At 40.6% G+C, this 288,358-nt stretch overlaps 6 protein-coding genes across 22 annotated transcripts; 3 read left to right on the top strand and 3 right to left on the bottom strand.

Moving 5' to 3' along the window:
* Positions 1-38,830: 38,830 nt before the first annotated feature.
* On the bottom strand, positions 38,831-43,287 carry NANP (N-acetylneuraminic acid phosphatase). The gene is made up of 2 exons (XM_075089296.1): positions 42,889-43,287; positions 38,831-42,712 (listed from the first exon to the last, which is right to left on the bottom strand). Exons 1-2 carry the CDS (start codon positions 42,976-42,978, stop codon positions 42,017-42,019), a joined length of 786 nt encoding a protein of 261 aa, XP_074945397.1. The 5' UTR covers positions 42,979-43,287; the 3' UTR covers positions 38,831-42,016.
* A 150-nt stretch (positions 43,288-43,437) lies between these two features.
* EIF2AK2 (eukaryotic translation initiation factor 2 alpha kinase 2) lies at positions 43,438-69,506 on the top strand. Of its 9 annotated transcripts, XM_075089289.1 has the most exons (18): positions 43,438-43,494; positions 45,478-45,630; positions 48,127-48,220; positions 49,434-49,818; positions 54,632-54,746; positions 55,945-56,114; positions 56,921-57,047; positions 58,743-58,774; positions 59,722-59,806; positions 60,268-60,302; positions 60,470-60,607; positions 61,035-61,154; positions 62,382-62,489; positions 64,162-64,354; positions 66,501-66,626; positions 67,196-67,294; positions 69,205-69,267; positions 69,345-69,506. In XM_075089289.1, exons 4-18 carry the CDS (start codon positions 49,715-49,717, stop codon positions 69,459-69,461), a joined length of 1,632 nt encoding a protein of 543 aa, XP_074945390.1. In that variant the 5' UTR covers positions 43,438-43,494; positions 45,478-45,630; positions 48,127-48,220; positions 49,434-49,714; the 3' UTR covers positions 69,462-69,506. The 9 variants fall into 9 exon arrangements, with proteins under 9 accessions (XP_074945390.1, XP_074945396.1, XP_074945393.1 ...); XM_075089293.1 differs by lacking the exon at positions 43,438-43,494 and having other exon boundaries at positions 44,105-45,630; positions 49,692-49,818; XM_075089295.1 differs by lacking the exons at positions 45,478-45,630; positions 48,127-48,220 and having other exon boundaries at positions 43,447-43,494; positions 49,692-49,818.
* A 1,681-nt stretch (positions 69,507-71,187) lies between these two features.
* On the bottom strand, positions 71,188-77,205 carry GPATCH11 (G-patch domain containing 11). 6 transcript variants are annotated; one of them, XM_075089297.1, is made up of 9 exons: positions 77,076-77,205; positions 76,643-76,775; positions 76,335-76,561; positions 75,420-75,461; positions 75,220-75,340; positions 74,396-74,486; positions 73,175-73,279; positions 72,350-72,431; positions 71,188-71,814 (listed from the first exon to the last, which is right to left on the bottom strand). In XM_075089297.1, the coding sequence occupies exons 2-9, from the start codon at positions 76,687-76,689 to the stop codon at positions 71,759-71,761; spliced, it is 771 nt and encodes a 256-aa protein (XP_074945398.1). In that variant the 5' UTR covers positions 76,690-76,775; positions 77,076-77,205; the 3' UTR covers positions 71,188-71,758. The 6 variants fall into 6 exon arrangements, with proteins under 6 accessions (XP_074945398.1, XP_074945399.1, XP_074945400.1 ...); XM_075089298.1 differs by having other exon boundaries at positions 77,063-77,081; XM_075089299.1 differs by lacking the exon at positions 77,076-77,205 and having other exon boundaries at positions 72,350-72,465; positions 76,643-76,923.
* HEATR5B (HEAT repeat containing 5B) lies at positions 77,133-133,857 on the top strand. Of its 3 annotated transcripts, none has more exons than XM_075089282.1 (36): positions 77,133-77,154; positions 79,663-79,831; positions 80,383-80,594; positions 82,255-82,363; positions 83,451-83,600; positions 84,080-84,251; positions 85,067-85,224; positions 86,238-86,487; positions 88,069-88,224; positions 89,643-89,893; positions 90,345-90,456; positions 91,650-91,802; positions 92,092-92,191; positions 92,800-92,909; positions 93,730-93,893; positions 95,843-96,018; positions 97,217-97,322; positions 99,058-99,248; positions 100,814-100,973; positions 103,414-103,603; positions 104,975-105,144; positions 107,480-107,624; positions 108,499-108,738; positions 110,625-110,876; positions 112,908-113,089; positions 114,204-114,272; positions 114,875-115,054; positions 116,347-116,584; positions 117,231-117,491; positions 118,457-118,584; positions 118,771-118,915; positions 123,362-123,631; positions 125,889-126,113; positions 127,993-128,144; positions 131,135-131,348; positions 132,899-133,857. In XM_075089282.1, the coding sequence occupies exons 2-36, from the start codon at positions 79,706-79,708 to the stop codon at positions 133,201-133,203; spliced, it is 6,222 nt and encodes a 2,073-aa protein (XP_074945383.1). In that variant the 5' UTR covers positions 77,133-77,154; positions 79,663-79,705; the 3' UTR covers positions 133,204-133,857. The 3 variants fall into 3 exon arrangements, with proteins under 3 accessions (XP_074945383.1, XP_074945382.1, XP_074945380.1); XM_075089281.1 differs by lacking the exon at positions 77,133-77,154 and adding an exon at positions 77,257-77,394; XM_075089279.1 differs by lacking the exon at positions 77,133-77,154 and adding an exon at positions 77,347-77,498.
* Positions 133,858-136,919: 3,062 nt separating this feature from the next.
* STRN (striatin) lies at positions 136,920-210,584 on the top strand. The gene is given in 22 exon segments (XM_075089283.1): positions 136,920-136,953; positions 136,956-137,069; positions 137,072-137,106; positions 137,109-137,438; positions 150,591-150,694; positions 159,000-159,073; positions 162,183-162,261; positions 164,284-164,448; positions 175,124-175,259; positions 177,155-177,290; positions 181,135-181,245; positions 183,598-183,684; positions 184,228-184,371; positions 187,008-187,144; positions 192,340-192,515; positions 193,510-193,557; positions 194,239-194,360; positions 195,196-195,363; positions 197,575-197,715; positions 199,952-200,059; positions 201,387-201,473; positions 201,607-210,584. Coding segments are annotated over 22 exon segments (2,691 nt in total). The 5' UTR covers positions 136,920-136,934; the 3' UTR covers positions 201,777-210,584.
* A 2,669-nt stretch (positions 210,585-213,253) lies between these two features.
* VIT (vitrin) lies at positions 213,254-270,580 on the bottom strand. Of its 2 annotated transcripts, XM_075089284.1 has the most exons (19): positions 270,287-270,580; positions 254,747-254,816; positions 252,818-252,883; positions 251,665-251,821; positions 249,580-249,713; positions 244,418-244,495; positions 241,493-241,573; positions 239,485-239,694; positions 238,782-238,832; positions 234,590-234,628; positions 234,433-234,489; positions 233,743-233,814; positions 229,045-229,092; positions 223,550-223,612; positions 220,667-220,814; positions 220,368-220,471; positions 219,633-219,859; positions 217,053-217,566; positions 213,254-216,427 (listed from the first exon to the last, which is right to left on the bottom strand). In XM_075089284.1, exons 2-19 carry the CDS (start codon positions 254,775-254,777, stop codon positions 216,249-216,251), a joined length of 2,259 nt encoding a protein of 752 aa, XP_074945385.1. In that variant the 5' UTR covers positions 254,778-254,816; positions 270,287-270,580; the 3' UTR covers positions 213,254-216,248. The 2 variants fall into 2 exon arrangements, with proteins under 2 accessions (XP_074945385.1, XP_074945386.1); XM_075089285.1 differs by lacking the exon at positions 233,743-233,814.
* Between the last annotated feature and the right edge of the window lie 17,778 nt (positions 270,581-288,358).

The raw sequence follows: 288,358 nt of genomic DNA on the forward strand, positions 1-288,358 counted from the left end.
AGGTAGACATTAAGCAAGAAATGAGAAAAATGGTTATCAAACCCACAGAACTAGTCACATCCAAACTCAAGGCTCTTCCTGGTGATGCGAATATGGTCTGAGTAGTGTTTCCTAACAGACATTTTTCAGGTTTTATTAATTTTGGTGGGAATCTATGGGAAGGCAGAGGAGCCCATGCAGGCAGTGGGTAGGTGAGAAAGTCTGGACTGGAGAGTTTTCCTTTCCGTACTCGAGTCATTTGGGGCCTCATATACATGTTCTATTTGCTTTGAAAAGACCATTGTTGTATGCATCAAGTGAGCCGACACACAGCACTGGAAAAGGAAGGTTAATAATGGAGGGGATAAACCTTATGTCCAGTTTACAGCACACCAAAATGAAGACAGCTGGGATATAAAAAATGATCAGAATATAGCTTTGTACCTCCAGGTGTGAAAACAGTCTCTCCCATCCTACTCTACCCTTCCTAACCTTCACCACTGCCGTGTCCAGGCTCGGGCTTTTCACATCATGGTAGTCTTTGATGATTTACTCCCCATTTGCACTGCTCTCAGCCAGGCCATTTTTTTGGTAATCTATTCTCTATTTTACTGCGACTTCAGCCTTCCCACCAAAACTTTAGTCCATCTGTTGACTATCCCGCTCCTGAAATACTGCAGTTTCTTCTGCTTAGCCTCCATTTTTCACTTTCTTCCCCAAATCATATTTGTCCCTTTGTCTTAATTTGGGCAGACACCCACGCACACGCACACACACTTTTGGCTCACTCCTGGGGCTGTCCTTGCTCTTTGCATCCTATTCAAATGTTTTGTTTTTATCTTTTAAGGCCATGCAGACAAATATTCCTTGGCATCTCGTCTTACTTCTTCATACTGCATCCATCTGCTGCCAGTGCTCCACCAGGTCTCCTTTTCCACCCATGTCCTTCATGCAAAACTGAGAAAGCAGCAGCAGCTAAAGAAAGACCTGAATAAGGACTGTGGGTATTACCCTCTTGCACCTTAAGAAGCAGCATGTTTCAGTCCGACAAATTCTGAACACAGACATGGGAGTTCTTAGAAAAGAAAATAGCACTACAACATACTCTTTAAAGGGGTACTCATTAGTGCGATAAAGACCTAGCATGTGGGCAAGTGCTGATGAACCTGCTTTACCTCTTTCAAGTGCATAAAACTGTAAGAAATTGCAATAAATACCCATTTACTCATTCAGGCCTAGCAGACTTGAAAAATCGTAAATCTCATTTCCGTGCAATGTCATGCATAGCGTGTTTTATGTGAAGCAATAGACTATGCTATACCTTCTGTGTTAATTGAAGGTACAAAACCAGAGAGTTGATAAGGATTTCCATTAGCCTGCAGCTCCATTATTCATATTACTTTTCAGGCATAGTCTCTGTTATACATTCCAGCATTAATATAGCTGAAAAAGCACTTATTCTTGGAAAATGCCCTTCACTGTTCCAAATAACTGTGATCAACAGCTTGGAGATCCTAATTGCAGCCTATTAGGAATAATGAGATTTGCATGGTAGAAGCCAGAGAATTACATGGATAAAGGAAAAAATTCACAACATGAAAGGTTAATATAAACATATACTGCCCGAGAGTGCAAAGGACACATAAATTGGTGGCTCATTACTGCAGACTGACCCATGGGTAAGAATGTCACCCAGCTTAGAGGCTTTCCCAGGAAGTTTAGCTGCAAAAGTTACAAAAGATAAGGACATGCTTGTGGAAACTGCTAAACTAATGAGAGCTGAAAGTTGTTTGAAATATCCCGATGACCTCACAGATGGGATGCTTATTAAGGTATCTGCATCAGTCTCTTTTTTGTCTAACAGACTGTTGTAAAGCTTTGCTGAGGCGTAGCCAACAGTCCGTGAAGGTGTCTCCATGTTTTCTGACATACCAAGGGCATTTTTTTTTCTGAATGAATTCAAAATGAAAGCCAACATGCATATCCAATTTTTGTTTGCAGGCATATTTGTGGAATAGCACAGGCGAGGCAGTCAACTATGATTACTTCATCAACACGGGGTCTGCCCACTACCTACGTGCCTATCTGCTCGAGTGCGCTGGTCAGGAGCCAACTGCAAATTTAGGTCTTGAAAGTCTGAAGAAAAGCGCTTTATGTGCGAGGGTCCCATGAAGGCTCCGTAATGCAATTAAGCCCCATTTTAACAAAAGGCTAGCCATTTTGCTGAGGCATGACATGAGTAATTAAAATATCATTTTAAAAAAAGACAAATGAGTGTTCTTTTCTACTCTCAGATATTGTTTGAGAAAGATGGGGACAGGATTATGATTTTTGTTTGTTCCAGGGTCTTCTGAGTGGAAATCATGGGCAATGCAATACACCTGCAGTAAAACATATCTAACCCAAGCTCCATTGGGGACCCTATCACTGTAGCAGCCAAAATAACTGAAAGAGAAGCAAAAGGTATTTCCTTCCCTACTGGAAAGAAATAGGTTTTCCAATAGCTTTTCTTAGGTTTTTGTAGGTGACTCTGTAAGTGTAGAAGTGTTTAAGGAAAATCTAGGCAAGGAGGAGAAGGGAATACACATTATGGATTGGTACATGGATTTTGCTTGTAGCAAAATTATGCTGGAATGGCAAGAGATCATGGTGAGTCAAATGGAAGAGTGAGAAATGGCCATAGCTTAAAAGATGGGAGCTATAGCCTAGTGATTCCTACAGTTAAGAAAAGAAAGATACATCTGGGAGGAAAAAGATCATGTAAGGTGTTTTGAAGGAAGCAGATTTCAGTGACTTTATTTCAGGGACTCTCTTGTTTGATTGCTTTTGCTAAATCACGATGAAATGTAACTTTTGCAATGCTTTTGGCCAGATTGTGATGGATATCTCCTGTGAGACAGAGGTCCAGTGGGTGTTGGATTCCGCTCATTCCCCTGGGTTGTGATGGAGTTCATGGTTGCTATGAAATCCATTGTGTTAAAAATATATGGTCGTGTTGCAGTGAGACGTCGCCTGCAGTGAGGTATTCAGTATTAGCCCAGGCCCTGCCAAATCCCACCAAAATGTTTGGCAAACTTTATTTAAGGGCTTACATTCACATTTAAGCGCCTAATTTCAGGTTCTCAGATGCAAAAGGGTACCTCTCTTTAGGAAAACAAATTCTGCATACAGAACCAACTATGTCTTTCTGGGGCCACACAAGCCAATAAACCCCGTCAGTACATGTCCTCTGACCTTCCGGCAGTTTCTTTGGATCACCGTCAGAAAGGAGCCCAGCAGCAAGCCACAGCAACAAAACCACCATTTTGCTAAATTCCTTCACCGGCTCCATTTGCCTTTCCCTTCAATTACCTTTGCTGAAGTCCCACAAAAATCTCCATAGTTTCAGTTGTGGTGGGTGGGAGCCCTCCCAGGAGATGCGTAGGGCGCTCTTGTCTTCTTCCCACACCTTCTTCACACTGTGGACTCTGTTCTGAATAAAAACAGCAAAGAAACCCAGGAATGGTGATTAAAACCCAAATCAGGGAAGATTCCCATCATGGCTCTGCTTGCTCTGAACCGCTAAGTATGCGTGGAGGAGAGGGTGGGCATTGTAACTCAGGGAATTCCATCTCCTGCAAATACACTTAGAGGTGTGAAAAGCCTTACGAAGCCTTATGTAGGCTAAGGTTGTATTTTTGAGACAGTCTGTTCACTGGCCAGCGAAGGCGTGGAAGTTTGCAGGAGGTGCTCGACCCTGCATGTTCTCCACAGCTCTTCTCTCCTACCCACTCTCTGAGCTAGCCTGGCATCCATTTTGGATTAGGAGTGGTGCATATATCTAAGTGTGATGAGCACCTTGGGTTAAATGTTGATTTTTCACATCCTGAGGCATTAAAAACCAATAGGTTTTTACCCTACGTACACTGAGAATTATGTTCATTTTGTGGAATTTTTTGTTCCTGCAAACAGAGCTATTGCTGTGTGTGAATGCGTCATGCTATTGCCATGACATTTCCATTATGATAAAAATTAGGACTGAAAATTATTGAAAATCTGGTGTGCTGTGTGTTTTGCAACTCCCATAATTGGGAAGAAAAGAGCAAGTCCATGATTATTCTGAGAAGTTATTGAAAGTAGCGAGGAAAGGGCAGAAATATTCACACTTGTAGCCTGTCATTTCTAAGCACCCCAGTTATTCTGCTGTAGGACACAAGATACCACACGTGTGTGTGTTGCAGGGGGAGTTGCTTTGAGGGCTTGAGTGCAGCAAAGGTTGTAATTCAGCTTTTATAACCCCATGCTGGATCTGAACTTCTGAACTCAGTATTGTCTTGGGATTGTCCTCCTGCCAGGGTGCCCATGTGCAGCTGCGATACCATTACATTTCCATTTTCCCAAGCGTGTTGTCATGCGATTGCATATTGAAATGAAATGGAAAATGATTTATTGTGTGGGATCATTTTTTTTTCCTCTGCAGTGTATAGATGTAAATCTAGGGCAATTTCCCATGCTCCTGGAACTAGGTTTCACTTGAAAAAAAATTTAGAATCAACAAATGGGAAAACCACTCCAGAGTGCTAAAAAAATAGGAGCATTTCTCTCTGCTTTCCTGTGTTAGTCCAATAGGAATTTGCTGAGGTTGCTGAGGTTGCTAATGACTGTGAAATGTCTTGTACATAAATTCTCTAAACCCCTTCCCATAACTGCATTTCATAATTCTGTGCAACTGAATACACAAATGATGTTAAAATAACAGTCATGTAATACCTCTGAATTCTCGATGTGAAGCTATTGTAAGTTCAAGATAACTGCTACAAAGAGCTGTTTTACAGAATGGAAGTGCCTGAAAAACAGGAATTCAGAAGGAATTGATGATAAAACTCATTGTGAACATTACTATATCAGTAGTACAGCAGAATATCAGCCAGTAAAGACGACAGCTGATGATTGAAATAGATGGCTATTCTGATGTTAAATGAGGCACACATGAAATAGATGCCATTTAATTTGTTAAATTGTTAAATAGATGTTCACAGAATGGTAGGGGTTGGAAGGGACCTCTGGAGATCTGCTGTTCTAAGCTCACATTTTATACTGATATTTTTGGGGAATTAATTTCTGCCACTCTTATCCACAGGCCCAACAAAATCTTTCTCCCACTGGGACTGTATAATTCCATGTTGTGTGAATTTCTTTGTCTGCAATAACATCTGAGTTGTTTGTCTTCTTATTTTAGACTGTAAACTTTCGGGGTGTGTAGCTGTATATCATATATAGCCCATATCATCCCAGGACCCATGGCTCCACTGGGGCTTTCAGGAGCTATTGTAGCACAAATCATGGTAAATAAATACTGCTCATGAGAAAAGAAGCATCAGCAGCTGGATTTTCTCTTTGCCTCACTCATCTAATGAGAATGCTGACCATTCCTGACACAGGAAAGTTACTGAGAGGTGAATGAAGAGGAGAGTTTATCGTCAGTAGAGGATCACAGAAGGTGTAGCCAATGTACTAAGACTGGGACAGGTTTCGTCCATGATGTTGGCAGACACAGCCCTCTTAAAGCGAGAAAGAAAACCAAGGGCTCATGTGGGTGGGACTGATCAGAAAAAAGGTCAAGTGTATGGCATTTCTGGAGAGTTTCAATGCCTTGGGAAGTCTCCTCCATTGATTTCTACCAATCCTGACCATGGATTTTTGCTTCAGTATTATTTCCAGTAAAAGCAGGAAAGGATGATAAAAGCTTTCTAAGATGTTGAACCTTCTTTTCTGTTAGCCAAAGAGACTAAGAAATGGGCCAAATAAAGGACAATAATTTATCTGTGACTTTTTTCCAGCTAGTGCTATTTGAAGTGTCCATCTGCACCAGTCAGTGTGTTACTCCAGGGGCTGATTAGGGGACCTTGCTGAAACAACTCGCTTTTTCCACTTGGAACAAAAGTGTAATTTGATAGGCAAGGCAGAATCCTGCACGCAGGATGAGATGGCAGAAGTAGCAGTAATCAGTCTCCAATCAGGCAGGCAGCAGTGAGTTTTGCATCTTGGCTTGGCATCGCATGCCGGTTGTGGTAGTTCCGAATGATTCATTTTGAGGATAAGAACCTCCTTCGTGGTGCTGCGACCTGTAGTGGCAAGGGTGATGGGATCCACTTCAGACTGAATCACAGCACAATGGCTGAGTTGCCTTTTAACCCTAACAAGAGCTGTCATGAAAAGTTACTGAAGCCTGACTTTTCCTTACTCTTCACCATCCCCCCTCAGCCTGGGCCACAGGTCCCGCATCCTTTGAAGCCAGCTGAGCTCGCTTTGTTATTTTTTTGGTGCGTAATGACACTAGGCAGCTCCGAGGCCAAGGGCACCCAGCAAGACCCAGCAAACTGTGGCTGGCAGAAAGGCCAGTGCCTAAGTAAGCTGGGAAGCAATCCCCTGCAGTATTTCCTCAGCTCTTCCTGTTGTCATTAAAGGTGGCTGTGAAAAACACGGTACTTTTGCCAGTCCTCTGCCAAGAGGAAAGCAGCCTGATTCTGGGTTTTGTGTCATGTAGGGTATTGGATGAAGGAAGGTTTTTAGTTCTTTGTGTTTAAGCTTATTGACGTTACTTAACTCTGTTAATGACATGGTGTTTTTGGCTGGCAAAGACAGTCTTGTTAGCTAGGACGTCCACTTATTAGTTACAAGCACTTTAAGATATTGCTTCAAAATCGTTGAATATATCATTTCAGAAAAGGCTGCCTGCTGTCACCAGCACTGCTTTCTTAGGTATTTACTTTCCCATTTTGCCACACCACAAGTATCAGTAATTATTTCTATCACATATTTATCAGCAAAAAACTGACAACAGGATACAGAGAATAACCAAAGAGCAATGAAGCCAATGGAGACTTCCTATGGGTATTCACATGGCCCTGTAATTGGAATTATACCCTAAACACAGCACAAATATAATAATTTCTGTCTAGAAAATGCCAGCATCTGAGGGATTTTTATTGGGAGTAATAAATAATACATATTTTAAACAAAGAAACAAATTTGGGGTGTGGGGTCACTTGGCACGAACCCTTCCCATGTGACAACCTTACTCCCCCTTTCTCCCTGTGCCATCCCCCGAAGAAGGCTCTGCAGCTCTACAGTTGTTTGCACCCTGGGACTGCCACTCATGGCCGTGTGTTTTTACTGCTCTGCTTTCCTCTTACACAAGCAGAGCTGATGCCTTTTGTTGAAGGGGAGAAGGCAAATGAATTCTGCTAATGACTAGTTCAAAGCTTATTCCTCGTAAGAGCCTTTATACTTCATAAAAACGTGGTACAGCAAAGAGGTGGCCGTGTCAAGCAACCTCTCCTGTAACAGGGAGCCAGGCAGCAGTTGCCTGTGTCTCTAGGGCCTTTGGCAGTTTCACTTGCCTTTTACAACCTATTTGGTGCTGATGGGCAATTCTTATTTTCTGTGCTTCTAATATGCTTCCCACACTGGCCACAGGGTGCAAGAAAACACAAATCGATGTTTTTTATCCAATGCACTCAGTTCCTTATGTCTTTTATTTATTTGCAGTGTGCTTTGTTCTGCACTCCTCCTGACTTCTGCTTTCCCTCCTCTGGACATCCCTGAAGTACGTCAAGCCTGGAAGCAATGATAACTCTAGGGTGCTCCTGCTGATGTGAATGAAATTGAATTAAGCCAACAATCTACAAATCAGAAACTTTTTTTTTTTAAATGGATTAATACATTAGTTATAAATTCCTGAGTATTTCTGGTCTGTGCCAAATGAAGTGTGGTAAGATCTTGTTCTTTTCCCAAATTTACAGTTGTGCATGATGATCTGCTGAGTACATCTGTCTACAGCTTTATTATTTAGTAAATTTCATCTGCATGGTTCATCGGTAATTAAAGTAATAAACACCAGGGAGTCATCAGTTCACCCAAATAATTTCAGAGAGAGAGAGTAAACAGTCCATAGAAGGTCCAAGGAAAACAAGTACAGCCACTGAAGTCCCTTTTGCTTTTTTCTTTTACTCCTTCCCATTTCTTTGCTTGTTTATGTATTCCTGCATCCATCAAGGCCCAGATTTCTTACTGTATCACTGGCACTATTTTTTGTAAAAAGCTTTTCTGCATTGCAAAGAATAAGTACAGATGCACTGGGGGGATGAGGAGAGTGATGCCCTTGCTCCCCACCTTTGATCTGCACTGCCAACAAGAGACCCCACAGCGATCCTCTCCCACCCCTCCAGCCCCAACTGATGGCTTAAAGATTTGCCTCTGGAAATCAAGTTTAGAGGACAAAAATTATCAGAGTTAGTATTTGAATACATTTGTCTGCAAAGCTGTAGTTGTATGGCAAGTCACCAGGACATGTCCATAGCCGCAGCATCAGGCTTCTGTGAGGCTTTTCTAGCTAAAGGGGAGCAGCGGATGCTGGTCGTCTCGTGTGAGGTATTTCCAGTTAAGAAAAGTTGCCATTACAGGATCTGAACTGACGACCACCTGGCATAATAACGTAGTATAACAATGAAGCATAATAATGAAGCATAATAATGTAGTATAATCAGGAACATACCACATTTAAACAGACTAAGCAGGACTGTAAACTTGCAGTCATGGCAGAAATGAAATGTTGCTGCCTTTCTGCCTAGGCTACAGCCCCCTCTGTGAGTTCAGCAAAATGTAGGAGTATCCATCATCTGCACCGCTACAAGGTCTCCCCACTGTGGCAGCCTGGCTGCAATTTCCTACTCAGCTTGGACCTCTAGACCAGTCATCATTTTTCACATCTCTTCCAGCATCACATATTCCCAGATTTCTTCATTTCATGAACCACGTATATGAATGGTATTCCCCCAACAGAAAGCCAACATTTTTCTTAGTCATGTCAATTAGGCATTAATCCCAAAAATGTAAATATTCAAATCTGAGTAAGAGAGTAAGGCTATTGATTTACTTTCTTCCCATTTCTTATCTCTGCTCCCATTGTATTGTTTCTTAGCTCTCAGAGGTTGTTAGTAAAGATGTTACAATAAAACTGTTTTCTAGTATCATTCATGAAGAATGTAAGTTTAAACAGAAGCAAGCACATAATTGAATACTTTATCTGCTATGAGAAACATAATCAGATTATCATGTGGATACATTTCTGCTATTGTTGGCTGTCCAGAAAAACAACACCTATTTTACTCCAATCATCTGATAAGGTATGAATATCGCTTTGCAATACAGTTATGTGTAATGGACCAAAATGCTCACCTTCACAGTGGAATTAGTCAGAAACTGAAGAATGTACAGATTTGGGCTTTGGTTGAAGGGGACAGAGATTTACAAAAGGTATCTAATAGTTTAGCAAATGAAGAGGGATGACAGTGCAGGTCAGGAATTAAGATGGCAAGAAGGGGTTTTCTAATGAGCTCTCCCAAACCTGGCCATGAGAAGCATGCCAGAAGTGGGGCTGGCTTTGGAAGGCGGTAAAATCACATGGTGGCACTCCTGTCCAGAAATGCTGCTCTTCACAAGAGGGGTGGTTTAGGGCACCTTGCAGTGCCTCTGAGGATTTATTTGGACTGCTGGAGCAATGCTGTATCCCAAAGGTATAAGGACAGGTCAAAGCCATTTCTGCGTGTCTTCTCTCCTTTTTGAGTGCTTTCTCTGTGTCTGTAAGATGCATAGCAGATTCCCACATTGTGCATTTCTTAAAATATGTTCTATTCAGAAGCAGAATGTCCTAACACATTAACATTATTTCAGAAATTTTCAAGTGAAAAAAATTGGCACAAAACCAATCCATGAAGACACTCACCATTTTATCACTGGGTTAATTCAGGACGTGGCATGAATGGCACATATCTGTAGATATGTAGATGGTTCTATTTGCACAACTGCTGAACTGGCCTGTGCGTTGGAGGGTGCATGATGAAACTGGAATTTAAACTCTCCTTTGGAAAGTGGCTGTTGACAAGGGGGCATGAGATCAGCAGGTTTCTAGCCACCTGCCTAAACCCTTAAGCCAAAAAATATTGAAATAAAGCAGAGCTGCTTAAAATGTGGTGGTTTGGGTTTTCATGAAAACCATTTTCTGCTTGGATGGTTCCTCCAGGTTCACACCCACCAATATTGCTCTGGTTTGCAGGTTCAGATTAATATAAAATCTCCAAATGGCAAGTCTAGCCAAAACAAGACAGAAGGCTTTATACCATGAAAAACTGTTGAGTTTCAGATGTGTTCCACCTAAACTCATAACTTTCACATCTGAACACATCTGGATGAAAACCAGCTAGGTTTCCTTAGCACTCAGCTGAAAACTGCAAGGGATTCCAGCTGTCCCTGTCTCCGATAGCAAATTAAATCAGACAAAGAGGTATTGGGCCACGCCTGACTGATGTTATTAATACTGTTCTCTGGTGACAGATTCCTGCCCTAGGACAATCATACAAGCAATGGAAGAAATGAACTTACCATACATTACTGGTAGTTTTATTTTTATTATTACCCTAGTTTTATGCCCTCCTTTTGTTTCAGCATCCTTTTATTCCTGCACTCATGTCAATTCGTGGCTGGTAGATAGTTTAAAATGTTTTCCTTCAACCTTCTGAGGTTTTTTCTTCTTTCCATTACTGTATGATCCATTTAAAGGCAGCACTGGATGCTACTTGCTAACAGTGGCCAATGTTTAGGGGCCCCGTCTGTGAATGAGCTGATGTTGCACTTGTCACAGGACTTAACACAGGACAAGCAGAGATACTACAGGTATTACCTTTGTTCCTGTTCTCCAAAGCCTGGCCTGTGAAGAAAAACAGAAAGTCTGTGTTGGCTGAATAAATACCAATGGCAGTAGCTGACATACAGCATGTGCAGGGATGGTCATTAGAGTAGGTAAATGTGCTATCTTAAGAAGGGTTTTTTTTATACAGTAAGGTTATATTTTCACTGAACAAGAACTTCACATTTACTTTGGGGAAAAAATGTATCCAATCTGATTTCACAAAATATTCTGTAGTGATCAGTAATAAAAATAGTGTAGTTTGAAAAAGAAAATGAAACCTACAGAACAGGTTTCTGCGGGGAAGAGAAAAAGTCAGCATGCAATGACTGAGATTAGAATTTGTCCTTTCGCTTAGAAGACATCTGTTTCCTATTTGTATGCAGCATATTCTGTTCTCTACAGATGCCACACAGTATATCAAGAGGTTTTTTACCAGTTGTCACAAAATATTGAGCAGAACTTCACGTGTATGAATTAATTTTTGTCAGACTATTGTTTCCCCCCAGTAGTTGAAAAACAGAAAATCTTTAAAGCTTAGAGACATTTTCTTGGCAACCAAGATGTGATTTTATAGTGGTGCATGGAACTGTAAACGTACTGAATGCCTTGTAATAGTGATTCACACGGGCTGTACTCATTTGGTGGATTGTCAGTTATAGCCTGTAGGCAGTATCACAGCTTGGACGGCAGATACTACGGAATCATCACCCTTCATACTTGTTTCCTCATTTACTGGTGGATGGTAGAAAAATTATTGGTAAAGCCTATAAGATCCGTACGTTATATGGCTGAGCTGAGAACAACAAATATAATAATAGTCATATACCAATCAGTGAAGCATGCAACATATGGGCCAGCTATTACTGTTATAAAGTTGACTCAATCTCAGTGTGAAGAAAAAGTGGTGAACATATATATATAACTTCAGAGACAAAGATCCATTACTTAAAAATGAAATTGCAGCCTCAGAAGGCGGTGTTTGGAAGAACCCTTAGGGAAGATCTATGTCAAGTCCTTTCACTGCGAGAGGATGAACTGCATTTAGGCATTCCCTAAAAGGGTTTGTCCAGTGAGTTTCTGAAAACTTCCAACATCCATAATGAGTCTGTTCCACTAGTTCAGGACTCCGATCAAAAGGGTTGATTTTTCCCCCAACATCCAAATTAAAGCTTCTGTGCTGCAAATTAAGTTAATTTCTTCTTATTTTCTCTGAGTGGCTCTGAAGAGAAATTTATCACAATCCTCTCTCACATAACCTTCAGAGAATCCATTGGAAGATTACTCTCTAATCGTCCTCACTCTGCCTGCATGCAGGGTAAGCAAGACAAATCTTCTCTCAGAGTCAATACTTCAACATCTTGTAATCCAGACTCTTTCTCTCCAGTTTCTCCACATCTTTTATAACAAAACACAACGTGACATTTGAGGTCTTTTCTAGCAAAGAGAAGAAAGCTATTGTTAACTCCTGTGAGATATGTTTGATGCTGCCATTAGTACAGCTGAGATAAAATAACAGCATTATTACTTCACATCCAGCTTAGAATCAGCCTCAACCCCAGCCTCCGTTTTTGACTAAGCACTTACTTGTGTGTTTGATTTTTCTTTCCCAAGTATCGCACCATGCACTGTCATTACTGAATGTCCTCCTTGTTTGGATTTTATTCTTTCTGATTCCTCACATTTGGTTTGAATTCTTGTCCCATTCTCCAAAATCCTTTAAAAACCTTCCAGCATGGTGTGTCACCTTTCAGCCCACTCTCACTGGAATATTGATTACCGCTCTGCTCAGCAAAGGTCCTTGCGGGAGCACACATGAAGGTAGACACCAAAATCCTGAGAAGTGCTTTTTCAAAGTGTTTTTCCAACCAGCTGGGCACATTATGTTTATACCAATGGCGATTAACTTGCTTTTGTGATTATCATGTGTTGCTACTAAAAACCTTACTGAAGTCAAGAAGTATCTGTATCCAATACTTCCAACTTATCCACCAAGTCAGAGACTCTGTTCTTCAGATACCCATGCTCATAATTTTTAGTCTTGTTGATGTCTTCTAAGTACTGCCAGACTGTCTGAATAATAGCTTGTTCAACGACTCTTGCTGGTATTGAGAGTAGGATCACTGGTCTACTGTTTGCCAAGTCCTTGCCGAAGGCAGGCACCACTTTGATCTTCTGCCAACAGAATGGACAGTTGCTGCCTCCTGTCTTCAGTGATGCCGGTGTTTCCCTCTGAAATGTCACTGAAATCGGACAATATCTAAAGTACTGTCTTCTCAGTTTATGAGCAAAATTTTGTTCTTCAAAGGGAAAAATAGATGAAAAAATCTATGGCTGATTGACCCCTATTTTCAAGTGAAGGGCAGAAGGTTTGGGTGTATTTTGGGTCTGGCGGAAAAGACTGTGAGAAGACAAGTATCTGTACAACCACCACATTATTCCTACTGTTATTCCTTAACTTTTAAGAGCCTTTGTCCATCTGACAAGTCTCTCTCTCATTTTCCAGATCATTTTAATTTCTTTAAGAGCCTTCTGTGAATGACCTGCTTCAAATGTTGTTTAGAAACCCAGTTAGACAATATCAGTGAGACCTGGTTTGTTTGCATGTTTGTTGCCTTCAGGTAACACACGTAGATTTGTGACATATGACCTCACTTCTCAGAAACCCTACAGCTTTTCATTGATATACTGCATTTATCCACGTGCCTACTGGCTGTGCTCCTCAGAACAGTTATGCTGTATTGCCTGGTATAGATATCAGGTTTGCTTTTCTGACAGTTTCTTGATCTGCCTTGAAATTCTTTTTCTTTCTTTTTTTTTTTTTTTTAATCTCCAGTGAAACAGCCGATTTTTGCATCTACCAGTATTAACCAGCCCCATTTCTTTGGCACAGAACACTGTTTATGCACTGGCTTGAGCCCAAAGAGAGAGATTCATTATAAGAGTTTTACAGTAGATTCTTTATATTTTCTCAAGCCCTCAAAAGCTGATTTATTGTTTTCACAGCCATCATTCTGCAGAATAAGGCCAGATCCTGAAGTGACACAGATTAACATAGCTCTGGTGCTTTCAGCATTGTGTTAGATTAATAAAGCTAACCTGAGAGGTGACTAGTTCCCTTTCTATGCACAATGACTTTTTAATTTGGGTATCACAGTCCATCCCTAAGAAATATTTGATGACTGCCTCTGGTTTGGAAATTGCCCAAGCTCCTCCTAAAACCCTGAAGTTTTGCCTGTTTTCTCTTCTTCGCTCTCCTCCAGCCTAGTATCCCATTAGAAGAACCATGATTCTGTGATTTTCTGATTCTAGTGCAGCATATTTTCACTGAGGGTAGAGACCTCTGTTAAACTGCCTCCGGGACCCCCAGCTGAATCTGATATCTGATATCTTAATTTGTTGGTTAATGTTTAAAGACTTGCGCAGGTGTTATGTTCATGGTGCAGTTAATCAGGTCTTAGAAAACACCTACCATAGCGAACAGACAAGTAAGAGAAAGGGAGTTACAGTAGTTACAGTAAGCACGATTTTTCTCCATTTAACACCTTTTATTCACCAGGAGCGGATTACAGGAAGGAGCATGACTTCCTAGCTCAGGGAGTTGCCTTGCTTCTGAAGCAGCTTCTGAAGGCCGTAGAGACAATGAGTTGAAGACCAAAACTCCTGAATTTCCCATTGTCTTACTGCATTATGGTAAAACCAGAGCCAGCATAGCGTGACTGACTTGCTAAGCCCAAGGTGTAGCGTGCCAGGACAGTTGCCAAGTTTTTAGACTATGTCTTTGTTGTCTTTCAGGATGTAGACTGCCAAGATATGCGGTTTTGGCTGAGTGGAAGCACTTTTTGTTTCAGTATGAAACATAGCAGGCTGGTAGATCAAAACATATTATTACTAAGTTCCGACATGCATGGGATACTGTCAATGAAAGTGTCTTCTTTATCTCTTCAACAACCAGGCATTACAGGATGTATTCCTGTCTGTGATGTTTGCTTTTGATTCATTATAGGTTTAGGAACACTGAAATGGCTGCAACTTTATATCTCAAACTGAGGTCACGGGCAGAGGAGAAAGTTGTTCTTGTCATTGGCTTTGTGAGGAAATGAGAATATTGACTGGAGGTCTTTAGGTGTGAAATTTGAAGAAATGTGGGTTTTACATAACCAAATGATTGTTCACTCACCATTCACTGTCCACTTGCTCCCAAGACTGAGAGGCATCTGCCTGTGCACTGCGGAGAGCTCCTGGTTTACTCGTGGCTTCTTGTTGCCTTCCTTTGTCTACCAGTTATGGCACTATCACCAAATACTCTCATGTTTGCTATGTATTCATTCTTTGTACACTGCATCCTCCATGACTATGCTATAGTATAATTGTGTGGTTAGCCAGTCTTTAGCAGAAGCAAACGGAGCCTTCACTGCTTGCTAATTCTGAAATTGCAGGGTATGGTGCATGATGTTCAGCTCCAACTCCCAGGGGAGATGTATTTCATTTTCTTCCCTGGAACTCTAAAATGCTAGCAGGTAGAAGTGACTACATTGACTAGAAAGTCAGTGCTCACCTTGGTCCTGTGAGTGTGACTGGAAGCTAACTAGTCCCCTGGCATAAATTGAGACTGCAGTTCTTCAGTGTTCATTACTGAATATACTGGGTAAGAAGAAGATTTCATGAACTCCAGTAATTTCTAGTCTGTCCCTTCCATTAGGCAGGGAAAGACAATGTCATCCATAAATACAAAAACTTTTTTGTTGATTACTCTGATAGTTCTGACTGCTTTTGTTCAACCAGGATTTAGTTCTGAATTTCACAGAAGGTCTGTCTGCCTTCCTGCTAGGGTTGAGACTTGTGCCTGACCAGCAAAAAAAATTAGCTTTCTGTGAACTTTGCTAAAATAAGAAGCAAAACCATAGGACTGATCCTTTGAAGACTGGATGTAAGAGCTATAGAAAATAGACAAAAAGACAGGATGCTCTCCTCTAAAGCACCTGGGCCTGCCTACCATGCCCCTGGGGGCTGACCACTCCCAGGCCACCCCAGAATTCCTTGTAGGACACACAGCAGGGACATCCACGAGGCTGGTCCAGCCAAGTACAGTGGGAACCTGCCAACCCATGGCACTCACATATACACTGTTTTTTGCTGAAGAAAATTTTCAATTAAAGACTGGATTCCAAGATTCAGTTTCCAATTAAAAAGAAAAAAATGTTTTTGGGTAAAGGAAACCTTCTTTTAAGAAATTAGAGGCGGACTTAGGCCCTGAGGGATTTATTCTGTTCCTGTTGCAGTCAGTGCCTAAAAGACAGTAGGCAAGAAGTCATCTGCTGAATTAACTGGCCTAAAGGGATCATGAAGTGTTAGTGGGGAATTACCAGCCCACAGGGGATTTTGGTAAAATGTGTTTCATGGGGAACAAGTCACATGAAAAGGCTGGCTGGAATTCACCAGTGATATGGAAGAAGCACAAACTGCTGGCTGACTGAAGACACAATTGCAGATGGCACAAAAATCAGAGGAATAGGAATTAACAGCTAAGGGAGGGCACAGGGGAAAAAGCACATTGTGGCTCCTTTGGTGTGATAGGAGCAACAAGGTAGCGGGAAAGCCTGGACCAAGGGGTCTGTATTACTTCGGTGGGTGCTCAGGAGTCTTGTACCAAAGGGTGTCCATGTCAGGGGTGCCTGAGTCCAAGGAGATGCCCTTGGTATGGGGGCTACAGGCTGCTGAGCACCCCAGGCCAGGAACGTGGGATGGGACAGGAGGGCACAGCCCGAGTAGCTCCCCTGCCATCAGTGTCTGCCACCAGGCAGCTGCAAAGAGCTGGGGAGAGAGCAGTGGTTTGGGAAACAGGAGGCTGAAGGGCACAGTTCATTTAACTAATTGCAGAGAAAGTGAAGGGGTAATTCAATCAGAGTCTGAGTGTGTACATGGAAGGGAGGATACCTGAAACTATGGGGCTCTTTAATCTCACAGATAAAGGCAGAACAAGATTTAGTTTCTTAAAGTTGAAGCAGCCAAGTCTAGCACTGGGCACAATTAGCTGCTGAAATGGCAGGAGGTGAGAAAGTCTTCAGCACTCAGGGTCCCCACACCAAAGCTGGATTTTTCTGCCAGGGACAGATCATTGCTCAGGCATGGATGGAAAATGAAGATCTCGGCTGCTGACCGAGTCCACAGCTAAATGATGTACCAGAAAGCCTGCTACACCCAGTCTTGTGTCTGGATTTGTAATGGAATTTGAAACCAGGATGAAGTCTGCTGGTCAGTACCGGTTGGGAGACTGTTTGCAGTCACAGCTGAAAGTTATTATTAGAATCATCATCATCATTGTCCCTATTCCTACTATCATTATTATCTGTACTACTGTAGATCAGGACCATTTTGTACTTAGGGCTGTAGGGACACTGTGGCAAATAGAACAACAGTGTTCCCTGACCCAAAGAAAATTTCCTTGCCAGTTAGCTATAAAAGGCATAAAAGAAATTGCCTACTGATCTTCCCTCCCATCTTCTTTGTTTTCATTAAACCCTTATGGATCTTATGGATCACAGTAGTTTACTCTTGGAAAAAAACAAACCAAACCAACCAACCAAACAAAAATCCCTATGACAGAAAAGTAACTTAATCTTTATTTCCCTTTTTTATTGAATAGTGGGAAACCTCATCTGCACTGCCCAACTGGGTGTGTTTGGCTGTTCCTCAAACAAAAACAAGACTTGGAAGATTAAAGTGAAGCTTGGCTCAGGATCAGGTGAATCAGCACAGTTATAATGCCACAAATGGCCTGCAGGATGGCCTTCTCTTCTGTAATTATACAGGGGTTTTATGCTGTACAGGCAAAGGAAGTAATTTAATTTATCTGTTCTAATTAAATATGTGATGTAAGGAAACAGTGACATGTTTGCTTAAAACATGCTTTAAGTTCTTTTGGTGAGAAAGTGAATGGGCTGACTGCAGCTACAGTACTTTAGCATAACTGTAACTTTCCTGTTAATGCTCATGCTTTTAAATGTCATTTATGTAGCAAACTCTCATGGCAGGTTTGGGCTAGTATATGGGATGAAACTTCATACAAAGGACTGGACTTGGAATATGGGTATTTCCCCCACCTTTTTATACTGCATGAGTTTACTTTGCAACCCCTTGCACGCCAGTTGGGGAAATCCTCATGTCCACAAAAATTAAATGAAATTCATTTATCACAGAACCAGGACCAGTGAAAATATTTGGGAAAATCAATTCCCACAGACTGTAGTGGAAACCATGTGGTTTGGCCCACTTGTGATTGTGGTCTCATTTAGCTGGGAAACAGCAATTTTTCCTTAGAAGGAGTATTTGAAGGCTGACAGTCAGTATTTCTTTTCTCATTGTGCTGGTTTTGGCTGAGGAGGGGTTAATTCTCCTCACTGTGGGGGTCGGCTACCTTTCCAGCTTCCCGCGCTCTGCCGCGTGGCGGGGATGGGCTGGGAGGGGCAGGGCCGTGGTGGGGGCGGCTGACCCCGACTGGCCAATGGCAGGTTCATTCCATACCATGTGACACCATGACCAGTATATTGAGGGGGGGGCAGTGGCAGCAGGGAGGCGGCGCAGCGTCGGGTCGGCGGGCGGCGAGCGGCTGCGGCGCGGGCAGTTTGTTTCGGCGGTTCGTTCCCCCTCTCCCCTCCCTTCCCCCCTCCCCCGGGGCTTTGCGCCTCTCGTTGTTCTCCTTTACATTGCATTTCTACTGTTGTTTCTTTTAATTTTAATTATTAAACTGTTCTTATCCCACCCCACGAGCGTTACCCTTCTGATTCTCTCCCCCATCTACCAGTGGGGGAGTGAGCGAGCAACTGTGTGGGGCTGAGCTGCCGCTAAACCACGACACTCATCTATTGGTAAATGCCTGATCATAAGGGTCCTGCCTTTGGTTTCAAAAGCCAAGGTCAGGCCTGGCCTGTTACAAGAAGGTGTTAATGGGAAGAACTGGAAAGAGGGAGGATTGTGATGAGTGAAGGAAAAGGATTTAAGAAGTCAAATTGCCAAATAGTGATCAAAAAAGAAAATTAATCAAGTTCTCCCATTGTGCCTGTCTTATCTAGGGCCAAGAGAAGCTGAAGAATTGTTTGCGGGCATGCATTAAGAAAATATCAGCATTTTAAGACCCCTAAGAATGTGCCATCTAACAGCACTATGTGTTTTTCAGGACCTTTCCCATATTCTTATGTATGATTTTTAAAAAAGCACCAGGCTGAACATTGCCCGGCGGTGTGCTCAGGCAGCCAAGAAGGCCAACAGCATCCTGGCTTGTATCAGGAACAGTGTGGCCAGCAGGAGCAGGGAGGTGATAGTGCCCCCGTACTCGGCACTGGTGAGGCCGCACCTTGAGTACTCCGTTCAGTTTTGGGCCCCTCACTACAAGAAGGACATTGAGGTGCTGGAGCGTGTCCAGAGAAGGGCAGTGAAGCTGGTGAAGGGTCTGGAGCACAAGTCTTATGAGGAGCAGCTGAGGGAGCTGGGCTTGTTTAGTCTGGAGGAGGCTGAGAGGAGACCTTATTGCTCTCTACAACTACCTGAAAGGAGGTTGTAGCGAGGCGGGGGTCGGTCTCTTCTCCCGAGTAACAAGCGATAGGATGAGAGGAAATGGCCTCAAGCTGCGCCAGGGGAAGTGTAGGCTGGATATTTGGAAAAACTTCTTCACCAAAAGGGTTGTCGGGCATTGGAACAGGCTGCCCAGGGAGGTGGTGGAGTCTCCATTCCTGGACGTATTTAAAAGAAGGGTAGACGTGGTGCTTGAGGATATGGTTTAGTGGTGGACTTGGCAGTGACAGGTTAGCGGTTGGACTCAATGATCTTAAGGGTCTTTTCCAACCTTAACAATTCTATGATTCTATGATTCTTAAAACCTGCCTTTCAGTGAAGAGGATACATGCTCTTGAGGAAAAAAGGTGCTTGTTTGCTTTAAGCTGGCACTGTTATTTCATTATGTATCATTGGTTTCTAATGGTGTGAGATTTGCAGAAGGATTTGATGTTGCAGCTGTTTAGGGGTGAGAAAATATGCTGTAAATTGGACTACAGCTTTTTGGTGAGGATTAGAGCTAGGCTTTGGGGAAGGAAAGAGAGTCTGCGAAAGCTCTGGTCCTGCTGACAGTGGTATCACACCCAGGGAGCCATCCCCAGCTCACAGCTTGGCCTGGGGGATGAAGATAAAAGAGAAAGGGTATTACCTGTACCATCCAGGAAGGCTTTGGCAACATTACCCTGGAAAGCTACCAAGGGAAAGTGGTATTTCTGGGAGAAACTAATGGCTTACTCAGCTCCTAAAGCCGGTGGTGCTAATGACTTGGAGAACAGGGTACCTTGTTTATGTAGCCAAATGCTTTTTGCTGACTGTGAGTGATGGGTTTGCCAGGGCAGAGCCAGTCCCAAGGTTTGCCAGCAGGCCAGGAGAGGGTTAAGGTGAACACCTACCTCTGACTTTGAGGAAAGGGGTGTACAAGCTGCCAAGGTGCCTGCTGGCTGCAGGGTGATGCTGCCGGCATCCACAGGGCAGGTTCACTTTCTAATGCCACCTGAGAGGAGCACCAACTCCTTCCAGAGCCCTTCATGCCTCAGGTCCCCCAGGATAAAAAGAAAGGTACCCATCTCCAGCTGCACCTCGTGGTCTGGGGTGGCTGACATACAATTCATCTACCACTGCCACAAACCATGAAGTGCTCAGGAACTCAGCAGTGCTTCCCCTGACCTCCTGGACCACCAGTGACGGGCACTGGTTTTTGTTACAGCACCTTGCTTAATCCCTTCATCCTCCAGCTCCCACCTGAGAAACTCACCCCTTCATGCTTCAGGGTTTGCGGATGTCATGGTTTAACCCCAGCTGGCAACTAAGCACCACACAGATGCTTGCTAACCCTCCCCCACTTCCCAGTGGGATGGGGAGAGAATCAGAAAAAAAAGTAAAACCCATGGGTTGAGATAAAGACAGTTTAATAGGACAGCAAAGGAAGAGAAAATAATAATAACAAAAATAATAATAAAAAATAATATATAAAGCAAGTGATACACAATGTAATTGCTCATCACCCACTGACTGATGCCCAGACCATCCCTGAGCAGCGATCACTGTCTGGTGGCCAACTCCCTTCAGCTAGTTTTAACCTACCTTGCCATATATATACTCAAACCGGTTCACATATAGCTTTTAGTAAGATTCATGTGGCATACCAAATACTTTCCTGAAATCCTGACTTGTTTTATGAAACCTTTTCTCCTCTCCCCATTCAGCTTAATCCTGTTGCCCAGATTATGGCTCCATTGCCCACCTCTGCTAACAGCATTAAAACATGTGGGCTACTTCCTTAGCTCACTGTACACACACAGGGAAAATTTGCTAGGGAGAATAATAGCATTGTTGCTAGTACTCCAGTCTCCTGCTTTTAATTACACTTCGGTAAATCCAAAACACTCCCTCCAATATTTCTTTTTCTCTCTACTAATAGTACTTCTGACATAAGACCTTCTTGTATCACCTGTAGGAAGCAAGTTGGCCATACCTGTGGTTTTGGTTTCTTACTGCCCTGTAGTGCGTGCTTTTTTTACCTCCGTCATGTTAAGTAGAAGAGGCAGGAAATGTGATGTGTGGTGGAGGGTTTGTCGTCCTTAGGAGCTTTGGTCAGTTCGGCACTGCTGCAGTGTTGGGAACACAAGCACTGTGTTTGAGCGTGGCTGGGGACAGGCTGATACTCACAAACCTGGGATTTTCATTGCTTGTAGTAAAGGGTCAAGTGAGTTCAAAATCACAGCTACACATTTTACTCCAAAATGGTTTTGAACAATTACATTGTTACCTTTGTAACCATACTTCAATGGTCATAAACCAGCATGACAGTAGACAGTCTGTCATTACTGTTCCCCGCTGGGGACTATGAAGTAAGAGCCGTGACTGTGTGCTCCTTGGAAGAGTTCTCCTACTCCTAATTTTTAAGTTTCACCTAGTGGCATGATCCCTCTGTGAGAAGAAGCACTTGAAAAAGAAAAAGACCACTGTGAGCAGTCAGCAGCCTTGCAAAGCCAAAGCATTTTAACAGAACCCAGCTTTGATGTAGCCAGTTGTAAAAATAAATTATGTTTAATTATTGAATCTGTCCATATATATATATGGGGGTGTGTGCATATATACATATATATACCACATATATATATATATACACACACACCTTGCACACGTTACTGTTTCAGTTTTCCTGTTTAGTTCATGTTTCAGCTAAGGAGCTGTTTCAGAAACTTCCCACCTCCTACTGGCCTTCTTTCTTCATTAAACATAATAAGCATCTGTTGGTGTCTGATGGCATCTAGTTCAAATACCTAGCAAGATCAAACTCAGGAGAACATAAATGGGAGCCATAAGGCACTCTGTAAAATAGCCTACACCTTTCATGAACTGGAATGGATGTTTGTCAGTAATGAGGCACTGCAATTAGACAAAATAAGCCTTGGCAATAGCTCTGCCATATCTGCCTGTACAATGCTCCCTCAGCAGCAACACTCCCATGGGAAATTAAATACACAGCCTGTACATTAACCAGTCTTATTGTCTGGGTGCCTGCAGCCAAGGAACCCTCCGCCCTGCCCCCAGAACACAGTCCTTGTGGAGGGAAGGTTTTGGGCTTTCCTGAAGTTTGGGTGCAAGCTCAGGAGGAGGCACTGTCCGAGTCCCTGCAACATGCCCGCCCTGGGGAGCAGGCAACCGTGAGGGGCAGGAAGATGGGGGAGAGACCTTGGCTCTTCTCCTGCATTGGGTCCCCTCCTGTGGGCTCCTTCCCCAGCGGCAGACCTAAGCCCTAAGACCTAAGGTATAATGTGAATGAAATAATATTAACAATAATAGTAACAGTAATCATAATCATCGTCAAAACAGTGAAAAATAGTACTGCCTTCCTAGGATGAAAAGGTCCAAACACAGGTTGTCCCTTTCTCAAGAGATCACTCATTCTAACTCTTCAAGTGGGCATGGTGATCCTTCATTATCCTTATGGCGAGCTTTCCTGTTATTGGGAAAGTCAGATGAGCCTGAGGAGATCAAGGAACAACCTGGTGATAACAGTGGGATGAAAACTTCTCCCTTTGGTGAAGTAGGCATTTTGTGGGGGACTCAGTACTTCTTAAGGTGTTTTGGGTTAATGGCCACTGTCACCCCACAAAAATATTGTGGGAGTGAAAGACAGGAACCATTTTGCCAGCATGCTTTTATCTAAAAGTGGGAACCACGTTCCATGTCTTCCTGAATCATCTGCAGTCAATAGTCTAGGAACAACTCACTTGGTTTTTGTTGTCTTAAGGTAGTTCTTCTTAAATTAAGTGTTTACTAGACTGGGAAAGAGACTAGAAATGTGTGAATGCCTGGTTTCTAAATTCTTTGTCTATGCAGGAAAAATTAATGCACAATTGCCTTCACAGTGAATTAAATATGTTCAACACCTCTTAATTTTTAAAGATAATTTAGTCAAATTCAGCTTCAGAGTTTTCTTTGGAAAACAATTTTTCCGAAGGGTTTCCCAGGTGTAATCAGCATTCTCAAATCTTCTCTAAATGGTTAGATTGAGATTGCATTTTCTTATAAACAAGACATTAAAAAATTGCTCAGATCTAACAGTGATGCAACACTTCAATAATTTCTAAGACAAAAACTATTAAACAGTTTTGTGCTATTAAATATGATGGTAAGCATGGCAACGTAGTATTGTACTCCAATGTAATTATGTTCTTTCGATTTTCCCATGAAACTTAACCGCTTCAAAGAAGTTCTCAGAAAACACTAACTTCTCCAAGCTAGGTAAATCACACCAGAGTGTAATAGTCTCTGCATTATCCTCACTTTCATGTAATTAGGTATTTCAGAGACTTTTTTTCAGGACTTCTCAAAAACAGAACTAGGAAAAATCAAGAAAGGAGGCTGGGAATCAGGAGTTCAATAATGAGAACCTCAATTAGAACATAAGAGATGGAAAAAAAGAATAATGCAAATAGTAAGAGAAAATAAGAGCCTTTCATCTGACATGGTAAAAGCAGAGATGACAATATCACTTAAGGTTTGAAGAGACAGTGTATGCAAAGTGAAATACTACAGATACATACTGCCAAGTATGTTTTAGAGATCAGTTCAGCATCTTTTCCTAAAAGAATAATGCCATGAATGTATTTTAAAATATTAATTTGATCATCACTTTCACAATGCATACATACAGGAAATACTAAAATGCATCTTAGTTTGGTAAAGAATTCTAAGAATAGAATTAACAGACGGGATTAGTACAATCCAAAATCAAATCAGGTACATAATAAAAATAAGTATTACAGAGACCTGAAATAATCTATCTGTGTGTAAGATGTCTGTGACCTATCACTTCACTGCATTCTCAGCTGAGTGCTCTCCAGCGTGGTGGGAACTGCCAAGCATGTCTCCTACATTGTCCTCTGAAACACCTGGTATTGACAGCTGTTGAGAAAGGGGAGTGGACTTAGTAGACTGTTCTTCTGTTTTGCAATGGTAATTCCTGCAATGCCATTGCAGAAGTCAAAAAAACAGGCAAGTGATCAGTTGTGTAGAGAGAGAGAAAGAGAGAAAGAGAGAGGGAGAGAGAATAAAGGACAAAACAAGATTTCTCTTCTCCACCTGGGGATACTATGAAACTGAAGAGACAACCCTACCGTGGAAGCTTGGTCAGATGTTCAGCTGAGGTACAGCAGCAGAGCCTCCCTGTCTTCAGTGGGGCTATTCCAGCTGACACCAGCCTGGACCTCACCCATGACATTTACACTTCCCAGTCAAGACAAAACTTAATACTGCGAAGAAAGAGGAATGGTAAATGCAGGTCTCAGTTACTGTGGAGGAATTTGGGGTCCTGTAAATCTGCGCCCCATCTTGGGACGTAGACCTCAGGCCACCATCCTCTTGGCATGCTGTGAGGGACAGGAAGCGGTGTGCTCTCTTCAGCCTGGTGAGAGCCGAGTCTGAAGGATGCCTTTTAGCAACTACTAATTAATATAGTTACCTAGCAAACTGATTAGTTAGATAACTAATATGCGCTGCTGCTGGTCTCCAGAGAAAAATGTTTGGGCTTTGTCACCAATGGAACTAGCTGTTTTGTCCTAGTTTGAAGCCCAGCAGCAAATGAAAATACAATGTGGGTAATCAGGTGATCAGAGCCCCAAAATAAAATAGGAGCTGCTTCATCTGTGATACAGACGGGTAGTACTGCTAGCTGCTGTGAGTGGTGGTGCAGTCTCTACTCACTGAATTTGCTAAATGAAACTCCTCTGCTGTTCATTTGTGTAGATTCTTTCATCACATTTATTTGCTGTTTTAGTATCTTGCAGCAGTATTTTTGTCCTGTCTGCTGGATCCTTAAAATAACAAATAGTGTCTTGGCTACAGGGACAATGGGTTATTTAAAGGAGTGTGCAGAGTTGCTGATAAAGGGGGAATTCCAAATACACCAAAACCATTTGGGATTGCTTTTTGGTTGAACAGGAAAGGGCAAAAAGCTTGTTAATAGTAACAAAGTAAAATTTTCTCTAAAAGCAGATTAGGTTTTCATGACCCACAGCATTAAAGTTCTTTTTAAATAGCCATCCTTATTAAAAAGGTCTCTCTTTGCTTGTAGCTGGATCTGTTTAGCTGAGTTGGACGACACATTATCAACATGTTGTGAGAGAACAAGCCATTTAGTTTAAGAACTCAAAATACGAGATTTGCTTGCATCTGGGATAAGGAAGTTTTTAGCACTTTTTTAATTTAAATTTTTAAATTTTATGTGAAGAAGTTATTCATCAGAATATCCTGCCAATATCCTGTTACCAGTAGGGCCAGTTCATCACTTAAGAGCTCTTCTTTTATAAACTACTGAAATTCGCTTTGTGCAATTTGTTTATTTAGAACTCCTGCTCCTTTGGGTAGGGACCGTATCTCCTTAGGGCTAGGTGTAATTGAATGTGGACATATATTCATTTTTATTTCTGGGGTATAAAACAGAAGTGCCTGTCAGCTTTTGAAAACCACTGTCTTTGCAGCTATGCTACGATGGCACACCGCTTTAATTTAATTTTTAATCTAGTCTTTTTCATAGCGAATGCAGCTCATTTATTTGTAACTCACTGAAATGTCATCCTGAGTACATGAACAGCACATTAAATTCCTGCCCAGCTGAGGTTTCACAGCACAAGGAACAGCTCTCAGGGCAAACCTATGCCTCAACGTTCCCCAGCCCCAAGCTAGTGATTTGTGGAGCTCTCCTTTGGGTCTTTCCATGGGGATTGTGGCTGCCTGCGCCCTCTCCCAAAACTGGGTTTTCCTGACATAGATAGCATTTACCTTCAAAATTATGCTGGTTGGCTGTATAATTTAAATTTAGCCGTATAATCTGAAGACACTCTTTATTCACTTTTAAATATTACATATACCAGTTGAAGGTGGCGATAAACTCAATTAACTAGGTTGATATAAACCTTATTTAAATCAAATTAAGTGCATTTCTGCAGTGGTTAGCATCTATTTCATTAACTGTGAATAAAAACTGCTTGGGAGTTAAATTGGTATGACTTTCAATATAGATAAAGCCAAAGGAAGAGAGAACTGGCAGCTGAGCCTGAACCAGACTGGAAAGTTTGGAGTCCTTCTTTGTACCCAGAACACCAGAGCTTTGTTTGTTTTAATTAAAACTGGGATCCTGCAGAATGTAATGGACGTTGCTTAGAAAAGCTGCCCACTTGTTTCTGATAATCAGATTTTTCTAGCCCAGATTAATATCCTACTATGCCATTTCACCGGGTCCGAGAGGATTCCTCCAAATAATTAAAAAATGAGTGCTAAAGACTGTAACCACCTCATTAAGATAAACTTACAACAACATCTTGGGTTCAAATAAGGAGTTCCTTTCTTTTTTTCTGGAAAGAGGCCACAGTTTGTTTAGCCTGGCAGTGGCAAGACACTGCTTTTTGTGTATGCAAAAAAAAGGTTTTTAAGCCATTACTGCTGAATCATTGTGTCTCAAGTAATACAAATTGGACTAGTAAGCTTTGACAGGGGTCTGCAGGAACTATTTTTGAGTTGATTACAGCACCTAAATAATGAAAAATAGAACATATGAGAAAGTGTAAATATTTCCAGAGATCTTCTGGCACACAGTCTCACACCAAACAGACACTGACAAATACACCTGCTGATACTTGATGCTAGAAAGAAGAATAGCTCTTCTGTTTATTCATCAAAATTATATTATCTATTTGCAGTTTATGCTTAATATATTATGTAGCAATATATATATATAAAATACATAAATTACATGTATGTAAAAAGATATATAATTATGTAGCAATATATTACTGCTGTTTGTCTTATTCATCAAATTTATATTATCCATTTGTGGTTTATGCTTAATATATTATGTAGCAATATATATGTATTTATAATATATAACTTATATATATGAAAATATATCTATAATTACGTAGCAATGTATTAGTGCTTTTCGTTAAGACGAAGGATTGCTTACTATACGATCAGCTAGTATTATAATGACAGATCTAATTTACAAGTGCTGCTTTTTGTTAGTTTCTGCATTTTTTTTTCTGAAGGATTAATACAGAAAACTTCTGATACATAGAATCATACACTTTAGCCCTAAGACATATAAAACCTGGGAAAGCTGGTTAGCCTGTCTAGGAAGATAGGGAGCTGCTGGAAAACCTCAGTGGAAAAACCTTTGGAGGCACTGGAGCAGAATGGGAGGGGCAAAAATGTCTATGTGACTGTTTAAAATATACATGTTGATGATCAGAACTGTACCAATTAAGAGAGTCGGGGGGGCATCTGCGGTTGCATGTGCTTGTGCTTATCGCACACGCAAGTCACCCAGGTTCTGCTAGGCACTAAGGTACAAATCTAACTTTAACCTGAGAGCAGGCGGAGGGTGCTTGCACATGTTGAAATCTTTGTAGGCTTGCAGGGTCTCCCCGTGCTTTGTGAGAGATGGTTTTAGACTCTAACTTGTGCAGTCCATAGCTTTACTCGGAACTTCTTCCTATGCAAATTTAACTTCAAAAGCTGTAAAATCCAGTAATGTCACCTTTAGAGAGGTAAAATGTTAGTATCTACTTATAGAAATATATTCTCCATATATATTTGAGGACAACTTTTTGATGCAGGTGGTGGAGGACCCAACAAGGTGAGATGTGCTGCTCGACCTTATCCTAACAAACAAGAAAGGGCTGGTTGAGGATGTGAGAGTTGGGGTTAGCCTTGGCTGCAGCGACCATAAGATGGCAGAGTTCAGGATGCTGCGTGGTAGAAGCAGGGCGACAAGTAGAATTACAACCTTGGACTTCAAGAGGGCCAAATTTGGCCTCTTCAAAGACCTGCTAGGAGGAATCCCGTGGGCTAGGGCTCTAGAAGGCAGGGGGGTCCAAGAGCTGGACAGTATTCAAGGACCACTTCTTCCAAGCTCAAGATCGGTGCATCCCCAGGAGGAAGAAGTCAGGCAGAGGAGCCACGAGACCTGCATGGATGACCAAAGAGCTTCTAGAGACACTCAAATGGAAGAGGGATGTCCATGGTACGTGGAAAAAGGGACTGGCCACTTGGGAGGAATATAGGAATGTTTTCAGGGTATGCAGAGATGCAACGAGGAAGGCCAAGGCCCACTTGGAATTAAATCTGTCAATGCATGTCAAAGATAAGAAGGGCTTCTTTAAATACATCAGCAGTAAAAGGAAGACTGGGGATACAGTAGGCCACTGCTGAACAAGGAAGGGGCCCTGGTGATGCAGAGAAGGCGGAGTTACTAAATGCCTTCTTTGCTTCACCCTTTACTGCTAAGGCTGGCCCTCAGGCATCACAGCCCCCAGAGAAGAGAGGACAAATTGGGACAGAGGAAGACTTACCATCGGTTGAGAAAGACTGGGTCAGAGATCACCGATGCAAACTGGATCCTTGCAAATCCATAGGCCCTGATCGGATGCACCCGCGAGTGCCAAGGGAGCTGGCGGATGTTCTTGCTGAGACATTCTCCATCTTCTTTGAAAGGTTGTGGAGGACAGGAGAGGTGCCTGAGGACTGGAGGAAAGCAAATGTCACTCCAATCTTCAAAAAGGGCAAGGAGGAGGACCTGGGGACCTATAGGCCAGTCAGCCTCACCTCTATCCCTGGAAAGGTGATGGAGCAGTTCATGCCTGGAGAGGACCTCCAGGCATGTAGAGGACAAGAAGGTTATCAGAAACAGTCAACATGGATTCACCAAGGGGAGATCATGCTCGTCCAACCTGATACCCTTCTATGATGGAGTGATTTGCTGGGTTGATAAAGGGAGAGCAGTGGATGTTGTCTATCTTGACTTCAGTAAAGCATTTGACACCATCTCCCATAGCGTCCTCACAGGCAAGCTAAGGAATGTGGGTTGGATGAGTGGACAGTGAGGTGGCCAGAGAACTAGATCAACAATGGATCTCAGAGGGTTGTGATCAATGGAGCAGAATCTGGATGGAGGCCTGTCACTAGCAGTGTTCCCCAGGGGTCTGTGCTGGGTCCAGTCCTGTTTAACATATTCATCAATGACCTGGACAAAGGGACAGCGTGTACCCTCAGCAAGTTTGCTGATGATACCAAGCTGGGAGCAGTGGCTGATACACCAGAAGGCTGTGCTGCCATCCAACAAGATCTGGATAGGCTGGAGAGCTGGGCCGAGGGGAACCTCATGAAATTCAACAAGAGCAAGCGCAAGGTCCTGCAGCTGGGAAGGAACAACCCCAGGCACCAGTACAGGCTGGGGGCTAAACTACTAGAAAGCGGCTCTGTTGAGAAGGACCTGGGAGTGCTGGTGGACAGCAAGCTGACCATGAGCCAGCAATGTGCCCTTGTGGCCAAGAAGGCCAACGGCATCCTGGGCTGCATTTAAAGGAGCGTGGCCAGCAGATCGAGAGAGGTTATCCTCCCCCTCTACTCTGCCCTAGTAAGACCACATTTGGAGTACTGTGTCCAGTTCTGGGTGCCCCAGTTTAGGAAGGACAGGGAACTGCTTGAGCAAGTCCAGCGGAGAGCTACCAAGATGATCAGGGGACAGGAGCATCTCCCTTGTGAGGAAAGGCTGAGGGGCTTGGGTTTGTTCAGCCTGGACAAGAGAAGACTATGGGGGGATTTCATCAATACCTATAAATATTTAAAGGGTGGGTCGCAGGACGATGGGACTGGGCTCTTTTCAATAGTACCCAATGACAGGACAAGGGGCAATGGGCACAAGTTGGAACACAGGAAGTTCCATGTAAACATGAGAAGAAACTTCTTTCCTGTGCGGGTGCCAGGGCAGTGGCACAGGCTGCCCAGGGAGGCTGTGGAGTCTCCTTCCCTGGAGACATTCAAAACCTGCCTGGATTTGTTCCTGTGCCCCCTGCTCTGGGTGTCCCTGCTCAAGCAGGGGGGTTGGACAAGATGATCTCCAGAGGTCCCTTCCAACCCCTACCATTCTGTGATTCTGTGGTTCTTTTAAAGCAATATTTTAAAAATTCTTATTTCTGGCTTGGATCACAAGCAGTACCTTGCATACCAAACATAACAAATGACACTTAAAAGAACATGAGGAGAGCAGTTGTGATGTTTGCACCTCAGTAAGAACTGGCTGAAGGAAGTGTCCTCACACAGAGAAGAAGAGGCTATATTTTATTCTCAGTTAGGGATGTACTTTATAGTTTTGTAGTAAGGTAGGGGTGGGATGTTTCTTTCTGTATGACTTATCTCAGGTATTGTGTTTGGGTTACATAGTTCCACGGGATATTTTAAATAACTATTATGGAGATTTCATGTGCTGGGTGAACTAGGCAGGTCCCAAAAGTGCATTTGAAAAAACTTGCCTCCAGGTGTCAGTTGGAAGCTGGGAGGTAATGAAGGTGGTTGGTACCAGTGGGAACAATGTCTGTGTCTGAAATACCTGCATGTTTTGCCTGATTTTCTGAGGTATTTGTCTGCGAGCTGTAAGAAGCTCATATCATAATCTTTTCTGAGTGAGAGATGCAAGATATATGCAAATTATATAAATTTTATCTTAATTGGATTTCTTTTTTGAGATTTTTGGGAGAAAATATTGTATGAGAACATCTCTCTGGGGCCAGATCAGCAAGTCAGCCTCCTGTGCTGTCTGCAGCAGTGGCAAGTGGTAGATGACTGAGGAGGAAGATAGAAAGTGAAGCATTTTCTAGGGTGCTCCTTTCCCTGGTAAGCAGTTTTAACTGCTGACCATTGGTGTGGTAGAGACTTCCAGAGGCATAAGCTTCCAGAAGACCGTTCTGTTCAGCATATTCTTTTGGCTGCATCCTCCACAAATAGGTTTCATCTTCCGAAGCCATTTGTACTTTGTACTTTGTGATTGTACTTTGACAATCACAACACACTGTGGGAATTAATTCTACATTTAACATGTAGGATGCCACTGTTCCCTGATACTGGTGTTGCCTTATGCTCATCTGCAGAGATCCTGGGGCATCGCTGCCCAGGATTTCTCCACTTTCCTCCCAGCAGCATTCAGGTTAAAGCACTTGCTATTCTACATACCATGTTCGTTTTCTGCACACCAGACTGCCACATGCTGACAAATACCTGCCAGCAGCTATGGGTTTTGTCTTGGGAAATTCCAGGTGAACATGATCCGTCAGCCTCTCGCAGGTAACAGCTGCTACTTTCGCTCAAAGGGAATTCCCACTGACTTTGATCTGTAGGAGAGGACATCACCCCTGGTTTGCTTCGCTACGGTGAGGTAACAGACATCAGCTAAAATGTTTGTCAAGGACATGTGATAGCAGTTACTTCACAAGCAGCAGGCCAGACTTTTCCACCACTTACCTTAGTCATACCTGCTTTGCTCTTAATGGGGTTCTCTATCCACCCCAGTGAAAGCGTGACCGGAGTCTGAGCCAAAAAGCAGCAAGTAAGAACACGACAAATACCAGTTATTTCTCTGGTATGACCTGTGGAAAACTGCAGGCATGTTGGATTTTGGCCTTTTTACCTTCTACATTTGCTGTCTTTAGTGCATGGAAAAGCACCAAACCTTTTAGGAGGTCTGCTTTTCATTGCTTAATGAAGAAATATTATTCATTAAAACAATGCAATTATTAGCTGTGCTTATGTTGGGCATGATGCACTGGCCAGCCTCCTGGGCTTACTTTATGCTAGGCACCGTAGAAACCTGTAGTAACACCATTCAGCCAAGGGAGCTTAACAAACACATCTTGAAAAGTGGGTGAAATGAGAGAGAGGAGCTGGATGGGCAGAAAAAGGAAAAAGAAAATGAAAGGGAAAAGGAAAATGAAAGGAAAAGGAAAAGGAAAAGGAAAAGGAAAAGGAAAAGGAAAAGGAAAAGGAAAAGGAAAAGGAAAAGGAAAAGGAAAAGGAAAAGGAAAAGGAAAAGGAAGGTAGCAAATACAGCATGAGGCACAAAATTCCCAGTCAGTCTTATGACATAGCCTTTCGCAGTCTCAGTGACCAAAGCTGCATTGACCATTTACGCTCTTCCAGACTTTTGGCATCAAAGTTTTGGTATTTTGTGTCATTCTGGCCTGAGTAAGGCACAAAGGTCCTTTAAAATCATTGCATTCCCCACATTTGGTCTGTGTGTTTCAAACCGGCAGGTGCTTAGGCAATGCAGCATCCTGCCTTCTAAGCATCAATAAAAGAGCTTGGGGATTGTTTAAGAGCATTTTCTCTGTGCAGACATCTGATATTACTTAACATGGAGAAGGACCTCCTCTAACACTAGGCCTATTAAGAAAGCCCTAAAATGTTCCAGGTGCTTTTAGGACAAGACAGTCAGTCAGTGCAGAAATGGGTTTTTTTGAGTGTGTACCCTAATTCACAATTACTTATCAAAGGTTGTTCCCTGTAGCAATACTTCTCCTGCACAGCCATGCTTTCAGCTTAGCAGAGTTGCTGATTGCAAGTAAACTTTTTGAACCACTCCAGTGCTGCACTGTTTATTCTCATTACATGGACAGACCCTGTCACCATCCTGTTGTCCTTGGCCTAGGAGAGTTTCAGAGGAGGCTTTGCCTCAGATTCAGTGGCCAAGGCCACTATCCAGGGCCAGACGTGGCTGGTTGTGATCCCTGTCTCCACCCTAAGCTTGCTGTGTGACTATCAGCCAGTCACTCCAGTTTTCTGAGTCTCTACTAAGACGGAGACAGCAGTATTTCTGTACCTCACAGTGGGGCCACCCTTCATCTCTCTGGCCACATTCTCTTTCTCATTTTTATAAATTTTTTCTACTCTGGCTGACTGGAGCAGTAGCAGCGGATCCAGCTGTGCTGCTGGTGGTCTGGCAGCCCTGGAGCTGCAGATGGCTCAGCAACAGCACAGAGGCCCACAGCATGCATGTTGGGCAGTCGTCCTGCCTACACACCACTCATCTGATGGGAGCCAAGTGTACACTGCAGAAGATGCACTGGCCGAGCACTATACGTTGTGGTACAAGCTTCTGAAACACAGAAGCCCACTGCAGGTGTTGATCAGTTTTTCTATGCTTTTAGGGTCAGTGTGATTAGTGAGGTGGGGATATGCTTTGATGGGCTACTGAGTTGTACGGGGGTGTTGTAGCCTGTGGCCTGGTTCTGCTGAAAACCCATCCTCAACTGCCACCTGCTGAGCACTGTGGAAAAATGCAGCAGAAACTCCTGCCCGTGTCAAGGCTTTCTCATGCGGGGACCTAAAGCCCTCACTGAGTGCCAAAGTTCAAATCAGTAGCCGGGGGAGATGGTAAACCCAGTGTCACTGGGTTTGTGACTGAAAATCAGCCTACGTTTTCAGGTGCCCGAATAGGAACGGGGGTGGTCTGAATTGCTGGTCTGGGGATGGGGTCGAGAACTTCACAGAGTGAGGAAAATACAATGCAGTAGCAGGTCATGGCATGAGGTCATAGAAATAAAGTGCTACTGTGTTGTCTAATTATAGAAAGAGGAGTTCATCTGGAGAATTTTGAAATCATAAAGATGCCACTGAAGGAACAGCTGAAGGAAAAAAATTTCATTTTTCTTAGATAAATCCAATACCTATATAACATACATAAAATTCAGTTCAAGCAAAATGCATCTGTACCTTAGAAGATTGGATTTTGTTGGTGTGCTCTTCTTCAACTGACATGCATTTTTCAAAATACGCCAGAGATCCTTATACTTAAAATAGAGATCTTATCTACTTATCTCAAAACCTCTTCTAAGCAGGGCTATTTTGCCATGACTGTGTACAATGCCAGTAAAATAGGATCTTATAATCATTTATGATGTCAGGAGGGTAGTCTGAAGTGAAAAGAAGCCTGCTCTGACCTCATGTACGGGTACCAGGTATGTTTTATTTTTAAAACAGTGATGGAGAAAAAATGAGAACAGGGAAAAAAAACCAAAACGAAACAAAAAAAACCTGTGCTTGTAGCTACATCTAACAAACCTGTAATGCCACCTGCTGAGGAAACACTGAAAATGAGAATGAAGTCTCCAGGAGACTATTAATTGCATTATTCTTGTTATTGATTTCTTTTAAAATTTTAAAATTTATATTATACAAAAAATCTGAAATTATTTTAAGAAACTTAGATAAGCAACTGTGAGCATAATAAGCTGGGTGTATTTTTAAATACCCAAATTATGGGACTTTCTTTTCAAGCCTACTCCAGACACTAACTCCGTGTAGTCAAGAAATGGTCCTATTATTCAACTTTGACTTTCTCTGTCTTCAATCCCAAATTAGCCACCCCAAAATTATCCTAAAATACATTTGCATTTTTTTAATGTGGAAAGGATAGCTTATTAGCAACTCCATGATTCCTTAAGGACATCACTTTAGCACTCAGCAATACAGGAAAAAAAGCCATTTTCTTAACCAAACCCCGTTACCGAGCAAGTGCATGCAACCCCAAATACAGCACTGGTCCTTTGTAATAGAAAATAGAAATAGAAAAACAGTGAGGCCTATTTTTTAACATCCTTCAATGCTTTATGCCAGCATGAACCTGCTGATACCTGAACAGTTGTACTGTGTCACTAAAATGGAGAATCCAGGCCAATTACAATTCCTCTTGGCAGCGTATTATAAAATTATTATGCAGTATTCAGAAGCATCTTCTTTGCTCATCATTCACTGGTGACAGACGTTAAGCTGCAGAGAAGGCTATTAAGCCAATCTAAAACCTGCCAAGTCCCGTAAAACGTTGGGAATGCAAATCCTAACACAGAGGCTATCAGAAGCCAAAGGGTTTTTTCCTCTGTGTTTTGCGAACACCTATGGCATGCTGCTCACCCTGCAAATATGCACAAACATGGCTGCTCTAAAGAAAAGTGAGAAAAACAAATGGGAAGTGGTTTGGGTGGACAGAACCTCGTTAAACAGGGGGCACAGTATTCAAAATAAAAAGAAATTGTTAACTAGGTAGATTTATCCCAAAGTAAGATATCTCTAAGGCAGGGGCTTGTTTTCATTTTGAGATACAGTGCATAAAATAGAAATTGAGCATACAAATACAGTGTAAAACTATAATAATACAATATTAAGATGAACCTCTGGCTACAGAAGTAGCAGTTTTTAAAACAGACGCACAACATTTCACAAAGTAACAGGATAAAGATAACAAACATATCAAAGTAGTTTAGACATCAAGTTATGAGGTACCTTTTAAAATACTTTTAGATGAGAGGGACGGAAGCAAAAAGTTATTTGTACCCAGTTACATTTACTGAAATAAAAATAAACAAGCTGTTTGTGTCATTTATGCATTTTCTTCCTGAAAGGAAAAAAGGACTTGGAACATTCAGGACCCTTCTCTTTTAAATGTCTGAAACAAATCACAATGGAAGGCATCAACAGTTTGCAGAACAAAGGCTGTCAGTCCATCCACTGCAGACTTCCTGATAAATCCTAACCCCAGTGAGATTTAACTGGCCACATTGTCAACAGCAAAGACTGGTAGCACAAATGAAAACGGTTAAGCCTGACTTTATCAACCAGACAGACCTACAACACACACTAGTGCTCTGATGAAAACGGCATGGTAACGTGAGGATACTTGTTGGCCTAATTCATGAAAATAATAAGGGAAAAGAATTTACTGAGATTCTTAATACTTGCATAGCAAAAGGACCAATAAGATATATATTTGAGTAGTTAATGTATTTTGACACAAAGTTATTCCATTTCCAGTTGGACCTTTCCGTCACACTGGTCATTGGTTCAGGAAAACGGTCTTCCCACATCTGCCTGAATGCAGTACCAGTGAGCAGACTGAGGAACAACACGAGTAAATAAAAATTTGATCATCTGATGGTCACCAGGCTGGATTTTGACTGGAAAGCAAGATAAGTTGCAATGCCTTCCACTTAATTTTTCCATCTTTGTTTCTGGGGAAACTGAGCCATAACTATTCTAAGTGACTTCCTAGAATCATTGAGAAGTACAAGAAAATTTCATAAATCCTTGATCTAAAGCATAGCCCTTAGATGACCACAGTCACATATACTCAGATACATCTTTGCATTTTACTGCTTCTATATTTTACTGCATTTTTGCAATATTGATGGTTTAGCATAATAAATATTTCCAGGGCAAAATACAAAAAAGAAACTAACAAAAATGTGCATTGATACATGAAATACCTTAATATATTAACATATATTAAAACGTAGTTGAAGTTACACCCATAGTTTCTTCCATATAGCCTAAATAATATGTTATTTCCAAAATATAAAGAAGTTGGATCTTCTCAGTGTGACAAAGTTGTTCTTGAATATAGTTGACAAAAAAATCAAACTTTTAGAGCCTGCGATGAATGGGCTGAACAGACAGTGGGAAACTCCTGAAATGATGAGTAGTGTTTTGTTTTCCTCACTACATTCACTTTGTAAGTCAAATAATTGTCAACATTTATTTTGAAACTTGGAGAAAAGTAACTCAGGTTTAGTATTTTAAACTGGCCTTGTAAACCTTGATATGTATAGGTGACTAACAGAAGATTTTGCCTGGAGGCTTTTTCCCCCCTACAGTTTTACATATTTTTGTTTTTACAAGTTGACAAATTTGCCTAGTCTGTGTGATATGAAAGGTTTCTTTGGAGGAAAAGCCATTTAAAACGAACAACCCAAACGCCTGCAGCACACAGCTGCCAAGGAGCTGGTACTAAACGTATGTACTCAACACGACCTTGCTACAAAAGCTGGCTCTCTTCCATTACTTTTTTATTGAGATCCTCTGCAAACATTGTCCCAAGTGCTGGATACCGTTGTGATTCAGAAAGATATGGAAATGCAACTGATTAAATAGATGATGGAGATCAATCAGCCAAAGGAGAAGTGGAAGGCAGAAGTCACCTGCAGATGATCTTACAGAATGAGCATACACATCGTACTTGAACTTGTGAAGTTCCACTGATGTAAATGGCAACATTTTCCTATGTTAAATTAGACCCTATATCAAGTTATCATCTGGTCTTTAGTTAGGCGTTGACTTGATAAACATGCCTTGCACTTCAGAAAGGCTGAAATTTCATGTATTAGCACCGTAATTTCATATCATGTTTTTAAAAATGCATCTCTCTTTCTGGCATTTGAGGGCTGTTCAGCAGAAGTCTCTCATGCAACCTTGTTTTTAGTAGATGGAATGAAAGGTCAAAAAATGCTATATGGAGCAGGCAACGTGATTCCCTGTGTCTAGGCCCCTTGCAACATAGGCAGAAAGTGGCAGTTTTTGCTTTAGACACAGCTGACACGATCTCTGCATTGTTATGTCTCTTGTATGTGCACAGTGTGATCTAGAAAGTGAGTTATAATGGAGACAATCCCACTGCAAGGCTGATAGTAAAAGCTGTGCACAAAAAACCAGTATACTACTACATATGGCAGAGATACACTGCATTTCTAGTTGTTGTGCTTCTCAGCGTGTTCAAATGATTTCCAGATGATGAGTTTTGTTAGTATACAACGAAGGCAGGATTTTAACTTTCGTTTAAAGGCCTCAAGATAACCTGGGAGTAAAAATCCCCACATCTTAGAGCTGAAGTTGAAAAAAGAATCACTGCTCATGTGAGCAGGAGGATTCGCCCTGATGGATCAGACCACTTCAACTTAGTCTGAAACACTATTACTGGTGTTGTCAAGTAACAGAAGCTTCAGAGGAGAAGACAAATAGAACTGGTTCCAGTTAGCTGGGGCACAGGATGTTGTCCGTTGTCCGTATTTCAGGAAATAAGAAAATCTTATTTCTTACCCCATCCAGACATCTTATCATGTTGCGTTAACTGAGTATTCTAACGAAAAGTACTTATCCCCTGTATAAAACATACAGGTCACCTTCTAGAGAGGTCTAACATTGTGCTGAAGTTTTTCAAGCCTGTAAGAAAATGTCCCCATTTCTGAGGTTCTCACTGTCCAGCTTAATGCCTTACACATGCAAAGCTTCCCCAACCAGAACAGAGGTGGTGCACAGGTCTGTGGTACTTCAGACTGCTTGCTGGCACAGGCAAGCGCCTGAGTTAGAGGCTGAGTCCTCCTTTACTCAGTTTAACCCCCTATTCTCATCTACAGTACCTTTAGGTACCTTTTCACCTCCCTCCAGCTATCTCCACAGGTCCAGAAGATGGACAATTTGTTTCGTTACCCAATGGAAAACTATCAGAGAACAGCTTGGTTTTCTGCAGCCAAGAGAGCCGTGAGGTGAGCAATAGCTCAGATACGGCTTTGTGCACCCATAACCTGCGGAAATGTGTCCCCTGGACTTGAGTTTTCTATATTTATTTATGTTACCTGCTTTGCAGTCTGTTCTTATGCTGCAAGGCATGTTCTTATGCCATGAGGTCAGGACATGTAGGCATACCTGAGCCGGCATTCAGCTTGGCAAGTCAGGTTCAACCAGCAGTAAACTGCAATTAGGAACTGATACACATGGTCTGGCCAAGAAGTGTCATAAATACATCCTCTGTTGGAAATGATGGAAACTACACCCAGTCACCACATCTAAATGTGAGGTCACAGGTTTTGAAGCCTAATCCTGTGCTATTTTAAAAAACAAACAGAACTCTTGCCCTTTGTGGTAAGCCTGGTCACAAATATAATTATCCACAGTAATACAGAGCATTAAGAGTAATGTTTTATAATCAAAATACTTTTATTAGACTAGTACATGGGTTATTTCAAATCAAGAATTAAAATACAGTTGGTATTAAACTATTCTTTCAGTTCATTTCACTACTGGTGACTGACCTCAGGAGGTAATATTTATCTGAAAAAAAAAGGTTTTAAAAATATAGATGGAATTTATTTTTCCTCTTTTTATTTAGTGTGTTTTGGCAATATAATTCAAACTAGACAATTTAGCTAATAGAGCATAACACTAAGCAAAACAGAACTTAACTGGAACTAAATACAGACTGTTTTATTGATCTATTTCTGCTTCTGATGTGAAAATTATCACTACATTTATGTTTCCATTTCATTAAATATAAATATTTTTCATTAGGCTTTCTGTAAGAGCTCCATCCAAGAAAAACATCTGGAGTAGAGATACTCCAGATATCTAATCTAGTTTATTGGGTAACTGCTTCAAAGAAGACCTCTAGATAGAGAAATCCCTGCTATCTTTTCTTCTTGTATGATAGAAGAACTGTAACGCCTTTGCCCTATCTGGGCACTGGCAGTCACATCCAGCCTGGTAAAGTACTCGGCAGTGGGAAAAATATACTTGGCTGTGGCCTCCACAGACCACAGTATCACCTGAGTGTTCAGTCACAGTGGTTTTTCATAGATTCATAGATCTAAGAAAACCACTGGCCATGTGCAAAATGAAGAGCAGTCTCTTCTAGAACAAGAGACCCTTTCAACATGAAGCAGGCTCAGCACCCCACCTCAGAATGATGCAGTAGCAAGAGAACATGAGCCTCAACTTACATTAAAAAAATGGTAACCTGGCGCACATATATATCCTTCAAGCCCACAGACTTGTGAATTATTACTGTGTTATTTTCATTCTCAGCTGTATCAGAAATCTCATTGTGGCCCAAGCTGTATTACCCTGATGGTGTGCAAACAGAGCTATGCTGCAGCTCCTTTGGGATGCTGTTGTAAGCAAAGTTGTTGATTTTGTATCAGACAGTATGGTTAAAACAGATTACTTCACATACCTTATCTTTTCAGGGATCCATCACCCTTTTGGATACATTTCTATTTTTACACAATATTCCTCATAGGCTCAGTATCTCTATTATTTTCTCTCTCAGTTCTTGGCTATAAGGAATGTTATTAGCAACGCTTTGCTCATCAGCTAAACCGATGACTGTTTTCATGCTCTTCCAAATGCAAAATAAAAACCTAGGTCTCTTACTTTGTTAACAAAGGTGTGTCAAGTCAGCCCTGCTGGCTCCTGTTACATGTGGCAACTCATTGTACCCCTTGTAACTGGATCATTTTTAGCATATGCCCGTTTCCTCAAAGGTACAGGTGGGGCCTGCCTCTGTTCTCTTCACTGAGCCTGATGTCTCAAAGGTCTTGGCTAGATAACATGAAGAACCTGGACTGCTTTACCTTTTTTAAGGGACAATTGGATGAAAGGGGTTCAAACAGTATTTCCTTTTTTTCCCCCTGCCTCAATGTTGGAGCAACTTATTCTGATGCAGCCTAAACTCTACCAAATCATTTAACCCAGATGAGTAATAGCCTCCTCTAAACTGAATCTGTCAAGCTATGCAAGACTTCACTATCTTAACATAGACTCACGTCAAGTTAAACAACAAAACCTTTCTTGTATACAGGATTCCTTCTACACACATTTCCTGGTAGGCTTCTGTACTTTTTGCTGATCTTTTATTGCTGCCCACGTGCCAGACACTCTTCTGCCAGCACCTCAATATCCCTGTTCTCAAAAGATTTGTCATGGATTTATTCTAAAGTACAAAATTTGATTGCTCATGTACGGTCAGATATTCAGCTCAATGTACATATAGCAAATAGGTTTTGAAAAACACAGGTTTTCCAACAAGTGTTTATGTTTCCCTTTAGTATGTGAAAACTCTCCCATTATATAGCAAGAATACGAAGTACAGGAAAATTAAATTATTAAGATAATGATCAGGGAAAGAGAAATCTTAGTGTTTTAGAGTCATCCCCTGCATCTAGTGGAATTAGCACATACACATTAAGAAGTTGTACACAGTACCATAATACATGACATAGTTTTCCAGTTTCCCAGAAGAGAGTCATGAAAGCCTTTTACAACCAACCAGCTCATATTTTCTGCAGAGTAAATCACATGAAATACATGTAGAAACTGGAGTAAGGAGGGATTGTATAGCAGTGCCATTAAAAGAGTCAAAAAAAGCACTGATCCAGCAGTTGAATCTGGGTACTCATACACCTGAGCAAGACCAAGAACAGTTTCTCCAAGAAGTCTGATCAAAAATCTCTAATAAAATCAGACAAAATAATAATACTAGCTTTTAAGGAGCCTGACAGTACAGTAAGAAGACCAATGAAAATATACATTTCATCAATTACATTCCAACAAAAATAATAATCTGAATTACAAGTATACTGCATATCTGCATAAGCACCAAGAAAATATAAAGTAAAAACTTATCTGTCAAGTCCCTCTGATAAATGGTCCCCTACACAAATGCAAATTTTTACTGTACATTTAAGTACTTTTGGCCTGAGACACAGATTCCATAAAAGAAAAGTCACTGCAAAGTCTGAAAAAAATTCTAAAACTTGAAAACCTGAAAAAACATCAAAGGTAGAGCATTTTCTAATGGTCTGACACATAATAAATTCTGTCGATAAATTCTGGGTTCAGAAATAGCAAAATTCACTCCTGAGTTCCTGAGATAAATTGCAGATGAATTGTTAAGATTTACCAGATTGTACCACACTCGCTTTCTCACCTTCTTTTACACACTGCAAACAAGGTTTGAACTGAAGCTTCTGCTAAACTTACAAGTCAGCGAAGTGTGTGAAAGTTCAAAACATTCAAATTTTCTTCTCCACTATAAAAACAAGAGACTGGCAACTTAGGTCAGAGACAGATAGGCTTTAGCCAGTCTGGCAAAATAGTTTCCAGACAGAGGCAGTTGTTTTAAATCAACTGCACCTGCACCTTTTAAATTAATCTAACTCTTTGTTTCTATCCTGTTTTCACAGACAAATATGCTCTTATTCATTCACCTGCTGTTTAAGAAGCATACCCTACATGAGTTCAAAATCCTAGAGTCAAATTTTTTTAAGAGCGCGAGTCATCTAACAGCTCAGCAGATCTCTCTCTGATTGTAGGCTGGAGCCGTCAATGTGCTTCATTACTGCTAGCCATATGGTCAGTTCCTAATTTAGCGTTAATTTTGTGCTCCATCTTCTGTAAAACTGCTGGAAGATCCAGAACAGAAGAAATAATATAATGAGGTACTGGGGAGGTATCTACCGGGGTAGTCATTGATTTGTTTAACCAGACAGTTGCTTTCAAGCCAGCGTTCAAGCCTCCTTGAATATCTGTATCTAGAGAGTCGCCAACCATCACGCACTCCGCGGGCTGCACCCCCAGGAGATCGCAGCAGTAATGAAAGATGGATGGCGCCGGTTTCTCTTCTTTCTGCTCTCCTCCCACAACGATGGCATCGAAGTAGGGCTGGCAGGCGCAGGCTTCGATCTTCTCCCTCTGCGTCTGCCTGTCGCCGTTGGTGAGGAGGAGCAGGCGGAGCCCCTTCCGCAGCTCGGTGAGCATGCCCCGCGTGTCCTCGGGCAGCGTGAGGTGCCGGAGCCGGGTCGTTTTCCACAAGAAATAGCACTCGGCGGCCAGGTTTCGGTTCGCCTCCCCCCCGATCGTCTCCTGGATCGCCTCCTCCCAGTGCGAAATCCGCAGGTCGGTGATGCACATCTTGGCGGGGTCGTGACACTCCTTGAGCAGCTTGGCCTGCACCTTCTCGCAAATGACACGGGCCTCCCCCTCGCCGTAGTGGTGCTTGGACTGCAGGGCCTTTATCACCTTGAACAGACAAGCGGCCGGCGTGGCTGCGCTAGGCGCACGGAGCCCGCCGCCACGCACGCCCCCGCCACCCCCCCCGCCGCGCCGCGCCCCTTCACGGCCTCGGAGGGGCCCCGGGGTGCCCGCCGGTGCTGGGCAGGCGCCACCCCCACCCCGTGAGGAGAGAGGGGCAGTACCTCCTCGATGGCGCGCCGCCCCGCCGCCGCCGTGTCGACCAGCGTGTTGTCCAAGTCGAAGAACACCGCCTTGACGCCGTGCAGCCCCATGGCGCCGCCTCTCGCGAGGGCCGCCCCGCTCTGCGGGCCAAGCCGCCGGGGCGGAGGGGAGCGCGCCGGAGCCGCCGGGCCACAGCGGGGCACAGCGTGGCGGGGGTGGCCGGGCCTCTGCTCCGCCCCTCGCCGCCGCCGGGCGGGGCCTGGCCGCCCGTGAGGGACGCAGCGGCGGGGAAGCGGGAAAAGGGGAGGGAGCGGCCGCCCGTGAGGGAGGCAGGGGCGGGGGGGTGGGAAGGGAGCGACCGCCTGGTCCTGCTGCCGTAAAGCGCCATTCGCGGGGGCGTCAGGGCTGCGGCGGGAGCCCCGGGAGAAGGGGGCTGAAATCGGGTAGCGCCCCGGAGCGGGGCTGTGAAGGAGATCCCGCCGGGGTCCCTGGGGGAGTGCCCGTGTCGCGCTCGTCGCTTGCCGTGGGGCGGGGTGCGGTACGCGAGGGGAGGGGGAGCCGCCGCGGCGGCTGCCGAGCCGGGGAGGAGGAGGAGGAGGAGGCAGCAGCTGCCTGGGGAGGATGGGGTGAACAGGAGCGGGGCGAGGGGAGTGCGGCGAGCCATGGGCAGGGCCTCTCCTTCGGTTTTGGTTTTGTGGTTTTTTTTTTTTGCTTCGGGAGTGGTTTTTTTTCCCCTCCTCCTGTTGTGGTTTCTGGGTGAGGCCGCCCAGAGCTGCCACCTCATTTGGAAATGCGTGCTGAGGTGCTGCCGGGCGACGGCCTCACCCCGAAAGGGCTTCCCTCCGCAGCGTTTCCACGCGGGAAGGGTGGCGCGCGGCCCCCGCGGGTTTCCCGCACTCTACAGCCGGCAGCCTCGTCCCCGCTCCCCTCCCCTCCTCCCCGCTCCCTCCGGCCGCGGCCACCGGTGAAGCCCGTGGTCACCCCGAGATGTTTGCAGGAAGGCCTCTTCCCGGGGGGGCTGCCCGGCGCCCGAAGGTGCCCAAGTCCGCGGCTTTGCACTGCGGCGCGTTCCTTGCACGGGCGTTGGTGAAAAGGTAGCTGCGCGGGGGAGGAGGAGGGCGTACCCACAGGCGAGAGGTTCGGCGCCGTGCGGCGTGCAGACACCGCATCTTTCCCGGCTCCGCCGCTGCCTGCCGGAGCACTCCTCCCGCAGGGTCACCTGCGGGCAGAGCAAGGCACAGTCCCTTCTGCAGCACCCGGGAGGATTGTTTGTCATAAAGGCAAAGCCAATGGCTCCACTATAAATACCTCGGTGCTTGGGGAACTGGAATTATATTAGAATAATTGAAATTCCAGAGGTGAGTATTTTCTAGAGCAAACGAATCCGAAAGGCATTCGGATGAGGGCCCGGAAGGCCCAGCAGAACGTTGCTTACAGGTCCCCGCTGCTGTGTCATAACAGATCATTTTCCCCAGGGTGAAGTTTAACAGCATATTTGATTCCTCAGGTAATATTCCTATTGTTCATTGACACCATGTTTTAATAAACAGAGTACCTTTTCTTTCAGCCAGCAAGCAAATTTTATTTGATTGACTGCTAATGTCGATTAGACAGTAACAATTAAATGCAATTCACAAAGCTGGAGGAAACTTTGTATCTTACCAGAGAAACTGGAAATTCATTCTAGGCCACTTTCAGTTCTGAAAACTGTACCTTTGATAGCAATGTCCTTGTCTTGATAAAGGATGTTGGGTGACGCGTAAGGCTAAAAAAAATTGTGCCAAAGGGCTTGGCGCATGGCAAGTAAAACTATAGAAGGCAGGCATTTAAGGACAGAGGGATTCTGAAAAGAAATGGAGATGGCTAAGGATCCTCTAGGTAAGGAAATGGGACAGTTGTAATTAAAAATTGGTCTAGTTGACTTGTAATAAAGTGTGCTACTGCCATTTGACAAAATAGCTGAGGTGTTAGGCATGCAGATTTCACATGCCTCTACTGAATCACTGTTTTCCAGAATTTACACAGAAGAGTGATTAAAAATAGCTGAATTTCTAGAATGCTCTCTGCTTAAGAAGATGGCGTCCATTTCAGACAGCCCTGCATTCCAGTCAGGAAGCAGTGGATCCTGTGAAATGTGTACCTCTTCCGAAACATGAATTTACATAAAAGTAATCTTTGTGCTTTCTTTGACAGCTGGTTGAAGAGGTTATAATTGGAAAATAAATTTATTTAAAGGTTCCGTAAGATATATATCTTTATTAGAAGCTTTCAGATACAGAATTGAAGCAGTTAAACCATGGATTATAATTATATTTTAAGCTTATTTTTATTTCCATTTTTCTCATCAACCCAGTGTGCATGGAAAACTTATATTCATTTCAGAGAAGGACTGCAGTTGTAGAATGTGCTTTCGTGTATACTTGTAAAAGTAACTGCAAGGTTGTTTAACTTCAGACAGCCATTTGCCATGCTGCATTTGTATGAACCCCACGGTTAGCAAATAAGGCCACTCATGACAGTTTATTCTATGACCATTTCAGCATGCATGATGTATGTGCAATCTTATGCATTCAGACACAGGCAGTGCTTTCTCATTGTTCTTCCTGCAGGCTTGCTAGAGGCCAGAAATGCCTCACAGAAGCTTAGAGCCAGGCAAAGAACGGTGGTTGGAAACCTAAGTGGGAGCCAAGCTGAAACATGGGGTGTATTGCACATTCTAGAAGTGATAATGAAAGAATGCCATTTTGGTATCTCTAAATGAGGTCAGTACACAGGATTATGGAATTGCTCTAGGTGGGTTTTATCAAGGAAGAATGTAATGAACATTTTCAAAGAAAAATTGTTTTCTCCACATGTGGAAATAATAATTTGTGATTCAAATCGTGGCTTGTCCTTTTTTTTCTACAAGATGTTTATATTTCAAAGTTTAGCGTTTTGAACTCCCTGATGCGTTTCTTGGCATCCCTGCTGGCATTTGAATGGGTTCCTTGTTGGTTGTGTCAGCACTGTGGGAGAGCAGGCGTGCTTCCTGGGTGCGGGTGGGAGCCCAACCATTTCCTCTACTAAGGATGAGACCTAAAGCGTACTGCTGTTTTCCTTCTCTCCTCTACAGCTGACTGGTTTCTGCTGGAGAGAGATCTTGCAGGGTGTGGGAGTAAGAATCAAAGCACAGTCCAATAGGTTATGTGACTGGCTGATCAGGGGTAGGTGTTGAGTGCATACGGTGGAACTCATCTGCTCCATACTTTACATATAGCCTCTGGAAACTAATCTTGGAGATTTATTTTCTTTCCTGATTCTCCAGAAGATATTATTAATTTGGTGACTGATTTTTTTTTCTTTATCCTAGTAAGAGATTTACTATGAAGTGCCTTAATGTTCAGTGTTACTAGTAACGTATTTTAAGTTTAAAGAAGGGTTAAATGATGAGAGATAAGAAATTGCTCTCATGTTGGAGAAAGTTATTTGTTGGCTGAGACCAAAACAGAACTGTGAGAAGTTTAAAGAGATCTGAGCAGACTGAGTGGTTTGACTAACCACATTCAGCTCTGATAAATGCAGACAATCCAGGCTGGAAGAAAATATTGCTTAAGCTACTTTCCCCCCCACCCCCAGCCTTTCTAAATTCAGTATGTGCACTTTGCCATGATCTCTAAAAAGTGAAAGATCACCTTCATAAAATCAGCTCTTATTAATACAGGAGGAATGTAATGAAGCACCATGTAAAAAAGTATGTTGAATTTTTTTTTCTTAATTTACATTAGCGCTATGGCTTCATTTGGAATGACTGGTGCTTACTGATCACCTCATTAAAGAATTCCCATGGATGTAGAATTGGAGGGGTAGAGAAGGTGTTTGAGGGCTGAGGAAAAACTTAAAGAGAGTGCAGTAAAATGGGATGCAATGAAATAATGTGATGCAGTAAAATAGTATCCAACCAAAAGGTTGTCCTCCAGGAGGACCGGAAATCTGCTTCCAATGTTGTAAGATACACCCCGAAGGAGGTTTCTTTAATATTCCACCGGTGGAACTACCAACCCCCATTCTTTTAGATTATCTTACACACGGAACGTTAATTTTCTTACAACAACAAATAAAACCAACTACTACCAAAGGTATCAATATGAAACCAATAGCATATGCTACAACAGCTGTATTCATTTAGGGAGACATATCCCTCATATAAACTTTCAAATTAGGGAGTCATGTTCCTCCTTTGTGGGTACTTTTCCACATCTATCTTGCACGGCCAGATCCCTGCGACTTCCAGATAGCAATACCCAAAAACCCAGAAGAATGCCTTACTCAGAATATGCAGTTCCTGCCTGCAGCTCTTCAGTCCGGGGATCAAAGTCCCTCTCCGAGAAATCCCGGTGCCGGCTGAGGTTCCTGGGATCCCAGTGTTATAATTATTTTAGCCTTCAACGGAATTTCAATCAAAGTTTACAATTTATTGAATAGAGACAAGCAAGCACCGCTGGATGCACGGGGGATCCTTCCACCTAACGTGCATACCGTCATACAAAATTACAGGGTTTATATTCAGTTACTTAATTAATAACAATTAGTAAAAACACGCCTAAGTTTACACTCATTGGTCAGTGATAAGCATCCCACTTGCCGTTGGTCAGCCGTAGTTAAATTAGCCACGCTTGCCATGTAGATTAGCCCGCATGCTCTTTACGGGTGTGGGGGGGGCAAGTCTTTTTGGTCACTCTCCTTTGTAGCAGGGTGTTTCCACTGTAAAATTCTCAGGTGTTAGTTTCTACTCCTAACTAAAATTCTTTCTTAACAATTAACTTAAATCGCCAATCAACATTCCAACCATTAAGACAGTTAACAAGTCAATTGAACGGCCCTCGGTTACACAAGCACAAACAGAACGGTCAAATGCTAGAGGGTCACACTTCACCGTGTGACTCTAGCATTGTTCCATATTGACACGAATCAGATGAACACATTTTACACCAGGATCTGTCGAGCTTCAGAGGCAGAGTCATATCTGGGTCGCCAAAACTGTTACCGAAAATCGGGAATAAACCTCGTAACACCAGTGTAGTGTTAAAAGGCAGGCATTCTTTATTTACGGCGCCGGATGTCCGGGGCATCGCTCCTCCTAACGTACTTACCTCAAAACTCATCGGCAGGACTTAAATACAGATACAAAAAACATAATCATGAAGGGGATGCACACATGTAAAGTAAAAGGTGGAGACTTCCGAAAACTTATTAACATACCGTCCCTCCTCTTTGCGCAGACTCTGTTGATCCGGGAGGGGTGTCTTCTCTGGTGATCGAGGGGAGGAAGGCCAGTAGTCCTCCTCGCTTCAGCTTTTCACCTTTTTTCTTCTTGTAAGTCCGCCAAACCATAGTATCGGTCTTATCTAGCTTGGTGGTTGTTCGCTTTCCTGCCTTTCAGATGTCGGATAATCTTTGGCCTTAGAAATGCTAATTTAGTGGTAATAACTCTCTTATCTCTGTTTTCATCCTTAGTTCCTTTTGGTCCTTGAGCCTATATGTCTGTTCTTTATGTCACATTCCTTGTAGGTCACGTTGCTCCAACCTAAGATACATACTTACATTGCTAAGGTATATTCCAATTATTCTAAACTACAAATGATATATTATACCCAAAGTCATCGTTAATAACCTACAGGATAATACTGGGTACAAATAAAAGCATGTATCAAGGTTAGCACCCAAATTTAAAATTCAGAGTGTATAAAGGAAATGCTTTTTGTTGCGTGCTCTAACTGTGGTTTGCAGTTCGTTTCTTTGGAAGGTGCTGAGAGTGAGACCGTGGCAGCGTTGTAGAGCGGCGGGGTACTGATACGGGCGCCGAGGACATTTGGAGCTGAACTTTGCTCTGTCACGCTTTGTAGGGGATACGAGCGTTGACTGGCTAGTCAGAGAGGGAAAAGGGCTACTAAAAGAAATACTTGGACTTATTCGGGAAAAGCTGGGTGCACCCCCACTCTCCGCTGTCCGTATGGACGAGCTATCGCATAGCGTGTGGTTACTGCAGCTGCCCCCTGTCGTTTGTAGCGGAAGAAGGGAACAGCTACTCAGGGAAAAATGCCAGCGGGCCAACGCTGCACGGGCGTGAAACGCCTTTGGGAAGCGACCTGTTGTCCGCCGCCCCAGTTTTCCAGCGAGCGGAGCGGCGCCGAGCAGCGCAGGGGCCGCCCTCCCCGGGGCCGCCTTCCCCACACGTCCTCTTGGTTTCGTTTTCGGCTGGGGCGGGCGGTGCTACGAGAAACGAAACTTGGGTGGCGGCGGCTGTGAGACTGCGGTGCCGTGGGACTGGCGTGCCGTGGCGGCGGCTGGAGGCAGCTCCGGGAGGCAGCTCCGGGCGCCCCGGTGCCGCGGCGCGGAGGTAACGGCGGGGCGGGCCGCCCGCACGTCAGCTCCCGCGGCGCTGCCCGCCCGCGGCCGGGAGCCGGGGCCGCCTTCGGTGCGTGTCACCGCGGTCCGCGGGGCTCTGCGGTGTGCCTCTTGGGTCCCCACTGGAGGGACCGGTTCTCATTCGGTCTGGAGAAACGTTACCGATCTCTTTTTTTCACAGGATTCGGTGAGTGAATCAGCCTTTTCCTGCCAAGAACGCTTCTCTAAATTCTCTGCGCTGCTTTCTAAATCTGTTATTCCAAGCAGTGAGTCCTCAAAAACAGTCGCAGATCAACCACTTGAATTAGCAATTAGAATTCGTCTTCCGTGAACTCTGTTACTGGCACCAGTTTTCTATGTTACATCACAGCAGCGACCTGCCGGCTGTCTCTATACTATGCCTGGAAGCACAGACATATCTTTGAACGTTGCTTTGCAGAACCTTTTTGAGATTGTGTCAAAATGGCACGTGAGTATATGGAGAAGATCAACAACTACTGTCAAAAGCAGAAATTTACACTGGCTTATACCGACCTCAGGATGACCGGCCCGTCTCATGATCCTGAGTAAGTTCACCATGCATGTCAGTAAACATCAGGACTCTTCCTGCAATGAATGAACTGGGTAAAGGTTGCGATCATAAACGGTAATTTGCCGAAAGCGTGCGTGTGGCAGGAGAGCTGGTTGAAACCAGAAACTGAGCGGTAGGTGCGTGGGGCCGATGTAATGGGGTAGAGTTTGAGGAGAAAAGAGTTGATGGCTCCTTTTTGGGAAGCAACTGCAATGCACGCTGGTAACCACACTGTGTTATGCGTCTGCCATGAAACCTCTCTGGGATTGGGGTAGGTTGCAGCAAGTATTTCAGTTTCTGATCTACACTAACCTAAGTGCTTTGATTTTTATTCAGTTTTACAAAGCGTGGGAATTATTTGTGACTTATGTTGTTAATTTCTAACCATAAAGGTTGGGTGTATATTAACTCATGGGATACCAACATGTTTTATGTGTAGTTAATTTTTGAACATCTGTTACAGGAAAAGGGTCTTTTGCTTAAGCAATTTTGCTTTTACTTTTAGAGACAATTACAGGTGATGGGATACTTTTTATTTTTTAACACAAATATGGTGTTTTGCTATTTTTTCCCTTGCCAGAGATCATAGATACTCAAGATCTATGGTGTTTCCTTGTGTGGTTTTTTTTCCTTTAAATTTTTGCTAGTTTGCATGAAGACAAGCCTTATGCTAATAATTAGAATGTTCCTTTTAATGTCTTCCATGTTGCCAGCCAGCACTGTCTGTGCTGACTTATTCCTAGAACTGACTATAGCCCTAGAATAAATTAGTAAGTATGATTGGGGTCTCCAGTGTTAATCAGTTATCTTAATTTTTTCCCTATGCAGCCCATTGAATTAAAAAAAGTAACCCTTATTGCAGTAATGGCCCCAGCTGTGGTCACACAGCTACAACTTCATGCTTCAAAAGTGATGGCATGGGACTAAAAGAATTTGCACACATTTCAAATTTACTCATTTAATCTCACTTCTTGCACTTTTTCACTTTTTCTGTGTGCTCTGCTACATTCACAAATATAAATCAACCCATTTGCTTGTATCTGGAAGTGATGCGACGTGTGACAGTAGTATCTAGGAAAATCCTGGATAACTCGGGCTGTTCCAAGGAGTACAACGTACAGTGCCTGGCTGCAGCGATGAATGCTGTAAACCTGCTTTGGTCCCAGTGCCCTTCCTGCTTACAGGATGCATTGGCCACTGCTGGTCCTGAGCTGGATCCTTAACTCTTCTGTGCTACATCCCATCTCATAAGTCCTCCTGCAGTTGTCTGAGGGGTGATGCAGAGACACCTGCTGTCATCTCCTCCAGTCCTACCCTGGTTTTGGTGCTTGTAGCTACTTCCACTGCAATGTTTGTCAGGGTCAGTGTTGAATGCAACATCAGGAGGTTGAGAGAGCCCAGGCTGGCTCAGCCTTGAACAGCTGTGAGCTTTTCTGGGCTGGAAACACAGTATGTGGGCAACCAGGCCAGTCCTGCCTAAACCTGTCAAGTCTGGGCAGTGCTTATTAACTTGGGGTCCATGGTGGATAAGTGTGACTTTACATTTGGGACCAACTCATGTAACATTCATTCAGATAATCCTCAACTAAGATAATTAACTCAGGGGTCGGTCACTGAGACTCAGACTGCTGATTTCTTCAGGGTGCTTAAATAAAATGGCAAATGCTGGATGCAAAATCATAGCTGAATGTGTGTAGTATTCAGCGCTGTTGTGGTTTTGGCTGGGATAGAGTTAATTTTCTTCACTGTAGCTGATATAGTGCCGTGGTTTGGGTTTAGTATGAGAATAATATTGATAACAGACTGATGTTTTAGTTGTTGCTAAGTAGAGCTTACAGTAGTCAAGGACTTTTCTAACTTCCTGTGCTCTGCTGGGTGCACAAGAAGCCAGGAGGGGAGGGGGCACAGCCAAGACAGCTGATCCAAACTTACCAAAGGGATATTCCATGTCATATGATGTCATGCTTGATATATTAACTGGGTGGAGTTGGCCAGTGGAAGAAGTGATAGCGGCTCAGGGACTGGCAGCATGGGTCAGTGGGTGGTGAGTAGTTGCATTGCTTGGTTTTTCCCCCGCCCCCAGGGTTTTGAGGCCCTCCCCCCCCCCCCCCCCCCCCGTTATTTCCCTTATCATACCGTTACTGCTAATTATTTTAATTATTAAACTGTTCTTATCTCAAGCCGTGAGTTTTCTCACTTTTGCTCTTCTGATTCTCTCCCCCATCCCACTAGGGTGGGCAAAGTGAGCGAGCAGTTGTGCAGTGCTTAGTTGCTGACTGGGGCTAAATAACCATGACAAGCACTACATATGGGTTGGCTAATAAACCTGTTCCCAAAGAACGACCCACATTTCTTTTTTTTTTGTGTGTGTGTGTGCTGTTTCTTATGTGTAGAGCATGTGGCACATGGTGGTGTGCCTTGTCCTATTGTTTACCTTCTTAAGGCTTGCTTACACAATGACTGCAAGCACTATTCTGCATCTGCATTGTTTTCCACCCGAACGTTTCATTAAAGGGAAGTGGAGAGTGAAGTTGGAATAATGGAAAAAGTGAGTTCCTGAAGTCATTCCACTATTTGAGACAAATTGCCCCACAGAGAAACTCGTGATGTTATACCTAGACTGTTTCTTTGTGTGAATCTATCTTGTTGACTGTGAGCTTGTGTATCTATATGCTCTGCTACTATCTGAAGTACAGATGTACCCCGAGATTATAATGGTCACTTTAACTTGATGCAAGTCTGTGCTGCTGCCAAAAGCAGAAATGTAGTTATTATTTTCTCCTCTATTGCCTTTTGTGCAAAGGCAGTAGCAGAAACATTAGGTATTTTGAGGTAATATCTGGGTAGAGAACTGATTTGGCTGAAAAACCAACCGTTCGTTATTAGGTCACTGTGGTGGGTTGACCCCAGGTGGCAGTGAAACCCGCGGTGAGCAACTCACTCGCTTCCCCACAGTGGGACAGGGGAGAGAATCGCAAGGGTGAAAGGGAGAAAAACTTACGGATTGAGATAAAGACAGTTTAATAAGTGAGGCAAAGCTGTACATGCAACCAAAGCAAAATAAGGAATTCACTCACTGCTTCCCATTGGCAGGCAGATGATTAGCCATTTCCAGGAAAGTGGGGCTTCATCATGCATAACAGTTACTTCGGAAGACAAACATGAGAAGGAACTGGGGGTGCTGGTTGACAGCCGGCTGAACATGATCCAGCAGTGTGCCCAGGTGGCCAAGAAGGCCAACAGCATCCTGGCTTGTATCAGGAACAGTGTGGCCAGCAGGAGCAGGGAGGTGATCGTGCCCCCGTACTCAGCACTGGTGAGGCCGCACCTCGAGTACTGTGCTCAGTTTTGGGCCCCTCACTACAAGAAGGACATTGAGGTGCTGGAGCGTGTCCAGAGAAGGGCAGTGAAGCTGGTGAAGGGTCTGGAGCACAAGTCTTATGAGGAGCGGCTGAGGGAGCTGGGGTTGTTTAATCTGGAGAAGAGGCGGCTGAGAGGAGACCTTATCGCTCTCTACAACTACCTGAAAGGAGATTGTAGTGAAGTGGGTGTTGGACTCTTCTCCCTAGTAACAAGCGATAGGACTAGAGGAAGTGGCCTCAAGCTGTGTCAGGGGAGATTTAGGTTGGATATTAGGAAAAATTTCTTCACTGAAAGAGTGGTCAGGCACTGGAACAGGCTGCTGAGAGAGGTGGTGGAGCCTCCATCCCTGGATGTGTTCAAAAAATGTGTAGACGTGGCACTTCAGGGCATAGTTTAGGAGACATGGTGGAGTTGGGTTGACGGTTGCACTTGATGATCCTAGAGGTCTTTTCTAACCTTAATAATTCTATGATTCTATGATTATAACCCCAAATGTCCCCCCTCCCACCTTTTTCACCTGGCTTTTATTGCTGAGCATGATGCCATGTGGCATGGAATATCCCTTTGTCCAACCGCCCAGGTTGTGTACCTTCCCAACTTCTCACATACTCGCAGCCTACTTGCTGGGAGGCCAGAACGTGAAAAAAGAAAAGGCTTTGATGCTGTGCAGGCACTGCTCAGCAATAGGTAAAACATTGTGTTATCAACACTGTTTTAGTCCTAGATCCACCATGTAGCACCATACCAGCTGCTGTGAAGAAAATGACCTCCATCCCGGCCAGACCCTGAGCTGTGTCCGTTCCCTGTTCTGGCTCACGGTGTTGCTGTATGGGAAGCAGTGTGTGCACAGCTGTGCGGTGGCGGCGGAAGGGATCAGTGGTTGAGTGTGAAATGGCAGGACTGTTTTTTTGTGTTTGTTTTCCGGGACTGCCTTGAAATTCATGTCTCATGAAGCACTAGACATGGGTTTTTTTCAGTTACTAAATAGTGTATGTAGTAGCATATCAAAGGTGAGTGTAATGTCATGTCTGGATTCATGAAATCAAGATTTATCTAATCTTTCCTTTCCATACAGTTTTGCTGTGATGAGATGTGAAGCCCTAACACTAGGACACAATCTTGCCTGTAAAAATTCTGAGCTTATGCATTCTTCTGCTTTTAAAAAATTAAATACTTTTGCTTTTAAAATGCAGTTAAGCATTTTAAAATACTGTTAGAACTAAAAAAGTACGTGCATTAGGGAGGAAACATTTAAACTATTTCTAATAAATAATTATGGTAATCAGGAATTAGATGTAGTAAAAACACATGAATACTTAAATACCTCCGCAGTTTACTTATAGTGCTTTGTAAATAATAACCTTCTCAGATTCAACTTCCTTTTTATTAAGTATATATGAGACAAAAATGTGACAATGTCTTAGAAAAGTCTCCTTCGTTTGCAGGTTCACAGTTGTGGTTAAAATAAATGATAGAGAATATGGTGCAGGCACTGGTAAAAATAAGAAGGAAGCAAGAGCAGTAGCAGCAAAAAAAACCTGGGAAATGATTGAGAAACAGGTGAGCAAACTGTGGGAGTTAATTTTTTTTTTTTTTGCTAGTAAAGGTTGAAGATGAATCTCTAAAAGTACCGAATGAAATATCATAATCTTCTTCAATTTTGAAGAGTTTTTGTTTATTTATTTGAGTAGTCTCTGTTCTGTCTTATTCAGTGTTTTTCTACTTCTTATCACTGAACTATTTTCCTTATTGTTCTACTACCATGTTGGTATATAATATCAAGAGTGTTTCCTCCTCTGCTGTTATAGGAAGATGAAGAAATGTATTTGCCTTTTTTAAGCTGCCTTGGTATATCCAGAGTGGATAGCGTTCCTTGTTAATCTTGGCAACTGTTCAGTAATTCAGTGTCTTCAAAACATTTGCAGGGCATTGTTCAGTGTGTCTCCTGCCGCACTGCTCATACAAGTGCTTACTTTCACTTGATCTGACTAATTTTTGTTTCCTTTCATTATATTTTTTTATGGTATAGCTGATTCTATACTCTTTACCCTTCCTTGATTTAGTTTAGGATTGAATTTTGCTCCTCTTCTTTCTGTGTTTTGTGGTAGCCATTCTTTAATTTTCTTTTGACTCTGAACGCTTAGCACCTTTTGAGTGAAATCTTTCCTTACCTGTTTCCGTATGCTTTTTGCTGTGTCACCATCATTATTACTGCACATTTACTGCACATTACACAATTACTGCATGTTTGCTAATGTATTATTAATGCTACCTAATCATGAGATGGCCGAAAAGTCCTGCTTTCCTCTCTTGCACATGCAGAGGGGCATTTGCAGCCCTTGCTAATGGCAGCGTCAGCAGCATCTGCTGCCATCCCCTTTCTTGGCTTTGGTCAGGCTGTGGGAAAATTCAGAAGGGAGCATTCGGGTTTTTTTTTCTGAGACATTGCACAACTCCTTCCCTGTCTTTTCTGAAAAGAGGTGGGAGAAGGCATGGTGATAGGTTTATAAGACGTTGGTTCAATACTTGGAAAACTGGATTTACATGTTTTTGGAAATTCAAAATGTAATAATTCTGGGTTGGAATGGCTGTCCTTTGCCACAAGGGACTCTGTTAATGTAAACTTGGGATTTCTTAAAAATATTTTGAAATGCTGACAAACCTTGCAGCTATATTAGATGTTGTGCACTGTTTATTTTAATCTATTTATTAAGCTTAAGTTTTTAAGTTAGCTATTTTGTTGTTTTTTTTTTTTCAGCCAGAGACTCCTTCAAATACGCAAGCTGCAGAATTATTGACAGCACAGGCAACCTTATTCCATGTATCATCTGGTGACTACGTCAGCGTGCTAAATAGGTATTCACAAAAGACGTTGCAAACAGTTGACTATCCTACCGGAAAACGTACTGGAGATGCCCATGCTCCCATGTAAGATGTACTTTTTCTTTGTACTTGCTTTTAATACTCACTTGTGTTTACTAACACTGTCATTAGTTACCCTGAATAGTGTTAGAACAATCTTTAGAAATACAAGTAAAATTTGGAGGTAGTCTGGAGAAAATCCAGTGGAGGGACATTGAGGAGGTGAAGGAGTTGGAAGATCCGGCATAGGAGGAGAGGCTAAAAGGGCTGAGTTTGTTTAGCTGAGAGAAAAGATGGCATGATGATAAAATGATAATCAGTCTTGACAAATTGTCAGTTAACTTGGTTGTAGCTCTGGCACCTTTGTGGACCTCTTGGCATGTATTTTGGAGATCCCTAGGAACCAAGTGCCAAGGAGAGCCTGTTTGTGTCCCCTTCTGTATGCGTTGCAGTCAGTGAGTTGTAGAAATGTTCTACTTAATGACAGCTGAGGGATGATAAGGAATATGTACATATTTTAACTCTCCTGGCAATATCTGTTGGAAAACTCCTCTCTTCCCCTGCAAAATCAGCCATTTTAAAACATAAACTGCGGATAATTTGTGGTTGTGGGTGCATATGATATGGTGCTTTGAAGAGTTCAACCTTAAAAAGCACTAAATATTCACTCTCTGAAAATTGGTTATCTTGAAGGCATGTCAAACTAGTTATCTACCATTATTAATTAGAATAAATGTATATTGGAAATGCTGTCCTGAAGATGTAATCTTAGATTTCCATTCTGTAATGTTGGTTAAATGTAGCATTTAAAATCAGTAAATTAAGACTTGTCATAGAGGATATAAGACTTTATTCCCTGTTGTATTTTACAGATTTTCTTGTAGCTGTACAATTAGTGGTTCTGTGTATGGAATTGGCCGTGGAACTTCTCTAGCTGCTGCAAAACAAGATGCTGCAAAAAACGCGTTTGAGAAGCTAAAGGCGCAAGGGGATCTAACAGTATGTGCTGTATTTAGCCTGAGGACAGAAGTTTAATTCTTGTATCTTAAATCTTTGAACAGATTTCCTCATTGCATTTAAAAGCATGTTCCATGGATTCCATGTAAGAGGGAAACAATTCATATTTTCGTGGATTGGTTGGGCTACATGAGTCTGTTGGCAAATTTTATGCTGTGTTTTTATATTCAATTGCTGGATTAAAAAAAACCCACGGTTGATATCCCTGTGTATTTCAGAATATGGTCTGATATGTTGTCATTCAAGCATGCACATATATTAATATTTTTTGAATTCTGACTACTCTAATATATTGGTTGTCTCCTGTGTGAAGTGTTATCGAGATGACAGGCTATGGACATAAATCTCTTACTGCCTTCTGTTGGATCAAAAATCTATTGTGAAATGCGAGAAATGCAAAGGCAGAAGTGATGATCAATAGGACTTGCCTTCTGTAGTGTTTCAAGGCGGAGTCTAGTGAAACAATTGCTGACACTGTCCTTTGGAGAGCAGAGTTTTTGTCTTCATGTTGGCAGTCATGTTTTCGTATGTGCAAAATTTATCACGATTCTAATAGTGATCCAAAACCAGTTCTGAAATGCACAGAACAGTACATATGGAGTAATTTAAATGAAGTGTAATTCAAAGGGAAGGAAGGCAGTATGGGGAGGAACAGTAGTTTAAGTACTGTTTTCATTATTTGGCTGTTTACTGTGAATTTTAAGTGCTTCTTTTATTTTTGATTTTAAGGTAACCATGTAATTAATGGCCTATTATAGCTCTAGGATCCTTCCTTAATATTTTCCTGTATTGTGAGCTCATGGGTCTTTGCATTTTCATCAAAGGCTGAAATATACTAACTCTGTACTACAGAACCTCTGTAGCAATTATTCTAAATTTGGGGTGGGTTGTTTTGGTTTGGTTTTATTTTTTATTGATTCCTAGCGGTGTCTGTGTTACAAACAAAATGTAACTAGCAAAAAGTAGTAAAGGCCCCGTACTCCTGAATTAAAAAAAAAAAAGGGTCGTCTTTGTCGGCTACCATTGAAATATAAACCCTTAAGATTTTTTACTTTTTTGTCAGGTTATAGTCTCTAACAATTGAAGGGGTTGCTTTTAATGTTACATTTATGCTCTTGCGATGGGGGGGGGTGGGGGGTGCGGGGGGGAAGGGCGAAGGGCGAAGAACCTCTACTAAGCATTTAGGATTAATTTTTTTGGTTGACTCTGATTTAGTAATCCAGGTTTTCAGGGTTTTCACACTGAGGATGTCGAATGTCTTTTTGTACAGACTCAGATTCTCAGTTCTGCTGATTACATGTACCAAAGCCTTATGTATCTCTCGTTTTCCACACAGACAATTGTGTATGCAGTAAAAAATGAAAATATTTCCTTTTAATAACTGTTACTCTTATCCTGATTTTTAATAGATGCCAGACTCTACTTCTGCAAATGTGTGTACATGGTCTCAATACGAGCAAGAAAATGCTTACTGTGACAGGGCCTGGTGTTTCTCTCCTCTGGGTGGAAGTTAGGCGATGCCTTTCTTCTGCAGGGCTTTGAATGTTCAGTGCACTTAACTTCCACTTAGGGCCTTGTAATCTTCCCTCCCCACTCTTTGAATGGCAACTTTTTCACTAGGGTTTTTTTTTTTTACATAATTTCGTTAACCGTTCTTGTTTTTTTCTTTTTTTTCAGGTGGGAAGTGAAAAATCTCAGTCTGACTCAGAGTAAGTTGGGTTCACTGATAATGTGATAGCAAAATGTATTTACTGGTCTTAGAGGGTCATCTGAGCTAGTTCTAAATAAAATCTGTCATAGCTTCTTTATTGCAGTATAAAGCTATTTAATTTGAGCTTATATTTCTTAGACTTCAGAGTAAAAGTTGTTGTACTTGTGCAATTTTATTGGAGTCGTTATTGGTTAGCTTATAATGATTTTAGAGCTTTTTGATATATTTTGCCATGAGTAGTTCTTTCATAAGCATTTTTACTCTGATGTAAACAGAATAACCTACCTCATTCAGTAGCATTCATGCCGTTTTTGAAGCTCATTTTCCTTTTGTGACACTCTCGTGAACTCAGTATAATTCAATTTTGTTACTTTCCTGTGCTCCGCATTGTGCTTTCCTCTTTTTTTTTTTTTGTCCTCTTTTTCGTTCACCGTAAATCTTCATTTCCATCAAAGGGAAAACTTGCTTAGTGAAAGAAAATGAACACGCATAAAGTTTCCTGTGTGATTTGGGAACCCTAGATCAAGCCTTCTGTGTCCAGCAGTTAATTTGACTGCAGTGCCACTACCACTTTTTTTTGTCCTTTGTGTGATTGTAAAGCAAGCTGATACGTACAGTGCTAGAGGTGGCTGCACTGCCTCGAAATAAACATCTGTGTTTAACCTGTTTAGTTAAAGGATATACTAGAATCTCTATTATACGTGTATCTAGCTATCATGATATCCCATCGTAGAAATAGATGAGTATATTACAAAATTTTATTCTTTTATTAGCTTTCCAGCATAAAGTTTTTTAGTTTAGATCAGTCATGATTGTCAATGCTTTTTCAGGTTTCGCTTTTAAAAACTGTGTCTTTTCTTACGCTGTTTTTTTTCTGGTGGCAATCATTTTATTTATTATTGTGTTACTTTCACCTGAAACTAGTCTATTATTTTTCAATAACAGCAGTAGTTGCTTTGAAGACTCAAGTTCAAAGTTCATAGTAAAAATGAAAGACATGGAGATATGTGAAAAGCCTTCACCTTCTCAGGTATAGTATGAAAATGATCTTTCTCAAAATTACATTTTAGACCCTGAATAGAGCAAGGTTCTTGTCAGCGTGCAGCATCAGTTTGTTCCTTTATCCACTAGTCACTAGAAAACACGTGCATTTTTCCTGAGAATATTCAGTACTTCCTTACTGTTAACCATTAGCCATTTATTTCTGTACTGTGGACCCGATTTATGTACTGGTGACCAAATGGGCAGTACTCCCAAGAAAGGGGATCAAACTAAGCTCATATTCTTCTGGGGGAAGAATGGTGATGTCATACATAGCATATGTGAAAAATTTTAAGCAAAGGTATGGCTTCATTCTTATTACATTGTTTATATAAGGTATGAAAACATTCATAGACAATTCCTAGATACGTTCTCAGACACAGATTAAACTAAGTACAGTGCAAGTATTCAGGATATGTCAGTTAGGTTTTTTTTTTCTTTTTCACATAGGGAGATGCACAAAGTCCTGCCCCAAAATCCAGAAGGTACGTGTTTATTTCTAGTTTGCTATTTCCCATAAACTACATTGCAAAGCACTTTAGTGTTTCTATACATAGTGAAGAAATGCCACTGCTGGGAGGTGTGTTTCTTTTCTCTTGTAACGTATTAGAAAAACAACTCGTTATAAGTTTTGCTTTTATCCTTGTTGAAGAAAACTGGCAGCTAATTTTGGCAATGTAAGAAAAGAGGAAGAGAAAAAAAAGATGTCAGATTCAGATGATGAAAGTTTGACAGATCTGGGCACAGATACCAGTGAGCTGAATGGAAGTAAATTAACAGTGAATGATAGGTAAGAAGGATATTTTTTTTTTTTTAATAAGATCTGCATGGTAATTACCGTATGTAGTGGTCTAGATTTGTTTGTTGATTTATAATGGAATGTGGGAAAATACTGCTGTAAAAATAATTTTCAAAGAAAATTGGTATTTGAGATTTTTTTTTTTTTAATTCAAATATAATATAGAAACTGACATGCAATGATATTTAATGCTTACAACCAAAAGTCGTGTGTGAAGATGTGAGTGTAATTTCCCTACATGCTTTCAAGGGTCAGTTTTCCTTGTTTTTTAAATCTTCAGTACTATGATTTAGACCTGTATAGCTGCTGAGTGATCCCTATAAAATTGTATTTCAGCACCTGTGAGAGATCTGTCACAATAATTTTTATATAAATTCAATGTTAAGTATACTTAAGTTATATATCTCTTTTTTTTAAGGTTTCTTCAGTGTTTTAAAAATGTAGAGCCTATTGGTGAAGGTGGTTTTGGGAATGTTTTCAAAGCAACAGCAAAGCTTGATAAGAAAACCTATGCAGTCAAACGAGTTGAGTTCACAAAGTACGTACTATATATTTACATCTGTTTTTTTTATTTTAGGACAACCTTTATCAAGATTTTAGTAGTTTGTTTTGTCTCTTTAGTAATCCTAGGAGTATTTAGGCAATTTTTATTATTAATTGTCCATTTTTTCTAGTAAACTCTTTATTTCTAAGCGAAGCTGAAAACAGCATGCAACTTTGTTAATTTTTGTGTGCACTGGAAAAATTTCAGATGCAGCTGCAGAAAAAGTAGATTTGTTAAGTTCTGCTTTCCTGAACACACTAATGCTCTGGTTATTAACGTTGCAAAATGTATTTGAAGAAAACTTGCTGATTAATAAAACATTGAAAGTAGCACTGTTACTTTTGACAGGTTACATGGAAAATTTACTCATCAGTAATGCATAATGACGATAATTAGGGAAAAGAGAGAAAAATGAAAGCAATCTATTTGTGTTTTGTAATTAGAAAATGCTTTATATACGACCCATGTAGTCATTATTCTCACACTGTGTTTCTTGGCCTTTATAAATCTCAACAGAGAATTATGGTCTTAATTTTTGTTTTAAAAGGTAATTTTCTGTAACCAGTACCTAGTGGCATATTTTATCAGCAGCTGAAAAACTTGAATTTCTCTTAGGTAATCTATTTGAAAAGTTTCAAGTTTTGGAGATACTTGTCCCTTATATTTTGTAGCTGCCCTTCCAATTCTTGTGTTATTCACAAAAATATGTTATTTTCATTTGAATTGCATCCTGAGAACTATACTAAAAAACATGCTACTGATTCTTCAAATAAAGGCTGCTGGTGTACTGATGGGTTTGAACTTACTTCACTAGGCAATGTTACAAAAACAAGGGGAAGCCGAATTTAGGAAGAGTTCTTAATGAGTTATTTACACTGACTTCTGTATATGTAAACAAACTTAGCCCTGAAAAGAAAACATGGGTGTTTGCTACATTGTGTTTGGTTACCTAATGTAATCACGTATTGCAACTATCTGCTTTTGTCAGCTTTTTTGAGTGGGGCTTTCATTTCTAATACTGCTAAAACATTTTTGTAACTACAATTTTGAACTTGTATGAAGGACAATATTACATTCTTTTTCTAAATTTTCTAAGTCAGTGTAAAACTGTCTGTATACTACTACTTGAGATAATTTATTTTCTTTAACTTAGTATTATATTTTCATAGGAAAATTACATTTGGAGTCTTTTTTTTTTTTTCCCCCTGCCCCTCCAAATAGGGATGTAGAGCGTGAAGTGGAAGAACTTGCAAGACTTGACCATGAAAACATAGTGCGGTATTACTGTAGCTGGAAAGGTGATGACAACATAACTTATTCAGAACCAAGGTAACTATGAGATAGTAGTTTGCACTCAAACTTGTTTGCCATAGTGAATTTCGTGATGTAAAAAGAAAGGCTGATGATTGGTTATAAATCATTATACAAATATAAATGCATGCACATACTTTCATACTTATTGTTAGGAAAAAAAGGCACAGGACTTCAGCAGCAGGTCATATATGACTGAGTATTTGTATCTTCTTTTCCTTGTTGAATAAGATACATTATGTAATTTTATCTTTCTCCTCTCTCAATATACAGAACTTACTGAATCTATAGAGGAGCATAAGAATGCAGAACTCAAAAATTTGGGGCTAGAATTAACAACAGAAACTAAGAAATTGTCTGGCAGTTGGCTGCCAAATTCCTGATCAGAAGTTTCCTGTTTTTAATAAGTACTGGACAGCCAGTAGCTCTCATAGATTTAACTATTTCTCTAAGTTACCATTTTAACCATGATGCCTGAAACAGTTTTGGTTATTGAGAACAAAAATACAAAATGAAATGCTCTTTTATTTAGAGGTAGTCTTTCAACACTAAGACTTCTGGGGACACATTAGTAAGAGTTTTACTTGTAAGTTAGGTTATTAGCTTTTCAAAGCTTCTCTGGTAAGCTTTTGTCACTAGCTGTAAATTCATACCCTTCAGATAGGTTGCCACACTTGCCTAGAGCCATAAAATATTAATGGATTCAAAATTATAATTGGCATGATATCTGTCCAGTGTGCTCAGTAAATGAGGAATAAAATGGGGGGGGGAAAAAGTCTTGTATCAAACCCCAACCATTAATATGTTGGAGTCTCAGTATCACTTACACATTTTGTATTGAACAGTTTTTGGGTAAAAGACAGAAAAGAAGTCCTCAAAGCTGAGGCCCCAGCCTGGAATTCCAATTAGTGCCCTGACCTCAAGGCTACAGAGAGTCCCAAGACACTTAATGCTGCTTCTTTCCATGCCTCAGGCATTTTTATTCCAGGGCACTCAGATCACAGTGCAAGTAGGAAAAAGTGGTGCCTCTGCCTCTTCATATTGACCTTCCCCTCACCATCTCCAGCCTCAGCCTATCATGTGGGCTGATGGTGAGGGAACTCTTCTGGAAAGCTGTTGGTGGGTGAATATATTTCATCTAGATTTCCATCTTTTGGAAGGGTTTCTCGCAGACTGTTGTCAAAGATGGTCATCGCACTACCTTCTTGAAGGGACAGAGATTGAAAGAATGTGATCATTCTGGGTAGGAGAGGAAGGCTAATGCTGTGTTTGTTGAGCAGAATAGAGAATACCTGCCAGGGACTTGCAGCACTTCCTAGGGGGCAAGACAGGAGCCAAGGACAATGTTATTTCTTCCTCTATAGGACAGGCCTCTAGGTATGCGGGGAGCAGAATTTGGGCACTCAGAAAACTTTTAGTGTGAACAAGGAAGCAAAATGTTAGGAATATTCATGGGGTATGTAGCAACTGAGCAGGGATTCTTTAGTTTGCAGTTCTATTTATTTATATCTAGTACAAATCGGTCTAGGACCTTTTTTTAAAATCAAGAGACTTGCAGACTTTGTTTTGGGGAACTCCAATAATAATTAACAAAAAGGTTTCTTAAAGGAGAAGAACCTGAGAATCATTGATGGCTTGGGATGAATTGTATCTTGCCAATTTCAATACTGTATATAATTTTCTTTTGCAGGCCAACGACGGTCAAAAACATTCTCTGCCTTTTCATCCAAATGGAATTATGTGAACAAGGGCCACTGGGAAACTGGATTGAAAAGAACAGACGAGACCGAAAGTATCATGAGATGGCACAAAACAAATTTTTACAAATACTGAAAGGAGTGAAATATATTCATTCTAAAGAGTTAATTCATCGAGACCTCAAGGTAAGTTAGACAGGTAATTAAAAAAAGTTAGATAAAACCAGTACTTAATGGAATTTCAGAAAACTTTAAATTGTACTAGTCTTTGTTTAGTCTCTTATGTACCCTAGTAGTGTGCCTCTTTGATGTTGCTAGTGACTAACTTTTTTTTTCAGCAACTGCTGGACTTCATCCTAAAATCAGAAGGTGAACTGGAGGATCTCAGAACGCAGTAGTTAAAAAAATCAGTAGTCATCAGTTAACAGGCACTTTCAGTGTATTATGTGTTACTGGGCCACAAGACTGCCTATTGGAAAAAGAAATACTAACTTTACTTTATAAAATAATTAAGGGAGAAGTTGACTCTGGGAAGTTCTTGCCATATTGTAAAGGGATAGTTTGTCTATCCTAATACTGTGTTTGGTAACAACATACTTCAGTTGCTCTTGTATTACATATGCATACAAATATTTGAATGCTACTTTTTTGGATAGAATTTTAGTCTCTACAAGTGCACAATCATAAAAAGATTTTATTTCAATATAAAGATTATGAAGGACAAAGCTGCAAGCCTTCAGGGCTTCACATGCCAGATATAATGTTGCTTACAGGGTTTGAAATTGCTGGGTTTATGAAAAAGTCATTAGTGTGGTGGTATTCCTAAAAATGTCTGTAGTGGGTCACATTAAATACTGATCTAGGACATTGTTCTCATTGTGTAGTGGCTAATTCCAAACATCTAGAGAGTATTAGAGCTGAGAGATGATACAGTGATGCTGTCCTTGATGCATATTCCCTTCTTCTCAATACTTCCAGTAACGTGAAGTTTATGGACTTCTTGAGCCAGAGATTGAAATCTTTGCATTTTGCATTCACAGTGTAGTTCCAGATCATGTTCACTGCCCACTTGTAGAATCTTGTCTTACAGATAGATACATTCATATCTTCTACAGCTTTTCTATTAGGCTTATTGCTACAATACTGGAATGAACCACAAATATAGTCATTATTTTCCCAAGATGCCTGGGAAAAGGAGGTCTAATAAGTGCCTTCTCTCCTCACCCATTCATTCTTAGCTCTTCCCACTCTGCTTTGTATTTTCTTGCTCCTTCAGTCCTACTTCGTTTTAATCTCAGCTCAATCTGCTACTTTTCCCTATTCCTATGAATCTGCTGCCCCAGTCCCTTGTCCATGGCATCCAGCTGTAACCTGCTTCCAAGTCTTATTGCTAACTTGTCTGTCTGCGTTTGAATTTAGGAGCTTTTCTCCCCACTTTGACCTGCTGTCAACTTAGATGCTTGGTCATCTGAGCCACGTCTCAGAATCAAAGCTGCAGGGTAGGTTCAAGCTGAGATGCACCCCATTTGTGCCTGGTATGAATGGAGTCTTCAAATAGTGTACCCAGGTATAGATACTGTATTAAGTGTGTGTGGATGTGGTTATACTTGAACAGGAGAACGGCACTGGCCATTCTTGACACAAAGACCTCTTCCTGTTAAATGTTAAGTCTCTCCTGGCCTTACAGCTCACTGGAGTGGGCTTTGAGTTCTTTGAGTAACAGCTATTTGGTTTTGTTTTAATAGCATTCAGAAACGTAGTTTCTTTATCTTCTTTGTGGAACTTCATCCAAGCATATACAATTCTATTTTTAGTTGCTTATGACTTTGTAGAATTTAAAAATGGGAAGTTCAATGGAAACTTAAAAGCAATACTGTGAGATGCCTGTAGTAAAGCCTAACTCAGCAATTGACTTAGCACAGATAATCCTGCTGCGCCTAGGAGAAACTATGATATGAGTGGCATTCCATGAAAGCCTAAATGCTTTGCCCAAGTGTATCAAATGCTAGGGCTAGGACTGAAGACTACAAAACACTTCTGGATATGAAATGTTATATTCACAATGTATCTGAAGAGCATTAAAGCATGATACAGTTATGACTGAGCTAGTGGAAGAAAAAGTTGCAGATACCATGGCATGTACTACTTCAGTTTGTGTTCTTAAAAATTAATTGAACTTTTTTCCGTTTCCCAAACCATCAGGTTCTTAATGCTAATGTCTGTGAACAATTATCAAATTTTATGGGGAACACTTCTGTGGCTGATTATGCTTGACAATAAACCTTGGTCATATGGTGTTTTTGTTGTTTTTTTTTTTAATATATACATATAGCCTCAGAATATATTCATATCACATGAAGATAAAATAAAAATAGGTGACTTTGGTCTTGTGACTTCTGTGGCATGTGGGGCTCTGACTGAGAACAGAGGAACAGCAACATACATGGCACCAGAACAGGTAATTATCCTGCTATATTAGTGTCTAACTAGATTTGTATTGTAAACTCAGCATTGGATGTTCTCAATCCTAATCTCAGTACTAGGACATGTTGCCGGAAGTTGCCTGGTATGACTGTATATGAGGATAACTATTCTGGAGAGAGCTGTCTGCAAGCGTGGTAATTTTATTTTGCTATGCTAACCTACAGGGTCTGATGTTGTGTGCGGTAAGGAATGCCCTTGCAAAACCAGGCTGCCAGCCGTGTGTTTCACTTTGAATTTAGGACCTCTGGTAACTGTGGCATTTGAGTCCTATTTGTTTGTTGGGGTTTTTTTTGTGACAGAGAGATACTGGCATGCCTTATCTGTATAGGTCTGTAGAAGTCTTAATTTCAGTGTGTTTAGTGTGACATAGTAGTCACTATTTAGCAGGTCTGTAGCAGAAAGGGTTAACAAGTAATGAGAAGATCAAGCAGGGCCAGTCTGGTAGCCCTGGGGAGGAAATTTCTACTGATTTCAGATTTTGCTTTAAGAAGTGCTGTCCAGTTGGATGTGACGCCTATGTTGTTCTTGTTCTGATCTTTGTAGTTCGGGGGCAAATATGGAAAGGAAGTAGATATTTATGCACTGGGATTAATTTGGTTTGAAATTCTTTCGGCATTCAGTTCTCAGCATGAGAGAAGTACGGTATGTAATCTTTAAATTAAAAAAAAAGTCTTGCTGTGATTGTTTTGCCTCGCTTGCTAGTGTCGCACAATGACTGCATGCTAGAAGGAGTCTGTATATCTAGAGTATTGTCTCCATTTACATTTCCTCCCTGTAAGTCATCACACCTCAGCTGAAATGTAATAACTGAGGTAAACATTACTGGTTTTATTTCACTTTTATCCTACTGACATACACTTAAAGCCTGAGCATGCCAAAGAATAATGTCTAGCAAAAAAGATTTCAAGTTTCTGATAAGTCTTTTTGTTTGATCAGAGTATTTGAAGGGAATATTTTTCTAACTTCAGAAAATAAAAATCATGTACGGGCAAGTTTTGTCTCTGCCACACTCTCATCTTCACTGCACAGTGGAGCAAGAACAAAGTTTCTATAAAGCCAAAACACTTGCAGTTTTCCAAAATGAAAACAAAAGTGATTTGGAATCACTTAATTGAAAAAGATGTTACTTCAAGAAGAAAACCAGTGTTACTTGAGCTTTTTTTTGGAACAGGTATCTTTTATGTATTTTTTGCCTTTTTTTTTTTGTACTTTGCACTATTATTAGTGTAACAGCTCACATCTGCAAACCTGTGTATTTGTAGGACAGCAGTATAGCTGCTGAGTATCTTGTCTAAAGTAATTGTAAGATGTATGTACATGATTGGACCCAGAAGCTTTTGAACAGTGTTCGCTTGGTTCTTTTGCTAATAGGAGAAAACCATACCAACCTGTCTGCTCAATTCACAGGCTCAGCTTAGCTCTGTTTAGCTACCTTGTAGTATTTGCTAAGACATCTTGTTCCTGCTCACAGCTGACTGTGCAAATCTGTCCACAGTCCCATGGTGTTTACAGTCAAAAGGGCAAGATCAATTACTCAGTCTGGTTTCCTTAAAGCATAAAAATCTTGTGTCTGTAGGCAGGTGGGGAAGTCATGTAGATGGAGAGTCCTAGGATATCCTCCAGCTGCTCCATCAGCTTAAAAAATAATTTCACTTAATGGAGCACCATGAACTCTGTTGTATGGTGCTGGCAAGCCCTGCTGAAAGAACATCATGCAAAAGTGAAGCTGGTGATTATGAGCTGAGTAATGGGTTCAGCTGATGATCACCAGCAGGTAGGGTGACAGGCCTAAAGCTACTGCTGAAGAGTAGGGAAAAAGCTTGGAGTTCATGAGAGCTGCTGATTATAACGGCTTGCTAAGCCAGGCTATAGCATCCATAGCTAATGATTCAGGATGCATAGCTAAGCGTGCAGGAATATGACTGTCATCTTCAGGTACACATTACACTTGTTAACAGCAAAATGAATGATGTGGGGATTTACCCAGAAATCTACATCACGTGGAAAAAAATAGTTCTTACCCAGAAACAGTTTTTGAAAGCATATCATTAGAAATCCTCTCTATGTTAGTTGCTCTGAATGCCACGTAGCATTTTCTGAAGTGACAAAGAAATAAGTATGTGGTACTGAACAAGGTAATAGGAAGCGCACCTGCTTGGCTTGCAAATAATGACATCCAAAGTCAGAAATTTAGCCGTCTTTTTTTTTTTTAATGTGGTGAGAGCATATAAACCCACTACTTTCAAATTAAGGAAAGACAGATAATGGTTCTGAAATAGAGCGCATTGCTGAATCAAACATCATTGCAGCATGTGAAGCTTTTAAGCTTAAAAAGGGGTGAGAGTTGATGACAAGACCATAAAATCAAAACAAAATACAACTAAATGGAAAAAAACCTTTCAAACTGTTTAGTTACTTTCGTCTTGAAGCCTTACCTTTTTTATAGATTTGCATTTTCCCAGTTACTTAGGTAAATTATATGGGTCATAAAGTGAGATGCAAAACAGAAACAATGAGAACATGCTGGAACTGTTCTCTTTTATGACTTTCAGGTATGGACTCATGTTAGACAATGTAACCTTCCAGAGAGCTTCACCAAACGGTTTCCAGCAGAGGTATGGGATTTTAATACATTATTTCAGTTTATTTACTTATAGAAAATCATCAACTGACATTTAATTTCTTTTTGTAGGCACCCATAATCAAAAAGATGCTTTCAGGAGAGCCTTCAGGAAGATACTCCGCATCCGAAATACTTACGTTTTTAGAGTCTAATAGAGCCAACTCATTTAAAACTCATACTCGGTAAATGCTAGTCTAAAAGGCTTTCAGAGTGTGTTTTCATCCAGAGTTTGGTGTCTGTTGAAACTGATGAAATAATAGTAAATGTCAGAAGCAACAGCAAGACTTTTAGGACATGTCTTTTCCTTGGTGTTTTGCCTTACTGCCATCGAGGAGCTCGTCAGCCAAAAAGGTCACATCGCTGTTCATGCCCACCAGCTCCAGACCAGGACAGCATACTTCTGCAAGCAATCACTTGTGGTTTTTACCTGGAAACACAAGTTGTGGATGAGCTGAACTATGTCGTACAATAACTACAGGAACCCAGTCCTTGTCTCCTAGAAGATTAAGTTGATGTGGTGCTAACAGGCCTATAGCAAACACCTGTATGCATGCTCGTACCATGTGCTGCATCCGTTATGAGTTGAGGCTATCTATGGCTTTCTGTGGAAGAAGTGCTGTCTTGAGCTATGTGACTCAGACCTTTCTCATTCAATGATGTTTTTAAATAGTTACTCCAACACTCTCATTAATACCTAGACTAGTTTTGGTATAAAAGGTACTAGGAATAGGTGTGCGTTATTCTTCGTTGAATTTCTGTTCTTTAAGGTGAACTTTCTTCTCTATACATACCTGTTGAACACCTAGCACCTTCAGTGCTCTGGAATTTAAAAATACATACTTAAATTCTCAAGGAAAGCTTTCTTTTAAAAAGTGTTAAGCATTCAGCTTCTAGGAAATCTAGTTTAGATGTGTTCTAAACTTTTGAAAACCTAAGGTTTTGAGGTTCCCCCTCCCATCTCACATAGGAACGCTTAAGGTGCTCTTAATATAGCAAAATTCTCCAGTTTTCTCAGTAATAACCAGCTGAAAGCCTGTGCTGAGAAAGCACCTTAAAACAGAGTCTCCCATACTGTTAGGTCTTAATCCCTTATTGTAAGGGTTAGGCATGCCTCAGTATTAGCAAGTGTACTGAATACCTCTGATGGCCTTAGTGTCAGCCCCAAAAAATATAACAGCAGTTTGCCTGTTACGCTTTGAAGTATGTAACTAAAGAGTTCAGACTGGTCTGGACGAGAAGAATTGTGTGTCTTTTCCCCTTGCCCCCGCCACCACACAGGCACATTAGTCCTTCAGATGCTTGTCTTTGAGCAGTATCTTGTCAAACTATTCATTGCTGTATAGCCCACATAACTCTATAAAGGCAAATTAGTGGAGATTCCCCACCAGAAAAATATGTACCATGTGAGGTAAAGTACTGTATGATTTTTTCTGAAATGTTAAATGGGTTAAAAGTATTTGCCGTATTTGTTGCTAAATAAGAATCTGGTTTTACATCCTTTTATAAGGCCTGAAGTTTGTTTTTTGTTTTTGTTTTTTTTTTTTTTTCCTTATCATGAATCACAGACACATACATGCATTTCGCTATTCTGGACTAGTTAGTATTTCTTGGCAGTGGTCAAGATCTGGGATAAATGATAGTCTGACGCAGACAAAATACCACTAGTTCCAGTTCCTCTTCCCTTTCACCCATAAAACTACTCTTATAATATGAAAATTGATATGTGACAAACTTCGGCTGAGTATCCATTACAGTTCTTGGCCAGAGCATCCACAATACCATTACCACCTCAATGTTAAGTAATAGTGAGCTTGTTCCAGTAGTTTTTTGATATTTTTCGTAGTATTTGTATACTTCAGCAGTACATTTCTAATAGTGACTGTGTACAGTAGCAACTGCTGTTCCCTAAAAATAAAAGGTCTATGAAGGGTTTTTCTATATAAAAATAAATCAACAATATGACCTGGTTCTATTTAGTTATGCAAAACACGCAGCTTTATATACAACAGAATATTGGTTTAAATAACAACGGTGTAATGTTTCACAAGCTTTTTTTTTCCCCAGCAGGTCTAAGATAGTAAGGAAAAAGAAGTCTGATGTTTAGTCATCTCTGTAAAGATGAAAAAATCCCTAACACATTATACAACAGAGTAACTAGCCAATATTTATTCCCTTACTCAAAACTGAATTTTATTATCAGCTGATCTTGTTCATTTGGACAGGGCATAACCAAAGACTGTGGAAGGCTTAACCTGCCTCTCAGTTATCATAGTTCCATTATAAATACAAAGTTTTAAGTCCTGTTAAATTGTGCATTGAGCAGAAAATCCATAAGATGCTTCAGACAGGTGAGTTTAACCTGTCAATATAAATATTGTTCTGCATACTTTGGTGTGAATTCTTCAGGATGGCACAGCTCCAAACCCTCTAAAAGATATTATGAACTATACATAGTTATGTAGGACTCCTCCTTTAGCCAGGCTTCAGTCATGAGCTGCAGCACTGTCTCCAGGGCAGTTTGAAGATAGATCTTCAGCATCTGCAGGATAAGCAGAGAAAAAGTGAGTAACTCCAGCTCGGGGAGGGGGAGAGAACTGCTCTAATTATTTGAACAATCCATGTAAAGCAGATTAAATAGAATTCAAGGAAGTTTGCAAGTTATTAATTCCAAACTTCATTTTAAAACAGTGAACACAAGTTCTACCCTCTTTGGTGCAGTGGAACTGGATAGTGTTCTAAGTGTTTCGGAGAAACCTGCAAGCTTTTGCAGCTTTTTATGGTACTAGTGTTAATATCTGAATTTTGTTTTCTCAAAACAAAAATAATATGAATACCAATTCAAATAAACGCCAGTACGGTTGGTTGGGATTTTTTTCTTTTTTCCATGCATGTAAACACCGAAAAATTGGCTTATAATCGAAACGTGCAAAACTTTGTGCAAAAACCAGCAGCCTAGAAGAAAAGTTTGCTATGTAGATTTAAAAGACTTCAGTAAGAGAAACAAAAAGGATATATTGTACTATTTGAGTCTAGCTGCATAAGCAAAGTAAAACACAAGACAGGTTTACTCTCACCTTCATACGTTGTTCCACACCAAATGCAATAAAAGTGGTGCTCTCTCAAATAGGCAGTCAGGATGTGTAGCTTTTCTGATACCTGGAGATGTGTACAGGTATGGAGTGATCTGGGGCTGACGTGACATAGAACAGTTTGAGCTACTAGCTTTGCTAAAATAGATTGTTTAACCTTTTGCTATGGAAAAGCTACACAATACTGTAGCTCAGTAAGGCATAAAGTTTCCCAAATTTGTAGCACAGGGGTTCATGATCTCTGGAAAGTTAATGGCTGTTGCTTGCTCATCCTTCCAGCTAAGAAACCTGCACTGAAGAAAAAGCTAAAAATATTACCTAGCTACCTTATTTCAAGTATATGGGTTTTTTTTGGTGGAATTTTTCACACCTAATCTCTGCAAGTCAAACACATAAGGCCAACATCAGCTGTGTAATCCTCAGAAAACATGAATTTCCAGAGACCATTACCAAGTCCATCTGTAAAGCATTTTCAGAACTTACTTAGTGATTCTAAAATTCAGCCTAAGATGAGGCATCCAAAATTAAAACTGAAAAGCAAATAACTTTGATCATATAGGTGGTCTTGCATATCTCAGCTAAGACACAAAAATGTTTAGAATTTAATTTTTAGAATACTTCTTCCAAAGATCAGCTTCAAAACAGATGAGCAATCCGTTTATTGTTTAACTGCTATAAAAATCACTGCAAAGAGGCCATTCACTACAGCTTGGAATACGACATGTATACATACATCCTTTATACATGTATCCGTGTACACATACATACTTTAATTCTGAAACAAGCCATTAATTTAGTTGTGGAACTTACACTTAAGTCTGAGCTTGTGCATTCATCTTCCTTGTCTTCCTCATCTTCTTCGTTTTCCTCTTCAGGTTCTAGCCAATACCAAGCCTCCTTGGGAACATCAATATCCTTAAATAATGAAGGATTAAAATGAAGATTATCTGCCTTTGTAGGTTTTCTTGTAAGATGCTGGATAAAACCGATTTCTACTAGGTGAGATGTTAGGTTTTAAAACTTCTATGTACAGTATAACCAAGAATTACTAAAGCTGTAGTGGCAAACTAAGTATAGTGCTCCACAAGAAGGATGATTCACTTTTTTTAGAACAAGTGAATGCATGCCAATATTAAGTTCTATTCTATGTTCAGTATGTGTAATGCTACTCAGCAACATAATCTCACACCAAGGTTGTGAACAGATACCCTTTTTTATCAGTTGAAGACATGCTGCCCCAAGTTCTTTTATCAAGAGATCCTACAGTGCTCCTTAGCCCACCTCAGGCAAAGTCAAAGGAAGAAGGGTCAAAAGAAGGTGATCTAAACTAATTCAGCCAACTTTGAAGCAGATGAAGGAATATCACACAATCTCAGCAGAACTCGTGGAGCAGTATTAACCTCTAAAAGGTTAATAGCAAAAAAAAACCTTGGAAGTTTTCAAGTGGCAAAAATTTATAGTAGTTCACTGCTATTACCCATGTTATTCCTTGCAGGTGGAAGGTTCGGGTTGGCTTTTTGTTTAAATGCTTTTTTGGTGAACCTGCTGATTCCCTCAGTGATGATCCCCATCCTTGGAGATACTCAAGAGCTGTCTGGACAGGGTCCTGGACAACCTGCTTTAGGTGTCCCTGCTTGAGCAGGGGGGTTGTACAAGATGACCTCCAGAGTCCCTTCCAGTGTCAACCATTTTCTGATGATGATGCTCCCTCAGTGAGGCAAACAGCACCGTCATTTAGGACCGCCTGACTTCGGCTACTGGAAGATACGCAAACAGCTCAAAAGTAACCTCAAGAATGCAGGAACAAAACCAGGTGAGCGCCGATGAGGCGGACACCTTCAAATATCTTAATGGTGCAAACATACACTTTGAAATATTTTAAGAGGACTGAGGTATTGCAAAACATAGAGACTTCCAGCTAGTTATCCCACAGTTTTAGAGTACTTCCAAGAACTGAACCACTAATTTGTTTATAGCCTGTCTCTCTAACCCATAAGCCTTCCTTCCACCCCCAAAAAATATAGGTCTCACTTTTTGCATATCTAATTGCTGGCAGGCCCTCTGGCTTTTTCGGAGGTCCCCTTCCATTTTACGTTCTTCTTGTTTGTTTTTGACTCTTATTCTGTTAAGAAAAAGTAGATAGCTAAAATAAGCAGGTGTACAAACAGATGCATTACAGTTGATAGCTTTTCTGAAACAGAAAATCTAAGATTCTAGCGCTACTAATTCTCTCTGACCAGGACAAGGGTGAAGTTAAGAAGGCCTTCTGACATTGTTTCTGTGGGAGCGCACATGTATTTCTTAGGAATTATATCTTCAAGATGGTGCTTTTTTGATCACACTACACCAAACACTGTTTCTTCACCAGGTTTTCATAAGACATGAAAAAAAAGTGGTTCACTAAACATTTGCAAAAGATACAGCCTTCCCTAGGCTTTCCTTCTCTACATATAACAAGCAAATCAGAAGAAAATAAAAACAATAAAGCCTGAACAAATTTACCCTAATTTTTAAAACCATTGTAGCAACATTGCTCAGGATTATCCGTGGATTTTATATGAAGAAAGATGACATGGTTCTCTGATTTAAAAAGTTGAAAATGACTTGAGAAAACCTACTATGTATGTTGTTCACATTATTAACATTTACAAAAAGATGCAGCCCACACTTTTAGTATTACGTTTGCTTTTAGCATTGCATTTGCTTTAGAACTGAGAAACAATTACTCTATTTCAACTCTTACCTGTCATTCAAAACATTCAAAAATACTAACACAGTAAAAGAATAACCAAATTTAAAGCATAAAAAGAATTGTTGTTAAGACATTGCTTGGAACATGAGTTACGTCATTTTACCTGAACTGATCTGCAGCTTCTTCGTTTGCTTGCTTTTTCATACGGAGTTTTTGTCTGTAGTTTTCCAGTTTTTCTTCAGCTTTCCGCTTTTTTAATTCCTCATGACCAAGCCCACTTCTGCCTATGTAAGTTCAAAAGATGACTGTAAGCAGTTGAGAAGCTCTGATACCCAACTAAGTAAATTAGGAAGTATCACAAACCTGTTTTTATGTTCAGAGGAATAGGTTCAACAATGCCTTCTCCTGTGAGGGAAAAAATACATCCATTTAAGAAATAAGGTCCTTCTCAAACTATGATTTGTGCAGTATATTCAAGTAGGTAAGCTACTTTTGCCATTAAATATGCGCATTTTATTGTGATTTTGTTACTTGGAAGGTGAAAAATCCCAAATCAATGTACATTTAGTGCATTAAAAAATGACCCAGCTGAACTGGAACTTCCTCTTTTTTTTTAGCTTGTCTGCTGGACTGCTATATACTTTTTTCAGGACACTACCCAACTGAAAGAAAATGGTGTTGACAGTATAACATACCTGTGAGGAAGACTGCTTTGTTACAGCCTTCTGTAGCAATTTTCAATCTAGAATCTCACAACTTGACAAAGATGAAATATAAAAGGATCTGTCTGGGCCAGTTCATCTGCTGATTTTCTGCTAGACATGCTGACTGGCACAGCAGTTATTAATGCTTTGTTTTACTGATTTTGCTTCACCTATTAAGGCATCACAAGGGCAGACCAGCATGCACAATTTATTCTTCAGAGTCCAACTATAAATTCAAAGACAGGTTGACTTTTTGGAACACTATTAGCTTTGCAAGACCACCAAAACATCCTTAATGCCATTCCTGTAGACATGCACACACGGAAGGGCATTTACTGAGCAGCAAGTACTGCTGCTTCCCTCATATCTCTTGATAGTCCTTACCACTTCTACTTAGTTTTTTACAGATTTGCTCTTATGTTTTGTTCTGCCACATGTTCACAGTTCAGTAACGCTAGGGCTTTCAAAGAGGCATTTATTGACCGTAACTACAAATGAAGTGGCAGCTACAGTCTGTAAAATATAAAGGCACACATGAATATAGCCACACGCTTCCAGACAGTGACAAGCATACCGCTTTTGCCAAGGGCCTGGCCGCTCTTGTAGCCCATCTTCTGGAGCAAAGCAAAGCCTCTGTTCTCGTTGCCTAGTGCACTTTTCAGTACCAAGTCACGTCTCTCTTTTTCTTCTTCTTTTATACTCTTTTGTCTGTTCTTCTCGTTGGCTTCTTTTTGCTTTTCTTCCTTCTGAATAGCTTCCTTCATCCGCCTCACCATGGGCAAGCCTGGTCTTACATCCTGTCTAAGAGTTAATAATTCCAGTAAAAATTAGAATTTTTTAACGTGCTTACAATCACTTAAGACGGAAGAGCCACCTACTTACTTAATAAACAAATCGGACATATAGTCTTCCTCTTCGTCTTCCTCCATGTTCAGCACGCATGCCCTGGTCCGATCCTTTTCCTATGCACACCGCCAACACGCTTTATCACGCATTTTGTTTCTCTGCAGATTACCTGAAACGCAGAACCCGCATTAAAAACTTGCCGCTCAGGTCTGCCGCGCTCGGTACGCGGCCGGAGGCTGACGGGGTACGGCACCGACGGGTGGGAACACGGGAACCGGGGGCACCCGGGCCGGGCCGCCCCTTCCCTCCCTCTGCCCCTCCCCCTCCCGGGGCACACAGCGCCCACAGCGCGTATTCCTGGCCTCCGCCGAGCACCGACGCCCCCGCAAGCCTCCCCCCGCTGCCGCGGCGGGGCGGGGGGGTAGGGATGGGGGGAGGGGGGGACTGCTGGCGGACCCCGCGCGCTCACCGGCCCCGGCCCGCTCGCGGCGCCTGCGCGCGACCGCCTCTTCCTGCTGCGCGGCCGCAGGTTCCTCCCCGCTGCCGAGGTGTGTCGGGGCCGGGGCCGGGGCCGGCGCCGGGCCTGGGGGCAAAGCCGCTTCTGTCACCCCGCCCCGCCGGTGCCCTCCCCGGCAGCTTGGCCAAGAACACGGTGGGGGCTGCAGCCGCCGAGGCCGCCGGTGATGGCCCCGCGGCGGGCGGGACGGGGGGCGTGGGCTGTGGAGCGTGCCCGCGCGTGTCCGTGACCACGTCCCCGGGGTCGCTGTCACGCATCGCGCTGCCCAGAGGTGACGGGACGCGGCCGCCGCGCGGTAGGAGCGTAACGCGCGCGCCGTGACCGTTAATGGCGGCGGGGTCGGCCCGGTCCGGCGGTCTGCGGCGGAGAGGGCCGGTGGGTCTGCGGGGCGGGCCGGCGTGTGTGCGGACATGGCGAGGGGGGTGTGTATGGAAGATAGTACGCTTCTGGCTGGATTTTGGCGTTATTCCCTTACCGAGGAAGCAGTGTACAGCTAGCTCTGTAATGCGGTCTCGAGGAGTTATTTCCTGAGGGATTTTTGAACCAGACGAGATGCACCGGGAGAGGGGCTGCAGCTTATACCGATACAGGCAGAAGGACCGAGGCACAAAATCCTTTTCACCTGATGCGGTTCTTGAGGGGGATGTAACTTCTCCTAAACTTGCTCCTTTTTAAGCTTTCTCAGTTAATCTGCTGAAGTCCACGCATGATGAAGATCTAAACAGTTGATTTAGGCTATAGAAATATAGCCAGAGAGTAGAAAGGATCCGTTGTGCTTTAGCAGCACAGGTGAATATAGGTGCAGATTTGATACCTCAGAGCTTGTGTTTCCTAAATTTAGACAAAGGGGTAAGGGAGTATGTGGAAGGCGTGTAAGGGCTTCATGGCTCTAAAGGCTAGGGGAAAATTAAAACTTTTATCTGGGGAGGAAAAGGAGTAATGAGCTCTGCTGTCATATGGTACTCCTGTGCTGCGCGGGTGTGACGAGCAGTGTAGATCTCTGGGATGACATCCAAAGAATCCCAGTGCTGTCATTCATCGCGTTCCTCTCTGCTCTCAGGTGAAGGTGTTTTGAGGCGATGTGTCTGTGCATTATTGACAAGCAATACCTCCTCAAGTCTTTATAACTTAACCAAAAAAAAAAAAAAAAAATCCAGAAGATGTCTTCGGAGGTGTCAGGGGAGGGCTGTATGTGCTTCCATATGTGGCTTTTCCACCTTTGCTGGTCTGTCACTGGAAATGTATGCAGTGAAAAATTTTATAATGCAAAGTACCAAAGAGCAGGGAACAGGCTTAGTATTACAGACATTCTGATGCTTTAGCTTCATCAACACCAAATCATTAAGGTGAATTTAGAAGCATAATACAGTTGCAGTATTAATATGACCCTTTACTGCTGTCTAATCTGGGGACTGTTTTACAAAAAACTATTTAAATCACTTCATTTGACTTTAAGAATTTGTTGCATTCAGACCACGAATGACGAAGCAGCTGTGAGCACTTGAGAGCACAAGTGGAACGGTGCAGCTGTCAAAAGATAATGTCTTTCATAATACTCCATAGTTGCTTTGCTTTTTCTGTTTTGCCTGAGATCCTGGTTTCAGCATCACTGCATTTAGGCTTTGGGGTTGGGTTTTTTTGCTTCCTGGGTTTCTTTTTGCTGAAGATGGTTGACTTATTTTGTGATTTTTAGGTAAGTTTTGTATTTTCTATATGTTCTACTTTAAACAGCTACACTTTGTTTAAATATGGTTTGCTAAGGTTAAGTTGTCTGCAGAGCATTTGCTTACACTGGTAGCGTGCTTTTGTTGCTACTCCCCACTCTCTGTCTGAGCAGGATCTCTAGTGTTTCATCTGTAGTATTTTGCCTGCTGGGGAGACTTGCAGTCATTTGGCTGCTGCTTGTATCCCAGGTTGTCGCGTGTAAGGCTTGCTGGGTTTCAGAGGGCTTATTTGTCCTGCACTTAAAGCAAGGCTAGTGGGATCTGGGAGGTCTTAGGTCAGTGATGCCAAATGCTGCCACTGTTTCCGTCTGTCTCAAATTTGTGATGGGTGGAAATTCCTACTTGTGATAGGCTCATCTCCTCACCCTATCTGTTGAAGGTGTTGCGAAGGTAGCCAGGTATATGCCCAAGCTTCAGGAGTGTGGTAAAGGGTCTTGATTAGAGACAATTGTTATTCTGTTTCATGTAAGAAGAATCAGTGAGGTGACCCCTTTACCTCTTTTTTTCTGTGTGGGTTTTTTTTTCTTTAAACAGGGACTTCAGTATATTTTTTTTCCACTAAGAGTTAGCAGCCCAAAATTGCCTGTAGGTGCTCTGTTTATGATTAACAACTCTGTTCCCTGTCATACTAATAGATGTACTCAGTTGTAAGCATGTGAATTATTTTTGTGTGGGACTGCTTAGTAAGGCAAGTCTAAGCGGTCTAGAACCATGGTATAGTAATCTATAGGTTTCGTCTTCATATTTTCATTTGATTTTCAAAGCTTTTTACTGTTGTACGACATTTTGTACTAATATTTACATTTTTATTTTAGAGTTGCTACACAAATTTACAATAAAACCAGAATTTAACCAGTTATGGAGCTGGCTCATAGTTTGTTACTGAACGAGGAAGCATTAGCTCAAATCACAGAAGCAAAGAGACCAGTCTTTATCTTTGAGTGGTTAAGATTTTTGGATAAAGTGCTGGTAGCTGCTAACAAGGTAATATAATGGGTTTTTTCCTTCTTTCTAAAACTTTTGTATTAATTTTATGGTAGAGAAAGTTAACAGATAATGGCTGGGTGATAACTGTTATGATTTCAGATTCAGCCTGAAGAGCCTCTTTATTAGTTTGTAACTTCTAAGTGTTTAATTATAGACAGTCAGTATGACTCTCTGTTATATGCCACGTGGCTTGGTTTGAGTTCTTCATTGTTGTCAATATTTGGAAGGCAAAACCTTCCCTCCCAGAGTAGGGATTCTTGATGGTAAAGGGGGTTAAAAGGTGTTCGCAGCAGGTATTACCGTATTTTTAGTAAGTATTTTAAAAAAGTAAAAATTAAATAGGGTAACAGCTAATTCTGAGCATTTAGGATCTGTCTTTGCTATTACTAAATGTATCTCAAATCTCTGAGACAAGCAATTTGCTGAATTACATACAAGTGGGAGTGGTATAAGATTTAATTCAATCCCTTGTAGGTTTTTCTGGGTGTTGGAGGCAATACACAGGATTAAATGACTTGTGGTTATATTTATTTCTGGTCCATTAACAGACAGATGTTAAGGAAAAACAGAAGAAACTTGTAGAACAGCTAACAGGACTCATCAGCAGTTCCCCTGGGCCGCCTACACGAAAACTACTAGCAAAAAATCTTGCTGCTCTCTACAGCATTGGAGACACGTTTACTGTTTTTCAGACGCTTGACAAGTGTAACGACATCATCAAGAGCAAAGATGATACTGCAGCCTACCTGCCCACAAAACTGTATGTTTAATATTATAAGGGGAAGGGGAATGATTTTTAAGAAAAGTGGTCCTGGATATTACAGAAGAATCGGCCTGTATATGTGCGTGTTCTGTTTACTTATACTCTGCATACTTACTTGGAGTTCACATATGCTTGATATAGCACAAACAGAGCAGCATTGAGATAGTGGAGGGCAGGACTCAGAGGTGACACGTACATGGCTATCTGTGAGATGCTTTTCTCTAGGCAAGGGGCTGTCTCATGTTTCTTCTCATGCTTGTATCATGGAGAGGATACCAGTTGATGAAGAAATGCGATGAAGGAATTACACCAGTGGGATTATTGCTGGTTGTGCTCAGGTACTCCATTTAAGATGGAACCTGCAGATTGTCAAACGAGCATTATCCATGCCCAGAGAACTGTAACCAGATGTTGAAGTTTTCCCCCTCCTGCCATCAAACATTGCTTATATTCCCCTGCTGTGATAGACTGCTCAAGTCTTTCAAACAGACTCTGTGTACTTGGATGTGCGTGTGCGCATGTGTGTGATCCAGTTCATCTTTGCTTATAGGAGCAGTCTCACTGGTAGGAGTTTGGTTAATGCCACAAACAGCTTCTGCTGAAACTGGTTTTAGTACTTTCCCACATGTACAGCTTCATATGTTCACAATGTCTAGTCAACCCTAATTTGGGTTTGCCTTTAGACATTATTGTAACAATAGGATTTAACAATAAAATGTGAAATAGTCACCTTTTGGGCAGATACTGTCCTCCTTCTATTTGAAGCTGTTGCATCTCTGAGAGGAACTCCTACAAGCGGGAAGGGTTTTGTACTATAACATGCTCTGAAACTTACGCTACCCACTAAAGTGGTAGCCCAGAAGGTTTTTTTACTATATGATTTCAAACTTAAGTTTTTGATGTTTGTGTAGAAGAATTGTGTAGGAGACAGGACCATTAAGGGGTAGGCTTTATTGAGTTTGTAACAAATAGCTTTGCTAAAAAGTAATTTATCTGAGAATTTCAGGTTTGGAAAAAAGCCTTGTTCCTTTGTGATGAGAAAGTGCATGTTTTCAGGAGCTGCTTCTGTCCTGGAACAATTTGTGTGTGTAACTGCAGTGTGGTGTTACTCAAAATGTTCCTAATCTCAAATGGCAGGGCAAGAAAAAATGCATATATAACTGTTTATAGATCCAGTGATTTTTACAGCACCTATAAATTTTATTGTGTTATGCAATAATTTATGCATATTAAGTTCTTAGGCTTGAAAAATCCCTATCATTCAGTATCTACAAAAACGTGTCAAGGTATATTAAAGGGTGGGGGTTATCTTGCAGGTGCTTGGTAGAGGGGCAGTTTATTGAAACACAAAGTCCTAATCTTGCTGAGATTTCAGCATATACTCATCTTCTCCAGAATTTTTCACTCTATGTGTAGATCCTGTAAATAATACACGTTCAAATACTAGCTTCAAACAACCGGAATGTAACTTTTCTGTTACTTTTTTTTTGTAAACAGAAGTGATTTAAATGCACGGTGTTAAACAGTCAGTATAACTAGTGGATAATAAACAGATTTTTATTCATTAGTGATGATTAAAATGTACATTGCTGTTTAAGTATTTGTCTGCGTGTAGATCCAGAAAAAGGCTACACTGATTAATGTCTTTTTTTCATAGGGCTGCCGTGGCCTGTGTTGGAGCATTTTATGAAAAAATGGGCAGAATGCTGGGCAGTTCTTTTCCAGAAACAGTGAATAATCTTTTAAAGTCTCTGAAAAGCGCAGAGGTACATTTCAGATTATTTTATATATGTGGTCTTGGTACTGTTTAAACTGAAACTGCTTCCTCTAAAGGTGTTTGCCAAAATACCTGGATTGTTTGCCTTATACACAGAGAAGTGCAAATCGCTTCTGTAGATAGTATCAAGTTAAACATGTGCATATATTTTTTTACTGCAGAGAGTTTAGAGTCTTGTCGTGTGAATATTATAGTAACTGCTTCATAGCGGCATCAGTAATTAACATTGCAAAATGGTTATGTATACCATTTCTAACTACTGCATTAGGATTTCTGCTTGTGTGTCCTGAATAAACATACAGTTGTATAAAAATGAATAATAAAAACTTAAGTTTTGCAACCAAGATGTTACTCTGCATGTGAGCAGGGTACATTGTGCCCTGAAAAGAGAGTGTGTGCCATAATATTGAGAGAATATTTCCTGGGCTGTCAGTGGGTCTGATTTGATGCAAATAGGTCTGTTGGGGTTTTGCTTGTGGTGTTTTTTTTTGTTGTTGTTGTGGTGGTGGTTTGGGTTTTTTTTTTGTTGAAATCTGTTACAAGGTGGCAGGAGCACTGGTTGTGTGGATCTTGGCAGCTGTTTTCTTTGGCTGTGGTGTTGTACCTGTGTGGTGTGCCTTTTTGTTTGTTTTTTTTTTATATGTGCGCTCCAGCTTGTAAGTACCTGGCTGTGTGCAGTTATAGTAGAAAGCTGTTGACTACTTGGACTTCCTGTTCTCTCATATCAGCTGGGTTTTTTTCTTTTTCCGCGGGGCTGCAGCAGATAAATGATGGGGCAGGACAGAAGCATCTTGTCTAGGACCAAATTGTTGGATTGCCTGGGTTCATCTTAATTTATGTGACAACTGAGGCAGTTTTAGTAAAGCTGTGTATAGTGCTTACTGCTATCTAAAACTAGCTAGGCATTGGCTGTATATGACTTCAGTGAACTCTGTTATCAGTGTTTCCAAAAACATGCCTGCACAGAAGCAGGAAAATGCAGAATTATACACCTGGTTCTTGATATAAGTGCTGTGTCTACATTTTTGCATAAATGTGGTTTGTTTGTTGTTTTTTTTGTCTCTGTGTATGTGCAGTCTCAGGGCCGCAGTGAAATTCTGATGAGTTTACAGAAAGTCCTAAATGGACTTGGGGGAGCAGCAGCTTCTTGTCACCGTGATATTTATAAGAATGCCAGATCTCTGTTGACGGACAGATCTATGGCTGTACGATGTGCAGTGGCTAAGGTAGGTGTGTTTCTCACCAGCCCTAAAAATTGTTGTGCTGTGATTGTGAAGTACCTGCAGTTGCTTTGATAATTACTTGGGCAAGGTAAGTCCTTACTAGTTTATACTGAAGGTTCAGACATTTGACTTACTTAGTGTAAATGGAAGTACTGTAATACTGTCTTCCCTACTTTGTAAACAAATATGACATAGAATATATTGGCTGTCAGCCTCAGTGGGGGAGGTTTTTGGTAACATTTTTCTATTGTTGTGCTTTCCTCTTTCAATTTGTATTTATGTATTATCCTATTCCATGAGTCTTCTGTTTGTTTACTCAGCTAAGTTATTGGATAAATGGGAGAGTGTGAGGGGGGGAAAATAATTTCTTAATATATTAATATTAAAATATTTGCTGCATAAACCTGACAGTTACACTGGTACTTATCTAAAAGGTAGGCATGGCCTCTGTTGGTGGTCAGAAAGTCTTTTTTTTCCTACAGTGTCTGCTGGAATTACAGAATGAAGCAGTGTTTATGTGGACAGCTGAACTAGAGAACATTGCAACGCTGTGCTTTAAAGCTCTGGAAAACTCAAACTATGGTGTGCGAGTTGCAGTGTCAAAGCTTTTGGGGATGGTCATGGCTACAGCACTGATACCAAAACAAGCAACAGGTACAAGTTCTTCTGGATTCTATTTCCAAGTGGAAAACTGCACCTTCAGTACCACAGGATCATCAAATTGTTTAGGTTGGAAAAGACCTTTAAAAGCATCAAGTCCAACCGTTAACCTAGCACTGTCAAGTCCACCACTAAACCACGTCCCTAAGCACCACATCTACAAGTCTTTTAAATACCTCCAGGCATGGTGGCTCAACCACGTCCCTGGGCAGCCTGTTCCAATGCTTGACAAGCCCTTTGGTGGAGAATTTTTTCCTAATATCCAACCTAAACCTCCCCTGGTGCAATTTGAGGCTGTTTTCTCTTGTCCTGTTGCTTGTTACTAGGGAGAAGAGACCAACCCCCACCTCATGACAATGTCCTTTCAGGTAGTTGTAGAGAGCCGTAAGGTCTCCCCTCAGCCTCCTCTTCTCCAGGCTAAACAAACCAAGTTCCCTGAGCCGCACCTCATAAGGCTTGTGCTCTAGGCCCTTCACCAGCTTCGCTGCCCATGTTACATGATAGTGTTGCACAATACAAGCTTCCATCTACCGGAACAACAATGTATGTGGATTGTTTGGTTTTATAAACTCTAAGCTAAAAAAAGTAGAGCGTAGAATTTCTGTTGTAGTCATACAAAGAAAGAGAGAACAAACTGTCAAAAATCAGCTGGGAAAAGTAGCTTATTTTTTAAGCATGAAAACAAGCTGTTATCTGAGATGCTGGCTAGATCTTTGCAAGACAGTTTTGAATTGCTAAATCATGTCAAGATCATTGCTTGTATCAGTTGGAACTTTGGGATTAAATGATTACTCTTCTTTTTGCAAAAGTGATGCGGCAGAATGTGAAGAGAGCCACGCTTGAGGAGGTCTTGGAGCTTATGGCCACAGGATTTCTGAGAGGAGGATCTGGTTTCCTAAAGAGTGGTGGAGAGATGTTAAAAGTAGGAGGATCTGTTAATAGGGAAGTGCGAGTTGGTGTTACCCAGGTTTGTCATGAACTGTAATTTTTTTTTTTTTTAATAAGGTAACATATATATACATAACTAACCCTTTTACTAGGAAAAATACACACTTCTGTATTTGTATAGAGGTTAACTTACAAGTCTAGTTTGACTAAGTCTGTTTTCTAAGAGGCACATGTGGTGTCATTCACCTAAGCTACTTGCTTTTATTATTGATGTGCAGTAACAGTAGATTAAAATATGTGCCAAGGAAAGCTTATTTGATCAGTGTATATTAGGTGGGATTAACTTGCAAAAATATTTTACAATTTAGTATGTTAAAGACTTTGGCTCCATATTTAAATTTTATTTCTTTTTAGAGAGGACACACTGTTGTCCTTTCATGTGTGCTGGCTCTCTTTTCAGGTGCTGGGTAAAGTTTGCAGCCGTAATTTGTTAAACTATATTTCTTCTTTCCATATGTCTGTCTTGAGAAGGTGAAATCTGCTGAATGTGGAAGCTGCACTTGTCTGATAGAGAAAGGTGGCAGCAACATCTCTTCAAATGCAGGCATTCTCACTCTTGACACATATTTCAATATGCTGCAGTAACTTGCCAGAATCCAGAGTTTTTGATCATAGGGTATTTTGTGAAACCGTTTTATTTTTCTCAGCCTTTTTTGGGTGAACTTGGTGAAAATGCCCGGTCTTCATTCTGAATTAGAACACATTCAAGTTGCTGATGTTATTGACACTATATGCTTAAAATTTTTAAAGAGACTTATTTAGATCAATGGACCGGGTTTTCTTGCTGTCATCCAAAGAGTATTTTGCACTTCACAGTGTATGTAGTGGTATAGGAGCTACTCTTGGCACTGGAAACAGTTTAGCTTCAACGACAAAGACCTGCCTAATGGATTGATTGATCCTTCTTAGCTTCAATTAGTGTTGCTCTACTGCATTTATGCATAAGTATAGCTGTAGTCTTTAGTCTTTGGTGACTGAAGATAGTCTTTTGTTTGTTTTAATCGGATCTGTATGTAACTTCTGAATTTGCAGGCCTACGTTGTTTTTGTTACAACATTAGGAGGTCAGTGGTTGGAGCGCAACTTTGCTACATTTTTGTCGCATGTACTTGATCTGGTCTCCCACCCTCGTGCAACCCAGACCCATGTGGAGGCAGTTTACTCTCGAAGATGCGTGTCCTTTATCCTGAGAGCAACTGTGGGCAGCTTACTTGGGGAGAAAGCACAGATTGCTGCTGCCAAAGATATATGTCAAGCCATTGGTAAACAAATGAAGGCAGTGGGTGAGAACTATTTTTCTTTATTTGAGACCAGTTGAAAGTTACTGTCATACTGGGTCAGCCGTTTTTCAGCTTTCTTCTACTGTGAGGGGTAATTTTGTTGTTATGGTAAAAGAGACTTTAGCTTTCTGTTTGAAATATGATATCCAAAAGGTTCTACTTGAGAAATGATTGTGTACAACTGGCTTGTTATTCTGTGATGGCTTTTGACATTGTGTTTGCTTAGAATGGAAGTGGGGGGGAAAGTGTATTTGCAGTCTATCTTGGGATAGGTTGTATTGAAAGTTGCACAGAGTTCTTTACTACCAGTGTTGAAGATCTTGTAGGTCCTTGTGTATCCACCACTAATATCCATACCAATATCCGGTTGGATTTTATAGGTGATGCATAAAGATGTAATCTGAAAACTGGAATTAGAGAAGATAATGTGGCCCCTTTGCATAACTTTGCAGAATATGTAATCACTAAGAGCACTGACAAAATTGTGTAGGCATTTCTTTCTCATGAAATGAGTTAATTCGAGCTGGAGATTGAGAAAGCTGGAATTGCACAACAATGCATTTACCAAACATCTGTTTCTTCTCCTTTTCTGCTGCTATCTAATTTGAGTTTGAAGTAATGTTTAACATATGGAAATGGAATTGATTTTGAAACTTTTGTAGGTTCTTATCATAACTATTTTTTGATAGGGTGGGTGTGTTTTGATCGGGTAGGTATGGAACCTTAATAAGGTTCTGATTACAGTAAGTATTACTTCTAGGAAAATAGGTCTATTGGAAATGCTACTTCTGAGAAGAAACAGTTGCAGAAGTTCCTCCTCCTGCCACCTTGTCAAAGCTGCAGGAAATTCCATCATGTATTTGGATGATCAGAACAACTGTTTCATTTTTTGAGCATTTCTGATGAATTTGATGATAACTCGGAAGGATTTTTATTTGATAATGAATTGCTTCTCTTCATATAAGGGGGATGATTTTCTAAATTTGCACTGTAGTAGACGTATAAACATTAAGCTGATATTAAAGTCCCTTTTCTTTGAAATGACTGTTGCTGTGTCTGGGATATTGTGTAGAACAGAACCAACAGTGGGATCTGGGAACTTAATTGGATAACTTTAAGATGATTAGAGGTTGTGATTAATTACTTACTAAAGGTCTGGAGTGTTGTGTTTTGTTGTCTTTGGGTTTTTTGTGTTATTTTAGTTCTATTCCATATATATACCTGAAAATTGGTATGCATAGCCTAGATATGTCAAGATTATACTTTTAGTTACTGTGTATAGATACAATACACACATGCTGTGTTATACTACTAATCCTACCTCTTAGTGCACTGCCATCCATAGTAACTATGGGCATCTGTTTTTCATGGTCTTTGGATGATTGTGTTTGGCTAATAGCTGTAAAACTATTTCTCCTCAGAATGTGTTTGGTTTGCGAGTTCACACTATGACCAAACTTGTGGTGTTGTTTTAATATAGGGTTGATATCAAAACTAAATTGTCTCTTCCTATCCTATATGTATTCAGGTGTGATACAGATGGTAGTTAAGCAACATACTTTTTAAATTTTTTTATTTTTGCAGAAGCAGTTGTGAATGATGCTAACACTGAAAATAAATCAGGAGCTGCTGATGTAGCTGCAAGCCAGCATGTAATGGTGTGTGCCCTCCAGGAGCTGGGTAGTCTGGTTCAGAGTCTGAATGCCACTGCATCTCCTCTTATTCAAGAACCCTCTATTGGTATGCAAATAAATTTAAATGAGACATTTAAGCAATGAATATGAAATATCATTACATCTAGCTAAACAATAAATGAATGTGTAAGACATAAATTGATGAAACTGGCACTCCCTGTCATACTCCAGGTAGCTAAGTTTGTCCAGCTCATTCTGTTTAGTACCCTAACTTGAACTAAAGTTTGACAAAGTATTAAGCAGCTATTTTGATCAAAGCCTGCCTGAAGCTCTTTTAAAGGGTGAGTAAGGTTGCAAACTTGTAATTTTTAGAACTGATTTGTTTCAGATTAATGGTTTTATAGGAGATACATTGTTTTGCTCTATAAGGCTTGAAATATTTGCTCCTGGAAAGCTGTATTGCCTTTGGATATCAACTTTCTGTGGGAACGCTAAGAGTATTTTGTTGAGATGAAGCTATATACAGTCCCATTTTAAAAAGCTAGTTATTTGGCTTAAGTTGACCAGGGTTTGTGGGATTTTCTTCTTGTTTGTTTTAACATGAAAATCCACATTTATGCTGTGGTGTTGCAGTTTTAAGTTCTTTCAGTTTGTGGATGCCTGTGTTTTTTCCAATGGAAGTGCAAGCTCCTTTAGACGTTTCATGATATAGATTGTTGTCTTGATGCATATGACATTCTTCTCATACTGATTTTGCTCCAGCTATGGGGTGGGGAAGATTGTGCTCATATTTACTCCTTCTGGCTGCTGAGCCCCATCAGAACAGAGGGGACTGTGTCTCAGTGCTATTTCTGCTAGCTGCTATGAAGTGAGCAGGTAGAAGCTCTTCACTAGCTACAGAGAAACCAAGAGATAAGGCAGCAGTGGGGGCTTTGAAGTAGGAGTTTGCAAAGTTAGAGATCTGGACTAACGAAAGTGTTGGTGTGGAGACAGATTGGACTGAAGAGCTCAGAGTTAGGAAGCAGGATTAGCTAGGCATGGAGGTTTGGAAAGCGTAGAAGGGTGGTAACTTGGTGCAGGGGAGAGAGCAGTGTGTCAAAAGGGGAGAACAGCAGTCGGTGACATCTGTAGCATGTGCTTGTCTACAACATGAAGCAAAACCAAAGAACTGTTGCTCTGTTATTGGCAATCTGTGTAAATGATGGGCAGATTGTAGGAATCATCTCATCCAGTGCCAATTCCCTTATATAAGGTTACTGCCTCTTTTTAGTTGTTCAAGTAGTAGAAGTCAGTGCTATGGCTCTGGCAGCTCCAGCTTTGCTGGTAAAACCTGGTATAGAGCAGCATATGCTAATAATGCTTCTGTATTTCCTTAAAGAAAAAGACAAAGTAATAAAATTCAAGTACTGTAATTCTGACTTCCTTAACTTTCATGTTGCCTGTCTAGTATTGATTCATTTTACTTGTCTATGTATATTAAAAAGCACATCATAACTTTAAGACTGTAAACTATCTTTTCTGTAGGTCTATTGGAGACAGTAACTTCAGTTCTTCTTCATCCCAGCATGGCTGCTCGACTTGCTGCTGCATGGTGCTTGCGGTGTGTAGCTGTGGCATTGCCTTTTCAGTTGACTCCATTTTTAGATAGGTGTGCAGAAAGACTCAACAATCTGAAGACCTCTCCTGAAGCTGTTAGTGGCTACAGTTTTGCAATGGCTGCTTTGTTAGGTGGTGTGCATCAGTGTCCCTTAGGTATTCCTCACGCCAAAGGAAAGGTGAGATAATAAGTGTTCCATCTGTGAGTGAGCATGCTAAATGATACCTTTTTGTCTAGAAGTAATAGCTTTACAAAACGTGTGAGACGGTAACAAGTTAAAGCATTATTGAAGTTGAATTTGTGCCTAGCAAGAGAGCAACGGCTAGAGCATGTGTTTGTAGTATTTCAGTTATGATATTTACCAGCGTTTTTCCTCTCTCTCTTTCAAATGTGCATTCTTGTTTGGCATATTGATGAATAATTGCTGAAGAATATTACTGTCTGTATTGTCATATGCAAAACACTAATCATCTGCATGAAATGTAATCTGCATTCATTCTTTATGGAAGGTCAATTTAAATTATTTGAGAACATCTTTATATATAGTCTGCAAGGGTGGATGTGTAACAGTAGCATGCAGTGGCTTAATTTATATTTTTAAAATCCATTGGTTTTTGTAATTGGTGCAGATGGTGGTCAGTATTGCTGAGGATCTGTTACGAACTGCTGCACAAAACAGCAGACTCTCCTTGCAGCGGACTCAAGCTGGATGGCTTTTACTTGGAGCACTTATGACTTTAGGTTTGTAAAAATGGTTGCTTTTTGTTTTATTTTAATGCTTGTCCAGCATTTCTGATTATCTGCTGTGGCAAATGGTATCTACGCATAATCAGTCCAGTATCTAGCACAAGAGTGTTTATACCAAGGGAAACCGAGTGTTAGTGCATTTATTTCAGCAGTGTTGTTTGTGCTGGGGAGAAGTGAAATATTAATGTTTATGTAAGCTGAAGGATAGTAGAAGGTGTCATACCTAAAAAAAAATTCTGCTCTCTTTTTAGAAACCCAACCTTGCGTCATTCTGTAGTCTTCCTTCCTTAATACCGTGGTGCAGAAGAAGTGGACTGTAAATAGAACATAATACATATTCCAAGAAGTTGCATGTGTGCCTCTGGATAGGCGACTGTACTGATGAGAAGTGTTACCAGTTTAAGAGCCACTCAGTTGTTTTTTGAAAAAGCCAGCCTCATGTTCATATCTGCCATCACAGAAACGTTAGAAGCTATGTTTTGAGAGGTTATAAATATACTCTTGAATTTTGCAGCAATAGTGGAGTTTTTTTGTTTGGGGTTTTTATGCTGGAAAATATGATCTGATGATTTCTGCAGTATTTTGATCTCTCAGAAAATACCATTTTGTGTTTCATCTTGCTTGTCTAAATTGTCTCTCTTTTTTGTCAGCTTATTGTCATGTTTTTAGAACAGTGTAGCCCTATTTTGGTTGTCCTTCTCCAATATATTTTTAATACTCTTGCACTGGATCTTCTGGAGCTTTTTCAGAAGTTTTCTATAAACTTGACTCTTAAACTAGTTACATAATCAGTAACTGTCAATTATTTTTGTGCTCATTTTATGAATAAGTTAGGCTAGGCTAAAGAGCTTGCCTTCAAAATAGTCATATAAACAAATCAGAAGTCAGAATAAAAAGATAGTAAAAAACCAGTTGGCAGTGGTTACCTGTTACATGACAATCTATAGAATTGCCTATTTCCTATTTTTAGTATTGATATCAACAAACAGACTTACCCATACTATTTATTTGCCATACTTTCAGCGTAGAATCAGGAAAGAATTCCCTTTGTTTTTCATTGTTCAAGTAGGGAGAAAAGGAAAAGTGAAGTAAGAGAAAAATAGCTTGAAGAGCAAAAGCCATCATAGAAGATTTTTCACAGTTCAATACAAGTTTTTATTATACTGTTGCTTTATTTTTTTGCATAGGTCCTTCTGTTGTTCGGTATCATCTGCCTAAGATGTTGCTGCTGTGGCGAAACGTGTTTCCGCGTTCTCTGAAGGAGTTGGAAGCAGAGAAGGCAAGAGGAGATTCTTTCACCTGGCAAGTAACACTGGAAGGCCGTGCTGGAGCTCTATGCGGTATGAATTTCAAATGTTGAGATTACAAGTGGGTGGTAAACCAAAACATGATCCCAAGTATTACAGAGAGAACTATTACTTCCCTGCTCTTTGAAAATGACTGATGAAAATCTGACATATCTTAATGTGACCTGGTTTTGGCATATAGTTTTATGAACATGTCACAAAGTCTTTGATTAAACATTTTTAGTTGCTGCTTTTTTGATATTCTCTTAGGATCTGTATCACGCTCATGCTTTTATATTTGTTTGTTTCAGTAAAATTTTAATTTAAACTATTTTGTTACTAGCTATGAGAAGTTTTGTTGCTCACTGTCCTGAGCTCCTTACTGAGGATGTGATCAGGAAATTGATGACACCCATAGAATGTGCCATGACAATGATGTCACAGTAAGTAGGCAGTTTTTGCTTTGTTCTCTTTTGTCTTTTCCCAGACCTGAAATACTAGAACTAATTTGTTTTCATTCGTAATCTGACGTAGTAACTGCGATGTTGCTGTTTGTCCCTGTTGAAAAAGCTTATATGAGCATTGTGTTTATGGTCATTAGCTTTGTAAAAGTGTATCATTGCATAGCCTGTGCTGAACCGCCTACCATGGTAACTGTTGTTAACTGTGTTTTGGATTTCCAGTTCAGTGAGCTTTTGAATTCATGGTTTGCTTATCCTTGTGCAAGAAACAAGATAACTAAGATACCGATATACTAGATGTTAATCAATAAATTATCCTCTTATAAAATGTACTAATGAAAACATTTTAAATGTTTTACAGACTAAAAGAAAAAACACAGTTTTGGGTTCATTTTTTTTAAAAAAATGTTGCTGTGTACGATTACCTCTGAAAATGTACTGATAATTGAGTAATGTTGCTCAGAGTAGTTCTCTGAACACTGTTTTCTTGGCTTAGCTAGTGCCATACCCTGTTAAAAGAAATCTGAAAATACTGTTTTCAGTAACTTGCAGTATTTCTGGTTGTGTCTTTTTCTCTTTTGATTCTATAGCATTCCATCAGTAATTAAAGCCCATGGAGCTCATCTCAAAGCCAGTGCAGCAATGGTCCGTTTAAGACTTTATGATATATTGGCTTTGTTACCTCCAAAGACATATGAAGGTACACGCATTTTGAACGATTTTTATTAAAGTAAAAATTCTACTTACACCTTTTGATGTGTTTTTGGTGTTTGCCTTTGAAGCAGATATTAGATGCAAAATAGAATACTAGGAATCTCCAAAAGTCTTCTACTGTGTTCCTAATCTTCTGTATGTTGTCTTGACAGTATAGCTACAGAGTATAAATATTGCAAAATATTAGAGTAACACAGTAAAGAAGTTACAGTCCTGTTTATAGGACTGAGAGATATGCAGATCATGGTCTGATATTCAGTTTAGGTGTTCTGTGTCACTGTTACTTGAAAGATAGAGAGCATTATTTTGTGATATACTCAAAGGGCAGAGAGAAGATTTAGTTTTGTGGTTTTTTTTTTTTTTTTCTTTTTTCGCTTGTCATCCTCCTCCCCCATCGTCCTTTTTTTTTTTTCACCTTATTTGATCTATTGGACAGATTTAGGCTATTATTATTAAATTGCCAGGCACTGTCACATGATCTGACAGGATCTGAGAGATCAGCTTTTTTGGGTTTTGTTTAGTGTTGTTAATACATCAAATTTACCTGATCATGTGGATGAGCAGATTTTTGCTCATCCTGGAAGGGATGAGCCTGATCTGTTGTTTAGAACAATGATTTGGGAATTGGGAGCCCAGGATTCTGTTTGAAGCCTTGCTCTCAACTCTAGCCTTGTCAGGTTTACCTCTCTGTTTGCTACCTGTAAAACCAAGGTAACAGTACGTGCTTTGATTTCTAACTTCTGATCACTAGCTGAAATGTTTGGATAAGAAGCAGCAATGATTCTTTTTAATGTCCGTCCTTTTAGGATCATTTAATGCGCTGCTTCGAGAGTTGGTAGCAGAATTTACTTTGACAGACAACTCTGCTAATACAACCACATCACTCCTAAGGTCTCTTTGTCATTATGATGATAGTGTTCTTCTTGGCTCTTGGCTGCAGGAAACAGATCATAAGTCAATTGAAGACCAGGTAATAACTAGAAGAATAATGAATTATCTGCTCTGTCTATGTGATATGTCTGCGTAGGAAGCCTTCTAAAACTGAAGCTTCATGCCTTGTTTTTAGTCTTATTTCAGAGGTTTGTTAGATATAAGTCCTTCCATCTACAGAGTACCATTTTGATTAAAAACTGCCTACAGCTGAGATAAACTGCATAACACTACTCATATGGTTGTGGTTAGTGAGCTAACCTAATTTCTTTAAAACAAAACAACGCTTCCCACCCTGTCTCCTCCCCGATCTTCCTAGTCCAGCAGTTGTTCTCTCATATATTTTTTTGAACTAGGAGAAATGTGAGTTCCACTTAACATGTTTTATAATGAATCTGCTGTCAAAATAACAGTATTGCAGATGGTGTTAGAGCAAAACAATATTTAACTGGTTTTATAGATGTAGTATGAAATCACATTTCATTTGGAAGTATTGACACAGTTTTGTTGGTATAATAAGGAATTTGCTGAACTTCTTAAAAAAAGTGAGTCTTTGAAACATAGGAATCAAAAATTTAAAAGGAAACAAGTATTGCTATGAGGGTTTCTCTTAAAATTTTAGATCAGCTGGTAGCGTTGATCCACTTATCATTTTTCAAATGGTCCTTGAAGGAGGAATAGGCAAAAATTTGTTAATGATAAATAGTTTAGGAAGCTATCTGGTAATAGCCTTCTCTTTGCTTTCCTAATTTGTGATGGCTAGGAGGGGGCTGGCCACCTCTTTCCAAGCCTTTAACCCTCATATATTTCAGGATTTAATGATATGGAGAAAAGATGTTTGCCTACCTGGGCATACTCACCAACCTATCTCTGTCTTCGTAATTCTGCTCTGATTTTTGATTTCTCAGCGAACTGCGTTCCCTAGATGACTAACTGTTCTGAGCATTTGCTGAACTGTGCCAGCATAAGCTTTGCAACTCAGCTTCTCAGAAATTTCTTGGTGTAAGAAGTGGGGAGCTGAAAAATGCCTCTTCTGCCACAGTTATCTAATAATACCAAGATTTCTCAGAATGCAGCTGCCTTGATTGAGCAGATCCAAAAGCCAGGACTGATACTAAGGGGAGACTGTTTCTGAGAAAAGATCTGCCTGTCAAAGAAAAAAAAGGGTTATATAAACTTCCCTTGTTTATTGTGGTGGACATAGTAGACTTCCAGTAGACATCAATCCACAGAGCTTTCTGGGATCCTCTAAAGTGTAGAACAGCATCACTGTTGGCAACTGAAGCCCTCTAGTGCATCACAGGATTCTCCTGTGCTGGGTCATGTTTTATTTTTTAGAGATATAGAGGTCTTAACAAATGTTTGCTGTTTTCTGACCTTTTAAGATGAATACAGAGCTGCTAGATTATAATTTTGTTTCATGATTAAATAATGAACAAATAATGAAAATAAGTTTTTCTTCAGAGAAAATAGGTGATTGTTTAATTGTGTTTCCTGAAAGAATAATGGTTTAAGAAGTATCTTCAAGATGATAGGAATGTTAGTAATTTTAGTACTGTTTCTAAATCTTTCTGTGTAGGGAATCATTACAGCCAAAACTGATCATTTAATATGCTGTACTGTAACTCGATGCTCAAAAAGAGATTGAATGAATAACCTTTTTTCTGAAATGTCACTTTGTAGTCAGTGATTCAGAACCTACTATTAGTACCAGAATTAATCTGCTCTTCTTTAGTTTCCATCTCTTACTACTACCAGGAGTGATAGTTTGTGCATTTATCCAGGTGTTAACTGCTTTGACCCTCTGGGATTTAGCTGGCTCCGTAAATGCTAGTGTGTGTATGCATTGGGACTGTGCAGTTGCATTCAGGTGTTTGTGAGCTATTTTGTTGTTGTAAGCTACTGCATATGTGTTTTGGTTATCACTAGTTCCAGATTTTATATGCGAAGGTATATTCAGAGGTATTCGTATTATGTGGCATTTTGCAGCTTCAGCCAAACAGTGCGTCTGGAAGTGGTGCTTTGGAACATGATCCATCTTCTATTTATTTGCGCATCCCTGCTGGTGAAGCTGTACCCGGTCCCCTTCCTTTAGGAGTATCTGTCATCGATGCATCTGTGGCTCTCTTTGGTGTGGTTTTTCCTCATGTCTCTTACAAACATAGGTCAGTTTACATCAGTGTTCAACTTCAGACTCTAATGCCTTGTTCTCTGGGTAGTGTTTATGTATGGTTGTGGGTTTGTTTTGGTTTTTTTTAATAAGAATCTACTTTGTTATCAATTCTCTTTGAATTCAGAGTTCAGTATTTGGTGTTCATGGTGTCTCAGGATTCCAGAATATGTCTGCATGGTTTAGAAATAAGGTGATTTCCTCAGTTTTATCAGTTTTGAAGATTAGAGTTCAGAGGTAGAAACTAGATTATTTTCTCTTCTTACTGCATTTAACAGTATTAATTTCCTGCAAAAATATCCATTGCAATTAACTTCAAATCAGCCTTGAAAACATAGCAGTGGCATCCATTGAATTTAGTTTGGCTTCCATGAATAAGACCAACTGATTTATACTCAGGAAATCGTCTTATGCATGATGAAAAAGAGGGAATGGAATTCAGTTCCACATTACCTTTGCAGAGTTATTAGTTGTCAGGACTACTTTTGTCATTCAGTTTAGCTAATTTGTCAATGAGCACAGAGTGAAAGCAGTTCTAAGATGCATTTCAAAGTGAAATTATCCTTCAGTGCAATCCTGATGGGAACAGTTTTTTCCTAGCAGTCAATCTCATTTTGCAGTAAGCGTGGGATAGACTTGAGGCCAGCTTGCAGTAATTCAACTTGATCTATATCTGTTGTTAGCTATGGAAAGATTTGGCTGGGGAACTGCTGAGTAGTTAAGAATGCAGATTATTCATTATACTCCTGTCCCTGGCACCTTCTAAGGAGTACTCGTCCTACCAGTAACACTTTCTGGCATGGTTAAATGGGGGAAACAATAGGAACAATAATAGGAATATGGAGGGTAACGCTATTTTGAATGGTAGTGGAGAGGCTGCATTTTTCCACTCTTGTCCTCATACCTTTCTAGTTATATAGCCAAATGTATCTCAAGACTCACTTCCTCTTGGTGGTGTGTTCTTCAAAAGGAGCAGTAAACATCTGTGGATGAACTAAAAGAACCAGCAAAGGGACGTTTAGAATAACTCTACCCTTTCCACCTAAAGTGAATACCTTTTGCAGCCCCTGAAGCATAAATTCTATAACTGGACTTAAAAGGCCCTTTTGTTGTGTGCAGTTTTTTTACCAGCTGTGTTTTAACTTCTATTTTGAAAGAATATCACTTAAATTATGTTCTTTCCTTTGTTTTAGATTACAGATGTTGGATCACTTTGCTGAATGTGTCAAGCAGGCTAAAGGTGTTCGCCAGCAAGCTGTGCAGCTTAATATCTTTACTGCTGTTCTTAGTGCTTTGAAGGTAAAACTTGTTAACTTGTAATGAATGCCAAAATTCAGCAGTTTGATTCATCAGTTTGTATTTGATACAAAAGGCTATTAGAAGAAGTTACCACGTAAACATTCAAAAGTTTGAAAGTTCAAAAATTGAATTTTTACAGATATTAGTGTGAGCTCTTGTCTGCATGTATCAGTACAGAGAAGAAATTAGGTTTATGTAGTCAGCGTTCTATAGTATTCAGACCTTTTTTTTCCTTTTCAGTCGTGTAGGTTTATTTGTACTGAACTCATGGATTATGTACTTTGTCATATATACTCAGAAAACCCTTCATGTCACAGAGCATTGTGCAGATGAGGCTTATCGAAATAAAAACAAAAATAGATTTGGGTTTCCGTTTTGGATATCATAATTTTTTCTTCTTAAGACTCTGTAATACTGTGTAGAATTCTAGATGTTTATGTCCAGTCCCACTGACTTCAGTTACAGCTCTGTGTTCTCTATTACACTTGGAAATCCAACCTCCTGCTATCAATTCAGGAAGCTAGACAGCAAGTCGCAAATAATATGCCTGAGAAATATATGGTTTCAGTGACTCGTATTGCCCCAACGCAGGGGTAGGATTTTCTTTCTACTAGCCAAATTTCTTAAGACATTTCTTGTTTTTTCCGGATGCTGTGTTATATAGTTTCCAATTCATAAATCTGGACAGCATTTGTCATTGTCATCCTTGTTGTCCTGTGCACTGAGGAAGCTACCCTCATAGAAGTGCCAGCCTGTAACTAAAGATTGGATGAGTTTCTTCTTGTCTGACTTCTGCCATACAAAAAATGGGTGCCTAGTTTAAGCTAATTATTACCGGGGCTCCATGTCCTTGGTTGATGGGCAAATTAGGTTGGCAAGACAGCACCTCCGTTCCTTGCTTTGTTCTTAGAAATGTGAGCCATGTTGCTGCAAGTTGAAAAGTAGATTCCAAGACAGATGCCTGGAATTTCCCATGCCGTGCCAAATGGCCAAAAAATTGTCAAAATTGAGCTGAAATGAGGATTTCAGAACAGAAAATAAGAATCTGTTGTAGAGTGATCAACTTTTTCCTGTATAATACGTGCAGTGTTTGTACTTCACGTGTGTTTAATTATTTTTCCTGAAGTAAAAGACTTCTTGAAAGTTGTAGTGAAAGGTGATGTACTATTAATGAAATATGGGAACCAAAGAAGCTGCAGAAGCAGTGTTCAGTGTTACTGTCCTGTAGAACGTTCGTATAACAGGCTGTATAAAAGTTTGCGACGATGTTATTATTAAGAAAAAAATATTTTCATGTACCTAAAAGGTCTTTGATTTAAATGATTCTTGCAGAAACATAACTGAGCTGTGGTTTTCCTGTCTGACAGAAGGAGATGTTGCAGTTAGATTTTAAAGCTTCTGGGTGTTTTTTTTTCTGGGCTTTCCTGTCTAAAACTAGCTCAGATTCAGTAGCACTAGGGTGCATGTAGCACTGTAACACATTTGATGAAAAAGACTGGTACAACAGGTCTTCCTGTATGTCAAATAGATGGAGTGCTGGCAAACATAAGACTATGTTGTTGATTTTGAGTTATAAATATTTTCAACCAGTATATTGTAGGATAAATGACCACAAATTTAAACAAAAGTAAAAGTGCAGCATTTTTAATTGAAAATCTCAAATATAGTAAACCTGCTTTTGAGTCTTTCCTTTCTCTCCTGATATGGAATGTTTTTTTCATATTTTTTCATGTAGGGTTTAGCTGAGAATAAAAGCACATTAGGACCAGAAGAAGTCCGCAAATCTGCTCTGACGCTGGTAATGGGTGCCCTTGATAATCCTAACCCTATTTTGAGATGTGCAGCAGGTGAAGCTCTTGGCAGAATGGCTCAAGTGGTTGGAGAAGCCTCTTTTATAGCGAGAATGGCTCAGTACAGTTTTGATAAGTAAGTTAGTTTTGATTCAGAAAAGGAAATAAAAATATAATTTAACATAGAAGATTCCTCTACTAAATACCATATTGATTATTCTTCTCTTTTCATGCTTGATTGCTATGATTATGTAGAGCTAACAAACCTTCAGACAGTGTCTTCTCTTTTTGGTTTATTTAATGTGATTCTTCCAAGAATAAACGCTGAGTTGTTAAACTACTTGGAATGTGAAATTATACCAATTAATAGGTTTTGATGAGTTACTTGAAGGTGACTGAACTGCTTCAGATAGATAAATGCAGCTTACACTAAGTATGTCTGTAATATGAGTTGTGTTGATAGTGGTTCTGTTTCATCAAAGCATCCTCTTTATAGATGTAACTTATCTACTGGCCCATGATTTTATTCCATATTCTGTTGTTAATCTTAGGTCTTTTGAAAGATGTCTGGTAGATAAGACAACATTTTCCCAATTTTTGGCTTAAATTTAAGATATCAGCCTATCTGTGAATCAGAACGCACCTGTGGCAGGGCTGCAGCCCATGTTTTTGGCTGGCTAGGCTGCATGCACATAGCCTCAGTCCAGCTCTCCTACCTCTGGGTAATTCAGTTTTTCCCGTCATTTCATCATGTAATAAAGTATGTAATCTTCACTGTTTTTCCTTGAATTTCTATTACTGGGACTGTTTCCTTGGATTCTTATGTATTCATAAGATTCAAGTTGTTAACGGTAGCCAGTCTGTTGACATGGTCAAGTAATTTTTTTTATATTTGAGGTTTGCATTTACTTTGTTCACTGATGGATAAGAACATGCTTGCCTCTCATATACAGACAACCAGGAAAAAAGAAAATATTTCTTTGTTCTAATGAGGATATCCTTCTTTTCTTTCTCTTTCCCAACCCCCAAAAATGTTTTAATTAAAAAGTTATGTATGTGACGCGCATTCAGAAGCAGGATTGTGGAAAGTACTCAAGTCACTGCTTCATACAACAGCTCATTCAGAATGCTATTCGTTCTGTTTTAGTTTCATTAATAGAACACTATTTAAAAAAAAAGCTTTACTGGAAAAGTCATAGAACTCAGCTGAAGAAGAAAACAGCTATACTAAAAGTTATTCAGTTGACTTTGCAGTGGAAGACATAGCTGTGGATTTCTTTATAATTTTTCAATATGTGTTGTCATTTTTCCATTCTTGATTCCTTTTCACTGCAGTGGTCTAGCAGTGACTTCTCTGATTATTAAATTAGTTTGCTGTGAAACATGGGTAAACACTAGATGCTTTTCCTATATTCTTTCACTTCCAAAACTCTTCATCTAAAATGTCAAGTTCTGACCAGGAAGAAAGAAAATAACTATTAAAATATCTTTATTTATTTATTTATTTACCATATATGTAATCCGCTTTAATAGCAATATAGATTAAGTACCTTGTTTTTGCTTTTGTTGTTAAGACTTCTCAAGATCTTGTAAGGTGGCATGCAAAATTCTGCTAGCTGTTTGCACTGTTATAGTACTTGAAGGGTTCTTTGTAATAAACCTAGTGAATTACATGATTTCCTTTTATTTAAACATTGATAGGTTAAAATCTGCTCGAGATGTTGTATCAAGAACTGGCCATTCATTGGCTCTGGGCTGTCTCCATCGGTATGTTGGTGGAATAGGTTCTGGACAGCACCTGAAAACTAGCGTCAGTATTCTCTTGGCTTTGGCACAGGATGGAACCTCTCCTGAAGTCCAGGTAAAAAACATAGTTGCCAGAAAACTACTTTAAAATGTTCAGGATTAAAACTAAAAATTAAATTACCTTTTCAGGTGTTCCTTAAGAGAGATTGTCACATGTAAGCCAAATCATGTGGGTGTAGCATGTGCCAGGGAGCGTGAAGAAAGTGGATCTTTCCTTATAAATGCCTACTGTACAGAATCCCAAATAGGTATTGCAATTGAAGTGTAACCTTACTGTTAGTTAGGGAGACGGTTGCAAGTAGTCACGTTAATTCAGACTGACACGTATCTGCAGAGTAATTCTCTGTGGGCATATTCCTACCTGACTGTAATTGTAAAGCAGAATGTGTTAGTTGTACCTTAGCTGCCTAAACTAAAGTTTTTAATACCTGGCTAGTGGTTGTCATGTGATCAGTAACTGGAGTCTCAGGTGATGAGCAGTAGTTTTCTTTCCCAAGTAATTTCCGTGTATGTGATACTGTGAACACAGTATGGCAGTACATCGTCTTTGCAGGTGTTATCACAACAAAAATACGTTGCAAGCTAAACTGCGGTTAGAGGGCAGAAGGGGAACTAGTAGGAGCCAAGTCCAAGACACAAGGCAAAAGTGGGAGGGGGTCTCTTAACTATAGACATGTGGAGTTTTGCAAAAGGTCAACTTGACTGCTAAAGCTTGCTGGTGGAGTAAAAAAGGGACTAAAGATGCTGCTGAAAGAGCACTGAGTTGCTGAATATGTATAAACACTGTGCAGTTCAGAAAGTTTCCTAAGTTGAAAGAAAATACTTGAAAATTGGGAGGATGCGCTGTCTTTACTCTCCCAGGAGACATTTGAGGGGTCAGCGTCTTGATCTGTCTTTACTCTCCCTTAAAGATTTCTTTGTGGCTGTTGCTGTAAAAAGAAGAGAGGGCTAGATGGAACAGTACATCTATCTTTACGGTAATGTGGAATATTAGAGGGAAATGTGCTGATTTTTTTTTCCTCTAGCAATTAAATCTATCGAAGTATTAGAATAAAATAATTACTTCAGAAGGAGGGAGTAGAAGAAACATTTTTTGAGTAAAAGCAAGTGTCTTGTCTGTAATTACTGTTCTTCAAAGACCATGGTGTAATTGCATGATATAAGAGGTATTTTTTTGGTCATTTTCACGAGTTACTGCAAGGAAATGATTATCTGGAATAGTGACTGACTATAATGCTTTAGCAGCAGGAAGTTGTGTGTCACCCGTAAGTAGGGGCACTTTATACCCACAGATTGAGAAGCTGAAGTCCCCAGTAACTATACAGAATCATACTTCCACCTTGGTTTAAATTGTGAACTTGATAGAACATGTAATAGAGTACGTTCTTATTTCTTTTCTTCAGGGCAATAAAAAAAATCAAAATAATCATGCTTATCACTTGGGAAAACAAGAGTGGTTTTGTTTGGAGATGATGTATAAAATAACAATCTATTTTAAAATATTGTTCTATATAAAAATATAAATTGTATGTCTAGATTTCTATTATAACATATGAACTATATAAATATGTTAATCTAATATAAAATTATAATATATGATATAATTTGTATTTAAAAATATATTTGTCTTCTAAATTTCCCTTTTTTAAGGTAGGAAAAGTTCAGTTTGCATATGTAACTTACTTCATGTATGAGTAGTAATTTTGAGGCATATAATTGTGTACCATTCATTTAAAAAAAAAAAAAAAACCAAAACAGAAAGGGTTACTGCTTTATGAAAAAATTTTAAGTATAAAGGGGAAGCCCAGGTGAACTTGCATACCTACCTTATTTTCTGTTGAGAGTATGACACCAGACCACTGTGAAAAGCTAAGCTTTTAAACCTCATCCCTCACTAGATCAATGTGGTTACATAGAAACTGTATGGGAATACAAGTAATGGAAATTTGCAGGAATGAAAGGATAAGCTGTAATGTGGTTAGGACTGTAGAAGTCATTACATGATTGCTAGTGCTAATGGCTTTTGCACTGCATCAGAGAGGATTAAAAAGGAGCAGATTTAAAGGCTGGTTTTCCAGCTCATTCCTAAGAGTCTAGCTTTGTAACTGTAATATTATTTTAAAATTTTAATCCAGTTTTACAGTGGAATGATTATGTCTTTCTCCTGTCTTTCTCCTTTTTTTTTTAAAGTGGGTGTGTTTTCTGTGTTTGTATTTTTCTTCCTCAAAGAGCTTAACCATTTTTTGCTCAAATTCTTTGTCATCTTCATCTCCATTATCTGCAAAACTGCTGATAGCCAAAGAGCGTGCTAGAGAGATTTAAACTCCCAGGTGATTGCTTGAGATTCTGAGACCTTTGAAACACTTCTGGAGTCAGAGTAGCTAACTAGATACGTTAAAGCAAGGATGTACAGAGCTAGGCTCAGACTGCAGACAAAATTGTTTACATTTCCTAAATGTATTACTGAATAATATTCCTTTTGTTTTTTTTGATAGACCTGGTCTCTCCATTCACTTGCCTTGATAGTGGATTCTAGTGGACCAATGTACCGTGGATATGTTGAGCCAACACTTTCTCTAGTTCTTACTCTGCTCTTAACTGTTCCACCATCACATACGGAAGTACATCAATGCTTAGGTCGATGTCTTGGAGCTATAATAACTACTGTTGGGCCTGAGCTGCAAGGTTAGTGGGAACTTGAAGAGAAAACAAAAAAATCTATCTTGCATAAAGATTATATATCACCATCTTAAATGGAGGAAAATAAATTTTTGTTTGTTGCAGTTGCAGGCAGGGGTGGGGGATGTTGACAAATTCAATTACAGTCCAGCAAGGAACATCACTTCTGATCCTACTTATAACTGCTTGGGGCTTTTTTCACTGCAGTTTGAGATTTGTATAAAGAAGCTGCAGTGCAGTATGGTGTTCTGGCTAATGACAAATCTGCATGGTAGGTAAAAGATTAAAAACACCCTTGCTGCATATTTTGACGTGTATATTTTTGTGTGTAGGTGGGGCAAGAGGCAAGATTTTTCCTCTGCTTTTTAAACATGAGTTGATTTTTTTTTAAATTGATGGCAAGAGCTTAAGTTTGACATAACTGATAATATTGTGAACTATAACTCATTTCCACTCATTCTTGATATTCTTAGATCACTGTACCTTACTGTAGAGAATAAGAGCTTGTCATGCCAAACACTATATCTGAAATTCTGTTTCTCAGATGGCAAAACCATGGGTTTGTGACTTTGTCTAACTGGGATTTTTAGGAACACTTATAGGATGGTCTTTGATGTAGTGCCAGAGAGACATCCACTAGTGAAATTCTAACTCTGAATAACTGGACTTAAATTTCTAGTTGTGAAAAATCTTTAGATGGTTTAATTGAACTTGTGTATCTGCTTGCTGTCTGCTAACCTTTTGAGCTGGAGCGTCATTAACTTTTTAAATAAACAGCACCTTCTGTAGAATGTCTTCTGCAGGTTACACTTTTCTATAATTCATAATTTTTTTTATAAGCCTGATGCATGTTAATTCTTAAAATACAGAATGGGACTATTATTCAAATTAAATACCATTCTTTTGAATGCTTGATCTATTAGAGCAGTGCACTGCATGTAATGGAGTTAACTAAAATGACCTGCGTTACGTGTATGCTAGCTTAAGTGTTAGCTGATATTTTAGGAACTATTCAGTGCATGAAATGTTGCCCATATATATAGAATGAAAGAGATTTTCAAAATGTAAATTCACATAATTTTACTGGTTTCATGTCCTGGGGAAGATATTCTCAAAATATTTCTGACTTAAGATCATTGATGCAAAATTTCATTTGGACAGGACGTTGTTTAACTGAGCTTAAAAAAGAGTGATTGAAACACTCTGTAGTGTTTCTTTGAAGTTGTGTAGATACTAATTTGTAACTTTTCTGAATTCCTGCTACATCTTAATCTGTGAACTTTGAAGCATTAAAAATTCTTGTTCCTCAAAGGTTTAAAGTCTATAGTTGTCATACAACAATTCTGCTGTCTTAAGGATATCTTATTACGTCATTAGGTAATGGAGCTACAATTTCAACAATCCGTTCTTCCTGTTTGGTGGGATGTGCAATTACGCAAGACCATTCAGACTCACTTGTTCAGGCAGCTGCCATATCCTGCCTTCAGCAGCTTCATATGTTTGCACCACGGCATGTCAACCTGTCCAGTCTGGTTCCCAGTCTTTGTGTGAGTACAAAATCCGTCCCTTTTGTTCCTCAGAGTTTTATGTATGTGCTTAGCAGAGGACAGGAGAAGCACTTAGCCATGTGTCAAGGATGCCCGTATGTAATAAGCCACATTTGCAAAAACCGTGGAGGTCAATAAAAGTATGTTTGTCCCCAAGCCGTTTTACATCTTTTCATAATGCTGCCCAAATTGAAGTCATAGGGTCTGATTGTCTTTCACCCTAGATAGCACAAGATAGCAAGCATTTATATGACTGACTAAAAAGATGCTGAAACACTCTGTTTCCTCCAACTGATTGCATGCATAGAGGGAAGTGAGTGAGTTAGGGAAAAGTAGGAGATTTTGGGTTTATTTCACCACTGTCAGCTTGGTAGATGCTGACATTCAGATTCTTGTGCTGGTGGTGTTAGTGTTGCTTTCTCCTTCCATTAGTGTTCTGTCAGCAAAACCTGGCTGAAGCCTGGAAGTGAGGCAGAGGCTGGGACCCAATACATACCAAATACAAGTGTTAAAAGGAAAGGTGGCATGTGGGTGTGTGTTTTGGTGTGTGGGGTTTTTTTTAACTATTACTATTTTAAAAATTATTTTTAAAGGGTTCAGCAGTCCAATACTGAGAAATTTGAAAACCTCCTCTGTAATGTCTATTGGATGTTTTGCCAAGTTCTTTGTGTCATTCTTTGTGGAACTGGTGGTTCTGTGTTACCTGAAGGAGTGTGATCCTATTTACGTCAGCACTGGAACTTTTTCTTAGTCTACCATCCAGACTTTCCCTACTGCATCCTCCCATTGTTACATGATTCCCTGCCTGCACTCTCCCTTACTTCCCATCACTCTCTAGAGCACTCCTGGGAGTGCAGTGTGTTCCCAGAATGCGTCACTTGTCCTTTCACAAAATTTTGCATGAAGAGGTGTAATGTACCCAAAAGTAGGTAGGCCCTTTTGTATTAATACTGTGTACAACTTGACAAACAATTGCTATAGCCATTAACTCTAAGTTCCTGTGGGTAATATTACAGGCAATGAAGTTCATACAGGAATGACTCTTTTGAAAACTTTTGCCAGGGTTTTCTGCCATCTCTTTCCTATTCCTTTGTGGCCCTCTGCTAAACAAAGGCTGTTTTCCTTCTCTTTTCTCATATTCCTTACTTCCAAGTCATACTTAGTTTGATAAGTTTTCTTCTGAATTGTCTTGTGCGTTTCTTTATACTGCAAATACATAGATATGTACGCAAGGTCTGCCTTACCTGCCCCATTAGCAAATTCTTCATTGCTTTCTAACTCACTTTTGAATGGAATTAATGCCATATATCAAAATTAAACCACACAGTTTCACAGTCTCATTTCATTTCTTCTTCCTGCATTGGCTTCATAACTTGTTTGTTTTGTAACTTAAAACAGGGAATACTCTTTCCATTAATTAAATCACCCAAATATTTTAGTTTTAGTTCCATTAAAACAACCTCAGTGTGATATTTAGAGGTTCTTTAAAGTCTGCTTGTTTTTTCAGGACTAAAATCTTGTATATTCATGTATGGAATAAAGATTTACTGTTAAAATGCTTTATAAACGATATAACCCTTTCATTTAGGAAAGCAATTCCCATCCACATAATAACCTAATACTGAGAAAGCAAACGTGTATTCAGTTTATTAAGAACAGGTTCCCCAGCGTAAATAAAGAATCACAGTTTCTTAAGGAGTACTCTTAATCTCTGTGGAAAAACATACAGTTCTCTGTGCAGCTACTTCCTCTCAGGAAAACAGGGACCATGCACAGTTCTATAGGAAAAATATTTGCTTGTACTAGAGGTGGTTCAAAAGGAATTAGAAGCCAGTGTTGCTTAGCTAAGAAATTTGAAGCTGTCTTATTAAAAGGCACTTATAAAAACTTATGCTGTAAATCCTATTGTAATTTTGAAGTAAAAGTTTTTATGATAGCTGTCGTGTGTGGTGCAGCTGATGATGGCTTTTTTGTTTAAAAGAATGTGATTTACAGCTATAGCAGAGTATGAGGTTGAGTAGTACTGAAGAGTGGAACAGACTGGGAAGTATAATTAGTCTAAAATCAGACTGGCGCAGTAGTTCCAATGTTTAAGCTCTTATCTCTTTAATCAGATCACAACTGACAGCTCTGTATATGTCAGCTTTATTTTCACATTTGTACATTATAAAAAGTGTGTACTTCTGAACTCCCAACATCTTGTAAAGAGCTTGGTCCCCAACAGCTCACACATGGGCATGTAGTTGAAAAGTAGAATGCTATTAGTCCTTAGCAGAGCTGATGTATTGATATGGGGGTGCAGCAGTTCACTCACCTGTAATGGTTCTCGTTTTAGGTTCATTTGTGCAGCTCCCACTTGCTGCTTCGCCGGGCTGCAGTTGCATGTTTACGACAGCTTGCTCAGAGGGAAGCATCAGAAGTATGTGAATATGCCATGAGCTTAGCAAAAAATGCTGGAGACAAAGAGAACAGTGGCATCAGTAAGTATTTCTTTCATGTGGCCTTTTTGCAACAATTGGGTGCACATACGTAGGCATACGTGTGGTTTGCATTCAGAGAGGGGGGAAAAAAAACCCAAAACCACAAAAACCTAAAACCATCCCTTCCAGCTCCAATAACTTCTGGCCACACCCCTGCTTACGCCTGGAATTTCACTTATAATTTAACTTTTTGAAAAGATCAGACTTAAACTTCTCTGCCCCATTAAAAGTGGCAATCAAATAGAGAATGCAGTGTATGTACAGTGGAAACATTTTACAGTTTTTCTGGTATTTCAGGTCTTACTCTTTAAAAATTGACTTAATTGTATGCTGTTTGATTGAGATGCCTGGTTGTGTTATGTACTGTTAGCAGCACATCTTGCTAGCCTGCGGACTGCTGGCTGGTTCAATTCTTACATGTATCATTTTATTCTGAAAATAAGAGGCTCAACAGTGATCAGCACAGTCTTTCTACAAACATAAAATCATGAGCTTACTCAAATTAAATCACACCAGTTAAGTCTGTCTCTGGAAAGATTCTTTACAGTCCAGTACTATTAGGTATTTTTACATCTTTTAAAGAGAGGTTTATTTTTTTTTTTGTAGTTAGGTTTGGGGTTTTTTTGTTTGGTTTTTTTTGGCTTTTTTTTTAAAAGAATAGTAGGAGGTGTTATTTGCCTTGCAGAAAATAAATTAAATGAATCGAGGTATTAAAATTATTCTAGCGTTACTGAATTCCTTCTGAATTAACATCTTGGTGTATCATTGCCTGAACTATACATGCACAAATAGACAATGTCCAATTCTACTGTTGTTTGAAATTTTAAAGCTGAGTTACTGATTTCAGAAAAGATTTCTCATTGTCATTTTGCAGATATGAATCCTTTTGCACCAGGAGCTGGTTCTCGCCGAGATGTTCATTCCCGGCATCAGGGGGTTAATATAACAGAGACAGGCCTTGAAGGTGTCCTTTTTGGAATGTTGGATCGGGAGACTGATCGGAAGTTGTGCTCAGATATCCACGATACATTGGGACATATGCTTTCATCGCTGGCAGTAGAAAACCTTTCTCACTGGCTAATGCTTTGTAAGGATGTCCTTGCTGCTTCCAGTGGTAAGTGTTCTGTAGTGTTCACAGAGACAATATGTCCTTAGGATTAACATCTTCTGGCAATATTTGTTTGGAGCTTGTCTTTTATCCTAGTTAAGACATAGCTTATTTTGTATATAAAACTTTGAATATAGTACATTAAAGCTTGCTTAGAAAAAAGAAATCAACAATGTTATGTTAAGTTTTAAAATATTGGTTTTAAGATTATAAGATCAGCTGCCTCGAAGTAGGATTTCCAGTGGAGAAGCAGTGTGATTATTGCTCTGACATTTCAGTCTCTTAGTGAAAGCTGACATATTCTTTTTAGCCTTTATACATGAGGACCATGCAGAAGGAAGAGTGCTGTACTCACTCTGAGCTTTCTTTTATGAGGTTGTGTGAGTTACTGATGTGATGACGGGTTACCATGGTGATGAAACTTTTGCTGCTTGTTCAGCTTTGCAGGCTTGTTTGCACAGATCTTGTCCTCTGAGACCTTATTCCTGTTTTTCAGCTTGTAGGATGGTTGTGACACAGGTTCTGCTCATTTCCCTTGCATTTATACTTGTTTATTGGCATACTGTGAGTTCATCCTAAAGCTCTTTCTAAATGTTCTGGCTTTGCGTTAACTGATGAGTAATGCTGCCAATGATTTGTTTATGCAATATAGTTACCACACATCTACCCAGTGAGAAGGACCTTGTTTCCTGAGTTTGAAGTTGGCTTGTCCTTCTCCTATTTCACGTGGGATGGGTTTAAAAACTTCTTTTAAAGTTTTCAACATGGTTTTCCAATCTCTTACTTATTTATTAGGAGGTGAAATAATCTCTGAGAGGACCATATTTAAACAAATTTCTCTTGGCTGTACTTTAATAAGCCAGCAACTTCATTTTGAACTCCTTTTATCCAGTTAACTGGCATATGAACAAAAGCTGGTTTGCTTTTTAAACAGAGATTTACAAATCAGCCACATGAGGTGTTGGATGCCCTCTCAAGGCACTCTTGTCGATTGGCTTAATCCATGTTTGATTTGCCGTAGCCTTTCTTTATCGAATGTCTTGGCTCTTCAGCTGCTTAAAGTTAGATTTTATAAGAAGTGTGCTGTAGTTGGGCAGTGTTACCCTTGCAATAATTTCTTCTCCTTCTTTAATTATTGCCACAGTAATTTTTGTCAGTACCTTGGCATTTTGCTAATTTAGACCTTGCCATTGAGATTTTATGTTCTTATTTCTGAATAGCAGAAATATGTATGGATATTTAGTGAGTTGATTTTTGTCCCTGTTTGAATTTGGGTTTTTTTAATGTGATCCCTGAAGTATTTTTATTTTCTGAAATGAAGTCTCACAGCCACACTTAGAGAAAAGGATTTTTTGACTGTTAAGCACATTTGTGGGTGCCATAAACTGCCTACTGGGCTGCCTATCTGTCCCATAGCACGGAACTTTGTAGTTTTGTTTCATTTTAACATGCATTTTAGCTTTTACTTGAAACAGGAGCTGAATGGTTCAAAGCCAAGCTGATTCTTTGATTCTGAGTCTGGTAGTCTCCTTACCCTGTTTATTGGCAATTTAATAGGTAAAATTCTCACCTTTGAAAATTAACATATGTGATTCAGCTATAATTGGTATCTGTGGAGAATTAAAGTTACAGGAATTTATCTCATATCATTTAAGCCAAATAAAGGGTAATATAGCCCAGATTAGATGTGAAGAACATTTCTTCTATTGATATTCCTTTGCCTTTCTACATTTTTCAAATGTTATTGCTTCAACAGAAGAATTAGTCTGTTTTGAATCTGAGTATAAGAGGCTTGAATATGTCCTTAGCTGTCTTCTGCAGATTGTAACTGGGATTTTTCATTTTTTTTTTTTCTTTTTTTTTTTTTTTTTCCCAATCGTCCTGTGTTGTAGACATGACTGCTACTGCTCCCCTGGGAGGAGGGAAGGATGAGGAATCAGAGAAGAAGGATGAGATGGACGATGATACAATGTTTACCACCTTGGGTGAAGAGGATAAATCCAAGCCTTCTGTAGCACCTCGTTGGGCAACTCGTGTGTTTGCAGCAGACTGTCTGTGCCGAGTTATCATGCTGTGCGAGAATGCAAACAAGGCACACTTCGATCTGGCACTGGCTCGTTCAGCCAGACTTAAAAACCCAAAAAGTAATTACAGAATGTGCATGTTTTGTTTTTGTTTTAATTTTTTTTAACTTTTGGCACCTCTTTACATCTTAGGATTACAGGAAGAAAATATAAGCAGTTGAAATGGTTAAAACCAAACCAAATGGCCAGCAAAAGGCAATAAAACTGTAGTTGTGTAACCATTGTAGTTACTGTACCGTGAACACAAAGAATGAGGTTTGTTGGAAGATATAAATTCTGACAGACTGATCTGCTTGGAAAAAAGCACCTTAGATTTGCAAACCTTTTCTCTAGTCTGGAATAGAAGCAATAAATTTCTAGGTAAGGCTGAGCTGGGAATAGTTTCTCCAAGTTTAACATAATGACAGCGGCGAATTAGACTTCAGAGATTATTTTAGCATCTCCAGACTGAAGGGATTATTGGAAAGAAGAAAGAGATGAAGCCAGGTAGTTATTGTTGTGGCATTGGTTGTGGAGTGAGGGATGTAGGAGGGAGTTAACACATGGACCCAGCTGCTTTATAAAGTTTATTCTTTTGGTATCCATGAAAGTGTGAACGTTTGTTTTAAAGCTCATATTTTGAAGATACTTTTATATAAGTTAGAGGATCAAAATTGAGAGGTCAGTGATGACATAGCTATTTGTGAAGAAATGTTTTTCTAACATACAGAGGGAGGTTTCTCTCCTTGAGTTGTCCATGTGTATTGGTTCTGGTGCATAGTGACTGTTTGCTTTCACCCATGTAATGCTCATGAGGACTTTGTGTATGTAGGGTGAATATCATGAGCATCCTAGAATGCATGGGATTAATGGATTTTAGTGTCTCATGTTGTTGAGGGTGTCTGTTACGGTATGGAGATTTATCAAGTCTTTGCTTGTGTTGCTTTGATACAGTCTGGTTCCAGCACTGCGCATTGGTTTTGTGAGACTCTTGTTTCTGACTTGATTTGAGGCCGAGGTCACTGTTTGAAGGCTGAGAGGGAAGAGTTTTGGGGAAGTTTATTTTGAGATGGCTTTATATTATAGAGAAAATCAGGAAATAACTGCTGCTTATAGGATCCTGTAGAGAATTGCATATAATAATCCTGAGAATTTACAATTCTGCATTTATTTAAAGTGGACTTGATCTGCTTAGTTCATTGTAAAAAGCAAAACTCAGCAAACTTCTAGCCCCCAATTTCAACTTCCAAAATATTTAAATTCTACTAACATCTGTGGCGATCTGAAAAACGTAAGTGCAGACTGTACCATTTAGTAGGTTTTAATTGATCTCCAGTCTTTCTTTACTGACATGCCTTTGAAAAGTTTAATCTACAAAATGAACTTTGCTTTTTACCTTGAGACTTGAAAATACGTAGAGCTTTCATAATTTGTGCTTTTTGTTAGTCACCCTGGATATTACGTTTTTAAATAATTTATTTTTGTATTAGTTGTACAACAACTGGTAATTTCAAATGGAGAGTAAGGAAGGAAAGAAAATGAATTGAAATAGAGAAGAATAATCCTTTCAGAAATGTTACTGAGTTGCATCTTGTTCTTTTCTGCATGTTGTCTGCTGCTTACGTACAGCCTTTGATGTGGCTTTTGGGAGCAGAACTAGAGGCATACTCAGTTTTTAGGTGTTTAAACTTGACGAGGTTTTCCTTTATCAGCAGGGGTCACTATAAGCATAGGACTCGAACAGGAATTCCCTTAAAGATATTTTGTAAACTGCGGGGGGGGGATTACTAAATGTTCCAATCTCTTCTAAACTACTCAGCCACATTTACATGCTCTATTCAGTACAATTTCTGTACGTCATATATTTAATTTTGTTTCAAATATGTGCTTAATTTTTAAGGTTGACTTAGGAATAACCAGCCCTTTTATCACTTGGGGGGTGGAGAAAGGAAAATAGGTTACATTCTTTCCTGCCTTCTTCCATACCCTAAATGTGGACCTTTGAAAAAGAAGAGGTAAAATTTGTACGTGTTACTGAGGAAAATGTTCCGAATATCTGTTGTAGTAGATATCTTTTAAGTTACTAAATAGTTCTTTCTGTTTTGTTCTAAGATGACTTTTTAGTACTCCATCTCTCTGACCTTATTCGAATGGCGTTCATGGCTGCGACTGATCACAGCAACCAATTACGAATGGCGGGTCTCCAAGCTCTTGAAGACATTATCAAGAAATTTGCATCGGTTCCTGAGCCAGAGTTTCCAGGCCATGTGATACTGGAGCAGTATCAGGCTAATGTGAGACCTTCATAAGTTCAGAAAATTTTATATTTATGCCAATATGCCAGTATTAGCTTTGAGAACATTTTGTAAATTCAAAAGACCCGTGAAGAGATTTTTGTGTGTGAAGATGTACTGAAGAGAATTTTATTTACCTCCTCAAAATTTATTTTGTATCTCTTCCTATTTATTATAACTCAGTAGCTGACAAAATTTAAAAATTCAGTAGCTCTCGATTCTTGTAACTTGTAATATCTGGCTTTCATTTAATTTTTGGCAAGAGTGACATTTCATTTGTGGAATTAGGAGTTGGAATATAATGCTGGTTGAGTTCCAGATTGATTCTAATAAATCTGTTTTCCTGGGAATTAATGAATATACTGCTGTTTAAATGAAAACTACAAAAGTTGTAGAATAGGAGGTGGACCATTGAAGAGTTATTGGGGAGTATTACTGCTTTATTTTGTTGCATAGCTTAACTCTTTCACCTCTTTTGTCTTCACTGTGTCTTCAAGGTCCTTGCAAATACTTCTTAAAGGCAGGCTTTCGTCCGTTTCACTTCCTGGCTTTTTTTTCTCTTTATGTAGTGCTGTAACCATTGCTTCTGTCTCTTTGACTTGGTTCCTTTTGTTTCTGAAAAATGCTGCCTTATAACAACTTCCTAAAAGGCTTTTTTATTAGGAATTGTGATTTTGGGCACTTGATGCAAGTCCAACCATAAACATTTGATTTCACATCATTATTCCTTTGGACATCAAAAAGTCATTGGCTTCTTGAGCCTTAGCATAAATTGCACCTGTAGTACTTTCATGATTAAAAGGATACTCATTAACAGAAGCAAGGTAATACTACATACTTGACAAAGGTAGTTAAGGCTTAAAAAGGCAATGGGCAGGCAGGAAAAGACTAGGACTTTTTGTTGTTCTTGTTTAAAGAATACTATTGGAAATGTCTGCTAGACAGCAAGGATAAGTTTGGGTTATAACTACAGTGCCAGAATTGTCAGTCTTGTCTTGCTTGTTCTGTATATGTGCTTGAGCTTTAAACAAGGTGAGATTCTGTGATTCTGTGAGATGAAGAATGTTGTGTCACTATTGTTTTAGCTGGATTTTTAAATTCTTCCTATCAACAGGTTGGAGCTGCTCTGAGGCCGGCTTTTTCCCAGGATACACCATCCGATATAACTGCAAAGGCCTGCCAGGTACAGAGGAAAATGTTCAGGTTGTATGGGCCAAACTAATTTTCCTTCTTTTTTGAAGAAGGATGCAGAAGCGTAGTAGTAGCAAATGGTTGGAAAAGGCTGTAAACCAAAGCCATGATATTTTTGCAACATCTTTTGAAGCTTCTGATCAGTATGCAGCCTTAATATATAATTTGAGAGATGTGGGTTTTTAAAGACGTACTTTTATTGGTTGCTTTCTCATACATTCTTCACAGTGAATTCAATGACCCATTACTTGAACGGTCTGACCAGACACTTGTGAACAGAATACAAAAATTGTTATTACCTATTTGTGGAGGATTACAAAACAATTTAAAGTATTTTCCCTGTATCTATTAAGTTCTGTTGTAGTATGCTTTGCAAACACAGTCTTTGTAAGCACTCACCTGAGCAATTCTTTTATAATGGATGGGGAGAAGAGATGGAAAACCTCAGATTTTTTTTCTGTTAAGCAGGAGGAGAGCTGCTAATGCTTTTTTTGGTGGTTGATTTGGGTTTTGTCTTCTACAATATTTTTTTTCCTTTATAAGGCTGTTGGGTTTTTTTGCTAGTTTAGAATGATTCTAAACTTTGTTGTCTAGGTATGTAGCGCTTGGATAGGAAGTGGGGTTGTGAGTGACCTGAATGACCTCCGCCGAGTTCACAACCTTCTTGTCTCTTCCCTGGATAAAGTGCAAGCAGGAAAGGGATCTTCTAGCCAGCTTTACCGAGAGAGTGCAACTACAATGGAAAAACTTGCAGTTCTGAAAGCGTGGGCTGAGGTAAACATTGACCATTAAATCTTTAAAAGTTTGAAAAGATACTGCAGTGTAATAGCAGCCTCACATCTTACTGGCAGTTCAGCCAGTGAGCCTTGCACCTGCCCTCCTCCTCTACCTGTTGCAGTTCCACTCCTGGGATGTTTTCATCTCCATATCTTTCTCTGTTCCTTTTTCTGCCATCCTGTCAATCCATATTTACAGTGATGCTTGATTGGTTTTTGTTTTACTGCACTTTTCTGTATTAAAGTATACACTCATATCCTATCAGATTTCAATTTTCCTCCCATCTTATTGCTCTTAAACCTGAAAAAAAAAACCCAAACCGAACACCCTTAAAATATATTCTGGTAAAATGTTGCAGTTAATTAACTAGGAGTTTGACAAAGTGTTCATAATAAGTAACATGCTTAATGTAGATATTATTGGGGAATGGCTAGAATACCAGAAATTGCCAACTATTTACAAAAGACAGACTAGCACTACTTACATTGCCTTGCTACCTGAAATGTTACTTGCATGCTATAGAGCTCTAAATATAATTACACAAATGGTATTTTAGTTTCTTTTAGTGTAGTACTTTAAGGTTTCGGGTTTTTTCGTTAAATTTTCTTGGGAGTTACTTTTGAAATTACAAAGGAAAGTATTAACATTTCAGCTGTGTAATGCTAACCATGCTATGCTGTAGTTTTTCAGCTTTGATATGGAGCACCTGTTGTGTGAAGGCACTTATTTCTGTTCTTCTCTAAAAATGCTAATTTTTACTGTATTTATTCCCATATTTAAGTTTTTGAAAACCTTTTATCCTCTTGTAGCATCTATCAAAGACAAACGTATAGATGTTCTTGTACTCATGTAACGCATTTAAAGCAATTTTCATGTCTTTATGAATCCTAACCTGCTCCCAGAAAATGACAATTACTCTAATTTATCTAGTAGCTTTTAATGTAGGTCAAAGAAATCTTTGCAGTAAGGATGCATTGATTTAATGAAATCAGTTATTTAAATCAATATGTCTGTGTCGAGCAGCAGTAATTGACAACTTTTAGGAAAAAAGTGTGTAGCCAGATTGTTTTAGAGAAGTGCGGTTTATGCCCCTAAGTGTTATATGCTGGTAGAAATAAAAGAAAAAAGTATCTAAATAAAAGGTAATTGTATTGCAAGTCTCTCTTTCCCAGTCATTTTCCAGTGATTCATCTGTGTACAGAATCTGTTACTTTCACATGGGAAAGGCTGCTGCTTTTTTTCTCTTAGGGTCTCACAGCATGTACTTTTCATATCTGTTTTTCTTCTAGGTGTACGTTGTTGCCAAGAAAATCAAGAAGGAAGCAGAGACCAAGCCAAAGCATACTTTAAAGAGCACAGAGGAGGATGAGGATGATTTTGGTACCATAGATGAGTTGCCACCGGACAGCTTGATAACACTTGTACAACCTGAGCTGCCTGCACTTAGCCGTCTCTGGTTAGCTGCACTGAAAGATTATGCTCTTTTAACTTTACCAGCTGAGTTTGCTACCCAGCTTCCACCAGATGGTAAGCACTGGAATTTTTTCTTGTGCCGTTGTGAAAAACAGAAAGAAACACTTCGTTGAACTTTAAAATTATTCTATAAATTATTTGGTAGGAATGGTTTTTATGCAAGTGATAAATTTATGCCTATGTGTAATAGGAATGTATGTTTGAAGTTTGAGTGTGCTTTTTTCCTTTAATCTGCAATGAAGATATTCTTTATCTGAATCACAGAGATCAGTAAAACTGTGTCCTTGAAGAATTAAGAATACTTCTACACCTCTAATACTTTGATATCAAATGCGAAAAGATATTTACTGTAAGAAAAACATACCCCTTGAGATTAGAGCGGATACTACCTTATAGTATTTTACTGAGTTAAGAATGAGTGTTCTTTATGAAAAGTGCTGCAAGACCTGATGACTTTGTGTGTCTTTCATGCTCTCTGCTCATTGTTCCATAGTGGCCAATGTACTTTCTTATGAGAGGTACTAACGTTGCTCTTTCACAAGGAGAATTGGGATGCAGTGTCACTAAAAAGGATCACATCTGAATATGTACATGGTCAAATACACCCAGAGTAAATAAACTAATAACTTTAGAGTATGTGCTTTTTGTCTGTTATTTGCAGAGAATTTCAGAATTTACCTTTGCATTGCTAATTTAACAGGTGGAGCATTTTACACTCCAGAAACAATTGATACAGCTAGACTGCACTACCGAAACTCCTGGGCTCCCATACTACATGCAGTGGCACTTTGGCTAAACAGTACAGGATTTAATGCTTCAGAGTCAACAGAAGAGACTGCTGCAGCAATGCCTGGTTCACAGAAACGTGCTACATCCATTATGTTAAACCAGACACCTGGCACTCCCCCCACCACTAAATCTTTGCCAGAGATAAACAAAGATCGGATGCACTTAATTTTGGGTAAGAGTTAAAAGTTTAGAGTTCAGTACCAGTACAGTATGGAACAAAATAGTATCTTTTCTTATTCCCATATGTTTGCTTGAAGTCTCGGAGGTTTAAAATGCATCATGTATCTGGACAGTAATGTTTTGAAATATCGCTGTCTCCGTCTCCCTGTGTCTCTCTGCCTTCTGTGTTCTTTATAGCCTTACCAGAATATTTGTGATTGTGATTATTGTGGTTTTTATAGACAAGTTGTATATCCAGTTTGTTTATGTGACTGAATGAGTAGGGACTGTTCTATCTTGTAATATCATTCAGATAATAGAAAATAGTATGCCTCAAAGACACAAAGCTGTAAGGTTAATTAAAAAACCCACCCTCATAAAAACTCAGTCCAGTAGAGACTGATATTTGACAGGTCATGTGCAGTAGCTTTTGCATCAGTTTTTCATCTGTGAGTCGTGCTGTTTCCCTTTGTTTTTATCTAGCAGCTTTGAGAGGTGGTTGTGATCATTTATTCTGAGGATTGCCAACAGTTTGCTGAGATATACAGATACTTAAAACCAGAATTACGTGATGTATGTATAATATGAATATTGCATAATTTTTGAGGCTTAACTTCATCTCTTTTATCTTTACATTTAAGAGTTCAGTAAAATAAAACTCAACTTACAGTTGAAGGATTCAGAAGTCTGTCTGACAGATCTTTAGAACAAAGAGTGGATTTCCATTTGTTAATCTAAGTTGCTTGCTGTCACTGTTTATTATTTTTCCTGCCAAATCTTGGGGAAGACATGATGCAGAAGAGAAAGCAAATACAATTCTGCTACTTCTAATACATAAAGTCTCTTTTGCTTTAAAGGAAGGAAAATTGAGAAAAGCATATATCTTTCTGAAGTTGTTAAGAACCTGCCACACTAATAAAGATATTTAAAAAAGAAAACTTGATTTTATGATGATGTGAACACTCTTGCTCTTTCCAGGTGTTAGTATACAGTTTCTGTGTTCCCCACGACCTGAAGAGCCTGTTGAGCATGTTACATCTTGTTTGCAAGCACTTCATACTTTATTGGATTCCCCTTGTGCCAGAATCCATATTGCAGAGGACCAGGTACTATATGAACATGTTGTAACAATCAGCTTTTTGTAGTTCTTGGTCTTTCATCTGTGATGATTACAAAAGCTGTAATTATTTTTGCATGAGAAAAGTATCTGCTCATCATAGGCAAGTGATATAACAATTAGGAATTGTTAAGTCCTAATTAATTTTTTCAATATGTACTTTGTTTTACTGTAGCTCCTTGGTGTTGAACTCCTGAGTGTGCTTCACCGACTCCTCCTGACCTGGGATCCTCCTTCAGTACAGCTACTGGTCACAGGAGTTGTCCAGCAGATAGTAAGAGCAGCTCAAGATTACTTGCAGGAAAAAAGGAACACCCTAAGTAAGATTTTGAAAACACAGCTTGCTTTGCAGAGTAAATAAGCAACAGGTTTTCATATTGGGAAAGGAACTCAAATACATTAGAGTATGGTTGAAGTGAGGAGGAAGATGCTGTGTATTCCACTGATAATTTTGATGTATTCATTATCTTACCTGCTGATTGCTTAACTCTTGTAAGATGTGGTTTTACTTCCTCTGATCATTCTAGCAGTTATTCTTTTCATGTCATGGTTTTCATTAATTTTTCTTTAATATGAGTGATGAAAATTATACCTAGCACACCACTTAAGGTCTTACTAATACCTCGCTCAGTTTCATTAATGTTTCTCTATTGACCACCTCATAGCACTTCATTTACCTTTTTCTGAAGTTTAATAGTTCGGCCCCCAGTGTAGAGTCTTGTGGTGTGTCCCTGGCACAACTGGCATTCGTGAGATGAATGAACTGCTACTGGAACCAGTGTGAAAAGTTGTCTGTCCAGGAGATTTTGCCAGGAAGTGGAGCAGACTTGCATCTGGGTTCTTACTTTGCTGACATTCAGGGTGTGTCAGCAACCAGGAGCTCTGGGAACAGGGTGTGCAAACTGGAGCAAAGGAGGTGGCATGGAAAGGCATGCTTTTGCAGCCCAGAAGTGCTGTTCAAGACTGTGCAAGACTGCTTGAGTCAGCATAACGATGGCAGTGACATACAGCAAGATACAGTCTGCTGACTGAGGAACAATCACCTCTGGCACATCAGAGGTCTAATGACCTGGCTTGAAATTCAGGTGAAAGTCCTGATGTGACTGTCCTCCAGGTGCTTGTTTGTGCAGCCAGGGCTGGCAGTGGCATTGGTCTCGCCTGTGAGATGTGAAGGAAGTGCATGTGAAGATGAGCAGACTGTGTAGTTCAGGAAAGGCAAATGGAAGAATGATGTGTTCTTCACAGAGATCCTGTAGGTACAGGAGCCCAAGCCCCACATGTCACAGGAGGGACAGCCATAGGCTCTGCTGGAATATGGCCCTGGAGCATGAGACTCCTACGAAGGTCGAGGCTGCAAGGTTATGACTTCCAGCAACAAAAGGCTTTTTCTCCAGACATCCAGTAGGAGAACGCTATAGAGATCTGGCAAGAGGAGAAGAGGAACAAGCTGTCAGGGTAGGTGTCTGGGCGAGCCATTCCTCTCTGACAGGTCAGAACTGTACCACTGAGAGGATGTGAAGGGTGATACCAGTCAGGAACTCTCTTCTTGTTTGCCACAGACTGCCTAAGCAAGAAGAGGAAGTAGGTGAAGCCATATTAAACCAACTGGAAGAGGCCTTCCAATCACAAGCTATGGGAGTCTCATGAGAGACTTCTACCATCTGGATGTGCTGGAAGGGCAACACTGTAGGATGCTAACAATCTGAAGCTCTTAGAGGTGTCTGAGGCACAGGTTTCTTCAGTCCAGATGCTGGACAGTCCAAATAAGGGAGGTGCTCAGTGGATCTGCTCCTCATTAATACAGAAGAAATGGTTACGAAGCTGTGGCTGTAGCAGCTATGAGAAAGTGGAGTTCATGATCCTGAGGGAAATGAATGCAAGTAGCAGAGCAAAAGCTTTGGCTTAACTGATGCACTTCTTTGCTTAGTCCTCCTGTATCTCTGTGTCTAGTGAGCAAGTTTAGGGGAGAGAAATGATACCTACAGTAGATGAGCATCAGGTTAGAGACCACTTAGGTAAAAGCTGGACATACCCTGGGACGAGATGGGATGCATCTGAGAGAGCTGGCTAATGACATGCTAAGGCTGCTGCGGTCATCTTTGAAAAGCTGTGGTGCTCAAGAAAGCTTTCTAATGAATGTCAAAAAGTAGATGCTATGTCTAACTTTCAATAAGTAAAGACGTGAGGCGGGTTTTGGGATACTATGTGTCAGTAAGCCTACTTGTGTGTGTTGAAATATTTTGGAGTAAATTCCCTTGGAAACCACTTCTGAGTACATGAAGTAGAAGAACGTGATTTGAAATGCTGAGCACGTACTTACCAAGGACAAATAATGCCTAATCACCCTCTGTGACGAAATAACTGGCTTTGGATGAAGGGGGACTTGTTTACCTTCACTTTTGCAAGGCTTTTGACCCAGTACCCCATAGTATCATTGTCAGATTGGAGAGACGTGGACTGAAGAGTAGAATAACTGGCTAGACTGCTGTGCTTGAATGGAGTTCAGTGATTCGTCTAACTGACAGCTGTTTGCAGCTGGTGTTCCTTAGAGTTCAGTATTAGTTCTGCTACTGTTAGGCATTGTCATTAACAACCTGGATGATAGGACAGAATGCACCCTCAGCCAATTTGTGGATGATACCAAATTGTGCAAGTGGCAGATACACACTGGAGGGCAGTGCTGCCTTTCAGGGGAATTTCGAGCTGCAGGACTGAGAGCCTGCTGAAATTCGGCAGAGACAAATGCAAAATCATACATTGGAATGGAGTAACCTTGTGCATTTGTTTAGGCTGGGAGGCTGACAGGCTAGATAGCAGATTTGCAGGATACTGAGTTGAATCTGAATCTGTGATGGGCCTATGCAATGCTGAAGACTTTGTTTCTGGACTGCATTAAAGCATGACCAGTAGATTAAGGGATCAGATTTTCCTTTCAACTTGAGCTTGTGAAGATGTATCTGGAGCAGTGTCTAGTTTTCCTCACCTTTCCCCTCATTCTGCATAAAAGAGATGTCGACGAACTGAAGGAAGGCCAGTGGAGGTCTGCTAAGGTGCTTAGGGAGGTGAAGTATGTGACATGTGAGGAGAGGCTGAGAGCTGAACTTGTTTAGTCTGCAGAAGAGAGGGTTAATATGGGATAGAATAGCAATCCCCCTTCTTGAAGGGGACTTAAAGAGAGATCAATCCAGACTCTTCTGAAATGCATATGGTGGAAGGACAAGAGTCAACAGACACAAGTTGCAGCAACAGAAATTAAGATGGGATACAAAGAAAAAATTTGTCACCATGAGAGTGGTAAAGCAGAACAGGTGCCCAGGAATGTTGTGGCATCTCCATGCTTAGAGGTATTAAAAACTGGACCAGCCCTGAGCAACCTGCTCTAGCTTTGAATTTGTCTCTGTTTTGAACAGGAGATCGGACTTGGATGACTTATGGAGGTCCCTGTCAACTTAAATTTCTCTGAGATTCTCTGATGAGTTGATATACCTAAATCCTTTCCTCTACTTGGCCTTTATGAGCTTTAGTAAAATTAATTCTTTCTTCTTTTATCCCTGCTTCTTCTGGCATGATATTTCAGCTTCTGATGTTTTACTTAAGCTTTTCATCAATATAGTATGTTAGTTTATTTTTACTTTATGCAAGAATATCCTTGATAGGGTTAACATCAGTCTGAAGGCTACTTTCTGAGGTACTTTTAGTAACTTCCTCTTTTTAACAGTGTGTCTCCCTGCTCAATCATCTGTTTACCATTTCTTTAAAAATCTCGCATTGGATGTACTATTTCCATCTTTGCCAGGTAAATTAGTTTCCAAATGGCAACGTGGCAAATAGTTCATTGATACCTGATTATGTTAGGTATGCTGTTTTCTTTTACATGAAAGAAGTAAAATAAAACCCAAAGAATGTTCTCTAACTAAGGAAAACTACTATGTTAGTCTGGCACAATATTCTGTTGAATAAAAACCCAACTGTTAGCTTTTGCCTGTTTTCCACATAAAAACAGAGAGAGGATTTTGCTGGAACTTGAGGAGCCAGCACAGCTAAAAAGGCAAGCTTTGTTCCTTCATATGAATTAATGGAATTGTTTACTGTAGGCCCAGTAAGTTGCGTTTTTCAAATCAGTGAATGTGATAACACTAGCAATCATTTACATTCATAGGAGCTCCATAGGAGTAGTTCAGGCCAGCTTTGACTTACTGAATCTCTGTTGCTGTTTAATGGGAGAAGGAACGACTGCAGCTGGCCAAGCTGCCATTCAAAAGAAAGACTTTTTGAACTGAATGCACTCAAATCATGAACTCAGACATAGAATCCTACAGTGCTTTTCTTTTCTTTTATTTCATAATCAATTTAGGCTGAAATAAGATTTTGTCAGGGTGGAACATTTAATTAATACCCGTTAAATGAAAAACATACTGTCATGCCTATTTATTTGGCAGTCATTCCTGTTAATTTTACAATCCATTTTAAAAGAAGCAAAAAAATTACTGCATTTTTATTTTGTGTAAGTATTATTACTTTTTTCCTAGCTCTAGAAGGATTTTTAATAAGTATTGTTGCAGGCATAATACTTCTAAAGTATTTTAAACACCTTTAAGTCATTCTAACTAAAACTTCTAGTTTTATATGAGCCATGTTTGTTGTATCTCACTGGTGAAGCAACTTTTTCTTGATATTTTTGTTTCTTTTCTAAAGAGTCTTTCTTGTAATCTTTGGCAGGGGATCTTTCTTAATTGTCTCCTCACACATTTCTTTCCTTTTTTCAGATGAAGATGATATTGAGGAGAAAGAAAATCCTCTTGCTTTAGGAGAGGGAGGTGAGAGTGGTGGTCTTGTGCCTGGAAAATCTCTAGTCTTTGCAGCCATGGAATTGCTCATGTTTATCCTAGTACGGCACATGCCCCATCTGAGTTCTAAAGTATCAGATTCTCCAAGTCACACTGCTGCCAAATCCCACCTCTCTGATGAAAGTGCTCGTCTGGTGGCTGCCACTGTTACTATACTGTCTGACCTGCCTTCTCTATGTTCTCCAGCAGGTAAGGTATTGTAACAAAATATGTATGAGTGGTTACTGTAGGGGAAGCATAGTTAGCATATGATGCTAAAAAAGCAAACTATAAATATATTTTTATGGGATACTTTAAGTGTCATCTGTTGAAAAGTATGTTTAGGTTCTAAAATAAATAAAGAATTCAGGCTTTTCCAGTGAGCAACATAAAGGAAATTATTTGATTTTGAATTTCCATGTGTCTGCAAGATTGGTGAGGACATGAGCTCTATATCACTATGATTTTACTGTTGGTTTTTTCCCTTCCTTTTTTCATGATTTTTAAACCTTTTGGCCAATTTTAATCATATTGTAAAAGAACATAGACATTTTGGAGATAATTAAAATCCTGGGAAGTTGGTGAAAAGAGAATCTTACTGAGGGAAAAACCAGCACAATTCAGCTGTGGTACACTTGGTTTGGAGCCGTTGGCTGTCAGTTATCCCAAATGTGACTGTAAACTAAATGGAGCTTTCTTCTGCCCAGGGAGACTGCCACAAAGGATTTGTGTAAACTAGGGTAATTGCACTGATTGGAGTTCATGGGTAAAGGACACAATTGCATGGGAAGCTGTGCTCATTGAGTTTTGCTTTTCATGGAACAAATTGCTTAAGGGTTGTCTCGTAGATCTCCAGGAATTTTCACACACTGATGTAGATAAGACATTTTAGAGGTTGGTCCCTTAATGAGATGCATGGTAAAGAACATACTTGGACAAAGTCATGCTTGGAACGTAACATGGGCTGTCTTCAAACAGACAATGTGTGTCTTACAGTTCTTTAAAAAAAAACAGTAGATTTTGAGCTGATCTGGAGTCCTGCACTGTTTTTATTTGATTCTTGATTCTTTTTCCTTTCTCTCTGTCTTTTCTTTGGGGTGTTTGGGGGTTTTTGGGGTTTTTTTTTGGGGGGGGGGGGGGGGAATGTGTGTGGTGACAGGGAAAGAGAGGGTGGGCAAAAACAGTAACAGTACTACTTCTGTGTTGACTGGAGTAAAGGCTCCAGACGACTCCCAGCACCTGGCAAGTGACCAGTGAAAGTAGCTCAGAAACTATTGTTAGTCTACAGAGACTGCTAGAGTTGGGTTTTTTCTCATCCAGAAGATGTAGGGGAGTGACAGTACATGCACAAACATTTGTGTTAATTGAGCCTTTGGATGTAAGGGAAACTGTGAACAAAAAGAATTAATAATTTTCTGTGATTGGTGCATGTTTTATATTTCTTCCTCTTTCTTAAAACATGAACATCTTGCAGTTTCCATTGGACAAGATCCTAGGCAATCTGATCTAGAGGAACTGCTGCTTTGAAAAAGGGGGTTGGACTAGATGACCACCAGCAGTCACTTCCAGTTGTAATTGGATTACTTTGTGTATTTATCCATACAGCATTCCCAGAAGCAGGAAAATGGCAGGTTTTGTGTTTCTACAGGTGTGGGAAAAAGAGGCATAGAAAAGATACGGAAAGAGACTTGGCTCTCTGAAGTGAGATGTAGATTAATATTACACACCTAAACGCAATAGGACCCTTCTTTGAGTCCTACAGAGGCATAAAGTCTACATGTGTTATAGAAACTCCTAAAAAAGTTCCCATGTGTCTAAAGTCAAATTATGTGTTACTTAGCCAGTATTTCTTGAGTATGCCTAACCTGCATCTGCAGGACTGGCCGCACACTGCTTCAGAAAAGCAATGCAGTAGGAGGAGGATCATTTTGTCTCCTTTGTAGAGTAGCCACATGGCTACAGCTTTTGCCCGGGATATAACACAGCCAGATAACTTCCTTACTTTGCTTCTGGGGCTCGTACCACACACCAGCTTCCTTGGAAAGTGCCATAACTTGGTTTGGATACCTGTTTCCAGACCTCTTATTTTTTTTTATTTTATAGGACCATAGCGGTATGCAGATCCTGGTTTAAGATACTTAACACTCTGGATGTGCTCAATATGATACACACCATGTATCACATGACACATAGGGTAAATCTTTAACAGCTGCATTGTCATTCCTGAATTGACAGCAACATTTTAAGCATTGGCTTGTATGACTTGTTTTATGATATGCTTCAGAAATACTGATGTATGAATTTGGTGACAAAATATTGAATGGTACATATCACTTGTTACCTGAATTGCAGTTTATCGTAGTGTCTCCTTTGTCTCCTAGCCATATATATCCATATTGGGAAAGCTAAGGAGGTTATCTATGGCACTTGTTGGAATTAACTTCAGAAATTCTTTTTTTTTTTTTAGGATGTATGACGATCTTACCCACTATTCTGTTTCTGATTACAAGAGTATTGAAAGAAACAGCAGTAAAATCAGCAGATAATCAGGTCCCGCCTCCAGTTAGTGCAGCCCTTCAAGGGATAAAAACTATTGTTACTCTTCCAACAGTCAAGACTGATGAAACTCAGAAACAATGGACAGGTCTTATCCGCAGCACACTGGCATCTATCTTGGAATACTCTCAACCTGGTAAGTGGTTTCCCAGTGCAGGAGAGTTTAAGAGAATTGGGTTTTGCTGTAATGAAAAGGCAAATATTGCATCTGCCTATAATGTAATAGGCTTCATGTCTGAGGGTTGGGGATTAAAAGTGGTGAAGAATTGCCCATAAAATTGAAACGGGAGAAAGATCTGAGTGCATACAGCATAACTAATTAGTTACTTAATAGGTTGTGTCGAACACAAGCACAGCATTGGCTTCAAGAAAACTCAGTTACATCTCAGGAGTTCCCACCCCAGATTTGCCGCTGTTGGTTTTTCTTTGACAATATTGATCATAACCTCCTGTTAGAAATTTTGCCTTTCACAACTCATCCTGCAACACCCCCCCCCCACCCGGTCCTTTCCATAGGGTTTTTTTTTTTTTTTTGTACTAATTCAGACTTTCCTGTTCCATTTTGAATCCTATTATGATGTGATTACTTCATGCGTTTGATTTTCCTCAGGCTGGCCTTACCAGTCTTCATAGTTTCAGCTAGCGACTTGTTTCTGGAACTTGCGAATCTACCTTCTGATATCGATCAGTCTTTCTGACATCTGCTGAATGTCTCACAAGTAAAATCTAAAGGAGTTCCAAGCTGAATTCACTGTACTTGCTGGACTGTGTCTCAGTTTCCGTGACTACTGGCAACTCTAGACACGTTGGCAAGGCCTGAGCAAACTCATTTCCACCGCTACTTTCCACTTTCCACACAATACCTGCTAGCTTAAAGGAAAGGAGATTGTAGTTGCCAAAACAGCGTTTGTAGAGGAACTGATCTCTTTACTGAAACTATTATTGTTCAGTATTGTACATGGACTTGACACCTTTAAATAAACCTAAACCATTAAAAAAAAAACCCAAAAATGGCAATCAGTGTATCTTCTAAGTGTTTGCTAGTGTGAATCATATAGTTGTAATGACAGTGAGTGTTAAAGTGAATGAGTGTGAAGACAGCAAGGGATAACTGTAGCAAGGTTCATACTGGAGTAGGATATTCACAATATGGTTACAAGTGTCAGTGGTGAGAAGAAAATCCTACCCCTCCCCAAAAAATCAGTGACCCACCAGCAGGATGTCTACTGTGTCTGTTTAGAGAACTGCAGACTACTTCTTTTGGTTCGCATTCATACTTTGCCTTTCCTTTTGAGAAGCAAAGGCGACATACAGTCTCAGCTGCGTAGTTAGCAAAAGAGGCACAAAGATTTGTCATTTGCATAATGGTGGTTCAGCCAGAAAACATCCCATTACATCCCCAAGGAGCCATTTATAGAGACTGAAGAGAGGCTTGAATGGAGCTACTCATGTGAGAGATAGGGAGTGAGTAGTAATTGCAAACAATCCTGAAAATGTTCCCTGTCCTCTGCAGGGGAAGGATCAGTAGATTTGTGTTAACCAAGTCAAACTTCTAATTTGAGTTGTCACATCAGCTCTTGTCTTCCAGTCTTTTGTTACTGTAAAGATTTCCCAGTTTCTCTTTCCAGAAATGTTACTGGCTTTAAGCTTTTTTGCAGACTTCAGAAATCTTTCTTTGTTCTGTGCAAGAATGTATGTTTTTCTTTCCAGTCTTCTGTGGAGTGGGATGCATCATACACACAATTATCTAAGCAAGGTCTACTGCATAAGATTTCAAGTCTTATAATTCAATAAAGTAATAAAAAGAAATTAAAAACAAAAAATTAAAAATTTGTCAGTCAGAGTCTATGATGATAAAGTGATTCTGTAAGAAGTAGATGCATATCTGTATGCAGTTGCAAATGAATTCAAGTACACTTATCTCCTTTCTGAGTTTGCGTTCACTGGCTTTTACTGAATAAATTCTAAACTCTTTTCGGAGTAAGCTAATAGCATATTTGTTCTTTGTTTTTCAGAAGCCTCTAAGCCTATTCTTGATGAAGTAAGCATACTTACAGCTATTGCTCTCTTCCTTTGGTCAGCCAGCACTGAAATAATTGGAGTGCAGTCTTTACAAAATGGATGTATGAACAGATTTAAAAGCGCATTAAATTCATGTGATCCTTGGGTAAGATCATGTTATAGGAATGTTACTGATATATAGCTGAGAAAAAAATAATTGTGATACATTTACGGTATTTTCCGAATGCTTTGTGCTGCCTTTACTTCAGAGACAGGTACAGCTTGTCATAAAACCTAGAATTTTCAACAGTGCATTATAGAAACTCTTCAGTGAGCAAAACAACCCAAACTAAGAACTTCCAGATAATGTGTGTTCATGGCCTTGTGGCAGGTTCTTGACTTGCAGCTTTTTAAAAGGAAAAAAATCTTTGATATGTGAAATTTTAGCAGGTGAAAAGGTTGGTTACCAGAGAGTGGTGACACTTCTACATTAATGCTGATCTTTTAGAATACAAAATAAACCACTTTTTCTGTAGAAAAAATTACAGCCCACATTTCTGATGAAGTTTTATGTTTGTTTATGCAAAACCTGGGCTTATTTTACATGTTCATACAAAACAGTTTGAGTGCAAAAATGTAATTTTGTGGTCACCATCAGAACATCTACAGGTTGTGAAATCACCTGTCTGCTGATTTCACTTCTGCCCTTTGGTTTTTATTTATGAATTATCTTCTAAATTATTTTCTTACTAAAGAGGGAAACTAAAAAGTTGTGGGCTGACTTTGTTCAAGCAGGCTAATGTGCTAAATAGTTACACTTAACTGTTCCAGCCACATACACATCAGTTTAAGTGGTTATACAAATCCGTGGGTGGGAGCTGAAGAGAGAAATCTATAGTGTTTCCTCACATGAGTGCTGCAGAGATTCCTGAGAAAAAAAATATGCAAAAAATGCTGATTTGTTAGGGTCACAGTGAGGCATTTAAAATCCTGTTAGGCTGATGATTCTTCTCTGCAGCAGGGCTGGTGTTTTCCAGCGTGGACATAAATTCAGTTGGTTCTGATGCCTGACTTTGGGTGGAAAGCCACTTAAAATTTTAGTGTGTGACTGGAAATGTCAGCTGTGTTAAGGAGAAACTTTTATATCGTACTCTCTCTCAGCTCTGTATAAACGCACAATCAGTGAGAGAAGTACATCTTTGCCCACCACCCTGCTGGAAAGCTGTTAGTGAGCAAGAACTTAACACTATTCTTGTAATTCACAGAGAATGCTTTGACAGCAGCCAGATTGTGTCCACTCTCCTCGCTGATGTGCAGAACATATAGTCTGTAATACTTGTTGTGTGTTTGTTCTAGCTTTTTGAATATAAAACACTCACTGTCGGGGTCAGTAATCAGACACCTGTTTGTAATAAAAGGATTATACTGATTGTACTAAAAGCATTGAACTGATTATGGAAAAAATTCTTTTAAAGAAATTCTGCTGCCTCATAAGAGATACAGGAGTATCTGTGAAACTGCTACCACCTGCAAAAGTTTGAAAAGTTAGATATCATGCATAGTAATAACCAGAAAGCTGGTGAGCTCGATTTCATTTTGCCCCAACAAGGGAACCCAGTTGAGACACCCCCAGTGTCTCTCAGTGCTAATGGGTGAGTTTTACATGAGAGTATGCCTTACATGTTTTGAAGAAGCCCTGATTTTTACCTCGTAGGAGATTTTGTAGACTTCTGTGAACACAGAACATTCAGAAGTTTTGTATTATATAGATGTAATAAAAGAAGCTTGGATGAAATTCTGCTCTCAGATGCAGCTGTAAAACTCTTACCTGAATTATGCATGCGTGTAAGAAAAGAGACTCTTACTCCTTATGTTGAAGGCTAGTAATCTTAACAGCTAATAAGGAGTAAAGTGTAAAGAAAGTTGTCAGAAAGGGAATTATTTGAAGTGGTATGGAGAAATAGAGAAATAATTTGTTGAAACAGGTCAAAGATGATGCTGAGTAAGGCATTAGGAGAAAATGTTCTGTGGAGCTCTCTTAGGAAGCATACAAACAGTATTAGAAAATGTGTTACTACTTCAGGCCTTAAAAATGTAATTGTATAGAAAACTTGCAGCTGTATACTAGTGAATTAACAGTGACCTGAGCTGCATAACTTGGATTTTCTTACTATTAGTTTTTATTATCTATCATTTTTATTCAACATTTTTATATATACATCTGTGTTCCCAGTCATCCCCAGACCTCCTCACAGATCATTGTGTTCAGTAATACTTTCTCTAGAATGTTTCTGTCCAGCACGTGCTCAGTGATTTACCATGTTTGGACTTGAGTGCAGTTTGAAAGCATGTGCGATGTTTTATCCTTGTATTTGTTGTGGGGCTTTCCCTTTTCAAAAGTTCTGGGTTACTTGTGTGGGGTTTTGGAGAAAGATCTTTGTACACCCAAATAAAATATATTCATAAGTTCATCTAAGCAAGATCATCAGCGAGTCACTTTCCCAAACATTGACTTTAATAATCCCTGCTTTCCAGAGAAAAGAGGGAGGAGGGGCAAAAAGGAAGTTGAAGGAAGACAAGGAGAGGGTTCTGTGATCCAGCTCACTGTATGGCTACACGTATACTCCTATGCTACTACCAGCACAAGATGGAGAATGAGAAGGAAGGCTGGACAGGCCTGCCACTTTTGGGTACAGCCTTGACTCATGTTAGAGTAATAAGATCGCTTTGATCTGAGGAATTCTTATGGGCTGTTTTACCCTTCTGAGATTGGAATAGCACTTCATGATTTTGCGGATACATCTACTAGTAGTGCTGGTAGCTCTGAGACTTAAAGATGTAGTTCTCTGTGGACCCGTGCAACTGACTTGTATGGCATGAACGATTCCTTTATTTTCTCTGAGTTCATGTTGTTACTGCTATTTAGTACCTGCATGTTCTTACTAACTGGCCTTCCTTTTCTTGAAAACTGGCTAATGTCATTTTAGCAGATGGGCTGTGTTGCTGCTTTGCTCTTGTTCAGTATGTTTCCTTCCTCTATAATAATTTTTTTTTTGGTATCACATGTATCTCTCATACATAGGTAACAGAGTTTATTAGAATTCCCTGAGTTAACAAATAACTTTCAGGACAATGTATTTATCTTGATTTGACTAGGTTCAAGCCAAGTGTTACCAGCTTCTGCTTTCTGTGTTCCAACACACCAATCGTGCCCTGTCAACTCCATATATTCATTCATTGGCGCCTATCATGGTTGAGAAGTTGAAAGCTGTGGAAAGGAGCCGCCCGAACAACAATCTGGAGCTGTTAGCAGTCCAGGAAGGAATTAAAGTCCTTGAAACGTTGGTTGCCCTTGGTGAGGAGCAGAATAGTAAGTATTTAGTTTATCTAGAGAAATGTGTAATGCTAAAATAGAATGCTCAACATTAGAAATCATTCAGTTAGGAACTTGATGGCATATTTACAAATTTTATAATCCCGGTACTAGAACTTTTGTATACGTGGACTTGTATAGCACATACAGTATTGTATGCTGTAGTTTTTGCATTTCTGGTGATTTCAGGAAAAAAAATTCTAAACATGAACTGCAGGAGTGAGTGATGTTTTCCTGTTTGGAAATGAGTAGTTCACACTGTTTAAATTTACTTTTTCCCACTGTTAACTTTAATTTATTTTAGCAGACTCATCACTTCTATCAGGTTGCTTCTACTAGCTCAAGAAAGTTTATCTAAAAAGCCCAAGAAAATGAATTGTACTGGTCAGAATATCTTGATTGTAGATGGAGCCTCCTGTTTGCTTCAGTAGATAGAACAGAGTATTTATAGTGTATCTTTAAGTTCAGTTATTCTCTAACTGAAACAATGCATTTTCTAAAGACTTACTCTACAGACATTTGGCTTTAAATACTGTTAAAGGTCTTTGTAAACATAATACTGTTGTTTTTGTGGGGTGTGTTGGCATTTCTCTTCAGTGATGATCAGACACTAAATGTATGTTCTCTTGAGCCCCATTCTGCTTCTGGCACAGTTGTTTGAAACGTGCAAAATGAAAGAGCAGCTAAAGCAAATGATGAAACAAAACATCTGATTTTTGCTAATGCTGGCTGGAGACAATCACCCTATGAATATGAATTTAGTCAAAACCTTTAGAGGAAAATCACTAATACTCTGATAATCTACAAAATTTTAGATAAATAAGTTACCATTAATGTTTAAGCTCTTTGAGCTTAAAATTCACAATTAACATGTTACACATTTCAAAGGTATACTTGTATCCTTGCTAGATACAAAAATTAGCCTTATTGCTTAAGTTCATTTGTTTTTTTGTTCTAAAGGAAAACCCTTTTGATACCTATGCCATTCTGGGCTGTGGCCTTATTAGGTCGTGCTAGGCCAAGTATAGCTGAAGTGCTGGCTTTTGGATTGGATTCTTCCAGAATGGAGTAATATGGCAGATAACTGCCCCTGACTTTTTTGTGAATGCTTGCATAATAGCAGTCCTGTTATGCTCACTGGGGAGGCTGATACTCCGATTCGATTGAATGATGTTTGTCTGCCTGAAAAGTATTTTGAAATCCTTTACTACGGTAGGCGCTCTACATCTTATGATCTCTTATCAGTCATCTGCAAACAGATAGTTCAAAGGCATCTCTTAAGAAAGCATCAGGAACAAAGTAACTGTGATGAACAATAATAGAAGTCTGAAACACAATCCTGGTAAGAAAGATTGGAGTGACCAAAGGACAGGAAACCATCTACGTTTCAGTTGTTCTTTTATTTAATAATTCTTTAATTACAGAGCTTTAATTGTCAATTCTGAAAACAAAATTACCCTTATCAGTCTAGTAACTGGTAAAATTAATTTTCTTTTGTTTTATTCTCTGATATGGTTACTACATTATTTTTTTTCTTTCACTTTTAGGAGTCCAGTTGCTTGCCCTTCTCGTTCCCACTCTGATCTCCTATTTACTGAATGAAAATGCCTTTGCTTCTGCACCTACAGCATCTAAGGATCTTCACGAATTTGCACTTCAGAATCTAATGCACATTGGTCCACTTTACCCACATGCTTTCAAGACAGTAATGGGAGCTGCTCCTGAGTTAAAAACACGTCTAGAAACTGCGGTCCGAGCAAGTCAGGCCAGCAAAGCAAAAGCAGCTGCTAGGCAACCACCACCCACAGTACATTCCACCCCAACAATTAAACTGAAAACTAGCTTTTTTTGAATTACTTTTATTATTTTTGGACCATTAAGTAGTCAGAAGCATTAGATTATCCCCAATGTGTTACTGCATATATGTCTGTAATTTTGTGTAATTTGTATGTGAAAGGCTGTCTAATAGAGCTTTGTGTAATTACTTGAAATCCATGCATTACAAGGGATGTGGTGTTACTTGAAGTATTTGTATAGATTTTTAGGAAATTGAATGTGATCATATTTATGAATTGATGTTATAAATTATCCACCAGAAAAACCTATTCTCTATCTGACTAAACAGTTTTATTTATTTTTAAAAGCCACCCCAAACCTTTGAGTGGTCTTTGAAATCTGGCGATTGTTATCATACCATTGTGCCAACGCGCTAACATGTTGGGGATGGAGGGAAGAGGGGAAGCTGTTACAAAATACTTACCGTGTACCCTGGGGAATTTCAAGTGTAGAAGTATGCACTTTTTCCTTTTAAAAACAAAGTAGAGAAGGGGATTGTCAGACCTTGTACATCATTTCAGCTTGCATGAAAAAAACCCATAGAATTGAAAATTTTCAGCCTTTCAGGTAAACGATCAAGCATGCCGTCTTAATGAGTTGTCCTTATTCATGTGGTGTGTATTTCTTTCAGATCCATTTCCATGCTTGAAAATAAAGGATGCAAATCTAATCCCCATCTCTTCTAAGATAAATTTTAAAGAATGTATTGAAAAATGAATTTATACAGAGAACTGCTGGCTATCAGCATTTTTGTAGGTGTAGATTTTGGCCCTCGCAAGGTGCTGTGTGTTAGCAGTCTTCCTATACTGCCAGAAACTGGTTGAATATGATGATTCAGTGCTCTGCTCTTTGTCCAGACTCCTAGGTGTTTAACCTTCCTGCAAGATTTTAGTCTCAGTAGATATATGTTATCTGCAGTCCTTGATAAAGTTTGCAGAACCAATTTACTTGTGCGCTTTGTACATGTACGCAGAACACAAGTGAGAGCCAGGCTCCTCCAATTTTTCCTTTCCCTGCCAGGCTTTTCTTTTGAAAAGCACATGGCTCCCCTCACATCTGAGCGAGTCTGATGTGCAAATTTTGGAGCTTAGAGCTCCGGTGCTGTGCTAACCTTACAGCACAGAGCCAGTGCCTCCCAATGTGTGCTGCCAGACCTCACCCTTCCTATTGGCAGAAGTGCAGAACCGTGTATTTTCTTGTGTATACAAGACTGACTGACTTGAATTTTTTGACACTGCTGTTGAATCTATGGGGTTCTATAGGGATCTTTCTATCCATTTGGCTTTATAGAGCGAAGCTACGTAACTAGAAGCTTCCACTGGGCCTGCTGAATTTCATCTCTGATGTTTTTCTGGATACTCTGTAATCCATATTTCAGAAGCTTCTACTTCAATCCAAAGATAACAAAGGGATAGTAAATAGAATTTAATATGATTAATAGTTGGTTGAAATATTTGTTGATCATTATTTTTGCATAGTCACTTGCCTAGTCTCTCTCTTCCTGGAAGACCTTACACAACCCTTGGAGTGTAACTATGCAAAATGGAGGACAAGACAAAGCTCTTTTGCTCTGTTCTATTTGGTGTGTGCAGAATATTTAATATAAAATCAGAAAAGCATTTATTTCATAGTGAATATTTTAGTACTAAAGGGAGGGCACAACAAGTGGTGCATACTCTAATCTTTCAAATGTTTTTTTTCCATAAAGATGTTAACTTCCAGATCTTGTTCTGTTGTCCTACAGATGTAAAGACACACGCAGGAGTAAAACCAATATTCCGTATATGAGGAGGAAAGTAATTTCACTACTTTTTAAATCTTTGTATAGGTAGTGGGAATTGATTAAAATATATCACTTTCTCATAACTATTCCTAGTATTACAGAGCTATTTTGCTCACAAGTTCTTAACCTGTTTAACATCTGATAGAAAGCATTAAGGAAAATCTTTCAGTACAAAATTGAACACAAAAGTTTTGCAGGTAAAACAAAGAAAATAGCTGTAACCTGTTTTAGATTCCATCCACCCCCAGGTAGCCTAGTAATTAATGACTTCAATGTTTGTTGGAAACTTTTTGCCTATAATCAGGTTTTATTTACCTTAATTTTTATCTCAGCACTTCTATGTTTTGGTTAGACTCTAGTTTACAAGATGTCTGAAAACTCAGAAAAGGGGAGGTGGGTGGAGGTAAGTGTAGCAATCAAGCATAACTAAGAAGTCTGTAGAAAAAAGTTAGAAGGGAAGATGGCACTAGGCAGATAAAAAGGGGTAGAGAAGGGAGAGGTTTTTCTTTGTTTACTCTGTGACTGTATAAAACATGCTCGACTTTCACTTGTATACATCCTTCCCCAGTTTCTAGTACTTGTTTGCATCTTTGCTTGCTCCTGATACTAAAGCTATAACCACGTGGTTTTACATAATACTTTGACATCAAATTTCATTTGATTAAAAAAAAACCAAAATAACTTGAAATGCCCGTAGCACTTATTGTTCTTTGTCACCCTCTTTTTCGTCTTTGTCAATAGCCTTTTTAATATGCTTTTTCATTAATCTCATTTGCTCCATTTCCCCTTCACGTCTTTCCTCTTTCTCTCTGCTGTTTCCTTCCCTTCTGGGTGAGCCTTGTTGTTCTACCCTGGTTCCCTGCCGAGGTCCCCCAGAGCACGCTCCCTTTTCTGTGCTGTCACTCCTGTTCCTCTCTGCTCTGCAGCATGCTCTGCTCCAAAGGCTTCTTTAGTTGTCTTTCCCTCTTTAAAAGCATGAAGAGGTCATCCACCAGCCACAGCCCTAACCTCTGAGGGCAGGGTTACGAAGCGGCTGAGTACAATTTCGGCACAGCCAGGAGGAAACAGGAAGCGCTGCTTGAGTAAGCAGCGGGGCGCTCCTGGTGTGCCCAGGGTGTGGTGTGGGGTGGTGGGGACTGTTCTCAGCAGCAGCCTTGTGCCCTCTTTTGGACGTGCCTGGGGTTGAGTGGAGGCAATGGGGTGCTGCTGCTAGCGCTTAGCCCTGCTGTCAGGCCTGGTGGTAGCAGTGTTGGTGTCTATCTTCAACAAGCCTCTGGTGTTAGTATGTATGCTGCATGGAAAGCAAGCATAGCTTTTTGTGTGACTTTGGGAGAGTAGGAGAGACCAATGCTGCTGACAGCTTACGCCCTCATTTCAGGGCTTTGCCGCCAGTCTCGAAGTATCTTGGCTTCCCTTTCTGTGCAGAAAGGCAGCGTGGTATTTCCCAAAACATGCTGTTTTGCTCTCTGTTTCATCCCATCCTGAGATGGATTGATGGCATGTGGTGCTTTGAGGCCGAGCACTGCTCAGAACAGGGCTGCGATGGAAAAGCCAGGGCTGACCAAAGTTTGTGGAACTGCTGTGAGATACCAGATCTTTTTATATCCCGGGGTGGTGGGCCACGAGTGTGCCAGAGCCGTTTAAATCCGGCTGTGAGGTGGAGATTACGATTGATCTGTGCTCTCGCTGCTGCCCTGCCCCTCCCGCCGCGGCCTGGCGGGGCGGGGGCCGGGACGGCTCCCCGCGGCCTCCCTCACACCCCGCCAGCCGACCGGCCCGGGGGGTAGGTTGCCAGCTGCTCCCTGCCACGGCTTGCCCCTCTCTGCCCCGGAACAGCACGTCACGGGGATGGGACTCCCTCGCCGTAACGCCGTTCCCCTAAATACGGGTGGCGCGGGGGAGAAAAAGGCGAGTCCCCTCCTTCCCGCCTCGACCTCCCGCCCCGCGGAACTACGTTTCCCAGAATGCCGCGGGAGGGTCCGGGCGAATCGCTCTCCGCAGTTGTCCCCGCCGCGCTGCCGTAGCAGCCGGCGGGGGCGGCTGTCAGGCGGTGAGGGCGGGCGGGACGCACCCAGGTTGTTGCTGCTGCCGGGAGGCGGCTGGTGCGGGCGGCGGCTCCCGCAGGAGGGGGCGGTGGCGGGGGGCATCGCGGCGGACCTGGCCCGGCCATGGACGAGCAAGCGGGGCCCGGCGTTTTCTTCAGCAACAACAACAACAATAACGCCCTGCTTCTGCCGCCGCCGACGGGCGGGCCAGGGCTAGAGCCGGGTGAGGCGGCGGCGGCAGCGGCCGCCGCGGCAGCAGCGGGAGGCGGCGGCGGCGGGGTCTCAGCTTCCGGAGCCGCCGCGCCGGTGTCGGCGTCCCGGGCGCAGTACAGCGTCCCGGGCATTCTGCATTTCCTGCAGCACGAGTGGGGCCGCTTCGAGGCGGAGCGCGCCGAGTGGGAGGCGGAGCGGGCGGAGCTGCAGGTAACACCCGCGACCTCCTTCCCTCCCCCCTGCTCCGCTCTGGCGGCCGCTGCCCTCCGGCTGCGCAGGGCCGGGGTCCCCGGAGGGAGCGGCCGTCCGAGCCGCTACCCCGGCCTCCCCTTCGTCTCCCTCTCCGGGAGGGAGCCGCCGGCCGGCTCCACCGCGGGCCATTTCCCTCCCCCTCGGAGGGCGGGCGGCCGCCGCCGCTGGGCGGAGGGGCGTGACATGGCGGCCGGCCCTGAGGGGAGCGGCCCCTGCCCGCCGCGCTGCTCTTGCCGGTCCTCCGGAGTTTTCCGGGTGCCCCTCCAGGGCCGGCCGCGTAAACTTGTCACCAGTTTCATAATCCGCTGTTGCAGATTGCCTCCGGCTTGTTGCGCGCCCGGCTTGTGCCGCTGCCCCTTCGCAGCGGGCAGCACCCCCCCTCGCCCCCGCGCCCCCGGCCAGGCCTGTGGGACCGGCCGCAGCTCCTCCGGTGTCCTGGGACACGTTACGTAGTGTGTTGTGTTGAAAAGCGATGGGGTTGAGGCGCTCCTTAATGCACTAGCGGAGTGATAGTGATCTTGTGGTTAAAGAACTTGTGAACTGCTGGCCTAGAGCCATTACTGTCAGATACTAAGGTGATGGGCACGTTACATCAACTCTAATAGTAGTCGATAATGCAACCTTCCTTGTTCCTCGTTGGCTTTGTTTACGAGGAAATTTCTGTGGTAAACCTTAACGCTGTCCACATTATCAGCTGCCCGCTGTTTGGTTTGCAGTTGGCCATGTCTGAGACTGAAAAGCGTCTACTTGGCTTCCTTTTCGGGTCTCCTTTCTTTGTCTCTTGCTTCCTGTCCATCTCTCTTCTTTCTGTGGCTTTCCTTGCAAGTACCACCGTCCTGAAGAGAATCTGGAGCCTCTTTAGCAATGCGAACCACTTCTCTGTTTTTGTTTTTTTGTTGTTGTTTTATTTTTTTAATGAGTAAGGAAGTCATCTTTTTAATTTTGCTTTCTATGGTAACATCAAACAACGGTTCTGAGAAGAGTGGCAGATGTGACATTCTTCGGTGAGGGTTCCCTTGTAGGAATTTAAAGGAAATGGTCATGAGGACAAAAGAATAATTTTTATTTTAACTTCAATGATTCAGTGAAAAATGTATTAGTAACAGTCATGTTTCTCTTTGTGCCATCCAGTAAATACTATGTAGAAAGTAACTAGCTTAGCTATGTAGAAGAACATCATGTGTCATATATCCTGTGGAGTCTTATAAATATCTTGACATTTTTTTCATAGCTGATAAAGATCTCAAAAATTGCTTTGGAGAGAAAAATCTGTTTAACAAGACCTAAGAAATTCTACCAGTGTGTTAACAGTAATAACACTTCACATATTTATAGTGCTCTTCAACAGAGGCTAGCATGCCATTCCTTCTCCCCCCTCCTCCCTCAAGCATCCCTCAAAAGCTTGGTAAGCTTTTATGGGTGAGACAGGAGGAAAGAAGTAGAGTATTTAAACTATTTGCTGAAGTCATGAATTATCAGTGCAGAATGGGAAATATAACCCGTTTACAAAGCTGTTTGCTTGAACACCTTTGGCTTTTGCCAAAACACCTCAATAAAGTTATAATTAACTGTGGCTGGCATTGCCACGAGCTGTAACAGCATTTATCTACTGCAGAGTCATGTTCAGAAAGGTGCAAAATTCTTGGCTGTCTCTATGGTCATCAGGCATTACGTCTGCTGTGACCGCTTGCAGTTGAATGTTCTTTGATCCGTGTGAGAGGTTTGTGTTAGGGGTTTAGCAGCTAGGGGATGGCTTTTAGAAGTTGTACATGTACAGCTGGAGGATGAGCAGCGTTAATTAAAAACCGGTTCTGTGCTCCTTCTGAATCCTTTTGTTGGCCTATATATGTGGAAATGTTTAACAGAATAATGGAAATTTGAGGTTGGGCAGTTTCTCTCTCGAGATAAAGGTGCAGTGCTCCTGATTGTACTTTACTAGTCTTCTATCCAGTGTAAATTTCAGTATTAGATTATCCACCCTCTTGGGAGGCTGTGTGGCAGACAACCTATTTTGTATGGTCTTCTTAGTAACCTGCACATTTTTTCTGCAATTCATGCTGTATCTTAGAGGTAGACTTCTTTTATCTCCAGTTTCTTACCCCCCCATGATATTTAAATACTTCAGATACTTTATGCCACAGTATTACTGTGCTTGGCTTCTGCTCTGTAGTTGTTGGTTAGTTAAGGTATACCCTCTTTCTAGAAAACACCTTGTAAGTTAGTCCCACTGTGATTTCCTATCTTCCTTTTCTTCGCCTCTGGGCTTCTTTCTTTTTCGCTTATAATTAATTGTGTGGAACTAAATGTGATATTCAGGCAGAGTACCTTTCTGTTGCATTATGTGATGCTTGTTCTGGTGACACACACCCAAATTTGTAACATATGTGAGTTGGCAGGCCAGGCAGCTTACACTGTGGTCTTAGTTACTGGTCTAGTACTGGCTTTCCAAGGTTTTTCTTCCTGTCAAGTGCCTGTATTTTGCTTTCCCTGGCAAATATTCATGTTTACTTTGATTTTCTAATTATTTTTCTTGAACTTCTTGAAATTATTGTTGCATGTATGTATAATCTTCCTCATTTGGGGTGAAAGAGGACTTCAATATTTATATCTGTGCAAGTATCATTAATAAGCTGTGTATTTGAAAAAAAAGAATGAAAACAAATCCATACAGGGTTCCCCTAGATGCGTATCTGCTGATTACATATTTCACATTTAATGCTTGCTTTCTGTTTAAGGTACTTTGACATCTGCAGATTGAAAAATTATCCTAAGAGTAAACTTTCATGATGCCCTGTGAAGTAATTCACTAGAATAAATGCTAACATTGTTAATCTTTATTTTAGTATTCACAAACTGTGTTTTGTAGCATCATCATTTATTTTCATATCTTTTCTGAAATTACTAATTTTCCTTTTCTTAGGTTCTTCTAGCAGCTGCTTGGGAAAGTTGGCAAAAAAGGGTTTCCTGTTCTGCAAAAGTTTTGAACTTCAGGTTTTTCTCATTCTGCATTTTTCTGGACCATGTTTGTGAAGCATTTCAGAGTTGTCTTTATGTATTGGACAAGCCCATCCCAAAATAGCCAAGTGTTTGATCAAATGCGTATGCAGGGCACTGAAATTTGTATCTTTGCTTGAGGCAAGTAGGATTTGAACTACCTCCCATATTGGTGTCTTGCCTTAACCATATGTCTTTTGACTGGTTGGAGGTGATTCTCTGTTGCGGATGTTATTTCCCTTTTAATTAGCCATCTGCCACCCCTAGGAGAGAGCGGTGGGGACCCTGACCCCACAGCCGGGACCCCTGCAGAGCTGAGTGCTGCTGATGCACGTCCTTGTCCCAGCAAGTGACAAAGCTGTTGAGCTCTGTGGCTTCTGGGCTGGATGAGCTTGGAAGGCTTTTGTGTGTGTGTGTGTCTGTGTGTGTGTATGGCTTTTGTTTTGACTAGAAATTTTGTCTTTGCAAGGAATGCATATGTTGCTGTGGGAAGTTTTGCTTCTGACAAACATTTTTCTGGCAAAAATGCTGATCTGCAGACTTTGACATTTCTCCACATTTCACAAATGTTTAGAGTTGCAACAAACTGCTGTGCTGTATGTAACCATGTGTATAGACACCCTGTATCCTGCTAGGGAATTTTGTAGCTCTTGTCCACTTGACTACTAAAGTGTTAATTTCTCCTTATAACTGTGTCTGAAGAGTAGTAGACTGGTTTGGAGTAGTGGGACCTTATAGGGTTACGTTAAAATTATTTTTCTTGGGTAAACTTCCCTTCAAAAAGGTTTGCAAGGAAATTAAGGAGAATGCATAGATACAACGTGCTTGTCTTTCCACAGCGTTGTTACAAACATTCCTTGTAAGACAGTGCCAAAAGAAAAAAAAAAAGCCGCAACTGATAGGGAAAGGGTTAATGAAATGAGATAAAATGTGGATAAATGATAGCAAACAACTGTAATAGAAGGAATGTGATGGAAATAATAGATGAGCACTTGAGGTGATTTATGGAAGTCAGATTTAGTAACGTTAGCTTTCGGGGGGGGCGGTGGGTCATGAATGGTGATCTTCCCTCTCGCTGCTGCTGTTCTGAGGCAAGAGCCAGGCAGTGAAACCAGGCGCACTACGTGGTAAGATTGTGTTCTTGGAGACAGACAAGTTAAAGTCATGAGGAGAAGGGGCAAATCAGACAGATGGCTGTGGCTATTTATAATGTGGTTTAGGACACTGGTTACTTGATTCAGAAATAGTTGGTATTTACAGTTTGTTGGCTTTTAGACAACAGTCTTATTGGATTAAGTTTCTAGTTAAAATCATTGTGATAGCTGGATAATCTACAAATGTTCAGAGAAAAAGTAATGAGCAGTGACTTGATGAAATCAGTTATTTAGTTAATGGAAAACTCCTAAAGATTTGGTTTGGCCCATAAAATAGAAGATAAAATACAGTTTGAAGAAGTTCTGTATGAGATTTTCAAATGTAATGACGTGGGTTGAATCTCTGAGATACTGTGTTAAAGGTGAACTGGCAGAAGTGCTATAGAAGTCTTTGATGTAATATTGGCCTTATGAGAAAAAATATTTTAAAGACGACAGTGATTAATGTTAAATTCCTCTCCACCCCAGAAGGACAATATTTTCAACTTTATTGTTTTAAATGTATTAGTTAAGTAAAAAAAAAAGGTGGAAGAAAATAAGCCATGGTCACAGTACTGAGGCATGTTTAGTTGGGAAAGGTGATGCTAAATGGGTGCCGGTGACTGCCAGATATACTTTCTTTTGCTAAGCTTTTTTAGCAAACTTTCTAATTGCCGAATTCATGTGAAGCAAAGAAGAGAAGCTTCTGTACTCTTCTTCTGTGTTTGCTTATATGCATGACTGCCAGCTAATCCCAATATATTCATTGATAAACTGTCATGGCTTGTTTTATTTAAGCCAGGAGGACTAGTGGGAGTGAATGCTGGATGATGAAAGAGCAACATTATAGAAATATGTAGCTTTTGTAGAGAAGTAGAATGTAAACAGAAACTGATGAGACTGGTTCTTTGCAGGCCTGTACCTGGTTTTTATAGTAATTTGATTTTTTTAATTGCATAAATGATCCAAGCATTCCCCAGCACCAGATTTTCCAATTCCTCTCCAATCTGTTAAACCTGTAATTTAGCTTAAATATAATGAAAATGTGTTTCTTAAATGGGCCTAACTCTTTCAGGACAGTGCTGCTGTAAATATCGAGGTGATGTGAACAGACAATTTTGCAATGTTACGTTGTCTCCAAGTGGTCTTTAAAGCTTACCAACGCTTTTCACAGAAAGTTGTACTTTAAAAAGGAAGAAGATTTTCCAGTTTTCATGATATGCTATAGAATTGTTGAATTAAGCAAAAATGAAATAAATTGTTACATTCAAGATAGAAAACTTTGGGTTTCTGTGTTAGCATATGGTGAAACACCCTATATTTCTTCACTGGTGCACATTTATAATTTAAATTGGTATCCCTGTGTCCCACTGAAGTTGTAGTCCTCCTTTTTCTGTTGAAGGCCTTGGCTGATGTCAGCTTTATTGCATCAGGGCTACGTAACTTTGCACTGTTTGAATAACAAGTTGCAAATATAACAGCCTTTATCGACATTTCAGTAGGTACTGAACCTGTATTTACTAATTGTAGAACAGGCTGTGTAAAATTCCCCAAGGGGAGAACTTTTGGTTCATCTTAATTTAATGCTAAAAAAAGTAAGGCTGTACAAATGCCAAGCCTCAACTAAAATGGATATCTGTACATGGTTTTGTCAGAAAATAGGTATTGGTCAGCAACCTGCTCACATATCTGGCTTCACAAGGCTGCCAGGCCTCGTCAAGCTCTAAGTTCCTTAGCTAAAAAGTGGCAAGAACTGACTTAGAAATAGATGGATTGTTATGTTTTGTTTTTAGATGCTGAGAAATGCTTAGATCTTTGAAACGGCTCTTTTGAACCACTTCAGAGTACTCAGGATCCAAGCTTTGCAGATAATACACTAGAAATAAAAATACTTTGAAATGTGAAAACAAAGGTTGCCTTTATCATAGTGACCTGTTCTGTATAGGTTGGTAGATGGATTAACCTAGAAGAGGTTTTTTTCCTATTTGAAAAGTTTGCTATATGCTAAGTAATATTAAATATTCTGAAAATAACCCAGTAACAAAAGAAGTTAAATTTAAGATCACGGTGTGGAAAAACTGCATTTTTTTCTGCTCTTAGCTAGGAATGTGTTTCCCTATAGGGCAGGATTGCAAAAGCATTGGAACAAAAATGGCATGCACGATATTCATATCCAAGCTTGTAAACAGGAGGTGAGAACAAAATCAGTTATTTTTGTATCTGTTTCACTTGATGCTCTAGTCAGTTCAGGGTGGTGATGCATGCGTGAATACAAGGACTAGCTGCTCCTGGCTGTAGGAGCGAGAAACAGGAGTGTGCTGATTGCCTTTGCAAATGCTTGTGTGATCAAGTCTGGTTTGCTCCTCTTTTTGTTGCCACAGCCAAATCTAAAAATCTCCTCCAGATTTGTTCTCCCTTGTCTTGCTATACCCCAAGTGATTCATTTAGCCTGTGAACTTCCATTATCTCAGTTTAAATGTGGGCCGTAAGTCTGTTCATCGGTCCTGGTGCTGACTGCTGTTGCTGCATTTCTGCCTTTCTTGTACAGCAAGTGGAAAGGAATTATATTTGAGCATTTGCCATTTGGACTGCAGCTCATAATAATGCGATTATTTTGTGACATGTTATTGCAGTGTTGTCTATAGAATTACATCACGTTTAAAACTTGCTCTCTTTTTGTCCTTACATCAGCCTACATAGAGCATGCTCCTGGGACTCAAAAGGAAGAAAAAAAAAAGTTAATGCTCACCACTTAAGTGTGCTACAAAAATGACTGGAGGATCAAAGAAACTTTTTGCTTATGAAGAATGATTAAATAAGCTGAATACACATTGCTTGGCTAACTCAGCAAGTATTTTGATGTTTGCAGTGAAAGGCAGCAGTGGAGAATAGAAAGACTGACTATCTAAACAGAGATCTACCTAGTAAAACACTTCAAACTGCAGAAAAAAAAGTCTTCCTGTTGTTTGAGATGCTCAAATTAGTAAGCAAGGTATTGCCAGGAATAAATTACTAAATAATTTTTTGATTCTGGATGACCTATTAGGAGTTTTGAATTCACTGACAAGAAATTGTTTTTCAAACAGTTCTAAAAGAGATGAAGAATGTAAGTAAATAGCTTTTTCAACCATCTCTTTTTTTTTGTGCCATAAGCTACATCTTTATCTTTTGGATGGTTTAATTGTTTCAGGGCTTAGTTCTGATGCCAGTTTTAGAATATCTCTGAGAGGTCCACCAAAAATAATTTGCCAGTAGCAGATTGTGCTGTGCATTAGTCCCATGAAGTGGTATCGTCCAGTGTGAGTGTGCAGGTGATAAATGGGATGATGTGCATCTGCGCGGGTTGAAACTAAATATGCCTCAGTGCCTGCTGCTTGTTTCAGCCTGTGGCACCACTTCAATTTAGTGTTATTGTAAATGGCTACAGGTGCTTAGAACAGCTTCCTAGCCTCCGTTTGCCTGGAGTGCTAGTGGGTGGGCGCTGCACTGTTAAGTATGGTGCCTGAAAAATTGTTTGCCGGTTGTACAGACCACTGATATTTCCCTTCCCCCCTCCCCTCTGCCTGTTTTTTATCTATTCTCTCTTCCCCCCACTCCTCCCCCCCGGAGCATACCTATACTTATTTGCAAATATGCTTAAATATGTAGTGCTTCAGTGAGCCAACTATAATCTAAAATACTGAGCACCCTGGCAGCCTGCAGAATCCTTCTGGCAGATCTTGGTAGACTGGTTAGAATGACTGTTTGAGGCTGAATCATCTGTATATGTATTTAGTTATTTTAGCTATCCACATATTTTTTGCAGTACTTTTCTTGCAGTTTTTTCCCCTCACTCATTCTCTTTCTCTCAGCCGGTGAAGACCTTGTTGAATTATGGAAGCAGCCTATACAGAATTGCATGTCTTAGTAACTCTTACTTTGTCAGATGATGCTTGTTTACCTTCAAGTGCCCATAGATTTGAAGTGAGGTTTACTTTAAAATGTTAAGATAAATATTTTAAAGAAAAGAATGGGACAGCTTTTTATAGTTTGAGAGTCTTAAGAATAAAAAAAAAATCACTTTTTAAATTGAAATAGCTGTAAAATGCAGTTGATACTATGCATCATTTGTTTAGCAGCCATAGTATTGTTTCTTTTTAAACATTTTCTGTTAAAGATAAATATTTTTTGATCTCTTGCTTTTCTGTAATGTCAAGGTGTCAGCCTAAAACACTGTGCAGGTATAATATACTTTTTACCATCCTTCTTGTGGTTGCTGATTCAAGGAAGTGTAAATTTCAGTTTACTTCTTTAAACACTGGTAAAATCCAGATTTATTGAGATGCAATTCACTTATTTGATTATATTGTTATGGCTGCTAAGCCTGTATTTGGAACTCGACAACATTTTTAAAAAAAAAAAAAAGTTGTTTCTAACCCAGCGCTACCTAAAACGTTGCCTCACCCTTTTGTCTGCTTCACAGTAATGTGACCTTAGAGTCTTTGGGGAATTTCTTAAAACAACAATGCTATTGCATGTTAGATTTTTTTTTTTAACATAATGAATGTTGTTTTTAAAATCTCTCGGTCAAGAAGTGGAGTAGTTAATAAATCTACAGTGCTGTTAATTTAGACCAAATGTGTGTGAAATGTCTGAGTTTTTTTGTAGTTGATAATACTAAAATCTTTAACAAGATAAAGTGGGGGGAAAAAAAACTGGACTGTCCAATTGTAGCTGAAATAGACTGGTTTTTTTCCTTCTTCTCACTCTCTTGATTTTAATTTCACAGTTGAACTGTAATACAGTAACTTGTAGCACTTAGCCTGGATTAAACTTAAGGCGGATGCTGCCTTGATTCCTTGCTGTGGAGCCAGCGGGGCAGGGTGCTTTATGGAGATGATGCGCCCCACCCATAAGGCACAATATGAATTTTTGCGTGATCCCCGTAGGCATTTGAGAGATTTGTGATGACTAGCTTACAACTTGATGCATTTTAACCTTATTAGCTAGAAGGTCAGTTGTCGCAGAACCTGTTTGTTGGGCATATTTGTGAATTCTTGAAATTTTTGGCAGACCTTCCCAGGAGTGGCCAAAGCACAAGCGTTAGAACAGTGTTGCAGATCATTCAAAGCGGAAGCGATCCTCCTTTGCTCCCCTACTCCCTCAGGTAGCGCGGGCTTTGAGTTTGACTTGTGCTAAAGCTACAGCCATGGGAAATGGCCTGTGCAGTCTCAATCTGTTACGATTCTGCTGTTTACATCAGAATTATAAGAAAACTGTAGTTGTACAGTTCAGTTATACATTTCATTGTGTTTGAACCCAGAAGTCTTGTACTTTAAATGTTTGCACAGACGTTTAGACAGGTATTGGCTAAATATTTTGATCGGAAATGGTGAACCTAGAGTTATCGCTGTTTTGTTCTAGAGACTGAGAAAGTACTGCTAGATCTCATAGTTTGTAATTTTAGCTATTTAAACTCTGTATTCACTTAAGTTTTCATTTATACTACAAGTTGTTTCATTTATGGTATGAACATTTAGGTTCCTTGATGTATTTTCAGTTTATTGCCAAACATTGTAAAGAATGAAATCTGCTTATGACATATGCACTGTTACAGTATTATTGTTAGTATAAAATTTCAGTTATTATTTTAATGCTGTCCTATATGCGTTACAAATAAACCTGAATACTGTCATTAAGAATTTCTTAAATAAAATTCGAGCTTACATATATAACTAATGTTTTGTTGTCCCCTGAGGCTGACTTAATTCTAATTATCTAGTACTCACATAAATGAGGGATAAGGGTCACTAACATCCTGTGGGAAAGAGAGGGAACGTTCTCCTTACTTTTTGTATATTATGAAAAGAATCAAATGTAAGCATTCTCATTTTCATAGCCAGAACTTCTCAAAAAATGATGAGTACTGCACATAAGGATGCTGCTCAGAAGAAAAGCATAAACAAACTATGCTAGAAACTGCATATTGCCCTTTCCAAGGAGAGAGCGAAATTATTCTCAAGCCCTCTGGTGCACTTGTCTGTTTCTTGATTTGCCAGTAAAACTACCGATCTATAAAATATTTAGTAACCTTGAAGGATGCTGGCAATAAGCTTGCGTAGGGCTGGAGAGATGGTTCTTGGGCCATGAATTCTACTCTGTTGTTGCTTCATGCTTTTTGAGTAATAAGCACAAGGATTTCTTGGAAGTCCAGGAAAAAGAAAAGTTCTAAGTCATCAGTTAAGAGCATTGGCATAGCACTGACAATAAAAGATGTCCAAAGAATCAATTGATATTTCTTCCAGTGCTCTTTCTTCCTGTACAATATGTGTATAATACATGTAGGCTGCCAGTGGCCCAGAGGAGGTAGGACACAATCCTTTTCCTTCGTGCTGAATCGTAAGACATAGGTGCTTCAGCTGCTGGCATAGAGTTGGGAACGTTTACATTAGTTTATGCACTTTAGAAGCTTCTGGTAACAGTTTTGAATCTTGATTCTCAAATGGTTAGTCAGACAAGTCATGGAGTCAGGCCTGCCCTGTATTGGAAGCATGTCTCTGCTCATTTTCACATAAAGGTGGTGTTGTATGATAACTCTTAATCAAATCCATTTACATCTCTCTCTCTTACAGAAGTAAGCTGTGAAAACTACTGAGAAGTTACTTTTTTTTTCCCCTTTGTTTAGTCTGCTACCAGTGGAAGATTACATTAACCTCAGTTGTTAGCATGGTAATGCTGGTTTGACCATTGTAGTAGAGCAGTGTGTCACCCAGGGCACTAATGGCTGTCCTTTGCCAACCTGCTCAGTAAAAGTGCGTCAGTTCAACCTGGTCAGTCAGTTCATTCTTAGCTAGAAATTGCTTGTAGACAGCAGGTCACATCATAGATGATTTCAGCTTGTGTCCTGATGTTATTGGATGATCTTTTTCATTCCAGCCAAATGCATATTTATAGCATGTTCTACTATTTTTAATAGTGTGCTTTGATGTTCTCTTACTTTTTTGCTTTAAGGGCACTTATTTATTTCTGCTGGGCCTGTTTGGAGGCAGGGAGAGAGGAATCACTGTCACAGTGATATGCATTATAATCTGAGGGTCTGTACAGTTACTGCAAACTAAGTTGTATGTGCTTGAGGTGTTCCTCTTGTTACTGAGAGGGATGATGACATTATCGAGATGATGTGCTGCTTTCATAGTTACATTCTTCAGGGTGGGAAATGCTGACTCCAGCGCCACCATTTCTTTCTTCTGTGCCTTTTCCTAAACCTGAGCATAAACCAAACGTTAGAATTCAATTGTAGTTTTGTGTTCATCCCAGTTAGTGTTTAAGTGAGGAGAGGCTTAATGGCAGAGCAACAGAGGCCTTTCTTTTGATTCAGCTGAGGTTTTTTTGGCAGTCAAATACATTTACGCCATTAAAGATGAAGATTGACTTCACTACAGGGCAGCCAGTGTTTTCCAGTCATCGTAAACTGGCTGCTCTAGTTGGTGACTGGTGGTTAAGGATTCTTCAGGTGTCTGTCAAGCTGTTTGCTAGCTGTACTTGAGCAATGAAATTATGTCAGCTGGTGTCATATTTTAGAGCAGCTGCTATAGCTGGCCACCAGCAAATGGCCTTTTGGAGTAAGGTTCGTCTTGCCTGATCTCCAAAATGCAACAGTTTGTTGTACGCATTTCCTCTGTAGTTGGTGGAGAGAAAATGGTGTTTACAGATGCTGTTTTTCTCACCTTGGAGGGGTAAAAATCTGAAGTCAGACAAGTTATTCTTGACAAGTGTTTGTCTCCATTAAGTAAAATATCTGTGGGCAAGGTTGTGGCAGGTGAGGAGAGGATACTCCTGCTCATCTCTCCCAAACTTTCCCTAGAGATTGGTACAGACTGCAGTACCTATAGAAAACACTGCTTATAGAACTGCAATGGATATTTATATAAATGAAGGGCTTACTGGTCTTAATATTCAACAGCTGATGGTCTAGACTAGTTGCCTTTTATCCTGTTTGTGCTGCTGAAGACACAGGTGAGATACTTGGAGACTTAGCTGCAAAGGTGGCAGAAAGCTTCTCACCCTGAAAATGGCAGGTGGCTTGCAATGCAGGTGAGGCCAAGGCATGAAGTGGTGGCTGCCCATACATATTTTTGTCCATAAGTGTATTCCTGAGTTGAGAGAGCATAAGAACCTCCGTCTTACGAGGGACTTGATTTGAGCATGAGGTACAAAAGCAGGTAGTTCTACCTTTATGATTAGGAATAAGTATCTTGCATATTACAATTTTCTGTTCAAAGGAGATTTTTCACAGGCAACTAAATACTTATTGTCTGCTGGAAGTCGATAAAGCTTAGCTGTCTGTTTTCCACTTGACTTATTACTTCTATACCACTTCTCTCCTTGTCTCCCTCACCAAAATAACTTTCCTTTTTTCCATTTTTTTCTCTCTCTTAATTACAGTATTTCTGGAGAGCTTTCTTTAACCTATTTTAGTAAGCATTATAATTAACACTTGGCACTGTATTACAAACACAGTTTTATTTTTCTTTTAGCCGAACATGCGGTACTTCAGTTCTTTGACTAGTATCATATATCTCACATGTATCTGTAGAACAGTACATTAATTATATACTACTTCAGTTAGTGAGCAGAAATACTTTATCATCTCCTGCTTATTGTTAGTAAATGCTTTTATTTGCTGAAGGCTTTTTGTATGCTTATTTTATCTATTCTTTATCCTTTATTGAATGTTTAGCCAAGAGAGGAAATAAACCCTGTCAAACAAACTAAAATTGCTTTATTTCTTATCTTTTTTTTAATCTGTAATAAGCATGCAGTTTAGAAGGCTTATCTATGCCGTGTTTTGTCTATGCATTTAATGTTTATGAAACACAGTAAGCCAGTTTCTTTTGAACTGTACAAATCAATTTTAAAATAACTTGGGGGAGACACACACTTAAGAGCTATGCTGAATGATTTTTGAGGAAGCAGATTCTAAATTTAACACTTCCTTTTGCAGGCCCAGATTGCCTTTCTTCAAGGTGAAAGGAAAGGACAAGAAAATCTGAAGAAGGATCTGGTGCGAAGAATCAAAATGCTGGAATATGCGCTTAAACAGGAAAGGTACGCTGCTTTAGTGCTGAGTACATGATGAAGAAATTCTGAAGACATGCTTTCTTTTGCCTTTGTATTTGACAAAACCAATAAATATTTCTTCTGTATATGTTCAGATCTCAAATTGACAAATATTATTATAATACATAAGCCTAGTAGTCTAAATGTCCTCATTATAATAAAAACAATGGCTAATATAGCTCCAAAAACATGCCAATAAAACCCACGGTTGATCGATGATAAATACTTTTTCCTCGGTAAAATTCCACCTAACTGTGTAGATTATAACCCAGATTTATAGTGTATTCTCTTTTTCTTCAAAGTACTAGCTTTGTTTAACAATATCTGACAGCTGAAATCTTGAATAATTGTCTTCAGTCTAGTAATTACTAGTTTTTAATCTTGCTAAATTTTTAGTCTTTTCAGTATGATAGACTCTATAGGAATATCTTCTGGAGGCTCATTGTGTGAGGAGTGAAAAAATATTCATGTTTACCAGTTAATCAAATGTCTGTTTCTTTGTTCAGGGAGATTTCAGTAGAAGTCCTCAGTCTACTTTACCATTTATTCTTACATATACTTTCCAGTTGTTCTAATATTTGAGGAAAACAAATTGTTTGGGTTTTTTTATCATGTTTCCAGAAGTCTTTCTGTTCAACTTATTTATTGTAGGCCAAGTTTAGTTTTAAAATTGTTTGTATTATTAGTAAAATGCCTTTTAACATTCTTGACCAAAGAGTATATTTATGGTACTACTACAAAGCAATCATTGCTTACATAACATTTTCCTATCAGATAATTCCTACTTCTCTTTAATAAAATACAAATAAAATAAACCTCTTTTAAATAGTTTGTATTAGTAGAAATAGTATTTGAAACATACTCATATGCAAATGAGATATAGGATATTACAGCTAGGTAATTTTAAAAGGACAATAAGAGTTGTACATCGCTGTGTTGCGTTTAGATTTGCTCATCTTACATGGGCTGCTTTACCACGTGAGTCATGTCTTGCACCATCCAGTTTGGCTCTTTCCGGTAGTAACCAATTCATCCACTAGCATGGAGCTGCAACCAGTTTCCTGGCCAGAGTAGCCTCAGCTCCAGCATACTTGCATCCCCTTTGGGGAGTTCTCAGAGGAATGCTTAAGGTAGATAGGTTTTTTGCCCAGGCCTTGTTATGACACTGATCTTATATCAAATAGCACAAAAAATATCAAATGTATGCATAATGGAGATTGCTGTTTATAGCTGTGGAAGGCTTACATTTCAGGTGTGATTCTAAAGATTAGAGTCAATTCAAAAGGAAACTGAGGCCATGGAGTACATTCTTGTGCGGTTAAAGCCATCCAGAGAGGCCTTGACAGGCTTGAGAGTTGGGTCGATGTGAACCTCATGACATTAAACAAGGTCCTGCACATGGGTTGGGGCATTCCCAAGCACAAATACAGACTGGGCAAGAATGGATTGAAAGTAGCCCTGAGGAGAAGGACTTGGGAGTGTTGGTTGCTGAGAAGCTCAACATGACCCAGCAATGTGCACTTGCAGCCCACAAAGTCAACCACATCCTGGGCTGCATCAAAAGAATCGTGGCCAGCAGGTCAAGGGAGGTGATTCTGCCCCTCTACTCCACTCTGGTAAGACCCCACCTGGAGTACTGTGTCCAGCTCTGAGACCCCAACATAAGAAGGGCATGGACTTGATGGAGCGAGTCCAGAGTAGGACCACAAAGGTGATCAGAGGGCTGGAGACCTCTCTTATGAAGACAGGCTGAGAGAGTTGGGGTTGTTCAGCCTGGAGAAGAGAAGGCTCCAGGGAGACTTTTAGCAGCCTTTCAGTACCTGAAGGGCGCCTACAAGAAAGCTGGAGAGGGGCTTTTTACAAGGGCATGTAGTGATAGGAGAAGGGGTGATGGCTTTAAACTGAAAGAGGATAGTTTTAGATTAGCTATAAGGAAGAAATTCTTCACTGTGAGGGTGGTGAGGCACTGGAGCAGGTTGCTGGGGCAGTTGTGGCTGCCTCATCCCTGGAACTGTTCAAGGCCAGGCTGGATGGGGCTTTGAGCAACCTGGTCCAGTGGAAAGTGTTCCTTGCCATGGCATGGGGGTTGGAACCAGATGATCTTTAAGGTCCCTTCCAATGCAAACCATTCTATGATTCCATTCTGTGATTGTAAAGAAATGGTCTAAGGTATATAAATTCAGTAAGATTTCTTGTATTTCAAAACTGAGGGAGCTATTCCTCATTACTTAGGGTTATCTCTAATACTTCGTGTTCATAACTCAGATAATTTTAGATAAATTGCTAATTTATCAGGCTATGTATATACATTTCTGTGTGCTACCAGGGAAGCTGTGTAAGATTAAAAAAAAAGAAATCAACAATCAGACTTCCATATGGTTAGTGAAAATGTCCCCCAGTTGCATTCAGTAAAATCCACCTAAATTAAGGCATTTAAATCCTGATATAACACTGTCAGGATTAGGAAAAAACATCCGGTGGTTTCTTAGCACTTTTTACATAGGTATCTTTTATCATTTCTTGTATTTTTTTTTTTCTGCAGTGTATTGTATTAGGCTTGGTTACTCAGGTCAGTAGGCTACAGTCAGCTGATCTGATCCAGTTTGACAGTTTCAGTATGGGTGTGCAATAGTTTTTAAAGTAAACGTGACGCTTATGAAAGGTGTGTGCTGGAGACAGCTATTTATAAGAGTTTGTGGTTTTAAACAGCAGTATTATTTGCCAGTTTCTGAAGAAAGAGTCTTGTATTTCTGCTGGAAATGTCTTCCAGAAAGTGTTCTTGCTTGATACTTAAAAGAATGGCAACATACTGAGCTTGGAAGCACTGTTCTATTTCCCAGCATTTTCCTAAATCAGCCATCAGCCTGGTCAGGCAGTAGTCAGCCAGAATGGTGGCTGTTTCTATTGGGATCTTAGAGCTAGAAAATGAGATCCTACCAGGTAGAAGGAAAACATTTCTGGTCAAGTTACGGGAGAGGTGGTGTGGGTGAGAGGGAGCAGGGAAGCATTCCTGTGTTCCTTCGTTTCTGCCCTGGCCTTGCAGCACACCAAATCTTTCTTAGCTAGATGAAGTAAGTTATGAGTAATGGGACAGAATGTGAATTTGTGGCCTAGAGTAGTCAATCTTTGCAATGCCCTCAGGAAACCATGAGCAAGAAATGAGTGACATTGGTTTTCTCAAATACATGCTTTTATGTGCTGCTGTTCTGTATAGTGGGTGTTCAGTATTTCTTTTATGAACCAAAGGTTTTTGAAGTTTATTATAAACAATAACTTTGGAAGCATTGTCATTGTTCTCTGTTTCATGGCACTTATGTAATTTTATAGTAGGTAAGGTAGAAAATGAGTTTTACTTTCAGATTATCACGGTTTTCTGACAAATTTAGTTTAATGTTTGATCTTCAGTAGTTGTAAGATTACCTTTTTGTTGTGTGTATGCGAAGTTCAGTTATTTCTCCTGAGGAGTCTTAATACACTAAAAGCAAAGGGCTTAGAAGGAGGTAGTTAATAGTTAAGCACTACCATTTGTTCAACAGCAGTTTTGATGTAGTTTTGCCAACATCCAGTAGATTGCAGTGTGAGGCTGTTCACAGTGGAGGGTTACTTTATATTACTTTATCAATACTTGCTCCACCACCAGTAAATTGCATTGTTTCCTCTGGATTTTCAGGGGTAGCTGAAATGTAGTACTGTTTCTCTCAAGTACATGTCCTGTTTTATCTAGTCTAGCTCACTTCCTGTCCTGACATATTTTAATCAAAGAACTGGACTCCTGAGCCATGTCTCTAGAAACACTTGATTTGATTTTATGTTGTTTTCTGCACTGGTGTGTCTGATCAGTGTAAGGCTGGCGCCTTCTCCCCTGGGTAGAATATCTCGCCGTGCTGTTCCTGGCAGTTGTTCTTGTTTATGTCTCTTGGTTTGGCGGCGGCTCCCAGATCTTCTACGGATGTTTTGGCAGGCTCCCTCAGCACAGCTGGATCAGATGCTTCAGGTCTGGCGACAGATATTTCCAAGAAATAGTGGCCTTTTTTGATCGGGATCAAACTTGTTTCTCAGTGAAGTATTCAGAAACGTTTCACTACTCTGTCTTAGGAAATTCAGAAGGATGAAAGCTTATGGCCTTCTCCAAAGCAACTCTTGAACTGTTGTGGCAGCCATGTTGAATATTTCCAAGCACTGTTTGCACAGAAGACACAATTTAAAAAAAATACTGCTAATCAAAATAGGAGAATTGCGTAATGAAGTGCAAAAGCCAGAGTGGTGGTAATATTCATACTTCTCTGAGTAAGGGCATCTACCCTGTAACATAGTTCCACAGCCCCAAAACAACTTTTTTCCAAACAACTTGATGGCTAGTTTTGAGATTAAAAAATACCTTCTATACAGTTGTATCCTTCTGTTAGTTATTTTTCAAGTAATTTTTTCAGTCTCTGCATACTGTTAATAATTCAGATGCAATTTTTGGAAATTGAAGGTAAATCATCCAAGTTGAACAAGTTACAGATAATAAAGGTTCATCTTTTGTGATTTGTTTCCTTTCTTCCTCTGCCCCAAAACCACTCTCCTCATTTTTGACCAGATGATACAAAGGTTGGAGAAACTTTGATTTATTTTTTTTCCTTTACACTTACTTACAGAAAAAAATAATTTGCTCTTTTTTGTGATAATTGTATCTCACTGCTGTGATGTGTGAGCTAGAGTTTAATGTGAACTGCAGAGGTCCAGTTTAAAGCTGTTAATAAGTGGACTATGTGATTTCTGAAAAAGCAGAGAAATTAAGTATGACAGGTGGCTGGGAGATGTTCTGTTGTAGAAATAGATTAAATATAAACATGCTAATGGAATAAGGTTTGTTCAGAATTCATATAGAAGAGAATTAAAGTTTCTTTTCTGAGAAGTTTCATAGCCTTTGACTGCAATATGTGTAACTGAATGGTCAAGGCTCTCCCTCTAGTCTTGGAGTCTGAATCGTTGTGTTCAGCCCTTTCCTTATGCTTTAGAAAGATGATTGATTGTCTTTCATACCTGTGACATTTTCAACTGTACCATAAGGTAGTTTCTAATAATGAGATCTCATACTTGCTGCCTGAAGAAGTGTAGAAAATATTTCCTTGATGGACTGTTAGCTATCTATATTCATTTTTTTAAAAAATTATTCCTCTGAACTTTAGAAGCTGACCATAGCTGAAGGTGAGTTCACTGGGTCAAGTACTCTAACATGGTATTCATGTTTGTTTCACATCTAACGGCTGTCTCGCTCAGATACCTGAGTTTATACTAACTGATTCTAATTAATTCAGGTTTGAGTTTGGCATTGGGTTTTTTTGTCATTTTGTGCAGGTAAAGGTCTTTGGCTTTTTAACTTTCTCAGCAATATTAAAAATAAGGATTGCTTTTGGGGACTGTCAGCTCTTCAGTTGTCTGTCTTTGTTAGGACAAGATTCTTCTGCCCTATCTATATTTCTACTGGTCTCTGCCTGTGACACCCAAAGTCAAATCTTCTGAAAGATGAAATCTTAGTCCAGCTTGGCCTTAAAATAAATTTAAGGGCCAGAGGTGTACAAGACCATGTAATCTAGGTTATCCTCCTGAAGAAGAATAACAAAGGCTTTAAAAACTGTTGCATTATGAGAAGGAACCAGTTAAAAAACCTGCTACTAATAGTTTTGAATGTAGATAAAATTAATAATCTCACTTTGCTGACCTGGTTTTATAATGCCTTTAATGAGTGGGAAAGACTTCAATAAGAAGAATATTAGTCTTGATTTACAAGGGGAAGAAATTTAATAAATAAGCATACACAGATGTAACAGATTGGAATAAATATACTGAGAAGTTTAAAAAATATGCAGGCTGAATTTTTGAAAAATGGAGTTTGGAAAACAGGTGACAGATCTGAGAAATAGTAGAGGAATAAGGAATGTTCCTTCCAGTTATGCTAGCAAACATTTTCCTTTGGTTCTTAGGGTGAAAATTGTTAACAAAATTATTAACAAAACTTATTAACAAAATAAAGAAAAATTAGTGAATGCATGGAAGATAATGGAACTTACATATAAGATCCATAAGCAAATGCCTCATGCCACAAAACTAACTGGTCTCTGAAATTATTTGAAGGAATTGAGTAGAGCACAGTATAGGTCACTAATCCAGATTAAAGTAAAATATTATATGTGCTCACTTTTGCTAAGTCAAAGTGGATTAAACACTAGGGTCACTTGAACTGCTGACTGCATTACAACTTGAAGTTTTTGACAAAGTGTGGTGTTTAAAGTTGGTGAGGTTAGGTTAGTGATAGAGTAGGAGATTTCTTAGTTCTTGATTAGTCCTTCTTATTAGTGATGGTGGGGGAAAAAGTATGCATAGCATAGTATTTAACAATAATGAAATGCAGTTGTTTACCAGGGTAACATCTCTCTGCTGCTGAGATGTAGGAGACAGAGAGCTGGGAAATTAAATACTTTAAGCATTCAGCTTTAATTTTGTTCTATTCTTGGTTATGCTTTTCTGTTCTGATCAAAATGTTTATTCTTCACTTACTGCTGTTAACATTTTTCAAGTGCATCCTTTTTCCTTTCCTTGCTGGTTGCTGCTCTGCTGAGTCAGTTCCTTCATCTGTCTTTGTTGCTATGTGTAAAAGGCATTTCTTCACTCTGCACTTACCCTTCTCATCCAAAATTAAATGTTTATTAATTACTGTTAATTAATGTTAATTAAAATGCAGCTGGATTAGTGGGAAACTAGTACTGTTGATTCTGAAGCATAAGAACTACCAAGCATTGCTTTCCTCAGCACCGTTTTGTTAGAAATAATGGGTTTCTTGTTGAAATATGAAAAGGCAAGAAAACCCACTAATGTAATGAAGACGTCTGAGAAGCAATCAAGAGGTGCAGGTAACTTGAAAACATTATCTACAGTCATTCTTGATACAGCCATTCAAGCTTAGTGAGACTTGCCTCACAGACTTATGAAGTGTGACACCCATTAATTTTTTTAAAAACAAATTTTAATTGGAAGAATTGCCTGGTGAGTAGGGGAGCTAATGAAGCCCATTTTCATGTTGGTGTATATGAGAGTTGTTTGGTTTTGGTTTGTGGTTTGTTTTGTTTTTTTCCCCATTCTTTTTGTCTTTAGTAGCCTGTATATTGCTGCCTTACCCTAGCTCCATACATTTGCATTGGAGCTGCATGTGTGTGTGTGCTAGTTGGTTTTCCCGCCAGTTGGTTTTCCCACTACTGCAGGCTGCATGCCCAGCATTGCCTGAATTCTTCCCTGCCTTTCATTCAGGGTAGAAGCTAGTATGAGTGCTGCTTTTCTACCCAGTTATCAATGTCTACAAAACTTTATAGGAAATCGGGGGGTTTTTTGAGTCATCTAAATTTTCATGTCTGGCAGAAAACAATCGTAGAGACAAAGGTTACAGTGAGTGTGAGAGAAGAGGGAACAGATTGCAGAACTGTCTTAAGGCTCTCTTTGCCTCAGTTTCTCTGTTACTGTGTTGTAAGTCTAATGAATCTTGAATAACTTACATGTGCATTTGTAATGCTGTACTACTGTGGCATTATTTAGTGTGTTTAAAAGTCTATGACACTGACTCTGTAGGATGAAACTTTTCAAATTAAGCTTTTTCTTCTAGCTACTTTTATTGTCATCATATAGCATGCTTTGTGATGTTTATTACAGCAGGCCTTCTGTAGGCTAAATATTTTTGGAAGAGAAGTTTCTGGTTTTGAACTTGGTCAAGTGGCAGATCTAGCAGCTTTAAGAGAAACTGGTGTAGTTGGGCTGCTGTCAGTGCTAAACCTTATTTAGAAAGGTTCTAGCTGAGAGCCTGCTGCTGTGGGAAAGCACAGCATTTTGAAGAACAAAACTAAGGTTTGCTTAATTGAGGTGTCAATATGAAATACAAAGTAGATGGCACTGAACTGACATGGATAGTAAAAATGTTTCATAGTGATGGCTAAAAAAAAAAGGCTGCGTTAGGGAGGGAAGCAGAGAGTAGCACATGTCCACAGGGAAGAAACCTTTTCTGTAGTAAGAACATTTTGTAAAACCTGCATTTTACTGATCCCTGTATTTCATCAGTATTCACTCTGCAATTATGTGTCAACGTTGGAAAAAACAATTAAGCAAAATTACATATCTGAAGTTTTGCTAAAATTGTTTTGGTTTGTTCCTAGCCTAGAAGAAAGGAGTGGCTTTTCAAGTGAAGACAGGTGACATTTATGTGCTTAGAGATACCCTTTAAATGTGCTAATAGTTTTGTGTTTTTTTTTTTTTTTTCTTTCAGGGCTAAATATCACAAATTGAAATATGGCACAGAATTGAATCAGGGAGATATGAAGCCACCAAACTATGATTCTGGTAAGAATTTAGTAAGAATGAGTTCATTACTGGCATAAAAGCTTAACTTCGGTTTGTGCAAATGGTGAAATGGTAGTGTTGATAAAATAAGCCACTTAATGGAAGCAGTGGGAATAGAGGTAATTAAAGACTATATTTTACTCATGTAAAGTTAAAAATCCTAATGCTCTGAAAGAGTCTGTTAATAAAAAAGTTTAGATTTAAGAAAACCTACACCCAAATCAACAAGCTGCTCCTGGAAAGAATAATTTTTCTCTTCCCTAGAAGTGTGTATGGATGTCTTAGAAGAGGTTTATAGCTATAGAATCCTTTTATCTTTGAATAAATCTTCTGAATAAAAAGTTAGTGGCAAAGGAGATGAAATGTATAGTACATAATTTTTTGTTCAAATACCTCAATGGTATCCCAGGAGGAAAAATAATGAAAGTGCATATTAGACATAAGTGAGAGTTTCAGGGTGGGGAATTTATTTACAAAATTGCAATCATCACTGGAAATGCATACAACTAGCTTCAGTGCTATGCTGTGAGAGGACAGTTTTTCACCTTCATCTCTGGAAAGCTCATTTGTTTTTCTAGAGGTTGCATTTCCTACTTCACAGAAATAGTTTTAAGCACTGAACTTGAGGGATTAGGAATTTAAATTACTTCCTTTCACCCTGCTCTCTATCTCCCTGTTGTTTCCTCGAGAGAAAAAAAGAATGGTTACAGATATCTTGTTATGGGTCAAGCCCTTGAAAGGAGAAGTAATAGGTGGTGATTGTTGTATCTCAGTCCCCTGATGCTCCTACTACAGCAATGAAACTAGAACCATCTGTATGTAAAGGAAGGATATAGAAAGTCTGGTTTACTGTCATGGCTAATTCTTATCTCATTGGATTCAGAAAGTCATTAAAAACAAACCAACAAAAAAAATCCAACCCAACACCAACTGATGAAACTTTACACCAGGCTTTTCTTGTCCAAGCTGTAATGAATTTTTGAGAAATTTTATTTTACATTATTATCAAGGTTATTTCCTTAACTGAAGAAATAGCTTAATGTGGTGTTACTGAGTGAAAAACCCCAATCTGTATCTGGACCACTAGAAAACCTTGTACTGATCATACCAAGATCCTAGACATCCTTGTTTTTTGTAATATCTCAGGATGCAGATATAGAGTGTTGTGTCAGTTTTCAGCTGAGGAATGTAGTGCAAGGCCTGGCTTGCCCAGCAGAGCCGTAGCTAGTGTGTTACTTCTGCAAAGTGAATGTTAGCAGAATTACCTTTGTTAAAATTTTGTTATACTGATCTATCCCATTGCGTCCTATATATGTAGCTGTCAGAAATGTACGCTTTTGTTCTATATCAAACCTGGACTGATTAAAGATACACACTTAAAACAGAAACTTTGTTATCATGCTTCTTTGGAGTTATCTTTGGAACATACTTGTATGTCCATATCTTCCCCGCTCTTCCTTGTCCCATTCCCCCCCTGTTTTTCCTGCCTGGTGAGGAAAAGCATGGAAGTGTTACTAGTAGTTCTTCCAAATGGGTCCTTGTTGTTTTGGGTTTTTTTATGATCTCATGGGGATTCAGTAATGGAGTTTAGAAGAAAGAGTTCAATCTCCTGATAAAGGGATGCGTCTTTTTTTTTAACTGCTTGTGATATCTTCTACTATTATTTGCTCATAATGCATGCCCCTTCGTTCTCATCTATAAACTGCTGTTCCTATTAGCAGTCTTCAGTTTTGAGGAGACTAAGCAAAAGAGAATTCTTGCCTGTAGATATACTTAATAGTGCCTTTGGAAGAAGAGCTTTTGCTTTCAAAGGGAATTTTCAGGCAGATTTTTCTCAGTCATGTTTTAATTCTTATAGACTGAGCTTTGGTTGTAGTGCATTGGCTCCAGCTGTGTTCAATTGTCAAAGTCATTGTGCAGTTGATTATTTCCTGTGGTTGCTATTAAATGGACTTGTCAATTTGAGATTATAAAATTCATATGGCTTTCCTTGCATGTGAATTCTGATTAGTCTTTGATAGCCTCTTTGGGTGGGTGGTGGCCTTTTTTGTGTGTGGTGTTAATCAGTTGTTTAAAGGTAAATGACTTCATGGTAAGGGCAATAGCTTTCCCTCATCACATCCAGTTACTCATAGGATTATACAACAGGTTTTTCTGGTTCTTAATTTTTGTTTATACAAGAAGATTGTTCATCTGTCCGTGTTTGAACCACAAGGATTTCAAGTTTTGTAGAGGCTTTCATAGATAATGAACCAAGATCTTTTATGTTGGGAAGCATATTCTTATGTCCCTCCTGGAGGAGGGGAAACACTCCCCTGTCATGTAGTATGGAGCTATATATGGTATAAATGTGTAGCTGTTGGTTGCCAGCATTCAGATAGGTTTCTCGCCAAACAGCCTCATAATTTTTTTGTTGATTTTCCTGGAGCAGTACTGTTTGGATACAAATTTATGGTTGTGGAAAATGTAAAAATTTTTCAACAGCTTTTCAGGTTAAAAAGTAAACAAACAACCCCTGTGTGTTTTGTTTTGGTTTGGGTTTTTTTTTTCCTTCCACAAGACTAATACAAATATGGATGAATTTAAAGTTGATGTGAGTAGGTCTGTTGGTTTTATGTGGAATGGTCAAATGGTAAGGAAATTGGTTGGGCAGTAACTTGTAAATAGGTATGATGCTGCAGTTGCATTTGGTATTGTGAGCAGTTAAATGTGTTTGTATTCAAACTTAAATTATGTGGAGCAGTTTTATTGGAAGGTTAATGCAAAAATGGAACTCCAGATTGTCTATGTGATTATGTGCCCTTAAAGAAAAAGAATTAAGATGGGGCTTTTGCATATGAGCAGAAGGGAAGGCGCTGGTGACTAGTGGAACTTGCTCTCATACAGCAGGATGTACCTGGCAATCTTTATGTGTAATTAGTATTACAATTACGTGCTATGTGTATTTTTTTCTCTCTTAATTGGTTATTGGCACTTTGAATCTTTCGGTGTGTTATTAAACTGTTCCTAATAATATTAAGACAAATCACATTTGTCTTTTCAAGTGGATGGCATGTTTTTAAAAAATAGGACAAGGAAAAAATGTTTGAAATTAAATAATCTTTTCCAGATGAAGGGAATGAAACAGAGATTCAGCCACAACAGAACAGTCAGCTAATATGGAAACAAGGACGACAGCTGCTTAGACAGTAAGTGTTGAAAAATGGACTCAAATAACGAATACAAGGGAGAGAATCTGGTAATGAAATGTGATGATGGTGGTATTTGATTTTTTTTCTTTAGATTTTCTTTCAAGAAAAGCTAGTGTGTGTGATAAAGTTCATTCAGCTTCTGCCCTGCTTTTCCTAGGTTTTTGAAAAATTTAAATATTTCAGAACTTCAGATGAGAAGCCTTGTCAAATCACAAACACCTAATCTCCTTTGCTTTTCTTTCACTGAGTATAATAAAACAATCTGCTTGGGAGAACAGCGGGTCATGACACTTTGCAGTTCTTTTCACAATTAAAAAACAACACACACAAGTAATTCTGTAAAGAGCTATATAAAATAAAGGTAACTGATGTTGGAGAAGGATAACTCTTACTTTGGCCTGCTCAAGATGCAGAAAAAACTAATATCCAAAAAGTTAGAGTAGAAGTTTTCTGATTCTCAGTTCATCCCAATGAAGCAAATTTCTGTTAATCTAAACTAGTTTTGAATTGTAGTCATAATGAGTTAGTTAATTTCCAAGATATTTGGTCACATTTTTTTGTGTTTTTTTTTTGCCTTGGTTACAACCCTTAGTTTAAATTGAAGAGACCTCTTAAAGACATCTCATCAGAGTGTCTCTAAGTTTTTTCATGCATTTGCCTCATCCCCTATGCTGTTAGTTAGATTCGAAGGTCTTCTAATTGGCTAGCAAAACTTCTGTTTTCTGATTTATTTTTTTTTTCAGTGTGTTGCAGAGGATTATATGAGAAGGGAGTAAGAACAGTCTGCAGCTTATATTGAAGAACATTTTTCCAAGGAATTATATAAAAGTTAAATTTGTCTGTTGGATGGCTTGTACATGCTTTTCTTTTGCAAGAGCTCAAATCTTTGTCCCTATGTTGAATAAATGTAAATAAAGTGGTCTTGACTTGGGTCAGTGATTATGAAGACAAGTCATTCCCTCTCAGCACATTTCATAAATAAGTGACACAGTGCTGAATACAGTGTGTATTACTGACGGGCTCTGTTTTGCATAGGTGACTTGTTTGATTTTTATATAGCCAACAATCAGCGTTTCTCTCCTATTGTGCTTATATGGAGATATTGTTAAATAAGTGGATGACAGTGTTCTTGCAGGAAAAGTGCCTGTCCTTGATTTGTAACAGCTGTTACTGTAAAATAGCATTTCCCCTCTTTAGAGTCCTCTAGAATACTGACCATTTCATCAGTCCAGTGCTCCTGAGAAGACAGAGCTATTAACTCCATATTCTAGAAGAAAGGACAGAGACCAATTTTTACTTTTTCGTTCGTTTGTTTTAAATCACTGTTTCCCCCCTTGTCCCCCAAGGGCAATATGGCATAGTGATGAAAGAGCCAACTTTAGACCTTGAGGTTTTCATACAAGCTAGTGCAGGATTCTTGCTGCCCAGCCTTATATGCAAGACAAATTAATATCTTGCAGATCCATTGCAGAATAAGGAAAAGACAAGACAAAGATTTTATCAAACATGGTGCATTATAAATAACTCTTACTAGTAGCTACAGAATTTGTTTTTATTCCCTCTGTTTTTGGGCTTATAATAATGCTTACATAAGGATCATATCTGATATTCTCGTAAGGCTTCACATGTAGTTTCCATGTGTTGAAGAATAAAAGGGCCATGTCATACATGCAATTGTGGTGATTTTTATAAGCCAGTTGTAAATATTTTAATTGAAAGGGCTTTTCCATCCATTTTAGTAAATGAATGAATAACGTATTGTATAACCTCTGACTACTAGGCTCTTTGATTTTTTTATTTATTTTTTTTTTTCCCCTCCTCCGTGACTGTAGAGGCTGGTACTGCAAGAGGCGATCCCTCTGCAGCTGGTACAGGATGATTTATAAGCATGTTTCATTAGCACAGCACCGTACTTTGCAAAGATAAGGCGTTGAAGATGAGTTTAGGGAGAAGTTTTCATTTACTGTTTTGAATAAGTGAGATGCGCATGGAGGATTAACATGAGTTCTGTTCCTACAGGTATCTACAAGAAGTGGGCTACACTGACACAATATTGGATGTGAAGTCAAAACGAGTACGAGCTTTATTGGGCCTCTCAAGTGATGCTTCAGAGAAGGAGAATAGAAATCAAGAGCCAATGGTAAATGGCACAGAGGGCCAGATTAAAGAAAACACAATGATTGGGTAAGCAACAAGATTACATTGTTATCTTTCCACATAACTGCACTTAATGGTGTAAGACAAATTTTTGTTTACTGAGATGATTTCAGGTTTTTTCCCTAGTTGGAGATTAGACCAATTCTAAGAAATTTGATTACATTAAGCAGTAAGTATGGAAGTAACTCTTAAGATTCACAGCTTAAAAGCACCATAAGGTTTTTTTCTTTTTCAGTTGGGTGGCAGCACAAAGTCAAATCAAACCTCATTGAGATAGAATTGCTAATTGGTTAGAGGTCAGCATTGTTTCAAGTTAATGGTTTATTTGTATTGCTGGAAACTCTACTGGATTGATTACAGGCTTTGTTCTTCTGGTCTGTGGTGACTATGACATGCTAATGTATATGAGATAAAGGATTTTTTTGACTGGATGTGAAAAAGTCAGTTGTTACGTTTTGATTCCTGTAAGGTTTTTGATTTTTTCCACTAGTGTGTGTGTATATTTATGTATGTAAATGTGACTGAAATGTAAGGTATTCATTTCTGTCTATCAATATTTCTAATACTATGAAAAGTCAGTCAAGGAAAGTAAAAGCTCGTTGTTGTTTGCTTTTGCTTTTAAGTAATGTTGAAAACATAAGAAGCTTTTTCCCATTTTCTTCTCTTTTCCATGCAGAGTTTAAAAAAAATAGTTAAACCTGAAACTTAACTGTAAAGGCTTCAGGAAAACAATCTGTTTGTTCTTGTTTAAGATATTGTAATATCTTGAAAAATAATGAAAATTATGCAGAACTTCTGTCTGGACGATACCTGAAGTAGCTGTTTCTAGTAGTTTGTGCTGCATCAGGAAGCATTACCTTTCCTTTTCTATACTGATGTGGCAAAATTCATTATCTTCTTTTCCTTAAGGTCTAATACTGTTACATGACACATTGTCTTTTAAAAAGCATTTGTAAAATTTCATTATACCCAGCAGATAGCTGCAGCAACTTCAGGCCAACAAGTTATGTAAGGGCAGAAGTTCATTGTTATGTAATTAAACTTAATACTGTGAGGTGGAAAATTTGAACGTATCGGAAAACCCGCAAGCTACTAAAATATATTGTGCTGCTATGCACTTGACAAGCCATGTGGTTTATGCACAGCAGCTTTGTTTTTGAAGACCAATGCTTGATAGATTACAATAACAATTTTAGTTCAATTTTTTGGTAAAGGGGTTACTTCTCAGGGGAAGTGGGTAAATAAAGCTCTTCTTCTTATGCTTCAAAATTTATTTAAATGTGTTTACTCAGGTTTTGAAACAGATGGATATATTTATAAGATAGTCATTTGATAGATGAAATTGTTGGACAGCAGTTTTGGATACATTTGCATTTCTTTACTAAGAACTTGCTTTCTGGGTAGAGCTGATACTAGGTTTAATACTTTCTAGTCTACCCTGTGGCTGAGGATATTAATTGATGGAGAAAAATGAGTTCCCTTCTATTGTGTCTCCGCAAGCTTGTCAGCTGCAAGGCTGGTTGTGCTGCACTCTTTGAGAAACTTTTCATCTCACTTGTGATGCATAAGATGGCAGACTGTATTAGAAAGCTTAGGGGAGCATTTTGATACATGATGTATGAGAAGTGACTTCATGGTTTTACAGTGGAAGAATTTTCCAGGCATCTTGTTCAACATAGTTACGCCAGTCTTCATCAGCTGAGATGTCCCTCACTGAGAAGAAAAAGTTGGGATTTTACTAAAATTCCTTTGTCAATCTGAGTACAGGACTAGCTTTTAATGCTGTGATTCCTCTGGGTTTTTCAATTATGCTTTCAGACCATCTCTTTCAATTTTCTATATAGGAGGGATTCGGTGGCTTTCTTCCTGCAAGAGACTGCCTGTTATTTAACAGCTATTTCATCTTGTGCTACAAGATACTGTGAAATGTTAGACCTCACTGTTTCTGTAGCGTGTGGCACTGTACACCTCCTCCCAGCTGCATTGTCACTTGCCTCTGAGATTTCAAAGTGCAGCTTTGTTGCAGAAGGCAAATCAGAAGTGAGATGAGATTATGTTCTCGATTAGCTCATACTTACCTGTTACCTGTCTCATCTATTGTTAGCATTACTTAAACATGTATAGAACAGCTTCTTTTTGAAGATTATTAGCATTGAATAGGTGACTAAGATTTAAGGCACATGGATCCTTCTCCTGATCCCACCTGGAACTCTTACTGAGTGTTTGAAAACTTAATTCGATGCTTTTCTACCTGGTTGGCAGAACTGGGAAAAATACATGTGGCTCTTGTTATTCCTAGCATGCACGTAGAGTAAGAAGAGGATTGGGGCCACAGGAAGCTTGTATGGTTGGAAGGAGTGTAGTGAACAAGTGTCTGCAGTTTGGTAGTGGTAGAGGAGGAAAATTACAGTGAGAGACTGGAAGAACAAAAAACCAACCAAAACCTTAGTACAATCCCAGGAAGTTTAAGGACATACGTGTGTTTTTGCCAGGACCACCAGACATTGGGACAGTTGCAAACTAAAATGCAGATGGAAGACGCTCTGTGACTGTACGGATACAATGAGGCTTTTTTGTAGGAGAAAGCTTTGCTATCACCACAGAAACTTGTGAACTGCTCAAGCCAATGCGGTTAGGCAAATTTTTTCATTCAAAACATTTAATGAACATTGATGTCAAATATCTGCTAGCATGTCTGAAGCTAGTCGTCAACCTGAAGATGCTTTAGTTAGATGTGAAGAGCAGAGGGCTGGACAAAACGTAAGGCATGGAAATGAATCTAGTCTAACAAGGAATACCTCTGTTGAAGTGAGAAATTAAACTCCTAGAACATTTAATTTATTTAATCTTGGAAGAACTGCATAATATTGTAGATGCAGCTGAGACTGTGGATTTTAAGTCTGATTTTTTTAGAAAAACATTTACGTGGAAGGAAGAATGTGAGAAGCGGAGTACAGGGATTGAATAAGAGAAAGCTTTTGGGTGAGAAACAATGAAGGCAAATCAATAAGAGTTTGGAAAGAATGTGGGTGAATGTGATGAAGATAATATACATTAAAGGGGAAAATGGCACAGTGAAAAACGGAAGGAAAATGGATACGGTGATGTGTTTTGGGAACAGGAAAATAGAAAGCACATTAATTTTAAATTTCCTTCCGTATTTCTCCATAAAGCAAATTGCAGAAAGAACAGATTTGCTAAATTGCCTTCTGTACAACTGAACACTTGTGATGAATACCATCTTTATACTTTCTTCGAGATTTGGTGCTTTAATGCTGCCATATAGGTTACCTCTGTGGGAGGAGAGATGGGGTAACAGAAACAGGAAACAAAACTTCCTTTATGTTTTGCCTATTGCTTATTGGTAATCAGCCAATATATTCTCAGTGAAATGAAAGTGGTGGAGAACAAAACAAATTGGTACTGAGGGAAATTCCAGTAAAAGAACGGAAGAGCTGGTATACTCCTTGACACAGTCTGATTTTACCACAGTTTTTGTGTAAACCCATTAATCTGTATATAGTGCTTGTTGCTGCTACTCAGCCTCCTTCAGCAATACTTCTAATCTACCTCAAACTGTACTTCTGACAACAGCAGACACTCACACTTCTCTTTTTTTACAAGTTGTCTGTTATACCAGTTATACCTACTTCAGCAGGAGGGGTTTGGGCACTCAGTGCTGTGATATTGACACTAAGTCAAGCCTTTTTATGGGAAAGGCTGGTGAGAATGCTTACAGTGATTATTATGAAGTCGATGCTGTTTACTTTGGTATGTAGAAGCATACAGTAGTTACTGTACTGCAAATACTTATGAGAATAATATTTTGCAGTAGACAATATGTAACTTGAATAATGGTAGGCTCCAGTTATTTTAGAAAATTGCCATCTGGTCCCTCATACCTCTGAGCTTAATTTTGTACGTGTTAGAGGGTTGCAGTTACATGAGAGGATTCCCCCCACATCTTTTTTTTTTTTTTTTTTCTTTTTGGTACATTGATGAACAAACTACTGTTGTCTGAAAGCCTTTTAAAGCCAAGTCAGTTTCTCTTCTTACTATTAGGTGAAGTAGCCTCAGTCTGTGTGTGTTACTAGCTGCTACATCTGTGGCCAAACCTGTATTCTTACACTGCCTGTTTATTTGCTAATGTACAGATCCTCTTGAAAACTTTAGCACTCAAGACATCATGTGGATTTTGAATGCACCCTGCAAGATTTTGATTCCATAAATGAAATGTTAATATGATAACCTGAGATAGAGATAGTCCTGTTTCCACTTTTTTCATGGAATTTAAAAGGGAATCTGTTTTCGGTTTCTTCAATCAGCTCACTTGCATTAAAAAAGATAAGTACCACTTGGCATGACTGGACTCAAAAATAGATACTAAAATAATAACTTTATAATAATGGTTTAAATTCTTAACACCTGCAGTGAGAGGAATGGGTGCTTTCCCCAAACAAACTGAAATAGAAATGAAAGTTGCCTGCAAATGTCACTTGTAGCCTTGAAAACAAGAGAGTGTATTTGGTTCACTTATTACCTCATCTTTTAATAGCTTTGTTATTGACTGAAACCTAAAGCGTGAAATTAGTTTACCTTCTTGAAGGTATGTATTTGACTACTATTTGATATGAGTGGAAGCAGATATAATAAAGGAATAGAACTGGAAAGGAACAAGGGTATACCAAGCATATGTATGTGTGTATATATATATGGATACGTGCGTATATATAAAAACAATATAGGTAAATTATCTGCATTCTTGCTAAGGGTTTGATCATTACAACTATGTTTAAATAGGCAATAGAAACTTTTTAAAGAAATATGATCCTGAATGGTATATCAGTCTCTCTCTGAAACTGATCTACTGCCCTTTTTTCTATTGAACAGCGTATGGCTTCCACTGCCTATACTTTACATGAGCAAAAAGGCAGCAAACCTCAACATTTGAGAGCAAATCCAAAGACCTTTTGAAAGATAAAATTAAACATTTGAAGTCCTTACCTTTCTGATGTACAATAAATCATTCCAACTGACACTTCAGCAAATGAACGTCTTTGTATGCCAGAAGGCCTCGAACTTCTTTGCATCTCTAAATCCTATTAACACTGACCCATGTAATGAAAATGCTGCATACTAGCTGTTGAATGTTGTGTGTTGACTAGCTTATAAAATGGTTTATTTGGGAGAATATCTCTGAATTTAATAACCTGGGGTAATATCTGCCCTGAAAAAGATTTCCAAGGTAGTATGCCAGACTAAAATATTGAATTACAAAAAAAAAAAGTCCAAAATCTGTTTGCCTTATTACCCTTTACTGGTGTGTTTTTCCCACCATTTTTCTCTTTGTCCCTGCCTTCATCTTGCAGTGACCTAACAGCCATTTCAAAGATACCTGGTTTAGGCCAGACCTGGACACTTTCGAAAGATGCGTGAAAGTGGGGCGGGTGGAAGATAAATTGGGGTTTTGTGTGAAGAAAGTAGTACCAATGGACCACTCTTTTCATTTCATTGGCACAGATCTATGGCTTAAGGGCTTGAGGGATGTCTCTTGGAAATGTCACATAAGACTTATGGTACAGAAGGAATGGGGAGAAAGAGACAGAGAAGTTGTGCAGTGGGAGAGAGGAGAGGGGAGGTGAATGGAGAAATAACTTTTAAAAGTTACTCCAGTTCTTCAAACATTGAATTTATTTTTTATTTTTAGTCTTTAAAAACTTTGTTCATTCAACATATTATAGTTACCTGATTAGATTTGGTAAGAGAAGTGGCCTTTCCTTTTTAAATGGGATTCCAATTTACATCCAAACCATTTTGTAAGTGTTGCTTACCAGTTGTAGTACATATTGCACTGGTTCTTGCATTGTGTGGTGTGAATTCATAAGATGTTTCAAAGGTTGTGACAGACTGCCTAGCCTGCCCCATGTTGCTTGTGTGTAAATTTTGATGATTGTAAGTGTTCCATAGTTTTACAAATTATTAGTTCGATATTTTTCTGTGCTGCATTATGAAAGATTTTGCACAGTATTGAAGATTTAACTAAATGTTCTTAAAGACAGGCCTCATGGAAAGGAATATATTTGAATTTGCATGCCTTTATTTACTGCGTCCAGTTTGAAGAACTCAACTAGCCACATTGAAAAGACTGTGTTAAAACATGAAATAACTAAATTCTATGAGGAATTAATAAAACCTATGACCTTGCAGTAGCACATTTTTGATAGTAGGAGGACACTGAGCTAAAGAAGATGGCCCAAAGAAGAGTATGCTAGAATAGCTCTTTGAATGCTGGGTTGCAACAGGCTTTTTTCCTGTACAGGCCTCCAGAAAAATTTCTCAGCCTAAGCTGAACTTGTGTTTATTTAACTTTACTGTGGGTATTTCTTCCTGCTTCTGAATTTATCAATAAAATCTGGTTTTATTTAAGATAACTTGTGTATGTCTTGGATAAAACAAACAAAAAACCCCTCTACTTTTTCCTTTGGGGGAGTGGGTAGGACTGAGGCAGTTAATGGCCCTGTGGTTGGGCAGTTCATGGGAGAAGTTTATGATAGTCTACCTGGACATGACCACAGGCTCCCAAGAGTTATTATCAGTGAAGGAGAAGGTAATGATAGAAATATTGAATGTGTTGGTTACAAAGAAAATACATGTCTGTAATGTGGCTTTAGTCTAAGTTAACTTGACTTTGCAATATGAAACATTCTGGATCATGTTGGGATCAGGAAAGGTATCATCGATGTGATGTTTTAGTTTCCACATAACAACTTCACCTTTCCTATAGGCTATGGTTTCTACTTTTTACTCAGTAAGAAACAGGATTTTGGTTAAGATCCTGTGTGTTAAATATTGAGAGCCAATTGAACATAATATGTTTTGTACAGCTGCTAATATTTCGATGTCAGGGCAAACTGGATTTTTACAGAGAATCCTTGTCTTAAGCCATGTGACTGTAGGGCAGAAAATGAAGTTGGCTGTATGGCCTGCGGAGGCCCAGTGAGAGCCACACTTGATTTAAATACTACATGTGGAATATTGACAAGTCATATTTTTTAGATTTAATGGGAAGAGGTTATTATTGTTTTTAATCTTAAAGGGGCCAAGGGGTTAAGACAAATCTGAATAATTCAACAGCCTGTAGAATACAAGTTGGGATGAGATTTTCAGGTCAGTTACAGCTGCAGAAAATTTTGGCAACTTTTCCTGAGGAAAACGTGATTTCACGTTTATGTTGCTTTAAGGGAGGTGAGTACTTCAGTTACCAGCCCATCTGTAACAATTTTGTGTTTTAAACAGGGAAATGCGTCTTAACCTTGGGGATCAGAAGTACCCTGTGTCAAGCCTGTGTCTGGGGTTTCTGGCTTGTTCTTCCCCAGCAGTTTTTCTTCAGACAGTAGGGCTGGGGAAGAAGGAAGAAGCTACACCTAAGTTCTTGCACTTTGAAAATTACCTTCTCCCTTACGTATGCTTTGATACAAGACAGTCCAGTAAAGAGGAATTGTCCTTTTTGAGAGCGTTTTGGTGTGTTTGGTCTCCCTTTATTTGCAACAGGTCCTGAACCTTGCCATAATCTTGCCTCACTCATGCCTGTAATACTACAGTTCATGTATCAGTCCCTGCCTTAGCTCTATTCTGTTGTTTTTGCCCATTAATTTTTAAAAAAGTATTCTGGACTACAAAAGCCCTAGAAATGTTGAGTTGTGTTTTTTTCCTAAAGTGGAATTCAAAGTAACTTATAATACTACCTTATTTCTGAATATATTTTGCCATTTCTGCTTGTGTATGTTGCTTTGTGAATGACCCCTTAAGAGAAACAACCTAAACAGGTGGAAAATAATGAAACCAGCAGACATCAGATTGCCATCAAAGTATATAACATAAATTAGCTAAGGCTAGACATTTTCTTGAGTATATTTTACAATATTCCTAAGTGTTCATGCTGACAGTAATATCTAAAATGCATTACTTCTATGTGCTGCTAAAGGATGAAAAACAGCTAAGTGAAAAATAGCTAAATTATTGAGTTACTTTTGATTTGACTGCTAAAGTGTAGTGGGATACAATATAGCAAATTGACCTGTCTGTCAGCTTGAAGATTCTTTTCCCTGTAGAACCTTTTATAGTTTAAATATACTGTCACTTCTGTTTTTTTTGCTTATTATGAGTTCTTTATTGGAAGTTGTGCCTTAGCACAAATAATCTTCTGTGGCGCTATGCTGACTTTGTACGTTTTTATACTGTGCAGGAGTTTTTAAATACATGATAAACTACTGTACTGTGTTTTCCAGTGCATGAGATGCCTTTTACCCCCTTTTGTAAATTGAGATCTACAATTATATATGTGTGTGTATATATATCCTGCCCACTAAAGTGTGTTATAATTAATATGATAGTTCAATTTCGACCAGTTACTTGGAAAGGCATAACCTTCTCTTTTGGTGGTCACTTTAAACTTCAGCGTGAGAGAGCCTGATTTAAGATCAACTGAGTACAGAGCCAAATCTAGCTATGAATTACTGCAAATAATTGTACCTGTGTTGGGTATTAGTTCATATGTTGCTGTTTACTGTAGCATGACTGATAGTTGCTAATAAAGAACAGCAGCCATGATGTTTTTACATGGCAGATTTTTACACCGCAAAATACAGAGGAAAAAACAGAAATACAGTTGTGGTCAGATGATTTAGTCCACTAGAAGTTGACCAGGACACACAGAATTTGCTGAATATCAAGAAGTTAGTCAAGTGAACCACACTACAAGTTTTGTCTTCTCCAGATTTGTGTGTTGGAGACAGAAAAATAAGAGTACTGTAGGATTTCTGTGAAAATGTACAATCAACATTGGAATAATCTCCCCAGAGAAGTGGTTGACTTGGCCACATTGAACACTTCCAAGATTCGGCTGGACAGGGTGCTGGGCCGTCTTGTCTAGACTGTGCTCTTCCTAGAAAGGCTGGATTAGATGATCCGTGAGGTCCCTTCCAACCTGTGATTCTGTGTGATTCATGAGGTACTGTAGTCTGCCAAAGCAGTGATTACTTAAGGAAAAAGAAAAATATTAGAGTGCTTTCAGGTTTGTCATAGAAACAAAAGGGTCAAAATACTGCAGGAAGCTAGGCAAATTGAAAGCATGTTTGAGATTATTCTTATCTAAGATAAGATACGGGAAAGTGGAAGGAATATTCTCAGTAAAACCAATGACCATGAAAACATACTGTGCATCATGGTATATTATGGTACTGTGTATGTGGAATTTCTAATGGCAAGTGAAATCTTTAATGGTATTTTTAGGCCATAAAGATGAGTAAATGAAAAAAGTATAGAATAGCAAATTGTCTTCTTGAGATGCAGACATATTGGGGCTACGAAGAAGTCACTCCTGCTAATCGTTGTCCTGTAAGCATGGAACTGCTTGAGCAGAGACTGCGTAAAGAAGGAAGCGTGTTGCTTATCACACCTGATTACACATCAGAGCTTTTGCCCTTGGATGATTCCTGTAATAAACCTTTGAAAAGTGTTATGAAGAAGCACTGGAATAAGTGGGTGATGGATGGCTAATCAGGTGTTTACACTGCAGGGAGTTTAAAAGGCCTTACTATATAGGCTAGTTAGTTGATTGAACCTTTTGAAATGGGTCATAGCAGAAACAAGATGTTGCATTAGCAAGGCACTTGCTGGTAGTAAGGGTGACCATACAAGACAATTTAGAACTACAATTCTGAAACAGAGAGAGAGGCTTCTATTGTTTCAGTGGTTGTGAAAATCAAGATGACGTGCATTTAATGATGAACTATGAAAAACAGACAACTTACTAAAGGTAAGAAAACAATAAAGCTCATCTTTACTGCTATGAAGTCATATACTGGAAGTAATCATTACAATTCAAACGATAGGTTTTTTTCACCACTTCATCTTTGAGGGATTGATGGAAAAGTGCGTCTTCTGCATAGAAAACACAGTACCTGTTGTTAATTTTAGGATTGATTTACTTGTACTTTCATCAGAGTTTTAATACTGCTTCTTGGATTCTTCCTCTTCAGTTGTTAATATGACAACCCTTATGCTTCCTGTTCTGAGGCACTGCCTGAATTTGTGCCAGTGCAGTTGTAATTGTACCCAGTCTTCATCCGTTTCCTTATTTGTTTAATGTTAAGGTCCACATAACCATTATTTAGTTATCAGTGATATTTCCCATTATATTGTTTTATAATGGCAAATTTACCATGTCTCAAAAGTTAATGAATGATAGATCCTGAGTTTGATGTTTCCCAGCAAGGTGAGGAACATCAGATAGAAGCAGCAAAGTTTTCCTGTTCCCCCATGTATGTGTGGGAGGCCAACTTAGTAGCTGTAACTCATGTCCTTGTCGCTGAGGCTTTCAGTGTATCAGTATTGATGTTGCTTTTGGGCACATATCAGATGAACATTGCTTTAAAATGCTTTCCAAATAAAAAAAATTTGAAGTGTCCTGGTAATTGCAGCTGGCTGAAGAATAGTTGTTGGTTCTAATAAGATAGTTTATGGATAATGTTTAGGTTTTTTAACCCACAAACTTTTTTACCTGTAATAGTCCATTTTTACCTGTAGGCTTATTTTAGTCTTGTGTTGTTGGACATTGTAATACAGAACAGACTGGTAATTGCAAAAGTGACTTTGTTATGATTTCTTTTGACTCATGGTGGTTGTTGTTGTTGTTGTTTAGGAAACCTGAATTGACTGACTCTGCCTCTCTGCTAGAGACCTTCAAGTTTCTTGAAAATGCAGCTGCGGACTTTAGTGATGAAGAAGATGAAGAAGATATTGAAGGAAGAGAGAAGACAATCATTGATACCCCAACAGTGAGTGGAAAAAATAATTGAAAAAGTTACGAAGAACAGAAAAAGTGAGATTAATGAGATGCCTATATGCAAAGTATATGACTGTGTATGTACACGTGCAAATCATTAATGCATCTTTATGATGGTCTGTCCAAGCATGTGTGCGTAAGAGGAATTATATATGCATTTCTGAGTTTGTGCATCCAAGTTAAGCTTTGCCATCTTTATTGCTTTAAGTTTGCAGTGACAGATTAAAATTTTTTAAATTGTCTTTCTACTATTCCGTACTGCCTAGTATTTTTGATATATATTGATAAATTTTTAAGGTAGCAGATATCCTTTTTTTACAATTTTCAGCTTAGTTTGAAGGTATTGTTTGTAACATTGCATGTCAAAAATGCATTGTTTCTTGAATATTTATATAAATGTATTGATATTTAAAATGACTTGTAGAAATTTATCTTTATAGGGTATGGAACCAACATACCACATTTCTCTCTAAATAGCTTGTGAAAGGAAGAAAAAATATAACTGGAAAAACTCTAACGTGTGGTTAATAAACTTTTTTGTTTATTCAAATACCTGAAACTCACTTATGATCTACACTTTGCTCTATGATTGGGTCGTATGATCATATAAAATACACATACAATCAGTACTCAGTTTTATCCTCCTCTTTTTAAAATTAATATTTATTCAATGAGTTGCATTTCCTAACAATCAAAGCAGATAAGATTTATGATGATGTGATTATTTCTATGTTCAGTTTTAAGAATGAACACTTAAAAACCCATCGCTTTTAAAGAGCTTTTAAAGAGGATCTTTGTAAACTTGTTTGTCATCCATGGGCTGTGAATTAATGTCTGAGACTCTTCTGTAAAATCGTATGTAATACAGTATGTTCAATAAGCCTGCTGAAGGAATGAAGCTTGAAGTTTAGAATTGCTTCAGGTTTTGAAGTTGGTTCATTGTATTTAGGGGAAACAGTCATTCATCCTCATGAACTATGGGATGTTGGTCTATGTAGTGAAGTCTTTTCAGACTGACCCTTAGTAAGGTTCCAAGTCAAAATATTGTTACGAATGTAACTTTTCTTTTTCTGTAGGAGTAAAATTTATGCTACTGATTTCATGTATCGTGGCATCAGCTCTCCTGTTAGTCAAATAGCTGCAAAGCGTCTAGTCCATTTTCATATTGAGGGAAAAGTAAATTTATTGTAAAAAGCATACAATGAGGTCTTTCATTAAAACATGTATTTTTTCTTTTACCAAAATTTGGTAAATTGTTTTTTTACTAAATTTGCTTTTGAATTTGAAGGGGAAATGCAGTTTAAACATGTAAGTATCATGTTTAAATAACAGTAATATCTGAGGAAGTATTAGGATGGAATGATTTTTGCCAAATCTAAGCAAATCAGCTCTTGTCAGTTGTGGGTTTTTGGTTTTTTGTAGACTTCTCTTTTGGTGCACATGTAGAGTGATTTCAGAGGTGAGAGTTAAAAAGGCTATTTTCAGAGAAGCAAAGTGAGTTTGGTTTTGCTGAAGTCCTTTCTGCATCATTCTGGGCTTTTTGTTCATGGGTTTTGTGTGTTTTTTTTTTTAAATCTGTGTTAAAAGAAAGTTTGTACTTTTCTGGTGTTAAAAAAAAAAAAGTACTGGTCTGGGCCAGTGTAGGTACGTTATCAAGTGATTGATTATTGGTGGCCACAGGAACAAAAATCTACAGACAGATTTCATTTTGACTTAGAAATTTGAATGAAGTCTGTATGCTTATTTCAGATTTGCTTATTAGTGTATGCTTTTCTGCTTCTTCAGCTTCCTGCTAGGATTTTGCATAGAAGACAAGATAGTACTGCTCAGTATAAAGATGTGTGTGTAACTTAATTCAGCTTTCTTCTCTGCTTCCTGACCTTTCAGATTGTGAGGAAGAGAGTGCTATCTGACAGCAGTGAAGACAGAGATACAGAAGAAGCTTTGAAAGAGTTTGACTTTTTGGTTACCTCAGATGAAGGTGATGGGGAATCAAGAAGTTCAGGAGATGGAACAGACTGGGGTAAGGAAATTTAATGGATTGTATCAGGAGAAAAAAAGTTGTGCTAAGAGTATATTGTAAGTGAGCGATTGAGATCTGTCACTATCACAGCACCTTTTCAGTATTCCTACAGTAAATAATTGGCAGACTGAAGTACTCTTGAAATAATATTCTCATTTTTCTGTATACTGCTTTAATGTAAGGATCCTTCAAGGTTTATGCTTCTGGTCATTGTCTTTTTCCTTTTCTTTAATAGTAAGGCAGCAAGAATTTGAATTTTATTAGTGGAATTTCAATGTGTTTTTCCAGTGACCCATGCTAATGAAGGGCTCTGATAAAACTGTATTTTACAATTATGACATGAAAGTTATTTCATCATCTTTGCTTTCTCCCACTTTGATACGGAGAGTAATGTGAGACATAAAGACTGAGTTAGTTGTACTCTTATTGTGTGTTAGCAATTTGGGCAATATAAACTATGCAGTTGCTCAAATTTTCTTTTATAACTTAGCAGAAGACTATATCTTTAAGCCGCCTAGTCATGGAGAGACATTTCACAAACTGTTCTCTGTCCTTTGAGGTTTGTGTCCTGCAACCCACAATGCCAGCATCCATTTAACTTATATAATTATATAATAATTATTATATATATAATTATACAATTATAATTAGTCTGCATAAACCCACTGCATAGGGAAGGGAAGAAGGAAGAGAACTAGTTAAATATCTCGATGGGGAGGAATTTCTTCCTTAAGCTGCTCAGGAAAGTCTTGGGCATAAGTGGACACAGAGGGAGCTATGGAAGATGAATGGGAAATAACTGAGCTTTATAATGGAACTGAAATCTTCACAGACAAAGAAGCTGTGGTAGCTGTGGCTGTCATGTGAGCTAACAGCTCCAAGATGCTGTATTTCACTGAAACCATCTCCAACGCTTGGTTGGACTCCAAATTATTGTTCAGAGTAGTGTAGGCTTTCTGCTTAAGAGAATGTGTCTCAATATCATTAGATACAGCAACCAGTATTCTGTTCACCAAACAAATTTAGGAATGTTACTCTTTATTAATTTTTTATTAGGTTATTCTGATACTTTAATATTAAAATTTTATCCATTTATGCTTGATAAGTGTAGCTATTGCTTGTGTCACCGAAAAGTCAGTATGGCAACAGGAGCTTTTTGTTCTCAAATTCACACTTCTGGTTTATTTTTACTTTCATTGATGACAGCTGAGTACAAATGAGCAAAAGTCTAACATTAAAAATAAATTATCATGGAAAGTAGTAGTTTCATTTCTGGAAATATTAAGGGGATTTTTTTGAGTTATAGACATTCATGTTTTTCAGTTAGTTGTTTCACAACCTGTGTCTCTTATGGTAACTGTATATAAGAATAAACTCCTTCAAGGAACTGCCATTATGAATCACTTATGTTAATTTAAGTGAAACTGCTAAATGTAGCATAGAAGAGTGATGTTGTGTAGCGAGGGTAGAAGCAAATAGAGGAAGTCCTTGCTTCATTTTGGATCACAAGCATTACCGATCAGTTACAGTAATCTTTTGAATCCATTTGGCTTGAAAGGTCCTCAGAAGTATTCAGGTAATTTTTAAACTGTAGAGCACTTGCATAGTAGTAGTTCAGGATCCACTTGTGAAGTAGAACAGACCTATGGGGCATGCAGTAAGCAACCTGGGACAGTCTGTATTATTGCCAGGAAAACACCTAATATATGAGTTTTCTACAATGTAATATAAATCTATTTAAACTTTTTGTTGGAGGGCAGCAAAGAATCTTGTCTGGTGAAGGAGGAAAAGCATGATTAAAACTTACAACCTGGTCCCAGAAAGAGTACATACTTGTTCCTCTCAAACATGATTTTCTCATACCTTTTTTGAGTTCCTCACTCAAGTTTTGATCATTAGTAATACTTAATTAGGCATTTGTATTAAGAGGACATGACTTAGCCCACAGACCATCTTTTTAAAAGTCCATATTCAGCTTATTGATACCTCTCTATTTTCATACTTGCTGCAAAAAGACAAATGCCTCAAGACTTCAGGTGTTGAATTAATCTGTCACTCATGAGTATAGGATCACGACTGGAGGGTTTAAAAGAGTGAGAGATCAGCTAGCCCAACCTCCTGCTCGTGTCCATTTGTAGCAAGTTACTCTGGCCTTCTTCTGGTAAAGTTTTGAATATCTTCCAAGAAAGGCGTTCCCATACTCTCAGGAGCAGTATTCTGGTATTTGACTGTCCTCATGGTAAAAAGTATTTTGTTCTTCCGTGATGCAAGTTGCGGCAGAGTCTGCCTCTGTCTTCTCTACACCTGCCCATGAAGTAGTTGTAGGCAGTACTAAAATGCCTCTTTTGCCATCACTGAATACTCACAGTAGTCTCAACCCTTCCTTGTAGCTCATCTGCTGCCTTAACTATCTTAGTGGCTCCCCTGAACCTGCTATACCACGTCAATATTAGGTATTTAAGGTTACACTTACAAGGTTTAGCAATGTAAGAAATATTATACTGGATGCAGTACTCAAAAGTGTGGTCTCACAAGTGCTAAAAAGAGGGGAATAATCACTTCTCTCACCCTACTGGCTCTGCTGTTGTTAATACAGCCCAGGGTACGGATGAGCAGCTTTGCTGCAAGAGTTATGCTGCTGAATCCTGTTCAATTTGATGTTGATGGAGGATCCCTAGGTCTTTATCAGTACAGTTAATTTAGAACAAGTCAGTCCCCGTAATAACCTATGTCTGGTTTTGTATCTTCTGTCCAATCATAGTGACTCCTTCAGATGGTGACTGATAGCATTGTGCTTCCTCTACAAACATTTAATACCTTTTCTGAATGTTAGTCTGAGGATAAGCTTATTATTGTTCGTATTTTAAAAAATCTAGAGTAGTTTGTGGATGTACAAAGCAAACTTGGTCTGAAAGGAATTAATTTCTAAATAATAAGGTTGATATTTTAATGAGGAAAACAATGGAAAAAAATAAAAAAAAATTGTGGCTGTAATGGTCATGAAAATAAATTTGAGGATAAGCTGTATTACCTTCCTCCTCTTGCAAGTTATTTTTCTAAGCTGCCTCAGTACAGTCTTTCCATATATGGAAAAAATGACTTGGGGGTTTGAACTCTCATAACACATTTTGTTCAAAATCTCCAAATACCATAATAGTGGAAGAATACTACTTCTCTGTATCATGTCACATGGGAAGCAATTCGAGAGAGGTGTTTTTAAAAAAAAGTGGGGATTTTTCTTTTTACTAGGTGTGTTGAAATGTTTTGTGTATTTTTTTCAAAGACTAATAACTCAGGCCTTCCCCTTTTTGTGAAATTTCATGGCTTTAGTGCTTTAAGATTTTATTGAAACCTTGGTGACACGTATAGTATGTTCCAAAATGATTTAAATGTGCTGCTGCTTTGTGTAAATGACAGCATAGCACAAAGACAATGAAATCAGAATTTGAAATGCAGTGATACATCATCTGAGTTGTAAAGTTATGTTGACCAGTAACATAGCTGCTGCTTCTAGATAAAGTAATTCTTTCCCTGGAGGAAAGAAAGCTGAAAAATACATTCTGATTTATTATTAAGTAAATGTTGCTTACATTTATGAACAGCTATGTGTTTGGTTATAGAAATTAGGCATGTGAAATTCCATCTCAATTTTTTGTTAAGAAAATTCTGAGCAAATAGAAATGGAATGTGAGTAGCAGTTTTACAGCTTTCACAAGCTTGGTGCTATTTCTGTCTGTTTAAAATAAAAGGCAAATGCCATTGACAGCAGCTGTTATCTCCTTCAGTGGAGATCACGTGGTGACATTATTGAAAAAGGATGTTTCATTTGTTTCACTTTGTTTAGAAAAGGAAGACCAGTGTCTCATGCCTGAAGCTTGGAATGTCGACCAGGGAGTAATAACCAAACTCAAGGAACAATACAAAAAGGAGCGCAAGGGGAAAAAGGGGGTTAAGAGTAAGTGGAAAACATTGCACCTTAAAATCATAAATCCCACATCTTTCACACCCTTAATTCTCTCTCTTTCAATGTTTTCCTAAAACTACTTACTCTTTTACTTTGCTGCTCCTGACTGCTTTCCTATTCACCAGTTCTCAGGGGTTGAAATTAATGGCAGTTAATCAAGTTACCTGATAAATAGTTGGATTAGATATAACTTCTTCCAACCAGGTGTTGGATTAATTAAAAATTTTTGCTTTGACCATGGATTATACTTCCGTTGTTCAGAAACTTAAATTGTAAAAGGCATTGGTTTAAGAGTTCACACTTTAATATAGAAGACTTCAGAACCCTTTCTTAGCTGGAAACATGCCAGTTTCACAGGAAGAGTTAAAGTCTGGTATGTAAATAAAAAAAAAACAACAAACCAGAAACTGTCTCGAGTATCCTATTAGATGACAGAGGGAGAAACCAGGTTAATTTCTACCCCTGTTTATACTTAACATTCACAATGTGAAAGTCATGCTGTCATCATAATTTGTTATGCAGGGCTCGAAATAGGAAGCAACTCTGACCATCAGTTTATTTGTAAATCACAGGATTTATTTATTGACTTTCATACTTGGGGGACTAGCCTTTAAAAACGTTGGGTATTGTTATCCAAACAAAAACTGTGATCAGTATCTGAAATACAGTTTCTAGCCCTGTATTGTATTTTTTGATACGTTTCTTGAAATACAAATCTGTTTTGTAAAATCAATGTTTTTTGATAAGTAAGCCTTAAAACTTTAACTCAGATGAAGTGTTTAAAATGAAACACTGTATTCACAGCTATGTTTCAAACATCTAGGCATATTGAGAAATGTGTGAATGATGTAAATTAATAATATTGCATGTAGCCCAGTAAGAAGTTTGAGGGATGTTTCTCCCTTTGTGGGAAGATGCTTATGAATACCAAGGAAATTTGCACTTCCAAAGAGACGCATAACGATGCAAAAGATGTCAGATCCTCGCATCATTGAGTCTGACTTGTTTTGTTACTTTTTGTATTGATACTGTGATAAGTGGCTGCTCAGCAGTCAGTTATATTGCTGAAATTATGCTATCAAATATACAAACTAGACCTTCTCTTTTATTTTTCATTAAAAAAACAAGTAAATCATCACCATACTTCAAATTTCTCATGTGATACTTTTGTAATCTTTGGAATCATTTAAGTTACTAGAAATTAATTGCAAGTCTGACAAGAAGCTGAGCTGGCCGGATAGTGTTCATGTTTCAGAAAATTGAATCTAAATTTCTTTATGGTTGAGAGAGAGAGGGCATACCAATATATGACTTCAGTGAAACTGATTTTTTTGAAACTTGTCTATTATTTTCAAAATACATAGACATGCTATGTAATTCAGGGTAAACAGTTGTAGGGTTAACTTAGCAGAAATTATTTAACCAAACTGCTGAAATTATATTCTTGAACAGCTGTTGAGTGCTTTTTATTTTATAATAAAATTTAGCATTTTATTGTTAATATAGACATATTATTGGAACATGTGTTGTATTTATGAGAAAAATTCCTGATGTAAGGCAGCACTTGGACATCCAGTGCTCCTTCATGAAGATAACTACTGCTTACTACATTTACAGTACCCTTTGGATTGATTTGATTGGTTTAATCTTGGGAGACCAAATGGTTTACTGCAGTACAGAAATTAAGCATCTTTCCATGGACAAACCATCACTGGAAGGGCATCGATTTTTTAAAAAAAAAAAAAAAAAAAAAAAAAACAACAAAAAAAAACCACCCCAAAACCAGGAAGAATCACAGCCTGTTTTCAGCTGTTCATGATATTGCACGTAGTGAAGCAGAATCTGAGGAAGAAAGTCCGGGGGAAAAAGAAGGGACTAAATATCTTGATATTAAATTGTACAAAGTTTGTTTCTATGACTTTAATCTCATCATAAATGGTGCTTAGACACTGAACTGCTACTAGGTAAAATATTGTTTTTATAAATCAGATATTGTAGTAAAACAATCTTGCAAAATCCTACTTACTGTTTTCATGAATCAAGTAATATTTTTGTGACGGACAAATACAATTTAGTTTATTATCTGTCATTATGGTTAGGGTGGACAAAGTAGAGTTTGCAACTGCATTAGTAAACTTATGATTTTGCAAGGCTGTAGTAAACACTCCTGTGAAGTAATAAAGGAATAGAATCATAGAATGGTTTTATGAGAGAATACATATATTAGAGTACACGTCTGTGTTAAAGCTGCTTACAAATAGCTGTATTATTTACTGGTCTAGGAAAAAAACATAATGTACTATGGGTAAGACATTTTCCCATTCTTAATTAAACTTACAACAGGAAAAACTACCGAAGATATGTTTCAGCCTCAATCCTATATAAAACAGTCAAAACAGGGATGTGGGAAAATGATGGAGCAAAGCACAGGTAAGTGTCGAGAAGGGCATGGGTCTTCACCGTATGTAGCTTCAGGAAGTAGGCCAGTGAATCCAGTTGCATTTATATTTTAATATAACTTTTTGGATTATATAGTTCACGATACTACACTACTGCACAAATAAGTTTAAAATAATCATTTTGTCATAAGAATATGCTGCACAAAGTACCTGATGCACAAATTTTAAAATATTCACAAATAGCTTCTTTTTTTGAAAAGTAAATATTTTGATAATCAGTGTGACTCAGTTGGAGGCATTCTTCAGCATCCCATCCAAGTAGCAGTATGAGCTTATAAATGTGGGGAAAATTGTGTGTTCACAATTCTGAGTTGCTTCTATCACTTTCTTTTCAAGAAATTCATTTCATGCTGGATGATTAGTAACTGCTGAAAATAGGTGCTCATTAGTTTTTCTGTGGTAATGTTATAATGCAAGGTCCATTGTTGCATGTGCTGCTGTAGCATATATGATATAAGTAGTGCTGTCATGAAGTATGCATAAACCATTTAATTTTTTGTTTTTTTCTGGTTAGGGCCCAACAGGTCAAAGCTGCAAGATATGCTTGCAAACTTGAGAGATGTTGATGATCTTCCTTCGTTACAGCCATCTGTTGCACCTTCTTCTAGGCCCAGTAGCTCAAGGCTCATTGAACATGAGATAAACAGAACAGATGAAGGTAAGTACTAAAAATGTGCATACAGCTTTGTAGAGGGTAGGTGTTACTTCTGCTTAAAGATTATCCTCTAAGACTTTCCAAGCACTTTACAAATACTAATTCAGCATTGTGAGTTCTGTCAAAGTGAGATAAATGGCATTCCTATTCCTCCCCTCTGGTCACTATTAGTAAGGTCAAGACACCTACATAGGTAAAGTTTTGGCTGAATAACTTTGCACATGATGGAAGAAACTCATTTGGCACTTAGTGGCTTTGTAATATTAGGATCTTATGTCACTTGCTTTTGATTGTACTTACGCCTGGCAGTCAAGTGTGGAACACAAACTCCCAGGACATAAGAGCATCTGTTTTTCTCCCCATTAACATAATTCTAAATTGTGTACACACATATATGTATGTGGGGTTTTTTAAATGCAAAGATAGAGGCTCTGCAGGTAAATACAAGTGGCTAGGTATAGGTTTTAAATGTATGTAGTGATTGTGTAGTTGAATTACACAGAACAACTTACAGCTTGCCAGAGTTTTAATTTCTGTAACGTGTTCCAAAAATTGAAAACAATTCTCATAGCAGCTAGTCCAAGTACGGAAAGCCATGCATCTTTGCAATGAGGCATGTGGTTACCTTCATTAGTATTATGCCTGAAAGTTGCTAAATCATCTATCTGATTCAACATTTGAATTCCTATAATATGCAACATAGTAAAATAAATATATGAGACTATATTGACTTGCAGAAGATCATATCCTATGCTCTTTATTTAACGGTAAACATGTCTTTTAAAAATGAGGAAAACACGGGTTTCACTTAGCAGTCTTTCAGCGAGTGTGAAAAAGTAGGTCAGCCAAGTTATAATTAAGATGCATAAAAAGCCATGGTGTGTGACATAGTTACCAAAGATCTCAGTAGTTGTTTCCAACATACTCGGTGATTTTCTTTATGAAGAAGGGGGTAACTTAGCAACACTTTGAGAAGTGGAGGAGTTTTTTGTTGAATGTTTCCTTTCCAACTTTTCTCACACATACCAAGAGCCATATTAGCAAAGCTCTATTTTCATGTCCTTTCAAGAATGCACTTTTTAATTCAGACACTCAGTAAAACAGAAGAGAACATCTGATTGTTGTGGGTCTGAGTTCAGTATTACAAAGTATTAGCTGTGTATTCCTTTCTAAATCTGAGACTCTATGATGTTTTTGGCATGTAACTTTTTTTTTCTCGTAACTTTTGAAATTTGATGTCTTGTATGTATTGTGTTGAGTTGCATATTACATCCTAAGTTCAAAAGAGAGACAAAGAGAATGATAGTTTAGACTTCAGGGTGAAGAAGGTAAGAGATGATTGTGATTAAAAGGTAATAACTAAGAGACCTAATCAAATGGCAGAGCTTGAAGTGCCTTTATTTGGTTGCAATAAGTAATAGAAAGCAAACAGGACAATCAGGGGTATGAGTGTGGAATGGAAGGACCATAGCACGATTAGCTTACTTTATGTTGAGGTGACTGGAGGGGAATCAAATAGCTTCTGAACCTGATGCCTTCGGGACAAGAGGGAAGCAGCCTGAACAGATCAGGCTATTCATTGTGAACCATAGTTTTCCTGGTTTTAACTTAGTGTTGGTGCTGTTAAACTAAATAAGATGCTGAGAATGAGATGGCGTTTCCTTTTCTCTCCCCCTCGTAGCAACAGTATTTGCCAAGGCTTGCATTTACAATGGAGCTAAAAGGGGAAAACATTGTAATTACTGAAAAATCCTTGTAATTTGAGACAAAAGGTATATAACATTGAGTGAAGTCTCTCATGTTCAGGAGTTAACACATTTTCATCTATTCAGTCACCTTTTGTGATTTACAGGCTAGGAGAGCTACTGTACAGGGAAGTTGGTAAAGGCATAGCATCTTTCAAGTTGTACCACTTGATGCAGAGCCTTATGTGGCATAAGTTTGTGACCTGCATTCCTCTTAGCTTTTAATCCTCCCATTTCTAGTGAATCTGCCTATGGATGTGTTTATGTTACAGTGACTGGAACTCCTATAGGCATCTTATAGCAGCTGTAAAATAGCAAGTTTGGATACTGCTAGTAAAAACGGGGAATTCAGTGCTGACTAACCTGTTCGGTAGTTAAACTGATTTTACAAGTAATGATGCATTCTCAGCTTCCAGTTGTTCTGCTAGATTGGAGTGCATGTAAACAGCTTCATTGTAGACATGCTTTTGGATGTATGTGGAAACTGTTATGAAGGAAGAGTCCCACTGTTCCTAGCAGCTATTCTGGTCTACATTTTTGCTACTTCTCCAGAGGCTATTTGCATATTTTATAGTGGAGCTGGGGAAGGGTCTGAGTTTTTCTGTGTTACTTTTGCATTATGTATGGATGAATGGTAGTGTACTCTTCCCTCCTGTGGCTAATTACACTTACTGTCTTGAGTCATGCACACCTCAAGTGTAAGTATTATGTTCAGAGGATACGATTCATTGTTAAGTATGGTGGGTTATCTTTAGCTGGTTTTTTATACATCATTTTATATCTTTTTGCCCTCAGCTCCTTGAGAGATGTTTAGAGTTTTGGAAGTGGAAAATGTGCTTTTATTAATCAACATTGTATAAAGCCATGTTTCAGGATATTTTTTTTTTCTTGCAGTGGAAGCTTTAACATTCCCTCCTTCTTCGGGGAAATCTTTCATTATGGGAACAGATGAAGCCCTTGAAAATGAGCTGGGTCTTGGAGAACTGGCAGGCCTTACTGTAGCCAATGAGGCAGATTCACTGACCTACGATGTAAGTGGTTATTAATGGTAACTCAAGGTCCTACTGTCTACTTGCTGAAGGCAGATACAAGTTACATGTGTGTAGACTCAGCAGAAAACATTTTCCTGTTAAAATTATGATGCCAAAGGATGCACAAATATTTACTTGACTGTTATTCCCGTACACAGCAGCCTTGAAGCTCTCTGCAAGCCCCTCCCCTTCTCTCATTTGCCTGCCATGTCATTCAAATAGTTGAAAGTGAAAGTAAGTGTAACTAGTGATAGTGATACAGCTGACTACTCGTAACCCTGGTGACCCTGAGCAAAATTAGCAATAGCATGGTCAGCAGATTGAGGGAAGTTAATGTTCCTTCCACACGGGGCTTGCAAGGCCATACTTGTATGTAGTTTTGGGCCCCTCCACTTCAATAGGGTTGTGGAGACTTGGAGGGAGCCCAGTAGCCTATGACTGATGAAATGTTGAGGGAACTAGTCTTGTTCAGTTGTTAGGAGGCTACGGGATACTCAAATAGCAGTCTACAGGTATTGGAAGAATGCTTACAAGGATGACAGAGCCAAGCTTGTCCATAGTGCCAGGTGTTGAAGCAAGAGAAAACAGTAGTAAATTATGGCTTGAGAAGTTCAAGTTGGACATGAAGGGAAAAGTGTGAAGTAGGAAGTGGTACTGAAGCAAGTTACCGAGAGAAACTGTGGAATCCTTCTCCTGGGAGATGTTCAAGACTTGGCTGGTGGAGAGTTTACTTCACCTGGGGTGGGCAATAGTCTCATTTCAAATGGGAAGGTGGACCAGAGGCTTTTTGGGAGACTCTTGTGGCCAGCACTGCTGTAGTTATGTGCATAGCCTATGTCTTTTTCTTTCACTTTTTATGAAAAATCTTTCTTAAAATTGCTTCTTCAGTCATACGCAATTTTTGTCTGTATTTCTGATTTCTTGGAAAAAGATACTTGAGGTATTTCTTTCATCATCTGCTCCTTTGTGATCTGTCAACTTCAGATTAATCTTGCTATTGCATTATTGAGTTCTGTCAAGGTTCAGGGATTTCAGAGATGATTTTATTGCATGTTGGAGAGGAGTCATACCCTTCAGCAAATCTGACACTTAAGTAATTACCATGTGGGATTTTGATATCACAAATCAAATCTGAGACTTCAGAAATAACCTGCAGGTCCTTACTTTGAAGTTCTACCCTTGTATGTACTTGTAAAGCAATAAATTACATAGTTAATAAAAGGTTACACACATTTTGAGAGTGACACTGCAGAGATGTGCTCTACTACTAAAGCAAGTTTCTGAGCATGTGGTGTGTTGTGAATCATCAGGATTGCAATGGTTTAGAACATCTCTGCTAAAATTCAGTATTTTAGCATTATCTCCTAATTTGGGCTCAGCTTTTAATTTTTTTTGCTAATCTTCCCTAAATTAATTTCCAAAAAGGGCTTAGATAGTGTACAAATCTAATTTCTTTTATGGTTACACCTAAAACCTTGATGCTGAATTTTTAAATTCAGAGGACATGACAAACCTATACCATTTGTACAAGAGTTTAATGTTTTCAGTGCTTGACTTCATTGTTCAAGTGTCCATGTAAACTACAGTGTTTGTCCATGTCTCCATATCCTGAACTAACAGCGTTCATGTATGGGATCTAGCATTTCTTTATCCACCCCTATCCTTTTCTGAGTGGTTAAGAATATTAACTTCTGTTTGTTTGTTTATTAAATGAAGTCCTGTGATCAGGAATTCATAGTCATGCTTACCTTACCTCATATCTTTTCCGGTGCTAACAATTAAAAAAAAAAATAGTTTACAAAGCTCCTTGTTCTTGTCACTCTGCTCTTTATTGAAACAAAATAAAAGGCTAATTTTTCCATTTCAAATTTCACTGGAAGTTTAGCTTACAAATAATATAATCTGTTTTTATTTTGGACTACTTCATACCTTCTTCCAGCTGCCAAATGTCCGTCAGGTAGGATTAGTGGGAACTCCAGTATGAGGTGTTTTTGTTGTGGTTTAGCCCCAGTCAGCAACTAAGCACTACAGAGCCGCTCGCTCACTCCCCCCACCCCAGTGGGATGGGGGAGAGAATCGGAAGGGCCAAAGTAAGAAAACTCATGGGTTGAGATAAGAACAGTTTTAATAATTAAAATAAAATAGTAATAATAGTAATAATAATACAATGAAAAGGAAAACAACGGGGTGGGGGCAAAACCCAGGGCGGGGGGGGAAGTGATGCAACCACTCACCACCAGTGAGTGACTGGCTACCGCCAGTCCCCGAGCTGCAATCACTGCTTGCTCTGGCCAGCAGTGTGTATAAACTCCCCCCAGTTTATACACTAGGTTTGACATCATATGATATGGAATATCTCTTTGGCCAGTTTGGATCACCTGTCTTGGCTGTGTCCCCTCCCCTCCCAGCTTCTTGTGCACCCGGCAGACCGTGGGAGGCTGAAAAAGTTCTTGACTACTGTAAGCTCTACTTAGCAACAACTAAAACATCAGTTTGTTCTCAACATCATTCTCATATTGAATCCAAATCACAGCACTATACCAGCTACAGTGAAGAAAATCAACTCTGTCCCAGCCAAAACCATGACATTTTTTAAGTGTCAATTTTCAATCATATGGAGAATGAAGTTGAAAGATTTCATGTGAGTCAGTCTTTAAATGTATTTGCTCTCAAGAGCTGAAGATACTTTCCTTTTTTCAGTCCTTTTCTTCCCACTCATACTTTTACTGAATTCTTTTCTTCTAAAACATGGCAGTGTTAGCCTACCTCATTTCATGGCTTACCTTTTTTACATGTTGCTTTGGTTGTCTGTAATTTAAAGACTTTTCACTGGCTAATGGAGATTATGAATTTATTACTTAAAAAAGCGCAAATTTTCCTCTTTTAGGTAAGTTTGTAGAATATCTAACAAGATGAAATTTCCCAGATTGCTAGCCAATACTCTCTTAAGTTTCTCTTTCCTTTTTGCTTTATTTACACATTTTTGTCTTAACAAATGTTCACTTTGGTTGGTTCTGGTTTTTCTCCCTAATCTGGGTAGATTAAGAAGCTTCATAAAATCTTAATAGACTGAGTGCTGTACATAAGAGTATCTGAACTACAAAATCATTACATTTAATATTGTGTAGAGACTTGGAGATTTTGGACTTTGAAGCAGGCTCTTGCTTGATTTCCTGCAACTCTGAACAAGAGAAGTGTCTGTATTCATATTTGCCTATCATTGCAGTTTCTGGAGTTTTCAAGTTGTCTGTATAGACACAGATATTACTATTCCAAGTCCAGATCAGGTGCTAATTTTGCGGTTGACCATCCTCTCCCACCCCTCCTCAAACTACTTTTCAAGTCTCAGATTACATCGCTATTGTATTTTAGTGGGGAGAGATAAAAGGAGGCTGGCTGCTGTGTTAGTAACCCAGCCTCTCGCAGCTTGTGAGAAACTGCTGGGTGAAGAAGAGTGATGGTGGTGCAGCCGGGCCGGTGGTGTGTTAGGGCTAGGATCTGTTTCCCCCTCTGCTGCTGGTTTGCCAGCTGGGACTGCTCTCTATCTCCTACCCAATTTATAAACTCATCATCTTGGACTCCTTTGGAATAACATCTTTGAATGAGAAGCAAATGGAGAATATTATCCTGCCAGAACCGGCATGCACTGTTAGGCCATCTGAGGTGTCTGTGTGGTTTTTGCAGATGTGACACAGGACCTGTGCTGCTGGTATGGCAGCTGGAGGGTAGGCAGGGTTCCCTTTGTCACCTAACCAGCGTTAGATGCCTGCATTGAGGCAACCAAATTCCTCTCCAGATACCTGTGAATACTCTGTATGCCTTGTACCCTTTTTGCTGAGACTTTCATGGCCAATCTCCAGAAAATCTGCCAGAGCTGCTAACTTTGCAGTCCTGACCTATCCTTGTGCCAGCTCCAGCATTTGTCTGTTGCCTCATTGAGCCGACTCAGTTTAGTAAACTGGCAAAGAAACTGAGCTGTCTCCCTGAGCGGACAGTACAGAATTACTAAGAAATATGATAAGACTAAACCCACTGCTACAACTCCTTTCTCATTGTTTAAAATCTACAGAACCTCTTAACTGAAGCATATTTTTATTACTAAATCCAGAAGTAACAAAACTTAAGACAAAGCATTTTTGTTCTTAAAACTTCCCCCTTGCCCCACCATTCCAGAATAAAATTCCAGAATAAAATGTGAATTCTTGCAGTGGCTCAAAACAGTTGTCTCTTCTTTGCAGTTAACCAGTTAATAAGACTAAATTATTTTGGTCTATCTGTAGCTTTCAACATAATGAAATCATCAATATTTGAGTTACAACTGCTTGTTTTCCTGGTTTTCCATAATCACCATCGGCAGCAATTATGGGAAGGTAAATTTAACTATGGCAGTGTTGACTGACAGAGTGATAAAAGCCTCTTCAGCATTTTACATCAGCATTTGTTCAGAGGAGCAATGTTTGAAGTAACTGCTATTTTTTTAAGGGCTTTCTTTTTGGATCTGCTAAAAATGCCTTTATTGCCAAATAATTGTGTCTATATATACGATAGCTTATTGCTTGCCAGTTACGTTCTTAGTGTGTAGCCAAGTCCTTTTTGCACCTTCCCCACCCCCACCCACCCCCCTTTTTTTTTCTGGCAAGCTTTACTTGTCTTGCATTATTGCAAAGCTTGTGTTGCCTTAGGTGAGTAAGTTAGGTTGTGTTCCTTTCTGTGCTGCTAGACACTTCTCTCTTTCTCTTAGATCTTTACTCTCAGAGATGCCATGTCAGTGGTACTGCAGCTATTCAGGGACCACAGCTTGGTTGAGTCAGGCCCCAGTGTTAATGCACGAGCCAGTAGGTATAGATCAACTTTCAAATACCAAACTGAGTTGACAGCAGTATCGGTCAGAAAGATACTTTTCAGATTTTAAATTGCGTAACTTAACAGGTGTGGAGCATTTCAGAATTGCACAAACTGCGTTACTGTGGATGCGACATTACTTGTTGCCTCTGTGGAATACATCCACCATCATTCTCATTTTGAATTGTCTGATCAGTGTTAAATGGACTGTTGCTAAAGATCAGTTTGTTACCAAAACTGGGTGAGGTAATTTGACATCTTCTGAAAATGCCAAACTAAATCTCTGATTTCTTCCTTTCCTCATGCCTTCCAGACGAATTACAGGTTTGGTGTTTTGTTTTTTTTTTCATTAGATAGCAAACAATAAGGATGCATTGAGAAAGACTTGGAACCCCAAATTCACATTAAGAAGTCACTTTGATGGAATAAGAGGTCTTGCTTTTCATCCAGTTGAACCAGTCTTAATAACAGCTTCAGAGGACCATACATTAAAAATGTGGAATTTACAAAAAACAGCCCCAGCAAAAAAGTAAGGTTTTTTTGCATTGTTTCAAAGACAATTTTCAGTTATGAAAAATAATAATTGTAGATGCTGTTTCACGGGATGGCCCTTGGAGTTAATGGAAATTGTTCCTTGAATTTCAGAGTAGGAAAACAAGCTCTTAGAGGAGGATGGAGACTTTCAAAGAGTGGCAGAAGAAATCTCTGTATTTGTGTTTTGTTTGTGAAAATGACAACCATTCACTTTTTTGTATTTCCTTGTAGATAACAATGCAGATTAATTTACTAGTGAAAATATTCAAATGTGGCCTGTTAGTGTGCTTGCATGTGTATATGAATGTATAAAAATCCATTTTTATATATATGTATACACATATATATTCATATACATGTGTACAGCTTTAAGCATCGACAGATGTCGCTGGGTTCCTTTGTACACTGTCTCTTTTGTGTTGCTGGGGATTTGCAGAAACAACATTCTTAGGTGGGCTAATATAGTAAGAGAGTACATCATACCGTTTAGGAGGACTGGGCAAAGTGTGTGGTCTTCCTGCAGTCTTGACTGGGAAAGTCCAGAGCAACAGTTTTTGAAGTGGGTTGTAACTGTCCTACTGCATTGGTATAAAACCAAGGTGTCATAAGCTCCTTCCCTCTGATGGGAATTGGGAACACTTAATGATATATTCCACATGATACTGATGGCTCTCCACTCCTTCCCTACCGTTGATGTAACTACCTACTGGTTTGATTGGTGTGTGAGAGTTTGTGGACTTTGTACCTTGAAGGTCTTTAAACAAACAAACCAAACCAAACCAACAAACAAAAAAGCCCAACTCCTGTCATATTTTGCAAGAATGTAAAGAATTCCTGGCCATAGGAAAAGTCATGCTGGGCAAGGAAGTTGTGGGAGAAACACTTCAAAGGACGTAATGGTGATTTTAGAATTTAGCAATTCTGGCACATTTTTGTAAAGCATGGTGTAACATCATATACATGTCAACACTTTCTTGTACTTCATTTAGGAGTGCCTCTCTTGATGTAGAGCCAATATATACCTTCAGAGCACATAAGTGAGTATTTCCTGAGAAACATTGTCATATTTTGAGAAATATGATTTTTAAGCAGACACAATATTTTTTAGAAAAATAATTTCCACCTTGTCAACTAGTGATTCCATGCGATGCTTTCAGTTCCCATGTTATTTAAAACCTCTGCATACGTTCATCTCCTTTCTGCATAATTATTTATGTCTGGAGCTAGGTATACCACAGTTTTAAAAAGAAAATATCTGTAAATTATACAGTTCAAATTCGATTAGGTGTTCATCATTGCAGCTCTTACCTTTTTGTCAGATATGTGCATCTGTAGAATGAAGCTATTTGCAGTGAATTAAAATCTACTGAATTGGTTTCATGAAAAAGCCCTAGATCTTTAAAAAAGGGAAAAAAGCTGTTAATGCAAAATAACAAAGCCTATCATTTAAAAGTGTGACAGGTTTTGTATTTCATTTGCATTATGATTAAATTGTCCTGATTTCAGTTATGTTAGCAAATGTTGTGGAGGATTTTTTTGTGGGAAGTGTTGTAGCATATGATCTGACTATGCAGAGTTCTTGTTGCAGTCCGTGCAGCAAGTGAATTGTGTCTAACAGGGAAATTAGAAGATTTCGTTGTCACTGGTTTTCACATAATGGATTAATAGTCAATGTTTCTTTGGGGGTGTGTGTGTGTGTATGTGTGTGCTTCTTCCAGTGGACCAGTGCTCTGTGTGGTGATGAGCAGTAATGGTGAACAGTGTTACAGCGGGGGAACAGATGGCCTCATCCATGGCTGGAATACAACCAACCCGAACATCGACCCCTATGACTCTTATGGTACGTTGTTGTCACACACACCAGTGCTCTCACACACACGCACGTTTAGTGACATTAATGTTACGTGGCTAAAATAGTATAATTTGTAGGTATGCTTCTTTGAAAAGTTAAGAGAAAATTGAATGTTGGCTTCAATTACTTCAAGTAAATTTTTAATACTGATGCTGATTGATGAGAAGATAACATTTGTCATTTTCCTAAAAAAGGCCTTGATCTCATCACGATTTGGAGAAACAGCTAGGCTAAAAAAGTACAGGACTAAACCTGATACCTCGCAAGTACAGCAAATGTGTATTTTAATGTTCTTTTCTTCAACAAATCTCTGCAGTTGAGATAAAGAGAGGTTGTACAGTCTGAGATGAAAGCTGTTAATGTTGTCTGCAAACAGCTAAAAAGACCCGGTTTGGTAAGATTTACCAGATCTAAATGGATGTCAGCCTTGTGTCTGTATTTTAAAACATTCTTCACTTCTCATAGCTTTAGATGCAGTTGGCATCAAAGCTGACTTTTGGAAAAAAAGGGACTGATGTGTCATTAACAGCTGTTTGAGAGTGAATTTTAAAATCGAAGTGTGTTTTGCTGACTTCGATACTATCCTTTCTGCTGAAACTTTGTTTTGTTCCATTAGCTGTAAACTGCATAAGTGAATGCCAAATTGAAGCATCTTTATACAAGAATAATTGAGACTTCTGTATGGATATGACCTGATTGGTCTTGGTTGTTTTTTTTATGGACTAGTTTCTTAAGGTTGGTCCATAAACACAAACCCAAGATAGCACTATTGATTTAATTCAGATTTTGTTCTGAAACATGGTTTGTTGTGTTTTGTTCACAGATCCTTCTGTTCTAAGAGGTGCTTTTGTAGGCCATACAGATGCAGTGTGGGATCTGGTTTACAGTGGAGCACACCAGCGTTTGCTGTCCTGTTCAGCAGACGGCACTATACGTCTATGGAAAGCTACAGAAGTTGCTCCAGCTCTCAATATCTTTAATGATAATCAAGGTACCGAAAATTGCTCTACTTTAAAGTTCATGATCATCACTATTCAGACTGTCATAATTTTGGCTACTGAATAGAAATCCTTCTTGTTTGTTTTGCTGGATTTTATATCTTTATGAATGTTTTGGGGAAGAGTAAATTCTGGGTCCCTTTTTCTTTGCCAGCTGAATAGATACCTACATAGATACCTGAAAGCTGACTGCTGCAGATGATGTGCTGATGTTACTAGAACCTTGGAGTATAATGTATCAACTCCATAGTTCAGATTCAAGCTGAGTTTCCATTAGGCTCTTGCTTTTTGTTTGTCCAGAATAAAAAGCTGTTTCTTCCCCCAGCAGAGGTTTGGAGTAACCAGTGCTTCAGCTCAGGCCAGTATCATCGTACCTTCTCAGATTATGTTCCTTGTGTCTCTAAAAGAGATTTCAGTTGAATTTCTGAGTTTGCACATTAGCTGAAGAGCAATAACGTAGTCATCCTAAACGCTGCTAGTTGAAAAAATTTAGTCCTTTGGATTTAGTGACTGAAATGTCATGCACAAATCAAAATCCTATTGTTTAGAGCCTAATTTCTTGAAGATGCTGTTTGAGTAAGCTAGAATGAGCCTGTTGACATGGCCAAACTATCTTAGACCTGATGGTCCTAAAGGCAACCCACGAGCTGAGACAGTTCCTTGGCTCTTCAGAACAACTTTGAGGCAAAATAAACTTCAGCATAATCATAGAATGGTTTGCATTGGAAGGGACCTTAAAGATCATCTGGTTCCAACCCCCATGCCATGGCAAGGAACACTTTCCACTGGACCAGGTTGCTCAAAGCCCCATCCAGCCTGGCCTTGAACAGTTCCAGGGATGAGGCAGCCACAACTGCCCCGGCAACCTGCTCCAGTGCCTCACCACCCTCACAGTGAAGAATTTCTTCCTTATAGCTAATCTAAAACTACCCTCTTTCAGTTTAAAGCCATCACCCCTTCTCCTATCACTACATGCCCTTGTAAAAAGCCCCTCTCCAGCTTTCTTGTAGGCGCCCTTCAGGTACTGAAAGGCTGCTAAAAGTCTCCCTGGAGCCTTCTCTTCTCCAGGCTGAACAACCCCAACTCTCTCAGCCTGTCTTCATAAGAGAGGTCTCCAGCCCTCTGATCACCTTTGTGGTCCTACTCTGGACTCGCTCCATCAAGTCCATGCCCTTCTTATGTTGGGGTCTCAGAGCTGGACACAGTACTCCAGGTGGGGTCTTACCAGAGTGGAGTAGAGGGGCAGAATCACCTCCCTTGACCTGCTGGCCACGATTCTTTTGATGCAGCCCAGGATGTGGTTGACTTTGTGGGCTGCAAGTGCACATTGCTGGGTACGGTAGGTAAGTACCACCATTCCTGAGCAACATTCCTGAGGTCATGTGTCCAAGAAAGATGTTTCTCCCATGAATCTTAGGTTTAGAGAGAGGTGATTTGCATTATTTGGATCCATGGACATTAGGTTGCTTAACATTGTGTCTCATCCTCTACCTCTTCCTCATCCTCCTGGCAACTGTTGTTCTTCCACATAACGGGTGGTGAACAGGGCATTTGAGGAGAAAAATACTAAGGGATATTTCCTGTACCCAAGCTCTGCTGATTTGACCTGCTGTCCTCCAGTGTTCAGATTGCTACAGTGTAAAGAGATTAGATGTATACTGTAATAAGCAGGATGAAGAAGCTTTGTAATACGAGTGTATAATGTATTTATGTAACTTTCCATGCCGATAGTGTCAGCATATAAAATTTGCGCCAGGAAAGCTTTAGGGGTCTTTTAAGCTCTGAATTTGCCCACATTAATAACGTTAATCATCTGTCATGTAAATGATTTTGCCACTTCAATTTCATGTCCTTTTACTTGATGCCATGGAGGTTTGACTGAGAATTGCTCTTACATTTAAAGGAAGGGAATGGGGGCAGGAAGTTCTTACTTTCTTAATTTCAGCGTAGATTTCTGTCCAGCTGCTTTTCTGCATACAGCATCTTCGTAAATAATGTTCTTGATATGCATATTGGGGAAAAATAGGATTAAAATAGTGATCATGCAGGGCAATCTTTTTAGATTGTTATAGTGTAGATTTTAAAATATAACATTTCATAATTTTGGTACTAAAGTACTTACTGGTTGGGATTTTTGGTTGGTTTTTATTGTTTTCTTTACAGCAACTAAATCTTATGAAAATGCTCTCTACATTGTTTTCTAGAAATGGGAATCCCTTCATCAGTAGATCTTGTGAGCAGTGACCCAAGCCTCATGGTAGCATCATTTAACAGTGGACACACTAGCATTTTTAACATGGAAACACGGCAACGAATTCTTACCCTGGAGTCAAGTGTAGATACTAGTATGTATCAAAAAAAACCCCAACCAAAACCAAAGAAATTGCTTGTTTAAGATTGACACTGTTGATAGTCATTTCAGTGTTTAGAACAATTAGGCAGTGTCGTGATAAATTATAGCATGAATTATGTTACGAGCTGTCATTTGAGTGTAACAGAAAGTTATCACTACCACAGCAGACCTCGTGGGTATTTCAGTAGCAGAAGAGTGCGCATACTTTTGAAAGAAGGTAGAAGAAACAAGCCCACACTATCTGAATTCCTCTTCAGGGAACAGTGGCATGAGGAAAAGCACAGGTTTCTTTAATAGAGCCCAGTGATCTTTGCAGCTTCAAGACTTCCATTCTCTCTTCAGACCAAAATTGCAAGATAGAGGTAATATCAGGCAAATCTAAAGTTGAATTTATTAAAAATTGGGGAGTGTGTGTGTAGATTCTTTTTTATTTTTTCTCAGAGATGTATCCCTCTTCTAAGTTTTATATACACTTTTGGCTCATTTACAGTTGGGCTTTAGTTGAAGTTTTCACTGTAGGAGAAAAGCAAAGCTCCAGTGGAATAATATTCATAAGGTCCTTTATAATGCCTTGGATCATGGTGGTAGCCAGTATCAGAAGCTTTAGAGGAAACTGTAAGGAGCCTGCTATCAGTAAATTATTGTACCCCAGCATTAGAAAAGAGACCAGAATGAGCTGAAGCATGAGGCTTCATATTCAGGCCAAAATGGTAACATGATAACAATATAAACGTTTAGTCTTTTTTTTTAAAATGTTGATAATTTTTTTCCCCCTAAAAGTTTCATGTCAATGAATTCTACTGTCTAACTATATTTTTAAAAGTCAGTAAGCCCTTCTTGTTGGCTTTGCTTGTCTGCTTTAAAATGGTTGAATGACTGTCATTTTGTAAGAGGGATGGAAAGTGCCATCTCCCTTCTTTGTATTAATCTTTGCTGTGCAGGATTTCTTTTTTTAACCCACATATTTGTTCCTGTCTGAAAAACACAGTTCTAAATCAGTTATCTCTTCACTGGATGTTACCTTCCTTTTTTTTTTTTCCTTCTATTTTTTTCACTTCCACCTTCTTACAGTAATTCAGTTCAATATCTTTAGTTATGTAACAGTACTATAAAGCTTACATATATTTAAAAACAAAATAATTATTTCTACAAGAACTAGGTAAAAGGAAAATAAGTCACCTTACCACCACCGTGTAGGAATGCTGCTGTTCAGTATAAGCCTCACTCTGCTTGGCATATTAAAACTGTGAGGGTAGCTGGCTGCGATGCAGTCTCGTGTGCATTTAGTACTTTTAGGAGCATTTATTAATATGGATGTGTTTTTTCGTAATTTACTCTTTTCATAAATTTGAAGTGTCCTGTGGATGCTGACACAGCAGGTATCAGGATCAGGTATCAGGATGCTGACACAGTAGTATTCTATTTTGTTTATTTTAGTAAGGATTTTTATTAGATGATATGAGTGTTCTTTGGCAGCAGTTTAAGTAAAAACAGTCGACTCCCACATGAAAGAAGATAACTGTATTTTGATGTTCTGTGGAGTGGCTTTTTGTGGTAGTCTATGCCTTTTAAAACCACTCATGCATTAGTCTGTGCATCACAGCTATGCCTAGATTTCTAATCAAAAAACGATATTTTTTTTTTTTTTGCGTGTGTGTACAAATATGCATGGTATTTCAAGGTTCTTGAAGGCTAGGAAAATAGCTCTTCTGTGAATAGTCTAGCATCCTTTTCTTCAGTAAGAATTTTAATCTATCTATATCAAATAATAATAGGTGGGTTTTGCTCTGTGAGGTTGAGGGCACAGGATCCTCGTTGCTTGGAAACATACTGCCTGCAATGTTAATTTTCTTGTACTGACTGTATGTTATGAAGAAAGTTTGGCTTGACCAGAGGAGGAATGTGGAGGTGGGGAAGCGCAGAAGTATTTTCACTCAGTTTTTGGCCTCATGTTCTTGTCTGATGGGCCCATCTAAAACCACGGCCAAAAGTTGGTCCTTATTTGTTTGTATTTACACTCATACATATGGTTTATGTATGCCTCTGTGTGTGTGTAATTTGGAAAGTATTTTAGAGTAAGCCGCGTTACATAAGGTGCTAGCTGAGACTTTCCATTTTATTAAGCTAAGAATTATTTTGCAGTTAAGATTGTTACTTATAAATATATAATCAATCTTCCATAAAGCTTAACAATTTACATGTACTGATATGTGTGGGTTTTTTCTTAGCAGTTAGTTCCTCCTGTCAGATAAACAGAGTCATCAGCCATCCAACTCTTCCAATTAGTATCACTGCTCATGAAGACAGACACATCAAATTCTATGACAACAATACAGGTATGCATCTTTTCAGCAGGTACTAGTCACAGCAGTTGTATAACATAAAACGTAAAGAGAATTTCATTTTGATTTATTCACATAAATGCTGAGGGATGTTAAGAATTGCATATCCTCTGAAACTGAAATCTCTCATCACCAGTAGAGGCCAAAGATTGCTAGCCCAGTTAAAACTTCATTGGCACACTGATAAGGAGCCTGCATCATTCTCTGTCCATTCTTTTAAAATGCCTTATGTATGGGGGTTATCAATATTTAACATTAAAGGAAGCTTTTTTAAAATGTTCATGTGCTTATGTTCATGTTTCTTCTGTTGTGTCGTCTGTGTTATTTTGATCTGAGGGCAGGAAACTCTGGCATTACTTTAGTGCTTCCAAGACCTCTGCCTGATGGCTTGGAGGTGGAAGTTCTGTTGTAGGCATTGTTCTCAGTTTGATCCTCTGTATTTCTCCAAATCTCACTTCTGCAGAAACAGCTGGACAGCTTATAATACTTTTTCTAATTTTTAGTGAGAGTCCAACTGAGATGTGTAATTATAAATCCCTTAGGTTTTAAAGGACTTTTTGATAGGACTGGTACTATTAATCTGGTATTGTTACTGTGAATCTTGATAATCTTCAGTTTGTGACTACTCTGCTTTCAGGTCACACTGTCTGAAAAGTTAAATTGAGATCTTTCAATATTCTTGTTGATTTTAAGTTTGCTACTCCCCAGATGTATGTGAAGTAGGAAGAGGTGAAAGGACCCAATGGAAACTGAGGAAAAAGCTGAAAATAGCTGATTTATTTGATGATTTAGTTCTGTATAAATAGTAAAGGAAACAGGCGCTCGTTTGTTTTATTATCATCTGCAACAAAATCCTACCTTTGACCTATGATTTCTTATTTTTAACATTAAATCATTACTGTAATTAAAATAAGCTGCAATAGAACATTAATTCTCTGAATTGACTAAAATTATCCCATATTCTTATGTAGTTTATATTCATTGCTTATTGGTATACTCAGCCCCTCTCCTCCTTCCCAGTCCAGATCTTACTCCTGAACTTCCTTAATTCACATAAGGGGCAGATATTTAAAATGTAAAGTGCTTGCAGCTTCATGGTGGTTTTGCACACATGAAACAAAGGTCTAACAATGTTGGTGATATTGGTACTGTGCCTCTCCTGAGACTGTAAACATTGAAAGAATGACTTCTTGCATAATTTTAAGGATTCATTCATAGGACAAGATCCTGTATTTATAATATGAGCCGTGGTAGGGTTTAAGCAGTGAATACAGATAATGAAGTGAATTGCAGAAAATAACCTAAATCTTTTCTTTCAAAGGAAAACTGATCCACTCCATGGTAGCTCACCTAGATGCAGTTACAAGTTTAGCTGTTGATCCTAATGGCTTGTATTTGATGTCTGGCAGTAAGTACATTCAGTTTTCATTTTCTTTTTCTCATAATGGTGGCAGATATGAGAATTATTTAAAAAAAAAAAAAAAAAAAACAACCAAAAAAAACCCAACCCAAAAAACCAAACCTGTTTCCCCTTTCTTTAGGTCATGACTGTTCTATTCGCTTGTGGAATCTTGAAAGCAAGACCTGCATCCAAGAATTTACTGCTCATCGCAAAAAATTTGATGAGTCCATTCATGACGTGGCATTCCACCCCTCCAAATGTTACATAGCCAGTGCAGGAGCAGATGCTCTGGCTAAAGTCTTTGTATGACAGAGTGCTTCCCTTTCAACTCTAGCTTTGTATATATTTAACCAGCTGCACAAAAGAGAAGAGGAGGGCATGAGTCATCCTGCCCTATAATTCAGAGAATGTTTGCAAGTGTTTAGTTTTGCAGGGCGCTGTTTTCTAAATTGACGTTTGTTCTAGTTTCTGTGACCTCAGCTGGTGCTGAGAGCTTGGAAACTCTCAGTTTCAAATAGTTACAAAACAAAAGAAAAGCTTTTATTTTAGAGGGTGTCAATTTTCGTCCAGGCAGGCCTTGGGTGAAACTAGGTCTATGTATTCTCTATTAATAAAGTAGAGTACTGGAAAGAAGGGGTCTAATTGCATCAGGGAGTAGGAAAAGAGGGAAACTTCCTAGGATGCTTCTTATTGAGGAATCTTAATGTACTTAAAATTAAATCACCTGGAAAAAGTGTCAGTTCACCTGCTCATTACTGTGTCATGTGGGAGGCACTTTGTCATCCCTTTGGTCTTAATAAAGTAGATCTTGTTCAGAGAGCAGTAGCAGATAGTTAATGTCAGCCACCTGGCTGCTAGCCTAAGATAAAAGTAGTTACAGGAAAGCAAATTACTAACATAAATTACAATGCAGTAAAGTTTTTTGTTACATCTTCTGTGTTACAATAAATATTTAGTTTGAAAAATAAATTTATATAATTTTTTAAAGACTGTATTAGCATGTGGCTACAAGCTGAGCCTTTAGTCTAATCCCAATTAACAATAGACTGAAGCTATCTGTATATACTGCAGTAGCAGATTTAACTTATTCAGATTTATAATGGTGTTTATTCTTGGAGATCTGGCACAAAAAATTATCACAAAGCTTTCCAAAGAAGCTGTCCTACACTTTAACTATCAAATATTCATCTCTTCTTTCTGATCCTGCCGAAAGGGTATCATTCTGGGCATTAAGGATAACAGTGAAATGCTGCTTTTGAAGATTAAACCTATACCTGATGCTTTGTATGGGTCCTACTAGTGCAGTAGGTGGGAACTATACAAAGTTCCATCAGTTTCAGAGATTCTGCTACTTCTAGAGGTATTTCCCAACTTCACCATTTGTGGAACAACTTAACTTCTCCGCTTCACTGGGCGTATTGTACCACTGATTAGGTTACCTGAAGAATGAGTGCTTCTTGTAATTGCTCAGTAGATGTGCTTTGTGTATCTGTTCAGAGCTTCTCTGTTGATTTGAAGGGCAAATAACTTTTAGTCCAATCTTTTAGTCTTTTTATCCCTTCTTAAGGGAAGGTGAGTGGATTCTTTTCTATTATGCGTGATCAGAGTTATTGCTCCTCGTAAGGCTGAAGTTGGTGTTTTCCTCTAATGGAAGTAGAAAGCAGAATTACTGCTGGAGATGATTTCTGGTGCTGATGTGAGTAGGAAAGAACCTGATGCAACTCTTTGGCATACCAGCCTGAGGTTAAGACTGGAAACTGATAAATCTTTACCTTTAAACTGACACTTTCTAAGAAGGAATCATTGAAAGATCTCAACATAGGGATTGACTGTGTTGTTTTTAGAGTGGTGTTTGGGGATGGGACCACAGCTGAAGCTGAGCTCAGAGTGTAAATCAACTATATTATTCAGAATAAAAGGTTGAGCTGTGCTGTTTGAGCCTGCAACACATCATATTTACTGCTAAAATATCCTGGAATACCTTTTATTGCTCAGAATATTCAAATATGTCACTTCATTATATTGATATGCAATATATTTCCATAGATAAGATTAGAACTTTTACCAGGGAACAGATGACTACAATAGTAATTCAGATTATTTAGTTTTTATAAAGTGTTTTGGTTATGATGGAAAGGGGGAAACTTGGCTGCAAAACTGAGCATTCAACTTTGTAAGAGTTCTGTGTACTTGACTCATGTTTTGTGTCATTATTTTATTTCTTTTTGAAGAGGAAATGACAAAGATTTATTTGAAAAATTCAAAAACTTATGTATATTATATATGTGTATATATACTGTAAACATGTATTAAATATGTCTAGTAAGGGAAGACTCCATGGGTGAATTTTAATGTTTTAGTATTAAGAGGTCTCTTGAGTTTGTCTATACAAAGGATAACGGTGTGAGTATGAAATGAATGTTGTGCTTTTGCTTACACAATACAATATGTAGTTACAGTTGTTTAAATTGATGTACATAAAACTCATAGGCTGGCATGCTTGTTTTTAAAGACTGTCATTCTGATTACAATTGGAATGTAAGAAGTGGCTGTTCAAATGTGAATTGAAAGATGTTTCCTTCTCACTATTGAGCTCTTGCTCAAATTGAAGAGTGATTTTTTAAAAAGCTGGCAATAGCTAGAGGATGAGGTGCCTTTTAAAAAAAAAAAAACCACAAACAAACAAAACAAATGTAGCCTTACAAAGAGGTTGTGGAGTATATATATTTTTGTGCTGGTCTTCATAATTGATGTCAATGTCTTTTTACTGTACTTGCTCACATACTTGTAGGACTGCAGGGTATTGTGCATGAGCCTGTCAGATCTTCTGAACATCATCCTAGGAGTTAGGGATGAAAAAACTTATTTAGGTTATCTAGTCCATCTGCTTTCTAAAGCAGGGTTGTAGACTTGTACATTTTAATATTTTCTTGGCCAGTGAGGTTTCATATATGTTCTAAACAATTAGGCTTCCTTTTGAAGATTATTTCAATGATTGCATCTCACTGACAGGAGGATTTACATGGTGTTCAGTAGTTCCTTTTTGTAACTTCATGCCAGTATTCCAAGCCATGTTTTGTGCCATTACATATTCCTCATCGTCTTTGTAATTTGGAACCTGCATGCACACACTGGTTCTAGCTGTATATTTCTGTTCTTTTCCACTTTTTTCAAGCTATTTTTAGTCAGGTTTTTTTTACACAACTTTTTCTTGTTTTCAGCTTTTTAACTCAGCTCTCTATATCTTGGTGCCCACACCACCATTCCACACGCGTGATTTGTTGGACTTAGTCTGAAGGTCATCTGTTAAGTGTGGGTTTCCTTTGGTTGGTTTTTTTCCCTCTGTAGTATGATGTTTTTTGTGGCTGGCTAGTGTCTCACAAACCCAAATCATATTTCTTTATTTCTGACAACTGCTTTAAATAACTTTGAGCATTGCTGCTTCTCAAGTCTCTTCTTTGCTTTCAGAATGTTGTTATTCTTCTGCAGCTAGATACTTAATTCCTGTTTCATGATTGTCCTGGGTTTTATAAGCTTTGAACTTCTGATCTCTGAGGGCACTAAATTATTTTTATTTTTTTTCCTTTTACGTGCAGTTCTTCTTGGTTCAATGGAATTGGTAATTTTCATGAATGTGATACATACATCTATTGAAGATGTAAACAAAACTGGACCTAAGGCTTATTCTTGCAAAAAAGCATTTTTCTGCAGCGTCAGTATATGGCATTTTACCATTACTGTTTTTCCCATATGTAATTTACATGGTACATTTTTTTTAATGGTTAACTCATGTAATCTTTTGTGTATATTAGCCTGTGCTACTGATTTTGGTTTTACTAACTAATTTAATGGGAGAATTTTCAGTCCTTCCATATGTTGAAAATTGGTCCACTAGTTTTAGATACTGTCATTTTTATTTCTAATTTACTTCACTGTGCTGTTTCCTTTCACATATTTGATTCAGTTACCAAAACGCTTGCATGGAATGATTTGAAGACGCCTGGAAGTTCTAGATATAATTATAGTGTGGAAAATATTTTCTTCACTCTTACAAAATCCTAGCATCTGCATTTCTTTTTGTTCCTCAGAGAGAAAAATCTTTTGACATACAAAGTGAAAGATTTTATTGCTTATAAGAAAACCACCCGATGAATATTTTAGGATCTCATTCATCTTTATTTTGATAAAATAAGTTCTTTAGCAAGACACCTGTACAACTATATGCCACATACTGTAGGTTATTTTTTAGGCCATGTGATTTCAAATAATGTTACATTAAAGCAGTCACAATTGTAATGTCTTTGAGTGTGTGATGTTCACTGTACAGCTTTGAGATTAGGTCATACAGCACGATACCGCAGTTGTGAATTTAAAGTAACTAGAAACTTGTCCTTTTGAATAAATGTGTAAGAGATAAAGGACTTAATTATACCACCTTTTTCAGTACACCTGTTTGATCACAGATGTATTCCCTTTCCACACCTCCTTGTTCATGTTTGAACAGTGTAATTTTGGGGAGCAGCAATTTCTGTAAACTGACGTGTCATTTGAGCAGTGTTGTTGCCACATTGGCAGCATCCCAAAGGAAGCAAAAAATTAAAAAGCACGCATAACCATCAGATAAGCAAGTTTCGGGGTTTTTTAATGCCTTTCAAGATGTGTATTTGCAGGCTGTGGTTTGGCGGTGTCTTTGCAGACTGTCCTAGGGAGCCTACTTAACACCTGTGTGAAATCTCCAATAAACTTAGTAAAACCTAGTAATGTGGGTTGAGTTAAGGAAGAAAATGCAGCCATTGTGGTTGTCCCTGTGCCTGTACAGCAAGAGGCTATAGCAGGGTTCTCCTTAAAGTTCTCTTTGCTGAAGCATATGAGGTTTGCAGTGTAACACTCTGCAGCATGGGAGTGTCTGCAAATGAGATTATTTGTATTTTTACTTTGAAGATCTGTCGGTAGCAGTCATTTGGATTGTGTGCTGAACAGCGAGGGAAGCAGGGAGACCATTTGTGATTCTGTGATTTGTTGAACTCTGTAAGGGATGGATAGTGGGTGAAATGGCCAGAACCAACGTGCCCTCTGTGTGACTGGTGTCGTCTCGGGAGAACTGGGCTGGGGAGCAGTGCGGAGTTTAGCCCGATGGTATCACAAAGCGAACCATTAAAAGTTTAGAGTAGCAGGTTTAGCAAGGCTTTCCCATAGTGATTCTTCAGATTTATTAATTTGTCCATTGGCTGCAGGTTATATGAAGTATAAAATCTAGTATATGTCCAGATTCCAAATTATGCATTCTTGTGTCAAAGTAAAAGCTGGAGTTTGTTCAAATTTCAAAACTATGTCACTTTAGGTGAGGAGATTGCAGGAGATTTATAATAGCTTATTACTTAAATTCTAAGAGCAGAAGTTACTCTTCTGTTAACATACTCTTCATGTTGGGGAGCAAGTGATGCCAAGATAAGTTCTTCAGACACTGTAGTGGGACTACTGTTTTCCTTCCAGATAAACATTTGTTTAAAAACACAATTGCAGGACTAAGACTTTGTCTCATGATGTCCATTAGTACTGAATCAAAGCCACAAAATTTGGGAAGCAGAGTAGAATTTTAAGCTTATCTCTCATTTTTCTTTTTTTTTTCTTCAGTCATATTCTACATATTTAATCTATATTACACACAGTGTCATCTATATGACTCACTTCACATTAAATATCCCATTCCATGAAAAATACCCCTTCAGTACTTTATCATACAAATGAGATGTGAATGGAACCAGTTCCAGGTAATTTGTGACTCACTTAGCATGTCTTTCAGCTTTTTAATGGAGGAGCTGATAAGATTAATGGAATTAACTGTGAAAACATGATGCTGCTTATAATATAGCATTTAAGAATATTCTGAAATTTGTGGCTGTTTAGTGGAAATTGTTTTGGACTACACTATTAAGAATGAAGAAACCAGATTATGATGGTAAACCATTTACATATGGTAGATAGGTTTGTATAAGATGTTGCAATCTTTGACACGGTAATTTGAGTTTCCTTGGGCATCTGCTGTTGGTGGCTATTGTAGGGATGCTCAGCGTAGCTGTTGTATTGAGTGACAGAGAGAAAGTAGAGATTTCCCTGAAAAAACTACTTGGGTGTTTCAGGAAGCTCCCTTTTTCTATAAGAAAGAAACTGAGAAGATTTTATCTAAATCTAATAATGTATTTAGTTGAAGAGGGTTGCAGTGGGTGAACAGCCTTGACTCTTTCATCATCAGTGTTTTTAAGCTTAGAGATGAATATCATTATTGAAACGAACAGCCTATAAACTGCTAGTCAAAACCTCCGCAGTGTTACTGAGCAGCAAAGAAACAGATGAAAACCACAGCGTTCATCCATCCAGTTATATAGGGGATGTTTTACAAGAAATAACCCAAATTGTGAAAGATAGTACAACAGAGCAAATGAACAAACACCTTGGGACGGGGGGACGGGACTAGGATGACTTTTGCGGAAATAGTCCTTGCTCAGGCAACCGCTCTTGTTCAGTTGGTGGGACTAATCCCAGGAGGGAGGATGGAGGGAAGTAAGACCTTTAAAATGATGTCTCTGCCTGTGCTGATGACATGTCTGTTGTGCAGGTTATCTATCCTTTTGATACCTGTTTATCTTCCCAATGTAATCCTCCTTTAGGCTATATTTTCTTGGACTCTTAAAGTGCCCCCTGCAGTGGACTGTCATTGCACAGTCTATTTCAGAAAGAACTATTGTTTTTTTTCTTGGAGTGTTTTCTGAAGGGTGGTGGGGGTTCAGCTTCAGCCCTACCCTTCCCACTGCCAGAAGGCTGATTTGTACCTCTTGATTCCCAGTTCACTTAATTCTACTGAGTTATCTCTTACCCCACCTGCTGACTTTATTTTGCTGCTCTGTAGTCTATTGTGAAAATGTATTAAGTGCTGTATCATTTAAGATGTTTTCGAGAATCTGAATTCCATTGCAGAAGGTGTAAATCCAGTTGAATAGTACAATTTATAGGTCTCAGCTGGTTCATTGTCAGGAGAGATTTGTTGCTGGATAACAAAATCCAAACTGTGGCTGAACTAAAAAGGCATTTAATACTAATATATGCTCTTTAGCCCAACCCTCCTCCTGATAGAGTCTAGGTTGTGGTATTGTGTGTTAAACTAGTTTTGCCCTGCTCATGCTGCCAAGCCACGTTGTGATCCTGGGAGATCACACCCCTGTTTAATCCATGCCCACACGTGTGTGTGCTAAGCTGTTCAAAGCCTCGTGTTGACAGGGTCCTTGAGCCCAGTCTACTTGTATTCCCTCAGTTTGAATTGCAGGCTCCCAAAATTACTTCCTTGCTATTTCAAGGAACCCTTGGTCCTCACACCAGAGTATTAGACTGGGATGCTGAGACAAGATCTATGCAGCTGGATTTGTACTATTCGGAAAGGGAAGGGATAACTTGTTGCCAAACCAAATATTTTCATTATTTTTGGATTACTTACTAGCAGCAGCCAAAAACATTGTATAAGGGATAAACGATGGAATTCAAACTAATATTTTTCCATTAAGAATTTATTTTTTTATTCTTCCTGTCATCAAGATAGTGCTTTTTGGATGTAGCTTGTTTTCAGGTGTATGGCTCCTAGAATTGTTTCCTTGCAGTCAGACGTTTACAAACATGCATAGGTTTTGAAAAGTATTTCATATGTGGTAGCACGTTTTCTGGAAACGCAAACTGAGCATGTTAGCTAGTTTCTTGTACCTTTATAGCCCAAGCAGGCTGAAAAGCAGTCTTGTGCTATGTTTTCCTTGAATTATGCATCTGAAAAAACTTGTAGAAGAAAATCCATGATAAGACTATTGTTGCTGTAAGATTTTCTGTTGACGTTTGTCAACATATCAACTACCTGCATTGTATTTCCTATAAATATCTGCAATTGGTTTCTTTTAAAAGAAACTGTCAGTTTAAAAAAAACTTTCCATACAAATTTCTTTGCCATATGGACCGTAGTTTGGATTTTTTTGAACTTAGAGTTACCGGACGGTTCTCTTTTGGAGAAGATACCGCAGGTGATAGCCACTTAAATGTTAGTAATTACATCTTCTGGTTTGGGTCACTTCCATGACAGATAGTTGATATGAAAAGGCTACTGTGACTGATACACACAGATAAAGGAAATTAAGACTCCCTTTCAGAATTATGCTGAGGTTATGATTTTGCACGCCTGTTTTGAATGACTACTTTGAAACAATGTTGGGCTTCAAGTGTCTTGCAAAGTGGTAGATCCAAATGAGAAATACCTACTTGCTGAGTAATAGCCTGCTTGTCAGTTTCTGTATGGCTCGGTACAAGGCTGTGTCAGAATTTCAGTACCACCAAATTACCTTGCTTGAATGCTGCTGTCGTACAAAAGTGAATGTTAAGTGAGAAATTCTGTTTTCTAACTTGTGAAGGAAATAGTTTTCTTGGGAATAAGGATCCATAAATTTCATGTATGTCATGATTTCAGAAAGGCTTCTTAATCGTGGGACAAGTGAAAAAGTGATTCACTCTCCAAAGATTTGGTAAACCTAGAATATAAGTAGTATAAACTTTTGCTTTAAATGGAAATGCTTCTTCAAACACTTAAATTTCTTAGTAAAATTCAATATTTTAAATTCCTGGATAAATATCTAAAATGGCAAAGATAGAAAATTCAGAGGGAGATTATTTTGAAATACGCAAGTATATTTTTGAGCTTCAGTCACAGCCCTGAATTTTCTCTTTTTCCACTGCAGTTCCTATTTTGTGAAACTTCTTGGATAGGTTATAATTAAAGCTGCGTTGACTTGCCTGAATAAGTCAAGTAAATATTTTGTAATTAAAATTATATAGAACTGCTTATGTCAGTGTATTGTTTAAAATGTGACCACATTGAGGTAACCATGCAGGTATTTGTATTGGTATGACAGTGGTGAAGTGGGGTTGCTGTATACTGTACCTGCGTTCTGTGCTGAGCAAAATCACATGAACTTCCAGAAATAAGCAATGGTTTCGAAGAGCAGCTTTATTTAATGTTACAGCAGCAAGTGAGTGTCATTTGTACCATATAATTATGTAAATTGGGTGCTAATAAATACTATTTTTCAACATTTTGTATTGTGTTCATAATTCTGCGTTCTATCACATGTGTACTAGGAGCGGGAAGCGCACTCAGACTAGGACAAGTAGACACGCATTTGGACGGGCATGAGGTAACTTCATGTGAGCTTCCGTCAGAACTGTGCAAAGCGTTACCATTCACAGCAGCGTCTCAGTTATTCTATTCTCCCTAAGTCTTGGTTTTGTGCTGCTTTGCCATCTTCTCACTGTTGGCACCCTACATCTTTCCGTGCACTTAGGCACGCAGTGCCTGGTATCTTCATGGGGTGAACAGACATGCAGAGTGGGTGCGGTGCCGTCATGCAGGAGCTGGTCGATCGCAGCGAGACATGGTGCGCTTGCTTCCTGGGGAGAACGTTCATTTAACATAAAAATAAGCGCACGGTTCTGCCCCTGGGGAGAGGATGAGGGAGAACAAACCACATATCACAGATGGTTGTCGGGTTGCTACGGGAAGATGCTCAGAACGGCACTGTTGAGGGGGTGGTATGGGAACCTACACAGAACGGAGCAGAACAACTCGTTAGCGAGTCCTTCCTGTTTTTTCAGAGCTTGTAGGTGGGATAAGTGAAGCTCTCGGCTCCTCTCCATGGTAGGTAAAATCAGCCTTCTGATTTAGTCCTACTCATCTTCCCTCCTCACAGGAAAGGAGGAATTGCTTTATGAATTGACAATACAGCTGCATTCACGCCAGTGCTCTGCCTCCAGAGAGGGTCAGCAGAAGATTCCTGAGGTAGGGAGAAAGATTTCACGAACAATGTAGGAGTGACCTTCCCACATGGGAGGCCTTCCTAACATCCTTATGCATTTGCCTTTGGACAGGACATGTCCCTATAATGACTTGAGTGTGAGAAAAGTGGGTATGTTCTCTTTGGCCGTGTGGTGAAACTTTTCACTACCATCTCTCTGTGCTTAAAAAGAAGTCGTTGCTGTGAGTGAGTGTTGGAGTTCTTGAGCTGCTTTATCAGAGTTTTTATTAGAAATCGGAGAAAGGGTTAACCTGGGGTTAAGAAAAATGGCACTTGCTTCTTTTGCCATTCAGTATGACTGACAGCTGATTGTGAATGGTGTAGCTTATGCAGTGCTAAAACCTGTGATACCCCCCAGTTTTAAGTTTTTAAGAAGAAAAAAAAAAGTACTTTGAGTTGGAGGCGCTCAGCTATATAGACGTGCACTTGCAATGTTTTCAATATGTAGGTGATTTGGCAAACGTAGATGGCCTTGTACTAAGACTTCTTAAACTGAGAAGGGAATGGAAAAGAAAAGGGCTCAAGTTGTTTCCGTAATGTTGCTGATGGGCAGAGAAAAATAACTAGAAGAATGATAGGGAGAAAGACTTTTTTCCAGCCATGAAGTAATTTAAGGTATGTGTACCACAGAAGACTGATATAGCGTGTCTAGGTAATATTTCTGATATTTACCACTTGCTTTGACTTGCCAAGTAGATAGTGTGGATAATTTTCTGTGGAGTTTACAGGTATGGTGTTAAATCCACTAAGGACATTTACACTGGGTTGGTCCTCTCTGGATGCTTAACCCCAGAGTTTTTCCTGGTTGCTGGAACAGTTCCCCTTGTGTGCTGGAGAGCTGTGGGGGGAGGAGTGCGAGGAAGAAGAGGAAGCTCCTCTGCCTGCCTGTCAGAAAAGCAAAATTCAGCAGCTGCCATGGGGAAACCCTCCTCTTGATGAACCAGCAAAGCGGCAGCAGCTGAGGAGCAAGAGGGTGCACACAGCAGGCGATGCCTTCTGTACAGGGTGGCATGGCAGCAGAAGTGCTGAGTGTCCCACCTCTGAACCAGCAAGGTGAGATATTGCTGGGGAATGGGTTTGAGTCTCTGAAGAGGTGGTTGAACTTTGAATTGAACTTTGATTGTCCACCCAGAATGTGAGTAGCTAATGCTGTAGTTAGGGGCAAGAGGTGCTGTCATACAGCTCCCCCATGGCTTTCAGAGCATGGATGTCAGTATTTATTTCCAGGTGGGTGTTCTGCATTGTGATTGCTGAGCAGCAATAAGCCACCAGCCCAACTCCCAAGTGCAAAGGTGCTTTTTTCGTAGGGAGAGGATGATCAGACAACCCCCTTTTGGCTACGCATCCAGTGACTATTTCAGACGGCTCCCAGCCCTGGCTGGCTGCCCTGCCTCCAAGTCCAACCCCCTGGTGCCTTTCTCTTGCGCACATCAGCCAGATGGCAGGTTCCACGGCACTGGTCAGGCATCTGAAACTAAGTAGTCCAGCATCAAGTGTCCAGGCGTCTAGATAGATCCTTTCTGATTCAGCCCTGCCTCTAGAAAGTGTGTAGAGACTGTTAAATTTTTTCAGCTTTCAAAAGAAGTCTGTTTCCAAATAAGACATGGTCTTGCAGACTTGGGAAGGTACGCATGATTCTGATGCCATTCAGCCATTAGACTCTGTTTCAATGACTGGTTCCTCTGGTAGGTAATTTGGGGGTCCTTCCTCTGCTAGCTCACTTTTAGTGTGGGTTGTTTATTTTTCCAGCTGAGCATGTAAAAGGATGACATTCAAACACCTGGGGCTATACCAACCATGCTAAGCCTTCTAGTAAGAACCTCAGTTGTGTTGCAGAAACTAAAATGGCATGGACCATATTTGGTGTTTATTTTTTAACCACATACAAGACGACATGTACTGCATATGTCTCTGGGACAATTTTATTGCAAAAGATATAGCAACTTGTATTGATAAGCTAAAAATAGCTTGCATATGTTACAGAAGTTCTGCTGCGTTCTTCAAACAAATATACCCCCGAAACATTTATGAAGATTTGTAAGTTTGTTTCTCAATAAAACAGTATTCAGAAACCTTTAATACATGGCAAATATTTTGATTGCTATGAAAGATAAAGGTTAAGAGGAGTATGTTCTGTGCTGATCCACTCCCTTGCTTTTGTTAATATAAGAGTGTATTCTTACAAGTTTTGAGGCTCATGCTTAAGTTTACAGTGTTTATGAATAGGACATCTAAGTTTAGATGAGAGTCAGATTAAACGTTAAACCACTTTCACACGTTGAAATCCAACAATTTCAAGGTCATCCTGAGAGGTTAATAAAAATGCATATTGGCAAACGAGTGCCATGGTTGTTCTGTAAGCTTAAGACAAACCATTTAAACAACAACAAACCCCAAAATGCCCTTTGTAAATGCTTGAGACAGAAGATAGTTGTGAAACTTCCCTGTGAAAGAGCATTTGAAAGCTCAGTGACATTGCTTGAAGTTTAAGCTTTCAGAAGAAATGAAAATGTGTATCCTAAAGGACGTGTGTGGCGCTAACTGTTCCTGATGTCTCGGCTGTTTGCACTGTGCTTTCAGCAGAGGGGAGTCCCTGCAGAGCACCAGTCTTCCATGCTGCAAGGATACCACCAGTATGGAAAACAATATGTGGTGGTAAGCTGTTGCATTAAAAATTAAACCACAATATTAAGAGTAGCTAAAAGTTAAGACTTAGGCCTTTTTCTCAGCTAGCATTTGAGATTTGTCAAGCCCATATAATGTCTCTTGTTGACCAAGAAAGATGCTTTCAGCAGAATGATAGGGAGGTAGGTCAGGATACGGTGGGATATCAGGGGTTGCTCTGCTTCTGCCTAACTCTATGCTTAATCGGTTATGTTTTTCAAGCCAAGAGGCTATTGCTGTGAAAGTGCAGCAGCAGAGATTAGTGTTTAAAAATTCTACATACAAATATATTTTATGTCTTTGTTTTGCTTTTTTTTGGAAGCTGGCAGTGCCCTGTGTCTTCTCTCTGGGTAGCATTATTATATTGATGATGTTTGGTTGAAGGTGGAACTGAATATTTCTAAGAGGAAGATCTGAACCTTCTCTGTGTAAAACCATTGTTTCATCCAGGATTGGTTTTGATAATCTCTTGAGAGGACCCTATCCTGGCTTATGTTACCACACCAGGGAGATCAAGCAGAATCTGCCATTCTCATTAGTCATCTAATCATCTGCATTATGCTTGCTTCGCTGGTGACTTTTGAGCTACTTCAGTCATACTTCCAAACACAACAATTTCAAAGACTGCTACTTTTGTTGACAAAAAGGAGTCTCCCTTATGGCAATTTACTTCAGTTAATTTTTTTATGTGACTAACAAACATCCTGGGTGATGGTGTTTATTAAAACAATGAAGGCTATTAAAAGTCTAATTTGTAAGATGTGAAGTTTGAGTTTTAATTTCTTCCCATTTCCTGACAGTTTCACAAGCCTGATGCGGTGTGGCTGTAATTGCCATAAGGTGCATGAACACGCACGTTTTTATTGGCTCTGAAACCCCATCCCTTTCCTTCGATAACTGCTTAACGAACATGTTTTCTTAAATTGTACTGGATGGAAACATAACCAGCAACTGCTGCTTCCTAATTCAAGTGCAGTTCTTTTGACCTTCTTAATATGTCACTCCTCCCTTACTGACTAGTGATATGGATAGTTCTTCACTTAAGAAACAACCACATGTTTTGAATAATCCAGGGCTGTAGTAGGTTCACTTTGAAATCAATCCGTAAAACAGAAGTCAATCCCAAATTTGGGAGAGGGTGTCTGTAAATGCTTGAAATGCTGCTTTTCCCAGTGATTAATACAGAACTCAAGATGATTCCCTCTTAAATCCTGTTAATGGCTCTCGAATAGCTCTCTTCACACTAGAGACTGCTGAAAGCTGTTCTGAACTGTGGTTTAATGATAGAGCAGTGGGTCTTAAATGCACTTCTGATTGCGAGCAACTTAAACCCACAATTTTCTCAAAGTCGTCTCTGGGTGGTAGCTCTGCTGCAGGCCTTGAGCCGCACAAGAGGAAAGCAAGTGAGCTAAGGGGACAAGACACTTCTCAAAATCAAATATTAATGCAGTGCTGCAGGAACCAGAATCTAGTCTCCTACATGTTGGCTGCTTTGTGGATCTGGGGCTTTACTGGGGTTGACTAATGGCTGTAGGGTCCCAGAGCTTAGCCTGACTTTTTCCTCTTGCTTGCTTTCCAGTCTCTGGGTTTGGATAAATCTCAACGCTTGAGTTAACAGTAGCTAAAGCTTAACCTGTTGGTAAAACAGCTGTACAGAGAGTGCCTGCTCTTAAGAAGGTACTCAAATTTGAGTGGGGCGCCCCCCCAAAAAACAAACAAACAAACAAAAAAAACCCAAAAAACAAGTGTCTGGTGTCTCAGCCCTGACCTGGGTGCTGACTGTTGGGCAGTGCCATGCAGAGGTGCTTCTGCCACAGCAGCTAAGCAGCGTGGCTGCTCCCTCAAAGGACCTGGCCATTTGGGGAAGCAGGTGGTCCATTTTAAGGAGCCTGTGTGTGCCCAAAGGTAAGACTCGGGCAAGCCGGGCCTCTCTGCTGGAAGCAGCTTTTCGAACAGATCCAGTTATTTCCTCCAAGTTTACTGCCTCTTTTGCTATCCATCCCAATCAGAGTTTCTGAAGCCTGCAAGGAGAGGGGGAAAAGGAAAAAAGGAAAAAAAAATCAACAGTCTACACAGCGCGTTATCATGCATAGGGACAGAGCTGCAATCAACCTTGCTGACTGGAAAGCGCTAAGGAAAAACACCTCCAGTGTTTCTTGAACCGAGGGCTGGCATTACTCCTGTGGCACTTGGCGTGCCTTCAGCATGGCGCCTGATGGTTCCGCCTTGCTTGAGTCCATCAGTTCCGTGGCTGGGAATTAAATTCTGTGCAAATGTTTTGGATGAGCTGATTAACAAAGCAGTAGAGGTTGTCAAATTCATCCACAAAGAAGGAATGCTCCGTATCGGGGTCTGTTGCAATGGCTTCCAGTTCATCTTGGGCTGCCCAAGCAACTCCAATGGAGTAAGCTATAACTCCTGGAAACAAAGCCAGAGTTTAGAATGAACATAAGTTATCATTGCTTAAATTTTATTTAAGACCAATACTGCAAACATAGCTTCCAGGCCACAAAAATGTGGGCAGTGAGTTGCAATTCTCTCTCTCTCTCTCAGTATAAAAATGGCATTTTTCAAATTGGAGAAAAGGCCTAGTTTGTGCTTTGGAATTACCTTTTGCCAACAGCAAAAAGGCTTAAACAATAGTAAAGCTCTAGGTGTGGATCTGAACAACAGGATCCTGAACAACAGGTTCTTGCTCCAATGCAAATGTCTTACAATTGTGTTGGAAGATGTATGATTACCCTGCCTGGAAAGCCAAAGGAGGCTTCATGTGTTACTAAAACAGAAGAAATCCCCTGAGATCTCCAACATATAGCTGCATTTTGCTAGATTTATGTGTGTGGGGTTTTTTTTGTTAAGGTCCTCATTCACATTTTAAATAGACGCTGGTTTCGCTTAGAGCAAGGTGAGACCCCAGGGTTAGGTGCTACTTTTCCTTCCTAAAGTTCCATCTGGTGCCTTCAAATCATAGCGGACTGTATTTCTCCGGCCTGGATAAATGGTGAGGCACTCAGGAGGAGCAGCTAACGATAGAATAGCTTACCATTTTGGTGAGCGGCCATGGCTGGCACTCTGACATCATCATAAGACCTGCCATCTGTAATGAGAATCATGATCTTTCTTTTGTTGGGTTTGGATTTGCTGAACAGCTGCTCTGAGGCGTAGCTGATAGCTGCTCCCGTGCTGGTTCCACCACTCCAGTAACTGATCCTTTTAATAGCACTCAGCACATCCTGCTTTGTGCTGTACTTGTCAAAGCTGAACTCCAGCCTTTGCTCGTAGGTATACTGAACAGCTCCGATGCGGGTGTCGGTGTCCGAAATCTCGAACTCTTTGCTGATGTTGGCTACAAACTGCAGGACTGTGCGGAAGTTGCTGGTGCCGACGCTGCTGGAGCCATCGATGACAAAACCAATGTCAGCTGAATTGAGGCACGTCTTGCTGCAAGCCAGCCGATCGGTGTCACAGACCCGCTTCACCAAGGGCTGGACCACCTTGTGTAGGCTGAACCAGCTGGGCACGTTGATGGAATAGAAACCATTTGTCCTGCACACTGCCTGCAAGGCAACAGAAGGACAAACGCAATGGAAATTCAGTCTGCCTGTTTCAGCTGGGGTATGTAGCTAAATTGTAAATAGAGGCTCCTGGAAAGAGCAATGCTGGAGTCTGAAGCAGCCTCTCCTCCAGTCACCATCTGCTTCCCTGGGAAGTGACATCAGTGTAACATCACAGATACTTGTGTAACGAGCCAGTTTTTCCTGCCCTTTTTTTTTTTTCTTTTTAAAGCTGTGGGATGGAGCTAATGCTATAGTAGTGAAAGAAATATAATAAGAAAGTTTGCCACCTGTCAAGCTTTTTTAGATAAGTTATATTGTTTGCAGAGAAAGCATCCAAATCGCAGAGCTGCTGTTAGCGTGGCTCCAGTGGGCATTATGGGAGCCTGTGTGTTTGCCAGGTGGCAACTTCAGCTCCCATCATTCAGGGTAACAAGGGAAGTTTTGCCTGGTAACAAACCCTACTACCTTGAACTGAAACCTGGGACTGAAGTTAGGTTATCCTTAGCTCATACCCTTCTAAGCAGAAAAAAACCCAGGCGATTTTGGTGAAAATGCAAAAACCCTGTAAATGTTCCCTGTTGCACTGGCTCTGCCAAATAGTTAAAAAAAAAAACCAAACAAACAAAAAAAAACCGCCACCACATTCATTTTTATAACTGAATACTTCTAGGGAGCAGATCTGTGGAAGCTTCTATAGGGTTAGTGGGAGTCAGGTGAGTGTGGGTACGAAGTAAGAGTGACACAGAAGAGGGAGTGGGAGAACTCAAGCATGGGTCAGGGAAGTGATGGGGACAGGCTGGATCAAATTGTCCTTGGCTTTAGGGCCTTTTAAATGCTAATGCCTCAGGTCTCTGGGTAAGAATATTTTGTTAAGCGGGCTTTGTCAATCAACTTTTTGTGCGTGTGTCTGAGTGTTTTAAAATATGGAGGTGCTGCTTTCCTGGTGCCTGGTCTTGACTTGGGTAAAGCCTAACCGTTCCAAGGGAGTTCCGTTTCCTGTCTGATGGCTTCTCACCATATCCTTGTCTCTTACTGTCTTGCTGCCATATTAGTGTTACAATGCAGCAGTGTCAAGCCACTGTTCCCTCTTTAGCTTCCTGTTCTGAGCCCACTCTACTCCTACTTCTGTCATGTCCCCGGCAGGTTTGCAGAGACTCACTGTAGCTTTGCCCTTTTAAAAACTTTAAATGCAAATGAGACTACAAACCAATTAAATGCTGACCAGGTGTAGTGCAGCTCTCTGGAGCAGCTCGGAAACTCATGGGACATTATTTCATAGGAGAGTGACACAGCTCAGATGGGAATCTGTTTTCTGAAAATACCAGATAACCCTACTTGCTGAGCCCAGCCTGGTCTGGCACTTGGTAGATACCTCCTGCTATAACTGGGTGCCAGCTTGCCCTGAAGTGCGGTTGAGCCGGCAGCTACCGTTAGTGCCAAATACAAATCGTTCAAGGCTTGCGTTCTCTGGTTTTGCTGCACATGGCAGGGATTTACGCTGTTCCCAAAGCTACCATGAAGTCCATAGCAGCAGAAACAAATAATAGAAAAATAATCTGCATCAGATCAACAGTGGAAGCAAAATGTGTGTTATCCGGTATAGATGAACAACTGTGGTGTGCCTGTTTTGGGAGCGTCCCAACATTTGCATGTATGGGACCTGTTTGTAAATGCAACACTGACCTTAGGTTGACAGGGCTCCTCAGCCTTTGCTGTGTGGGAGATGCACAGCAGGGAGCTCGTGGAAAGCTCAGGCTGCAATTGTGCTTTGTCATGCTACCATATTTTGGAAAACCTCTCATCTCAGCATGACTGCAGGTTTGTGCCAATGTTAGTCAGTAAAAAGCCATTTCCTCCATGATGCACCTCAAACCAGAATTTAGTACTGACTTCATCCCCTTTCTGACTTCAGCATCGCTGCCTGGCTCTTTGTACAGGACACCTCAAGACAGTATAAGCAGGACAAGAAATAACTGTAAGTGGTAAGAAGGAAAGGGAAAGGCCCTGAATGAAACAACCTGGAAAACAGAGCCAAGATCCTGGCCAGAGCCCAGCCCAGTAAGTACCTTGTCCACAAAGTTTGGTTCGATAATGTTCTGCTGCTCACTTTCAGCAGCTGCTTCAATAGTGACAAAGAAAATGTTGATCCCTGATTCTCTGGCCAGCCTGGAGGCTCCCTCCACTCGGTCAGTCGGCCACCCATCCACCATCACTACGACCACGTTGGGTGCTCCACCTCGATTTCCATTAGCATCCGAAAAAAAGTTTTTGTTAACAAATGAAAGTGCCTTCCCTGGAATAAAAGAGGAAATGAGGATGAATTACAAGTCTGGAAGCCCTCTGCCTGGAAATATCTCACAAAATGGTAGGCAGAGGGCTGATTCAAGTGTTGGAACCCTGCGGAGAGCTGAGGAAAGCTGTTGCTGTGGCTGTGCAAGCAGGAGGGGAGGTCGCTGCTGTCAGTGCCAGTACCTCCTGAGCCCTCCTGCATGGAACCCCATCTGCCCCACCCACCCCGCCGTGCCCCAGAGGGTCTAGGGGTGACAAGTTGGGTTAGCAACCCCTGGTGGGACCTGCGCACAAGGAGAAAGGTAAATCCTATCCACTTGTGATGGACTCGCAGCACCCTGGACCAAAGCAGGCAGGTCATGGTGGGAGCGGTACCCCTCGCCAGCCCTGCCATAGCACTGAGCACCATTCAGTCACAGCCTCCGTACCTGGTGAGGAAGTGTGGGCTTGCTACAGCCCAGGCTCTGGAGCCCTCCCCAAGCTGAGGACCCACAAGCAGTCCCATCACCTACCAACATTGGAAAGTCCACCCTTCTGTGGGATTTTCTCAATTGCATTTCTTATGTCCTTGGAATTAGCATAAGTTCTTAAGTTAAATTCTGTGGAAGGGTCATCGCTAAAAGAAGAAATGAGAGCAATTGTCAGTTTTTTGCTTCACATGCAACAACACAAAAGCTGCAGGACTTCTCTGTGCTAACCAGCTCCTGAGTGTGAACTGGAACGAGACCTTTAGTACACATCAGCCGCAGAGCTACAGCTCCCGGAGTGTGCAGTCATGCTCCATAGGAGTAGCTGCACGAGAAGCTCTTACCCGTACTGAACGATGCCCATCAGAGGACCAGCGCTGCCAATGCCAAGGGCCTGAGCCATGTTACTGAGGAACTGCTTCTGGAGCTGAAAGCGGCGTCTACCAATGCTCCAGCTCCCGTCCATCAAGAAGGACAAATCAATCTTGCAATCTGAGGAGAGACACAGAAACACAGAAAACATTTTTAGTACTTTCTGGTGGCTGTGCTTCTTGTGAGGAGCAAATGCCTAAGAGGTTATATCCAGGGACTAGTCCTGCTGCATAAGCTGTACCAAAAAGCCTTTGACAAGGACAAGTCACAGCTGGGGGCTCAACTCTGTCCTGCTCATTGGTAGGAAATTCCAAACAATGTGGTCCTTGGAACGATTGTCTCCCATACAACATCCCAACCTGGCTGGGTGACAGAAGGGCAATAAGATGTACCCAGATGCCAGTTAGGGGGCTAGGGAGGAGAGGTCCCTGAGGGAGGAGCAGGCTGGCTCATGTCCTGTGCCCACAGAGCTGTGGCTTGGGCTCAGCCCACTTTATTCACAGCCTAGAGGGAATGAGAGTTTGTAAAGCCAACATGACCCTTGGATTTTGTGGTTGGCCACCTGCAGAGAACAGACTGCAGGGATTTCCTAGGTTAAGCTTTTGTGAGCTTAATTGATGTAATAGATGTAACAGGAACAGTTCTTCACATACTGTGTAAATGCTGCTCAGAAGGGAGGGAATACCTACCCAGTTCCCTAAATGTGTGATGCTGGGATGTGCCTTGGGGCAAAGGACATTGTGGGGTCTCTTCAAGGAGCTGCTGATGTCAATCCTGGCAGCTCTGCGCTTCTGAATGGGAACCGTTCGGCAGCTTCATTCTAGGCTGGAGTTAACATTGGGGGATGGTGATTTCACCTGGTATGTTCAGACTAAGCAGGGGCTCTTCTCACATGTAGCTGTAGGCTTTTACCTGTGTGTGCAGCAGCAGCAGTGCACTGTTGTGTGCTGCCTCTCTGGGCTGAAAGCAACATTCTAGAAAGGCTACACCTGCACCCAGACAAACTCTTCCCTCCAATTACACATATGAACCTTATCTTTGTGCTTCTCTGAATGCTATTCTCATCACTGTCAGCCAGCTTTTACGTCTCTGCAAGTTAATGGTAAAACATTCACCGGTTGGACAGCGACCAGGAGTGGGATCAAAATTTGGCTTAACTAGAGCGCTAATTAACATTTTCCCCCTCCGGCGTCTGGGTCATCCCCATCTCTTGATGTCCCTCTGATGATGCCTTTTACCAATCAGACTGTCCAAAATAGTGTGTTTTAATTATTAGGTAGCCCGAAGGCTACAAAGCGCCAATTGTTCCTACTGGCTTACGCAACTGCCTCCCATCTCATTACCTTCAATTTTTTTCTCCCGTAGCTGTCTGTTTTTCTAATTTTAATAATGCTGAATTATAGAAGCGTGACTGAGAACCGTGTTCATTCACAGCAGATCATGAGGCGAGGCCGGGACCCACAACAAATATCTCAATTAACAGCCAAGCTTTCCTGAATTTCCTGTCCCTCAAAGGGAGCTATACCACACAGTCCATATGTGGAAAGTGGGGAGTTTGTTAGCCAGCAGGGTCCAGGCATGCTTGGACATATGCTTGTATACTTTCTGGGGAGGATTCAGACAGCAGGAGTATTTTGGTGCTGGGACATTAGCCTTTGCTCTTGCAGAGTCCCACTAAAGGTGCTCTGTAGGGAGCTGAGCACTTTCTGATTTGTAGGGAGGCAAGATCTGAATTATAGCTTTTATGGTCCTAGAGGTATCGGTGGGATGAGAGTTTTGATTCTGGTGTATCTTATCTCAGTTCAACTGCTGGAAACACAGCTGAGCTTGCCTGTGTCTTTGCTACCCTGAGCTGTGCTTTCCTGCAGCGCAATTGGGTCTGTAGGGCAGATCCTTCCCCTTTTCATCTTCTTTCCCTTATTTCTGATCAGTTTTAGGTGTATTTGGCATCTTTTATAGAGAAAAAAAATGCTTTTAAGGATTAGGAGGAGCGCCTGAGAACATATAGACGTTTGGGTTTAGCAGTTACTACAAAGAGCCCTTGAAATACCAGTTCTGCGAGAGACAGCGTTCAGCTGCTGGAGGATGGGCAAGAGAAGACCACGGTGCCAGTGGGAGGGTAAAGCCCCCTCTCCAGGGCAACTTCCCGTAAGGAGGCAGCAGATGACCCCATCTCTCCACCCAGAGCTTGCTCTCTCTTTCTCCTTCTACTCTGGTCCCGCCTGAAGATGAATTAATGGGCAAATCTGCCTTTAATTATGAAGGGCTGTAGAAGATTTCTTTTTCAGAGCAGGGGACCCTATGTGTCCATCCCTGGACTGAGGGATCCTTGATGCTCCCTCTGCATCCACTCTCTCCTTGCTGCAGCAGGTGCTGGCTCCCTTTCTCAGGTGGTTTCATTCCTTCCCACCCACTGCTGTGGTAAGGGTGTCTGCACTCAGCATAGCCATGGGAGCCTCCTGTGGTCAGCAGGGCTTGTTCATCTAACCCTGGCCGCAATGCATTGGTTTGCTGTCCTCCACCATTGAAGTCCCTGAGTGAAGCTCTGCACCCCAGGAATGCGGAGCTGATACTGCCCAGGAAGAGGTAGCGGTGAGCAGCCACCATCTCCCTGCCCAGGTAAGCTAAATCTTGGCTGTTATTTCCTTCCCTGTAGAAGCAACAACCAATTACATGTATGAGGGGGGGTTGGTGGAGAGTACTTACTCTTCCTCTGCAAGTGAAAAATGCATTCCTCAAATTTGTTGGACTTTCTTGAAAACTTACCTTTTGCTATTTAATTTGAATCCATTCTAGCAATGTGTGATTAATAAAATGGTATTATTTAATTATGAAATTAATTCTGAAGTACATACTTGGGTTCCCCTGGGAGGTGGATTCCAGTGGCTTTGGATTCAATTCTTCCTTTGAACTGAAGCCTAGAGAGAGGAAGGAAAGGCTCCATCAGTGTGTGCTCAGTGGCTGCCCTCCCTCTGGAAGGAAGCAGCAATGGGGTGGCTGCAGAGTCCCCCCTGGCCTGAGGATTGATGTAGGAGGTAAATGAGGACAGGGAGCACATCCTTGGAGCTTACCTTTTTCCACCTGCATCACTTCTAGGATAAAACAAGAGGGGAGGCATTTCTAAAAGTGCCACCAAAGCCTGTCCAAGCACCAACTTTGACTCCTCTTTGCAAGTCAGTTTCCTCACTGCAAGGGCTTGAGTAGCATGCACAAGTAGAGGGTTCCTTAGGTGCAGAGGCTGATGGCCATGATGTGGGGTGGTGACCCCCCAGCACTTTGCCCCTGAAAGAACCAGCATAGCCACCCCCTGGCTTGCTGTGCTTCACCCATGCTTTACAATGAGCCGCATAATGTCTGAAGCAGATGAGCGACAGATTTAGCAGGTTGGTTTTCTGTCTGGGGAAGAAGGCACAGGCATCAACTCACCCTACCGTGTTACAGCTGGGGAAGCAATTCAAGCCACAGCTCCTCAGGTGCTCCTGGAGGACTGGGTTATTTTGGAAAGCACAAAAGAAACAGGGTAAATGGTGGCAGAGAGCTATGGTCAAGTCACTGGTAAGAGTCTTGCTAGTCACTAGTGGATTTTAGCTGAGGGCCTACTGAGATATTTGGGTGGTAGCTGCTTTGGGAATGTGAGTTTACGTCATTGTGAGATGCACTGACTCACAGGGCGTCATCAGGCTGGCATCAGAAGGTTTGAAAATGCTGAACTTCACTCATTACTTGAATGTCTGGTGAGAGTCTCTGACAGTACAGCATCTCCCTCCCAAGTGAGGGCAAAGAGCTGTTTCTTTTCACTACAGCATGACAAGATTAAGGGGATTTAGCTGTGATAATCCTCAGAAGAGACAGCAATGATCAGACAAGCCCCAAACCGAGCACTCATCAAGGAAGCAGTTGGTCAGAAGAACAGGAGAATGGTTTATTTTTGTAAACTGCATATTAACAAGGAAGACTTCCTTAGACCTTCATCACCAAATAAGTTGAGGAAAGACTACAAGACTTCAGAGAGACAATAAAAATATATTTTTTGAAAGCGTGAGCTTTATATAGAAAAAAAGATGACAAAATACTAGGTGCCACAGTGTTTGTCTCTCCACAGCAGCCAGCCATGAGCAAGCCAAGCATGAAAGCATCGGTGTATGTAAAGAGAGCGTAGGCGGCAAAGGGACATTAGTAAAGGTCACCATGTAAATATGATGGGAGATGTAACAGCCCTGAGCACATGCATCGCCTAAGCTGGTTGCTGAAAATATTAATGACCAAGCCATAATAATGCAGACAAGAGCCCAGAAAATGGGGGGAAATTCCAGCTCCAGCTCCATCCGTCACCACTCCTATTTCCATTCCAGCTATGCCTAATGATCTGCCCCTTTTAAGGGGCAAATACAACTACTTTGAGTCCTTCCTCCTGCATGCTGAAAGCTGCGCATAGTTTTGGGTCAGGGGCCAATTTTTTATTAATTCTGAGTATGCAGTACCTAATGGAAAGCTGACCTGATCCCCTACCGGGAGGCTATAGCACACTTCATCATCCTTGAGGAACAGAAAGGTTGCTTTGGGTTCTTGTTTTTTATTCAGCTGCCAGTGAAGAAAGTTTCCACTGCAGGGTTTGAACAGACCTGCTACCAGCAGCACTGTGTGATTTCCCTCCGCTTTGCTCATCCCCAGGCATCTGCTGTTGCCTGTCGCTAGAGGCAGGATGCTAAGCTAGCTGGAACACTGGGTTTGGCCTTGTACAGGAGCCCACGTGGTCACGTGTGAATGAAATAGGTAAAGGCCACAAAGATTGGCCCTACTTCATTTAGGACAAGAGCTAGTGATTTCTTTGTGTGTTTTCTTTGCGAGTTTCCCTGGCTATGACCGGCCGGGTTAGGGCAGTGCCAGGACTGGTGCTGCTTTTTGTCACTGCACACGCGGTGCCCTGTGGTGCCAGCAGCCCCACTGCGTGCAGCCTCCCTGTGCTCCTACCTAAGCTTTGGAACAGATACTTTCTGAGCAGGGCATAGGGTCTCTCCACCCATCCTGCCACTGGCTCTTGTGCCCAAAATGCCTCACCCCACAGTCAGTGGAGCTGGCCCTCTCCTGCCAGAGCAGGCTGGGGAGCCAGGCTGCAGCTGGCTTTGTCCCTCCTGGCTGGAGCTGTTGGCTTGTTGGCTCTTGTCTTGCCCCTCTTCTGCACACCTGGGATGAGTTCCCAGGCAAGGAACAGGAGAGAGGGCTCCTGATGGTGTGCGCTTGCCCTCAGGAGGCCCATTTGGATGGGGTAAAACAGCAACTGGGGGAGGCAGAGTGGTGGTGTTGGGTAGGGCAGCACTGCTTGAGACTGGTCACTGGCTCCTGACTGCAGAAAAGTGACATTTTTGGAACAGGGTGGTGCAAAACAGCTCGTCCAGTGACATCTGCTGCAGCAAACATTTCTGACCTGTCTCAAGTCTGAAAGTCTTGCTGCCAGGGACCAAATCTGCCTCTGTCCTGAGGAAGGACAGGAGGCAAATCCTGTACAGATGCAGTTGCTGCTCCTGAGAGATAAACATTCTGCCACACTGAGGAGTGTTTTAACTGAGAATACTCGATGGGAGCAAACCTATCGGCTGCAGGCATGGAGAGGCACAAGCGGCCCCAGGTGCAAGCAGCAGTGGCACAGGGAGATGAAACAAGACAGGGTTAGAGGAGGAGGTGAATTTTGGGCTTAGGCTGGTGTATGTCCATGGCTGCTCCTTGGATAAATGTGAAGGAGGGTGGTTTAGCAGCCAGGCAAAGTAAAGCATAGGAGCAAGAGCTGCAGGACAACGCTTTGAAGGAGGTAGCCATAGCATCAAGTGTTTCTTGCAGGCTGAGGCTGGGCTGCACACTTGTGCCTGGTGACCCTGCAGCTCCATCAGCAGCCATGGCCTCCCAAACCTGGGAGAGGAAAAGCTTGCCAGAATGATTTGGCAACGCCCCCTCTTTGCCCTTGCTTCGCCTGTGTGTAAATGCCTGTGGGCACAGTGCCATGGATGCTTTCAGGTGGTGCAAACAAGCCCCAGCACCCAAAGGCAGAGCCCTCCTCTTGCCAGGCACCCATCTGCCTGCTCCTGCCCTGCTACCAGCCCCTGTGCCTGCCCGGTGTCAGTGGGTTGCAAGAAGGGGAAAAAAGCAAAGTGAAGCTGGGAAGAAAGAAAAAGATTAGTGATGGTCTGGACCAGCTCCCTGATGCAGCGCACCCTCTGGCCACATAGGTCCCTGGGCAGAGGGTGGCTGGGAGGCTTAATGGCTCTTTTCACCAGCAGCACTGGCTTATGGTGGGTTTTTCTGATGCAGAAGTTATGGGTGACATGAGAGAGACAGACAAAGGAAGCAATGACTTGGACTTGTACATTGCCTCTGTTTGTCAGCCACATGGATGATTGTGGTTTTTTTCTTTAAAACCTGAAATAGTCAGCAGCTTGCCCTCCTGACTGTGTATGTTCCAGTACAGGCTTTAATTACATGGGCACATAACAGTTCCTCAGCAATAGATCAAAGCCATGCTTCATCCTGCAGCTTGCACACCACATACCTCACAATGTGCCAGCTTGGTATCACATGTGTGCAGCTCCCCCCGCTTGCCTTATTTGCAGAACAGAAAGTAGGTGGATTTAACACCCTAGTGAAATTAGATATTAACATGTGCCATTCATTTTAGCAATTAAACTGTTTAGGGAAGCTAATTCATAGCTATCTGCCTCATTCATTTATCTGCATCCAATAAAATCTGTATTCCTTACCCAGGCATACAGCTGACATTAGCTTTATCACTATGGAAAACCCAAGTGTAGGCAGTGCAGCACTTCTCATTTTCATTTGCAGTGCAATTACCAGTTTTTGAAGGCTGTGGGTCAGCTGGCTGATTTGTGCTTAGTGTAACAATTAGGTCACCCACCAAATAGTCTTCCCCTACTAACTGAGGAGGCGGTCATTCTCTATAGGCCTCCCTGCTCTGCCCATCCAATTTAATGTTGTAATTGCCATGGGAATTTCAACTTGCTGTATGGGCACTCTACTCCATGCTAATTAAAGTTCCCTTCACTGGCTGTCACAGCTGTCCATGCTGATTAAACTTTCCATTCATTTAAGTAAGACAGCAGTGACTAGATCCATGCTAGAAACCATTCCTTTGAAGTGACAATCTGAATTCATCAGACTTTATCACACTAGTCTATGCAGGCACTTCAGCTGCTGAGAAACTATTAATACAACATCACTTCCCCCATGCCTAACTTCTCATTGCATTTAATGTGATCTGTAATTTTCTGCCTCAAAATACCCCTCTCCACCCCTGGCCCTTGTCCTGTAGCTTTTTCTAAATAAGCACACAGAGTCTTAAGCTACAGCAGATAGAAATTTTTCCTCTCTCTGGCTCAGACTTCTGCTGCTGGAGAAGGGAGATCTGTTCATGTCTGGGATGATGCAAATTTTGACTGTGGCTGCTGACACTGGATTTGCAAGCTAATGCGTATGGGCTATGCTGCTCGTCACAGCCAGTGCAAGGATTAGTCATGGCTCAGCTTTGAAGTAAGCAGAGTGCTCAAGGGAATGGTCTTTACAAGGGCCACCAGCACAGCCCTCTTCAGCAGCAAAGCTGGTGATGGAAAAGGCATCTTATATTGGATGGTCCAGCCCTTTGGAGAGAGAGAGTATCCTGTAATGAATTGGCCTGTAGTTTGTGTAATCTGCTTTAAATATTCACAAGGACAAGAATCCCTTGAATATTGAACAAGTAGAATCTGCAGTTGGTAACTGCTCCTGATTAAGGGTTGTGCAAGTCTTGATCTTGTTGCTATTTGAGCCTGCTACAAGCATAGGCGTCTTTTTCCCCTTGCCACCAATTATAAAAATGTCTCCATATTGCAGTTTCTAAGGCTAAAATGTCAGAAAATTTCAATGATGCTCATTATTCTTTACACTCAGCTTAAGCCCTCCTTTTCTTATCTGAATGTCTTTCCTAAGTATATTGACATCAGAATAATCTGTCGTCTTCTTCACTTATTGCAACTCTAGACTGTTATCCCAGCTGTGGCATTCCCAAAATACCTTATTTACAAATGGATTTCAGCAGCTAGAACCTCTTTCCTGCAGTGTAGCTGCCATCTCTTTCCAAAGTTCGTCTGTTCTGCTCCTGCTTTAGGCAGGAACTGGAGACTGATGCAAGCACAGAATAATTTTAACTACTAAGATGTAAACTACATACCTTATTTATAATTTTAAATACTGTAATTACTCCTTAAAATTAGATTGTTATCAGCACTGTCATGGGCCTGATGAATAGTGTTAGCTTTCCCCATGCGTGATGGAAACCAGTTAGTTACTGGATGCTTTAAATATTTACCTGTGTCAAAAAGGCTCAATCCAGGTTTCCACGAGTCTGTTTCCATTGCTTTCACACATGAAAGAGAAGAAAAATTATTACTGAAAATAATGGTATTGCTAGAGATTACGAAACTCTGACTTCATTTAGAAATGGTCAATTCATACAATGAATTATCATTAACAAGTAGGACCTAAGGAAATCAGTAAACCTGGAAACCTTTATGCACACATTTGAAGCCATATTTAGGAGCCTTGTATCACTGCTTCCAGAGCACTAATCTTTTTCATTATTTTAAATAGGCCTCTTTAGATCTGTTTTTGTCTTGTTCCTCTAAATTGTATTGACACTGAGGCAAGAGTACTGACTTCAGTATACTTTTGCTTGGCTTAGATTGTTTTCCACTGAAAATCTCCAAGTACTTCTCATCTATGGATTTTTCTGTTCCCTCAACCCTTCCAAATACAAATAATTTGTCTACATTTTGCTTGTAGCCTATTAGGCATGGAAAACTTAATCAAAATTGCTGCTTTCACAAATAAACCCCAAAGCGTCTGTTTTTGGCATCTGTTGAAGAAGTTTCTCAAAAAGTGATGTTTTGTTCTGCGTTACAGCCAGATGAAAGCCCTTGCAGCTGACTGGGACAAGAACAGTACCAACGAGCACTGGTGAGATCCTTGGCCCTTGACAGTCCATCTCCATGTTTGTTCAGAGTGGTTTACAAATACATATATCTCAGGCCCATTGAATCTCTACTGTCTCCCATACCTGAGTTTGCCTATGCAGACTGGCAGCTGGTGCAGGCTTGCCTAGAGCCAGTGGGTGAACCACAATGTAGGTTTGGAAAAAGTTGTGGGCTTGCCAGAGTCGTCTAGCCTAGTGAGAGCACTGACCTTGCCCTTAGGTTGCCATCCCAGCAAGGAGCTATCAGCTTCTCTTTGGGAGGGAAACTCGTTGCATGAGACAGATGGCTGAATAAGATGTGTGGTCTCCCTTAGGGTACGAGGAACTCCGTCATGTTTCATTGTTAAGGTGATTTTTCCAGACCCTCCTTATGCTGAGCACTGGTTAGATACCCTATGAAGAATCTGAAAACTCAGTAAAGTGAAGGGCTGAGAAGTCAGGCATGATACACCCAGAAGTTTTGCTGTGGATTTGCTTAGGAGGAGAAGTAGGGTGAAGGAAGGTAGGGTAACAGGGAAGGAAACAGGAGGAAAGAGAACGAATACTCCTAATTTATCATCCAGCTGGGCAGGGTTGTTTGCCAGAATATTGTACATCCAGCAGCAGAGTCATGAGGAAACAGCAGCTGGAGCTAGGGGTGCTGGTTGCAGAGCAGGAGAGAAGAGCTGCTGCTCATTTGTTATCAGTGGCCAATGTGCCTCCTGAATGCTGTCACTGAGAACAACATATTTCAGTGAAACGGGCTTGTGAGTAGATAATCTCAAAAGGTGTGCTTCACCCTCCTGGGGCTGAGAAATGTCCAGTGACTGTAAAAAAGAAAAGATTCCTGTGAGGCTACTTTCAGGCTGACCAGCTGAAGAATACAGCCAAGGAGCAAACCATGAAGACCCTCACGCTTCCTGAGAATTCTGTACAAATATGTTGCTCTCTGAGTTGCAAGGGGGAAAGGTGCTTAAAGCAGTAGGAACTCCACGGCACATGAAACCAGGCAAAGAGCTGTGCAAAGACCAGCCAGGTCTGTGTAAGCAGGGATGTGACCTTACAGACCACGAGCAAGGGAACGTGCCTGTCCAACTTAGCACAGGTCTGTGTCTGCTGCCAGCTCGTTGCCAGGGACTATCCTCAGTGACTGCGGCGCAGGCTCCTCTGACTTCTCTGACTGTTTAAGCTTAAAAAAGACAGGCAGATGCTTTTTGGTAACTCCAGGAAAAGACTGCTTTTTGTCAGTAGGAGCAATGCTGAAGTTTTTCTACATTGACTCTTCTCAAGAATCACTTCAACTTGGACAGCGGGTGCTGTAGTGTGTCCAAACCCCTACGGGTGAGGCTGTCTATTGCTGCTTTGAGCAGGCTTGTCATGGCTCACACTCTTTTAAAACTTTCTGTGGTGAGAAAGCCCCTGTTTTTTCCTTCTTAATGAAGAAAAGCACTAGATAAGTGCCAAGGGGCTTGGGCTGACTGCAAATATACAGAACAGACAACTTTCTGAGTGACCTGTAAATCCAGGTAAAAGCTCTATTCCTTTATGTAGTCCTAGATGCATATCAAAGCAAGCTCTCGATGAAATGCATACCTGAAAGGGAAAATTATTATTCTTTGTAAGTAGCTGGGGATTTTTTTTTCACCTGATGCTCATAAAAATCAAGGGTTGATTTTTAAAATACTTCAAGACTGGTCTTCAAAAAAAAAAAAAAAAAAAAAGACACCACTACCACATTCTCCAGTATAATTGTCTTGAAAAAGATTCTGGCCTAAGTGAGTATAGGAATTCAAGAGACTAATGTGCATTGTTAAGTGCTTGGAAGAGTTGAGACCTTCTGAAGAATCTACAGCAAGAAGCTGTGCAGGCAACCGGTGTGTCAGGGTGGTTGTTTTCCCAGCACACCCTTTTGCTAACCTGAGCCGATGAGAGGAAGTTCCTCGACAGCCTGGCCAAACCCACAGAACTGATCACTGTTGTTTGCAGAGCAGCATGTGCACACTTGGTAGGATCAAGAAAAACAACTCTCCTTTCCAAGAAAGCATAGGAGTTGTTCAGGAATTTCCCTTTGATCATTAGAAAAATTGGCTGCTTGGAAGCAACATATTCAAGCTGCCAAAACCTGGGCTGAAAAAAAGATTGGGGCTCATTGGGAATACAGCAAGTATGTGTTTGTGGGTTTTTGCCTTCTTGTTCTGTGGTGGAGAAAACAGAATCATGCATGATGGAAAATTTGTGCTTTGTAATCATATCTGGGGGGACCTCAAGGTGCCTTAAGCAATTAGGTGGAGTCAAACTCTGACTTCGATTTAAACAAAACTCAGCACTGTGTTCCCCTGCCTCTCTGGCAAACCTGAGGGTTATTCAGCACATCCTTTGGTCCAGGTGTTACGGCTCTTCCTATTTCAGCTCCCTCAGGAAGGCAGGTTTGACACCACAGGCTATCCCTGCCCTATATCTGGTGACATATACTTAGTGCATTACCAAGAGTGGCATGTTTACAGGCAATGTATTTGCTCTGCTGTTCTCACAGGCAAATGTTGCCTCCCCTCTAAAGGTGGGCACTGGATCTTAACAAGGGCAAAAGGAGTTGAGGGAGCACAAAGCCTGTGAGATTAGGAGAAAAAAAAAAAAGGAATGGCTGTGATATCAGTATGGCCAAAAGGATATGAGAAAGACAAACAGGGATGGAAACCACAGGGAAGAGGAGGAGACTGAAACAAGGAGTAGAGGTATAAAAGTGAGGGAACAGGGTAAATCTTAGGAGGAGGAGGAGTGTATCCATTTTAAATATGCTGCAGCTAAGTCAACTACAAATTGTCATTTTGATGGGGAGATTGCTGGGTAAACTCATTTGGCCTGTATTATCCAGAAAGTCCTACTGCATAATAATGTCCTCTGACCTCAACATTAATGACTGCTTTGCTCTCTCCCATTGCAATACCCCTCCTGTGCTTCCCAGCTCTCACCAAAGCCCTCAGGGCCCTGGGGCCACTCTCAGGCTCTGCAGCCTCTCCTTCCCCAGGGGGTTTGGCTGCCTGTGCTCAGGGTCAGCTCCACCTCAGCACAGCTATGTCGCCCTGGCCCAGGCTTGGGTGCAACAGTGAGCAAGGGCTGTGAGGGAGATAGGGCTGCAGGAAGCATCCATGGGGGCCCCCACCCATGCTGGTCAGGGACAGCACTTAAGTGCATACCCTTGCCTTTACTTGTTGCATTTGTGCCTAGTCTTGTACTTTGCTATCCTGGTCTTGATCTTGCCTTGCTGTTCTGGTGTCCTGCCTCAGCTGGTCAGACCTGCCTCATTGCTGGGGACTTGCCTGGCAGCCTGGGCTGTCTGCTGGCCCCAGGTACTGCCACAGGACCTGCGCTGCTCTTCTTGTTGGGGCTCTGTGTGTCTGCAGTCCTTGTCAGTGAGGGGCAGCCCTGCCTCCCTTGCTGCCACCCCGGCTCCCATCCCTCACCCTGCTCTAGCTGTTCCAGGGCAAAATTGCTCTCTGAGAAACTTTGCTGTCCCGCTGACGGAGAGTTACTGTTTGTATGTACACAAAACGCTCTGGAGGCCCAGGAAGCTGTCAGTGGCCTTGCAGAGCACCCACTGATGGGGCTGCTTGCTGGTGAAGGATGGTGAATTGCACATCCAGGGACAAAAAAAAGTACAGGTGATGTTTCTATGCTAGGTATTAAAGGCAACCTCTACAGTCGCAATCAGCCTGGAGGCAACTTGGAAAACAGGAACAGAATATTTAGCTCTGCAGACCTGGTAGCCTGCACAGAGCTGTTTTTTTATTCCTCATTTTAACTAACAAATAAGGAAAATTGCAAACACTGCTGTAGATGTTGGTTCCCACGGCCTGAAACAACAGCTTGCCAGCGACAGAGCTCTCCTTTGCCTTTTGCATTCAGGAAGCTGCTAGTTGGCATTCAGTGTGTGAGGCTTGTCCTGGTCTTCCTCCAGGACACAAGAAAATGACCTGTGGTGTTGCTTGCAGGCTAATTTTGGGTTGCTGAAATTATGAAAGAGAGCGCAGAGAACCTGCTGCTAGCAAACTTGCTCACCCAGGTGGGCTGGAGAGCCGGCGGCCCTCCAGAAGGCGGCAACAGGCTCTTGGTGCTGAGTACCTGCATGATCTGACAAAGATGCGAGAGGTTAGACACCAGTGGGTGAGAAGAGAGAAGCACAATCACAAGGGACGTGGTGGCTCCAAACTGTCTCTCTGCATGTTTTCAAATCAAATGGAAAAGGAAGATGGAAGCTATGGATTTTAAAAAAAGGAATTTAAAAACTGAAAGAGATTGGCAGAAGCAGAAGAAAAGAGTTTAAATGTTAGTAGGTGCTGGGCAGTGTAGATGTACACCTGTGCATTGGAACAAGTGGTAGTGGGGCCTGAGATGCTGATCCTGCTCAGGGCCTGGAAACCGAAAGCACGCATCTCTCGGGGTCAGGCCTTCATCCCCCAAACAAAGTTCCCTTCTCATTTTGCAACTGCAAATGTTGTAAAAGACCTCTATAACTGGTTTTAGAATACTATTTTAAGAACAATTCTAATTTTAATTATTCCTGTTTCTTTTTTTTTTCCTAAAAGTTACACTACTGTCACACAATAAAAGCGTTATATCTGTTCTCACTACATCCTGCTACAAATGTGGTCAGGTGTGAAAAACAGCGTGTTACTGTGTGACTCAGTGGATGTGAGTGGTGGAACTAGCTACAGGGAGGAATTAGAGAAGGGATTATAATGCCTTTACCTGTGTTGGGTCGTAAAATATTCCTGTTACTTGCAGAGGTGGAAGCTCCCCTAAATGCTTTGAAAATATTATATTAGTCAGTACATGTAACTTAAATACAAGGTTTTCTAGTATTTCAACAATAAAAATTACTAGTGGTTATTGATTTAAGACATACCTGTATTCTGTCCTCTTCCTTGTGCAGCCTGAACCTGTCCTAAGTAGACATCAAAATGGAAGAGTGTGACATACACCATGTTTGCTTCAAGACTGCTTCTACCTGAGTTTTCACTGAGTCTCATTGTATGGCTGTCAGAGTTAATGGCTCATATATAGAGAGTTTTCATTAATTTACTTTCTTAAACATTAACTCTGTATATTTTGAGCCAGCTTAAAAAAAACATTGCCTTGCTCTGTCTGTCATATACATTAGCTTAGTTAACATTCCCTTCAGTTATGGATATTACTTGTACAGGTCTCTGGTCTGCATTTAAAAGGTTTGTAGTTACTGCTGTGATGTGCTTTCCCTTATAACTTTCCTTCTGTCACTCACACTGGCTATCTATGTTTATTTCTGTTTCAGTACCAGCCAATTGTTCTGGTTGTGTAAGGAAGGTTAAAAAAAGCCCCAAACACCAAACAACCCCCCAGGCCAGATGCTACCCTTTCTGCAGAGAGTGAGTGGGCACAAGCAAGCAGGCAGACTGTAAATGCTTAGACAATGACAAAAATAACGTGGGAGAATTCATGTGCCTGAAATGTCTTCACCAGTATCTGCACAAAAGGCTTTTTTTTTTTAAGGTGATTTGGTTATTAAATTCCCATTGTTCAAAAATTCTAAAGGTTCAAAGCATTTGCAGATGAAAACCATGTCTTTAATCATGCCTTTCATTTCATTAATTATTCTTAAGAAGCTGGTTAACAAAGCTATCCTTTAACAAGCCTTTATTCATTAGTTTCCCAGAAAGATTAATTCCAAAGCCTGGGGAAATCAGTGGGAATGTTTTAGCTGACTCCTGTGAAGACTGGACAGGGGCCTCTGAGATATTTTCACCAATAAGATATCATGAACGAGACCATTTTGAATGGTTGTCTCAGAAAACAGGAATTGCTGCTCCTTGGGAACGTGATATTGCAAAATTAGGTGACAGCAAATACCTTGAGTTTGACCCAAAATCGAACCTTTACAGGCCACTGGGAGCCCTTTGATGGGATTTCTAGGAGCTGTCCTGAGACCTTGTAAACTCCAGAAGCCAAAGAGATCCTGTTTGAGGAAATAACAGGCTTATCTGCCAAAACAGGCAAGGCTGTACACTTGTAGCTCTGGCTCCAGGTGGACCATGGCTAGCCCAGGCTGAGTTTTCAGGATGTGGAAGGAAAAGTTTGCCTGTGCGGCAGTGTTGTATGTGGTTGTGCAGGGCACGCTTTCCACGTGGGAGATTGGTATGTGCCAAAAAGGTAGAAGAGAATTAACTCTGAGCTGAGAGCTCACCTTGTTTCAGGTTTGCCACAACTGAGCCTGAATGTGTATGTAACACTCTACAAGGTCAATAGAAACAGAGTACAAGAGGGCAGGAGAGAGATTAGCTCAGTATCAGAAGTAATTTTTTCCACTTTTAAAATTAATTAATCCTACCCTCTACACACCTGTTACAACGTGGATTTCTCTCTATGCGCCTTTTGACCGTGCTGTGCCTCAGGGCTCTTCCACCTCGCTGTACCCCCACCCCCCCCCAAAGGCATGTTACCACCATCCCCCAGTAAGCTGGTTTCTGCCACGCCTTCATGGCTGAGGCAGACACAGTGGTGGAGGAGGAGCGGTGGTGGGGGCTGGATGCCCAGGTACTCACTGCCTGATGCTTGGTTTCCAGCTCAGTGCTTCAGCATGGCACTGAGGACCGTGACATGGCTTATGACTGCAGTGTTCACAGGAGTATGGGATTTATTCCCAGTCCTTATCTAGGGTCCAAGCAGCTGTGCAAGAAAGGATTGCTTGAAGAGCTGGGATGGGAGAGAGCAAGTGGGTTTGTGGCCCTTGGGAGCATGTCTGGCTAACTGCTGTTGGAAAGAAGCAGAAGCTATCATTGCACCAGAGAGCAGCTGAAGTTAATGTTATGCTCAGAGCAGGAGAGAGTTTGCTTCCACTTTGAAAGCCTGCTGCCATTGTTGCTTCCCCCTCAGGATTGTCCTTCACCATACACCGCACCGGTGAAGTGCTGCACTTGCTAGTAGGGCAGATAGGACTAAGCTGTCAAAAGTCACGCTAGTGCAGTCAGTGGTTTTCATTTAGCAGTTTTGCCACATCGAGTCTTTAAAGCAGCGGTCCTGCAACACAGCGCAGTCTCAGATTTTTTTCCTGTTTCTGTATCTTTGATAAACAGAAGATAAAGAGGAAAGAACAGCAAGAGCTAGGACAGAGGGGTTTTGCCCCTGCTCTAATGCTTGAAGTAACAAGTCCTGCTTTTCTTTTGCCCCTGTGAACCTTTGCCAGTGCCAGTGGCTGGAAGTGGAAATACTGGAGCTAACAGCAACCACAGCCATGCTCATTCTGACTGTGCTCTATTTCAAGGTTATTTACTTTTGAAGTGCAGGCAAGCTACCAATGCCCTGTGAGGGATGGAACTGCGAGTCCCTGTGAGCCAAGCTGGACAAGAGAACATTTGATTCTGTCCAGTCAAACCAAACTCTGGTTAAGGCCAACAGCATCATCAGAAACTCTGGCCTGAATAATAGGAGTGAGTCCTAAAGGCTCCTCAGACAGAGAAAAACTCATAAACTGCTTTGTGTATTATCATTGCTTCAAAACTATTTGTACTTTCTGTATTTTTTTAGCTGGCTCTTATCTTCTAGAATCAAGAATAGATCAGAAGAATTCAGGAAGCCAGATACCAAGTACAGGCATGCTGGACATGGTCCTAGGAGTGAAGTCTGTGGAATCCAAAGTAGGTCTCCACCACTCTTCCAGCTCACAATAACCTGTCCCTAAGTCTGGTCACTTTAATCTTTATGGAGTTAATTTAAGCTTAGAACCTCAGTAAAGAATATTGTGAAGAAAGATAGATCCAAATTGCAATTAAGTGACCAGTGAAAGACTTGAAAAAGTGAGTGCTTTTTTTTTTTTTGTTCTTTTTTTTTTTTTTTTACTAAAGGTTTGGTCTTATTAAAGACAAATACAACCTTCCCACTGATTTTCCGTGTTGCCGGAACTTTACCCTCAACATGCATCTCTCACTGACTGGGGAACCTCAAGCAGGGTTTCCAAAATGCTAGTAAAGACAATAATGGCCTCTTCTGTGCTCAGCCTGCAGGGGAGAGGAAATAGAAAAGAGAGCAACAAGCAGGACCAGGTTTACAGGCACATTAGATACCAAATGATGCAGATTCCCACTGAATTTAAAACCGTTTGAATTGTGTTGGCACTTCTGTAAATCCCACCATACACATACCTGCACGTGTGACTTGGTCCCCTCTAACTCCTGCCCTTATTTTGGGCTTGCAGCTAAATTTGTCTTAATAATCTTTCCCTCAAGCCCTGAGTTGCCCAAAAGATACCTACCCAGCCGTGTGTTTGGCTCTGAATGACTTGGCAGCAGGGACAGCCACAGTTATGTATGTGAGAGCAAAGCCGAGCTCAAGGCGCTCAGAAATAGCGACAGAGCATAAAACCTAATGATGGCCCAGCTCCCTTTTCACTCAAAAACAATCATATCCCATGCTCAGGAACTTGCAGACAGTTGAGAATATTCTCTTTTACTTTACTGCACAGCTAAGCAATTACACATTTTATGGGAAAACACCTCTAAATACTTGCATTGCAGGCTGTGGGCTGGAATGGGAGCAGTCTTCTGGATCAAGATGTGGAGCTCTGAGGAGCTGCTGCTCTGCTGTCAATTCCACGACTGGCATGCCAGGAATAACATCACATTTATGCCAGACTCAGAACCACAGCCTGAGGTTTTTGAAAGAGTGTTGGTTTAGCGTAAGTTGGCATTTCAGATCTCTCAGCCCTAAGTTTAGATGGCTATGCAGCACTCTGCATCATATATCTTACAACCAAATCAAGTCTCCCTTTCAGAAAGACAGAAGGAAGCAATAGGAAAACACGATTCAGACAGCACAAGCTTTGTCTCAAGTGTTGCGAAACCCAGCATTTGTCAAGGCTGAAATGCACAGTATTCACTAGAAAGGCTTCCCCAGAGCCTTGAGTAATCAGCATCTCTGACATTCAGGCCAAGTGTCTGTTTTTCAGTTTAAATCCAGTCTTGGATGCAGTCATTGAGTTTGCTGAGGCTTGAAAGGTTATTGAATCATTGCTGCCTTAAAGTACACTACTGCATGCCTTGTGGCACATACTTCTTCACCATACTTACTTGATGCTGCAGCTACCACAGATGAGTATGCTGGGTGGATGCTGCTAGAACCTAAAAATAAGAGATTTTAATTTTTAGTTATTGAACGAAAACCCCCCAATGTTAATGAATAAGAATAAACAGAGAAGAAAAGGTTAAGGAAAACTAGGTGTGCAAAAATCATATGAGAATTCCTTCACAGTGTTTTAATCTTTAAAATCCAAAAGCTGTTGCAAAAAAATATGTAACAACTTATTGAAAGTTATCACAAAATTAATTCTAAAATGAATCTTGACCTATTTGTTGAACTCTCAGCCCAGACATGTGAATCAAAGTACTATTTGTGGACACCTGTACCTGAAAATCATGACAACACTTGGGGATGGAGACCTTACTCCCCCATGAATCAATTTATATGCCAGTATACAGACCATCTGTAGTTGTACTGCTTACTGCAGATGACCTCTGATGTCAGAGAATCTACACACGTTTGGGTTTATGTAAGACATGCTGCTTTTGTAGGTATCTTGAAGGCTATACCCCAGCTCTAACTCCAGCCCATCTGCTGGAATTAATTTCTTTATCCACTCCTAATATTTCTACATTGAATTGCTGAATTTGTGATTTACTAAATTATGGTATATTCAGCTGCATGTCTTGTTCCTTAAATTTTAGGAAAGCTGTAGGTCAGGAGGAAAGCAATTCAAACATCCATGCTACTGACCTATATCTCTGACCCTATGCTCGAGTCCTGCTCGAGTCTTGGCTGCAGCTGCAACTGTTGTGGTTCTGGTTGTTGCAGATGTTGTGGTTGGCTTTGGTGTTGTGGTGGAAGGATCTGTCGTTGTGGTCGTTGGTGTTGGGGTTGTGGTGGCCATTTGTGTAGCTGGTGTCGGCACCGGAGGTGTCTGATACTCTTTGTGGACTGCATCCCCTGTAGGAACATTGACACAATCACTGCAGCTGGATGTGTGACACGCATGGAAGCATCATTAATAGCACTCACTGTTTAAGGCAACCCAGACACTGGCATTCTCCTCAGGATGTCTACAAGCATCCTCATCTGTGGAGCCATTAGTGCCTCTGTGGCTGTGTAGCACATGTGTTTGTGTGACACAGTATCACACAGCTCTCCAGAGGGTGCTGACAACAGCCTGTTGTGGCCTTAGTGTTTCCCCTACACTTTCTCTGCTTTGGCCAGGAACACCTATCAACCTGACAGATGTCTTAGACCTATGAAATGATTCAGCCAGCCGGTTGCCATTTCCATTTTGTCATCATCTTTTCTCAGTGTAATTAAGCAGTTAGAAAGTCCATATAAATGGAAATCAGATGACATCTGGAAATGAAAGATGGCCATTCTGAGTCACAGACCAGAATAAAATATGTGTTGCCCACCACAGCACTGAAAGGCTTTTGGCAGAAAGACAGCTTTCAGGTAATGGTGACTGGGGAGTGGGTCAGAGCCGGAGCAGGGAGTGTTAGGGCTTTGGCTGAGGGGAGCCAGGGACAGCACCACCTGGGAGACGCCAGTTTCATCTAACTTTGACTCATCTCACAGTTGCTACTACTTTTAAAATGTATCATCTGTTGTGAGAACAGAGACAAATCTAGTTCCAGAATTTGTATCCTAAATATCCTTACATGAAGTCGTTAACATGCTTACAGCTCTTTCAAGTCAATGTCTTGAAAAAGAGCCTTCACTGTTATCTTCTCCATCTTTCTGCAGAAAAACTGCCCTAAAATATATTCCATGTTCACCTCAGTCTTATTCCTCTTCTCCCCACCCATAGCCCGGGGGATGCCCTGACATACTGTGTACACTGAAAGGGAATGGTGTGCAGTCTATTCATTGCTGCACAGCACAAGCTTGTATTTTATTGCTGGATGTTCTCCTTTTGGAAAGCATCCTCATGAAACTGTCTGGTGGATTAATTACCACCTAATGCTAGCCAGTGAAAAACTCAGATCTCAGACAGTTTTAATGGGATAATGCTGAAAGAGAGCTCAGAAGAAAAACAAAACAACTCAGCTGAAAAAATCAGTGTGAATGGCTCTCTTTGGGGTGAACAGTGCCCTGCTCCAGGCTTCTGCACTAAAAGAAAGAGGACAGAGGGCAAAGCGAGTCTTCCCCTGCGGTCTGGTGCTGCTGGAGCAGGGAGCAGGCACATCAGCTGCATTTATACCACAGGCTGCAATGAGCAAGGAAGTTGGGAGCTAACAGTATTAGCAGAAAATCCAAGGAAGCAGCACAGTAAGAGCAGAGAAAAGATGTTGCCTTGGTGCATGTTGGCTGTATTTCTGATGGAGCCTTTAAAAAAACAGGAGGGCTCTCAAGGGCTAGCTGTTCCCAATGCTCCTGCAGGCAGGGTGCCCATCTCCCTCACAGTATCTTCAAAGGGTTGGCAAGGCACATGCCCTGCAAAGGAAATTGCCAAGAGCTGTAATGCAGGCTTTGGAAGCTCAGGGCACCTGAACTCACCCAAAGCGCAGGCAGAAATTAAACTGAGAGGGTGCCCTCTCTTCTCTGAATTGGCACATGCCCTTCAAGCACTGCCACAGGTGCTCATGTACTGGGGTTGGTTTGATGTGAAAGAGGCTGTAGAGAGGAGGTTGGATGGGGGAGGTGAAGTTGTATGTGTCACCAGTGTCGAACGGCTTCCTATAAACATCTGCAGGCAGCTTAGACTGGGAGAGATACTGTAAAAGACACCAAGATCCCCAACCCATACCTTGTTCTGATGCTTTTTCTGATGCATTAGTGGTATCTGTACTCTTCATAGCTTTTAGGTCTTGCTCTGGCTTTTTAGGATCTGAAGCAAAATTAAGGACATTAGGAAATGCAGCTCTGGAAGAAAATAATTGTGTGTCTCCTATTTAGAGATTATAAGTCCCAAAAGGGAAGGTATCCTGTCACCTGAATTAGACAGGTCAGTCAGTCTAATCAGAGCTTTCTCATCAAGTGAGAAAAAGTGATGGCTGGGTACCTCTAGAGAGTAGTCACCCCATATTTTTGGTGCCAGATTTAGGCATTTTTACTGCCCAAAAGCTCCTGCCAATGTCAATAGAATTTCTGAAGTAATAAATATGTTTTTTTACCACTAGTAAACCAGTACTTGTAAGATTAATGCATCATGTTGTTGATTTTTCCTCTAAGGAGAAACGTGTTCTGAGAATCAGGGTCACAGGGTGTGTGGGGTGTTTGGGGCATACTAGCTAACATGCAATATTTCAGTTACTAATTCACACTCAGATGTAGTTCTTGTTTGCCCGACATCGTCAGATCATTATGGGGCCAAATCCTGAAGGCCACAGACTGGCTTAGAAGGAAAAAGAAGGGGGGTTTTGTCCTTTTTTTCATCTAAGATCCAAAGTCATCAAGGTACTTGGAACATTTGTTACAGTTCATTTACTGCTACCCTGCAAAAGAATCTGCCTCTGCTTTTATGTCTGACTGAGTACTGGAGGATTCTGAGCTTCTGTATTTTTCTCTTTAGCTATTTTGGCAGCATTGACCTATCTGGGAAATTACTCCAGACAATTGTTTCCTTAAAAATTGTATTATTTTTTCAAACAACAACTTTTGTTTGGTTTTTACCAGCTGTGAATAGTTACAATTTTGGGAAGGTTTTTCTTGCTATGCCCAGCATTTGGGAAACACTGTAACTACCAGCAGCATTTAAAGAAATGTCAGGCACTGTGAATCTCTGGCATCCCTCGGACAAGGACCAAAATTGCATCTCTGACAGCCGATCAGCTGTGAAGCAGGATTTTTCACTGATCTGGCAGTGAGTGTAATTCTCAAAGGGCTGCCTTTACCTCCTACAGATAATGGATTTACATATCCAAGTGTGCAATGTGGTCTCTATAATTTAAATCAGAAGAAAAAGGTAGCTTTTTAAAATTAAGAAAGAAGTAAGAAATCCTCTATCACAAGATGGCCCCAGCACCGTATTACAGAGATATTTATCTTAAGAGCAAGCAGTTTCTAGCAGAGTACAGCTGAGATTGCTAGGCTGAGGCAGCAGGGCTAAGGAGGGCTGACAGGGCCAAGTGGGGCTGGGGGAAGATGGGTTGTGACCATCAGATCTCTTTGGTACCTGTGGGACAGGGCTGGGCAAAGCAAAGCAGTGGTGTCCTCAGGTGCTGAGTTTGATGTAACAGTTGTTATTTGCTGCTTTGATCATCCTGGGTTTTCTCTGTGTGAATGCACAGTCTGTTGCTAGGATCTTAACATTTTCATTCACACTGTTTGATTCAAGAACAAAGTCAAAGCAACTGCCTGCATCTTTGGTTTGCTGCAGGATCAGTATCCTGGTAGTCTGTTTGCATGTCTAGGATGTGATTTGATGATGGTCCCCATTCCTATACTGATTCTCATGTAATGTGGGCTTTAGCACTGGTGGAAGAAATCATTGCTTGCAGCCTGCTGAGCTCTACCCTGGCTGTGATTGTCCCTGTTCTGGTGTAAGGCGTTTGAGCTGATACTTCACGTGTGGGTACATTTGGGAATCATGAGGTGTGGTGTTATTGTTTCCTAGAAAAAGCCAAAATTTCTAAGATACTGCCTTCCTTCTAGCAATGCATATTTGGGTCAGTAATTTCTGTGTACCTGGTTAAGACACATATACAAATCTGTACCCATTTGATTGTAAATGCAGAGGTATTGCAAACTAAAAGTATGGCTTTGTGTGATGCATATTCCATCTGAACAACTACAGCATTCAGATGAAAATGTGCCTTTGTAGAAGTAAAAGCCTAAAGATGAGGAAAGAGCTCTGTACTTTGCTTCCGTGGACCAAACAGTAGTGGGGAGAAAAGCAGGACTCCACATAACCTTGGTGTAGCCTTGGATGGATGCACCCACAGACAGGCCTCTGAGTTCATGGAGAAGATGCAGTTCATTTTGTTATACCACAGCTCTCAGAGGATAAGCTCAGGCAGACTCAGGCTCAGGAAACAGCAAAAGAGCCAGTTAGGGAAGTGTGTAGTAGTACGAGACATTAATTTTGTTTTTGTTCACACCCCCAAGGAAGAGCCTGAACATTGCACAGTTGTTACAGGGGACACAAGCAAGTGACATTTCAGTGACGGAGGCACTTCACCTACACTTGAATATCAACTACCACCTGCTGTGATACTCTATCAAAGACCTCTGAAAACAACTACATTATTTAAACTGACTTGAGTCTTGTAGAGGAGGATGCTGACTAAAATAGTTATACAGAGTAGTTCCTTATCACATCATCCTTAGCTAAAGCTGCAGTGCATTGCCATCTGTGTAATTAGTTTTATTATATTATTATTTATTATTGTAGTCTCAGTACTGAATAGCCCAAAAAATAACATGAGTAACATTAGGAGAAAGTCAACATGTAAAAGCTCAAATGCTTTCATATAATCAGTACAACATCATACTCACTAACAGTAAGTACTTGGGAACATAAGTCTGTGAAACATGGTATGACCCAAAAATAGAAATTGTCTGGGATAATTTCCATATGCTTAACATAAAATATCATGAGGGATTTGGATGAGACACTAAGGGATGCATTAACTTCTGACTCTGAATAATTATATCTTTGTATTACACAACTGAGAAGCTAAAACAGATAGCTGTGAATGTATGTAAAGGGGAGTCAATCATAATTACTTGCCTGATTTAACAGCTGTGCTTTTTGAAGAAGAATATTCAAGAGTTGATGGATATGTCACACCTTTTCTTGGCTTGCCCTCTACAAAAAAGTCATTAAAAAGCATCACAAAAAATTTCCAAGTTTTCTTGCAGCGAAACTCCCATCTAATATATTAATTCATAATCAGACCCCACTTATTTACTGCCCAAGTAACTTTCTTGTAGATTTCTTTCATCTGATGGCAGAATCTCAAAACCATGCCACTAAACATAAAAATTCCTAAATCCAACATCATAAAAAACAAAAAAATCAACCCCCAAACAAAGAAAAACTACAGCAATAAAAACAAAAATCAGAGTTAGAAAGCATGAAAATGCAGTCCTGGGAAGGATTTGAAAAAGTCAGTTAGTTCATTCCTTTGCTCGAATGGTGTTCAGCAGAAGGGCACTATTCCTGAAGGACATCTGTATAACCTGTACTTAAACCCACAGCCTCCCCAGGCAGCCTTTTCCAGTACCCCACTATGCAGTTGAGTTAGAAAGCATGTTTGATGTGGGATTCATTTCGTCACGCACATGGCACTCATATCTGACCTCACTTTTGCAACATGCCATTTCTGGCAGCAGTCTTGTGCAGTAATAACAGTGAGAGAAGGCTATGCTTTTGTGTGGGAACATATGGTATCTATATTTAGATCTAAAATGAGGGTCCTGTCTTAAAACAATGAAGTATGTTTCCCAGTTAAGCTTTGAACCATAAATCATTTTAGTGCTGCATCACATGCCATCTCTATTGGTACATGTTGCCATGCAATTCCATCTCTTGAGGCAGTTTTTATATTCCCATATATCACTGAACGAAAAGTGTTGCAGGGAAGCCCAGTGATGGAGAGATGCTCTGCTCTCTAGGAGTTGGTGGGCTTCTGGACCATGGTGACTGCCTCCACAAGATGCTGTGCTATGTCATGTGTGTCTGGACCACCTCAGGTGGGACCTACCTCCTGCAAAACCTGAGTCATAATGGTGATGCTAGGTTTGCTTTCCTTTGTTCTTTCTGTGGATTTTTTTTAAGAAGGTGCATACGGCACTGTAAGCGTGCCAGTTGTCCTGGGTGATTAATCCCGAGACCAACAGCACTGAACAGAATTAGCTGCTACAGACTGAGCCACTCTTGGGAACTGGGGGCTATTTCCTCTGTGATGGCACACAAAGAAAAGTATATGCCAGAGGAGCTGGTCCTCTGTGTGCAGGGATGGCCATGGAGCTGAAGTGGCACTGTCCTTTGTCCCTTTTCATGTTTCTTCTTTGATTTACTCTTCTCTGAAATTTCAGATGTTATTAAAAAACCCTAGATGAAGATGTTAGTTTGAGATACTAATGGAGTAATGATGTAAGGATCTCACAGAATCACAGAATGGTAGGGGTTGCAAGGGACCTCCGGAGATCACCTTGTCCAACCCCACTGCTTGGGCAGGCACACCCAGAGCAGGGGGCACAGGAACACATCCAGGTGGGTTTTGAATGTCTCCAGGGAAGGGACTCCACAGCCTCCCTGGGCAGCCTGTGCCACTGCTCTGGCACCCGCACAGGAAAGATGTTTCTTCTCATGTTTACATGGAACTTCCTGTGTTCCAACTTGTGCCCATTGCCCCTTGTCCTGTCATTGGGCACTAATGAAAAGAGTCCAGTCCCAACCTTTTGATATTTATAGGTATTGATGAAATCCCCCCCTCAGTCTTCTCTTGTCCAGGCTGAACAAACCCAAGCCCCTCAGCCTTTCCTCATAAGGGAGATGCTCCAGTCCCCTGACCATCTTCATAGCTCTCTGCTGGACTTGCTCAAGCAGTTCCCTGTCCTTCCTAAACTGGGGCACCCAGAACTGGACACAGTACTCCAAATATGGTCTCACTAGGGCAGAGCAGAGGGGGAGGATAACCTCTCTCGATCTGCTGGCCACACTCCTTTTACTGCATCCCAGGATACCATTGGCCTTCTTGGCCACAAGGGCACATTGTTGGCTCACGGTCAGCTTGTTGTCCGCCAGCACTCCCAGGTCCTTCTCAACAGAGCTGCTTTCCAGTAGTTCAGCCCCCAGCCTGTACTGGTACATGGGGTTGTTCCTCCCCAGGCGCAGGACCTTGGACTTGCTCTTGTTGAATTTCATGAGGTTCCCGTCGGCCCAGCTCTCCAGCCTGTCCAGGTCTTGTTGGCTGACAGCACAGCCTTCTGGTGTATCAGTCACTCCTCCCAGCTTGGTATCATGAACGAACTTGCTGAGGTTATGCTCTATCCCATTGTCCAGGTCATTGATGAATATATTAATGAATCTAATCCATTTCTCATTTACAGTGGCATAAACCAAGAGCAGCTCCACTGAAGTCAACATAGACCTGCCAAACATCAGAGCTGGCAAGTTAGCATGCAAGAATGAGTGGAAAGAGCTTCCTCCTTGCCCTCAGGTCTCTCACAGAAGCTGGCCTAAGCGAAGGGCAGCAGGCCTTCCCTTCCACTTCCTGCCTAGCCAAAACCACGATCAGGAGCCAAACAGGACTAGGGAGCTATTTGGCAGACAGATGGAATGGTTATAGGATTGCAGATGATTTCTAGATGGGTTTCTTTATTCCCAACAGAGGCAGAGTTGTCAGGTACGAGTGGCTGTTAGACAGATGCAGCAATAGCGTAATAATCTGATTTTAATTTAGAACACTTCTGTGCTAATCTGATACCTAACGCAAACCTGAAGCCCACTGTTGTGCAAATAAACTAGCTGGCATGGGGCTGGCTGCTCCTGGACTCTGGGGTTTTTGATCAACAGCAACTTGGACCCCATATGTGACCAAGAGGTAGGGCTGAGGCCTGACTGAATGTGCCCCTGCTCTCTGGAACAATAGTAATATGTCTTTTTCCACTCTCTGGAAAACATTGCATCTAGGTCAGGGTTTGCTTAACATACTTAAAGACGGGTTTACCTTTGGGCTGAAAACCCTCTCACGCTTATTTGTGACTAGCAAACCCAGAGGTTTAGGACTATTTTCTTAACCCATTAGCTGTAAAACTCCCACTAAACTGAATGGAGTCATTCAGCTGAGTGCCAAGGCATTTCAGTGCTTGAAAGTGAATACCAGTGCATTTGCATACCTCCTGGTGTGCTGGCTGCTTTAATCCCAGAGGACAGACCTCATCCCCCTCTGCCCCTAAATCATGCCACTTCATCGTCTGGGTCCCCCGAGGATTCCTCTTCTATGCTCTTTTGTGCGGATGCTCATTCACAATTTAAACATCACAAAATCTTGGTGACAATATCCTAACTAGAAACAAACTGTTGGCACATTTCCAGGGTACCGTAGCACATACAGGTCTGGTCTGCTGAAAGGGAATTCAGCTAGAGAATAGGGGATTCAGTTCAAGGTCTAAAGCTGTCCTGAAATTAATGCTTTAGCTGACTTTGTATTTTTTATTGGGGGATGCTTTATGCAGCTCTGTCTTTTTATGACTCATAATTGTAAAAACAACCCAACTCGGATCTTTTTGAGAATGTGGTCTGTCTGTGTTCAGCCTCAGGCCGCTGAGATGAATAGCGTAGCCTTCTAGTGGTTTTAGTGTTTTAAATTTCTCTCTAAAATCCTAAAATACCCACATTATCAGTAGTTATAGTGAGAGTTTTCTTCCCATTTATATATGAAATATGTTAGATTTACACTTGAGGTAGTTTATAAACTAAGTAGTTCCACTGACATCAGTGATAGCACTCGGCATGCATAGAATTAAGTGCATGAGGGACAAACCTCATCATGCTTACACACACCCAGATTTCTCATCATCCCCTCTTACATGTGCTTGTAACTTTCTCTTGTATCTTCTTTTATAGTGATTATTTATCAAGAATAAAGATTTGTTACTATAAATCAAAAATCCCTACAGTTTTATGGGATAACAACTGAGAGGTTGCTGAGGTAAAAAAACCATCTTATTTCCCATTTATGTACCAGAATTACAATGCGCTGTTTGTTGGGGGAAAAACAGCAACACGTAGCAATTCAGCTATTCCAGGAGATTCCTACTCGTCCAAAATAAATCACTCGCATAATGTGGTGTACCCGTGGCAAAATACTGTAAAAAGTGGATCCGAATATATTAATGTAAACTCCAGGTGACCATTTGTTTTGGTTAGTTTCTGAGACCTTCTTTGCTGTCCACAAATTTTCACATTTTTAGTGGCTGTTCAGTTGCTTGAGCTGTTGATTTTTCCAGGAATGATACAGTTAACTAACATCAATTGGTCATACCTATCCTAAACCTCCAAAAGTACAGACCAGCAAGAACTGACCCACTGTATGGATGCAGCAAGAAGTTAGATATAGAAATTGTATGTAAAGCAATGTAAATTAGACCCTCCTTTCACAGAGGTGGAATGAGTGTAAGTAGGCTTAAGACAACCTGAAGCTGGTGTAAAGGGGATCTAATTTAAAAAAAAATCTGTGAATTTTGTCAGTGAACCAAGTGAGCTGCTGCATGTACTATGGGGAGAAAAAAGGAATGAGCGTTAACTTAGGATGGCTTTCCCTGCACTGAGTAGATATCAAAACTGCTAACAGAGGTGGGGAGAAATCATAACATACTTAGGATGCACCAATAGAATTGCTTAATATAGGATTTGCATGAATACCATATGGCTATATGTGTCTTGAGATGGGTTGAGAGAAGTCAGAAGTTTCTTCAGAAGATGCTAACTCAGGTGCAGGCTGAGGATGCTTCAGAAGGCCAAAAGGCCCTTTAGGTCCCTTAGCAGCACTACTTACCAGGGTGGGAGAGCAAGTGCAATAGGAAGACCTTCCCCTCAGTGTCAAGGCTCGGATTTTATGCATCAATAGCAAGAGTTAAGGTGCTCTCAGAGAGTCAACCCAGACCACCTGTCACCTCCCGCAGTGGGCTCAGAATCACTCTGGGCTGGACCGAGAGCACTACTGGTGGGGTGTATGTCTCTGTGGGCTATGTAAGAAGCCCAGAATAAAAACTGTCTCAAGTGCATTATTCTTGCTAGAGCTAGGTGATGTGGGCCTGCGATGACTAAACAGGTCTTTAAAATGAAAAAGCTGTTTCCCCATCCGCCCATTGCTGCTTGGCTGGCTGGGCAGCAGGGAGCAGCCAGGGAGGGCAGGTGGCTTTGGCGCTCCACTGTGGTACCTGACACAAGGAAGGACTCCCTCCAGCGTGGCAGTGACAGGGACCGGACCCCATTGGAGAAGCTCCCGCGGTAACCGGAGTGGCCAGCGACTTTCTGGACAAGAATCTTCCCGCCTGCGTTGTCGATTACACCACTGCAAGGGAAAAGCATGGTGTCTGAAGGTGGAATTCCCCCCCCCAAAACTTAGAAACTGTTCAACAATGCAAGAGGTATGAAGTGGTCACTTCTACCTTTAAACCCGGGGCTGTAGTGGAGCTATGATGCTACTGCTAAGTCTGCTGCTAACAAATATTCATGCTTCTGCCACATAGAGAAGAATAGTTTGTTAAAAAGTGCATTGGGATTTGTTTGCTCTTCCTACTGATCTACTGGTCCTGTGTTCAAGGTCGACCCAGTGGTACACAAGAACAAGCTACTGCTTTCATCAAAATTCCTGCAACCTTCATTAAATGACTGACGATACCAGCAGAGGTACTCAGAGGAGGTTTTGGGCCAACCATGTGACAGAAATACAAATTTGGGGCAAACCTCCCACTCACTTGACTACTTCTTTTGTAAAAAATTAATGCTTTATTTGAATTCCAGTATATGCTATCTGCAAAAAACTAAGCCTGATTCTGACCTCAATCTGGAGTAAACTAAATGCAATATTGCTGCAAGCTGTAGAAAACCTGGCAGGCTCTGCCTGCGGTGCACATTAAATGGTTTTTGACATATGACATGTATCTCAAGACAAACAGAAGACCTTCGCTGTATGCAGCCTAACCATCAATAGGAAAGCAGGCAAATCAGGAAGCGACTGCGACTCTAGAGGGGTGGTAGGACTGGCAATAGTGATGCCGTGCAGGAAAATAAGTAATGAGCAGCAAACAATGGTGAAGAATATGTTAGAGCTGTAGATTTCTCTGATGGCTGCAAGAAGCTGCTGGTAAAATAACTGTAAGGAAAGGAAATTCACTGTCTGTGGAAATGCAATATATAAGCTAACAAAGCTAAACCCAGCTGGCAAACAAGGAAAACTGAAACCCTTGCTGCAGCAATACAGGCAGCCAGCATTTGAACTGTGGGGAAAATTGCAGTCTCTATCAGAATTGTGTAACGCCTCTTTGGGACAACCTCTGCATGCAGAGGCAAGCGATTTCCGCTGTGCACTAGTATCTGAAGGAAGAATTTGTTGTCTGAAAGCCAGTCACCTGGCAGTCATCTTCCCAGCAAGGGGCTGAGCAGACAGAGCTGCCTCCAGGAGGTGGCAGCCCTATGCACGCAGGCACGTCAGCTTGTGCGCTGGGCAGAGCAGAGGTAAGGTATAAAGTTCCAAAGCCTTAACTTTTCAACTTTACTCAAGATCCCAGCTATTTCACAGAACTGGAACCACTGCAATAGCTCAAATAATTCCAAATGAGGTCAAGTTGTCAATAAGGCTTTATAAGTTCTTACTGCATTTTCACCTGAATGTATCCTTCCTACAGTTCTGGTGTGTTTTGGTTTTGAAGCTATTCTCCATTAAAATCGTATGCACATTTTTGCACGGCTAATAAAACTTAGCAAAATTTGTGCTGTAAGATATGTGTTATATATTTTCTTGCCCAGTGTCCTTTTCTGCATCAGGAAAGCACATTACTCAGCCTTTGATGTCAAGGACAGTTAAATTCATATCTGGAGAACCAAAGTCAATCCCAGAAGTATGACAGTTATATGTATTCATCCGTGGTGATACGCCTATTTTTTTCTGAAGCTACTAATAGTAGCAGCAGCTCAATCCCTGTCTTCCACTTGAATAATACTAGTACAATAGTAATTTGCTATGCATGAATGAGAGCTCTGCAGATCTCAAGATACTTCTCAAAAGGCTGAGAAATGTCTTCAAACATGACTGACTTCAATAGGAATACAGGATTGACAGCACTTTATAAGCTTGGATCCATTGCATCACACATGGACTTTCTTGCAGGTTTTCTACTAGAACAGCAGCCTGCAATCAAGCCTATAAGGCAATGGGACTTCAAAGGGTTTGAAAAGCTGAGTGCTCCCTACACTGAAATGATGGTTTTGTCTGAGTGCCTTGCTCGTTTAAACTCACTCACCTGTGAATTGCAGCATTGCACACACTGGAAAAGGAAGCATAAATGTCTGTGCCATAAACACGGTATTTTACATCTTGACATCCAGGAGGGCATTTTGCAATGAATTCTGGATTGATTATCTTCCCCGCCTTGACATCGCAATCGATCTGAGGTACGTCTGTGAGTGCAAGATCTTGGTAAAGTCAGATTGAATATTTTTATAGCTGAGTGATCTTGTAATGAAACGAGTAACTGAGTGACAGGGATGCCCTCCTCTTATGCCTTCATATCAATGGTTTCAGGATACAAGACATGTCTATGTGTTCTGCATCTACAATATAACACATAATAACCCCAATTCTGAGGGATGTGGCTGTAACTAAGGATGGTATAATGAAGCCTGAGGATATTTCTGACCAGTGTTTGTTTCTGTGAAGGAAGTAGCCATTATGACACTTTTCTGGGGAGAGAAAGACTTGTAGTCACCCAGGCTGTGGTTAACATGTGGGAAGGAGGGAATAGGGGAAGAGGTGGCTGTGTCAGGACCAGCAAGGACTGTGCACACACAAGGCAGATGCTTCCCAAGCCTCCCGATGTGCTCATGTAGCTCCATGCCATCTATAACGCCAGGCTGCAGCCCATTATCTTGTTAATTTTTAAAACTATTTGCTGGGTACAATTTACTTTGAACAAGGGATTTAAGTGTGCATTCACAACCTCGCAGCAGGCTAATTTGTCAAGTAAATGAGCAAAATAACCTGTGGACAGAAATGCTTTTACAGCAGTATAGCTGACAGTTATACATCTAGTGCATAGGACGTGCACCACTTGTCTCATGCTAATCAGCTACATATGTTTTGTGTTACAGCAGGTCCATTTCACATATTTGTCTCTCTGTGAAAACCTTAGTGCTTGCTTAGATCTTTGTGTGATACCTAATGACCTATGAAGACACATTTTAGTAGCGAAGTACACAATTTTCCCTTTACATATGTTCAGTAGCACTTTACTTAGTGATTTGATTTCAGTTGAAGAATCTGTTAGTTAACACATGCTCCCATTGACCCTGCAGACAATTTTGAAGAGTTACCAGAATATAACCTCACTTTACACTTTTTTATGCATCAGACATGCGTGCTGTAAAACAGCCAAGAGTACTGCTGGAACCACTTACATAGCTTAGCCTTTTTCATCTTCTTTGTGGCTTCTTTAGCTGCATATGTACATATAAGAAACACACCTAAAACAAAGAAAACATAGATCAGGAAAAAGGAGGACTGTCAACATCAGTCACCACAAGCTCCTGTGCATAAGATTTCCAAAATTTCAATCAACTAGTTGAAAAAATGAAATGGGAATATTCTCAGCCACAGCTAGGTTTCTACCTGCTGGTTAACTTGGCAGTGAAGATGGCATCTACCCCGGGGCAGGTTTTTGAAGGGGATTAAAGATCAGTTCAGCTCACACATTCATCTGTGGAACTCACTATCAAAAGATGACATTGAGTCCATGTGGTCCAGAAAACCACAAAAAGACCCAGTATTTCCACAAGCAGTGGAAACTTTTTGCAATTGGTGTGATAGAGGTGTCAGTGAAACTATTTGTTGTGTACAGGAAGCAACTGGGAAGTTAGGGAGAGAAAGATCCTTCTTAATAGCTCGGTGGGGAAGTTATCCCATAATTGTGCGTTGTGGCATCTCTCTCACCGGTGGTAGTGGGTACGGGATACTGGGCAGCATTACAAACCATATGAGGTTTTAGTGTGGCATGACCCAGTATGCTGTCCCGTAAGGGCACTGATTTTCTTCAGTAAGTAGAATCATGGTTTGAAAAGTGTAGTAGTAAAGGAGACAACACTGTTATGTTAAAACATACCTCACAATACATGCATGTAGCTTACCTTGTTAGGTTACTTGCTAAGTGCATGACATACAAACCCTCTTCATTTTCTGTGCTTATTTTATAAGCACTATATTATGGGTAATTAATAACTTCATTACAAATACCTTGACTTTCCTATTCACCTTTCCTTTCTCTGAGCTTTCAGAGGGAATTGAAACTATGGAGCGTTGGCTGAGCCTCTCATCATTTATTAAGTTACTCTTGCTGAAATATGCAACAGCAGTCTTATTTCTTTCTTTGTTGCTCTTCCCCCTGTAGACTGGTTGCAGAGAGTTTGTAGACTTAATCATTCCTAGAACTCACGCTAAAGAAAAATCAGTCTCATGGTGCCTGAAGTGACAGTGTATAGATGGGTACTGGGGCCTTTTGTCACTGGTGCAGTTGTGTAATCAAGGCAAAACTGTAGTTAGGAAAAAATAAGCAAACCAGTGGAAAATAAAGTGCAAAGCCCCGACTACATGCAGTGTTAGGGCATAATTTAATGTGGAGAAAGTGATTTGGTCTCTTAGTAAAGGCAGAAGAACTACATAGGTAGCTATGAACTTGAACTAAGCATGGCTATTCTGCCAGACTTGAGGATCCCAGCCTGGGAATACCACAATCAAAGTTATCCGGCACTACAGCACCATTAGGCTATGTGGTGGCTGGATCGCCATCAAAGGGAGACATGTAGGTAAAGTGTGCTAAGAAATTGTGCTAGTTCAACCAAAGTGTTCATGCAAGATGAACTGAAAAATCTGGAGCCTCTACAGAAAGCAAGATCCTGTCTGACTTCCGGGGAAAGAAAATAAGACACATTTATAGCTTTTTCTTTGGCACCTTCATGTTCATGGAAAGAGCAAGAACACAGAAGAAAATTGGGAAGGGATGCTCCCATGTAAGAGACAGCTGATTTTTCTTTGGAGGGAATCTTTACATTACAGGCATTTTTCAGGTCCAGTTGTGCCATCTGGTACAGACTGCATGCAGCTGGTCATGTACTTAGAGATATCTGCTGGTAATTAATATTGTTTCTATGCCAAAGTCAAGAATTTTGGGTAGCTCATTTCTGAAAAGCTGTGCCAAGGCTTACTCCACCAGCCATTGAGAGCTTTATCAGCCATGGATTCCAGACAGAAGAGAAGCCAGCAGCCACTGGTCAGCCAGGACAGGAGGACACAAACCCACGAGCTACTAATTGCATCACATCAACTGGACTTACCAAAGAAGGTTGCAATGACTATGGCCTTCATGGCGAGTAAAACAAAATCTGGATGTGTCACTAAGAAGCACTGAAAAGGAAAAGAAGAGTACATCAGGCTGCATTCAGATGACACTGGAATGGGGGAGAGAAGAGGGGCCATGCACTCTTCTTCAACCTTTCACAGTCCTCACATGCTGCATCCTCTTCTCATGCTTTGTAGAGCAGCTGATGTCCCCAGAGGAAATGGTGTTCAGGCTGTGGCACTCCCATGGACTAATTTTTTACTTCTGTCCAAGATTTGCCTTTTACCTCAGGAAACCAAGACTTCATTCCACATACTTATTTCTGAAGTCAGTGGCAGGAGAGGGTGTGATGGGTACGGACATGCTCTGACAGCTATTCAAGCTCTTTCACTACTCTTCTAAGACATAATCACAGAAACTGCACCATGTAATCTCATAAAGATTCGGGGAACATAAGTCCGTTCACTCCTGAAGGATGTGGTGTAAAGTATCTTGCAATTGTGCCGTCGTTTGTGAGCCAAATTCCTGGTTTCTTTCCTTTTCTGAGGATGTGTGTATGTGCGTGTATGCGCATGAGCACCTGAGTTTAAAAGGTATCTGACAGAACATCTGGACAACATTTTTCTCTGGGTCTGCATATGTGGTTCCTGACCCCTGCCACCCCTGAAGCTCTGGGCCAGGCTACAAGAACACAAACTTCTCAGAGATAACACCTCTCAGCTCCTCCTGGGCATCACCTACCATGATGCTTTTGCAGTTATTTGGTGACTGTTGAGGCAACCCTGGGTTGGGCACTCACTTATTAATCTCATTAAAATACTACAAGACGCTTGACAAATATCAGAGTAAAAAGTCTTAGAAGGAGAAAATACTTGTGTATGGTACTCAAGGATCAAAATAAACTTGGTCTTCAAAGAAAATAATTACAGGCTTACTCATGGAAATATTTGTCCTAAAATAAAAATTAGCTTGCTATCAACAAAGAAAATAGATGGAATGTTAAAGCTGCAAATGATCAAGAAAAGCAAGACATCTGCCTCCTGGAAAAACAGCAGTGGCATATCTCATAAAGCAATTTGTGTACTCAGAACCAGGGCTTTAGCTGCCCCAGAAAGAAATTTAGACTGATGAGACAGATACAGGAGAGAGAGAAAAGAAATCTGTAATCTGTCGTTATATACAGTGTTTCCTCATTTTTTATTTCAGTTGCTCTTCTTTTTCAAGCAAACCACATGCTTCTTGAGTGAGGATGACTAAAATGATATGGTAGACTAAAATGAGTTCAGCCAGTAAAATGCCTGTATCTTATAACCCTTTTTACATGGACCATCTGCACCTCTGATTTTGGCTTCTGTGCTATGGTCAGAGAACTTCAAATGCCAGGACATACTAACAGTGTCACTTCCTAATAGTACTATGCCTTTCCTTAATGATGTTCCTAAAACAGTCCTCCTGCTAGGATGCTAAAGCAACAGAGGTTGCTCAGAAGATGCCAAACTGAATCCTGGGGGTGTGGAAAGTGGCTCAACATGGTGAGCTGACATGGTGAGTTGACATGGTCTTTCTGCAACATGATGGACAGTGCAGTTGGGGTGACCCCAGACTGTACAAGCCATAGCAGCAAGAGCAGTTATGTGGTAATATTCTGCTGCCACTGTTAATTTCCATGAAAAAAACTTGCCCATCTCCTGGGAGAAAAAGCCGTTTTAACCATCTACTGCAGTATATTTCCACTGTGAAGCGGCTAAAGGAAATAGTAACATGCTGTAGAAGAGAGTTCAGAGGAACTTAGCTCAGATGCTTTACTCTTCACTTACATGTCTCAACCCATCACCATGTCAGAGGTATCCAAAAATTGTCCCCTGCAATGAGTTCTCACTTGAAGACAATCCCAGAAAAAGAAGAGGTAGAATAAGAGTTGCAAGTCATTTGCAGAACCACCATGCACCTTAAAGACTATACTGGCACTGACATGCTTTGGAAAAGGCATCTTAATATGAGCATTCCCAAAATCTGCAGCAAATAAATTCATCAGCGACATCTTTATTTAAAGTCAAAGAGAGCTGTGAGAATTTGTCCTGACAGTATTTGGCTCGGTGCTGAGGCATCTTCTTCCCCAGTTTAATTACAGTAGAAAAGGTCTGAGATGATAAAGAATCCATGTAAAAGCTAGTTTTATGGGTGGGTTGCTGTGGAAAGTAGTATTGGAAAGTCCAATACTACTTAACTTTCCCTGTCTTACAAACGTAAAGCCACCTGTACTACTGGTGATACGCAAGACTTCTCCTTGCTTTTGGAAGGCCCTGCTGTCCCCAAGCCAAGGCCAGCCACCCCAGAAGCCATTGCAGTCCTCTTGGGTGGCACTGCTCCAGGCAGGGCTGCATTTGCTATCTCTACCTAGTCTGCTGGTGGCATTGCTTCCCAAGGCAACAGAAAGTAGGCTTTTTTCCCTAAAATATGAATTTCCTGCAGAAAGGCCAAGAAATCTAAAAGGAGTTCCTGTGTAAAGCCTGTTGGGGCAAATGAGCTCAGCAGACCCCTTAGCCTGCAATAACAGATATTTTCTCAATAAGACAGTTAATAAAAGCATTTAGACAAGGCTGTTATATTTACTTAACAGATTTGTTGTCATAGCTACACACAAAAGCATCCTGTTGTGGACTCTGTACTTTTTCAGGTGTAGTTTATACTAGTATCCTGATGGAAATAAATTATAATAGTAAAGAAACTTATTTTTGCCACTATATTAATTTCTACAATAGGTACTGGCAATGCCAGGAAAAATACAGGCACATCCTGTGACATAGCTTTGGTGGTAACATTCTCAAGGGGGTTCCTGACCTTCAGACCTTGGGCTGTCACATGGGAGAAAGTGCATGAGGATTTACAGTGCTGACCATTAACAGTCAGGCTTAGAGGCTCCAAGCTTTCCATTGTGGGAAGTCTGTGTGCATTCGTTGTATCTGGGGCCTAGGGAGTCACCCGATTTAAGCTGTGTGAGATCTGCTATACTGTGCACTAGCATGGGATTTGCTACTTCAAACTGTTAAAGGGAGCAAAAAGCTGGAATGAAACAGTGGGGTTTTTTGTTTCTCTGTAATGGAAAGGGAAAGCAGGGCTCCAATCCATGCATAAGACAGGCTTTTTAGTCCAAGTAGATCCACTGGGAGCTTTGCGGATGTTTTATCTTTAGATCAAGGATGATACTTTGCTATTAAACCCAAAACTATTGTTCATTTACCAAATTAATACATCCCATTAAAACAAAACCAAAAGTTTCTGCTTTGGATTGGTCTGTAGTATGAGTTTTACTGAGATTTCTCCTTATCTGTTTTCCATTAATGCAGTATTTGCAGTCCCAGTCAGCACTGGTAACTAGTGACCATTCAGTACTAAATTTCCTAAACTCTGATGGATTTTTGTTTATCAGAGTCCATTTTCCACCTGTATCATTCAGAGTGCCATAACAGAAGTTATCCTTATGCCAGCAAAGCAGTTAAGTACATGCAGTACATTAACATGTGCTTAAATCCCAGCTAAGTCAAGTACAAATGGAGTAAGAAGCACCTCCTTCAGTGTTTCCCAGTGCAGATCCTATTTTATCTTTTAAAATCAAATTTCTGTTTGAAAGAATGGTGATTACTTTTTCTCTACCACAAATACTTGAAAAAGCTTGAATGTTAGGGAAGAGACAGAGTTAGCAAACTATTCTTTCTGCATATAAAGTGAGATCTTTTTATACGGACCTTTTATTAACAGCTTGGCTTTTATAAAGAGCTGACAGAGTTGTTGCATGCTACTAACAGTAGTACATGGTTTAAATCCATGTACATTGTCACTCACTCTATGGCAAACCATAACACTTTCTGACGGAAGTGTAGGTTTTAAGTCCTTGATTTTTGGTGTCAGGCACAGCTGTCCATTCCATGTGCAAAACTAAATTCTTGCTGGTGCCACATGCTTTGTCTCTGCAGGAGTAAGCAGTTTATTTCTTGTTATCTCCTGTGCCGCAGAAATTAATTTGAGTATTCTTTTTGTACCACAATAGTGTGTGTTATTGTTCCCCTTCTCAAGGAGTTGTAATTTCACAGCAACAATGGCACCATAAAAAAACAGAAGCGGACTTTGTTTGAAATTTATCTGAGCAAGTAGCATGGAGTTAACAACAGCAACCCTGTGGGCTGAGTTAAGTATGCGCCCTTTATGGGAAAAGTAAGTGGGCTGGGTGTAGGTGTGAGTACACTGGTTTGGATAAACAAGAGCTGATCGTCATCTTCTAGAATAAAATGCTTTAGGTTACTTTTTTGTTTTCTTTTGTCTCTTCTTAACAAATTATTTAACCCTTTCTGTTTTTCATGCTTATGCTCTGTCCCCAGGGTGTTGTACTTTACTCGGCCGTACAGTAGATGTTCATTTTGGTGTACACTAGGTAATATGGCTACCACTTGTCACATGCCATTTATTTTCACCATCTTTCTTGTCAGAGGGAAAAATGACGTACCCTCAGTGCACAGTGTTGCTTTGAAAGCCTGTACCTAAAAAAAATAATCTAGTGGCTGTTTATTTTGTTTATTTTAAAAAGGCAGGTGATGAGTTCTGCTTAGCCAAAAAAGCCAAGCTGATAACTGTATTTCATTTCAGAGGCTTCGATTGCCCTGTAGGTACCCCAGGCCAGGTCACAAAATGTAGAATCCAAGGTGCTATTTTCCAAGGGTGAGCTTGTTTGCATGGGGTGCTGGCCTTTACTCTTTGGGTAGCCTGAAATAGAATATATGCACTCAGGAATTAAAAAACACCACAGAACTCATCACCTTCTGTTATAAAAATGGTGAGCAAACATTCACCTGTTTTCTTTCATACATGAAGGACATCGGAAGTGGATTGCTATAACTGAAGCAAGAGAAAGCTAATATCTGTACTAGCACCATTTGCAAAGATAAGACATGATATAATTCACCATATCAAAGAGAATAAAAGAAATGAATTGCTCATGCTGTGGGAAGTATCAATAAAGAAACTCAAGGTTTCCTGTACCATGTGCATTCTTCAGTCTTTGTCAGCTTTCAGAGGAGCCTCTGCTGTGGTTGCAAACCCCACATCTTGGCCAGATAGCTGGAGACAGGTGGAACTAGGATTGAGAACCCAAAAAGCTTCCTGGAGGCGGTACTGAGCTTCAAAGCACCATGGTACACTCTGCTTAATTATCCAGTGCCTCAGAAAGAGCCAACAAGGAAACTCAGGCCTCTATGGCCGCAGGTCTTTCCCTTGTGATGGAGGAGCTGTAAGAAGTTCCATATGTCACACATTAGGCACTTGTGTGTTTAATAAAATGAATACACTTTATGAATATATGTTAAACAAGTTTCTGAGCCCGGGGACAGCTTGTGCTTTTGCCTTAAAGAGGTTTTGCATTAACATACACAGCTAGCATTAGGATTACAGTCAGGGCTGTTCATTTCGGATAATTTCCTTTACTACCTAAGCATTAACTACAGACATAGCTGCTTTCTGTGGCCATACGAATCCCACACCCAGTCAGTGGTGGTCCTCCACCCCCACAGTAGTGACCCCTTCGACAGCCAGGGGACAGCTGCTGCAGTTTCTCCTTGCTTTTTAGGTCTTTTCTTTCAGAGATGGGTGCTGAGGGCTTGGACACTGCTCTGTTTCTTAAACACGTGCTGGTTTACACCATACTGCTATACAGAGATAGCTGTAGGCCCTGTTTCTCAAAGAAGTTCAGCAGACTGGTGTCAGGGTGTGGTAACTACAGGCATGTTGGGCTGTTTAGCCTACTGGGAGGTCTGTGAGCTGCTTAAAATGGGTGTAGCTTTATTGCCCCTAATAAGCAAAACATTGAAACTTTCCCGTTTGGCCTGAAAGACCCTGGCTACCCATGCACAGCTCAGAGGTTGTCAGAGGTTATAACCTCTGCTTGGAGAAGCCCCAGGAGTTCAAAATGACCCTGGAGAGAGCAGAGGCCTCACCTCTTGCAGGCCCTTTGTAAAGTGAAGAGATTTTTTGAGAGCGAGTGGGCCATCCCCACAGGTAATGAGGATGCCTGGGCACATTGTTGCCTCTCTACTGAAACTAGGCCACTGTGCATCTGGGAACCTAAGCGCTGTGAAGATGCCCACAGGGCCTTGCTGATGCCCTGTGGTTTGGGCATTCAGATGGGGAAAATGATGTAAGGTCCTAGGACCTTCCATCTCCCTGGACTCACTCTACTTCTTATGTAGTAATGAGCTACTGTGAAATGTATGTTTCTTCCAGGAGCAAAGCCAGAGACTCTGGCTCTGCTCTGCTCCCAGGCAAGAAGTAAGTCAGGCCCCTTCTTGCTTTCTTTCTTTCTGACTCCACGTTTGGCATTCCTGGTTGCACAGGGGTCCTGCTTCATAATGGAGAATGGGGGTATCCCAATCTTTTGTGCCCTGGAGTCTGACGATGGGGCCCTCTTTGGTGACGAAGGAAACATGGGTTCAAACTCTTTGAGACCACAGACAGCCCTGGTACAGTTACCCCTGATTAAAGGTTCTCACCACTTGCTTTGTATTACAAAAGCTTTGATTGTTGTGGATGCTACATCATGTTTTAAATGGTGCCTGCTCTGCTCCATGAGGTCTTTGACTCATAAGAGGACTAGGGGGACTGCTGGTAGCCAGTACCTTTCATGGGGTACCTGTCAGGTCACTCTCAAGTTATTGAAGTGAAGCATGGGAGGATTCAGAGGTCTAAATTCTACTTGTGCACTTTGGGCACAGGAGTCCTTTTTTTCAGAGCTGCTTTAAGAAACACTTATATGCAGACTCGCAAGAGGAATTTAATCCAAAATAGTTCCATTCAGGTAGGTATAATGAAGAGATGCTATACCCAGCATTTTAGAGCCGAATAAAAACACCCAAGCAGCCCTGCACTACTCATTTTGTGTTCATGCAATGCCCTGAAATTAAACCAACATAAGGTTGAAGTAACAGTGACAAATGATTCCTCTACTTTCCACAGAGCTCTTTCAGAAGAAGGTAGTTTATTTAGAACTAGTGTGATTTAACTTGCCAGACTTTTCTTAGGGCCTAAATAAAACTGCAATGATTATACGTTTTCATCTAGCTCAGCAAGGTAACCATCAATTATACTGGTCTGACCTGCCCTTTTCAGCAAAGGAAGAGATACATTTAGAATCTGCCACCCACTTACAGAGAAAATATAATTTGGACTATCCAGATGACAATTTCTATGAGGATCATTACACTGTACTTTCCTGATTTCTGTTAATGTATTATGCATGATTTTTTTTTTTTTCATTTTGATACACAGCTTTTATGGCTCATTGGGAATCACTGTTAGATCAAGCCTGTGAATCCCTATCCAGACAAGTCCCTCCCTCTGTCCACCTCCTCACCACAGCCCTTGTCTGCTCATGTATCTGTCCCCTTCACTCCCAGGCCTGAGCCCATGCTCCTGCTGCGTGCTGGAGCTTGCTCACTGTTGCAGAGAACTTCTTTCCCTTTTCTAATTTAACTACTTCTGCTTAACATCAGTCAGACCCCAGCCAGGTATCATCAATCCCTGGCACTGCCACTTTCCCAAGAAACTGAGGCCAAAGGGAAGTACCTGCAACTCAGCAGTGCCCGAGGGCTGTGCTAGCTTTGTGGCATGAGATTCGTGGCCACATTTCTTTCACTGTTTAGAAAGTGTACCATTTTCTATTTCCAACAAATGGTTTTAACAAATCAAAGTGACGTTTAAAAGTGTGATATGTGGTTTCTCAGGTCGGCTGCACAATGAAAAGAGCAGCAGTAGAGACTAACCATGTTATTGTGCTGCCTGCAAACTAAGAATTACTGTAGTGTGTAGAATTCCCCCGAAGGTACATATTCGGTCTGAAAGTGGAAAATTTGTGTTAAAGGCACTGAAGAAACTGCACATCATGCTGGGGATGGTATCTGGAATTTCTGTAACATGTTCAGACAAAACTTGACACCTTTTTTCCTTTTTTTTTGGTAGAAATTTAGAAGGAGAAATCTAGAGAAACTTTAGGATGTTTACTCTCTGCTTATTAAAGCTACATGTGTCCCTTTACTACAAAAGTGAGTTATATGTCTAGGTCGAAGGCAAAACTGATCCTTAAGCATGCTAGTAAATTTATAGATCTCACAGAAAACCTTTACCAATTCAATATCTCCTGCAGTCACTATGACTACTGATACCTCATGCCAAAGCCATGGACTGGTTGGATAAGGATTCAGAAAATACATGTAATTTAGAAAAAAATCTGGAACTATCCTGGCACGTGGCACTGGTTCGGAATAAGGCAGTAAGTGGTGAAATTCATCAATGTCTAGTAATGACAACTCAGTCAAGGAAGCATCTTACACAAAGTATCTTCAGCAAATCAGGAAGAACTGGGGAAGCTGTAGAAAGCTTTTTGAAAAGCTAAGCTGAAATCTGCTTCTGCGGTGGAAACCAGTGAAATGAAGTTAAGAAAGTAGTTTCAATTTTGTTATAGTTCTCTGTAAAAATTATAGTCTCATGCTCCTTGTGCCACTTAACATTTTCCTCTTATATACTTTGCACTTTTCAAAAAACATTATTTCTTCCTGACTAACTGCATTATTCCTGCTTGGCAACCTTTCCCTCCAGCTCTCTCAGATATCTCTCTGATACCTTTAGTTTAGAAAAGACCAATCCATGCTAGGAAGGAGATTGCTACAAAAGGTGAATCAGAAAACAACCCCAAAATGCCTTATGGCCCTCAGTCATCTCCTAGTGCTGCTTTGCTGGGACCTCCAAATGTTTTGCTGCCATGAAGGGTCAGGTGCCGAGGGGCAGGATGCCCAACCCCACAACCCAGGACATTGTGTGTGGCCACCCTACCCCATGCCCTGCAGGTGGAGCCCAGTCTCCCCCCATCTTTGGGCATGGAATATAGAGGTGCCACCTGGACACTCAGGATATGCATGAGCTGTTGTGGTAGCCAGGTGCAAAAGGTACATCTGGGTCTCCTCCTGGAGGTGGCATTCGTGTCCTGCTGGTCTGAGGCATGAGGGGGTCCTAAGGCCACTCTGCTTTCTCATGCTCCTCACAGAGAACATAAAAGGCTAGTTTTTAGTCTAGTCTAGTCTTTAGCAGAGTCTACCAATACTTCTGTTGATAAGCTGGATGCTTCTCATCTCCAGAGAGACCTTTGGATCTGGAAGTCTGTCCTGTCTCCTCCTGAGTTGGAGATGAGTCCTGCTCCTCAAGGTCTCATAGTGAAAGGCTGTAGCAAGGATGGAGTCTTACACCTTGTTACTGTGGCAGGCTGACCTTCCCAGCTAGTCTTCGTTGTTGCTTTGGCTTTGCTACAGGTTGTTTCAGTTATATCTCTCCCACCTGATGCTGGTCTGCAGCCCACCTGTAACCCAACAGGCACATTCAAGCTGAGGTCTCTCATCAGACATGGCTGTTGTGGAGGGCTATTTGAAAACTGTGGACCTGTGAATACTGTTTCCATTTTTTAATGACTACAGAAAACATCTCAGGACTCCCTGCTGCTTTTGGGATGAAAGCGAGCTATGGGTTTCCATGAGTGCCAGGATTATAAATGAGGCTATTATCGGTAGCACTGCATTTCTGAAAACATGCTGTTGGTGGAGGTGCTGGTGAGAGACCTGACATAGTGTAGGTCAAGCTGTGAAGCCTTACGGCGTGTGTGTTGGCAGCCCTTGTCAACTGGCAGGAGTGGGCTCTCTAGCATATGGGTCATACATACAGACAACATGAGGGATGGCTACGCTTCCAAAACTACATCCCTCAATATCTGACTGCCCTAAAGGGGCCTTGAAGAGCTAGAAAACATGGTGGCAGAGAAAGTGGCCTCCAGAGCCTGGTCCTGGATACAGTGACAGTGTAGGTGAAGGCAGAAATTTTTGAGAAATGTGTCTCAGGACCAGGCTGACACCAGTTTACTAATTTTGCATATTAGAAGCTTTTAAAACCCAGTGTTTCAGCATAGAGATGAATCACAGGATTCTGTTTCTGAGAGCCCAAGATCAAAAAGGGAAACTGCTTATCACAGAGTCTGTGAGCAGGAACTTGTAATTTTTGTTCTTTAGTTTTTAATACAAAACTAAGCCTGAAGACCTCAATATTGTATAAGCTACTTCCATCCTCAGGAAGCTTGTTCTGAACTTTGGCATTAGGAGATTACCATATAAGCTTCTACATCAAACCTAATTATAGCCTAACTTATGTATTTCTTTCTACACACAGATTTCACCATTGAGAATAGAAGATGTAGACCATGGAAGTCTGAGACTTTAAGTCCCAAATTACCACATATTTTGAGAGTTTGGTAGAAAGACTGTCCCCAAAGCAGGATGAAAGACTTGTCTTATTTGTGTGATGCCTTTATTTGACCTTGCAGGCAATTCAATTTGTACCAAGTTGTCCACTGCAACTACTCTAAACTTCTAACCTTTCCTGTCCCTCATCTGGTCACGCCTCTCCTTCCCATTTAGCCTCATTTCCAAACACCATCTCTTTCTTTGTATGCTTCATGTACAAAAAATTCTTCCACCAAGCCCAGGAGAACAAAACGCTGGAGTGCTGCAGATGCATTGCGAGATAGGTGAGGAAGATGGGCTCCCACCAAGGTGAGCAGGATGGATTCCCATCATTCTCAGCTGGCTGGCAGCTGTGAAAATAGCCCCCAGAGTCATGGAGCCGTTATCCTTTCGTAACTCTGACTCACTGAAGGTGACCAGGGCCAGGATACACAGCACTGCTGCCAGCTTTCCTCTATGTCTCACCCTTGCCCTGTGGACTCAGGGGTAAACTACATATTTGGGAAAAATAAGAACTAAGCCTTCTGAATCCCTAAAGGAACCTGGCAGGGAGATCGAGAGACACAGAGGCGGCGCATCCAAACTTCCCTGTAAACAAGAGATTTTGGAGAGGTAAAAATTTCCACGGTTTTATGTACAAGCCTGGAGGTGCTGGAAATCCCCAACTCATCCTGGTGGGGACATTAAAGAACTGCATGAAACTATACAAAATCATTCAGAATTTTCCCAGAAATTTTGGCACATGTAAAACTGTCACTTGGAAGTCATGCGCTTTCTTTCATATGAAACCAGCTGCCAGCTGAGAGACTGTTGGCCACAGTGTTACATGTGTTACATTTACAAAGCTATTTCATAAGGTGACAGGCTGAAAACCAGTTTGCAAATGCAAGTTGATCTTGAAAGTACCTTTTATATCTGTGTCTATGGGATGTTCTGTAGAATGAGATACATTAAGGATAACTGACACAGATCATGTCTGAATGTGCCACTGACCTTTTAATACACTCTGAAGCTCTGGAGATAAAGCAAAGGTAGGATGAACTTAATGGGTGCTAGAAAGCCTGTTCAGTCATGTAAGACTTGTCAGGTTAAGAACTGCTTAAACCTAGATCATTTAAATGAAGCAGAGGTGGTTATAAATACTCTTCTGAATGCAAACGCGTTTCCAGTTTGGGATATGAGCTATAGATTTGGGTGCTGTGCTTCAAAAGGGAACGCAAAGCTACAGATTGTGTTATTTTTTTGTTAACTAAAATACATTTTCATGAGAAACATTGCTGGTCATTGGGAAATTTTCTTTCTGATCAAGACTTTTTGGCTTTTTTCCAGGGCTCATTTGCTGAAAAAAGAACCTGAATAGGAAAGGCAGTCCAAGGCAACCCAGCCACATCCTGCTGCAAAGGAGACCAAAGATGCCAGCCCAGAGAAGGTGGCAAAAGAGATGAGGTCAAGGCAGCTGCAGAAAGGAGCGGGCTCTGCTCGTCTGCTGGCAGGGCACTGGCAGAGGATGTGGGAGCAGCCCTCAGACACCACTAAATGTACAGCTGCCCCAGCACAGAGTTTGGTGCAAAATGTTTGCAGAGTCCAGAGCAAATACTTGGGTAGCTGAACCATGAGTTCCATGCTGTCAGGACTGCCTGCTTCTGATACCTCCCAGGGTCATGTTACCCACACAGACTGCAATCTCAGCTGGCCAGTATAGCTACCCCATAGATGCCTTAGGAGCCTACATAATTTCAGTAGATCCCCGACTTGTCTGTGAGCCACGGCACTGGAGGAAAAGCCCATACATGCTCTTGTTTTATCTGCAGCCAGTCCCTTCACATCCCACTTTTCTGCAGGACATTATCAGGTGTCAGTAAAAGGCAGTCTTACTGCCCCCCTGCACAGCACTTGCAGCAGTGCCTGCTGTCCCTTTGGCTCAGGGGCTAAAGGAGTTCACGAGGGTGATGCAGGCTGTTGTGAGACAGAGAGTCAGAGTTTAATTTATTAATAGAGATACAGTCTAAACAGCTACAGATTTTCTGGGCACTTCTGCACCTCTCTGAGCCGCTTCTGTGGCAGGGGGAGGCTGCACTGCCTGCGCAGCATTCACCCAAGCTTTCCAAGTGTGAAATGTGCCGCAAATAAAGGAACCAGAATGCAAAAGAATGGCAGCTGCTCTAGGACTGTCAGAGAGGCTCTTTTACAGGCGAATGAACCGTCAATTTGTAGTAAGACATTGTTTTCTAAACATAGCATAAAAACTGTTATCTTGCCTGGCTGGTCATTAGAAGAGAGATAATTATAGTCTCTGTGTGACAGCCGGGCCCAGAACAGGGGCCACATTGTTCCAGGTCCCAGCTGAGCTCTAGCATGGGCACCCCAGGCCAGCGCTGGGACAAGGGGTCTCCTTGTGCCCCAGCAAGTTCAAAAGAGGAATTGAAGTGCTCTAAGTAGGTGCTAAGCACCTATTTCTCTCTCTGACTCTGGCCTTAAAAACTACTCCACAGGAGAAAGGTGAGGAGGGCAGACCTGTACTGCTGTAGCTGCATCTTCCCTGGCTTTATGTACAACACATACTATGATTATTATTTTTCTCTCCTTTACAGTTTTGCATTTATTTTTGTTTTGTTCTGTGTTTCTGTTTTCCCACACAGACCAATGAGTCCTGTATGATGGGTGGGCTTTCAGAAGGAAGGACTTATTGTCTCTTCAGTGTCCACTTCCTGAGCCCTGAATGGGAGGTCTAAATCTCAGCTGATGCTGCAGCAAGCTGGAGGAGTCCTGGTGGACTCAGAGCTTCTGGGGGCCAGAACATCCCCCAGAGCTGTCAGAAAATCCTGGACTATTGCTTTTCACCACCCATCCGGAAAAGACAGTGCCTCCCCACCCCATTGCAATGGGCCAACACGCAACTCTGCTCTGGCATCTGCCTGTGGCAGTCCCTCTGTATGGGGAACTCATGTCTATGAGTGCCACAGCATTTTTCTATGTGTTTAGTCTGAAAACATTGGAGAAGGGATACAGTCATAGCTGCAGATAGTAAACTGAGCTATCACTTTTATTACTTATTTCAGCCAGGTGCCCTAAACGACTTACCTATCATCATTTAGGAGACTTTTGGTAAAACAGAGACTTAAACATGCATGTCCTGAGACTTGGGTTAGCATTTAAAGCTACTGGGCAGTATTTTCTATCTAGAGCTTTATTTGTGGCTCAGATGTAAAAAACAAAAAGTTAAAAATTCTCCAGGCAGACCAGGTACAGTCAAGTCTTTGATGCCACTGTTATGTAAACTTCAGATTTATTTTTAGCAATGTTTTCTAAAAAGCAATGGCCAGAAATAATAAATAATTCTGTTGTTTCACATGAAGTAATTAGCCTACTTTCCCAGATTCTGAGTTCATACTGTGGCTCAGGCAGTCTCTTTTTAGAAATATTCCAGTTAATCAAGTCTGACAAAAGAAAGTGTAAAAATTAATTTCCTACTACTTCTGTAAAGTAAGTGGCTGGGTGAAGAGGGAACACCTTGTTAATATCTCCACTAAGGAATGACTTTGGTAGGTTCTCATTCTTATTAGACACAAGAGGATCCACATGGGGTGTCATTCTTGCATCCCAAGTGTGAGGAAAACTGGTTTAGCTAGTAAAACTACTTGGTTCAGCCAGCCAGTGGCAAGTCATGTGTAAGAATACTACTAAGGAAAGAAGTGTCTTACAGAAGAGTAGTGAGCAAGTTAAGAACATAACATTCCTACTGCAGGTGGAAACACAAGGGAATATTCAACTATATTGACAGGACAGTCAAGGTTTCTGTTTTTAAAAAAATATTTCTTATGCCTTGAATAACAGCAAGACAGGAAGTCTCTTCTGTCATCCCAATGAGATCAACCTCAGCAACTTGAAGGATTAGATAAAATATGCAAGCAAAATAAGTCTGCTTAAAATAAAATATTAATTTAATGTTCCAAAAGTAATGTGCATTTGTAATGCATTTATTTTTGCTTAAGACCCCTTTGCATTTCCGAAAGAGACCTGTCTTACAGTCATGACTGTCATTCAAGCGATGAACTGAACAAAATCTGAAGAACAGGGTACTACAGATAAAGAAAAAATAGGTATTCTTCAAGTGCAGTCAAATGCAAGGTGTTTTTAACTTTTGGATATATGGTAAAATACAAGCTATAAACATATATGACTCCATTGTTGTTCTCAGTCAAATATATTTTAAAAGCCATCTAAACTACTTTTTCTCTGTGTGTGCTTGCTTGGTGGGTTTTGGCGGTTTTGTTTTTTGTTTTTTTTTTTTTAAATTTTGGCAAGGTTAGAGGAAAAGGAGTGTACTCCAAGGAGGATCTGCCTCTGTAATCTGTAATTCTGTTTTTGCTCTGGATGTGGCATAGTTCCCATAAACTCTAGGAACAAAATATTAACCAGGGTTGAAAGTTTGCTTGGGGCATTTGGTTCATGTTCATACTAGTCTGAGAGAAATGGCATTTTGAAGAGGCTTATCGAGACTCTAATCTTTCTGCAGAAAGCTGACTGGCTGTGGCAGGCTTGACAATGCTATTCACTTTTGGAGCCTCACAAAACAAGCACTCACCACAAAAGGATATATAGCATCCAGGCTACTGTACTGTGCATACATCTGTATCTATCCATCTAGCAAAGTTGTTGACACCATATAAATACAGATCACTAGAATAATACTATTTTCCATTCTCTATCTTGAAAATTGATGTTCCCCCATGTCAGGTAGTGCTAATTAATGCTACAACACACACCTTTCTATTGATCAGAGAGACAAAGGAAAAGTCTTGAAAGCAAAACCATTTTAAACCTAGGGAAGAAGTTGTATTACCTATTACACATTACTTGAACAGCAGGCATATATATGTTGTTTGGTGTGTGACTAATATACACCATGCTTTATCAAATAGTTAAGCTGTTGCTGATCATGCAGTGAGTATGTATGTCCACTTTAACAGTAGGGGTTTAATGCTTCTATAAATACTTAATGAAGTATATATAATTTAAAGTACAGTTTCATTCTACATCTATGTCTTCATCTTCTTAGGTCTGTGATGCACACAGCTGGAATGCTAAACAAAAAATTTACTTCCCTACAGTTTCTTAGCAGTTAAAATATTTAACTATTATCAACAGGCAAAAAAGCAACTCCCCCCTCACCCCCATAAATAAATATAACAAAGAAATTACATCAGAATTACCTTGCTTGAGGTGTGCAACTTTTTATTCCTTTTCTCCACACAGTATGAAAGTGCTATTTTTTCCAAGCTTTTCTGTACCCCAAACTCCAGCTAACATTATTCTACAGAAGGAGAGGCAGGCAGTGGAGGGAGGCCTGGACACCTTTTCTCTTTCAGAGAGGAGCTAATCAAACATTCCCATCAAGCTCTGAGCTCTGTGAAAGGCACATTGCTCTCCCTCCCTCTGTTCCTCTCTCCCTCTCTGTCTCTCCCTCCCTCTGTCTCTCCCTTTCCCTCCAGCACACACAGACGTACAGAGCTCCTTACACTGATTTAGCAGCTGAATTAGGCGGTCCTATTTTAAATAAATGTTCCCTCCCACATATTTTTGGTAGGGATTTCTATGCCTCTTTTGCACTAGCCTGTCAGATTTTCAAGTTTTTCTCTTTTGGGAAATGAAGCTTTACTCAAATGATGTTTTGCTTGAATTTTTTTCAGTTTCCCTGTGCAGTTCATCACTGTAGTAAAAGGACTACAACTAGTAGCCAGGAGTAAACTACACAGCTCTGAAGATTATAAATACCAGATTAGTTAGGTGCAAGTCAGTTTTAAAGAGGAAAAAGAGCTTTTGAAGAGACAAGCTGTGATGCCTTCACTCATACGAACAGCATCATATTCCTCAAGCAGTTTCCCTGAAGTCAGAGGATTAGTGACAGAGCAGGTTAGCGAGCCTGGCCACAGAGAGGTAGAAATATGACACAGGGGTTAGCATGGACTTCTTTCTGATGAAGTTGGGTGAAGAAATTTAATAAAATGCTCTCAAAGTCTTCTAAACCAGCACTTATTTAGTGTGACCTCACCAAATGGGATACACAAAATTATTAACTTGCTTAAGTAGCTGTATACAGATCTCCTAAAATAAAATCTTATTGAGGCAATCAAGCTCACAGCATTTACAAGATTATAACAGAAAGGTCTGGTATCATATTCCAGGATGCTAGAATGCAAACTGTAATATCCCATTCCACCTAAGTATTCAGAAATATATAGATAACATATATGAGCAAACACACACTGTTTTACCTAGGATCATTACTAGTGAAAAAAAAATCTAGAATAAATACAGGGGATAGAGCTCAAAAGACACATTGGAAAGACATGTAGTCCTTGGTTATTTCTGATCTAATAATCCCACAAATGTCTTTGGTTTAAGGGAAAGTTATTACCTGGATTTTCGTGAAAGTGATGACCTATTATTTGTGCATCTCTACTCCAGTGCTTATGGAAACTGCATAATGGTTCAGCATATCAATAAACAGTACAACAACAAAGATTTATCAAGAAGTCCCAACTGTGTTACTACGGTATAATGATCCATAATTCATTTGATTCTCTTAATATAGAAGTTCAGGCTTGCCATGGTAATCCCTTGTGAGGCAGAATGGACTGGCAGAAAGCCTCTCCAGGCAGCAAATCTGTTAGCAGATCTAGCTAGTACACCTATTAAAAACAAAACAAAAACAAACCCAAAGTCTCATTAATTAATATTAACACTTTCAGAGTATCACCACCCTTTTCATAAGGCTTATTTATTCAGGTAGTCATGGGCAAAAGGACTTAGACCTTAGAAATGGAAGTTTAGAGGGACATAGGTACTAGCGTCCAGACATCTAAATATTGGAGTTTTGCAGCTAAGTGGCTATGTGTCATTTCGCAGTGCTAGTGGAGGGCTGAAGTCCCCATGATAACCCCTTACCTGCAGATGCTGATAGAAATACTCTAAAATCTTTGGGCACAGACCTTCACTGGTATTTAGCCACTTATTTTCCACTCAAGTAGATTATTTTCAGAAATCTATGGGCAACTATGTACATGCTGAGATGTCTATATAGCTTTAAAGCCTCAGGTCAGTGGGTTATCAAAGAAGCCTCTGATCTCAAACCAGTGCAAATGAGAGTACTGAAGAGCGAGCTTCTGGCAAACCAAGACATGGTAGGACAGGAAAGGCTTGGGCTGTGCCCACAAAGCACATGACAGAACTGCATAGAAATAGCTGTACTAGCACTGAGTGATGAAGCTGAGATGTCAGAAGCAGCGGATGATTGGGATAACTAGCACAGGCAAACAGTCTTCCTAAGGGTCAGCTTCTGGTACCCGTGTCAGCTCATTGAGGGGTGCAGCTGTTGGCATGCTGAACATGGTCAGCAAGGTGTCAAAGCAACAGTGGCAGCGCCTACACAGAGGTCATGCTTCATTGGTGCTGCTGCAGGGTGGTAGTTTTACAAAAGAAACAGCTGATAGATCAATTTCTCATTTTCTATGGACGGATTATCTAATTTGTGAGTAAATTGTATCAAGGGCAAAGAGCCAGCATGGACCTGGCAGGACTTAGCTCAAATGCAGTGGTGTGTGAACACAGCTCTGTTGCTTCCAGAAAGCCAGCAGTGGTGCAGCCCTGTCCACACTGTGCCCACCTGAGCTCTCCCAACCTGGCTGGCTCTGCTCAGGGCTCGGGGTCAAGGATGTTGCCAGTGGGCTGGCACATTTCTGCATCACTGCCTATGAGCTAGCCTGGCATCCTGGAAATAAGCATCCTGGGAACCACAGAGCAGAAACACTGAGTGGGCAGAAAAAGAAAAACTATCTAGGTTTGTCATTATCCAGGGTATTCAGCCTCTCATTATTGTGTGTAATGGAGAGCTGAAAAGTATCAAAACAAAACAGTGAGGAGGGCACTGGCTGTCTCTTTTTATCACAACACTTCCAAGTGCTGCTGCCTGTGCTTTTTCCTGACAGAAGCAATTTCCAGCCACCCAAGAGCTGGCAACACAAAGTGTGGGAGCAAGAGGCGAACCACATTGTGTGGCTTCACTTTGTTGCAGGGATTTGCCACAGGGAAAGATCTGTTAGCAAAAGATTTGGCTTGCAAAGACTGCTGACCATGCAGTCAGGAGGCCACTAGTTTGAAGACAATAGGTGTTGAACAAAATTGTCTAGGGGATGGACAAATGCTCCATATCCATATGCGTTCATGTCTCCCACCGTCGCTTCTAGTCAGAGGCCTCCATGTGAGTTTTCTGTTAACTGGTAGTATTGTTTGTGGTGGTGGCTTTTAAGTTTTACTATATTGTGTTTTCACTTGCTTGTTAGTTAAAGCAGAATTTAGCAGGATCGACTGAAAATATTATTGAATTTATGAATGCACACTTAGACTGGGTGAGAAATTTCAAGGAGCAGAGTCTACTGCTTCCTGACATAGATATGTATATACGTATATACACATACACACCTAGTAAGACTGATGTATATTACAGTCTTACTCCAGCAGAGCAGCAACAGCTCAGTAACTCTCTTCAGTAAAATATTTTATGAAAATCACTGCTCTATTCATTTCCAAGTGGGTAGCACTGACATGTGGAGTACCTTTGTTTCCACTGTAATACGAAGCCTGAAAGCAAAGGAACACAGACATCAAACCTGTCCCCTGAAAGTCTTAATGAAGCAGCTAACCAACAAGGCCAGTGAGTTGAACCGCTTTGGTTTCAAAGAGAGTTTGAGAAGGTTCTTAATTTTTGAGGAAAATGTAGTGACTGCATCGAATTGTGATCTACTCAGAGATTACCTTGCTCTAGAAGATATAACATCGGAAAGAGAGAGATATGGTAAGATATCGGCGCAGACAGGGGAGATAATCTGGCCAAGACTCAGTAAGGAGGTTTGGTGTTTTCAAACTGGGTTAGCAGCAAACCTGGAAGACCAGACACTTGCTGATGGATCTTGGTCATAGTCCCTCAAATAACATTTCATTTTGAGATCATCTGCCATGCAGAATTTTTAAGGTATAGTTTTGTTTAAAAAATATTGCTTTGGGTAACAGCTGGGAAAATACCATGTTGGGTAACAGCTGGGAAAATACCATGTTGGGTAACAGCTGAAAATCTGACTTCACAGGAGGGAAGCTCACTTCAGTTAATCTAATCCTCATTACAAAACTAACGTCAAGTGTATGTATATAAATGCACGCAGTCTAGATAACAAAGAGGAGGAACTGGGAGCTCTGTGCCCACTCAGAAGGGTACGTCATCATAGGAGTAACTGAAACATGGTGGGACAACTCAAATGACTGGGGGATCGCAATGGACGGTTACAGGCTCTTTCGTAAGGACAGGCAGGGTAGGAGAGGTGGAGGAGTTGCACTCTGCATTAAGGAAAACCTTGAATGTATCGAAGTCAACTATGGTGATTGTGACTGCTCTATCGAATGCCTCTGGGTTAAAGTCAAAGGGGTCGTCTCCAAGCAGGACCTCACAGTGGACATCTGCTATCATCGACCTCCTAACCATGATGACGATGCCGACAAAGTTATACTTGGGGCACTAAAGCAAGCTTCTGGCCAACAGAACCTGCTCCTGATGGGGGACTTCAACTACCCAGACATCTGCTGGAAGAACAATCCAGCAGTTCGCATGTCATCCACCAAGTTCGTGGAATGTATAGGGGACTGTTTCCTGACACAAATGTTAGATGTGCCAACCAGGAAGGTGGCACTGCTGGACTTGCTATTCACAGACTGAGAAAGCCTGCTTTGTATTATCTTGGTTAGTGATAACCTTGGCTGCAGTGACCACAATATTTTGGAGTTCGGGATCCTGCTGAGTGTGCTGAAGGTCAGCTCTAAGACAAGGGCTCTGGATTTTAGAAGAGCAAACTTCAGTTCACTCAGGGCTCAGTTGGGAGGGATTTGATGGGAAGCTTCCATGGAAGACAAAGGAGCTAGTGAGTGCTGGGAGTTCTGCAAGAACTCTCTATTGGAAGCACAAAGCCAATTTATCCCCTACAAAGGAAAGGGAAGTAAGCGGAGCACAAGTCCCCCTTGGCCCAACCATGACCTCGTGGGTCTACTCAAATCCAAAAGGGAAGCATACCAGAGACGGAGAAGTGGAGGATTATCCATCGAGAGCTACAAGGGCATTGCCAGAGCGTGCAGAGATGCAGTTAGAAAAGCAAAAGCCCAGCTCGAATTGAAACTGGCTGTAGATGTCAAAAACAACAAGAAAGGTTTCTTCAGACATGTCAACCATAAGAAGACAAAGAAGGAAAACATAGGCCCGCTGTTAAATGGAAAAGGAGAGTCAATCACCAACGATGCTGAAAAGGCAGAGGTCCTCAACACCTTCTTCACCTCTGTCTTTACCAGCACTGTCAGGTCCCAGGCTTTGGGAATGAAATTGCCGGTTGAGCCAAGCATAGACTCACCATCAGTGAAGGAAGAGTTAGTACATGAATTACTACAGGAGCTTGACCCCCACAAATCAATGGGCCCTGACGCCATCCACCTGAGGGGTTGAGAGAGCTGGCTGACATCATCACAAGGCCACTCTCCATAATCTTCGAGAAGTCGTGGAGAACGGTAGATGCCCCAAAGGACTGAAGGAAGGCAAATGTTACCCTTATCTACAAGGAAGGCTCGAGGGAGGATCCGGGTAACTCTAGGCCTATCAGCCCTACTTCAGTCCCTGGGAAAGTTATGGAACGAATCCTCCTGGGGGCCATCACAAGTCAAATGAAGCACGTGATTGGGAAAAGCCAACATGGCTTCACCAAGGGCAGATCGTGCTTGACAAACCTGGTGGCCTTCTATGACAAAGTGACTTGCCTGGTTGACATGGGGCAGGCAGTGGACATTGTCTACCTGGACTTCTCCAAGGCCTTTGATACGGTCCCCCACAGTCTTCTCCTGGAGAAATTAATGTGTTATGGTCTAGACTAGTGGTCTGTGCAGCAGGTGGGGAACTGGCTGACAGGCCGCACCCAGAGGGTGGTGGCAAACAGCTCTTTCTCAAACTGGCAACCTGTCACAAGTGGGGTCCCCCAGGGATCAATATTGGGCCCAATGTTATTCAATATCTTCATAAGTGATCTGGATACCGGCATCAAGTGTAGCCTGATGAAGTTTGTGGATGACACCAAGTTGAGTGGGGAAGTAGGCACTCCAGAAGGGAGAGCTGCTCTGCAGGAAGATCTGGGTAGGCTGGAAGAGTGGGCCAACAAGAACCTTATGAAGTTCAACAAGGACAAGTGTAAGGTCTTGCACCTGGGAAAACATAATCCAGGAGTGCAGTGCAGACTGGGATCCACCTGGCTGGAGAGCAGCTCTGTGGAAAGGGACCTGGGGGTCCTGGTGGACAGAAAGCTCAACATGAGCGAACAGTGTGCTGCTGTGGCCAAGAAGGCCAACAGGATGCTGGGTTGCATCAAAAAGGGCATCACCAGCAGAGAGAAAGAAGTCATTATCCCACTCTACTCGGCGCTTGTCAGGCCACACCTGGAGTACTGGGTACAGTTCTGGTCCCCGCTGTACAAAAAGGATGTGGCCAGGCTGGAAGGGGTCCAGAGAAGGGCCACCAAGATGATCAAAGGACTGGGAAGCCTGCCATGTGAGGATAGGCTGGGAGAACTAGGTTTGTTCAGCCTTGAAAAAAGGAGGCTTAGAGGGGATCTCATCACCATGTACCAGTACTTAAGGGGTAGCTACAAAGAAGATAGAGACTTCCTTTTTACATGGAGTCACATGGAGAGGACAGGGGGGAATGGACACAAGTTGCTCTTGGGGAGATTCTGATTAGACACGAGAGGGAAATTTTTCACAGTGAGGACAGTCAACCATTGGAATAATCTCCCCAGGGAAGTGGTTGACTCTGCCACATTGGACACTTTTAAGATTCGGCTGGACAGGGTGCTGGGCCATCTTGTCTAGACTGTGCTCTTCCTGGAAAGGTTGGACTAGATGATCCCTGAGGTCCCTTCCAACCTCTGATTTTTTTTAACAAAGTTCTTGTTTATAATATAACTAGTGGGCTTACATGTTTCAGCCAACACAAAAGTGTAAGATCCCTCATGTCTCCCTCCCTCTGCATGCAGTGATGCAGGGGTGAATGAAATGGGGGAAACCTCACCTATTTGGGAAAGGCAAATAAATGTACCTGTTCTGGGTCTGACGCTTACCAAAAGGTATGGCCCTTGAGCAAAGGGCAGGCAATGATGTGACTGTATAAAACCTTTCGGGCACCATCAGGGACAGGTGTAGTTTGGAATTCAGGTGTCCAAATTCAGTCCAAGTTCTTTACTGACCCGGCCTATAATCTTTTGATCATAGCTGGCCTTTCTGCAGTGATCCACATGAACAGGTCAAACTTTTGTAGATAAAGGAAAAAAGAAAGGTTTTACCACATGGTAGGTTCACATAGGTCAACATCTAAGTCAGAGCAGAGGGTGGTGGCTTCAAAGGCCATAAATTGCTTCCGAGAGGTCTGTGCAAGGTGATAACAGGCATACACGTCCTGTGGAGCAGGTGTGTGCAGCAGCACAACCCATCATGCTCACCTCCGCAGCACTCAGGAGGGATTCCTGACTCCACCAGTGTAGATACACACAAAGAAAATAATCTTCATCTATGTTACAAAACAAACTATGCCTGCAAATTTTTTAGAGAAATCTGAAATTTTATTGGGAAAGTTTTAGGGGGAAAGTGCAGAGTCTCCCAAATGCTGGGTCTTTGTTCCACTTGTGGGATCCAAGGTGCACGCTGCTCTTCTGGCATGGGGCCGCGGGCCACACTTTTAAAACCGTGCAATCATTTGCTCTCCAGGTTGTGAGTAGGAAATGTATAAAGAATCAAAGTGATTCAGGGCTGAGCTAACTGGCCTGTGATCATTCCACAGAAACTGTTGAATGTATCTTCTCAGATGACCACAGCAGTCTTAGTAAGCCAGTACTATAAAGTCTTGACTCTGCATATAGGACAGAAAACACAGCTAAATTAAATTATTTCTGCAAGATCATGCATAGCTATGTCACATCTAATCCCATCCAAGTGCTTAAACAGAAAGGAACAAGTTTTCTGCTCTCAAGCAATTACCCTCAAGTCTTTTTCCACCACATACTATAACAAGAATCAGAGAGCAGAATATTGTCCAACTTATAACACCTCAAGATGTCATGCACAGCCTGGCAGTGCTGGCTGTGTTCAAAGATAGTGTGGCTGCACTTGTTAGTGTTAACTCCTGGCAGTAGAGTTAAAATTCTGTAGTTTTTCTACATTTTTCAAGTTCTGTGAAATAAAATATTACCTTATGCATTAGCATGCTTAAGGTAATCTGTGCTTGAAAACCGTTTATACCCGAAGAAAACAAGGCACGGTGAGAACACAGTAGAAAGTTAAAAGTATAATTGGGATGGCAAGGCAGCTAGGGGCTTAACATTGTTTGGCTTTAGCTGCTTAAAGCACTTACATCTAAATTGATCTCAGGTAAATAAAATAACCAATGTCCTGGAAGGCTTATATAAAATACACTGATGTGATTTTCTTGTGTTTGAAAAATGTATGGAGGCTGAATTATTTATGCTGTAGGCATTGCCAGCATCAGAAACTTCTTCAAATAATTAGAGTGATTGCGTAGCCAGGCATGTTTTCCTTTTTATGAATGAGGAGACCTCATGGGCCAAATGAATGCATAATGTTGGCACGCTTGGCTTAAATGGATGGATACCAAACTTACACTATGTAAATTTGACCCATTGGGTGTTTCTCGGTGAAGATGGCAATGGCCATGTTTCCTGAGACTATAGAGAAGCTGGGCTCTGTCAGTAAGCCCCAGGTTGATTTGTTTGCCCCACAGGGAAGTGAGGGACAAATGGTGACAAAATTAGCCTTTTCAGGTTTGCCAGGAGGCAATGTTCAAGAACAAGCTGATAAGTCCCTTGCCCTGGATCTCCGGCAGTATACAGCATGGGAATGGGGTCTGGCTGCGAGCCTGCTGTCCCAGCTGGGCAGGCTCAGAAAATGAGGGTTCATAGTGAAAAATGGTGATGGGACCCGTTTCTGTGACTGATACGTGGAGAGCCTGAGCCTTTCCAATTGAGCATTGACCATTTTAACAGTCATGGATTTAAACTATTTTTTCAAGTTCTGAGTAGTCACTTTTAGAAACTTTTGACCTCATCCAATTCTATAATAATCAAAAGACATAAAGAAAAGTTAATTTGAGCTTGGAAATGGAATCAATAAGGCATTTGAGAAAATTCAGAAGTTACTACTATCTGTAAAGAGTAGGGCACTAGCTGTGGGCATGCAGACAATACTAGTTAGGACCAACAAATCAGCTGAGTTTGCTTATAGATCTTGGACTGTAGCAGAAAGAAGCAATGTTCCGATATTGCTTTCCTTTAATTATTTAAAGATATATATCTGTAGGAAAAAAGAAAACAGCTGGAGGATGCACTTGCACTTGAAATACTACAGGGAGCTATCACGGGCATCAAGAAATCCTTATTTTTACTATGCAGCTGAACCTACCCATACCTCCTATGCCCCATATTCCCAATGCCAGATTTAGAACAGAGGCTGCCACAAATGCTGTGCTGAAACATAAATAAAGGGAACAGTAAATACTGGGGCTGGAATAGCCCCATCACATTTGGGATCAGGAAATGCCAAGGGTGGCTGCTTGGGAGGGGTTTGCCCTGATTATGGCCACAGGCCTTTGGTTCTGGTGGGGGTGTAACCAGCTTTAAAAGCTGTGACATAATGGATTGGACTGTGATGTTTGTATCTCACCAGTCTGCTATCAGAAACCAAGCAACCGCTACAGTGGAAATCCATTTTAAGAACTACTTTTTTGACTGAAATTGCAGTTAATGCAAACAAAAATGCATGATGACTGAACAGATCTGGGTCTGTAGGAAGTGTAGCATATGGATTTTGCTCATCTTTAATCCAGTGTAGGTGGGGATTGAGTCTTCCCAGGGTAAGTGGGATATATTTCATTGCACTACTACCTCGTATAAAACCTGATTCATCAGCATAAAGCTCCCTGTATGAGGAGTAAAGTAATCTGTTTAGGAGAGTGTTCTTTGTTAATCAAAAATTTCAGCAGTGCTGGAATCGGTGCTGAAATTTGCAGGTGTGGACCACAGCTCTCCAAAAACACAAATGGCTTTTTCAACATGCTTTCCCTATCTGTGTACTGCCAGTGTGAACCGTGTGTTATCACTGTCACTGTTAATTCAGTGTGCCAAGAATACCAGGTCTCACTCTGGATCCCAGTGCCCCTTACCTTGGCAGTAAAGCTCGACTATTCACTACAAATCAGGCCTGGAAAATGTAAACCCAGTAACAGTCTTCTGTCTGTTCTTCCTGACTATTTTCCTGGTGTGTTTTCTGTTTACGCTCTGTAGGGCATCAGGTGTCAGAGCAAGTAGGTGATGCCAGTAAAAGCCACTTCACAGTAGAGAGCTCATGGCTGCCTCCCAGCAACTGAATGCACCCCCTCTATGGTGCCCTTATCCTTGTCTTCTCCAGCTTTGGCTCTCGGCACTGAAGACTGTTCAAAAATGGAGGTTTTTTCTGGAGACAACATGCAGAAATCAGAGTGCTGCGCTGGCAAGCAGAAGTGTCCAAACATGTAGTGGGGCCAGAACTGCCAGTGTGTTTAATGGGTGGATTAATGTATTTTCTTTACTGGTATGTATCCTTCAAAATAGGTATTTACCAGAGTTCATGAAAAGCCCCTCTGCATGTACCCCTGTGCAAAGGCTCACCATGTAAGGGCTTACATCGCTCTCTCTCCCAGTCATGTGGCAGCAGCTTGGCCCCCCTCCAGGATCTCTTTGCCCACTGTGTTTGTAGAGGCCCATTTGCCTCAAGGGAGGCAAAATTTCCAGGAGGGACTAAGCTAGTGGAGAGGGGAACAGGGTTGCATACCCATGTGCCTGTGTGGCAATGGGGAATCTCAGCATGGAGTAGGAATACATAGGGTCCCCCCAACTCCTGTGTGGTGCTGTACCCATATAAACCTCTCTTTGTGCAGATCCGGGTGCTGGCAACACCATCCTGGGGGACGGTATGCATTGTGGAGACAGACCGTCCCGTGTTTCAGCAAGGGTGAATTTAGTTGGGAAGGAAAGGAGAGAGGTTATATGGTCCTGGTGCTGGGGGCTGGCAGAGTGGGGGAGGGAATGGGGAAATGGGAGGGGAAAATTGGGGTCCTTATGGAGGGGTGGGGCAGAGGGAAGGTGCCAGGGGATGTAGAGCACCTGGGGACCCTGTGGTGTGGATACAAGGAAAGCGTAGAGTGATGCTAGGGCCTCCCCGGGCATGCAGACCCCATTGGGCTGGCAGAAACGCTAGCATTTGCCCTTCTCCCCATCCCTGCCCCCTCTCTCTGGTCCTCTCACTTCCAGTGGGATGGGAGGGATGGTGTTTCTGTGTTTTTTTTAACTGGTTGCCACCAAGGTGTTCATTGCCCTGTGAAGCTATCGAAGCTCCAGACTACTATCGCTCACTAAAATAAGTTCAATACTTTGCTGTGTGTGAAACTAGCCCAACTTTGGAAACACTGCTGTCCGCCCAGTGTGGCTGAGCAGCAGCAGCTCTGCCGTGCCAGGGGGCTGCAGGGCAGGGCTGTAAGCAGGAAACTCACACTCCTTCCTCCTGCTCAGGGTGTTAGCAACTAAGCTTTTTTGTAATATGTGTGCAAATGGGTCAGGGTTGGGGAGTGCAGGCTGCGAAGAACTGTTATGATGCTTTTTGCTGCCCATTCCTCCATTTTAACCAAGTATCAAGTTGTTTGGGGCATTTCCAGCCATACAGAGCAATAAGGTGTACTCTAAAGGACAAACATTTGTCCCTTAGACACAAGTTTCTTTGGTGCAATAGGCTGTATCTATACTTTCTGTAAGCCAGTAATTTCTCACAATCCATTTCCTCTTAAAAAAGCAGAAAACAGACAATATGCATAAACATCAGTCCATGCTGCAGCAGTTCAATTAACTATAAATTCAGTAATGTAGAAATAGAATAGCAAAGAGCCATCTTTCTTCTATAATGCCTTTAAGGGCCACAGAAAGATCCAATGCAATTTTAAATCCTTCTCTGAAATCAAGCCATGAGAAGAAATGCTACTCTTTTGTTATATTTAAAAGAAAGAAAAAACAACTCTTCAAATCTTATTAGAAAAATAAATCTCTCTGAATAAGTTCTATCTTCAGTTCCTTGCCTCCAGTGCCACAACCATTAATGTATGGTGAGCTCTGCATTTTGATCCCCAAATTAAGTAAATTACTTCTTATAAATTGCTTAGTTGCAAGCACAGTTAAGCCGTAAATACCATTTGCATTGTTATAATTGCCAGCATTAAATCTCCATAAGAATTGTAAGAGGAAAGCCTCTACATTTTATGCTTGCTAACTCGGAATGTTTTTATTCTATGGAAAACATTATAAATTATTTCAGAGTACTTTAATAATTAACATTTTCCAACTTAGGTTCTCAAAGGTCTTATCAAAGAAGACCAAACAATGAAAGAAAGTGAAAAATGGTTTTGGGAGAGAAAATTAAATTACATGCATGTTCTTATAAAGTATCAGAAGAAAAGAAAGGTAAGCAGCTTCTGCAGAAAATAAAGCTGAGAAGCACAGAGCTTACAGAAGCGAGTTTGAAAAAACACTTGTGTTACTGAAGATACAGAAGTAGATACATGTCTGTAGAAAGACCAAGAGCCTATCTGCCATGACTTGCTCCACAAAAGGCATCTAAGAGGTGGTTACCCCCCACAGCTGCTTGCTGCCATCTCCAGGTGCCAGTTAAAAACCTGCAGCCGGCCTGGCCAGCCCTTCCGTTCCTGATCCTGAGCAAAGGAAGCTGCTGTAGGAGAGCCCTATTCTCTAACTGGGCTTGCTTCATTTGGAATGATGGTAGCAGGGGAGCTCTTCTGCAAATAGCTCCACAAGTAGCTTTGAAAGCTGGTGGCTTTTGTCAGAAAAGGTAGGCATGTATGAGGTAATTGCCTTTTTTTAATGCAGCAACTAAAAAAAAGATGTTGCAGACAAGTTCTGGGTTTTCTAGCCCTGTGAGAGTCCTCATGGCTCTCAGAGACATCCAGGGCTCTGCAGATACGTGCTGTGAAGCTATGTGTGCCGGGGAAGGCGTTGCTCAGGACCAGGCAAAAGGGAAATGTTTCCTGCTGCTACACCCACAGACCTGCAACACCACACCATGTGCTGGGGTCAGTGCTTGGAGTCTGGTTTGCAAAATCCTAATGGTTTCTCTTGTGTCCCGGTAGGGGTTTGGGAGTCCCAGGGAGAAGACCAGGGAATAACTAAGGTCAGGGGAAGGGTTACAGCTACAGCCATACCTTGGTGTGTCTGGATCCTGGTTTAGTTTCTGCATCTCCACTGACGGGTCACCAAGGCACAGTGGCCCAAAGCTGATTTGAACTCACCATGGAGAGTTTATCTTAGGCTGTTCAGTGCTGGTGGTGGTTTCTGTGAGTCCCTTAACATGATGTGAAAGACATTTATGATCAGTGAGAAATGCATCCAGCACGTCTTGTTTGCGTAAAGTACTTGCAGGGAGAAGAGAGGAGACAATCCTGATTCATGCAGTGTAAGAGAAGGAGGTGTCAGGCCTGCAGAGCCACATAAAATGATGCATTCCCCACCTGAGTGAGCTGATAAAGTACGTAACCATGCCGTTTCAGTTGTGATGTTAGATATTACACGCTACCCTGCCTTACAGCTCCCTGATTGCCTTGGCTGTTTGCTCTGGTGTGGTGGAGCTGCTGCTGACAGCCCAAACGAGTGTAAATAGTGGCTGTTGAGGCCGCTGGCACATCGCACAGTGGTCCTGCATTCAGCCCCCATCGTGTTTGCTGAGGTTCCCTCTCGCTGTGCCCTCTTCACAGGCTTTCTACCATCGAGCTGTCTTCACCATGGACTGGGCTAGCTTCTATATGTAGTCTGCATCGGTACTTAAAGGAACTCAGATGCTCAACGGGATGCCACCAGACGCTCACTTAGTCTCCTTTGTGGCATTGCATAGGAAAGCCTGTGAAGAAACATGCAAGTGCTAACTGTAATGGTTTCCATCCAGCTGTTCTTGTTCCGCTAAGCAGACAGTGATTTTTGGGGGAAATTACATTTTAAAGCTTCTGCTGCTCTAAAGTGAATTTCTTTGGTCTTCACAAAATTAATGCTTTACAACTTTCTTTTTTTTCTTCTTTTCTTTCAATAAGTGAATACCTTTCATCATCTAGTAAATATTCAAAACAGAAGAATGAGTAAGAAAACTGAAACAAGTACTGATTTGCATATAATAAATTGGGTTGATTTGTGTTAACTGTTTGCTTTTAGTCAGTTGCTTTTTTTGATTCTTTTCACAGGCAGGGAGGAAAGGAATTGGTGTTACTGCAAGGGATGCAGATTGCCAAACAATTCTGCCTGGCTGTGGGAAGTTTTGAGTAAACTCCCTGTTTAGTTTGATTCACATTTCCAAGGCTGGACTTTCTGAAGGTCACAGAGTCAGGGGTGTAAAATCAGGCCGATGTCCACTAAGAGATCCAAGAAATGAAAGACAACAGATAGATGGACTTCAAAAGAAAACTGAGTAGAGCCCTCTGCGCACCAGCTTTTTCCATCATCATGTCCGCTTTTCTACAAGGGCAGCATGTGCACACGATGACATGCAAACAAGCAGTATTCAGAAAAAGGGTGATCAAGGACTTGGCACCACCTGTAACTGAGGAAACTGGTACAAATTGTAGCTTTTTCTCTTTTTTTAATAAGTTTTTTAAGACATTCTGCAATGTCTTTGGTGTTTCATCTATAGGAAACTGACAGTGCAAGCAAGTCTCCGTGGAGACAGCTGCTATGAAAAATAAGGTTCCTAGGAACTAGACCTTAGTGCTTGGGCTGGTGTTTCAGAAAGACATTTGCAACATTGTCACTTCTGCCATCAACTATTGTATAGACCAACAGGTTGGCCTGAGAGCTGTCCCAGAGACCCAATCAGTGGGATGTTTAATGAGTTTCTATGCCATAAATCGTTGTTGGAGAGTATAATTTACTGCTGTCGATGTGGTTGTTGTTCCTAATCTACAAAACTTCAAGAAGTCTGAGAACAGTTTAATGCACAAGAATTTCAATAAGAGGGACTAACCTTATCCTGCAGCACCCAAGCACATGGCCTTGGTGTCTTCCTGTCTCTAAACATTTCACTTGTGACTTGGCCTCATCTTGAGATGCTGTGGATGAAATCTTTGCAAGTTGTTATAATTAATGAGTTTGCTGTTGCTTGCAAGGGAATAGGATTTCTGCCCCATATCTCTAGGATAAAAAGGGATGACCTTTTCTGCCTCTGTTCCAGGGGGCAGACATAAACATATTAGCAAGGGCATGATGGAGAAGGGAGAGGGGATGTTTCCCCTCTGATGCCCTCTGTTTCTTCTTCCCTCAGCACTGTGGGAAGAAGCTCTAGGGAGGATGCAGGGATGATCCTGGCTGATTGGGTCTGGCAGGAACAGATGTAGCTGTTGGGGAAGACCTTGGGTTTTTCTCAGTGCCTCTTACAGACCTGGTCATGGCTCGAAACTGTTGTGGCCATAAACACCAAAGCTGAGCCATTACTTAGGGCTGGGGCGATTTTGCCCTGGATTTGTAAGGGATAATGTTTGTGATGACCCATACTGAAGGAAAGCATCAATGGTGGGGTTTGTTGCAGTCACATGACTTTTTAATCACAAGGTTTTACACAGCGAGGGTCAGGACTGGAGCAGTGGTACAAGGAATTTGATCCAAAGCCCTGCATTTTCATCACTCTAGGCAGGCAGAGGAGTTGTCTCTCTCTCTCTACATGATATTTAGAGATTTCTGCAGCTGAATGCCATTATCAGTGACAACATTTTGAATGAATAGCCCCACACATATATTCCACGGCTGCAATGTGAGTAATTGTGAACGCTCCTCAATCATCTTCTTCCCACTCCCCTCTCCTCCCTCAGCCCAAGCACAAACACTCATTTCAGAACTAAAGATATACTCTTAAATCACTTCTGACATTTCTTTGTTGTTGCCTAATGAAGGCTAGGTTGATGGGCTAGCGGGAAGTTTTATATAAGCCCTCGCTGACATGTCATTGTAGGAGCAGAAGTGGGCAGCAGTTGCAAATGTTAACATTTGTCGCTGGAGTTCTTTTAACTGCAAGCCTAAATGCCTGCATGGTGTGCGGGGCTTTGTGCCCCCGTCTTGGTTTTATGAGTCCCAGTGAAATGTCACGGTCCCGAGGAATATGGGGTTCAAAGAGCAGCCATGCTGCTGTCCCTGCCAAGCTAACAAGGGGCCTCTGTGCGCCCTGTTTGGAGGGAGACGTCCCACCAGGGGTGTGCTGGCTACTCCTCCTGGTTTTCCCAACCCTTTCCAAACATTTTTACACTCTGCTTCTTTCATTAATTAGATTATTTTTTTTTTTTAAGCTTGTTGCTGAGCAAGTCAAATCATCCCACGACTGGTTAACAAAGCCTGAAATAATTGTGACTAAGTCAAAGCAGTGCTGAAGGGGGAGACCAGCCACCCAGACGAGGCTACTTTCCTGGCCCTGCTGAGCGTACTTAATCCTTGCTGGGTTTATCCAGGTGTCAAGGAAGGGCTTGAATGGCAGCCAGAGGCTGGGAGCTTTGCTCCCTTGCTGCCCCATGGTCTGGTCTTTCATCTTCTGTATGTAACTTAGGCTAATCCAGGGATTTACAGACTGATGGGGATGAGCTGGTTTTCTTGTGGGGAGTCTGGAAATCTTGCTTTGCTGTGTTGTCCTTATCCTAAGGAATGAAAATGGTCCGTCAGAATGGGGTCTTCCTATGGTCAGCTATATGTTAGGATGGCAGAACACTTCTGCTCCTTGAAGATTAGGTAGGTCCGTGAAATGCTGTAAATCTGTTGTAAGACCAACAGACGAGGTACACCTGCTGTTGTGGTTAAGCAGAGAAAATAACTTCAACACTGTTAATGACTGTGACTGCCCAGACTACAGCTAGGTTTTACTTTGTTTACTGTGCAAGATCACGTATTAAAAAATAAGCTAAACCTAACTTTTTCATGGCAAAATACTTTGGGTGTATTCTGCTATTCAGAAAGCAAGGAGATTCTCCAGCATTAGAGGCAGCTGAGGCATGTCAGCTTCATTAAAAACCTTTGGGAGCTACAGCTGAGAGACTGTATGTTGAGCATCCTCGACTGTGCCCACTGAACTGCAACTGACCTTGCTGCGTGAAGTACAGTTCCAGATTTTGCAGGTGACGGTGTTAGGAAAAAGTCTTTAGGTTATTGAGCAGATTCACTGAGTGGGTCTTATTTGGAGAATAGAATTTTATGAGACTGAAAGTATCATCTCAGGTATAGATTGTAGGAAGTTAACATTGTTAACTTCATTTCTGTTGCATATGGTTGTAAAGGGGGAATGGCCACAAAGCTATGTTGTCTTTGCAGGAAAACTCCAGGGAGATTTCTCTTGGTAGAGTTTTTTTTTTATGTATATGCTAGGCCTATTCTTTGCTGCTAGTGTGGTAAATGCTTTAAGGGCTATTTATGGGTAGAACAGGTAAGAGCTAACATTGTGGGAACTCCCCATGTTTCACTATTCCAGGGTGGTGCTCCATTTTCACAGTAGGTTGGATGAGGAAAAGCAATTGGGAAAAATTTTGCCTGCTTCACAGTAAGAATTCATATCAGAAAGTGTTTTGGTGTTGTATTCACTTCTGCTGACTTTCTGGTTGTTGGTTGTGCTGCTCTTTTTCTGTTGCCAAAGCACCTACCAGTAGTGCCTATTTGGTATAATATGGGACATGGCAATAAAACAAGCTGCAAACATGAATCTTGAAACATGGGATTTCTGTTAGACTGGAAATGTGAAACTGGGATGCTCTTTTTCCTCAGGGTCACATTGAATTAACAAGAGATGTGTATGGGCACCAGCAACCATTACACAGAGCCAGTGAGTGGGGCATAAGAAAACAGGAGGTCTAAACTAACTTGAGGAAGACTCAAGTCTGCTAAATACTGCTGCAGCCCAGAACTTGATAGAGCCTTGCTCTTCTCAGTTGTAACCTGTGATGTCAAGGTTTTGGGCTCCTTTATCTGCAGGAATACCTGACTAATTATCCTAGTGCTAGCCTGGTCTTTCCTCACAGGCCTCTAAGAAAAAGTAATCTTTTCCCACACTTTCTGAGCCCATGTGTTCCACCTCTTGTAGAAGATCTGACTTCT

The sequence above is a fragment of the Phalacrocorax aristotelis genome, chromosome 3, assembly GCF_949628215.1.
Source record: "Phalacrocorax aristotelis chromosome 3, bGulAri2.1, whole genome shotgun sequence".
Taxonomy (NCBI): domain Eukaryota; kingdom Metazoa; phylum Chordata; class Aves; order Suliformes; family Phalacrocoracidae; genus Phalacrocorax; species Phalacrocorax aristotelis.

What these genes read in the sequence shown, in the direction of transcription:
- NANP (XM_075089296.1), bottom strand. Translation starts at nt 42,978, where the DNA reads ATGGGGCTGCACGGCGTCAAGGCGGTGTTCTTCGACTTGGACAACACG. An exon ending in GGCGGCGCGCCATCGAGGAG is followed by an intron (nt 42,713 to 42,888) that starts GTACTGCCCCTC and finishes TGTCTGTTCAAG; the next exon opens with GTGATAAAGGCCCTGCAGTC.
- HEATR5B (XM_075089282.1), top strand. Translation starts at nt 79,706, where the DNA reads ATGGAGCTGGCTCATAGTTTGTTACTGAACGAGGAAGCATTAGCTCAA. An exon ending in CATGTCTCTTACAAACATAG is followed by an intron (nt 96,019 to 97,216) that starts GTCAGTTTACAT and finishes CCTTTGTTTTAG; the next exon opens with ATTACAGATGTTGGATCACT. An exon ending in CCTTGGTGAGGAGCAGAATA is followed by an intron (nt 131,349 to 132,898) that starts GTAAGTATTTAG and finishes TTTCACTTTTAG; the next exon opens with GAGTCCAGTTGCTTGCCCTT.
- VIT (XM_075089284.1), bottom strand. Translation starts at nt 254,777, where the DNA reads ATGAAGGCCATAGTCATTGCAACCTTCTTTG. An exon ending in TGCAATGCTGCAATTCACAG is followed by an intron (nt 249,714 to 251,664) that starts GTGAGTGAGTTT and finishes TTTCCCTTGCAG; the next exon opens with TGGTGTAATCGACAACGCAG. An exon ending in AAGCACAGCTGTTAAATCAG is followed by an intron (nt 241,574 to 244,417) that starts GCAAGTAATTAT and finishes ATTTTGCTTCAG; the next exon opens with ATCCTAAAAAGCCAGAGCAA.
- EIF2AK2 (XM_075089289.1), top strand. Translation starts at nt 49,715, where the DNA reads ATGGCACGTGAGTATATGGAGAAGATCAACAACTACTGTCAAAAGCAG. An exon ending in GGAGATGCCCATGCTCCCAT is followed by an intron (nt 56,115 to 56,920) that starts GTAAGATGTACT and finishes TGTATTTTACAG; the next exon opens with ATTTTCTTGTAGCTGTACAA. An exon ending in TAATTCATCGAGACCTCAAG is followed by an intron (nt 64,355 to 66,500) that starts GTAAGTTAGACA and finishes ATATACATATAG; the next exon opens with CCTCAGAATATATTCATATC.
- GPATCH11 (XM_075089297.1), bottom strand. Translation starts at nt 76,689, where the DNA reads ATGGAGGAAGACGAAGAGGAAGACTATATGTCCGATTTGTTTATTAA. An exon ending in CCAGGCCCTTGGCAAAAGCG is followed by an intron (nt 75,462 to 76,334) that starts GTATGCTTGTCA and finishes TTTCCCTCACAG; the next exon opens with GAGAAGGCATTGTTGAACCT. An exon ending in GCACAAGCTCAGACTTAAGT is followed by an intron (nt 72,432 to 73,174) that starts GTAAGTTCCACA and finishes ACACATCTCCAG; the next exon opens with GTATCAGAAAAGCTACACAT.